Genomic DNA, 288,358 nt, shown 5'->3' on the forward strand with positions numbered 1-288,358 from the left:
CCATTGTAATGGGATGCTCAATGATGGTGTACGTCGAGCAGTCGCTATTTGCTATTCTAGAGAAACCAAAGGGCACACTAACATCTCAGAGAGCTTCTGCTTACGAAGTGATCATATTGAATCCTTCGATTAAAATAGTCAGATGCAAATTAGTGAACCCAGCTATGTTCATAGCCGAGCCAATCACTGAAGGAGAGACAAAACATGACTGTGCGAATTATGAAGAATTCTATGATGAAATCCCCAGAGTGAAAGAAAATGCACTGGCAGAAGGAGAGATTATCTTCATTGACAGTTCTTCGCGGATCGATATAAACGATGGGCAAAGATATACAGGCGTTGCTGTGATGAAGCACACAGCAAATGGAGAGTTTTGAGTACTACTTGGTGCACGAATACCATCTCATTATTCAGCACAGGCTGCAGAATTATTGGCGCTGATACTGGCGATTGAGAATCACGCAGAACAGGAAGTAACAGTGTACAGTGACTAAGCCTATGTGACGTCAACAGTGCACGCCGGCTTAGCGTGCTGGAAAAGGAGGGGCTACCTCTGAGCGGACGGCACGCCAGTACAGCACGCAGCCTTATTGGACAGGCTGATTAAGGCACTACAGCTCCCAGTAGGCAAAGCGGTCGTGAAATGAACCGCCCACACGAAAGGGACAGATTTTATCTCACAAGGAAATCAAGCAGCAGACATGGAAGCCAAGCGCATGGCATCCAAGAGTGAGACGATCATGGAGGTGGAAGTCGCTCAAACAAATGAGAAAATTATTGTTGCACCGAGTGCACCTGAAAGCTACAACAATCTGGGACAAACACAGTTGATGGAACTCCAAGGGAAGGCACCACAGGTGAAAAAAAACGTATGGAAACGGTGAGGGTGTTCTTTAAACCCCTCCGAAAGCTTGTGGCGATAAAACAGCACTGGTAAACCATTAATGCCTATAACCTTGTTAAAAAATAGAGCTAGAGCAGTTACACTATCCAGCACACATGACAAAAGAGAATCTAGCGGCAACACTCACGGAAGACTGGTTTATACCGAACTTAACCAAGCATGTTGCATTTTTTATAGTGAACTGTGTAATCTGTCAACAGTTCACAGCTGGGCACACATTAAAAGTAATGAGAGGAGTAATCCCAAGGCCAAATGGACCTTTTCAGCACTTGCATGTCGATTCCGTCGACATGATCCAAGTATGTAACGGATACAGATACCTAATTGTTGTGGTCTGTCCATTCTCTAGATGGATAGAGACAGGTCCATGTACACACCCTGACTGTACCTGTGCAGCCAAATTCTTAGTGAGGGAGGTATTTCCCAGGTGAGGGGTATGTGAAGTCATGAGATCAGATAACGGGACTCATTTTGTAAATGAGGTTTTTGAACAGATTAGCTTGTTGCTTGGTATAAAGCACAAGTTCTCATTGGCATATCACCCACAAGGTAATGGAATATGTGAGAAGCTCAACGGCCTATTAAAGAAGGATAGCCAAGTTGATGTTTACTCTAAGAAAGGGATGGTTACACTGCCTTCCTCTGGCACTGTATGCACTCAGAAACCAACCTGATTCTGACCACCATATTACCCTGCACGAAATAGCCACAGGAAGAAGAATGTGCACTCCCCTGACACCCCGAGACAGAGCTAGATGTGATGCCCTGTCAACATGAGAAATCTTAGGGTCTGAAAAGCAAAAATACTTGAATTGCATGACATTTTGCCTTACTGTAATTTCAGACCAGCTGCAGCTACGAGGAAAAGGGTGCAGGGCAGCACATAACACAGAAGGGGACACTACTACAGGCACAGCTCAAGGAATTTGTGTTCCATCCATTTTCCCTTGAGACACCGTCTTGGTAAAGAACCATATGAGGAAAAAATGGGACGAGCCAAGGTTTAACAGTCCCTTTACAGTGGAAATCTACAAGGAAGGAGAGCTTGGATCTTTTTGGGTGACATCAAACCATACATTGGAGAAGGCCCGCTGCCTGCAACCCGGCACAAAGAGACTACAGACGACAGGGAAGAACCACAGCACGTGCAGACGAGATCCATGACGAGGAAGGAGGACACATGATCGGCAGCAAAATAAAGACTAAGAACTTTTATGCAATAGTTGCGGTTTCAGTTGGACATTCCTCTGGGCAAAAAGAGGATAAGGACATAAAAACGGACACTCTGTGAATCCTAGTTGCAGGGTGAAGAAGAAAATTGCATTTATAAACCACAACGTAGTCTGTCGACTTTGAACTTTGGACTGAGGCACACTGAAGCCTTGATTGTAAAAGAATATGCCAAATTTTGATTGAGGACACATAAATTGGAAGAAAATACAGTATCCAGATTCCTTCCACACAGAGACCTTGTTGGGAATCACTTATGGTGTCCCACAGTAGCGACATCACCAAAGATGTGGTGACATACTTCGATCTAGTGCTAAGATCGTACCCGTCATTTGTAGGGAGGCTCACCAGTGTCACTGACTTTCTTCAAGATCCTGAAAACGAAAAGACTATAAGGAGATTGCTTACAGTAATTGCCAAACCATTCCTCCTACTTCCTGAGTACAGGGAGGGAAAACCAAATATCCCAAGCGGAGAAGGAAGCGAATGAGCTTATCAACGTACTGTTCTTTCGCCTAATTGAAGACTGTCCAGATCTTGTCAGAAGAACAACAGATGTATTAACTTTTCTTTGAGATCCAGCAAATACAGAACATCTGCGCATAGTCCTAAACAGCATTGTTATGCAAGTAACTCTCCACGCACACGGAAAGTGCAGACTCTGTTCACAGTGAAGTGAAAGCCTACAGTCCTGAACCTCAGCAGGACAGGACAAATGTCCCTGTCACCAGAAGACAGCAAGTTGGCAAGTAACGTTTTCTTTCGCCTAATCACGGATTTCCCAGAACTTGTGGGGAGACCTGTAAATGTTGACGTCCTCACATTCATCAGAAACCCAGCTAATTCTACACAGATGGGCATGCTCCTGCATGGTATTGTGATGCAAGTGGAACTTTCTAATCCTCAACAGAACTGTTTGAAAAGATTTTAAACTTTCCGCTGAGGGACAGATCGAGAGAGCAGTGCCAGAGATCTAATTTCTTATTTTTCACATGGACAAGGACACAACATGTCTTTGGGAATGAAGCAGATCAGGGGCACAGACTGGGAGTTAGTATATTTTGAACATGCACAGTAAAGAGACCTGTTGAATTATTGCCTGATTTGAACACTCCCCATAGCCTAACAAAAGAACTGTGTCCAAAAATAAGACAGTATAGTGTTCAGACAAAGGGGGACAATTGTTTATGTACCTGTAGCTCCCAAACAGAACAAACAGAATCCAGAGATAATATTGTTTAGAACTGTATTAAAAGTTTGCATATTTTAACAAATGATCGGGATGGGGATCCAGAGCAGCAATCTCGTCCTCAAGCAGGAGGCAAGACGTCCACACTTTTCTGGGAGTAAATGCTGCTGATTAACCTACAGAGGCATAATGCATTTATGTATTATATCTATCAATGTTTTACTGTCATTGACGATCGGAACTGCATTCTTTATTGGTGCACAAAGCGTTCCAATTCCAATGCACCCACCTAATGATGCACGCATGAAGCCTACGAAGGCACCCATACCTTACATAGTCATTCCAGTCCCTAGAAGATCTGATGGTGCAATAAATGAACTTGAGATGGATGTGATTAGCAATGGCACACACACACTTGTGGTAACAAGCGAATCGAAAAGCCGGAGACAGGGTCGGCAGAGTATGAATGTAAAAAGGTTACTGACAACTACAAGCATGCAAACATTGAACGCACACACACCAGGCCTAGTGTCAATGACTGCAGAACCACAAAATGAAGTGTGGAAGAAAAAGACTGCAAACTGTGAGAGGTTCCATTATAAGTAAAGTAAAGAGCCAAATGAAGAAAGTGAATGTCATAGAGAGACAAGAAGAGTCGGAAAGATAGCCAACAGAAACCTAGGTATTGGAAACTCTTGATCCAACACCAATAAGGGCAAGAGCAAACCCGGAAAAGATCTCTGCATGAGCACAACTGATAGCAGATTCATTATGGCCGTTCATGGCCAGAGCAAGGAAAAGGCAAGAGGAGTTGGCGAATAAAACCATAGAGACAATGTTGCCGAGCATATATGTTCCAGTGGCAGTGACAAGTACAAGTTCTACAGTACAGCCATGTACTAGACCAATGCCAGAGTGGATACGAACATTTCTAACCAGAAAGAAAAAGATACATGAGGACAAGGAAAGAACTGCCAGACATTTGTCTACTCAAATTGCACAGATGGGGAGGCCTGCACCATGGACCGGGATACCCGAGAATCCTCCAGCAAGAAAGAGCCATACAGATGCATTCAGGGATGTAGTTATAGCGAACTGCATGAAAACTTTAAGAAACAAGAGAAGCCTGCACGGAGACGACAACGAACTAAACGATTACTTGCACAGCCCAGCACATTTGGGAAACAACATCTGGTACCAGCATATGAAAGAAGTTGGAAGATGAAGTTCAGAAGGGGAATGCTTTGTTTGTGCACTCCTACCATACAGCATGGGGAAGTCCAAGAGATTCGTAGCTGTAGAAATTGAGGTCCAGACAGCACACTGTCTTTCGCATGTAGCAATGTGCAAGACTAGAGGCCAGTTCATGGGAAGTGATGCCTCACTAAAGTTGGCAACTGAAGCAACCGATCCAAATGAAGACGATTATGTCCAGGACATTAAGACAAGAAACAATGGAAAAACAAAACACATTGTGTTCAGATACGAGAAGCCTGGAGTTAAAGGAGCGGAGATCAGAAGAGAGGCAAATCAAAAATTAAACGTCCATGGAAAAACTCCAGAAGAAGCCAGAAAATGGAAGAAGAGAGGTCAAATGCAAATTTGGGGGACAGTGCTTTCACCAGACGGATGGGAAAGGGGAATTGTGATCTGCAGAGCATGGATGGTCTTCGGTCACTACGAACCCACCATCAACATAGTGCGAAGTGGATGCAAGCCATTATGGCCAAAAACTTGCTAAATTACTGACATGGGTCGAAGACAGGGGAGGACCCCTGCAGATAGTGCCATTGGAGAACCCAAAATTCTGCTTCAGGAATAATGGCAGAAGGAAAATGGGGGAGAATCAAAACTGTGGACAAGTTTTTGACACCCCAGGAATGGTACATGGTACCGCAGTGATCATGGATCATTATTGGGCATGTGGATCCAAAGCATATATCAGACTGCCGAGAAACTGGGGAGGTATATGCACAATAGTGAATGTCCATGTTCCAGCATTAGTGATTCCAAAAAGTGATCTGAATATTGACAGTTTCCCGAAAGCAGATGCTCACCAGAGGAAAAGGAGATCTGTGGAACTAATGAATAGAATGTAGCGAGAGAATTACTTTTTGGCTAAATCAGAAGAAGCTTTTCATGCAATCCTGTATGAACACAGACTGTTCAGCCTGACCTTATCAGTGTTCACGACATTTTTTATGCCACGAGTTCAAGTTGAAGCAAATACTAAATGGTTGCAGATAACCAGTTGGGAGTTACTGCAAACCATCAACACGACCATACAGGGATTCATCACAATCATGGAAGAATTAAGGGCAATCCGACTACTGACTCTCCAGAACAGATATGTCCTATGGATGGAGGTGTTTGTGTAAACATTGGAGAATCATGTTGCACATTCATACCTTCTCACGACAAAGAAAATGGAACGCTGACAGAGGCCAATCAAATTATTGATGAAACCGACAAAGTGGACAATGACAGTTGTTTTGGAGCGCTATTTTCATGGGTTCCGCAATGGATGGCAGATGCATTCAAATTCCTAGGAGCCCTGCTAGTGATGATACTGCTTGGATTCTGTGTAATCAAGATAATAATCTCTCAGTGCCAGAAAACTGTGAAAAAGGCCATAGGGGTGAAGATCATGATTGATGTCGAACCAGGATGGAAACCCAAAGACCTGACTGATGAAGAAATAAGAAACTTTGTGAAAGCTAACATTCATGCGCCAGAAGGAACCAAGTTTTGGTATCCAAAGAAACACAGAAACTAAGTGGAAAGATTGATCTATTGCAGCCCAAATGGACAATGTCAACTAATGACATGGAACAAGGACGAACACGTGAGAACAGCAGGAAATTTGAAGGGAATCATAAAAATATGGAGGCCAAAGAGACATTTCTTCAGACCTTCATGTGTGGACCCAGAAGGTGAAGTAAAAGTGGACCCAGAAAATGAATTGAAAGTGAATACAGACGACACAAGAAAGATGGATGCAAAAGAAGAAGTGAAAGTGGTCGATGAATCGCCCAGAGGGGGGAGTGTAGAGGAGGTCCCAAGCATGACCTGCACTCAAATCACCCATTTTGAAGTACCAGGAATTTTCACGCCAAAATATGTGACATATGATGAGCAAATAAACCAGCAGAGAGCCGCAGTGGGGCTCTGCCCAGTACCTATCAGACTGACAGCATCTATTGAAGTACCTGCACATAAGAAGCCTTGGACAGTTAGGTACCCATTGAGGAAACCACATCGACAAGTGAGACAAACTGACGATTGCCAAAACACAATGCCTGCAGAAGCCAAGAAAGCCCTAAAGGAAGACAAATGGTGACATCACAAGAACCCGAACCGACCCACATATCGAAGATATGACGACCTGTGAATGACAAAAAGAGACAAAACACCATGGATAAGTGGCATCCTGAGTTTAAAGTGAAACGAGTGATGTCAAATGTAAAAAGCTTATGCCATGTGCATGATGAAGACATGAAGCCAGTTTACAGGTGTACATATGCTTGGAACCGCAAAAAACCTGAGAAAATCGTGCGGCTTGCTTATGCTTAGTAGTAAGATGGATTGCGGCAAGCACCACCTATACATATCTACCTCAAAAAAGGAACATTTCATATAAGTATACTTCCACTATGCACAAGAGCAGAATCAACCAAAGGTTATTAAAGGACGCAGGAGAGGAGCCCCTCAACACGTGAATCAAAAGCTAAGGACAGACGCATGCAAGCCAGGCCAAGAAGCCACAGTCATATCGGCTGAAATAGACGAACAGTAGATACAATTAATGAAGCAAAGAACAGAGTATCCTGTTCAAAGAGGTCAAGATAAGCAGCTGAAGGCAGGTGGTGGGCAAAAACTAAATCAAATACACGAATTGCATGAGAATGAGACTATATCACGGTGTCTGAATCACGTGACCTGCCAAGCGAGAAGAGATGGAGCTTTCACACCTATGCCTGGCCTTGTGCTGTGCACAGATATCTGAACCTTTCCAGACAGAGAGGCACTCTCGAAGCCAACCAACAAGAAATAATTGACACATGGCCATTGAGGTGATGATTGATAGTAGCAATAATTGGAGGAAGGCTGGGTTACTGTTCTGCACGCTGCTAGAACAGTTAGTGGAAAAGTATGGGTGGGGTTGGTGCCAACCCAATCATAATGGACCAAGTAATCTAGGGTCCTATAGTTAGTAGAATCAATGAGATGTCGTACTTTTAGTGACGTCCACAGTAGCTATTTAGGTAGGGCTTAGATGCCCCTCCTGACACTGTTTATCCAATCCCCTCACTCTGTTACCATATATAGATACAACACCTATATTAAAGTTACCTTCCTATACCCAATAGAATTGCATGCAACAGTTTAAGCGTTACACGTCAGTGATGACGAGTTTTTAGTATAAATGATGTGTTTATTATGAAGTTTGTTGGAGTTGTCGAAGCGAGAAGGAAGATCAAGCAACAGCTGATGTTCATGAACTCCCTGTTTTTTGTACTCGTCATTAAACGGACTCCCTTTGCCAAACCACTCAGTTGTCATTATTGATTTGATGCTAGAGTACTAATCTGCATCCCCATCCATCTCACAGGTGCAGCTGCCTCATCTTAAAGTGCTATTGGGCAACCCCCAGCTTTATGGGCCGGTTGGGGTCCTAGTGCACACATCCTATGCTTATGGGACTGGGCCTTGAAACGCAGAGGGATCCCGAGGGGTCTAGGTCCATCCTCTCCAGTTTTCCACAACCCGGCATTCTCTGCTGGGGCCCAACCCCAAAATTTAAAAAACTGGTTCACAGGAGGTCTGGTAACCTTGGGTCAGCTTTTTGTTGGGGGCCGTCCCCGCACATTTGAACAATGCAACGAGTCCTACCATCTCAAGGAGACAGACAGATTCCCCTATATCCAACTCTGCCACTGGTGTTCCCATCCCCAAACGCTCCAAGCCACGATACGCACCCCTACTGCCCTCGACTTGATCCTACAGGATCCTCCAGTGCAGGGGAGAACTGCCACCCTATACAAATGCCTACAGGTGGACATCCTCTCCTCAAAGGCTTCATACATGGCACAGTGGGAGGCAGACTTCGGACGCCACAGAGGACCAGGAATGGGTGGACATATGGACGAGGACACATTCCTCGTCCTCCTGCATTACGAACAAAGAATGTGCATATAAAATACTATTGCGCTGGTATTATCCTCCTCTTAGGCTCCACTGCATGAATCGGGCTCTAGATCCCTCCTGCTGGAGACTCTGTGGTCAGCCGGGCTCCTTTTCCCACATGTAGTGGTTATGCCCCAAGGAAAAGCAATTCTGGAAACATTGCCTAACCACCATCGAAAACATTACCCATATAGCGATCCCACTGGTGCTCGAATCGGTTCTCCTGTGGACCCCAATTCCGGGGATTTACCCCAGATCAGGAAGGAAAGCCAAGTTAATGACTCAATGCCTCTTGGCGGGGAAATTCATAGTGGGTTATGATTCTGTGGTGGGGGAAGATGTGGGAGATCCTGATCGCAGAGAAAGTGACGGCAGCTAGAGCCGGGCTCCTACATCGTTTCCTAAACATTTGGGCTCCATTCCTGGATTACGACAAGAACTTCCCAGCATTAACCTACAAACCCTGAGAGGCTCAGAGGGTCCTTGGCGTTGAAGGAGTCCCCGAGGGGAAGATGGGCCGGGATTGATATGGAGGACCTGAATGGATGAGGCACGGTCTCTCCTCAGTGGACGGGGGCGGGGGCATCGGGAGTTATTTGTATACGAATATTGTTTCTTTTTTACATTTTTTTTGTTATCACCTTGCAATGGTTTAAAATATACATTTTTTTTTTAAATTTAGGATTATAGCAGAAACCCCTCTGCTGCTAAATTATTGGCCATTTGCCCGGTGAATATTCCAAATATTATACGATGAAACTTGGAGTGACGTTATTCCTATGGCGGTGCATCTATTCTTGGTACTGCACACGTCATGTTATGTCACGTGACGGGTCCTTTATGTGGCATCTACGCCGATGCCCTGGACCTTCGGCTCCGGCCCAGTGCAGGGTGCTGGTGGCAGGCTAGAAGGGCCCACTGTACAGTGCGGGGAAAGCGTTCCTGGCACTGACCAGTACTCGTGCATAGCCCGGGCTCCGTATCAGACAGGCCAACCAATAACCCTTTGGTCGGGCTGCAGGGGTTAATTCGGGAATCGCCCGGCTCATGAGCTGTGGCTGCAGTTTGCGTAATATCTTTATTACCAGGAAACTTCAAGGTAACGGATGAATAGAAAACAGATGTGCAGAGCCCGGGCAAAGACTGAGAGGGGTGGGGGTTAAAAAACATACTGCCTGGGAGCTAAAGCAGCCAGGGAAGATCAGAGTCTGGGAACCCTTCCCCCTCCCCACCCCCGCCGCCCCAAGAAAAAGAGTGCCGGGTGGAGGGAGGGGGGAGACCCAACACAAGCCCAAGCTGATGGCATCACACAGGCTCCCTCTAGGCTAGCGTTGTACCCGCATCCTCACTTATGCACCTAAGCCCAGGATGCCTGTGGGGGGAGCCTGCCATCTAGGCAGAGACCCCAACTTCTAACCAGAGTCATTCTCTGAGAGTGTCTTCTCAGCAGGATCTCTGGAGTACCCCTGCCTTTTACCCCCAAACTCTATGCACAGCCTGTCTCTGGGAGTTCCCACCCCCTAAGCAGAGCTTAACACTAGCATCACTTAGAGTCTGTCTCTGGAGTACCCCTTCCTCCTGCACTACCTATTTCTCCAAGGAACCCCCAAACTCTGTGCAGAGCCTGTCTCTGGGATTTCCCACCTCCTAAGCAGAGCTTAACACTAGCATCACTGAGTGTCTGTCTCTAGAGTCCCCCTTCCTCCTACACTACCCCTGTCTCCGGGGAACCCCCAAACTCTGTGCAGAGCCTGTCTCTGGGAGTTCCCACCTCCTAGGCAGAGCTTAACACTAGCATCACTTAGAGTCTGTCTCTGGAGTACCCCTTCCTCCTGCTCTACCTCTGTCTCCAAGGAACCCCCAAACTCTATGCACATCCTTGCTCTGGGAGTTCTCACCTCCTAAGCAGAGCTTAACACTAGCATCACTTAGAGTCTGTCTCTGGAGTACCCCTTCCTCCTGCACTACCTCTTTCTCCGGGGAACCCCCAAACTCTATGCAGAGCCTGTCTCTGGGAGTTCCCACCTCCTAGGCAGAGCTTAACACTAGCATCACTGAGTGTCTATCTCTAGAGTACCCCTTCCTCCTACACTACCCCTGTCTCCGGGGAACCCCCAAACTTTGTGCAGAGCCTGTCTCTGGGAGTTCCCACCTCCTAGGCAGAGCTTAACACTAGCATCACTGAGTGTCTGTCTGTAGAGTACCCCTTCCTCCTACACTACCTCTGTCTCCGGGGAACCCCCAAACTCTGTGCAGAGCCTGTCTCTGGGAGTTCCCACCTCCTAAGCAGAGCTTAACACTAGCATCACTGAGTGTCTGTCTCTAGAGAACCCCTTCCTCCTACACTACCTCTGTCTCCGGGGAACCCCCAAAATCTGTGCAGAGCCTGTCTCTGGGAGTTCCCACCTCCTAAGCAGAGCTTAACACTAGCATCACTTAGAGTCTGTCTCTGGAGTACCCCTAGGGTACTCCTATCTTTGGGAGTACAACTGCCTCTAAACAGACTATGTCTCTGGGGTACCCCTACCTTCTGGGGTACCCCAAAGACCGGGCCTGTCTCCAAGCATAGTCAAACCTTCTCGGTAGAGCCGGTCCCTGGGAGTTTTCACCAGCTAAACGGAGTCTGTCTCTGAAGATAGCCCTACCTTCTATTTATTTATTTATAATGCACCTATACAGCAAATAGGGTTTCAAGGCAACAAAAAGGGGCGGTGGAAGGAGGACAAGGCTGAAGAATATCAAAAAACCATCCTACTAGGACTTGGCGTCATGCGGATCATGCAAGTGCAGTACCAAGAAGTGCAGGGGAGGGGAACTGGCGGTCGGAGGGGAATGCATTAATGCTAAGATGTGGACATCACGCAAGTGCTGGGGGGGGGTGAGGAAGAGAGCACCTTGGCTAGCTGAGTGCTACGGAGGGTCCAGGAGGACAAGTGCCAGGGGACAGCAGGGAGTGCAGGGAATGAGGGTCCACATGCTAAGTGCGAGGACGTGGCTGGATTGGGCCCAGTAAGGGTGTAGGCCCCACCAGGCTAGTACACAGGAAGGGAGCCTGCTAGGGCAAGTGCAGGTTTAAGGCGGGGTGGGGCGACTCTCTGCCTCTGGGGTGCCCCTAGCTTCTAAACAGACTGTCTCAGAGTGTGCTACATCCTTGACTGAGCCTGTCCCTGTCAGTCCCAGCTCCTCATCAGATTGTCCACCCCTGCCCCCCCCCAAAATGTGAGCTAAGGGGAGGAGCTGAAGCCTGATTAGCTCAATGGTGTTGCGTGAAATCGTTTTTTGTTAGAGAAAACCTTTTCTGAAATCGCGGCTTTAAAGTGTTACTGTGTTCGTGCAGATACATGTCTTTGCACAAAACACAGCAGCACTTTAAAGCTGCTAGTTTCAAGAAAGGCTTCCCTCGCCTCACTGGCTAACAAAAATCAAATGCACACACCAAACCCCCTCCCCACGGATGCGAGCGAACACATAACAACGTTATATGTTCTTTCACATCTGAGGGGCGGGGCTGGTGTGTACACTTGCTTTTTGTTAGGCAGAGACGTTAGGGAAGCCTTTTCTGAAAGTAGCCGTGTTAAAGGGTGCTGCTTGGCTGCTAACATTTGATACTTCGTCCCCATGCCAGACCACCGTTGGGGTTGAACGGAGGGGGCGGCACCTTCATGTTTGCCACGCCCACTTTAGATACGGGTCCATCCCATCACCAGTTAGCTCGCCCATGACTGCCATCACTTAGAGTCTGTCTCTGAGGATAGGTCACCCTCTAGACAGAGCATGCTTCAGGGAGTTCCCAAATCCTAAGTAGAGTCTGTCTCTGATGGTAACCCCACCTTCCTGGCAGAGCCTATCCCTAGCAGCGTGCACCTCCTAAGCAGAGTCTGTCTCTAAGGATAGCCCACACTCTAGGCAGAGCCCGTCCCTGGGAGTTCTCACATCCTATGTAGAGTCTATCTCTGAGGGTAACCCCCCTCCCTCTTCTTGGCAGAGCATTCACCTCCTAAGCAGAGTGTCTCGGAGGATAGCCCAAACTCTAGGCAGAGCCCGTCCCTGGGAGTTTTCACATCCTAAGTAGAGTCTGTCTCTGAGGGTAACCCTCCTCCCCCTTCTTGGCAGAGCATTCACCTCCTAAGCAGAGTGTCTCGGAGGATAGCCCAAACTCTAGGCAGAGCCAGTCCCTGGGAGTTCTCGCACCCTAAATTGAGTCTGTCTCTGAGAGTACCCCCCCCCCCTTCTTGTCAGAGCCTAGTCCTGGAAGCATTCACCTCCTAAGCAGTGTGTCTCGGAGGATAGCCCAAACTCTAGGCAGAGCCCGTCTCTGGTAGTTCTCACACCCTAAATTGAGTCTGTATCTGAGGGTTACCCCACCTTCTAGGTAGAGCCTGTTCCTGGGAGCTAGCACCTCATAAACAGAGTGTCACTAAGGATAGCCCATCCTCTAGGCAAAGCCTTTCCCTGGGAGTTCCCACATCCTAAGTAGAGTCTGTCTCTGAGCGTAACCTTGCCTTCTAGGCAGAGCCTGTTCCAGGGAGCTAGCACCTCCTAAACAGAGTGTCACTAAGGATAGCCCATCCTCTAGGCAGAGCCTTTCCCTGGGAGTTCCCACATCCTAAGTAGAGTCTGTCTCTGAGTGTAACCCCACCTTCTAGGCAGAGCCTGTTCCCGGGAGCTAGCACCTCCTAAACAGAGTGTCACTAAGGATAGCCTATCCTCTAGGCAGAGCCTTACCCTGGGAGTTCCCACATCCTAAGTAGAGTCTGTCTCTGAGTGTAACCCCACCTTCTAGGCAGAGCCTGTTCCAGGGAGCTAGCACCTCCTAAACAGAGTGTCACTAAGGATAGCCCATCCTCTAGGCAGAGCCTTTCCCTGGCAGTTCCCACATCCTAAGTAAAGTCTGTCTCTGAGGGTAACCCCCCCGCACCCCACTTCTTGGCAGCGCCTAATGGGAGCGTTCACTTCCTAAGCAGTGTGTCTGGGAGGATAGCCCAAACTTTAGGCAGAGCCCGTCCATGGGAGTTCTCACATGCTAAGTAAAGTCTGTCTCTGAGGGTAACCCCACCTTCTCGGCAGAGCCTGTCCATGGGAGTTACCATATCCTAACTAAAGTCTGTCTCTGAGGGTAACCAGTGAAACGTCACTTTGCACTGTGAAAAAATTCCATGAATCAGGCTCTTTTGTTACTCAGCACTAGCTTCACTTAGAGTCTGTCTCTTAGGTTAATCCCAACTTTTAGGCAGAGCCTGTCTCTGTGAGTTCCGACCGCATAAGCAGAGTCTGTCTCGGAGGATAGCGCAGGCTTCTGGGCTTAAACTGTCTCTGGGAGTTGCCACACCCTAAGCTTGACTTTCTGAACACGAGTAGCCCTGGAAGTCTGTCTGGACATTACTCGACGTACTGGGAGGAAACCCTGTTGCTCTGGTAGGTTATTAAGGAGTGGCAACATGTGAAAGGAAAGAAGCGATGCTCCTCGGGATATATCGGGGGAGGGCGGTTGTTAGCCAATAAAAGTACATGCATGCACACGAGGACAGACTTCACAGAGCGTCTGCTATTGTGTTGGGGGTAACGCGCCAAAACATGGTTCAACCCTAAGAAAACTGTCCCCGACCTCACCGTTACACAATGCATTGCATCAAGTAAACACCACTGCGAGGCCAAACGGGTAACTAAAGTTCACGTGTATTTAATGTTACTATTTTGGGGTATAGTGCTTGCTTTTATGAGGCAACCAGCACGGAGAGGCACCAGTCAAAGAGTGAATGCCCCGGATGTTTCTGTGTTCCTAATTTTAATAAGAGCCCGCTTGTAAAAAAAAATGCTCAGTAACACACAGTGTGGGTCCTGCGCCGTCTTGGCCCAAACTAACACACCGCACGCAAAGAGGCAGCGTGACAAATGGGCGCTGTCCCAGGCGTGAAATCTGTCCTGAGCACTCGCTCCCCTCACCCCCGCCAGACAGGCACACGCATTCACTCCTTTATAATTACATTAATGTCATGTGTCTGTAATTTTTATCATAAAAGTTGTCCTTGTATTAAAGAAAAAGACATCCTTCCTCCGCCCCCCCTCCCCCACCCCTTCGGCTGTCATCATCTCCTTATTAATTGGGAAGGGGTGAGCCCTGTGTTTGTGGGGGTGAAGGAAGGAGCCGGAGAGTTGGGAAGCAGCCAGTTGCATGCCTGTGAGGGAGTGGAAAAGGACCCCTTCCCGCAGCACGCCTTCAGGGGGCTGTGTGAGCTTTGTTCAGAGCCGAGCGGGGCAAGAAGCGTCAGTCTCTCTCGTCCTCCAGCTGCGAGACAAGCATCCAGGCCTGGACCTCGCGCCCAGAAGCGCCGCCTCTGGGCACCCGGCACACTTCAAAAGGACCGCCCCCAGACACCCTGCACGCCCAGAAGAGCCACATCTGGACGCCGGCCACTCCAGAAGAACCACCTCCAGAAACACACACACACCTGGGACTCGGGCCCCCGCCAGAAAAGCTGCTGCTGGACCGGACGCCCTTCAGAAGTGCCGCCGCTGGACCCTGGACCACACCGAGAAGAACCACCGCTGGAGCCCGAGAACCCTCCCCCAGAAGGGCCACCTCTAGGCCCGGTCCAGTAGAGCCGCCTCCGAGCCTTGGACCCCATCGACACCGAGCCGCCGCGGGAACCCGGCCCCCTCCTCATCTTTCAGGGATGAACGCGGACACGTGCGTGTCCTCGTACTGTGACAGCAGGGGGGGCATGGACCCTTACTACAGCCCGGCCGCCCAGCAGGGCAGGGACCACCCGGCGCCTCCTTATACGGCCTTCCAGGCAGCAGGTGACAAGTTCGGCCCAGCCTTCCTGGCCAGCAAAGGGACAGGCTATGGGGACAGGTCGCGGGCTTCCTACTCGCAGGACAGCCCCGGGGAGGAGAGGACCGCGTACAGCAAGTACCAGCAGCAATACCTGCAGAGGGGCTCCTGCAAGACCCCGCCCGAGAACCCGAAGCTGCACGAGGGCAGCCACGGCGACGGCCTGGGCCCCTGCTACGGTAAGTCCACTCACTGGGGGGAGCGGGGAGGGCGCGGGGTCCCTCTCAGCGAACTCCGCGCACCCGCAAAGGCACGGCCTTGCAATGTACAAAGGCAGCATTTAGAAAAACAAGGGGGTGTTTACACTCTGGGCTGTTTTCTTCGAGGTGTGTTATTGACCTGACGATGAAAGTACGTCGTGGAGAATGCGAAATTGTATTGAACTGAAAGAGACAGACACCTAGAAATACACGTGCAGACACCCACAGGCTGGGAGGACGGAGAGATGGTCCAGATGGACGAGTTAAGCGCTTGCTTCAGACATCCGTGGTCTCAGGCCGCAATCCTACCGAGTTTGACAACTCGAGACTTTGGAGGCGGAAGGGCAACTTTCCTCGAGTCTCTGCGAAGTGCGAGGAATCGACACGAAGCACTATATTACATATGGAAACGTGTTTTAGTATTATTGTCGTGCATGACCAGCACCCACGCACCTGTCGGAGACGAGCGCTTAACTCGTAGGAGGAGAATAAATAGCACACGCAACGCACCCCTCTTCGTACATGTGTTTCTGCCCCTTTGCACAATCTTGTGCAATTCTTGCTACACGTCTATACGCCCACTCCCGCCCCCGCACTTATTCGGCGCGGCCCTCCTAGACCCTTGTAATGGCTGATTATAGGGGTCAGACGCCTGGAAGCGCTAATGACCATAAATTATGGTAATTGCCCATAAAGCGGCGTCCAGCGTTTGGGGCCCTGAGCGTGCCCCGCTGCCGCCCTTCTCCTCGCGGGCACTTAAAGCTGATTAGTGCCTTCGGTCTAACAGGATAACATCCCGGCTCCGGTTACAGGTGTGTAAGGAGCCTTCTGGTGGCAGTACCCGGGCGCCGGCGCTTTAATCAGACATCTGTCCGACAGGAGGACGCGGGGACTCCTCGCCGGCCCCCTGACCCGCGGGAGTGAGGCGGTCAGCAGGCACGCTACTCCCCGTACCAATTCTGTGCCCGCGTTGGGAACGAATCTTCGGGGAACGGTTTGTGAAGTTCTATCCGATGTGTGTATTATCAGAGCATAGCATACACATTGCAAAGTCAGCGATAGCGACTCTCTCGTTATGGTTAATACAGGGGGGCTGACTCGCCATAGAAAGAGCGCTGATTCAGAGGCTGGCAACGTTGGCTACGTAAAGCTAAACTGCACAATTAAAAAAAACCTATCTAGAAATATACACACCTCCGTAGATCATCAGAGAGGCACCCTAAACACGTTCACCGGATAGTGTAGACTTTTTAGAACTATTTCGCGCAGATTCCCGGGAGGATAGCTCAGCGGCAGCGTGCTCGCCTTGGAAACAAGAGGGCACGAAGCAACACAGTTTCGATCCCCGTGTCCACGCTTAAAAACCTCCGGGTATCAAGCGCGTTATAAATACGCAACTAAGCGACATATTCGTGTACAGCGCCTCGATGCCCACGGTTAAAAACGCAAATAAATTAGTCATTTAGCGCCCAAGGTGAACACTTCTCGAAAGGCGCTTTACCTGGACTCCATTCATTAGATAATAACACAATCTCCCTTTCTTTCGAAACATGCCTAAGAAGTGCGCATAAGGTAATAGTTGAACAATCATAAAAATGGCAATTTCTCTTCTGGGAACGGCACATGGACTTCTCCCGTGGCCCTGAAAGTAGGTGTCACGCAAATCCACGCGGAGGACCTGCCTTTCGGGGGGCTCTGCTCCATGTCATGTCAACGGGTAACTCAGGCCCATCGTTGAGAGATAAACAGTTAATTTATTGTCTGCTTGTACTCTCGGGACTCTCCCTCTCCACACTTAAAAGTCCCAAATGCAGGTCTTTTAAAGGCAGGCACGACATGTCCCTTTAAAACGCATCCTGGGGCCAATAAAACACAGACAAATAAACCGCTCTGCCCACGAGACTCCTCAGGGCTTCTGGGAGCAGTAAAGGCAGAGAGGGAACTTTCGGTTTCCTGGTTTATAAACCATCCGAGACGCTGGGGCCCTAATGAGCCCTTAACGCCCGGCGGGAAGCCGGGAGGGGCGGAGGGTCCCAGACTAGGAGATCCGTAAAGAAGGACAGCTAGGTGGACGTGCGGACACTGGACTGGCAGAAGGGCGGAGAGATGCCCGTGTCAGTCACACACGGAAAGAGTGAGATTACACGCGGTCCGTGGCCGAAGTACATACGGGATTTTATTGACCGCTGGGGAAGTCAATATTCTCTGACAGCCGTAATAGGACCTGAAGCCGCAGACCAAGCTACTTAGTCCCCCGGGGGTCCATTTCCTTCAGCTTCTGAAGAAGGGCAAGTAAGATCCTGCGAGTGTATTCAGACATTCATTCCATTTCATGCACCTACGGGATTTCAGTTGTAAAGTGTTCTAAAACCAGGAATCCGCTAAAAACACGCATCGTGTCACAACTCACCCCCTACCCTACACCCCTGCCCCCTGACCACGCTGTATACACCAGGGAAATCCACGCGTTTTCATTTTGCCGTTTAAAACAACAGACCGCCGCTATCTTTCCACAGTCACTTGCTATAGACACATATTCCAAAGCATACTTAGGACTGAACGCACAGTTCCAGCGGGAGATATGCACGCTCGTGTGCACTTATGCGGCGCAGTCGTGCACAGAACAAGGCGTACAGTTTCCGAGTTCGGCACAGATTCGCACATCGATGCAAAGCAGATGAATAGATACATACATAGACACATCCACAGTGCGCTGAACCATGCACAAGTCGGGGAAACAGCTCTGCGAGTTAGGCGCTCACCCCAGCCATCTCAGCTTAGTCTCCAGGACATCATCTTGAATTATCCCGGCAAAGCAGAATTCCCCGTTCATCCTTAAGCGATTGATGCATTGGCAACACCAGGTTTTAATAACACCCTTTATTAATGCGCTTTGAAGCGTGAGCAATCCAGCATGAAGCACTAGAAACACGCATAATATTGTCATTATACCTCAATACCGAAGTCAACATGCAGTTAAATGAATAGTTGTGTATGCTAGCGCATAGTTCCACAGCTCAGGGGCAACGTGCTCGCCTTGGGAGGAAGACGGCACGGAGCAACACAGGTTCGATCCCGATGTCCGCGCTTGGAAACCTCTGGGTATTAAGCGCGTTATAAATAACCTAACCTATCATATCATATTCCGAGGCGCATCGCTTCATAGAGACGTCGTAATATAAATTGATACGCAGACAGATACATGATTAGATATACACAGAAGTCGAAAGGCCAATGCGTGTACAGTTTTGGAGGGGGATAGTCAGCTGTGTAGTTTGAGACGCGCAGTCTCATTGAAGAACGCTCTGTGAATCAGGCCCGCCATGGGAGAGGCATGCCAACGCCCACACATTTAATTGGAAACCCGCCTAAATGTATAGATTTGGAGGACGATATATAATGCCGTAGGCTGATATAGAGTTCTTGATTCGATATATAATTCCATAGGTTGCCCCATAGATAAATATAAACTAAGACAAATGCCGCATTTCTTAGCTTGTTGTATAGATAAATACACAGAATCTCACACATTGAATAACTGTCATAGGTTAATTAAAAAAAAGGTTCATACGTCGATGCATAGGATCATAAATCCTTATGAAGATAGATTCGTACACAGATGAATAAACAAGCCAAGAAAAAGCACAGTTCTGCGGGTCAATCGGACGTAGAAAAAGCACAGTTCTGCGGGTCAATCGATAGTTTGTTACTTCAACACAGTTAAGACCCAGATGTTCATGTTTGGAACTTTTACAGCCTCAGAGTCCCATTCGTGCAATTTTTGCACGGTTCAAAGTGACTTTGCACTACTGAAAAGTGACTTTGCACTGCTGACACAAACCCTGATTCATGGAACTATTATGAACAGTGTATTTTTGCAGTGCAAAGTTCGTGTAAAGTCATTTTGCACTGCAAACATGACTATGCACTGACTTTGTACTGCCAAAATACACTTTGCACAGTTCCATGAATCAGGCGTTGTGTCCGCAATGCAAAGTCACTTTAAACCGTGCAAAAAATGCCAGGAATCGAGCCCTGATTTACCAAACAAATGTACAGTGCCGCGATCCCACTGAAAAATGCGCTGTAAATCCGCCCCATAAAGAGCCGCTTCTTCCGTAGGTTTCTTGGCGCTGTCCGGATGGACATATTGACAGCTAAATACAATCCGGGATCTACAGTGGATAAAGGCCAGTTTTGGCTGTTGATTTCTTTGTGTGCCAATCAGTAGTTACTTAGGTCTATACACAGTGTTGTAGGTCGATTCATAGATGAATCCATGCCTGGAAAAAGATATAGGGTCGCTAGTTGCAACTTAGTTGATAAAACCTTTCGTAGGTCGCCACATAGTTTCCTTAGTAAGCAAGCATCTTGAAGCGCATTGAGTTGGCCAATGGTTTGGGTCTCAACTTTCATTCCGACTCTAGATTAGGTCAAGAAGTGTTGTGAAGACAGCCGCCGCCGCCGCCGCCACCACCAAGGAGCGGTCTATAAAAGCAATGTCCTGATACATCGATAGATATACAGGCAGCTACGCAGATAAACACCCAGGGCCGATTCATGGAATGTTTGCCCACTTCAAAGTGAATTTGCACTGCTGAAAAGTGACTGCACTGCCGACACAAACCCTGATTCATGGACCCGTGCAAAGAGTATTTATGCCGTGCGAAGTCCAGCCAAATTCATTTTGTACTGCAAAAATGACAATGCGCTGACTTTGCCCGGACTTTGCACTGCACTGCATCACCGCAGGAGATATGGTCAAATGGACATCCTGAGAGGTTCACGACGCAAGGATGACAGTACAGGAAACTTTTCCCCAAAAATGTTCAGGCCATTCTGAATTTTTGGGCGGACATTTTTTTTCAGGAAGTCCCAGATAGCGGTCGTAAAGTTCCAGGAGGATTTCAAGGGTGGAACTCCCATTCAATCTCCCGTCGGACATGTTTGCATATAAGTAGCGCAAGTGTATCTCAAAGGCTTTCCTTGGGCCAACGTAGAGCAACAACTCAGCACAAGAAAGGAACGGCCACTCCCTCCAGGCGAGACAAGCGGTGAGACCGCCGAGAACAGGATAGCGACGCGTTGCTCAATGCGTGAGCTCTGCAAGTGCCATCGACCTTTCCACCCGGCGTGGCACGCTACGAGCATCATGGGTCCAGTTAGTCCAGAAAAAGGGATTCAATCCTGGCCTTTTGTGATTTCTAAAGTGGACAAACACAGCAAACAATGATTTTATAAAGAAATGGAAAGGGTGGGAGAGGCTGCAAGAAGGAGAGGGGGCACTGAATGTCCATTGAGTTTGCTTTCCCATTCAACTCACCTTACAGCAAAGCTTTCATGCCTTTTTACATGGAACTCCTTCTGAAATCTATGTGCACACAGACACACACCTACTTCTTACCTTGTGCATATGAAGATGAAGGTGTGTACATATAATTATATTAGTCTCGGTAGTGCACGTGCACGTGGTGTCGCCGCTGCATCGAAAATTAGGAGCACATATGCATGAAAATGCACACCTGGGTTCTCTGGCTCTTTGCATATCAGTCAGTCAAACGTATTGTTCAGCACGTGCATGCTATTGCATACACATATAAAAGATAGTGCATCCTTTAAATACACAGCAATATCCACTACAAGGTTAGCTGCTAACTATGCAAAGCAATACATTGTTAAATACACACACACACACACTGCCCGATGGGCATGCGTGCAGTGAGGCCTTTTAAGCATTTATTAGCAGAAGGCATAAGACTATATCGCAATGACACGGTAGGTACGGGAGGGGGGGCACAAGGTCTAGCCAAGGTCATTTCAGCTCTAAGAAGTACCATTACAGAGAGAAAAAGTGGTCTGCCAGCTACATGTACTATGTTAACACTTGAAATATTTTGTTATTACGGGCAAACTCTGTTCACTCGAAATAGGCTACAATCAGTATTAAAAGGACTCAAAGAAATGGCACGCTGCTCAGCCTGGAAGCAGCTGCAGTCAATCACGGTGGGTTATTGTGCTATACAGGTCTCCCCACTTCCTCACCTAGGCTCCTATATGGGCCAACTCTGAAAACCTGGATTGCACCAGTAATAATAGTGAAAAGCCAAACTTGGAAATAGAAGAAAGGGGTATTCTAAAAGCTAACATAAGACAGAAGAGTGTCTAATTGCAGTAAGCATGATGTCATGTTTGGTGCCAATACATCACAGAGTATCATATTACCCCATAAATAAAAATGCTTAAGGATGTACGAGAACTAACTTCCCCTCTCAGACCCCCCCCCCCTTCTAAAATTGGACCCTCTGACTTTGATATAGTGACAGCTGTCTCGGCCAGTTTAACATCACAGCAACATTCTGAGACTATCCTATATGGGTCATGGTTACAACACTTTACTATTAGGGTGATTGTTATGAGCACCAAGCCCCGCGTGCATTATGTACTTGGTGATTCAAACTTACAACCCTTTTAACAAAAGCATATTTGTGAAATTTAAAGATCTGTGGTCATTCCTATGTTCCAAAAATAAATGCTTGCTGATGCGAATCACCCAGAACCCTCATTGATTCTATTTGCTCCCCTTCCCCTTTTCATACAGGTATTTCAAAAGAGTGCACACGGAGCGTGCCGGTCTGTCCATCTACACAGCTAGTCGCGGTTTTGATTTGTGCTTATTGTAATGTGTACAGTGCTGATGCCCAAGTGCTCCACATACACAACAAACGGTAGAAAAGGTGAACACATTGCAAACAAACCAATAGCTCAGATACAAAGAAGGTGGATGTTAAGAAGGGTTTTGAAGACGGGAAAAGGAAAGAAAGGGGGAGGGGGTTCCAGTGTTTGGGTGCGAGGAAGGTAACGGAAACGAGACGAGGCACGTGAGGGACGGGGAACAGTTACAAGTAAAATAAATTGCGAACGGGGTCGGGAATAGAAGGAGATTCCGGAGGAAACATGGGAGAGGGGGATCATGCACTTTGCTCATTAAGGCAAGTGCGGTGCTCTTATTAGGAGTACAGTATATATCAGAAGTGACCATTAGCAATCAACATGACAAGAGTGTAAACAGACATGTTAGTACAGTTACATAATTTTCTTTAAAATAGAATAGCTTCTTTCGCCCAGAATACAGACCATTTGTCTTTCAAAATGTCCTTCCTTCCTGGAAAAGGGCGTGCTCAGGTTAAAACATTTTTTTAACACTAAGGCAATGTTTCATTTTAGCTGCTGGCCACGGACTGGCTGGTAGTGCTGTTGAATCTGTGTTTTTGTTACTGTATGCACAAACACTGAGTAATAACAAAAAAATTAATAAACAGCTGTAGTCCATTCTCACATGCAAACAGTTGTAACCATCCATACAGTTGCTGAGTTTGGTGGCCTGGTCCTTCAAGAGTCCACGAGGGCCCTGACCACCTGCCCAATCAGCTCCAGCACCCGCCAACCTGCACTTTCCTTTGGCCCACACCCACCTGTCGGATGGTTTATCCCAGCTCTGCACTTACCTGTCGGGTGGTTTATCCCAGCCCCGCACTTCCCTGTTGGGTGGTAGACCTCCCTCTTTCCTTGGGACGTCTACGTCTGTGCACTTACCTATTGCCTCCCCAGCAGGCACCTTTGTTACTCCCCCCACTGGGGGACACTACAGCACTCTGCCCCCTTTCTTTTTCACTGCACTTGCACGTTCCGAATGTCACAAGGCCTAGTAGGACCGCTTTCGTTTTATTATTTAGTCAATTACATTTCCATTGGTTGTTTTGTTCCCTTGCTCCCTTCCATTCTGCCTTGTGGCGCTTATAAAGATCCAATAAAAATAAAATAAATAAAAAAGTCCCTGATGTCAGTCCCTCCGTTACCTTACGAGGTCAGTGAGAACCCTTGCATCCCCAAAAGCCTATGAGCTTCCTCTGCACCCAGAATGGACAATGCACCCTCAGTGTGATGGCAACATCTCTGCAGGACACACACAACGACAAGGAAGGGAGGAAGGATAGCTCAGGGGCAACACGTTTGGCTTGGAAGCAAGACAATGCAGCGCAATACAATTTTGAAACCTGATCCCGTGCTTAGAAACCACTCCTGGTATTAAGCGCGTTATAAATGAACAATTATAATTTTAATAAATATAATTATAATATGTGTCTTCTAATTCCAGGCCTGTCTTAACCTTGGGGGGAGCACTATGTCACTGATGTCATTACTGTCCTAAACCACCTTGCCTCTGCTTGTCCTAGGCGTCATGTCTGTCTTTAGTCTTGGGGTGCGCCCTGATGACTGCGGGCTTCAGTGCGTTATTAATAAATAAATAAACTACTTTTAACCACAAAAAACACAGTGACCCCTATCTGTGCTTTTTCTCTGGTCATGCTGCTACCAACTGCTGGGGGGAGAGGGGTGGGACTAACAAGCCTGCACCTGAAAACACGACTCTCTGCCAGAGAGAGGGAGTGAGACAGAGAGAGAAAGACACTGCAGAAAGAGGGATAGGGAGGTCATACGCTGGGTACAGCTACCGTTATATTCTGGTTTGTTAGGCAGGCTAGGTTATGCAGGGTTGTGTTGCAATATGTTAAAGTCTTCTACATATGATACGTCATATATAACGCGCTTGATTCCCCTGTGCTGCTCGTGTCATCTTGCTTCCAAGGCGAGCACGTTGCCACTGTGCTATCCCCCCGAAACAGCCCTATTTTATGATACATTGAATGTTATGTTGTGCTATGTTACGTTATGGTGTGTACTGCTCCCAATGCGCTCCACATGCAGCCCTCTTCACTGGCGGCTCGAAGGCGTTCTTAATTTTTTTCGTGTATTCGATCGCAGTTATATGGTGGGCTCCAGCTATTGTAAGGATGGCCTGGCGATGCTAAGACTTAAGGGGGCTCTCCTGGGGTGCAGGGTCCTGGGGTTGCCATAATAGCCCATGAATCAGGCGCCGCTTTCAGGGGCTGAAGAGGACCGACCCAGTAAGACTGTCCTGTCCTGCCTTTTAGAGACAAGGGAATAATGCCCAATAGTTGTGGCTGTTCAAAGCTCACAAAACTGGGGAAGAGTCACTCGCATGGCCAAATAGGCCTTCCTTTGGAGGTCATTGGCTTGCGGGGAAATCTCCAGGTTTCCCTATGATCAGTCTACCTCTCGTAGCAGCACTCCCTCAAGAAGGGCTGGAGTGATGGGAAGAACTAGGCTTTTGAGCTAGTGCACCTAAAGTGATGCTCAATGCAGGAAACATTACATAGGAAGCGCTCCGTCTGTGCTCAATGCCGTGCAATTATCGGCAAGATAGCTCAGTAGGAGAATGTATCTGCTGCAGAAAGCCTGTCTACAACAGTCATCTCGCATTTTGTAAAACCTGTAGTCGTTCATCGAAACGTTATTACTGCACACACCATGGCCACAGAACGTGAGCTAGCACAGGCCTCTTGGTCACTGAATCCCAGCTAGTGCACACGCCCTGGTCACTGAAGCACAGCGAGTGTGCCACCTTGGTCACTCAACCCTAGAAAATATACATGCCATGGTCACGGAAGTCCAGACATTGCAACCACTTTCGTCACGGAAGCCCAGATATTACACACCCCTTGATCACAGAACCTTAGCTACTGCAGGGAATCACAGCCTTCACTTGTAGGTACTATGGTCAACTATTACAGCCTCAGGGCGTTCTTCTGTATCACTTGAGCAGTACATGTGTGTGTACTTCCTGAAGGTTTGGTATGACTAGTTTACTGGCGGTCCTTTAAAAACCCTAGGCAAACCACTGAGGAGGACATGTATCCACGTATGTGGGAAGATCTTAGGGTACAGAAGGGCAGAGTTGCCCTACTGGCTGATTTCCCATTGGTGTGGAACCCCTCCTCGTAGCGCGCCAATTGCAGGCTGCAGAGCTAATGCTACCGACCGGCTGAAAAAGTAGAGCCCCAATATGGTCAACATTTCTCCTCCCGCCAACATAAAAATGCAACACAAAACTTACCAATGAATGGGACTACACTTATAAATATGGGAAAAGCAACAAATATGTTATTAGGATTATTTGCCTGGCTTGTATAGTACAGCAAAGAATAACTTACAGCATACAGTCTAACACTGGCACAAGCCCATGTCTCCAGAGGATAGCTCAGGGGCAACACGCTCGCCTTGGAAGCAAGACGATGCAGGAGGGAGCAACACAGGTTCAATCCCTGCATCCACACCTACAAACCTCTGGGTATTAAGGGCGTTATAAAAAACCAATCATAATGATAATGTCCACTCCAGGACATTGAGGCTTCTGTAGTCAAGCCTCGAGTGTATCCCACGCAGCACTTTGTACGACCGTTCATACAGGAGGCGATTCTGCCACAAGGACCGCGCTGGGTTGTTCCTAGGAGAGTTCATTCGTATTCAGATACCTAAAGTAAAAAGAGAGAGACCGGGTCTAGTGACATCGCTCCCTCTAAAACTATCTGAAAAAATGTCTATACATTTACAATCTCCTCCAACTATAGATTTGCAGAAGCATCAATTGAATCAGAATGTCAGACCATCCTGTACTTTTCTAATCGCATTGCTTTCAGATCCTTAGATAAACAACATCCTTAATCTGTAGATTTAGAATCTAATACGTGTGTTGATTTGCAATTTTATTGACCGATAGATTTAATATTACAATCAACACATTTATATTTCAATTGAACACAAGATCTACAATTTCATCCATTGATCGATACATTTAAAATCCCATCACGCTATAGAGTTTCAACCGAATTCTATCACATGGATTGCCACTCATTTCAATTTCATCCATTGATCGATACATTTAAAATCCCATCACGCTATAGAGTTTCAACCGAATTCTATCACATGGATTGCCACTCATTTCAATTTCATCCATTGATCGATACATTTAAAATCCCATCACGCTATAGAGTTTCAACCGAATTCTATCACATGGATTGCCACTCATTTCAATTTCATCCATTGATCGATACATTTAAAATCCCATCACGCTATAGAGTTTCAACCGAATTCTATCACATGGATTGCCACTCATTTCAATTTCATCCATTGATCGATACATTTAAAATCCCATCACGCTATAGAGTTTCAACCGAATTCTATCACATGGATTGCCACTCATTTCAATTTCATCCATTGATCGATACATTTAAAATCCCATCACGCTATAGAGTTTCAACCGAATTCTATCACATGGATTGCCACTCATTTCAATTTCATCCATTGATCGATACATTTAAAATCCCATCACGCTATAGAGTTTCAACCGAATTCTATCACATGGATTGCCACTCATTTCAATTTCATCCATTGATCGATACATTTAAAATCCCATCACGCTATAGAGTTTCAACCGAATTCTATCACATGGATTGCCACTCATTTATTTAAAGAGTCACAATCTCATCAATGTCTAGATTTAAAATCACATCGCTTCATAGATTTGTAGTAACATCGATTTATAGATTTACGATCTGAAATAGGGTTCAAATGTGCATTCATATTGTTTGATACATTTGCAATTTTCTCAAACTCTAGATATTTATTCACATTAACCTGACCCACAGCTAGCATGACATATACGTGTGATTTGAAAGGATGAAGAAAGTGACACTATCCAGATCCATTTTAAACATTACACTGAATAGTGATCGACTTCTTTCCAGTATATTTCCCAACAAAGCCCTTTTGGCAGCCTCTGCATGGGTGCCAGGGATTATGATATAGGATATGATATAGCATTTATAACGCGCCTGTACACAAGTGTTTCAAGGCGCGACGAGGCAAGGGAGCGGAACCAGAGGCGATCCTACTAGGCAAGGTGACATTGAGATCATGCAAGTGCAGGGGAGGGGAAGAATCCCGCCCCAACATGGGCCACAAACCCACGACCCTGAGATTAAGAGTCTCGACTCCCACACTCTGCACCAGTCCCTAGTCAGAAGACCGTAGCCGGCTATGGAACACGGACGTTCCTTGAGCTCTGAATCCTTTGGCACATTACATGGGAACCCACATGACCACCCCTCACCAGCTGTCAAAGGAGCAGCTCTACAGATGAGCCCGCAATCAAGGTCAGTCTTAGCACGATCAGTATCAAACCGAGGTGGCCATGCCCATTTTCGAGCTGGGAAATTTTCAGACAAGCTGGTGCCTCCCAAAGGCCAGAGGGATAAGAACAATCATTCTTTCCAAAAAGACCAATCCCCAACTTCCCTTCCTCTTAGAAGCAGTACCCACTGGGAAGCCTGCGGACGCCCTCAGACACCACACTGCATTGGATACATTTTCCCATTACTCAATTGCCTTGCGTTTCCAGCCCTGTGGGTGTTGAGGTTGGAATTCCTTTCTGTTTTCTCAGGATTAGAATTCTTGCTTTCTTTACCTTTTCCTGTGTAGTGACCCTGCCATGTGATGGAGTAAGTCCCGGCCCCACCGGGCTGTGAAAGGTATGTCTTTATAATTGTGCATATGCTGTATACAACCATGCCCACTCTGTATTTAATCATGTATTTAATTATGTGTACATTCTGTACTCAATTGCCTATTCTGCACATAACTTTGTATCCATGTAACTGTATATACCATGTATTGTTTTTGTATTGTGGCAACATTTTCCTCTGTAACATATGCCCCAAATAAACTGGCTTTTCAGAAGGAGCAGTTTATTGGCAAATCTCAATGCCCAGAAAACGCCAGTCAGCCTCTACCCTCAAAGGAGGGGTAAAGACGAGAACTCAAAATAGAGATACGTCGTCTATGGGATTGATATATAGTTATCATCACTTTTTACCGTCAAAATGGTGTAACCTCATTAAAAGGAATGTGTGCAGGTAAACATTGATGCCTTTCCTAGGGTAATGTACCGGTTCGGCATCGCGTCCAAGGTGCATTGCCTAGGTTATATTGCATTATAGAAAAAAAACGACATAAATAAACGCATTGATTCGTACCAAGATTATTGCGCACATTCTACAAATAACAAGACTACTAGAGCTCATATTATAATTTAACTAACTTTGCTTTTAACATTATATTTAACCCTCATTTTTTGTTGCATTGTTTAGGTTTATTAGTTGAATGCTGCCAGTGTCATTAAATTGCACGATGGCACTTTTGGCATATTCCTTTGGTTGTTCTCACCACCCTACTCCCATACACCTCCCCTAATGTAATTGTGCATATTGCACAGGCCCAGTTGTGCAGAAACCTGTGGGCCTGATTGACAGAAGCGTTTTATAATGGCACAAAAGCACCGGAAACTGTGAATCAGGCCGTGTGGTTTCTAGGAGGCTATCGCAGAGGCGGGAGCGACAGCATGGAATTGTGCATCCCCTCGAGTCTTGCACACCATTATGGGATTAGGAGGCAGTTGGCATGGGCAGTCTCTTGTCAAATCTTTTCTTTTAGGTAGTGTGATGTGGAGCCTTCAAAATGGTCTTCCTGTTCCGCGCTTCAGCACAAATGTCCGTCCATGAAAACAAGCCTATCAGCATGTTTCCAGGGCAGCCATGTTGTAAATAGGAAACCTAAAATGGGTGAAATGAGTCGGTAAGTCAATACAATGATTTTTTTCTAAGAAGATATGGTCCCGTGAAAAAGCACATTCAATATTTCATAGATGCTTGGAAAAGTTGTCCGCATGCAGTTTTTTAATGCAACCAATTGATTACAGCAATGTGTAGAAAGTCTGTGTAAGGCACGTGTGAAGAATTCTTAGCAATGGGAAATACGCCTCTGGAATTAAAAGTTTGTTTCTGGGGGTTAATATGGTATCAATAGGAGATGTGATTATATTTTTGTTATTCCAACACTTCTGACCAGGCGATCAATGGTCGTGATGTCGCCGGGATAGTGACGTTTGGTTTCACTTGCACCAAGGAACGCCCTCGTGATGGTGGTGTACTGCGACACCCAGGACATGGAAATGAAAAGAAATCGCGTCAGTTGCATGAGTAGGCGTAGAACCCAACTTCACGCTAATGGTCATTCCGCGCCTGGCTTGTCAACAAAACTTCAATAATAGTTTAACATCAAAGGCTCTCATGTGCAGTTGACTTAGATCAGCCTGGACATTGGATCTGTGGAAATCTCCTTCGGCCTCAGACAGGACTGGTCATTCCCCTCAGAGCGGGCCAATCACCAGCGAGGGAGATCTGCCCAAGCTTCAGATCACTTCAGAGCAGCTCTGTAAATACTTTACGTGGGGCTCAGCTCATCCACCATTCCAAGAGCAAAATCCCCACTTTAGACTGATCCCCAAATATGCAAAAATGGACCATTGAAATTAATTTCTCGTGCACTTTTTCGCACACATTTCTTGCGGATAGGATAAAAAAAAAAACCTGAATGCTACACCTCCTGCATTGCACCCACTTTCATCACACCATTACTATGTCTAGAAGGGAACCCATTTATCATCATCTAGTTGTGACATCAAAGTGGCTGATTATATATATATTTGTTATTGCAATTGGTTTAATTAAACCTTTACAAATACAAAAAAGTAAAAGAATCAGAACAAATATAAAAACACAATCATATTTAAAAAAAAAACAGGATTATATGATATGGCTCTCACGGTACTGTGTCATTGCACCATATGGCTGTCAGCGTCAGTGAGCCCATGCTTGCAGGAAGCAAAGGCTCATGGGGTGCGACCGGGGTGAATCACTTCACAGACATGTGCCCCCATTCCAAAAACAAAATATAGCCCTTCAAAGTACATATCGTTATTTTATAACTTCAAGGTACATATTAATTTCTCTAACATGAGAATACCGATTGTCTTTTTAAGTTTTTTACATTTTTAGATCTACATGTAGTGCTTTAATAAGACAAGCAAACCGGTAAATCATCCTATAAAAGGAACTGCCATACCAGGATGCATGCCCCTCTCCCACAGGCCAGTCTCCCACAGGCCAGCACATCCGTGAGCTCGACTGTCAGAGACCTACTAGGAGGAAACCTCACCCTTTATCATCAAATAGTGACGTGTTCCTCTGCCTCCCCAACACAACTCTCTCCATTAGTGGCGTCCCGTGTACTTCGTGGATCCATCCATCCCTCCTAGGGGGCTTTACTGGCTTCCACCTACAGCAGAGTCAACCCTCCGCCATGATTCAAGTCTCAAAGGCAAGCTCCTGGCCTGTCCTAAGAGCAGGGTTCATTTCTGTGGCCTTGCCCCAAAAGCCGCTCACCCTACTGCACTCCCAATTCATGAGTTCAAACATTCCCTTTCTATGCCTGCACTAGGCTCGGACTGGCCTATAGGGCAATGCCCGAACCAAAAACAAAGAATGACTGGTTATTGGCTCAAAATGGGCCACTTTCTCTGCCCCTGTGGGCCAGCTTGATGAATTACTTCACCATGCGGCTAGTAGTTTTGACCTGTTGCTGAACAAATATTCTTTACATTTCACCGTTTGCATTACATTTTATTAAATAAAATCCTGGGTTATTCAAACAGTCTGTCGCAAAAGAAAGAAATGGTCATTTACAACTGTGGCCCACTTTTTTATTGGTACGCAAGACAATTGTATGCCCAAGTTCGACCCCACAAACTTCTGAATCACTCCTTCCACTCTTGGGCCATCCTATCTGTAAAATAGCCATTACCATTTTAGGATCATACAGAACAACGAACCCGCATCAAGCATATTTGAGGATGTAAGTCACAGTGCCTCTGGGAAGCACTCGGAATTTGACTTTTAATGAACGGCACACGGCACAGAACTCCTCAAAGGCAGGAGTTCCGTGGGCTCGGGAGGATAGCTCAGGGGCAACGTGCTCACCTTGTACACAAGATGACACGTAGCAACACAGGTTGGACCCCCGGGGGCGCATAACCAATCATATCACATCACATATCAGTTCCCTAAAATGTGCAGTTAGGCAGTGCTTATGGCACACAGGCAGAGTCCTTGGTGTCCCATCATCAAACCCATGAAAGTGAATGGCGGGGGGCTGGGGGATTGGGGGTGGGGGTGGGGGGCGAGGGGCGGGAGGTTGTGAGCAATCGCTTGTCTCATCACGACACCTTCCATTTAACAGAGCTGTTGTAAACGTTGAGACTTTTTCAGAACTTCAAAGTATCTGTCGATTGCATCCAAACAGAGCTATGCATTATTCGTTTCCTATTATACAGGATAATGTCCCCCACCAGGGGTATTTTGCAAGCCACCGCCCATATACATCAAGAGGCCGCAGTCATGGATATCACCAGTGACTTGTAATATCCTCTTCATGCACTGTTCGATATAATGCCTAGACGCAGGCCGCATATTATCTCAGGTTAGGTGTGATTGGGCAGGAGGGCTACCTCCGAGAGACCCTGTCTGATGCTTTCCGATAATACAGGGGTCCAGAGACCCCCTGTCGCAAAACACTCGGGTGCCACGCTGCTCTCTGGTCTAGGGCAGGCCACTTCTAGGGGGCAGTTTGACTTTCGTGCGCTGTAATACCCTAACCATTCGGGTGTCGGCCATTTTGTATTCCATCAATCTCTGAGATGTAAACGGAGATAAGAAAATGTAAATGCAGCTGAAATAGTCCATGGCTGAAAAGATATAAGGCTAACTTGGTGACCAAAGATCCACTGGAACAAAAACTGCAGCCACAAATGGGCAAACTTTTAAGACACGCTGAGAATCCTAATTAGTTCATTTTTTATTTACTTGGAGCTGTCAGCTATCCCAACAAAATCAAATCACAACGGGCCTAATACAACTACTTGGCTCGGTTTACTTTTCATGAATGTTTCGGGGTTGGGGTAACATGCAAGGGTATCATTGCGTCTGTGGCTTCAATAAGCATGAGCCTGACAACATCGAGTGTCCAAGAGCAGACGGGAATACAAACCAATAAGGGGGAGCCGAGGGATACATTCATATATTACAGGCAATAAGCAGATGTGTGCACATATGAATTCATCGTGGAGCATAACGGGAGGACAGCTCAAAAGACACAAAGGGCTTTAATGTCAAGCCAAAAGGGAGGTGAGACAAAATGGCGGTAGGTTCGAGTGAGGTTTGGTGCCCTCCCGATGGGGCCAAGTGGCGAATTCAGAAGCGTTTATCAGGGAGTGGTTGGGGCCTGAGGATTCCACCAATGACACGTGAGCTGTATGCCTTATAAACGTATGGCTATGGAATGGAGGAAACTGGAGGTTAGGCGAATAAGGCTCTGCGGTTCTGGAGATCATCGAACCACTGACGCCACAGCTGTTCACAAGAGCCTAAAGTGGAAAGTGTGGCTAACAGGAAGAGGCAGCTGTCCGTGTTCAGTTCCACACCGTAGCCCTGCCTTGAGGTAGGGGATTCGCAGGTGAACGTCATCGGCTCATGCTTTGGAACTTTGCCCCGGCGAGGAAGTGGGGTACATACCTTGCTCAAACAATTCTCTGTGCAGTGAAAAAGGGTGCAACACAAGCCGCAGATCCAAAGGGAGTGTGGTCAAGGCTATAGGGCCAACATGCCAGAAGGATTGCTTAGGAGTTTGCTATGTTGTAAAGGTTCCAGTTTTGCAGTGGCCACGCACCTCCAGACATTGTGAATTTGTCTGTGAGAAACATTGGGTGATGACTGTTGAGGCGGAAATTCGGCAAACAACCCGGGAGGATTGTTGGTGTTTATATTGTATTGTCATGTGTTGGAGTGAGGAGATTGACTGGGCTAATTACTGCAACCACAACGTTTCATGCCGCTTGCATCATTCCACAAGGCAAGGGTGTCATACACCAGTAGGGGCCACGCCTATTCCATTCCCAGTGCACCCTCCACGCGTACTAAGTTCGCCCATTTAGCAATAGCTCAGTTACAATAATCAATGGTTCCTTTTGAAATAAGTGGGACTGTGTATGAGTGGCTCTCTGTGTATTGTTTATTTATCAATGCACTACATTGTGAGCATGCTGCTTCAAAGCCCTTTGGGGCCAGCACAAGGTCTCATCAAACAAAGTGTATCCCTTGTACCTGAGATATGGGCAAGCACACACAGAATGAAGACATGTCGTGTATGCAACCGATTTATGAGTAAAGCTTGTGTAAAGGGAGGGTTTACTAAAAGTGTTATCATTGTGTCAACGTGTACTGCGTGACAATCAAAGTCGCACAACACACAAAAACACAACACCCCTTAAATATACTTCACAGGCCTTCTTAAGCCTTCACCCACCCACATTAAAATACACACACACAACCTTCTGCGCACACCCTCTTGTGCCACAACTCTCCAACGAGTTCCATCTCACAGTCCTGTTGCGTCGTAGCACCTTCACACACACTCACCAAGCGCCCACACCCTCGACCCACCACCTAGAAACACACCCAGGTGCAGAGATCAGAGCACTTTTGATCTGCAAGCAACAAGCCAACAGTAAGGGGTTTCCTCTCTCTCCCCACCAACCTACCGCACCCCCTTCTCCTTGAGATCTGGCAGAATGCTCTGGAGACCATGCCATGGCAGCATCCCCTCACCCATGAACACATCTTAAATACTGCATGGATAATGTCAGCTCACAAACACGCCGCGCTACTGGACACGAAAGATCCTGAATTATGGAGAATGGATGCTAGAGGACATGAAACACGTGTAAGTAATATTGGATCAATTAGCCCTGATCAATTCTGGAGTAGCATGTGTTTAGGGAATCCTTAGCTATTCTGCTGCTGCATAGTTTATCTGGAGAAGAATTTACATTTTTTTAATGTAATTTGTTGTAAGGTTTTGAATGCAATACCTCTTTTATAATCATTGTTTTACTGTATTCATCGATTTTGATATTGAACCTGAAGATGAGTTTTATGTCAATATGAATAATCATGTCTAATGCATCAATGTGTACACGATGATTGCATGTATTAGGGTGCTTTGTATTTCACTAGAATGCACAGTAAAAAAGAAAAATGCTTAAACACTCCGTAACGGGCCAAACCCTGATGTACCCACACAAACCCCATGAACACTCAGCCACCTCACATGTACCCACACACACCCCATAAACACTCAGCCACCTTAAAGACACACTGGCAACCCTGCTGTCCACAGGCCCACCCATATTGATAAACGCAGCCATACTCGTGTGCATATAGACAGCCACAATTGGTGAACTTTGGTGCAGACGTTTTCACACACCTGTAGCCATGGAACATTCAATGGAAAAGCCCCCTTTTGGGGCCCCTGACAGCAGTGTGGCCCCCTTTCCAAATAATCTGAATGGCCCTCAACAGTGCAACCGTTGGATAAAGCTACAAGCCACCAAGACAGACTGACGACGGGATCACGTACAGAACCTGGAAGAGTGAGTCTCCATGGCAGAGACCCAGATGTGCGGGTCTGCACGGACAGTGTTGCAACGGCGCAAATAACTAGACATGTCATTGATTTCACACAACAAACTACACGGTGCATTGAATCGTGTATACACCTTTATCAACACGATGTGAATGCATCCTCCTGGGCAATTGGGGGACAATGCAATCTATAGAGACCCTAAAACCCATATTATATATATATATATATATATATATATATATATATATATGAAAGTTCATTTGAGCCAAGTCACACATTCCACAACGCCACCTAGTAGCATCCTATAACTTTCTTGGTGATATATATATATATATATATATATTCCTTAAACCCCTAATTTATGGCGCCCCTAAAACTCCACTCGAATATATAGTTCTCCTAAAACACAACTTAGTAGTTGTATTTTTTATTTGTATTTATTACAGAAGAGGGGTGAAGACTTCTGACAAAAAACAGAGTATATACAACAGGGCGTGACATGAGAAGGATACATGAGTGGGTTTAAGTTCTCCTGTTGAATAGGGATGTTAATACAGTTTTTTTTTTTTTTTTTTTTTTTTTAATAGTTAACTTACATTTTGAAAAAAGATTCAAGCTTTCCCAGTATTTTTTTTTTTCATTAAACCCGCCTCTGGAAACTTGCAGGAAAAAAAATGAACTGTAAACGTTTTCATTAGGGGAGAATAGTCCATTATGCTTGTGTTCTCTTGCCCTTTCAACAGCCCCTATAAAAGCAAGCACATTTTGATCTGCCTAAGAAAATGTGTTTTGGGTGCGTAGGTGACAACGGTCCATTGATAATGTATACCCCTCTCCCTTTCCCCCCCTCAGTGTTCATTATCTGAACAGTTCCCTGATTTTAAGGGATCCCCTCGCAACCATAAAAGCATCCACGATACAAAATGCCTGTATTCACATATATGGATTCGGGTGTGGCAGTACAAGGTTCCCCCCTTTTCACTTGTTCTGAATACATTAAAATAAATATACAACTGGCACCTTCTCTTTCCTTCATTGAAATGGCCACATGCTCCAATGTTAAAAATTACTAAAAACTATGTGTTACGTATTTTTCACTTTACAATTTTAAATTGAAAGCATAACCGATACAATTCATTAACAGTACCTATTTATTACAAAATATATGTTTTCATTCCAAATGTCTTCAAAGCATCTCTTGCAGGGTGGGCTAGGTGCATACTTTGGCATGTTTGATGAGGAGCCTTGGGGCCAATATTGTTCAGGTGGGCTTTCTCTCGGGCCGCCCGTCGGCATCATCACTCCCCTTCCCTGAAACCCCTCTCCAAGGCTCATGCGTATGGATGACAGAACATAATGTTCCACAGATGTGTTGCCAGCCTGTGATCGTCCCAGTACAGCTGCTCCTGAGGTCTTCCGCCTCCACCGCCTGGATCATATCCACGTTCAATGGTCACCAAGCCCTGCTGCTTCGGCCCAAAGTAAATACAGGAAACACGATGCTAAGCATTTGGAAATGAAAACAAACATTTTGGGGTTTCATACATGAAGACTTGGCAGTTTTTGTGTCAGCTAAGGGCTATCTACTCATGGCAACCTTCTGAGAGGTCAATAGGAGCAGACTATCAGCCTCATTACGAATTTGGTGGTATCTCACTGTAATAACACTGGGATACCACCAAACAGTATTACCTTTACCACCACATGGACTGACAGTATTACCAGTGGATAACAGTGGTGGTAGGCGATGTTAGTCCCCATTAATTGGAATCCATAGGACTATATGGGGATTTCGGCAGTATTACCACCAGCTGTAATACCGCTGATTTGGCTCTTTTTCTGAGGTTACGTGGAGGAATTACCACCAGGTTTCTGCTGGAGGTGTTTCCTTTACCTTACCTCCAAACCTGTAGTTCGGCAGTGTGATAATGCACCGGTAATGTCACCACTGCATTACCACCGTTTTTTACATCACCAAGCTCGTAATGAGGCCCAATGTACTATGAATATTTCATTCAGGAACCTTAGTTATTAATCAAGACAGAAATGCAATGTTTTGTTTTTGAGTGTTCTGTATGTAAGACATATTCCATTAGCGCAATGCATTATAAGACACTGTGCATACCTTTCCAGCTTTAAAACTGCCATTGTAGTAGCAAGGGTTGATAAACATAGCTTACACTCCCCTGCAAGGGGGGGGGTGAACATGAGCTTTAACGCCAGCCAGCACAAGCTGCTGGCCATTAAAGCCCTCTGTCTCACCCCTCAGCCCCGCCAGGGCATGAAAGCTATTCGCACCCCGGGGTTTACTGGGGTACAGATAGTTTTATTTTTTCCCCATCCAATGGGAGGTTAGCTCAGCGCTAGCGCATCTCCCATTGGGGAAAAGAAATGTAAATAAAAATGGTGTCGCCATGGAAAGGACTAGGTGTGACAGCGGCCATGGAAAACATGATCCAAAATGGCGCTGTCATCCGAACAGGGACCTAGGCCTTTTCTATCTCGATGGTGGTGGCCAGATGGGAGGAGCTCAGGAACCAGAGAGCCAGGTTCCAGACCCGCAGGTACGTGGGGTGGGAATTGGGTGATTTGAGGGGTGGGGAGGCAACAGAGAGAGGCTACCTGTTGTCTCCCCACATTGGGAAAAAAAAGGAAATTAAACGCATCGCCCGGGAACGGGCTTCGGTGGCTGGAACAGCAGGCAGGGATTGTCTATTATCGCCCGCTGTTCCATCCACCTGATTGGTTGGCTCACCCTCCCCGGGTGTGAATAGACATATCATTTACAGTTCAGAATGTTCTCTGTTAATCAGATAGTTATGACATCAGCATTCGCCAATGCATCCTGCCGAAGGACCATGCCTTGGCTGAGACCCTGCCTCTCCCAAGTCACACCCTTACCTCAAGATCTGTACCTTCCCTAAGGCCCATCCCTGCTACGAGGCCCATCCCTAATCTGAGGCCAATCCACCCCCCCCTACAAAGCACATCACTGCTCCAAGACCCATCCCTGCCCTGCTGCTCCAGCTCTATCTCTAACCTGCGGCCTATGCCTGATTGAGTCCCAAGACACTATGAGGCCCATCCCTGCTTTGAGACCCATCTATACCCCGCCACCCATTCTGCAACTCACTAGGGTCAGACCTAGGAATTATGTGAAATGCCGGTTCATCTAAATCTTTCTAATGAAATTGTCACAACATTGCTATTTTGGACAATCACAGCAAGAAATAATCTATTTACAACTTTCTTTGTTTTATTCTTGTTTTTATTAAGAAGGACATTCCCCCTAAATGAACATTATACAGATATTAAAAGTCGCCTTTTAGTTCCCTGCCTTTATACACGGAACACTGTGTTGATGTGTAAAATCCGTACAATGAAAATGTGGGCCACGTTATTCAATATACACTAGGTAAAGCATAATGTATGTATTATGGACAAATGGCAATCTCCGTACAGACTTTCAGCAATGATGTCAGACATATTACATTGCACATGTAGGACACTGTCTTCACGGAAGGCACATCCCTGCTCTGAGACCCATCTCTGCACCGAGACCCACCTCAGGCCCGACACCTATCTTTGTCCAGAGATCCATTCCTGCGCCGAGTCCAATACCCGCCCTGGTCTTCCTTTGTGTTCTGATGCCCACCCCCTTGCTCTGCAGCCCATCTGTGCTTCTGGCCAGAAGCCCTTCCACCTCCTTCTCCCCATTGTGTTAGTGGTGATGTCAAGTAAGACTGGGGCAACGTTTCGTGTAAGCATGAATGGACTAATTACATACAGTGGTTTTATAAAGTTAGACAGAGAGATACATAGATGATGGATAGATAGATAGATAGATAGATAGATAGATAGATAGATAGATAGATAGATAGATAGATAGATAGATAGATAGATAGATAGATATTCAAGGCTTACTGTGGCAATGAGACCCGAGGCAACGGGCCAATACTGCCCCAGATAATGCCCCTGCGGCCCCTAGTTACGAGGCCCCGGGGGCATTACCGTGGGCGTTATTGGCCCGCTACCGAGGGTTTTATAGCCATTAGTACCCCGGCCCATTAGACCAGGGTACTAATGGCATTTTTTCAGAACCGAAACGCTGCCGCGTTTCAAAACAGAAAAAAAAAATGGCCTCCGGGAAAGGGAAAACGTACTCCGTTTTCCCTTTCCATGGCGGCCATTGGGAGCAGACGCACTGGGCACAAAAGTGTTTCCAGCGCGTTCGCTCCTGAGAAAAAGAAAAAAGGTAAGTGGGGTAGGGAGGACAGGGAGGGGATAGTTTGTAGGGGAGCGTGTGGAGGGGAAAAAAAAAGTACCTTAGTCCCCGGCGGGGGACGAAGGCAGCCTCCAGCCTTGGAGAGGCTCGGAGCGGGGAATGCCCCGTTTCGAGCCTCCTCTTTGGCTAAGGGCCTGCCACGCCCCCCGCAGTGAACAAAGGTAGGCACGCTCGTACGTCCTCGGGAATCCCATGTGTTATGGCTCGTGGACAGAGCGTGCCGGGTACTAATGTTTGTTATTGAAGTGCAGCCTTCAGTGAGGTTTTCACCTTCACGTGTGTGCTCTTTGGTTTAAAACAATATATACAAAAAGATTGGGTTGAATTAAAAACCGGACCGGTCATCCTGAAAAGGATGTCTTTCTGTCAGATGCCTGACGCTGAGAAATGTGTAGATAACAGAGTCTGCAAAGTTCATCTGTGCATTTGCTGGGGGCAGTGCGCTAGGTCAGACGGTGCAGATCCTCTGCGGCCATTAGTGTCGAAGTGCGCAAAGTGGGTGCTGGGAGTGCCACTTGCCATCACTGGCTGGAAATATCCTGTTAAGAAAGAGAACAATGTGTGGGAGAGGATGCTATGTGCATGGCGCATTCCCCTGCTCGGTTTCTGCACAGACACAAGGGCATTTCATATGTGTCATGTTCTGAAAGGTATTTGCACGGCATGCACCTTTCCACTTGTCTACATGCCCCTTCATCTCCCCAATCTGCAAAATTGGGCGCAGACATTGGCGAAGGGGAATAGAACGTGTGCATCAAAGAGGTGCAGGTATGTACACCCTACGTGAATTGCCCGCAACGTGGTTTGGCCCAAGCGCAACCCTTCCCCGTGCAGAAAGGTTGTGCTAAATGGGCACATTATGTATAGCTCTGGTCTGCTTCTAGAGGCTTCTAGAGACTTCCGCTATTGGAGACCCATGATGGGCATCAGACACAGGGCTTCATGCGATGTGGGCAGGCCCATGCAGTGTGTGTGTGAGGTCGAGGGTGCAACTTCTCCACAGTTCACCATTCGGCCAAACAAAGGCATATGTGCAAAATCACTTAGCTCTGCATCAGACACTGTGGGCAGAACTTGCTCTCATCTTGACACAGCTAGGTTTCCCCTGTTTTTAGACGTTCAGGATGCTCACCTGGGCCTATATTGCTTCCACTTGGGGACTGCTTACACCTGTGGTTATGAAACCGATGGTGCAGCCGATTGTTTTTGCATTTTTTATATTGCTAACATAGAAACAAGAGCTGGGTACTGGAACATTTAGGGGAGCTCCAGGCAGCAGGCAGCCAATCATCAAACATGCATATACACTATGCAGTGATCTAACAAGCAATGCAATGAAATGAACAGACACAAAGCAAGAGTTTTAGGAAGAACTTGAAGACCTGCCTCTTCAATTAAACTTTAATGCTTAGCAAAATAAGAACCCAGTGAGACAGGCGTTAATTCCAAATGTGACCATTACATGTTGTTTGTTATCAGCGCCCTGATTCCTGCGGGCTGCCGGCGTTTTACAAGTACCCACAACATAACAAGCACACTTTAAAGAGTTGCATTAAAAAAGCAATTAAAGAGTTGCCGGTTTTGATTGTGCCTAGGAATTCTTATTAACTGTTGTCTTTTTTCAAAATGAATAAACCTTCCTTATACCAAGTCTCAGACCCACCTTAAAATAAGAACTTTCTCTTTTATAACGCCAAATGCTACCACTGTAAGAAAACAACTGAAGATACACTTGTGCCACACAAATCTACAGCCTAGTGGCCTACAGGAAAAAACAAAAAGCCCGCATCATCCAATAGCTGAAGCTTCAGAAAACAACTAAAATGCTACCCCCTTCCCCAAATCCCAACCTAGCAATCTTCATAAAACAACCCAAGACCCAGCTGTTGCTCCAGAACAAGGAAACAAAGTCCCAACTATGCCCCCAGAAAACAGCATACCGGCATAGAAAGAAGAACTAAAGACCCAACTGGTGCCCAGATATCTAAAGGCCTTCCCGAAGCCCACATGTGCAAAGTACTTGGAAGGCCTGTTGGAATTCTAGCATAATCTTACAGCACCCACTGCAAGCTAACATAAAATACACAGATAGCATATCATAATATCAAACCTTGACAAAGGTGACCATCAGACTATATCATCAATCATACAACAAAAACATGGCATAGCCATAACAGTGAAACCATGCCCTAAAAAAATACAGCCTCAACATAAAACATACCACTCTTTCATAATACAAAATACAATAGCGTGATGTAAAACACAATAACTAGCATACCACAGGCTGCAGCATGATCATAACATAAAATAACAATGTCACAAAATGAACGCAAAACATAGCATAACGCAACATACAGCATCACACCATACATTGTTTGTATAACATACAATAATATGACAACATTATCACGACATGGCATACAGAACTTCCATACTGTAGCTACAACATTAACATAACATATCTGGTAAGATGTCTCAACGGGTTAAGCACTCATTGCTGTGATCTGTGTTTCATTTGCAGGTCGCAGGTTCATATCCCAGCGCGGTCGACTCAGCCTTTCATCCTTCTGAGGACCATAAAGTGACTACCAATTTCGATAAGGTAATAATGTATGTAAAGCGCTTTGGATCAAAGCGCTATATAAATATCAAATTATAATATAACAATACAACAGCATACAAATGTTGATAACATAATACATTAAAAGTACATAGAGCATAATACAGCACGTTCATAAAGCACCATACCACAACGCTCTTAATAAAATATGAACAACTTAACAGACATGCGAGGCATACCACTGCATACACCACCTTCTTACTAGGAAAAACAATAACACGACGTACATTCAACAGTAACATAACAGCAGACAGCACTGTATAATGTAACATGCAAACACAACATAAAACATGATCTACATTAACATATAGATCATTCATTGTACACCAGACAACAATAACATATAACATTAACATGGCACAGTATACAAAACATTTATAACGCAAAGCAGTACATAAAAATGACATACAGCATCAGCAAAAATCAGCATACCGTATTTTCACAATACAATATGTATTTATTCTTATTTTTTATTTGTAAAGTGCACTACAACCCTGGGGCGTCGAGGTGCTGTAATATAGCATATAACTAAAGAAACAGTACACAGATTATTCATAACATAATGCTTTTAAGTAAAATGCAATGTTAACACAGCACAACATGCAGCACTTCTGTATAGCTTCAATATAGCATAAACATCTTTCAGAATTTCAACATTCAATAACATAATGGACAAACAGTGGGATAACACTTAACACACCGCTTTTATAACATATACAACAATAACAATTTAACATTCAACATAACCATAACACTCGATAACAATGCACACAATAACATGATGCAGAATACATTAAAATAGCAGAACATACAGTACTTTCATAACGTACAAAAACATGATGTAACATTTAACACACAACATTAACTTAACAGCATACAGCACTTTCAGCCGAAGAACGGCACTTGTGTTGAGCCAATTGTGAAGTAAATTATATTATGAGATTTCAAATCCTCCATTTTGTGCAGCCATTTTGTCAACGCCAGCAGACCCCGGGGGTGCTACAGGGTTGCTTAGGCATCAGCTTGTACTGTCGCTATTGGCCTCCTCGTCCGCACATTGCAAGAACTCAACAGGACAAAATACCCTGCAGCAAAATCAATACCTTAATATCAGCCGAAAAGAAATGCAATCCAAGTATTCATTTTGCATTCAGTACATTTGCAGCCAATGCAAAATACCCACCCGCTAATCTTTCCAATGGGATTCCGGTAAACAGTGTATCTTTGTCTTTTGCCTGTAGGTCCCCGAGAAACGCTGGTATGATTGCATTAGCAAGGAGGCGCCACTTGCCCCTCTTCCGAGCCCATTCGGCTGCGGCTGTCCCTTTCCCTCCCCCTTCCCTTTATGACCCATAGACCACTCTCCAAGCAAAGACTGTATTGCCTGCAGACTTTATTCTGTACGCCTAATGTTGACATACTCGACATTTTGCAATTTGTATTTCTGTGTTTTTCACTAGTAATGTAGGCGGGAGACATATGGATGTAGCCTCTAAGGCGCATGTGTGTTTCAGAGACTCACTAGATAAAGACATTCAAAAATACAAGCATAGCGAAATGTAAAATACAAATATAGCTCAGTTGTTAATGCATATGCTGTGGTAATATTCACGGAATTTAAATGTGAGCGCCCCAAAGTGTGGCAAGCCCAACTGAGAAGTTTAAACTTCATAAATTGGTAAAAGGCGTAAAGTCGAACCTACTACGTATCTCATGGAAGCTTTCGAAGTGTGGCATTGAGTGCTATACAAAAAAAATAGGTTATTGTTTTTGCATGAGCTGTACCTAAACGATACGTGTTTAATGTTCTTCAACCAATAACCCACGTGATCTCGCACTTGAGTCGCGGAGCTTCGTGAACTAGAAGAAAGGGCTTGTGAGGGTAAACTGCAAACGCTTAAGATGATAACGTGAAGGGAGCATGCGCGCAGCCCTTGCAGGAACCCGGCCGCATTTAAATGGAACAGACACTCCTGATTCATGCAAGATTTGGCACGGTGAAAAGTACTTTTCACTGTTGCAAAGTGACTTTGCACGGCAAAAATACACTTTGCACTGTACCATGAATCAGGGTGGAGCAGTGCAAAGTGCATTTTTGCAGTGCAAAATCACTTTGCACGGCAAAAAGACACTTTGCACTGTTCCATGAATCCGGGAGTTTTTTTGTTGGCAGTAGTGAAAGTACTTTGCGCCGTGCAAAATGTGGCATGGATCAGGGCCGGGGGATAGAGGCGGCGCGTCGCGCGCCCCGTGCCATATGCCGTTACAAGATCCTGGCAAACAGCAGGCAACCACAACCAAGGCAGCGATGGCCTCGAGGGCGAGGGAGGCCGCATTGCTTTCCCGGTGGCAGCGCCGGCTGAAGACACATATGTTTGTTACGGCGGAGAGTGCGGACAAGTCATCGAGAATGGACTCCGAGCCGTACAATGGATCCCAACAGATCCACTCAGATGGAGGGTTTGCCATTCCCATCATCGATTAGCGTAGGGGGTGCGCTTTCTGTTCGATCCGTTTAGAAAGGACCCCGTAAATAAGCGTTCTTTTCAAAACATACCAGCGTCGTGAGAAAAAAAAGAACAAAATAGAGCAGCCGAGAAAAAAGAGACGATTATGATAATAATTACACGAACAAAACGTAGGCGCTCCCCGCCCGCCCGCCTCAGTGCATCGACTTCCGTTAAATGAATGTTTGATCTCTGCCCTAGCGTGTGGGATGGGGGAGCGTGGGGTGGAGGCCCTAGAAGAGAATTATTGGGGCCCCACACTGCGAGGAGCGGCCCCAGGGTGTGCCGTGCCGGCAGGGGCCACTCAATGCCCCCCCTCCCTCCCCGCCTTCGCTCCTCAAGGGCGGGTCTTATATCGGATTGTGCACTTCCTGAAAAGGTTGAAAGTCACCTGGAAAGGAAAGCAGAACCCTAACGTCAGTGGCACCCCATAGGGCCTTTGCCTCAGCGTTCCCGTGCGCCGTGTTTTTACACCCTGGTGTGTCCGTGTGTGTCAGTATATGCGTTTAAATGCAATCGTGTATATGTGTCGACTGCCTTTGTTTATACCGGGCTCGCGAGCCTCGCGTCCAAGACGTGACTATTTACACAGAATCCCAAAGCACGGGGTTTTCTTTTGTAAACTTTATCTCACTTTTCTAGCAACCGAGGAGCTTCGAAGGGTTGTTTTTAAACCGGTGACTGCAAAACTCCGCTCAATGGTCGAGTTGCTCGGTTGAAAAGTTCGCCTTTACATGGCCTTTCGAGACTGGCATGGAGGCGCCAGGAGTCCACATATCCCGAAAGCGGGGCGTTCTCCTCTTCGCAGCCCTGCCACTGGACTTTCTAGAGTAAACAAACATGCGATGGTCACAGCTGTCGAGATCGGCGATGCCGTCATGTGACCAGTGTCTCTTCACCCCCACACGGGTGTTGTTATAACCGCCCCAGCGCCTTGTGTAGATCTCCAATGAAACGCGAGCAGTGCCGGTGATACATGTTGAAATCTAGGGACGGGATGAAAGGAGTGCTCCTATTCCCGGCCGGCGCGGCTTGCAATTGCCCAACCTTTCCGCGCCAAAGGTGGAAAAGCCAGAAGGCAGGAAACCGATACAATATGCGTTCAGAAGAAATATAGAAGCGCCGCTCTCCCCATCTGCAGGCTATCCTGCGGTCGGGTGTGTTTCTGAGACTGATCGCCTCCTTTGCCTAAACATTGGACAGTATTTTGATGTTTCTGACTTCGAACTTCGTTTTGTAATCCACCCGCGCAGTGGCCCGAAGCCATTCTTTTGGGTGTCGCGACTCCCTTTCCACACTCGGAAATAAAACACCACGAAACTGTGGGACTTGTGGCGAACACGCGCGGCGACGGGGGCGTGTGCACGTGCAGCGTGCATGAATACTGAACACTTCCTCGGCCAATACAACGAGCATCAAAGCCGGTGCACCTTCCCCGCACCTACGTTCGCACTGCAATGCGTGCATGCACGCCAGGGGCCCCGTGAGGGCAGTGCTTGAGGTGTGAACAAAGCGGGACAAGGTTTCCTCTGCCCACCTCCTTTTCTGCTCTCTCCACTCGCCGTAATCACCCCCGCCCCCCAATTCCAAGCCGGGCGGGGGTCGTGATAGAAATGAGAAGTGGTGGCATGGGGAGAGAGGGAGGCGGTAACTTTATGAGAGAGTGAAGGAGGGAAAGAGGAGTGAAGGCAGGAATACGGGAGAGAGACAGTGAGTTTGTGTGTGTGTGTGTCACGCAGGGAGAGTGCAGAGAGGAAGAAGGCAGGGAACGAGAGGATGTGAATGGGTGAGAGGGGGGGCCAGAGGCAGCTGCAGGGGGCGACGGATTCTAGGCTTGCGAGAATCGGCGCCCTGCTCCGCGCAGCTCTGAGGTGATTAAATGGCTTCAAATGCGGCTGAGACACCGTTCGTTTCCGATGGTCCTGTGCCATCGGAGAAACGGGGAGAGGGAGAGGTGGGCAGGTGCACGCACCACCCAGGTGTGCAGCAAATAAAGGACGTCCCTCGTCGGTCACCTTCTCAGCCAATGCAGGGATCACACCCCAAAGTCCCGACACATGAAATACGCCGTGGATGTGTAGATTTGACCACCTGGGAGCGCGTTGCATCCGTGCAAATAAGCAACTGGATGAGCAGGAGGTGGACGGAGCCTTGATTCTCCCCAACTTAAACGTGCAAAGCGAGAGCAGCCAGGTGAGTGGCGGAGGGCGGGGGCGGGGGGCGGACAAGGCTGGGATTACTCACGTTACACCGCACCCTTCTCTTCCTCGTGGACTGGGACGAGGAAGAGGGACACGCACCTAAGCGCATGGCAAATCTCAGCAACGCGTGGCATGTTGTGCAGATTGCGTTCGTTGTGCCTTGGATGCCACGCGAATTGCATGCATGCACAGTTTGCATGCTGGATCAGGCATTCATTTAGACTTCACAATTTGCTGCTTTTCACTCCTCACATCTTTGTGAATTGAAAACACTGGGGCCCAATTCATGGAATATTTTGCCTGGTTCAAAATGACTTTGCACTGCTGAAAAGTGGCTTTGCACTGCCGACACAACCCCTGATTATACCATCATTATATGTACGAGAGACGTAAGTGTACCGAAAATCCTATTTGGGCCCTGATGCTTTTGGCGTAGAAAGCAGGTACATATGTTCGGTCAAAGGCAATGTATGCCCGTGTATAGGCATTTCTGAGTCGGTTGGACTGGCAGATGGAGAGGCCAACACCATGTGGCCAGCTGATGATAGAATTGAAAAAGGAGGCATATATTTGGGATAACAGACAGTATGGAATCTACTCAATTCCTGGTAAGCTATACATACTTGCCCGACCAGCTTCAACCATACTTGTTAAAATTCCCTTGCCCAAGACTACAAAGAATATTCTTATTAATGAGATGTAATCCACTGCAGTGTTTGGTGACATATGGCCCCAGGCTAGGCACCCCCAAGGAAATGAGGGGTTGTCGATTGTGTGATCAAAGCCAATGGCGGGAATCTATAAGGCCCTTGTTGATGGAATGTACAGGGCTAACCCCCTCAGACAGCGCTACCTTTGTCATTTTGTGCATTCTGACCTATTTATTAACACACATAGGTTCTGGGAACGCTGTCTGAATGCTTCACAGGTATCGTAGGTTATTGCACTGTCAAAGATGCAGGGCACCATTGAAAAAGAATGACATTTCCGCAGCCAGGGCTTGAGTAGTCCCTGGTGTGTGGTAGAGTAGATTGACATTTAGTTTACATCATTTTAATATTTGATGTCTTACAAGTTATATATAAGGAGCTCTATTTTGTTTTGTTTTAATATTGGATGGATCGTATTGGTCATATTTTGCATATTACGAAGGTGTTTAATTATAATAATGTATGTTATGAAATGTCAGTGTGGAAAGTTTAATGTTAAACTGTTAAAACACTGAATAATTAAAATACAATAAAAACATCGAATTTACCAACTGTTTTGTTGAAACGTGCTAACACAGTTGAAGGTCACTTGTTCAAATAGGGAGCTAGAAACAAATAAACTTCTTGGCTGAAACACGTTGTGCTGACATTTTGGTGTAGTCTTTGATAATGGAAGGTCAGCTCAGTTGAATGTATTCATAATCGAACGTGCTACACAGAAAAACTCAATTTCTAGTTATCCAGGCCTTGCTAATTTGGTAACTAGCCTGTTAAGACACTTTTTCCCTCGTGTATTATTAATGTTTCCGTGCACTGCCATTTACTATTCTCTCACTCAGGCTTCTATGAATCCTATTTCCATTTTTTATCCTGTGATTTTTGAGCTATGAGTCACATGCACAACACGTGATATTGACCACAACAGATGGTTAAAAAGTAAAAAGATTAGGTGGGACTAGTGGGCCAACGTGCATATGATCTAGTAATGAAATACAATTGTAGCAAGCACCCCCAATCAGGGGCTGCACTGATGGGGTCTCTTCTGTTGCCCACCGCCCGTTCGTTCGTTCACCCACTGGAAGAGGTGCAGCTGGTGTATTGGCACATCAGCATGGTAACAAGCTACCCCCATGCCAGAAGTGGACCACACGATTTAGGGTCTGAGAGGGATGGGGCTGAGCGGAGTGGGGGCCTACACTTGCTCGCTACTGCAGGCACATCCTCTTTTGCATCATTGAAGACACCAGGCCAGGGCCAAGACGGACTTGACAAGTACAGCTGCTTCAATTTCCCAGCCTCCCACCGATAGTTTAGTTTGGAGGTTTAAATGGTTGTGGCAGTGGGGACATTTTAACTTGGCCTTGAGACAATGAATTGTGGGTTGTCATGGTCATCTGATGTTGCAAATAAGTTTCCCATTGGATGGGGCACAAGGGAGTCATTAGGTGGGCAGTATGCCTGCAGACTTTGCTCGTACACCAATGACATTCCAGCATGTGGGAGTGGTGGGGGGGGGCATTCAGGAAAGACACTGGTTGCGAGCGCTTGGGAGTGTCCACTGAGAGTAGAGCTTGGGCCGGGGTAGTTGGGGAGTTAAGAGGTATAGCAAGTCGGAAAAAGCCCCACTGCACAGGAATTTTAGGATGTGGTCAAGTGGAAGGTAATTTGGGTTCTTCACAGGAGGCCTGGTCGAAGCAGGCTGAAGCAAGGGCGCTACGGAACCTACTTTGGGGGGGGGGGGACTGGTGATGAGAGAGGCCACTCAGAAAGTAGGTGGGGCAAACTTTGAGGCTACATGCCCCTCTGTTCTACACCAAGGGTTGCCTGGCGTGGGGCCCCAGTATCAAAGGGTAGCGGCCCAGCATTACAACAAAGTGCTAGCGCGCGGACACACACACCCCCAATCACACATCCACTCACACTTAAAACAATCCCGTTCACTAAACACTGGCGCATTTACATGTGCACCCAGGCCCCGTGCATCATACACTCGTTCACAGACACACTCATTCACACACACAATACTTACACACGTCGTGCACACATGCATGCATACATACATAAAATAGCTAACATGAAACACCCTTTAACACTGCCAGTTTCATAAAAGGCTTCCCTCATCGCTCTGTGCACATCAGCCCCTTTTCCTTAGATGCAACACATATCGCTGTTAAATGTTCGCTCTGATCTGTGGGGAGGGGGCTGATGTGTGTATTAGATTTTTGTTAGGTAGAGATATCTGGGAAGCCTTTCTTGAAACTAGCAGCTCTAAAGTTCTACTGCGTTTGTGCAAATACATGTGTGTGCAGCACGAACACAGTAACACTTTAAAGTCGCCGGTTTCAGGAAAGCTTTCTTTTCCCTCTCTGTGTGTGGAAGCCCCGCCCCTCAGCTCACATTTCGAAGCTCCGCCTGGGCTGAAGTGACCCAGCTATGGGTTGCAGACAGTGTTATGATCTTGAATGCAGTTTTGTAATCATTTTTTTGTGTTTTCTTTGAACTAATAAATATGGTCTTTTGGCCTTCTCAAATGAGGGCAATTGTGGGAATGTAAGCGGGCGAGGGTGCAGCGCCTTCTGCTCAGGGGCGTTGCTAGGTCTGGAAAAGATCCAGGGCTACACTAATGTCTAGACTGTTGGGACTCGGGGCTATCTAGCCTTTTGGTTGTAGCCCCTGAGCTTCTATCCAGGGCTACAACCAAAAGACCCTGGGGCTATAGCCCCCTCCCCATAGCAACGCCTCTGCTTCTGCTCAACCTCTCTTCTGTTGAATCCCTGGTAAACTCTTCTTTGGCCGCCATTTGATCACCCTCTTGATCAGGGATTGTAATGTGTCCCCGGCTTTCGTGCGGCCACGGCAGTGACATGGAAGAGTATGAAAGCAGGCGGGCCTGTGTTGCGCATGGAGCCGGATCTACAAATGCGCCTATTCAATGGCGCAATCTCCTCTGGCCGCAGTGGGATCTCTTGCAAGTTGCGCCGATTCCTCACTCCCCACTTTCCCTGGCTCTGCTGCAAAGCAGCAAGGGCGGATGGGCGCATTTAGCGAACACAAGGACCCCTTAGATAATACAAACACGGAGGATAAATATTATGACAGTCCGACGCGCGCGGAGCACAGTGATTCATGAAGTTACACAAATGTTTCTTTGCTCTGCATTATTTTCAGATAAATCACTCTCCAGTGACAGAGCGTGCGCAAGTGGCGTATTCATTCGGTGGCACTCGTAAACACATTAAAGTGGGGCCTGCATCCGGTGCATTTCATTATCGGGGCATGGGGCTGGGTACACTGGGCCTGCGACACAAATCTGCCACAGAGGCAATTATTCTGACACGCTGTGTATTTTCTTTGCAGGGTGCACTGCACTCCAGCTGGTGTCTTAGAGAGGCGGCACACATGGTTATGGATTACAATGCGAATTCCTGATCTACTTACAGGAAGCAAATGGTTCAAAGGTGGCGCGCAGGGCTCTATTTAAAGACAAAGCCTTTTTGCAGGGTTAAATGCAGCACACCTGTAAAAAAAAAAGAGACAAACTGCATGTTGCCCAAATAGTGCCCGATTCACAGAAATGAAAAGAATTGTGCCTTGCTGGCCGTAAAAAAAGGAGGCACGTCCCTAAATGGGCGGGAAGGGTGTGCAGCTCCAGACAACCATTTTGCATATTTATTCTAGGGGCGTATGGAGAAGTGACAATGGCCAGGCAATGTCAAGTAAGGACACGCCCACCCACAGAAGAGTGTAACATTATTCACACAAGTCTAACACTTTCAGCACTGACCCTAAATAAGAAAGAATAGGAATACCAAATAATGTGTCTTTCTGGAATTCTATACAATAATTGCTAGACTGATTAAAGGTTTATTTCAGGCACACTTCAGGGGGTGAGTCACTGATTTAGTCTGTTCTTAAACGCCTCAACTCAACCTTTAATCCTTCTGGGGTCAATAAATGAGTACCAACACAGTGAAATGGCGTGTATATTTTTTCTATATAAAGCGCTTAAGCGTAAGTGCTATATAATAACACATCCTTATCATTTGGCCATGGACATTGCTTGCATTCATAGTAATTTGGTTATATGGGCCTATACACACTGATCTTAAAGATAGATATGGTGATCCATTCTTGTATGAAATGTACATCACATTATAGTGATATCGTAACCATATTTTTTGTAGTGTACAATGCTGTGTGATGCCACTTCCTGTTTTGTCAACGGGTGAAAGGTCGTGTTCCATCGCTTCCCGCGATATCACTTCGGGGTTTGGTCAAATGACATCACTTCCTGTGATGTCATCAGGAGGGTCAAAGTTCATGTGATGTCACTTCCACAACCCCAGGCAATTTGGTGAAATGACCTCCCTGAAGAAGATGCTGCTCAAATGAAAACTTGTAATGAATGGGTATGGAGACCAAATAGAAGATTGAGTACCAAGCAAGCTGCAAAGTACATTTGTTATTGAATACCGAACTAAGGAAAAGATATGCAAAGTATATGCAAAATACTGCATAAGTGAAAATAACCTGATGTGCATTTATGAACACAATGAAAAGAAAGTAATAAGCATTGATCGACAATGTGAAAGTATGAGCCAAGTGAAAGCCAGTGATGAGAGCTGGTGAAGCAATTAAAAAGCAAATAAGAAGCACTATTGGATAGAGTGAAAGTAAGGTGCTGACAAGGAATAAACACCATAAAATGACTGTGTGAAAATCACGTTGTGCCAGAGTCAAGGGACTGTGAAAGAGGAATAGAAGTGAAAGTGAACCAATGTCACAGGTTCAGAGAGGCAGCCTGTGTTGGCAAGGAAGTCCAATGAGAACAAGTGAACATAACAGAGTGCCAAGTGTTATCGGTAGCGTAACCTGTAATGGGTCGACTGTGTGGTCTGACAACTGCGCATAGACCAAGTAACCCTTACTTGTAGAGAACCAAAGGAAGTCAAGATACTGATGCTGTTGTACCTCACACATGTTAAAGTGATTAAAGAAAGGAACAAGTTATGTGAACTGTTGAAAAGCCTGAAAAGTTACTAAGTGGCTTTGGAATCATTATTGAAAGTGGAGAAGGTTGAATTGACTGTGATTTTGGAAGCTAGAAGAGCTGCCTTCTTGGGGAAGAGGACCACAGGACTTTGTGAACTGAGTTATCTTGTGGAAGGGAACCCTGAGGTCTTTGCGAATTGTGCTGGCCTTAGGGAAGGGAACCCCTGAGGTCTTTTTGTGGAACTGTGTTGCACTTGGGGAAGGGGAAGTTGAAAGGCACGCCTGGAGCTGGAAGAAGCTCAGAACTTTATTTTGCACATTGTTTCTTTGGTTGCTGACATCCCTACACATTGTATATATTTAGTTGTGAGTGCAAGTATAGGTTTTGGACACAGACAGACCTTGAGTGGAACTTAATGACACAGACTATCCTTAGTTTCTTTAGGTAGGGGAAATCACACCTTAGCATAGGGCACGTTTGCCTTACTCCATCCTGATATTTGGGAAATATATTATTTTATTTTAGAAAAGTGAATCTGTTGTCTACGTCTTGCTTCATGGTGCCTTCACAGCAAGTGGGACCTCGCTGAGAGTTACTCGCCTCTTGGGGACAAGGGCTCCCATTCAAGAGTGGAACTCTACGTCCAAACCACCTTCTCTGCATATATGGATGTGGAAAAGACTTTAATTTTAATATCTCCTGCAATGACTACACTCAACAAAGAGCCTTCTTTACATGCATTGGCTACAGGCAATGCTGAACACAGAATGAATGCCATGGTCAGCAAAGAAGGACACTGTTCTGTTTATTCATGTGACATGTATAGGAGAGGAAATGCCTGCGGCAGAAAGGGAACCACTATGAGCTACGACGTCCTTTTATCGTGGGATGTTTTTTTGCAAGGGGTTTTACCGCAAATTCTTTAGCGAAAAAACTCATTGAATTTTTTAGGGGGGTTATTCAATTATATATATGGGGTGTTGGTGTTTGGGAATACATAATCAATTAAAGAGAATGGGAGGCTTGAATGGGGAACCACCCCAAAAAGAATTAAAAAACATTTCATGGGTTTTTTGTTAAAAAACCCAGTGGAAAAACATCCTGCGATGAAATGACATGGAACCCACTACGCCACTACGCAGGGGCGAGCCTCTGCATCATTGATGTCCCAGAGGGGTGGAGCCATGCTGGGCTGCAGTCAGTTGGAGTGAGGAGGGAGCAATCTGCAAGACGAATGTCAGAGGGGTGGCATTCTTCCCGACCGAGAAGCCAAGATCGGAGAAGTAGTAGAGACGGGAATCCCCACACTCATATGGTGGTGCAACCACAAACGAGCAGTGGTGAGCCAGTAGGCCGGTAAGGGACGCTGAGACCAGATCATATGAGGGAGCCCAAATCCCAGACCTCTGCACATGCCGGACCGTAGCTACAGAGACAAGTAGCCGGGGGGAGGGGGGGAGTTGATGACGTTACGAGAGCCTGAGAAAAAGTGACAGAGTGCCTATTGTTACAAGGTACAAACATTGTGAATAACGGATGGAAAAGCTATCAAGGTTACTGGAGCCTGAGAACCTTAGTGTGCAAATACCCCATGAAAGGGAGATTGAGGAAGCGATACAAACACTTTGAATTAAGGCTGAGAAAGCAACAGAAGGTACAAAACTCTCACATATGGCGGCTGTCCAACCTGTGCTATCAAACAACTTGAGTTAAAGAAAATAACTTGTATGAGGATAGTAGGACTTTAGGGATGACCCAATGCCTTGAATAAGGACTTTTTTATTTGTTCACAAGAAATCCTGGAGGAATGGAAATGTTCACGACAAGAGACCGTTTTCTTTATTAACAGGCGTGAGTGAAACCCATACCTTGATACAAAGACTGGGAAGAATATCTTGCTGTGCAAAAAGGAACTTTGAAACCCAAGAACAATCCAAGGGTAAATTGAGCCAGGCAGATGCCCTGCTAAGGATATGGTACAAAGCCTCCCAATATTTTTTTTTTCTAAAGTGGTAGGGCCATTTAGTTGCATAGGATTCGGACAGAAGAACTTTATTTTGGACTTTAAAGTGCACCCTAAGTTTTGGTTTGACTAGTTAGGGAACTTCCCGCATACCAGTTGGGCTAGGTAGGCATTGTGGTTCTTTTATTTTAATAAAACTCCTTGAAAATTACCTCTAATCGTCTGACTCCTGATTCAACACAGGCTGTAATTTTTTGTTTCATCCAAGCTTCATAAAAAGCTTTGCTGTGAGTGGCTGTTTTTGCCTTAAGAGCTCTTATGACTCCCGAGACAGGGAAACCCCATAATATCCCAGAGAGGGTACCAAATTATCGTTCCAGAAATTAAGACATGAACAAATGGAGGTAGCCACCGTAAAATGAAATATTTTGTTTTGTTACTAATTGCCTGTATAGTCATGTGGCTAGACTTGTGGCAGCTTTTTCTGGTTGGGGTTCTATTTGAGGCACTCCCCCCATCACCAAATGGGAGTAGTCTTTGATTGTCTAGAAGGCCTAAGGGGTCACATTAATATCCCTAATCTTTCTTTGTGTGTATGAGAGGAAGTAGCCATATTTGGTCACAGGGTGCTGTATCCCAGAATTCGGGGCTGTATCCATCTCTGACTGGCCTATGCAGATGCTTGACTGGGATAGTGTAGTTTCCTTTGTGTGTGTGTGTGAGCAAGCCTTTCCCATTTGCCTAGGTGTGATTAGAGGGATAGTTAGTCTTTGGCTGACAACCTCTCTTTGAACTTTTCATGGTCTGTGGTTGGATTGCATGTTCACTCACTGCCTCCCAAGTGGGATAAAAGGAGACTCCCTTACCCACTTACCTGGTCTACTGCCAGACCTCTGGACATGCATTCATGGAAGGCATGCTGCCAACACAAAGGACCAGTGTTCTAAACCAGCACCTCTAAGGCGCCACAGAATGTGACAGTGAAGCTCTGCAGCTTCAGATGACCATACGGAACCAACTTTGATTCTCCTAACTCCTGATCTGGTGGGGAAAACTGCATCACCTCTTCTGCTCGAAGGTCCATCTCCCTAAAGCTCCAGACTGTGCTTACATCGCTGGACTGAGAAGTGGGAGTACTTTGCTGACAGAATCCTGAAGATTGTCTGTGCTGTCCAGACCAGAGATTCTTCATCCAGCAATATCGGAAAAGCACCCATGTTCCATCTCTCATATCGCTCTTTGTTCTTCAACCACATTAATCTAACAGGCATAACAGGTGTATTGGTAAAGTGCAAGTTCACCCCCAGAGGGGCATCTTCGCGCTATTGATACCAAATGCTTATTGTTACCCAACTTAATGGTACTCATTTTATCGAATTCAAAACGATGAAGGAGGGCTGAGTGGACCTGCTGGGAGGTCAAACACAGGACATTCAAGGACTGAACATTTTGGGGTTAGCCACTATGGGATTAAATGAGTTGTCCAAGGTCACACACATTGGTTAAATGATGAAGATAGGATTTGAGCCCAGTGTGCATTTGCGTCACTTGACGACATTGTTTCCCAGTTCTTGTCATACAGCAAGTTTTCATTATTGTAAACGTTTGATTTCAATAAAGTAAAACAATAACCTGTTTTTTAGGTCCAACATGGAAAGCACCAAAATCACATGACAAACCAGCCTTACCATTTTTTTTAAAGCCCTTTTAGATATGTGTTATGCAAAAAGGAGTATGAAAATCCTATTTTCTTTATCATACTTGAAAGTCTACAAGTACAAGAATGCTAATGTATGTGAGCCAAAAAGTTCTCACCTGAGTTTTACTACTGTATTTTAAAGATCCAACAAAATAAACTGTATGATAAGGTCACCTGCATCAAGTGTTTGGCATGAAATTGTATGTTGTTATTAATGATGCAGAAGATCAATTCAAAACTATATAATAAAAGGCCAAATGTATGTTTGCCTGATGCAGTCATGCGCAGTAGGGCCTGCCCGCTTTATCTGTCTTTGCCGCTAGAGGGAGCTGTTACCTTACACATACAATAATGAGACTTCAAGTTGCACAGTAAAGACTGCCTGCTTCGTCTGTTATCACCACATCAAAAAATGATGCTTCAAGTTCATCTTCCAGGCAAACAAAATGGGTATTTCAATAATGATAACATACAATTAGCTGGAGAAAAAAGCCCACCACTTTAACAACATACTTCAAGTTGCAAGAAAATCATGCTGCACTTGAATTGTATTATTCCGACATCCCTCAAAATTATATATTTGATTCCAAAACCCATGGAATCCAAGACAAAGAGGAGCAGATACAACAATGTATTTATCGGGTATTTATAATGCACCCATACACAAGTGTTCAAGGCGCAACAATTGGCTATATGTACTATGTTGATCTTTCATCGGATTCTGAAAGATTTTGTTTGAGGTAAATACTCCTCCACGTAAAATTAACAAGATCCTTTACAAAAAATGTGTTTTTTTTATAAACATAAATTACGTTAAAATATACTGCATAATATACTGACATTCTGAAAATGTCTTCCTTTACACACTTAAGACTGTGTACACAGGTGTAAAAGCAAATTCTTTTTTGTGTCCCTGGCCTCTTTTGAAACTGCTTATGTTGTAAATTGTTTGTGTGTTTCAGCTTGCCCCAAAAGCGGGTGTCGGTTGTAGCTCCACCCACCAATTCTTACCTGTTCTGTACCTACACATGTTGCATTTGGACTCTGCCTGCAGGCCGTCGCGTTATAGTTGTTCTCTAATGTAGTTGGGCTCTCTTTTAGTTGATCCAACTAACTCTCCTCTATAATTGGACTCTTTAGTAGATCTCTGTTGTAGGTTGCCTCTATTTTATGTAGTATCAATTAAAGCTGATCTTTTCTGTGCATCGCCTTTGTTGTAGTGGATCTGCGAGACCTGCTTTGAGATGATCTTGTGTGTAGATTATTTCTATTGCAGCCCATGTGTGTTGTATCTGATCACAGGATTTAGTTACTGTCGATATTCTTTGTTTGTTATCACCTTTTGTAGCTGGCATGCTTTTTTCTGGTCCTTATAATGAGATGCTTTATCTACCCCATGTTACAGATGGTCGTTTTTGTAGTTGGTCTTACTTTTGTCTTTTTTGAAGGTGATCTGTTTGTTTTGTAAATGACGTCCTTAGCTGAACAGTGTTGAATGTTGATCTCTGTTGTTGTAGCTGGGCTTTCTTTCTGGCAGGTTGAAACTGGTTTGTATTGGATCAGATTCTTTTGTAGGAGTTCGAGTTGCACTGGTCTGTGTTGTAGTTGGCCTACTCTGGGCTGTATGTTCACTCTGGCAAAGTGTGCATCTGTAGCTTGCCTCTGTTTTAACGGGTTTCTGTTGGTCTCTCTAGTAGATGGTTGTGTTTAACGGACCTTCGTTGGACCAAGTCTAATTTCCTTGTGTCGACTGTTGAAGATGGTTGCTGTTATAGCAGGTCACTGTTGTCACACTCTCTGTGTTGAAGTTGATCTTTGTTATTTTGCAGCTGGTCTGCATTATAGCTGGTTTTTCGTGGCTGATCTGTGTTGCAGCAGATTTGTATTGCCTCTAGTCTGTGTGATTGTGATCACATGCCTGTGTTGTAGCTGGTCTCTGTTGTAGTTTTGTCTATGTTGTAGCTGATGTGTGTTGGAGACAGCTTCTTTTGTTCTTGACATGGGCTGTTGCTGCTCTCAGCTGAATAGTGTTTCCTTGTATTTGTACGGTGGTTGCACCTGTTGCTGCTCTTCGTTCTCTAAAAGACCTTTCCATTGCGTCACTGTAGGTGCTCTCTGCAACGTACCTGGCTGTTATTTCTGGTCTCTGAAGCTGCGTCCGATATCTACAGCTATTGTGTATGCTGCGCCTGGCCTATGCACGTTTTTTGCAGTCTGTATTGTTTCTGTTTGTGTAATTGTTTTCTGGGCTATATTTGGCTTATGTAGCTCCTTTGTGGCATGGTGATTATGTGCCATGCCGCCTGAAATTCCTAGCAACTGTGCCTGGTCTGTGAAACTGTTTGTACTGTATCTGTTTTATTTCTAGTTGGCAGCGTTACTGTGACTGGTATCTAATGATTCTTCATTTGCTCGCTGGTCCTTGCAGGTGGCCACTGTGGTTGCTACCTTTACTGTATCTGGCCTCTGCTGAAGGTCTCCGAAGGTGCTTCTTGCACTGAATCTAGTCCATGGAGATTTTCACTATGCATTGTGCAGTCTCAGTTGCTGGTGTCTGTGCAGCTGGTGTAACTGGTCTCTTTTGGTAGATTGTGTGTGCGTTATAGCTGGTCCACGCTGCAGCTACTCTCTTAGGAGATTATCAGTGTTGTAGCTGGATTTTATTGAAGCAGGGTTCTTTCATTGCAGATCAGTGTTGTAAATGATTTATGTTATTGATGGTCCAATGGTCTCTGTTCTTGTGCGTCTTTGCTGTAGCTAGACTGTGCTGTAACTGGTCAGTGTTGTAGCAGGTCTCTAGTGTAGTAAATCTGTGTTGTGCACGCTCTCGGTTGATGGTTTAGATTTGTGATTGACTTTGTTACCTCAACTCTATAGCTGCGTCTATTACAGATGGCTGGTGTTGCAGAAGTGGACCTTGGGTTGATCTTTGTGACCGGTCTCTCTTGTAGCTGATCCCAGCCTCCAATCTCTGTGGTAGGTGGTCCCTGTTTTAGCTTGGCTTTATTGTAGCCGGTCTTTTATGTAGTTGCCTTGTCGGCTTTCAACTGTATGTATTTTGTTGTTGGTATGTTTGTAAGTGGCCTCTTTTGCCATCATCCCCTACAGCTTGTATTTATAGGTTCAGTTGTAACTTGATGTGGCAGCGTCTAGAATAGATCCCTTCTCTAGCGTGTCGCAATACATGTTTTTGTAGTCATTGCTTGTATGGTATCGGATCTCTGTCCCTCGTTTCTGGAGAGCATTGGATCTCTGTAGCTGGAATAGTTCTCTGAACTCTGCACAGTAACAGGTCTCTGTAGCTGCCATTAGTTGTGGCTCTCTTTTGTCGCTTGCTGCCCAGTATTGGGTCTTCATAAGTCATCTGTGTACTTGCTCTCAATGTCCACAGTCTGACCTCTATTGTAGCTGCCCTCTCGCGGCAGGTGCCTCTCTCTGCTTTTGTGTACTGAATCTCATTTCTGTAGCTGGTCTCTGAAGTTGCTCTGGGTTCTGAATTGTTTTCTGTGACTATTTTGGGTGCTCCGATCCCTGAAACTGGTCCATGAAACTGCTGCCTCGGCCTTTTCTGGACTATGTTCCAACCCTTTGTACTGTATGTATACTCTTTGTATCTACTGGAAGGCATCCTTCTCTGTACACTGTAGAGTATCTGAGGGTGGTCTCGGTTGCTAGTCACTTCATGCGCTTTTTGTGTAGTATGTTGTCTCTGGGATGGCTCCTCTGCTGTGTGTGATCTCTGCAGTTATTGTCGGTCCTGAATCTCGGTCTTGAAGCTGGTCTCTGAAGTTGCTGTCTGTACAGTACTGTGTTTCTGTGGCGGATCCCTACAGTATAACTGCTCCCTAAAGTTGGTCTCTGCTCTCTCTACTTTTTCTGTCCGTTGCTATGCGGCGCCCCTCTGTTCTGCATGTGGCCACTGAGTTTGCTCAGCCTCCTCTGTATAGCGTAGCTGGTCGCTATTGCCGGTCCCTGCTCTGCACGATATCCGGTCTCGGAGTCCGATCTTAGGTGTTACCAGGCGCTGCAATAGATGGTCTCTGGATCTGGTCTGTGGAATTCCAAATTCCGCGCTGAAGTTATTTGTAATTGGGCGCGGGAGGGGTTCGGGGAGCCTGGATCTCACGCTATTGTTTTTACCATTTGTTCCCCACGTGCGAGAGAACTTTAAAGCGAGGCGCGTCTTTGGCACATCTGGCTGCGCCAGGAAATGAATATAAAGGGGACCTGTTGACATGTGCTTCACAGGTATGCTACGCCCCCTTCCCGACCCCCAGACTGTCCCAGAGGATGCTACCCATCAAATGGACCCCCTTAGGGAACTGGATTCGATCTCCTGTTGAAATGAAAACGGGGTCCTCGATGCAAACGAACATCGGGCAGCGCAGATCACACAGGGGCGGATGGAGTCTTTATTCTGGGTATTGTATAGATGGGCTCTTTCAGGTGATGTATGCGTGCATGCATACAGAGGCATGGTGGATGGATGGACAGGTGATGGATGAGTGCATGGTTGAGAGTACACATGAAGTGACGAGGGATGGATGGATCAGTGTTTGGATGGCAGGATGGATAAGTGATGTATCAGTGTATGATGGGGTGATGAGTGGATGGATGGGTGGATTGTTGAGTGATGGATGGATGAATGGATAGGTGAGTGGCTAGACGAGTGGATGCATAGGTAAATGGGTGGGTGGATGAGTGAGTGGGCAGATGGATGGATGAGTGGGGGTGTATGGATGGACAGATGAGTGGGTGGATGGGTGGGTGGGCAGATGAGGACTGGATGGCAAGATCAGTGGGTGGCTGAGTGAGCAGGTGGATGGATGGATGAGTGAGCAGCTATATCGATGAGAAGGCGGATATATGGATGAGTGGGTGGATGTATGGATAAGTAGGTAGATGAATGAAGTTATGAGTGGAGGAGGGATGGTTGGATGCATGAGGATATGACTGGAGTGATTTGGGGATGGATAGATGAGTAGGTGACTGAATGGATGGGTAAATGACTGAATGGGTGGACACATGGATGGAAGAGTGGGTGGCTGCATAGGTGAGTGGATGGCTGATTGAGCAGCCAGATGGATGAGTGAGTGAAGGATGGATGGATGAGGGTTAAGTGGAAGGGTGGATAAGTGAACGAATGGATGAGTGGACAGATGACGGCTGGGAGGATGCAGTGATGGATGAGTGCATTGACGGATGAGCAGATGGAGTCATGGATGAATGATTGATGGATGCATGCTGTGCACCATTTTCACTACACATTTTTCATATGTTTGATCTTTTTGAAAAAAGACAAAAAGGCGTCCCTTAAATGCCCACAAAACTAAATGTTTTTTTACCTCATACTATCCCATGTTGTTGATGTTTTTGTTTCAAACACGTTTATTGGCCTTATTTGTGATATCTACTCTTTGTGATTTCCTCTTCTGACGCCACGGTCCTCTGGAAACTTCAAGCAGGTATTTGAGAGTGTAGTTTGTCTTGGATGAGACCACATTTCTAACAGTGATATCGCTTTGAAATCCGTTCCGTCCTTGTGGGTCCATGTGCACGCTTTGTGCTCCAACGTAGCTTCCATTCTTTCAGTGGCTTGACAATGACTATGCTCAAAGATCTTCTAATTCAGGCTGGATTGTATTCAGAAGACCATTATCATGGCCTACGATCTGATATGGGGTATCAATGGATTTAAAGGTTTGTTTGCAAAACTTCCTCTGATATGCATTGAGTTGTCGGTATATGAGCGTGTTGATTAGTGGATGGTTGCTGAGCTATGATTTGGGGTCATTTTGAGCAATCCAATTAACATGCTATAATCAAATGGTCTGACCACGATTGTGGGACTGCACACAGGTTTTCCTCTACTGGTCCTACTGTTAAAAGTAGACCCTCTGGGGTCTGTTTTGAAGGACTGCGCATATAGAAGTTCACGATGCCCTGATCTTTCCAGACTGCTAATAAGCTCTTGGGCAGGTTTACTTGCAGGTTTCTTGGTATAAATGGCCAGGAGATTACAAAGCACGATACGGCGGTGGTGTAGCAATCCTGCTTCTTCAACTGTACATCACTTCAACATATTGGGAAAAATAAATCTCAGATAAACACTCAACGAAGAACAGTCCTTTCCCGGCCATGCTAAAAATGCATTAGTAAATGTCAGATAATGGAAAACAACACAGTCCGGGTTACAAAATCAATCAACAGAAGAAGTCATGTGACAGAGGCTAGAAGATCCCTCCATTGGCTTAGAGTCGAGGAGAGAATCCTCTTTAAATCCATGACTCTAGTACACAGATGTCTGTATGGTGCGGCCCCATCTTACCTTCTAGCCAAGTTTATACGATACACCCCAAACAGGACCATAAGATCTCAAACATTAGGCAAGCTACAGGTACCACAAGCAACCCAAGCCATGGGTACCAGGAAATCTTTCCCGGTTCAGGCAGCTCGGCAGTGGAACAACCTCCCAGTAGCTCTAAGATCAGAACCTAATCTTACAACCTTCAGAAAAAATCTGAAGACCCACCTTTTTAAATAACGCGCCACTCCCTAGCCTCCCTCTTTTTGTCTGCCTAGCATGAATCTGTCTCTCTTCGCCCTGATGACGCATTACACATGAATAAATAAATAAAATATTAACAAACAAATAAGTCTTAGGTTCAGAACAAGCTGCCATTTTTGTTTACTAATAATAATACTTTTTTTATATAGCGCTTTGATCTAAAGCACTTTACATAGGACATATTTACATACATTACTAATAGAAATACTATTTTACAAAACACTGCTACCTAATCTCATAGGGGCTGTAACACTGTTTAATGGGTGGAGCGGCTGCTGTAGAGCACTAAGTCTAGGGCTGTGAGGATTGCTCAGGGGCAATACGTTTGTCTTGGAAGAAAGACAACACAGAGCAACACAGGTCTTAATGCTGGTACGTGCTTAGAGACTGGGCTCCAGTGTTACGCCATTATAAAAGATGAATTAAGCTGCACATAAGAGGCTACATTTCTGATGCGGTTAACTCTTCTTTCCGTGACTGATGAAACGAGTACCACTGGGCTGGTTAATAATATATTCGTCAAGAAGCATTTCGAGTTGTGGCGTTTCCTTTAAAAATAGTAGATACAATCAAACTACTCCGTGGGATAGCATTCCAGCTTCAGCGATATAGCTGCAACATGCAAGGTTCATTTCAACTTCCTAAAGTTAAGGTGGTACCCTTATTTACATTGATCCAAAACTTAGAGGCTGCCCTAGACAATAAAAAAACAATCCACTATTATTGAGATGTACTTATCTGCTGTCTCTGGAGTTTATGTGCAAAGTGATATGTGTGGGGGCGCTCATTATTAATGAAGCTCTAGGATTTACTGTTAGAGGTTTGCATTTTCTGAGTTTGGTACCCTCAAGTAGGCAGTGTATACACTAGGTGGCGGCAAAAAATCCCAGTGGGGCTTTTTAAGGGACTTGCAACTGTTTGGATTTGCCAACCCTTTGTAGCCCTTCCCTGGACAGACTTTTCAAAAGCGTTCACTAAAACATCAGAGTAGAATGTATTTGTGGGAAGATTAGTTGAATGGCACTCATGTGTGTGACATGTGGGCAACTTTGGCCGGTCACTGACCCTGCCTTTACTTTAATGCCCACAGGGTGTACCGTGAATGCATGTCCCCGACACAGTGACCCTACAAGCATTGCCAGAGGCCATGGCCGACATGCACTACACATGGAGTCACTGTGCCTTGGGCATGTCAGAAGGGCATGACTTGGGCACAGTACTTAAAGGACATGAGCGCAGGCCATGCTATCCTGGAATTACAGGTAACGTCACTGTGCCCCCGATTGCTGAAAAATGCATGTTTTTTGCATTGCGATTTCCAAAGGCAGAAAAATAAGGCTTTTGACCTCAATATCTCAAACTTGTCTGCTTCGATTTTCGGCAAACACCCAAACAATATGATCGGGAAATAATTTGGATATGCCCCAAAAAAACATTCACTTTGTAAGAAAATGTGTTGTCAATATTTCAGTACATGTGCGGTAGCATTGAAAGAGAAAACAAAATGAAAAATATACAGCAGAATAAAATATATTCCACAAAAACCACAAAATTATCCACCGCATCCAACATGCGGTGGGGCCACAGGATACTTGCGATAGGTGGGGAGGGACAAAGTGAAATGAATAATATGTCACAAAATGAAAACAAATATACAGTGAATCCCACAATTACAATCACAGCTCTAAGGAAACATACACCTATACATTAAATCACAGTAGGGCCACAGGGACAACAAACGAAATAAAGAAAATGCATAGCAATGCACAAAAACATTGACAACCCACACATCTATTCATTCAAGTGCAGGAGAGCCAGACAGAGGGGCAAACCAAATGAATAATACAAAGCGCAAACCACAAAATCATCCATTGCCCCCGCACACAGATACACACACACACAAGAACACACTAGCTATCCCTCTGCCCCAGTAGATAAACACATCTCAATGCATCACCAAAAGTCAAACGCCTTCTATTTTCTAAAAACTGCATGTACACAAATTATTCACAACAAATTCTGCACACACCAGCAAAACAAGGGGTGGAAACGTATTTCTAAAAAATACATACTTAAAAACCTTCCCACTGAAAACAAATCTGTCAACTTAACTCGAGTACAAATCATCTTATATGCCCATGAAAGAACAAACAATCAGTAGGGTAAAAAAAAAGTTATGGTTACCATCTATACAAAGTTTTCAAAGTTTCAAAAGTCTACACACATTGGGAGCACCAACGTAAACGTTTATCCTACTATTAAACCTAAAATAAAAACAACGCTATTGGAAGATGAGCACACCCTCACTAATAAGTCAAAAAAGAAGATAATCACATATGTACATCTTAACATATAGAACAAAATATCTATCATACATACAGCACATTCTAAAAGTACACGTCACAATTTAAAGAATAGTCCGAATATATAGATTAATTAAATGTATATACCAATGCTCTCACAAGAACTATCTTGAAAATACATATCCTCTTACTGTCATTGTCATACTATATTTTACCTCAAACAATAACTAAAATTTGCACGCAAGGTGTGTAACCGGTGGCTTCAATAGTCGAGGATTTGGATATGCACTTTTTGATGATGATGATGATTAGCTGGAGGAATCAACCTCCCATGGGCTCCATCCACCATAGCCCAGGCTTCCCTGGTCCCATCTAGAGATACTTAACCACTACTGCCTGGCTCTTTTCTGGTCTTTCGATGAGGTCCTAAAGGCCACCACCGCATCTGCCATACGCCCTCCTGGACATTCCAAGGAATCCCTACTCTGATGAGGTCCCACGGTATAACACATAATGTTCAAGATGGTGCCTTCTCCCTCTCACTCTCCTTTCTCTGCTCCATGATCTTGCCCCTCCCCCTCTCTATCTCCAGTTCTCATCCTTTCCTTTCTCTCTTCGCCTCTATCTCCCCTCCCACTCCAATCTCGCCTCTCTCCATATGTCTCCTTTTTCTCTCTCTGGTCTATCTCCCTCCCATTGCTCCTTAGTGTCTCTTTTCATCTCTCTGTCGCTTAGATTTTCTCGCACGCCTGCCTTCTTTCACTCCATCCTGCTCGCCAACGTCCCTGCTACATCTAGTTCCTCCCTTACCTCTCTCCTCTTTCTTTCACTCACACCTTTCTACCTGTACTAATCTAACCTTCCACTATCTTCACCCGCTACTCTCACTGTCGCCTAGCTCCCATGCCCCTCTCTACTACCACTCACTCTAACATACACTCTCGCAGCAACCTCTCCACTCTCTCACAAACAATACCTTACCTGCAGTCTTATTCACCAGCTCATCAGCAGCCCCCTCCAACGTCCACCCTCTGCCCATTCTCTCAGTCCACCAACTCTCCTTCTGACCTCACCCAAATATCCTTCTTCTCCACTTCTGAGTGCAGCTCTTTTATACCACAGGATTCCCTTGCCTTCTACCTCCTCCTCCTTCCCATTGGACCTTAAAAACACCTGACCACTTTGGCCAATCTACCCCTCTGCTTTCCCAGGGGCTGGGTTACAATAGCAGACACCATTAAAATAAAACACTTGACCCCCGCCCACTTTTTGCTCAAGTCGTCTGTGGGACTTCTGCAGCCTAGTCTGGTCAGCATTTGCTTCTTGCGTCTCCTTCCTTCAGCCCTGGGAAGTCAGGGCTCTTGTCAGTAGTTTGGATGGTGTGGGAGGAGCAAGACTAGTGCTTGGCCTCTCTGCTGCTCGGCACAGTATGCTCCCATGCTAACCTGTTGGATTCTGGGAAATGTGGTCATTCAGGTAACAAGAACACATTTTGACCACAAAAGAGGCTAGAAGGCATAGTGTGATAGACAGTGGTACCAACATTTGAACTATACAAGGCAAGCTCAGGAGGTTCAGGGACTGCTCCTCCAGTTCCCTCGCCCCACCTCTGTGCTACGATCAGCTTCGGCATATGCCTTGGTAAGCTGCCTTCCCTAGGCTGTGAGATATACCTGCTCCCACTTGACAGGGCCAAGCACCTGAGCCTGTCACAGGTGCAAACAGGCACACAGACAATAGTACTATACAAACAAACGACAGAACACTTAACATTTGTGATGAAGCCCCTGCCGCGCTCTTGTGGCTCAAGGGCGTGGCCGAAAGGGCTGGTTATCACCCTAAGCCACTGGAGGATTAACAGGAAGGATCCCTTTGTGACTCTCTCTGGATCCAAGTCATAGCGCAGGGGACAGACACAGTGGCATGAGTACTCCAAAGGGAAATCTATCTTAGGAAAACCTGAACTGTACGAGCACATATGAAAAGATAGTGGCATGGGGCAGCAGGGGCCTGGGCATCCGTGGACGCAACCATGGGAGACCAACCTGGATCATTTCTGAGCCCACAGGGATTGCAGAGGAACACACCTTACTTGGACTTACCAAGGTCGTTGCTTTCTCACGGACTGCAAATGCCACCCCAACTTTCCCATCGTACTCAATTGACCCACATAAACAGACACACAGTTTCTCCACGGTTTGTCCGAGGGCTCTGTCGCAACCTTCGAGGAAGCCAGAAAGATTGCTACATTTAGGTTTGTAGACCCAATTTAGCGGACCTAAAAATGGAAACCAGTAATAAAAAGGTAATACACTCACCCACATGACTACGACAAACTGATGACAGTTTCGGGGCGAGTGGCAAGGGCAGACAGTTTTTGGAGTGGCTTGGAAGAGAGTCAGAACTCGACTGGAGGAGGTGGGGAGAACATGAAGTGCTTGGTTGAAGCGAGATGAAGTGGGGTAACCGCTAGAGGAGGTGGTAAAACAGAGAGGGAGAGAGAGATGGAGGTAGGACAGTGCATCAGAAGGGTTTAGGGAGTATGAGATGGAGATTGGGAGAAAGATAACCAGAGGTTGGTGGAGAACAAAAGAAATTGGGTGGGGAAAGCCAAGAGAAAATTGGAAGAGATCAGGAGCAGGTACGAAAATCCTCAGGACTTGAAGGTGGCAGAGACAATAGCTGGAAAACCCTAGAGGAGTTGGTGAAGAGGTGTGTGAGTAGAGACTGGTAGTGTGAAGGAGAGATGGAGGTGAGCAGAGGAAGTGGGGAATAAGACCAAAAACATCAGGTGGTAAACATGTGGAAGGGGCTAGTGCATTAGCAAAGAGAGTGAACGCAAGGAACATTGGTAAACAGACCCTCAGGAAGGCTAGAGTGGGCCTGGTTGGCCTGAGGAAGGCATGACAGAAGCGAGGAGGGATGAGCATCTCGCAGGGAGTGTATGGGAACATTAGAGAGGAAAAGGTGGGACCTGAGAGCAAGACCTAGAAGGGAAAAATGGAGAGGCTGAGGTTGCGCAATGTAGGGGTATAAGACATCGCATCCCATGACTCCATCCACTATCAAGCGGCCAAATCTACCAAGGGTCTGACCCCTCAGCCAGAGAAAGAACGAGAAAGAACAAGGGACCCAAACAGGGACGTTAAGAAAAAGGCGATCAGGGCCACAGAGGCCTAATTGGAAAGTAACAAGAAGGGTTTGGAATCCCCAGAGGAACCCGCAATGGAAAGTGACAAGAAGGGTTTGGGGCCCCAGAAATATACAATGGACAGTAATGAGAAAATGGGATGGGGGGGGGCAGAAAACCCACAACAGACAGTAAATAGAAGAGTGGTTTGCAAACCTCAGACTGTCAGAGGAACGGGGGAAACATTGGAAACAAGACAAACACACCTTCCCAATAAACCAGGGAGTGCAGGGGTAGTGGTTTAGCCTTAGGTTGCGAAAACCCAAAATCTTGAGTTGTGTTCCCTATTTTATTGAATAGCCCAACCAGTCTTATTTATCCAAATAAAGATATTTGTGAACAGTGAGTTACCCTTGGCATCCTTCTTGATCCCGATCACCTCATGACACAATATTAAAACAATAAAAAATGAAGAGTTAACATTCCCACAATGTTGGTTTTATTCTAAGTTTATGAAAGGTTATTTAAGACTCAGGGATCGAACCTGTGTTGCTCCTGTCGTCTTTTTTCTAAGGCGAGCACATTGCCACTGAGCTATCCTCCTGAGACAAGTTCAGGGTACAAAAATAGGATACAAGTTACAGATGGAATCCAGAAAATTGTATATTAATGTTTTATAGATAATAACCTTAACCTTTTTTTGTTTTAAAATTTCTTTCTACTGTACAAAGAGGGTTTTTTTAACAACTCAAGCTTAGTTACTATTTGTACAAAATTAAAATCTATATACAGTGGGAAGACTGATTTTAAGGTTTAGCCTATTAAATACAAAACACAAAATAAAGCCAACATTAACACCAGTACTCCTAAAGCTTTAACTCACCCTCTTGTTTTGGATTGTTGTAACGCGTTAATAGTGTTCTGTATTTAGTTTGTATACTGGTGTTGCATGTGTGCTTACTTATAGATCACTTGTGAATGTTAGTTGTAAGCTAGTTACTTTAGTAATTGTGAGTGTAGGTTTTCAGATCACTTAATATAAGGTCACAATTAGTCCTACTTATTTATATGGTTTACTGTGCACATTTCTAGACTGTATTGTACTGTTCCTAATGTATTGTATGTAATGGTCATGCGGTTGCCAACTATAGAGGCCCTTGTATATTCCTCTGACCAGTAATTCCGTACTGTACCGCACTGGATGGATTAGCTCGCTGCCAATTGGTAAGTGCCCCACATGAAGCTTGTGGGCCTGGAGGGCCCACTCGTTGGGTTGCTGAGCCTGCCAAAATGATCAACCACTGACATTACAACCAGGATGCTTGTGCACAATCTTCTCATGATGGTTTGTACGTGTCACCAGCACTGCCTCAATAATCTCAATCCTCTCGATGGACCAGCATGACCTAAAGCATGTGATGCTGTGGAACATTGCCGGGCTCTTGAAGCATTTGGAGGGTGTGGAGGGGTTGGATTTTGTGCGATCCAATGATTTTATTGCTTTGCTGGGATTTTCATGATTTCATGTACCAGTTGTAAAGGGGAGGAAAGGTCGCTCTAGTAGCGGCCTGTTAATCTGGGTTAATGTGAAGTCATTTTTGTCAGTTCGTATGTGCCCTATTGTATCCGCTGATTTTATGGAAATTCACCTACGCTGTCTCGATGGGTCTAAACTTCTTTGCATTAATGTATACAATCGTCAGGAGAACCCTATTAATGATTCCCTGCTGTTATTGCTGGAGGAAAGAATAACTGAATGGAGGGTCAAACTGTGTTGGCTAAAATCATTATTTGCAGGGATTTAAATCTCCAATTTGAGCCCTTTGAGGGCACGTCAAGGTTAATGGAAGAGGAGGATGTGAGATGGAGTGTGGGTGAACTGGTGGCAAAGTGTCCCAGGAGGAGCTATAGATTTGCCAGGGAAGTAGCGAGAGTGTTTCTCTCACTTGGCCTGATGGCTTGCAATGGAATATTTCAAGGTGACCAACCAGCGAGTATAAATTACAGATCACGTGCCAAATGTAGCCTGATAGATTACATTTTGGTGAATGTGGAAGCTTGGGGACACCTGTAGGGCTTTAGGTTGCTGAAGAGGCCTGAAAGCGATCACAACCCAATTATAGTTTCGGTTGCTTGGTCATTTTGTGGCTTGAGGGGGTGGGCTTCAGCCACGAAATTCCATTAGCTAAATCAAGGGGCACAGTGAGGCAGGCTATTAAGCGGCATGCATTGGACCTGGGCATTATACTACGGGTTATGTATGCAACTATTCCGCCCCTGTTCAAGTCGTTTTGCTATAGTGAGGTGTCTAGCATTGATCATTTGCTACAAGCACATGAAAAGATGGTGCATCTCCTGGGGCATAGCCTGAGAAAGTACTGGTCTTTTGGTAGGGTTATCTGCAACACTCCATGGTATGATGATGGTTGTTGTGCTGCCAAGAATGTGTTGATTGAGCTTGCCAAGGGTACCAGGGAGTTGAGTACCGGGCACTGGCTGAGGCAAGGACAAACTATCATAATATTCTGGACAACTTTGGGGTATCCTTCTCAGGGCCTCTAAATTGGGGCCTCTAGAGGCTTATGGCATCAGGTTGATGCCTGGAAGGGTAGGGAGTGCAAATTTGATCCAGGATAGTATTCCTGAGGCGGCATGGGTTACTTATTTTGAGAATCTTTATAGGGATCATAGCATGCCATCCTGTGCAGTATCAGATGTTGCCTCCAAATAGCACAGGGTGGAGGATTCTGCTCCCCTTGTTCTGACCATGTATGATATCAAGATGGCCCTACTGTCACAGAAGCTGGGGAAGGCGCCTGTCCCGGATATGGTGCCCATCGACTGGTATAGGTAGGAGATGACTATCTGGCTATCCTATTTCTTTAAGCTTTTTAATGCCTTGCTGGTGGTAAACATAGGCCCTCATTCATGGACCCAAGCTATCCTTGTCCCCATCAATAAGAAGGGTGACATGAGTTGTCTGGCAAATTATCGGCCAATCTCCCTTCTACATGCAGGGGGAAAGGTCTTCACCAAGGCAGTGTTGGGCCACCTGGAAGAATGGAGTGTGGCGGTGCACCACCTACAGGCTGGCTTCAAGCGTAAGGTCAGTCCCGTTGACCAAGTTTTCAGGCTTTGATTGATCCTGCAGAAGTATGTTGTTCTAAAGTCTGTGAACATTTACGATGCCTTTATTGATTTAAAGACCACGTCTGACAGTGTACCCAGAGCAGGTCTGTGGGCCACAATCTCGGCATGCCCATTAGTATTTTAAGAGCAATTCAGTCACTATATAACAATAATGGGGCTGTCATTAGGTATTCTGCGGATGGCAGAGTCTCTTCAAGAGTCAAGAATGAAGTCTGAGTCAGGCATGGATGTGCCCTTGCTCCAACTCTGTTCTGTCTCTTTATCAATAGGGTCAATGATCTGTTGATGGCTGAGCAGACAGATGGACCCTCGCTGGCATCGGAGAGAATTCCTATCCTATTGTGTGCCGACGATGCAGTGCTCCTCTCATTGACTCCAAAGGGTCTACAGAGTCAGCTGATGATAGTTGAGGGATTCTGCCTGGATAATCGTCTAACAATTAATGCAACAAAAACTCAGTCAATGGTTTTTAGCAAATCGTGGGTCAAGAAATCCCCTTGGCTCAAGGTGGGACTGAAAGATAGCCCTATTGAACAGGTTGTGAGTTATGACTACCTGGGGGTCCGCCTGATGGTCAATTGTGCATGGAGAGATCAGGTGAGCCGGGCTGGGTTAAAGTTGTCCAGGAGCTGTGCAGCTGTATCTAGACTTATTCAGGCCCATGGGGAGGGGCCGGTCAGTGTCACGCTCCAAATATGTAAGAGTCAGGTGCGGCAGGGCGCTCTCTGCGGGGCTGAACCCTGGGGCATGAGCAGTCCCGGCATGCTCCAGGCTGTGAAGCAGAAATGTTTTTAATCAATCCTGGGGTTGTCAGTCAATGCAGCAAATGTCCCGGTACTGTGGGACTTAGGCCTGCAGAGTATTGGCTTTATATGTCAGATGAGGCCTGTGTTTCTTTGGGCTAGACTGTAAACCAAAGGTAAACAGGTCCACTATAGAAGACCTGTCCGGGAGGGGTTAACCCACTCGGGTGGCTCAAGTCTGCCATGGTTTATGACAATAAGAAGGGAGCTGTCCACCATGGGGCTGGAGGGTTATTGGTTACATCGTGATTCCATCCCAGGAAATTTTAAACCAATACTTAAGAAGGCCTATATGGCTAGATGGTTGAGAGAATCACGAGCAAAACCTGTATGCTCTGTTGGCTCGGTCTCTTACCCAAGTAGCCCCTGGTTTTGAATGCTACTAACATAGTATGCAGGCAGGGGTGTTGCTAGGTCTGGAAAAGACCCGGGTCTATGCTGATGTCGGGACTGTCGGGACGGGGGGCTAGCTAGCCTTTTGGTTGTAGCTCCTGAGATTCTATCCGGGGCTACAACCAAAATACCAGGGGCCATAGCCCCCTTCCCCCCCCCCTCCCTAGCAACGCCTCTGTAGGCAGGCCAAGCTAATGAGGGCCCTTTACATGAAGTTTCATATTGGTATTTTACCCATAGCCAGCTTAAAGCACAAATGGAACCCAAGTTATTCGGTTCTCTGCCCCTTCTACCTTAATAAGGTAGAAAGCACTGTGCATTTGTCCTGTTTTGTCCGGCATACCTTTGCGCCAGGAGGAAATACTTGATACCTCTTTTTAAACTATATAAGGCCAGCAGGATCAAAAAGGCGCTGTGTTTCTGCCGGGCAGAAGACTGAAGTAATGTTGTACTGCATGGGGAATTTTGTGGTCCAAGCATGGAGGAAGAGGTGAAAGAAAGCATGGCACTGCTGCAGTGAAAGTTTTAGCAACACTGAGTGCCTAAATGGCCCTTTTTACTTTCTGGTTTTAACTGTTTTAATCCTTATTGTATTCGCGTATTTTATCATTAATGATCATTATATTGTAATTTCATGTCTCGTCCGTGGCTTTTGGACCTATTTTGGTCGAAATAACGTACCAAAGAAAGTATTGTATGTTGTTTGTAATGTCTGTGGGTGAGTTAAGGTTTGAACAGCGTTGGTTTTATTTTATGTTTACTATTTACTAATACATTAAACCTTAACATTGGCATTGGCAAAATGTATAGGTTTCAATTTTTTAGTTTTTAGAAATGCGTTTTTCCCCCACTTATTTATATGGAGTGTGGCAGAGCATTTTATGCATACCGTAAAACACTTTTCATTTTGCGGAATGTGTTTCATGCCATTGTGCCCCTCCACCTCAACTGGGCATGGAAAGGGGCACTACAGCGTGTTGGCAGTGCCAGATCATCATGTCATATTCCTTTCACCTTCTATGTCGTCCCTCTGCCCCCAGTGTATGTGGCGGATATGGGGCTCTGAGGGCAAGATTCAGCCAGTGTTCTTGTGGAATTTTTTCAGTTCAGTTTGTCGCTTTGACCTTACTGTGAATGACTAAATATGTACGTATAGGTAGCTGCAGAAGTTTTGTGTGTTTTTGAGTCATGTTTTTTATTTTACTTTTGTCCATCTGATACTGCTATGCATAACAGAATAGGGTTACATTTCTGAGGGCTCGATTTACAAAAGCACTTTTGAGTGGGAAAACCCCATTGAAAAATGTTATTTAATTATTTGGTTTTTTTTTTTAGAACGCGCAGATCCGGGATTCCAACCTATGTTGCTCTGCGTGGTCTTGCTTCCAAGACCAGCGCGTTGCCCCTGTGCCATGCACCGTTCACAAAAGGTTTTGTAAATCATGGAATATGCATTGGGAGCTGTGAATGTGTGCTTTTCATTTTGCTTTATTCCTCCAATGCTAGTGCCAATGTGCAGCAGCCCACTGTCATGTTTGGTGTGGCAAATCACCCTGGGTCTTTTGCAGAAGATTCTCCTTATTACTGTATGGTTTTCATGCCATTTTCCGCCTGCGACCCTTCTGTGCACGACTTAATGGAATGGAGGGGTGTTGGCTGTGGATGTCTGTGCATTTGGGGGAATAGTTCTCTTTTTGCAAACTAGTTTTCCTTTACTTTTGCCCCCTCTTCCCGACTGCACGTTTGGTGCGGCAGATCATCCCCACCTATTGCACGTGGCCGGAAATATTGTTAAGACGGCCTTAAAAAGTGAATAACTCACGTCTGGTCGATGTGATTTTTTTAAACACACTAGTTGCGTGACGGTAAATAGAAGCAGACAAGTTTGAGATATTGTGGGCTAACGAGTGCTTTTTTCCAGCCTCTACAGAAATTCGCATGGCCAAAAAAAACGGTTTTATGCAGCAATCATTTTAGGCCAGAACCATCACTAGATATGGCAAGGTCGCTTGCACCCCACATTTGGTGAACTTACATTCATGAAAACAAAAAGGAGGACAGCGTGTGGAGATTTTCGGATATATTTGCGTGGCTATGTTAAGTTAATTAAAAAAGATCCATGTTGAGCTTGCTAATAGAGCTACTAATATTGATCAAGTCTGAATTATTTTGTAAAGTATTATGGTATTAAGTCTGGGCTAGCTTGGAAACTTCACTTGATTTCGTGAAAGTGCCTTCAGGGTTTATTAAAATGGCGAATGTTATGAGCTGAAGTTTGGATTTGGATAAAAAAATGTTTTGCCAGAGAGCTATATTGGATGCACAGAGCATTGCAAAGACCTTCGAAAGCGTCCTACAGCAGCATCGCAAAGACCTTCGAAAGCGTCCCACGGCAGCACCCTGCGTATGTTATCCAGTGCAGCAAAACCAAACGCTGACTTCTTTACTGTGTAAGGGGGTGTGGGCGGGTGCGGAGAGTATGATTGGAGGAACGGGTGAAACAAGGGAAGAGAGAAGGGCATCAGGTGAAGATGGAATGGGGAAAACGAAAGAAAGAACGAAGAAAGTGGAAATGAAGGGCAAAAGTAGAAAGAAAGCAGACATACGAAAGAACACGTGGAAAGAAAGGGCAAAAGGAAAACACCAAGCCAAGAGAGGGGGAGTGAAAGCGAATAGAAAATAAACACATGCAAGGAAGCAAAGAGTCAGTTGAATGTGAAAAGTACGCGTGTAAGCATGCGGAAAACAGAGCGAGGTTAAATGGAAGTACAGTGAGCGTCGAGGGCTCGCAAAGGCAGCAGTTCGGCGGGCAGAGAGGATAAAAAAAAGTAGTAACAGGGACGCCAGAAAGAAAGCCAAGGATGAGTAAAATGAAGGACGAGCGTGCAGACGGGGAGGAGGTGGGCGGGGGCGGCGGGGCTGTCTTTGCCGCTGTTATTTGAGAAGTCTGAACTGCCCGCTGCAACGTTTTATAAGTTTGACTTCCTTTTAGCGTTTCTGGCAGTTTTGTAAGCCTTGGCTCCTCCGAGGAGGGCTGACTCTGGCAGGCCCTCTCCAATTTCCCACAAAGGGGAGCTGGGCCCAGTTTCAGCATTCACATCTGACTGTCCATCCACAGAGGCTTGAGGGGGCGCAACTGAGGGGGCCAGAGGTCCCCGAGTGTACTTGCAGCCCTCCTCGGCCCTTCACACTTGTACTCCAGCGAGTAAGGACTCCAGGGCTACAGTCTCAGGCAGCGATTTCCAGGCAGGATGTCTGAAGGTAGGAATCCGTTCTTGCGCCGCCCTGCGCCTGATTTATGAACGCCAAGTTAGAAAAACATCTACTGGGGGGTTGGGAGCAAGAGGCGGCTTAATGGAAGTTTTTAATGGACCACTTAACTGGGCTATTAATGGGCCGGAGCCAGTGTCGGGTCACTGCCGCGAACCAAGCCTCTGCAGGAGGGATTTGAGATAAACGGCTGCTTGGAAGGGGAATACCTCAGGCGGACTGGGCTACGGGATGCCCGGAGGCTTAATAGCAAGCCGGGGACTCTGAAAGGCGGGTAAGTCACGCCAAGACTGTACATCTTAAAGGCAAGCAAAGTTGGAGCAACGATTGTCAAATGTGAGATCGATGTTTGAAAAGGCAGTTTGGGCTGGGACAGAGTGAGTCTCCTTTCAGGTACACGTGTCTGAAAGAACGGTAGGTTTGGGTCCAAAGGTACCGAGTAATTCCCGTGACTCCCAAAAGCCAGTAGGGTTGGGCCAGAATTAGTCACATGTTTCACCAATGGTTCTGGAACTGGGCAGGGCTTGGAAAGAGTGTTGCGTGACAAGCTGGCGTCTCCGAATGACTAGGGTTTGACAGTCAGTCAGTTGTCAAGCTAATGCTTCTGAATGGTAGGTAGGGCTGGGACAGAAGCAGTCACAGATTGGTGTCCTAAAAACTTGATAGTGCGGCCGCCGAGTCACATGTCAAGCTGTTCAAGGCTAGTAGTAGGCCAGGAACTGACTCAGCCAAATGCCCTGCCAACAACCCTGACAAGTCGTCATGGTTGAGGCAGAATTAGTCACGCGTCAGGTGCTGTGTCACCTGGTAAAATATGGCAATACATTGTAATAGCAACAATTGTCTGGACTAAGAAATAAAAGCCAATGGGGATAACGTTTTATTTAAATCATTATTAATGTAACTTAAGCAATATATCCTGAGATGTGGGGGGGGGGCATTAACGGGACAGGTAATACCCCAGGGCGTTAGTTAGAAGCCTGAGAAAAGCCTCACTCCCACACCACCCCAGCGAAGGATGTATTGCCATTAGTATCACTTGGTTGAGCCCTCCCTTGGCTGAGCCCTCCGTCTGTATGCCGGGGGAGGGTTTGTTGGGCCCTGGATGCTCTGAACAGTGAATGCGTGATGTGAACCCCGGTCCTCTCTGGGATACCTAATATAGTTGTAACAGGATACAAATAGTCTTTTTGTTTTTACTTGAGAAATGGCGTGTTTGTTGTTTCTCAACTTGAAAAAACCTACAATTCAAGATGCTCACCATGGAAGAGGGAGAAGGGAACTACACTCCTTCACACCCTCTTGTCCCATACCACCCCCCCATGTTACACTCTTCCATGTATGTCTGCGAGGTTGATGAGGTAGCAGTGACTGAGACGAGGAAGAGTAGGGTTAACTTGACTATGATTTCAGTAAGCAGTACCGAGTCGAGGAGGTGCAGAGCCATAAGAAATCACCACTGGAATCTGAATGAGCAGTCTAGACACAACACCCATTCCAAATAAAGAATGAGGAAGGACCTTGTTGTCATTCCCTACCAGAAGGAACCGCGAGCTGGGAGGATGTCCAGCGCGGAAAGGAGGAGGGGTTGCTGTCCGGGACATGAGAAGGGGAACCGAGGCGTCCCTACCTGGTCTGTCGTGCGCAGGCCAACTGAAGATCTGGGGAAATGGGAGTCCTGATGCAGGAAGCAGCCAGGCGGCACAGTCGTGAAGAGACACGCAGCCCACCCAGAACAAAATGCTGCAAAGCTGCTGCATGTGCCACGGAAGCATTGGGAGAGCGAGAGACGCTAATAAGGACATTGAAAGTGCCGGAGACCACCAAATGAGGAATGACAAAGAACCAGAAGGAACATGGGCTTTCGGGGTAGAAAAAGGGGACAAGAGAAACCTCAAAACTAGTGTCTGGGACCCATATGTAACACAGACAAATACTCTAAACAATAGTAGCTGGCAGGAGAATAAACCTGTTCTATAAGGAATACAAAAACATAGGCTGTGGGTCTCAGACCCTACTCTCTTCTGAGAAGGAGAGCATCACTAGTCATCTTCTTCGTGGCAATACACGGCAGGGTAGTGAACCAGTTCTGCCAAAACAAATCACTAAAGGAACTGTGATACAGGTCTGGGACCTGCATCAACCAGGGTATATGACAAAGGCCACGGGAAGGGAGGCATTCCCCCTGGTGTTGTGAACTGTGAAAGTAAAAGCCACAAGAGTGCAAGAACAAAGCCAGGAAAGGCCAGGGGAAGGGAGTTATTCCCATGGCATTATGCAATTGTAAAACCAAGTGGGGAGTGAATCCAGGGCAAGGGAGTCATTCCCTCTGGCTTTGTGTGGTGAAAAACACAGAGCCAGACACTTGGGGAAGGGAGGCCTTCTCCAGGAACCCAACAGTGAAGAAGCAACTATGGGCAACAAGGAATGTTGATGTTTTGAACTGGAACATTTACCTTTTGAGTTTGAATTAGGAACTTTATTGCTCTTTGGCATTACAACCTGGAACTTTGTTGTGTGCCTTAAAAAGGGATTGAGACCTGGGAAAGGGAGTCATTCCTTCAGGTAAAGATCCAACCTAACAACAGGAACTGTGATCGGCTGTCTAGAAGATGGGAGCCATTCTCCTGGACCAAGAAGATCCACTACCTCTTTAGTTTAGTTATAAGGGTGAGGGACAGAAGTAGGTTTTTGACACAGGACGGTGGACTATAGATTTGCACAGACATCCTCACCAAAAATCGTAGTAATTTAGTTGAGGTAGGGAAACCCCTCTTCGAGTTAGGGAAACAAAGGTTTTCAGTTTGCCACCTGTATATCAGTCTTCTCCTTTTGCACCCTAACAGCGCCCTGATCTCCTCTTACAGCGTCTCCTATCAACTCTTTGCTGACAACTCAGATCTTCTTCTTCTTTCCCTCCTTATCTAACGAGCTGTTGTCAAAAATTGAAAACTCTCTCTCCGCCATCCAATATTGGAAGGCGTCTCACTCGCTCATTCATACTCAACTCCACTAAAACTGAAGCGGTCTACTTCCCAGCAAAACAAACCATTTATTCCTCTCCTCCTCTTCTCACCTGACTACCTCTGTTACTCTGCTTCTGCTCGTAATGTTGGTGTCTTCTTCGACCCATCTCACAACTTCTCGCTCTTCATCTCCAAATCAGCCACTGCAGCCAGACTCAACCTCCTCAATATTAGACACATCTGTCACCTTCTTCCTCTCAATATTGCTAAACAGATAATATCATCCTTAGTCCTTTCTAGCTATGACTACTGTGCCAGTTGCCTCTATGGCCTTCCCAACTATGCTTTTTCACATTTGTAGAAAGTGCTCGACCATGGAGGTGTGCACACTTTTCAACCTGTCTCGCTTTACCTCTACCTCCTGCGCCTGTTGCCAGATGCTATCTATGAAATGAATGGCTAAGTATAAACTTTGTTTCATCATCTTCAAAACTATCCATGGACTTGCCCCACCCTACCTATCTGGTCATCTCACTCCCTACTCTTCCCCTCACTGATCACAATCATCCTCGACTCACCTCCTTGCCACCACTCAAACCCCCTGCTCTCCCTCTCGTTTCCGCTGCCTTCCCCTCCTCGCTCCCCTAATCTGGAATGCTCTTCCTCTTCATACTACTCCAAATCTATCACTATTTACATCCAACCTCGAAGCCCTCCTTCTTTCTGAAGACACTGGCACTCTACATTACTCCATCACTCTGCTTCCCCCTCTTTCTACACACACGGACAAACCCTACATCCCTTTTGTGTCATCCCTCCATCCTTAATTTAGCAATTCCTCCACTATCTCATTCTTATGTTTTTCTGTCCTGTCCTCGTCCTTGATGTTTCCACTTTCGTCTGCAACATCTGGTTTTCAAGTCACATTCGCAGCCGGGAAAGACAGATCGACCAATGATAATCTGTCTTTCACAGGCGCTATGTTCTAATCACTGCTTGCACTGCCACCATTAAAATAGTAAAGGGACATTGTCCCTTTTTGGATGACGGTGGCCATTTTGGAACATGTTTCTTATGGCTGGCATCATCCGAAAAATAATGTAGTCCCTTTTCCATTTTAATGGTGGTAGGCATTTATTTCCATTTTGTTCTCTGACAGGAGATGGGCTTGTGATGAGCTGAACTTCCGTCAGACAAAAAAAAAAAGAAAGAAAGAAAACTCTCTGCACCCTGGTAAATCTTGGAGTGCAAATAGCTTTCATGCCCCTGCTGGGGAGTGGCCATAGGCTTTACCAGCCCACAGCCCGAGCCAAGGCCCTTGATTCGCTCGGGCCTGCAGGCCGTTGAGGCCCATTTCCGCGCTTCCCCTCCACACCCCCGGGGCATGACAGCTATATTCTTTCACCCCATTGTCAAGGACCCATGTCCTCTGCTATGTTATCAATGTTACATTTTGTAAGCATTTTGGTGATTTTTATAAATAAATATACATGTATAAATAAATATATATGACCCAAGCCTCTCACTTGGTGTATTTACCCTAGGCTCCCCACACTGTCTGCATAGTCCAAGCTCCTTACTGTTTCTCCATTGTACACAAGCTCGTCAAACTGTCTGTCCATGTGCCCCAATCCCCCCCCCTGTCTGTTTATTACAAGCACCCCAGCCTTACTGTGTGCCTCCAAGAAACTTCCAAAACTGCCTATCCATGTGTCTTGTGTCCCCTTACACTGACTGATCACATGTCAAAGCTACTCACTCCAGGTGCTTGTGAATTCCAACCCACACACACTGCTTATCAAGTGCATAGTTCTGCTCAGGTGGGTGGGAGGGAGTGGTGTTGGGACTCTGACAAGGAGAACCTAGTGGAAGATTCCACTAGAACTTCCCCTAAGAGGATACTGAATGTCTCAGCATGCCCACTTGGGTCCACAATCACCCATGTTCCATAGGTGCCTTAGCTCGAGCACGAGCACAGATGGTCAAAGAGTTAGAATGCTATTATCTTTATTTTATTTTCTATTTCTGTGCAACTTTATTTTCTTCTTGTTCTTTCTGTGCAAGTGGCTCCATTTTATTTCCACACTTTACAATTCTCTCTTTCACTTTGTCTATTCTATGATCCCTTTACTCTCTTTACCTTCAGGCATTATGCACATGTTTTTCAATGTTATGCCCTCTTTGGCACATCTTTCTCTTTATGATGTCACTCTCATTTATTCGCCCCTTCCCTCTATTCTCACACTCTTTCTGTTCATCCTGTTTTCATTATTTCATTCTATCAATATTTCTGTGCACCCCAGGCCTTCCCACTCTTTTTTTTGGTCTCAACGTGGGCCTGTTGCTCAATGTCAGTGTTTATTTTTGACACGATTTCCTTTATTTTCTTTATGTATCTATCTTTTATTTTTCATTTTCTTAGAAAGGCAATATTGATCTGTTTTGCAATTTTTTTGCATCTATCTCAGCCTGTATTCTGTTGTACAATTTGTGTACCTTCCTCTTTTAGTCTCCCATGTTTTAATCCTTTGTCTGTATATTTTCTATGCACCACTTTTCAGTATTTACCACTTTCTATGTATTTATCTTTCCCCCCACTTTTATTTCATTTTTCATGTTTTCGTGCATTTTTTCTAAACGTTTTAAGCTTTCTGTTCAGATCACCTTTACTCTTTGTCTTGTCTTTCAGTGCACATATCTAATGCTCTCTTTCCATGTATTTTCTGATATAGTCTCTGAAGAGCTGTACAGTTTCCTCGCTTTTTATCTTTTTTCTGTGCAGTTCGCTGTATTCTGTCACTTTTTGTTCACCGTCCTCTCTTTCCTTTGCTTTTACTTTCTATCCCTGTTTATCTCATTTAAACTGTCTTTCTATTTCTGTACACTTCCCTTCTTTAGTCCTTCTGTCTTTTTTATATATATTTATTTATTCTCTATACCATTCTATGCACCTTTCTCTCACATTCTTGCTGTCGCAGAACCTTTATTTTTCTCTTTTATTAAGTCTCTGCTGCGGAACGTTGCCCCACTTTATTTTCTCCTTCTACATCTCTTCTGTTGTGTATTTTCTCTCTCTCCCTTTGTGTGCCGCTCCCTTTTAGTATGTCCACGTGTCTGTATATTTCACATTGTGTGCATTATTTTCTTGCACTCTTCTAATCTCACTTTATGTAGACCGGTTTTTCTTTTCTGTTACTATTACCATTACAAGGTATTTGTATAGACTACATCGCCTCCCATTGATATGACCCCATAGATCCGGGGGGGGTATCTTGGGGTGTCATTTTGCACTGACCTGTGGTCCCGGAGGATTGTGTCCCAGCATTCCGTGACAAATAGCATTACATATCAGTGCCAGATTATCCATTAGGCCAAGTAGGCACCAGTGTATGGCCCCCACTCCTTTTAGGAGCAAGCAACAACGGATTAAAATAAAGCGGTGAAGAAAATAAAAAAAACGTATTAGGAGATAATTTACAAGGTGGGTGACATTTCGACTGCCTAAGGCCCTCCACTGGGTTTAATCTGGCAGTGTTACATACATATATTTCAGACTGACATGCATTTCAACAATTGCATGCTTATGTTACATAAGCACCATCAAGGCTTTCCTGGATCAATTGCAAAACACAGCAGTGGCATATTGGTCTGTGCCTTACCCTGTGTCTGCCACCATACTTATGCAGTGGGTTGCAGTGTGTATGGTTGTAGGGTGGTGCCTGGTTGCCTATGGTGTTTGCTAGATCTGGATATGTTTACAGCCAAATTGTGCAATTGCCTTGGGCGCTGCTACGCTGCACCTCTTGCAGTGAGCACAACTGCGAACCATGCACAAAGCTATGTTTATCACAGTTAGTGGGATCGCTGGCATCCTAGAAGAGTGTTCTGGTGCCTTTGTCTCTCTTTCAAACTCTCTATTTGTATGTACACCATCATGAAACACATCAACAGCTAAACACACCCAAAGAGTTATAGTCTATCAGACCTTAGGCTCTTCCGTATGGATAACAAACATCAAAGTTTCTCCTCCAAACCTATGCTCCGATCTGCATCCATCAACAGCACAGCTTTTACATCTACCTCTCCCAGTAATGAACCCCACCCCTTCGCCCCTTTTTTAAAATGACTGAGCCAACTGCAGGCAGGCCACCAACAGTGGCAAACGGTGCTATGCAAAACCACTTACATTACATACACCAATTGCGATTGTATACTATTTCTTGTGTGTATACATAACTGTTAAGTGTTTTAATCATTGCAGTTATTTTTTATATTCTCTTTCTCTCTTCCTATGCACTATTCTCTTTTTTCATTCTTTCTGTGCATGTTCTTTGGATCCTTCCCACTTTCCCTTCCTGTGCATCATTCTCACTCTGTGGCGCTCACACACACACGCTCTCTCTATGCATCATTCCCTCCCCTTTCTCATCTCATCTCTATGAGTCTTTCAGTCTTTTTTTGTAAACCATTCTCGCTTTTAATCTCTTTGTGCGTTATTCTGTGTCTGCTTCTCTTTCACACTTTCTCGCTTTTTAATTCTCTTTTAAGCGTTCTCATTCGGTGCATTATTCTTGCTGTCTTTCTCATCTCTTTCACGATCTTCCTCTTGGCTTCCCATCTCTCTTGGAGTCTTATTTTCTGTGGATAATTATGTTTTTAGGCTTCTCTTTCTTTCTGCGCTTCCATCGTTCACTTCCTCTGCACATCGTTTCCTCTCCTTTGTTATTTCTCTGTGTCTGCACCCTTCTACTGCATTCTGTGGGTCATTTTCTTTTTTATTCTCTCGCTCTTTCTGTGCACTCTTGTTTTCCACATCGTTTAATCCATTCTTTCTGTGCACATCACTGACTCCCTTAAGTTCCCTAGAACACGGTCCCCTACTTGCTCCCTTTTCTCACTGTGCACATCTTCTCTCTCCTTCTCCATTTTGTTCTGTGTGCCAGTGGTTTGGCTCTTTGGTGCCAGAATGTCAGTCTGTGGATCAGTGCCGACGGGCTTGGCTCTGCGTGGTACCTTCTCCCCAGGTTAAATACTGAGTTGGACGCTTAAAACCTGGACCAATCAGATGAGTGCCGTCTACATTAATGTTTCTAGTCGGCCATACAACAGGGCCACAAAGACCCCATTGTGGCAAGCTTGAATGCAGGGTTTCAAAGGCTATCTGTTTGGGGTTCACATTAAAGATCCCAAAGGCCCACTCTTGTTTTTGAATTTTTTTTTGCAAGGTATGTATTCAAAACCCATAGCTTGCTAGTATGATAGCTTTGTAGGTTCATGCATGTGCTGTGGAGAATGTTTGCAACCTGCAGGTTAAAGGGTTCCCCGTAACCCCCTATCCTGAGGCAAATATCACCATTGAGTTGGGTAACTATGCATATTTTTCTTTCTTGCTCTATTTCTCTCTGTCTGAGCTAGAGATTGTAAAGTGCATTTCTTTTAACCCTCTTGTTGTAAAGAAACGACCGTGGTAACAATGCTCTAGCTGTCACCATGAGTTGTTGTAGAATTTCGGGGACATGTACAATTTGTGCACTGAAAAATATTTCTAAAACATACCCACATGATGTTGTAGAGGCAAAATGCCCTGCTTGTGGTGCCCGGTGCTGCCTACCCTTACTCTTAATTCACCTTCTCTCAATGGGAGGCAACCAGAGATAAAACAATTTGAATATGTGAAATGTAAGTTATAATGCTAAGCCTGCTTCTAAATACTTAATGGAAGTGCAGCTAAGGGATTACGATGGAAAGAAGTTAATTGATTTGCTCAGGATCACATAATGTGGTCAAGAGAAATGGGGAAACTGATTATAAAGCGAATTCCTGGGACACTAGTATACAGATTCCCACTTAAATGGGCTGCTGATAGCAAAGACCATGGGACCCCCTAGCCCCAGGTGGATGGGGGGGGTGCTGCACCCGAAAAGAAACTGCTGCTAACAGGAGGTGGGCTACATACACCCTGAGTTCTTACCTTAATTAAATTGGACACAGACACCAAGGTGGATTTGTTTAGAGACCCCAATGGGGACCCCTCTTTATTTATAAAAAAAACATTTCAACATTTTAGAATAAAACTTCTTAACTCCTAAAGCTTAATGATTCCCTAAATTTCCCCTTGCATGAGATCCTCCTAAAAACGGATCTGCTTGTTAGCCCACCCTTCCTTGGAGGGGTCACAGGGATACCCATAGGGTGAGTCCGATGAAACAGACCTCATACCTCTCACCTGGTGCCACCTACTGATGCATGAGGCTTCTGTGGGTGGTCCCACCCGCTAGGTTGCGTCCGGCAGGCTGCCACTTCCATCACCTACATCACAAAAGGGTTTACATCTCTCTAACCCCTTTTCACCTAATCCTAAAATCTTACACCTAACATATGTAAACATACTTTTACATGCTATGCACATGCATTGTGCAGGAAGGGCAGGGCTTAAATATGGAAAGCTTTGTGATGGGCAGAAAGCCAAGGGAAAAACTGATTTAAGTGCACTGATAAATTACTAATAGAGACTTTAAACCAATCGGATTGACCTTACATTGACCTTTGGTAATAGTGGGAAGGTGCCTTAAGGCAAATTCAAATGTGTTTTTGAATCATATCCTGTCACCTCAATGTGTCTTTTCGGGAAGGGGAGGAAAAGGAATAGCTTCCACCTTGAGAACATGTGAGATTATTAGCAATGGCTTGCACGGGTGTGCCAAAGCAAAGACCTGTGATTCTACAGGCTTGACCTGTAGAAAACAATTGTTGATTTCCCAACAATCAGGTGCTTCTTGTAGGTTCAAATGGCTGGGGTAGTTCGTTTTCGGGTAGATGTGTGCCCCTGGAAGCGCTGAAGGCATGGATAATGCTCAACATTCATCTCTTTGTGCTGTAGAATGAAATTCTGAACCCCTCTTTATCCAAGCACACGGACTGCTTTGCAGATCTAACATGTCTTTCAACAAGCCTTGATAACATCCATAGGCTTCGCACCTTGACACCATTTGCCCCCCATATCCAGGGCTCATGCAGAAGTAGCCCGATAACCACATAGATCAGCGCCACATGACTGTGCCCACTTTCTGGCGGATCTATTCTGAGCTTCCCTGAATCTCCAACCCCCCCACCCCCTCCCGGCCAGGCAAGCCCAGGAAGCACCAAAATCTGTTCCAGAGTCCATCTCTGAGCCACGCAGACTGAGAGGGCCTGAATTTACAGAAGCGTTTTTCAGTGGGGCAACCCCAGAGAAAAACACGTTGTTAATCAGGCCCCTAGTATTTAACATACAAGCTTCAGTGCAGAAACAGTCAAAGCTTCACATCCTGTTTGCAAGCTGGCCAAATTGGTATTTGTGTCTTACAATTCACATGTATTTTTTGTTAGGATGAGTATTTTACTAAATAAGCGCAGAGAGCCCTGTTAGGCAGAATCACGTGCAGTACCCTTTGGGAACACTACACACAATTAAGACTACAAGTGTATGTACAATTTCCTCTTTGGTACAAGCCTGTACTACACAGTAATGTGGTAGCAGTGAATGCGCAGACAGACTTATCTCTAGAGTAAAGTGAGCAGTACAAGAGGTTACAAAAAGGACTAGCAATCACAGTGGTTCAAACAAACACTTACTCAAGGTTTCTTGGTAAAAGAATATACAATTATTTACACAGTCAGTTGGAAAACATTGCACTAGCAAGAGCAGCTCAATATCACAATCTAATAAACTACAATACACAACCAATCAGTTTCTGAACAAGGACAGCTCCCCTGAAGTGGGAGCAAAAAGGCACTTCAGTTACTTTAAAAAGACAAGGTTAAAAGAATCAAAGCACAAATACTTTCAGATGTAGGAAAATAGTTTCAGTTCACTACAACCAGCAATTCAACTCAATAAGCCTAGGCCAAAGTCAATGGTTCAGAGTCTTGGATAGGATAGCACAGTTCTGGTAGTAAACGGTTAAGTCTTTGCCACAGAGTTTAGAAGTAGTTGGTCAGACGAAAAGTTATATGTCGGTTTAGGGAAGGAAAAGCCTTCAAGTTGGGAAAGTTTCACAAACTTTCACTGCAGCAGAAACTATTTCCTGACCGCGTTTGCATAGTACCTTTTAAATGAAGAAGAGCTGTAGCTGAGGCAGTTGTTCCTGGCAGTTCCTGCAGATCTCGCTGTTCCTGTGCTTCAGTCATGGGGACAAGAAGGAGGACACGTCAGGAGGTTCCATCACTGCCCAGGGAAAAGGCCACATGCTTGGCAAAATGTTGGTTTAAGGTGGGAGTGCCTCAAAGACCACAAACTGGTATCCTTCTCCCTAGCTATCCGGTTTTCAACAGCACTCTGAAGAAAATTTGACCAGTATAGAGACAGTGTCCAGGTGACTTGCGAGTTGGTTGTTCCCACCAAACTCAAGGGAAGAAGTTAACCTTGAAGGGCTTCCCTGTCGATAGAGTTTCAGGCAATTCTGACCTGCAGCAGGGCTTAACCGGTGGAACAGGAGTTGCAGCAGTCGTCTTCCTTCAGCTCGTCTTTGGTTCTCTCATTCCAGTGGTCGACTCTGCTGTCCAAGTCCCAAAGGCATGCTTTTAAACAGTTTTCCCCCATTCATTCCAGCCTGGCTGTCACTCACACAGGAGGGTGGCTGTCCTTGCCAGACAGCCAGCCGCCAATCACGTCAGAGTGCATTCAGATCTCTTAGGAGACTAAGCACAGGGAGTTTCGGGCACCTCCCTCACATCCTGTCCACCCAAGACACTCAGGTGCCAGAGGAGGGCTTCAGCACTAAGGCCCACCAAAGGCCAACAAACAAAGGGACCAAACCTGGTTTGGCACACAGAGTTAAACACAAGAAGGACCTTTCCTAAAAGAAACGTCGAAAAAAGTCGACCAGAGTCTGTTTTTACAGATAGGTCTTGGGCGCCATATTGAAAAACATGGCTGACCCGATTGTTAGCTACCGGTGTTTGCGGTCAGGAAAAATCATGGTAATTTGTTGAATACCATTGCCACCAGCCATTTTAAGTAGACTGTTACATGAGTGTTTAGACTCAGGGGATGCTAGGCAACCCCTCCAGCATTCTATAGGAAGATAGTGTGTGCTGGGTCTGTACATTTAAAAACACTAGTAAAGTCAATTTAACTTTACATGCTCTGGGAGAGAGTAGACAGTCCTAAAGAAGGTATTTAAACCCTGGGGAGTCTGAAAGACACGCCTGTGCCACTGCACTGAAGGTGCTGTGTGACACACAAGAAAAAGATGATGCCTATGGAGTTGTTTTAAAACTCCATATACAAAGAACACAAAGGTAAAACACTTCGAAAATTGAAAAGTGCAAAGTCCCAAAATATTGCAAAAGAGCTGGAGGGCTCCAAGGTAGAGGGAATGTAGCACTTAGGTGAGAATTCTCCCTAACAAGCCCAACTTCCATTACTTGCTCAAAAGGGATTCTTGATGAATCACTATCAGACAGCTAAAACAAATGTATAATTGTGGCCATTCTTATGTTCCCAAAATGCTCTTTGCTTTTATGCAAATCGTCAGGCAGATAGTGTGTTGCATGACTCAGGAAGGCCCCTCTGCCCCACTGACATACTACCACTAACCCTCCCCCGCCCCTGCCACAACGAGGCGGGTGTCCGTCCCTGTCTCGCTTGGAACACCATCGCCCATAACTTGATGTGACATTTCTAACATTTGTGAGTTTACGCACAGAACACTCATCTACGTTGCTGTGTCCCTAACACCCAAAGAGGCACCTTCCTTCATGAAAGTTATTTATTTCTCAGCACATTTCCCCAAAGAGGTTCAACCATCTTCCTAAAACAATAACCCGCTTGCACAGAAATGCCTGTACTGTAGATCCAAATGGAAAATGTCATTGGAGCAGGTTCACAAAGAAACCTATTTTTGGTGTAAATTAGGCCATGAGTAATTTACACCCACAACTGGTCAAGACTGTAAACGGTATTCAAAAGAAATCAGATTTTACGACGGCCCTGAAATCTGTGTATGTTACGCCAGATTCACCAAAAAGTCTTACATACTCCAAAAACTGGCGGTCTGACTTGGTGTAAACTTGCTCCATGTCAGAGAGCAAAAACATATAAAAATGCACAAAAACGTTTTATTATTTTGCTTCACTCCAAAATATTGTCACACCACATATCCATACTTAATTTTACTTCCCAGCATTTACATCATACAATAACACCAAACATTTCTCTTCCCATACAATATTTACACCTAAAACATCTAAGTGTAAATTAAATGTGTTCATAAAAAGTTCAAAGACAGCTTTGTGATTACTCCTGTGGGCGTGTCCCTATACTGCTTTGGCACACCCACAACTCCCAGACACACCCTTTCTGAAGGCCTGCCTTTGCTCATCCGGTGGCACGGTGTGCAGGTGTATGATACACAACTGTGCATAACTTATGCCAAAACATATATGAAGCACCCAGTGGTAAACTCTTTAGTGACTTGGGCGAAAGTTATTTTATGAATTAGATGCTAGTTGCACATATATACATTACTAATCTTTCCAGGAGTAGGCCAAACGTATTCCTTTGTGAACCAGGACTAATGTTTACTTCCCTGTGCCGTGCACTGTCTCCTTGGCCTTAACTGGCACTTATATATCTTAGTTCGTTTTATATAGCTGCTAAGTAACCTCATGTCAGGGGTGACACCTTCAGTGTGAGCTGGATTAGTGCATTGCAGGTTGGATTTACAGTTCCATTCGTTTCGTTTGAAAATAGTGGATTACAGTCCCACCATGCATTGTGCAAAGCCAGGGCTGGCAAAAGGAGCTACCCGTGGCAGGTGGTCACTTGGGCGTGATGCTTTAGAAGCGAGGTATTTGGGTAGATGGTTATTCCTTTGAGGGATAATGTTGGTACACCACTCGCAAATACAAATAAAAAAAAACGTGCATTCATTGTGGGCTTTTGAGAGACTGATGGCTCAAGGGGCAACGTGTTTGTAAGCAAGACAACGCAGCGTAACAGAGGTTCGAAACCCGATTCCGTGCTTAGAAACCACTCGCTGGTATTAAGTTCGTTATTAAAGAACAATCACAATCATAAACGTTGTAGGACCTCATACTCTGGCAGAAAGCACAGACTTCTTTTCCAAGCCACTGCAAGATGCTGGACCCACTGCCCTCACAAGAAATTGAGTGCACGAGCATTCTTTCCCCTCCTCGGCCCGCACGGCCTCATTCCCAAGACAGCTGTGGAAAGAACTGGTGCTTTAAAAAAGGGGGACTAAAGAAATAAATAATTGGCGCCATAATACGTGGCTGCCAGTGCAAAGACTTTTATTAATAGCAAATGCAGGGGGGCTGGGGTTCGGACGAAATCCTAACTAATCCTACCTCTAAGAGGGGTTTCCCTGCCTCAACAAAACAAGCTAATCAGAAAGTCCAAAGTAAAGTTCACCGTCCTGTGTCCAAATCCTAACCTATCCCTCACAAGCTAAACTCAACATTAGGTGAAAAGAGGAAATGTCTCTGACTGACGAAAGTGGTTCAAAACAAAAGCTCCAAAAGGGGTAGAAAAAAGCAAGCGAAAGTTCCACAAGTGGTTCAAAACTAAAGTTCCAAAATGGTGTAGAAAAAAGCAAGCAAAAGTTCTACAACACCCAAGGGGTTGATTCCCTTTCCCCCCACGCCCCTGTGTCTTTCCACTTTATCCAAGAATGTTTCTGTATCTTTAAGGGTCTGGATAAGTCTTTATATTTACTTAGAAAGATTGGCTCCCAGGTCCGGCAACAAGGAAAAATGGCATGGAGACCTTTTCTAAGCTGTCTTGAGTGTCCCAGGCCCTTGGTGGGCAGGCCAGACTCCCAGGTACTGCAACAATAAAGAACAGCCTGGTTTTCTCTCCCAAGCTGTAATGAGGGTCCCGGCCCCCTTTTCTCAGTACCCCCTCCTTGGTCCATTCTCCTGCCAAGTAGGGTGTTCAATGTTCTTGTTCTCAGGGCTTTCTCTCTGTGACTTCACTCCTACCCACAGCCTTGGTTTACTCCCCTGCTAACACCTCTGAGTGTCACTTGTACATGTAAGCTTTCATATTCTTCTCAATCACTGTTTGAGGTGTATGACCCCACCATTGGTCCCAGACCCCTTCACTTGGTTGCTCTCAAAGTTCTGTCCCTCAGTTCTCTCTTCACCCCACAGCCTTGGTTTACTTTCCGGCCAATGTCTGGGAGTGTCAGTTGTATATATAAAGTTAATATTTCTCTTCATTACTGTTTGCGGTACCTTTCCCCAGCGTGGGTCCCAGACCACCTTCACTTGGTTACTCTCCCAGTTCTTTTTGTATGACCTTTATTCAAGCCACAGCCTTGGTTTACTCCACTGCCAAGGTCTGTGGGGATCATCTGTATATGCAAAATTCATATTCCCCGTTATTACTGGTCGGATATGCCTTCCTGATGTGGGTTCCAGACCCCATTCACTTGGTTATTCACAACGTTCTCTTTGTCTAATCTCTCTTCGTTCCACAGCCCTGGTTTACTCTCCTGCCAAGGTCTGTGATTGCCACTTATATCTGCAAAGTTTGTTTTTCCCTTTATTACGGGTCAGGGTATACCTTCCAGATATGAGTTCCAGGCCCCATTCACTAGGTCACTCTGCCCCAGCAAGTATTCCTTCTGTTCTCTGCTTCAGGCCTTCAGTACACTCTGGGTCTTCCCAACCCTGGGATTAGCCACCCTTGTACATGTAGGGCCTTGCCCATCACCATCCAGATGTCCGCAGGACTCCCCAGTGCTTCAACAACTTTGCTGGCTCAGAGGAACCTTCCCCGGTCTTCTGTGCGTCTCTTCTGCTGTTCAGCAGTGGTTTTCTTACGCACCAATGGCGTAGGTCACCGGTGGGTATGTTTCCTCTTCTCCGGTCTACCTTCTGTGTCGCAGGCCTTCTGCGAGTAGGTCTCTCCCTCAGACACAGTCTGCCTGTCTGCTTTGCTGTCCTGCGCGTTCCCGGGCCCTTTCCTGGCTAATGCTGAGCCGACAACAAAGACTCCATTTTTCTCTTGCCTTGCTGCCTTTGAATGACAGCTGACTAATAAATGTGTTCCAAAGGCTAGCATGCGTGCATTAATTCTTGTCAGTGATCTTCATCCTCCCAGTAGTTCTTGACCTAGATAAATTGCAAAAACACATAGGGGCATTGGGCAGTGTGGAATTGGAGGGGTTTTGAGGGAAGGGGGGAGGGTCAAAGGCATACTGCGTTCTCCCGATATAGTCACTACTGTCACTATTCCACAATTTGAAGGTGGGGTTTTAACCCCTGAGCTTTCTTAATCATTTTTGCACCTCTGGTGTACTCTCCTGCCAGGGAATTAGCAACTTTGTTACTTATCCATAAAAAGGGGTATGCCTCTTCCCTTTTTATATTGGTTATCACTACTGCACAATTGCAGGACGGGGGGGTTTACCCCTGAGTTTTCTCACTTCTCTTCTTAACCCTAGTTTACACTCCTGCCAGGGTATCGCACTTGTGTGCGGGTCCCAGATGTAAACTCTGCCTGGTTTACTTTCCTGCCAGGGCTTTTTATACCCTCTCATGGATGTGTGTCCCAGACTCACTGTTTTCCTGGTTTACTATCCTATTTCTGTTCTCCATTCACACTCTCTTGCATCCAGGAAATAATGCTTTTCAAGTACTTGGTCACCAACCCTTTATAAGCAATGTTTATATTTATATTAACCATTCCAGTTCCTTTAATTAGGCTCTCTCGTGCTGTCAACAGTATGCAGCATTCACCCTGAAGCGCCCTGGTGTCCCATTCACTCTCACTGGGCACACCGGTCTTCACAGGTGGCTTCGGCATTCATCGCCTCTCACCGTCTCCTTCGCTCTCGGAACACTGACTGGGAGTTGGTCCCATTAGTTGCTTGGTTACCGCTTTGCCTTCTTCTGCTTTTGGTGGCTCCAGCTGCCCATGGCAATAATGCAGCAAACTTCTCTTGGCTCAGTTTGTCTGCACGCCATTCTCATCAGCCTCTGTGCTGCGTCCTGCAGTCTGCTCAACCCCGGAGTCCCAACTAGCATCAGAACAAGCAGTCTCCAGCTCTCTCTCGCGTTCTGTTCAGCTGTGTCCGTTTTAAATGCCCCGACATTGGTTAGCATTTTCCAAAGATTAGAATTCAGTGTTAGATTAAGCTTCTGGTCATCCTCATTACTCCATCCTTCTTCCTCATCTCAGTACTAAACAAGGAGTGAGGGGGCAAATAATGTTCTTGGCCATGAGAACCCAGGAATTCTCTATCAACATCACAATAAGCCATACAGAATGTTGCAAAGGTACATGGGTGTCATTAAGAATTACAGCTAAAGGGTTATTCAGATTGAGTATTTTTCTATCTCTCTGGTGTTTGACCTCCCCTACGTGGTCCTCCCGCAGATAGCCACCCAGAGGGTCAGAGTCAGGAAGCTTCCCTCCAGAGAACCAGTGACGATATTGCTAGACTCATCACAAATGGCATTTTGGTGCAGTCAGTCTTACCATTTCTTACTGAGGCGCGCCATTTTTTTTACTGGGCACCTCTGATAAAGAAAGCATGATAAATGTCGTTTCCTGGATAGGCTTGCATTTGAGTGCAGCCAGTCTAACCTTTTCCTACTATGGCATGGCATATTTCTCTGGGCATCTAGGATAAAGTATGAATGATAATTGTTATTATGTGGTTAGCCTGGCCTATTGGTGCAGCCAGTCTAGCTATTTCTTACAGTGTCATGGCATTTTTTACTGGGTATCATCAAGGGCAAAGCAAACATGCTAAGTGTTATTACGTGTCTAGATGGGCCAATATTGTGCAGGCAGTGTGGACATGTTTTATGTTTTGATGGCAAAAGCAACATGAGCATGTCCCTGCATGGGGATGCTGCTATATATATTGGCAGAGCCAGCGTGCACATGTTTTCTTATAGTATCATTACTTGCATTAGGCGCAAAACAAGCATGAGTATGTATATGGGAATACTGACATAAATTGGTGCAGCCAGAATGGAAATGAAGGGGCACAGCCAACGTGAAAATGATTTTACCCTGGCATATATTGTGGGCAAAGGCATCATGAAAATGCATTGGGAAATGCTCCTGTGCACTGTTGACGACTTGCATCTATTGGACTTTTGCAGAAGAGTTATCCTACAAAACCAATTGCAAACTGTGTGGCCCTTTACCCAATTTTTTGCAGCAAGTATGCTGCATAATGCACCATTTTAAACCATTATTCAAACATTTTCCTTTGGGAAAACACTCCTGAATCCTTTTTGGTTGGTTTGGGTCCCCTCTCTACAATCAGCCACTCTGGCATATTTGTGGGAAATGTTTTTGCCCCTCCGATTCAAATATTTATCAGCCACCATTGGAGGAATGACTTGTGGGTGAATGGGTATGAATGTGGGCGCGTGAGGTTGGGACCTGGGCAAGGCACATTAGAATATGGACGTTTCCTTGCATATTTTACAGGCATTTTTGGGCAAAGCCCACTTGATGAATGTTATTACATGGAGGGGGGTTTGGGGATGTGGGAGATTATAGTGCAAGGGGGCAGGTAGACTGTGCCTTTTCTGCAGCATGCCATTTTTTTACTCACATAAGAGGAAAGGCCAATATGATGTGTGATCTTAAATAGGGATGGCAGGGCACATGTGCAGTAGGCAAGTAAATGTTTCCTTATTTATTTATTTACTTGCATTTATAAAGCGCCCAGCGGCCCGGAGGCATTGTGGTGCTGTTACAGCATATTCACTTAGTACAGGTTAATTTTCAGCGCAATGATACAGATTTAGGACAGATATTTTCACAGGCAGTAATACAGGTTAAATGCATTGTAGGAGTGGTTTAGTTAAATAGATTCGTTTTTAGGACCTTCCTGAAAACTGTGAGGCATTCTTCGTGTCGTAGGCTAGGCGGGAGTGCGTTCCAGGCTTTTGGGGCTAGTACTTCAAATCTAGAGCCGCCCGCTTTGGCTCTGTTGAAAACTGGGACTGATAGTAGGTGGGAGTATTGGTCCCGTCTTGGTCTGTGGGCCGGAGCATGGTGTATTCTTTCAGTCAAGTAGGCATGGGCGGTCTGGGCATGGTCCTTACTATGGCATTGCATGTTTTATTGGTGTTAAGGACAAAGTCAATATGATAAGTATCCTTTCATGGTGGGTGGAGAGAGGAATTTTTGTAGAAAAACAATGGAGTTGAGGGCAAAGTCAACATTACACTTATATGGTGAGGTTGGAGTTGGCCAAACAAGTGTGCAGCCAGCAATAACATGCTTTCTTCCTGTAGCAAGAGATGTTTACTGGCATTAAGGGTAAAGCCAACAAGAGAATGTTTTTACATGGGCATTCTGGCATATACTGGCAGAGACAGCATGAACATATTTTCTTATGAAGCCATTACTGTTCATAATATTACTGGCCACGCATAAAGTTGAGTGGTAGATTTATACTTATATCTTTTCACCAAGTGCAGTGCACAGTGCGTATTGAGCGTACATGATAGTCCACATGATAGTCCAGGACAGCTGGAGTGTGGCTCAGCCCATGCTTTGTTGTGAGCTTGGGAGGGAGGGCCTCTCAGAATGACTAACAAGGGGCGGGGGGCATTGTGTGTTATGCCACTGGTCCAGAGCTGCCCTAAAAATAATAAAAAATAATGAGAATCTACACTGATGCCCTAAAAACTAAGAAATAGAAAACAGACTTGTTTACGCCTCCCATTGGCAAAGATATATTAAGGTAATTGCAGAGCTGAAAATTGCATGGTTCTCACACATGCAGAGTGTGCATGCTAGGGATTTCGAGCGCTGCGTGAATGGCACTCTATACCACAGAGCAGCATGCACAATATGAGCTGTGGCAGTTGCGCTGTGATTCTCATTTGCATGGTGACCCTGCAAAAGCACCATTGCAACCGTCACCGTTTCACTTCCTCCACATAATGGAGTATGCAATCTATTTTTGAGAAGGTTGTGCACTCAATTTCCAATTCCAGGGCTTTTTTGGTGGCCGTTTGCATCATCAAACACAAGGCCTACTTGCTACATGACAAATGTTTGGTGGAGTACACAAACTCCGCTCCTCTACCCTCCACACCATTCAAAGAAACACAAGCATGCCTCAGGCCCTGTGCAAGGCACGAGCAGGGCACGAGCAGCTTCTGCGTTGGCACTGAATGTCACATTCATGGGGGACACGCAGCTGCCACTCGCCCTCTTTGCAGCATTATCATGATAAGGTTGATGCTGGGTCCCAGATACTGCCCTCCAGAACCTGCCATCGTAGCCTAACAAATATCCTTTTTAACACATCTGTGCTATAAGCAGCCCATTTAAGTGGGAAGTTCTATATTCGTGGTATATGGCAGCAGGCAGAACAGTGCGTGTACGTGTGAATTTGAGCGACCAGTGTCTGGCGAAGGCTCTCCTATTAAGTGTTAATGTGTGGGTGATAAAAACTGATATGCACGTTAGCACATGAAAGCCCCAACACAACCCCAGTTAACTGCCCAATCCGTGCTTTCTCTCAAGACAATGCAATCGTGTCGTTTATTTTCCTGAAATCTGTTCCTTTGACATTCACAAAAAAAGAGATTGCCTTTTTGGGAACTTCAGAGTTTGTTTATCATGCATAAAAATAAGCTGAAGGCCCATTTAAATAAATGACTACAAACATGGGACCTTATCATATATGTGTATTGTGTTGTGTGTCTAAGTCTTGAAAGTACCATTGCAAAAACCACAGGCAATTTTTAAGCAAATACACTGTACATGTTTCTTGAAGGATTTAGATGTTTGCCAAGTTGGTTTATCGTGTGATGTGTTCTGTTTAAGTCCTCTCTATAACAATGGCTATTATTTAACCTTTTCAAAAACCAAACATCAACACATATTTACAAGAATGGTGCTGAGAGGAAATGTGTTCACAGTCCAGACTGGCCTCGTATCCAAGCTTCACCAAATAACTAAAATGTGTGATCCTGGGCAATTATCTCACGATGTGCATTATCTGCCAAAAAAGGGAGCTCCTACAGGTGTGGGGCTGTTGAAAAATCCGTTACATGTGGTTTAATACACTACAAGGATTATCTATATATGTCAGTAACATTGACCAGTCACAATTGCACATCGCAAAGTTATTTGTCGCTTCAATTGCATCCGGCAACTTCTTGTTATGTAACTTCTCGTGATGCACTCGATTGTTATCTGTGACTAGTACCGATGTTAATACAATAGCTATGCTAATTAGGGTGTGTCTCATGCCCCCTTCGTCCCACTCCCTGAACCGGCACTGGACCCCCTGCTCCACAACGCTGCTTGCCAGCGGTTGCAGTGACGGCTCTTCCGCCGAACAAGTACTGCCACATTTCATCCCTTATGTTGATGTTTTTTAAAACATCCAGCCAGCAGCCAGCTCCGAGAGGAATCTTTCTTAAAATAAATAAGAACACCTATATGTTTTTAGAAGAACAGAACAGAAATATGTGTAATGTGGCCAATGCTTAACATTAGCCCGTAGAGAGAACCGTAGAGAAGAGCAGTGGATTTACTGTGTAGAGTCAGACGAACAACTAGGTTTCCAACCTGTAACCTGGGGGTTAAGCGCACATCTCTGCAACAGGAGCTCACCCCTCAGGGTAACCTTGTATGGAATCAGTAAAATGCACACTCTGCGTACACGATGCTTGCTTAACAGGTCAATGAAACACGATCCTAGTTACTTCTTACTGGGTAGTAATAATCTTTTCATAAGCCTGCAAAAAAAGTGTAAAAACTTCAATACTCCAAAGGGGACTGGGTTTCGAGATGTCACAGAGGTGCCTGCTGCTAAAATACGTCCATTTTAATTCAGGGTTGTGCGGGTTAATGGAATCATGTTCTTAATGTTTCCGGCACTCTTCTGCGATAGATTTTAAAGGCTGGACCATTATTGAGTAATTTAAATAAATATTTTTCTTTCTTGAAAAGAGCACCAAGGGTTTCCCAGCTGGGCCAGGAGAAAACTTCTTCGATTTCCTTCCCAGCCCTCAAGGGGCCATTTAGGAAGCAGGGGCCTTTTTAACTGCTCGCTACGTGTACGTGAAGCCAGTTACTTCTCTAGGACCCTTCAATGACGAACAGGACATTAGCAAGTGTCTCTAAATAAGGGCTGCATGCGACTACTACTGGGATGCCATACACAGCATAACATTGTCAATGGGCACCTATCAATAAAGGGGTTACGCATGACATCATAGACAACAGGTGACACTCGCTGGAATATATTCCCATTAGTGATGGTTCCATGTACAATTCTAGGTACTAGTATTATTTTGTTAAGACGTGGATTAAGGTGAGACTCGTAATAGGAAGCACAATTCTGCTCCAGCCGATATATTTCATATCCCAGATATGACTATACTTGTGTTTATGCGACTCTTAACATTATGCACTGGCAGAAAAAAGTAAAAAGATTAAACACAGACACAAATAATTTGCAATACTCAAAGTGACTGGAACATTTCCCAGGCCACTAAAGTTCTACTGGTTTTCAAACAAGCGATGATTGTATGAATAGAATGATGGCAGTGGAGGCTCTCCCATTGATGCACTCCAGAGCCCTCGCTGCAACACACTTGTCTTCAATTCAGCACACAGTAGATTTTTAAAAGGTATGCATTTCTTTTGTAATCAAACGGCTTATTTACAGTAGACTGTTTATACAGTAAGCCCTGTAAAAGCCCTCATGTGTGTGCCCACTTGACCATGAAGGATGCCTGTCTCTGAGCAAGAGTAAACCTAGGGCTAAACTGGGGACCTTCTGGCCACCAGCGGCACCAGCACTGGAAAAAGGAAGGTGGCAAGAGAAGATAGAGTGCTGTTAGGTAGACACTTAGTTAAAACAATATACAGGCAAATAAAATCCATATAAACAAACTAAATCTGCCCTAGAAGTGGCCTGTGTGTTCTAGTGCATTGCTGCAGAACCCCATCTATCCCATGAAGCTTTTGTGACTGAATAATCCTCTGCTCATATGCACAACCCAATCAGGAATCTAATCAAAGAGACCTGGGGCACCTGGCGAGAGCCACTGCAGTCTGTCATCAGTCTAGACACACATTGTAAGGAAGATCTGCTTCTGTGCCCGATTCGTGTAGAAACTACACTCTGAACGAATCCCACAGGCAATCCATTCCTGATCACCAGCCATAGTGTGATGTGCAGGCTCGAACTGACCTGTAGGGCAGTAGGGCAATGCCCGAACCGAAAACGAAAAATGCTAGTGTGGGGCCGTTTTTTTGGTCAAGGGGGGGGCACTTTTTTGGCCCCTGGGGGCCCGTTTGATAAGTTACTTCACCATGCAGCTAGACGTTTTGACCAGTGTTACTGAATTAATATTCTTTGTAATGCACAATTTGCATCATATTTGATCAAAAACCTCCCCCTCGTGTACTACTCAAACAATCTGTCACAAAAGTAATGAATTGCCATTGGCAAGTGTGGGCCACTTTTTTCATTGGTGCCGGAGACACTTATATGCCCCAGTATCGACCCTGGAGATGTATAGTGTTAGAAAAACAGGTACATTTCATGCCAATATGATGACATTGCAGGACGGTCACAAAACATGTGCACGTGATCAGCATCTACAGAGACACTCCTTGAAGATAGTTTCATATTAATATAATATCAGCTTCAGAGTGAATACATGCTGACGTTTCACAAAACTCTTCGTCACTCTACAAGGTAGCCTCCAAGTTCGATTTCAGCACCTAGGACATAGCACCCATCCTTCCCATATCAAGCTTTCGACGGAATCCAGGGACACAGGAGTCAAACAGTTCATAACTATCTGACGTCGTTTAAAGACGATCTTAACGGAAAAGATCTGAATGTAAAATACTGGTTCCAGCAAACCGTGCGGACACGATGCAAGCAAAGTTTAAAGTAAAACATGAAAACGTGCTTGAGGGTATGTACCATACTTCCTCAAAGGACACAAGCCAACGGTCTTCCCCAAATACGTGATGTCTGCTTGCTGTACTCTAGTGACTAAATTCAGAAACCTGGCAAGAACATTGGATTATTCCAAATAGAGCATGATGGGAAACTAAGGGCAAACCCAATGTTTTTGGAATATACAGCCAAGCTCTGCATATAAATCATAGTTTTAAGGTTCACGTCTTCAAATATATTGGAGTTCCAAACTTTAACAGACATCCATTTGCAAACTCAGGAGTCTAATAATCTTCCACCAGGCACGGAGGAGTGTTCCTAGGCATGCAACCAGCTCTGCCTTCTCCACTATGTCACAACAAGCAAGGACTATGGTGAGCAGGCTAGTCAATGGTTATGCCTCACACACCACACCAATACAACCATTACCTTAAAGGCACAAACAGGAATCGGGAACCCCTGGAAAGGCTGGACTGGGCTTCTGCTCCCTAGTAACCCATGGGTAAAATCCCACCCTTAATTAAATGTGCCCATTTTCCCTTCCACCTCTCCCATATATAGAACCTGACTGTCCGGGGCTTAGCGGAGTAAGTAGAGGAGTTTCACATGTTGTGTTTTCTTGGGCATGGTTTTCTACATGCCCTGGCTCACCATGACACTATGGAAGGCTCAAAGTAGGGCCATAGACCATCTCTGTGTCCTTAAGAACTTTGCACACAAGCCTAGGGTTTTGCTAACCATGACCTAAATGAGAAAAACAAAATATGTGAGGGTTTTTTGCTTGCTTTTCGGGGAACCTTTTCAAGCTTGGCAAATTTGGGTTTCTAGCATACAGCTCCTCTCAAATGTGGTTGTTGGAGGGAAGTAAGCCTAAGAGCGTCGCCATCTATGTTTTCTTGGGCATGGCTTCAACAAGCACAGGCTCACCATGCAGTGAGTAATTTCCAGATATCGCTCCCTTGCGCAAAGACCACCTTCTCTACAGCTCGCTCTCCTCTTGGTGCTGTGCCCATATAATACAGTTGAGTCCCACTATAAACGTGGTCCAATTGTACACATAGCTCCTCTACCTTTTCCTTTTTATGCCTTCCTGTGGCTCTTATCTATCCCTCACCCTCACCTCAACGATATACCCAACTTTGCTTCTCCCTACCACTACTGAATGTTCTATTACACACCTTCTTTGACTCTCTGACAGACAAAGCACTTCAATGCCTTAACCATTGGCAGGAGGCGCTATACAAATGCAAGATAACATACTTAAGGGTTTTGTTCCCTCCCCAGGCACAGAGTAGTGTCCTAGTCATGTGATCAGCTATGCCTCCTGCAGCGTTTCCCATCAAACTAGGACTGCCTACTAGCTTTATTTTTTTCTCTCCCGCTGAGTGCTCTTTCAATAGGCTCAGGGGAGTGTTCGTGACCATGTAACCAGCTCTGTGTCCTCGAGGATTTCAACCACATGGTAGCTACTCATTTTTTCCCCTCCCTTGGACTGCTTTTCCACCAGGCTCAGAGGATTGTCCTTGATCATGCGACTATCTCTGTCTCATCCAGTTGTTCATGCCAAATGATGACCGGCTTTGGCTCATCCATCTTTTGCCACCCAATGGGTACACTATAGGGGCTTTCCCCCCTCACTTGCAGTGCTCTTCCACCAGGCTCAGTGTAGCATCACTCGTCACTTGAGCAGGCCCGCATCCTCCAGCTTTTCCCACGCACATGGCAACTACTTAATGTCACCCCCACCCCTCCTAAGAGTGCTATTCCACAAGACAGAGAGGAGTTCCTCTGGCCTTCTCCAGCATTTCACACCAAATGGTGACTTCTGAGGGGCGTGGTATTTTCTCCTCCTTGCACTGCTCTTCCACCAGGATCAGAGGAGCATCCCATGTCAGGTGAGCAGCTCTGCCTACTCCATCATTTCCTGACAAACAGTGGATACTCAAGGGTTTTTTCCCCTCCCTTTTAGTTCTCTTCCACCAGGCTCAGAGGAGTGTCCCAAGTCATGTGACCAGCACTGTTTCCTCCAATATACCAGCCAATCAGGAGGCACCTGCTCCTCCTCATATCTAGCCTTCCGTAGGTGTCAGACAAACACAAGAACATTGCCCGTTTCTGCCTGTCAGGGGCTTTTAAGTCCCAATCGCCGGAAACCCTGCCTTTTTTCAACTTCAGGGAGACAATGTAATGGGTCTCCTACAGTCCAATATCATTCCTATTCTCTCAAGGATCCAAACCCATCACCACTCACAGAACATCTGCTCCATGAAACCCCTGAACCGCCTCTACATTACTCATCACCATCCACGCCGACCCCTGCTGCTCTCTCGCAGCTTAATGCTGATCAATGGTTTCTTGGCTACCCTTCATGCCACCAACTTTAATGTCCTAATTTCCACACATGAGCTAAAACACTCTCTTTAGAAACTAAACATGGTTCTACCCGCCACCTCCCAAGTCATTGACATCCTCATCCCACCCGGGTACAGCATCCAACATGCCGATTGCACAGAGATGGTAAGAGGAGATGTGGCAGTCATCCACAATTCCAACTGGACCTCCACTATGCTCAACCAGATGCTATGAACTCTGTGGTATTCAACACTTGCCACGTCTCACTATCATGCAGACTCCCACTATCCAACTCATCTATCACTCACAGGTGTGGGTTATTCCTTGATTATATCTCCAATGTCATGTCAGTGTCAAACACGCAATCTGCGAACATCTTTCTTTGTGATTGTAACTTCCTAAGAAGTTTGAGAAATAGGAGACCTCTTCAGAGGTGCGCTTAAAAATGTAAAGCGCTGCCAGGTATCCTTTTATGGTTCCAATTTGGAGCCCCAGATTGGCTAAATGCAACAGCAAAGAAAGCACCAAAGGTTTGCCACATTGGAATGGATCAACATTCTTCTCCTTGCACCAGTTACTGAATTTATTCCAACAACACCGGTACAAGGATTTGCTTACTGTCCTCCTTCCCAGTCCTTGTATCTCAGCCTCTCAGAAACCATGTGCGACAGCTGAGTGTTTTGACCTCTGGATGGAGAACCAGACCTTCCTCTTGCGAGAGAAGATCCTCTCTTTGTGGAAGACATATTGGAGGGCAGATGGACATGTTCAGAAGGTCTGGGTACCACGTCATCCTGGCCCAATCGGGAGCAATTAGGATCATGGATTTCCTGAACTTTCTCAACCTCATGATCACATGAGGAATGACAGGGAATGGAGGAAATGCGTACGGGAGTGGAAATTCCCAGGCCACTATGAACGTGACCCTAGAGCTCCTCTTGGGTGAAATTCCCTGGAGCAATACAGTTCACACTTCCGGTTGGCACTGGTCCCTGAATAGATCCACTTGAGGGGTACCCCAAAGGGTGAAGATCTCTTGAAGGACTTCCTGAGCTAGTTCACACTCGTGGGAGAGTGTGCTCTGCCTACTCAGACCGTCCGCCGCCATGTTCTGTTCTCCGGCTAGGTGAACTGTCGATAGAGAGATTCCTTCTAGTATTGCCCAGAACCAGAACTGCATTGCCTCTCTGCACAGTGGTAGTGAGCCAACACCTCCTCTCTTGTTGAGGTAGTATATGGCCACTCCACTGTGTTGTCCATCATTATCGGGACATTCTTTCCCCGTACAGAGGACAGAAAGGCCTTCAGCGCTAGTCTGATTGCCCTCAGCTCCAAAAGGTTGATGTGTAGTTTGGACTTGGATGGAGACCAATGACAGCTGATTGTCAGTTCGTTGGTGTGGGCTCCCCTCCCTGTGAGTGAAGCGTCCATCACTACTGTTATCTTCGGCCATGGCTGCCAAAAGGTATCTTTGCAAGCCCACCACAGAAGGTCCTGAGCAACTCTGGTCAGAACCTGCATTTGGTCTGACATATTCCCTGAGAATTAGGACCACTGAATCCTGAGAGGCATTGAAGGGATCTCATTCTAAATCAGGCCTCTGGCACCAGAAAAATGCAGGATGCCATGATACCGAGCAAACTCAGAAAAAGTGTGGAAGATGCTGGACATTCTGGAATTTTGTTACCATCTGCAGAATGTGTTGAGCTCTCACCTCTGGAGGCAGTGCTTTCCCCGAGGAAGTATCCAGGACTGCTCAAATGAATTGGAGTCTTTGGAATGGTATCATATGGGACTTCTTGTAATTGAGGGAGAAACCCAGTCTGTGAAGGGAGTGGCAGGTTATACTGAGATGTTCCTGGGTTTGTTCGGGTGAACGAGCCGTGATCAGTCAATCGTCCAGGTAGGGGTAGACATGAATCCCCCCTTCCTAAGACTGGCTGCCACCAGCGCCATCAACTTGGTGAAAACCTTTGGGGTGGAGGCCAGCCTGAATGGCAGACTGGAAACTGATAATGAGAACCACCATCCGTGAACCTCAGGTACATTCTGTGCTTGAGATGGATTGGCACATGAAAGTAAGCATCCTGAAGGTCCAATGATACAAACAAGTCTTGGAGTTGGAGAGCCTGAAGGATTTGAGAAAGGGTAACCATCTTGAACTTGCCCTTCCTGAGGAACTTGTTCAAGTTTCTTAAGTCCAAGAAGGGTCTCAATCCTCCGTCCTTCTTGGGAATGAGAAAGTAGGGGGAATACCAACCCTTGTTCCTCACCGCTACAGGTACATGTTCTATCGCACCTTGCTCTAGCAGGATTAAAATGTCCTGCACAAGGAGCGGATTTGGAATTTTGACAGAGTTGGTTCCTGGTGGAGGATCTTGAGGCCTTTTTTGAAAATGAAGGCAATAACCTTGAGTTAATGTTTCCGGTGCCCAAGCATCTGAAGTAATGCCGCGGCATTCGTTCAGGTGCTGAGAAATTCTGCCTCCCACTGGGGTCTTGTGGGTCAAGGCCTCAGACAGGCTTAGAGGCGGCTTCAGTAGCGGCTGAGGGTAAAGTTGCCGCTGCTGGGGCTCATTTAGCACCCCTTCCTCGTCTACCACGAGGAAATCTTCTTTGTCCCCTTTGTCCAGCCTGTCCTCTTCCTCTACCAATTGAGGAATAGAAACAAAAAGAACAACCCCTCCAGGAAGATGAGCCCAAATAGGGTTGTTGAGGTTGTCGAATGGAGGCGCTAAGGGATTTAGCAGCTGCCTTGGAGGTCTGCAGCTTCTCCAGACTCTCATCCGCTTTGCTTCCGAACAACCTCCAGCCGTCAAAGGGCATGTTGAGCAGTCTGGTCTGCACGTCCGGTGCAAATCCCGACTTTCTCAACCACGCAAACCTGCATAGTACGGTGCTAGCAGCCATGGATCTGCTGATGGTGTCAGCAATATCCAATCCTGACTGGAGACATTCTCCCATTGCCTCTTTTCCATCCTTAACTATAGTCAAGAAGACGCCCCTTTCTTCGCCTTCCAGGATGTGATCAGCCGCCATGGCAACACAGTCCCACAGGGTATAAGAAAATCTTGAAAGAGTACATGTGACACTGGTAGATTTCAAGGCCATGCTGCCTGATGTGAAAACCTTACGTGCCCAGGCATCTACCTTCTTGTCATTTCTATCTGGGGGGATAGAGTGGTAAGCCGATTGCCTGGTTGATGTGGCAGCCTGCACTACCAAGCTCTCAGGTGTGGGGTCTTTGGTCAGGTATTCTGGATCGATGGTTGAAGGCCTATACTTCCTAGCAAAGTTTCTGTTAACTGCAGGTCCAGATTCTGGGGCTTCCCAATTTGCAGTAATCTTTCTCTGAAGGGCTTTGTGGAAGGGCAAAATTGGGTCCTTCTGAGGTCCTTCATATCATCCTGTACATACGTAGGGGAAGCTCTGCTCCAACTCATACATTCGGTGACCCTATTCATGAGATTTCTATAGGTGGAATCCGCATGTTCCGAAGGGTCAGGCCTGCAAATTTCAGTTCTGGCGAGGTGTCAAGACCACTAGCCGACTGGAAAGAGTCATAAAGATCTCTCATTTTAGACTCTTGATTAATGAGTTCTTCAGGTGCATTCTGAGTGCCAAATTGTAACCCAAAAGGAGGGGAATCTTCAGAGGGCTGTTCCTCTTCATATATTGAGGACATGGACTTAAAAATGTTTTTTTTTTGGAACAGGTTTGTAAACCTTGTCTTGAATGGGAAAAAGTCATTGACAAAGTCGAAGTGGCCATCAACGGCATAGAAGACCACTTCGACAATGGCGTCGACTTACTCGGTATCGCCTTTGACGTCGAGATTTTTGACTCTGATGGAGTCGACAAAGTTGTCGAGGTCTTCGACGATTTGTGTTTCTTCGATGGTATCGAAAAAGGACTCGATTCCTGAGTTGGCACTCTCAATGACTTGTAGTTGGGTCGAGTACTCTCTCGGTGTATTGCCGGCTTCATGCTCGGCTTCGAAGTAGGAGCCTTTGACTCCCCTGAGTTGTCCAAAGGAGCAACCGGGGCACGGCTCTTACGCGATTCTTTCGAGGGGGTTGAAGCTGCTTTCTCGAAAATCTGCATAATTTCAGATCTAAAAGCATCCCATTTTCTCAAGGAATCTGATTTTGTTGGGCATCTGATAACCTTGGTAGAGGAATCGGATGATGAAGAGAGAGACCTATGGCGTCTCTTCTTCACCTTCTCTGAAGAAGACAAAGACTGCCTCGATCAACTCCTCGACGGGGACATCTTTGATTTTTTACGCCGGGAGGAGCCTCTAGACTCGCCCAACTTTTTTCCTTTCTTTGAAGAAGACTTCGAAGTCACCCTCCCCGCCGCCAGTTTACCTCTGCGTTCTCTGAGAGCTTTCTCCGTCATGGCCGGAAATCAATGCTGACGAAATATAATATCACAGGATGAGGAATATGTGGGAGTACACAATCCATTCGAATACAAGCTTTTCTTGGATCTAGTTACTTTAAAAGGCAGTTCACACTTTGGTTCTCCAATTGTTATGGCAGTACACTCTCCCCGTAGCGTCCCTCAGGGCTCTATGCTATCGCCATGGCTCTTCAACATCTACCTGGCCCCTCTGGCCCACCTGATCTCAACTCTCCCCTCATTTCCAGTGTTACGCAGATGACACACAGCTCTCTTTCAAGCTGTCTTCCCCTACCTCGTCCTCCTCCTCCCTCATACCTGACTGCCTGACTGCTATTCAAGCATGGTGCTCTACCAATTATCTCTGCCTTAATGCCAGTAAGACAGATATCCTTCTCATTGGAACATTTGCTCCTTGATTACCCCCCACTCTCTGGCCAGACTCCCTGGTTCCTCTCCCCTCACCCACTGATGAGGCAAAAAACCTTGGGATCTTTGAATCCTCCCTTTCTTTCTCTCCACACATCATGGACCTTGCCAAGAAGTAAAATCTTCAGTTGCATCTCCTCATGGGCATTCTACCTTTCCTCACCTTCCGCCAGAAGCTCAACGTCTCCAGAGTGCTGGTTCTCTCTAGGCTTGATAACTGCAACAGCCTCTTCCTCAACCAGAATAGGACTGCAAGAATTATCCTTGGCCGCGGGCCAGGGACCGCATCTCTCCAGCCCTAAAATCTCTCCACTGTCACCCAGTGACCTCAATGATCAAATTCAAGACCCTTTGCATCATCCACAAGGCTGTCTGGGGCCTGGGAACTCTGTACATCCAGCTTTCTCTCCCTAAATACCTCCCAGACAGAGACTTTTGGTCTCTGGCTCCAACTCTCTGCAGATCAAATGTTTCTCCAAGCATAGAGGAGTAGGTAGATCCCTTTCCTCGGCTGCCTCCTCCCTTTGAAACGGCCTCCCTCCCCCCTCAGACTTGTGCTGGATCTTCTTAACTTCTCAAGACTTTTCATTTCTCCTCTTCCTTCCCTCTCCCCCTCCCGGGCTAAGCTCTCCATCTGCTGCTGCGATATAGGAGCCAGACCATGCCTTACCAATCCCCCAGCACCCTTTCCCAGCACTTGCCCTTGGGCCCCCTTTCTCGCACTAGCCCAACTTGGTCCTCCCTGTCCACAACACTCATCCCCCTGCCCCTTCCCTGGCACTTGCCAGCTTGGCCTACCCAGTAGCTGCCCGCCCCACCCTTGGGGGTACCCCACTCCTGCACTTCTCCCTCCACTCCCTCTCTTGCACTTACCACTTTGTCATGCACTTGCACGGTAGGATTGTCACAAGCCCAATATAACCGTTTTGTTGTTCTACTTTTTATTCCCATGTCCTCCCCCCATCTTGTCTTGTGGCACCTGGAAACACCTGTGTATAGGCACCATCCAAATGTCCAATCAAATAACAAAATAAAAATAAAAAAATAAGAGAGAGGATGTGTGGGCAGCTGTCTCCTACACATAAAGCCACTTCATGTTTAAACTAATCAGGGTGAGATGAATTCTGGATAACAAACACCAATGTGAAAAATTATATTTGAAAACAAATACGAGCTGCTGCAGTTATGTGAATCCAGCGAGACAGGCTTACCAAAAATGTGTGTTTCTGTGGTGGATTGTATATCTTAGACCATGTTCCTCAATCGAGACAACAAAGATGCCACGGTTTGTGAAGTCACTCGACTGTCTAATTCCATGAGTCGTGGATGGAAAAATCTTAAAACTTTTTTGTTATTTATTTAAATTGTATTTAATTGTTGTTTTATAACACGTCTAATACTGTACCTGAGTTCGGGTTCGAAGCGCGAATCCGGTATTCGAACCTCTGTTGCTATGCGTAGTCTTTCTTCCAAGACCAGCGAGTTGCCCCTCTGCTATCCTCTGTTCCCTTACAGCTTTGTAAGACTGTGTGTTTTGTTTACTGCATGCTCACATTTGCCTTTTGGGTGCATATTCTCAGGGATGGACTGGGAAGGGGGGCAAAGGGACAAAAACCTCCCAGGCTGGCTGGGCTGCTTCCCCATGGGCAAGAGCTCCAAAATGTATAAGAAATAATCATAAAAGACTAAATACTTCAGAATCTAGCTTGTCACAAAGGAACCGAGTGCTGAAAAGCCTGTTCAGATTTTTTGTAAATGGGGTGAGGCATTCGTCATGATGTCAGCAATGTTGTAGATGTGCCTGGGTGGCCCCACACATGGACCTCCACAGTGTGAGCGGAAGAGGAGTTTAGGCTGGAGCGGAATGTTCATACCACCCAATGGAAATGCATGCATTTAAATAACAGATTCTGTGTCCCTGGATGGTAATGTTGGCATGAATGCTTCCCATACACCATTGGTTGGTTTTAATCCACAGCAGTTTATCCCAACTCCTACTGGCAGAGGAATTAAGGGTCCATGGTCCTCATTATGAGTTGGGTGGTATTCCAGCTGTAAATCTGCCAGAATACCGACCAACGGAATTGACCTACACCGCTTGGTCTGGCGGAATCACAGCCAGATTACAAGTGGCAATGGCGGAGCTAATCCCCATTTTTTATTAGAGTCCATTGGACTCCATGGGTCATTTTTGGCAGAATTACTGCCACAGTAATTCTGCCAATTTTGCCAATTTTACCCGGAAAGTGGCAGCATTTACTTGATGCTGGAGTTAAATCCCCCACTCCAGGGCTATGCTCAGAGTATGGTGGTGCGGGAAAAGTGGCGGTAATCCTGTTACCGCTAATTATTTCCTGCACTGCCATACTTATAATGAGCCCCCATATCTTATTACTCATTGGTTTGATTCTGTACAAATGCTTCCCTATGTTCTGGTGAACTTCTTGATCTCCAGTGTGTTCATACACCCATGGATGTTACTTATATAGTGCTTATAGAAGTAGCTGTTGGACTGTTTGTAGTACTCACCTTTGGACACAGTTGAAAAACACACATAGAAAGATGTAACATTCAGGTATTAATTATTAGAAGACTAAAAACTAAGGGGGTTATTCAGAGTTTGGCAGACTTTTTAATACTGCTGAAGAAAGTTACCAGCTCCAACCTTGGTACTTCTGGAAATCTGCCCTAATGAAAAACATCTGCCTGCATCAAAATCAGATGCCGGAGGAGACGACAAGCTTGTCAGGGGAGTTGGAGGGTTGGCAGATTTGGGGATTACAATCCACGCCCCTGCTCCAACTCACAAAACAAGGACTATTGTACTACTAATAAAAGAAATTGCATGATATGTTTTATGCATAGATGTTTAAGTGGAAAATTACCCTTAATCCAAATGACTTGTGTTGCAGGGATTCAGTCACAAATCGGGCTGTGATGGATCATTTTGGCCTCCAAATGCTATGCTTCAGATATCCGGGAAACTGGACTTTCTTCAACACAAGATCATCATCACATTTGGGGTTGATCACACTTTCGGCAACCGTCAGGCTGAGAGAGCTTATCAGGCACCACCAAAATACAACAGGGAAACAACCAATGTATAAGAGGGGGGGGTGCTCAACGGGGTAACCCTCTGTTCAGAGAAGTCTCCTACTTGATGTCACTTCCAGGGAGTTGCCAGAAGATTGCACTTCATGTCCAAGGCAGTCGGCAGACCCCATCAGATTCAGGAAGGCTTCTCAAAGCCAGGCATTGTATATGCATCCTAAATGTGTAATCAGTCATTGTTGTCTCTTCAAAGACCTATGCAAAATGTAGAGGCATATGTGTGGCTACACTCAGGAGTTTGACCTTAGAGCACTGGATTCCCCAAAGGACCTTTTTCTACTATGGGCACAGCAGCTGCAACCAAAACCTTTTCCAAGGATTTGGTCTTTACACTGGGAACAGTGGGCTCTCACAGACAAGGCAGGCAATCACACACTCCTCCCAGCAGGAAATATTAGATCATACTAGGGGGTGTGGGGGGAAATCCAATGGAGTTTGATGATGCAATTTTAATGTATACAGTTTTAAAACGACCTATATGAAAGGGGTAATTTGCTCTGTGTACAGGGAGGCTTTCCCAAAACATCATTAACACCAGCCTCTGCCAGGTTGTTGTATGTTACCAGTATTTGGTGATACATTTCTCCCAGTTCCAGTTGTCTTTATTTCCAATAACTTATTAGGATTAGGTGCAAAAACCTCTCTCTAGCGGTTGAGAGTTCCATTCAGCACTGACTTAAAGTTACCTCTTTCTTCTCTTGGCCATTGTGGGGGTTAAGGTACAACAATACATATTTACATTTTCTAATACATGTTTTTTTATGATTTCTTAAAGTAGGGAACACTTTATCTCAATGCTTTGTTTCAAAGTGGACTTGCCAGTTGGCGACATTTTTGGCCCTTGAGATACAATATCGGATTACAAACTAATATGAAGACTGGTTTAATTCTTCTATTTTCACCACCACTGACCCACTAACACAAATGACAACAAATGTTTCCGTAACTGCAGCTTTAATTATTAAAAGGGGCAGTTCTTCCATTTATAAATAAATTGCAATGGAAACAAAGCACTCTGTTTTTAGTATTTCATCCAAAGTTACAGGAAAAACATGCCTTAAAATGCAAGGGCCACACAACCTAGGCACTATCCCAGTCTTGCAGTGGAGGCACATAATATGGAAGAATTGACTGCGCCAGATGTTTGGGCCTGATCTGAGAACATTATTCTCTGATGGAACGTTTGGTGGGGAAGAGGGCTGGACAATAGGAGTTATTGGTATATTCAAAGGTAAAAAATGAAAATTAGAGTACAATGTTAAACAGAATTCCTTGATACTGTAATTGGGATCCAGACAGAACAAATGCCATTTGCCAGTAGGGAAGAGAGAGTCCAAATGTGCTCCTGGCCCCTGTAGGTAGCTAGTAGGGCTTCTGTAGTACTGGGGAGTTTCCTTTTTTAGTTTTGTGATGCAGCCTTTGGCTTTTAGGGGTCAATGTATAGGGTGCTTTTATATTTGAGTTCCGAACTGATCATGCAGCGACTATTGGGGCATCAATTCCAAGGTCAGCATGCAAGATATATTTCCTCTGATGGCTTACTGGTGATAGAGCTCACTGTGACATTGTTGGAGAGGCAGCATGCCATCTTCCTACGTGTCATTGTAATATTTGGATTTATTAATTATATGGCACACACCAAAATCATTTGTGTCCCTTCAAAATTGAACATTAAGTTCCATTTATATTCCGCTCAGGGCTACTCAATAGAACGCTCACAAAAATGTGAATAGTTGAGCCTGCTTTGCTGGGTTCAAACGCATGCCTGGCAGATTATGCACATATTCTTGAAGTGACTGTTCAACCCAATGAGCTAACTCAGGAGTTCAGCAATCATCCACATGCCACTACCCATGAACAGACCTGTCGGAATTGTGATCTCTGATAAGCATGCTGGAGATTCCGCAGCGCCCTCAAATGACTTGTCGCGACACTTGTTAAATAGCCAGTGTGCCCCGCAACCAATCATACTGATTGTCAGGTCATGAAAACTAGTAGTTTCAACAAACAGCAATACAAAGGGCAGAGACACTGTGTACCAAGCATAGAACTTGGCCATCAAGGTGGGTCTCACACATGATGGCCCTCAAACTCCAATTGTGGAAAAATGTCTTCCTCTTGACACTCGGACTGCGGCAAATGCCAAAACGTACCGTGTTAGCCTCACCTGCTTGTAAGGATTCACCCTCTCTTGTCTCACATCAAAATCATTGCTGTTAGAAACTATTGGATATCACCATGCCTTGGGTCCATGTCTACGTACCTGGAGCTTGCCGGAACTCTATCATCCAAAGCCTAGCACCAATCCCAAGTTAAGCATTACAGCGCTGCCAGGTGGCAGCACCATGCCTGGCCATGCCAGTTAAAGTCGAATTTGAGAGCCTGCCACTTATCCATTAAGTAATTTGTGCAATGGGCTTCAACTCTGACTCTACCAAGATCACACCTGATTCCGTATGTACTCATTTTCACTGACATCATCTAAGGCCATCCGAGGTCGTCCTCAGTAGATAGAAGGCAAAGTGAAACATTTTCTGTGGCTCAAAGCGTCAAGCTCACCACCCAACCATCAGCTTCCTATAGAGCTTGATCATTTGGGATTTCCATCAGTGTTAACTACAGGGTCTAAATGAGAGTCTTTGCCCAGTTCGCTATTCTCTTAGATTGCAGAAATCCACAGCTTCTCAGTGGACGCATGTCTTAATGTGCTGTCTCCTTTCATGCTGACCCTCTCCTGAATGGACTCGTCCTCCTTTGGGGCCTTCCCATTGCTGCGATACCCCTATCATCATGATTACTGCCAAATGGAACCTTTTTCTTTACTTGTATTAACAGGACCTCTGAGACTTGATAGCACCCCAAAGGAGAGGTGTAGGGAGGTGAGATAATTGTACTTGGGGAAAAATGTAGATGACATTGCATCCTGCTTTTATGAAGTGCTGACTCGTCCGAATCTGTATTGAACTGATTGCTTTGAAACTTAATAGAGCAGAACTTGTTGTGACTATTGGTGGAAAGCTAGGATTCATTTCTGGAATGTCTGTCATGACGGCACCAATCAGAGTCTTCTATCATGGAATTTAAGCCAATATGGCGTCGGTCACACAATGTTATATCATGCAATCAGTAGCAGAGTGGTATATCATGGAATGCCAGTCAGTCTGCCAGCATTGAGGTAAGGGTAGACATCTCACGAGTTAAGCACTGACCTCGGCCTTGCGGCCAGGTTGCACTTTGCAAGTTCCACCCCGTGGCAGGGCGGAATCCGCTTTTCATCCTTCAGATTGAGTATCATTCATTTGGACAAAGAGAACTTCTGTAATTACAATGCTTGGAAGCAGGAGCAATTGGGCATGAACGCAAATTATGATCTCTTCTTTTATTATTAATATCCACATGCCACCACTCACAAATGTATTCTATCACGGAATGCCAGCCAGTATGCTGCCAGTTACAGAGGTTCTATTGAGAATCAGGGCTGAGTCTCAAGTCGATAGGCCTCATTACACGGTAGGCGGTAAGGGATTACCGGCACCGGTAAGGGCACCGGTGCCGGTAATCCCTTACCGCCCTACTACGAGGTCCCTTAGCGGGTCCCTTCCCTAACGCCTGGTTTTACCAGGCGTTAGGGAAGGGACCCGCTAAGGGACTTCAGAGCTAATAACAGTACCGCAAATTGCGGTACCGTTATTAGCTCCTTCCCCATTCCCATTGAGCCCTATGGGGGCTCAAATGGGAATGGGGAATGGCTCCCGGAATGGGGACTTATCGGGTCCTCCAGGGTCGGAATGACCCGGTAAGTCCCTATTCCGGGAACACGGACCCGGAATGCGGTAAGGGGGTAGCCATGGTGCTAATAGCGCCATGGCTACCGCCTACCGTGTAATGAGGCCCGATGTTTTGGAAAGTGCTGTGAGGTCTATGAATTAGCACCTTGGAAAACGTTATTATGTTGTGCCTTATTCGCTGAAAGGTCCTTGCAGCGTTCCCAAATGTATGAGCTGTTCCAGCACGCGTCCTTAGCACAAAACAGTGACTTTATTTTTAGAGTAAGTACTATTTTTTTTTCTTAGAATGAAAACGGTTCCCTTTTCTCATACGCTGGGAACCCTTGTGCTTGGATCCCCTGAGCCGGAGTCTGAGTCAGAGAGTATTTTTACAGGGTTTCCATGTCCCTGGGGCTGTTTTGGCACGAGATGTTTTGATGTGGTGTCCTTGGTTTTGACATGGTATTTATTCAGTCTGACCCATTGCTCACCCCCGAAAATCAGACCACAGCTCATCCTCTGATGTCAAACAGCCCCCCTTTAAAGGGATTGTCTGACTCTCTGACGTCAACATCCATACTTACTGCAGTATTCTCTAGACAAAAAAAAGGCAGATCGATGTTTGGAGGTAGAAATGTGTCGCACACGAGCAGCAAACGCGCAGCTGCCATGTTGCTTTTCCAGCCACAGGAAAAAATGTGCAGCAAAATCTGCTAAACGTTTTATGGCATGCATCTATTGTTTAACACCAAACGTTGTATCTTGTTTATCAATCACTTGACTAGGATACACTATACTGTTAAGACACACACACACAAACTCATTTAAACTACTTGCACAGAGGGGGGTAAAACATTGCACGTCCTATATCAGTTCATGTCCTTGTCCAGATTTAAGCAGCTAATGAGAGAGTGGTGTATAGATTGCAATCACTTGTGTTATACGATTGTGGTGGACCTAAGGATGAGTTAAGGTTGATCTCTGTAATTATGTTCCATAGATGTTAAAGGCTCTATTGTGACAGCATCGCTGGCATCTTGTCGTTAGCCTTTTAAAGCACGCTGATAAACACATCTGATAAAGACACCATTTATTTGGAATATCTCCAAAACGAAAACACAGATTTTAAGCATTTCCTCAAAAGGCACATCTTAGTAAACGCAGAAGGAATGCCAAATCCCATTAAGTTCTGTTAGGTTGTTTTGGAGCTATGAGTGAGTAATCGAGTAATATTAGTAGTGGTAGTAGCAAACACAACATCCATTTTCACCAGTACTCAGACGACACACAAATATACTTCCATATCTCCTCCCCTTCGCATCTACACAACCTAAAAAGCTGTCTGTCCACCATCACCACCTGGATGGCCACACACTCGTCTCGGGAGAATAGCTCAGGGGCAACGTGCTCGCCTTGGAAGCAAGACGACACAGAGCAACACAGGTTCGATCCCCAGGTCCGTGCTTAGAAACCTCTGGGTATTAAGTGCGTTGCAACCCTTCCAAAACTGAATACCTCCTCATCTGCCTCCCCCACACTCCCATCCCCCTCAAGCACAAACCTAACCATGCGACTTGGAAAAAAAAACTCATCACAGAAAACTTGCTTATATCGCCTCCACAACCCCTTTGGCCTCACCATCTACCCCCACTTTTCATTCACATACCTGCTCTTACCAAAACATGCAATCTAAAAACACACCTCCTACGCAAGATAAGACACATCCTTCACCCTGACGACTTTCGCACTGCAGTCCTAGCACTGGTTCCATCAAGCTTGACCACGGTAGTGTTCTCCTCACTGGACCTCCCAACAGCACATTTGCCCCGCTGCAAGCCATTTAAAACACATCCTCTACCTACTCAAACACTCGCGCATCACCCCAGCCCTCACCCAGGTTCACTGGCACTGTGTACCCCAGAGAATTTCCCTCAAAGGACTCTGCATTATATTCAAAGCCATCCACCGCAAAACCCCATCTTACCTTCACGACAAATCTAAAGCCATCATCCACACAAACACAAGTCAAGCTAGCCAGCATCTTCTACACATTCCACCCTGAAAACTAACAAAAACATAAAACAAGCATTCACCCAGTGGGGCCCCACAGCATGGAACACCCTAACCTAATGACATTTTTGACATTATTTCCAATGAAAACCCTGACATCCTATTCATCATTGAAACTTGGAATCACCAACGACTACGGACCCATCACACTACTCCCCGAACACCACCTCTCAGTCATATCGACTGAGAATCTACACTGCATCTCTAAATGTGACTCATTACAAGTAAAGATCTGGCTCCTCCCAGTCTTCCCCCACCCCTAGCTTCCTACTCATATACAGGCCTCCAGGCTATAACAGGAACTTCACTGTTTCTCCTTCAGTGACACCCTATCAGCCACCCTAATCCTGCATCCACCCCTCACTAGATTACAAGATTTCAACATCTGGTTTGACGTCCCCACCAATCCGAAGACCCGTTCTCTGACAATTTAGAAGCTCTCAGCTCAACTCAGATGATCTCCCTCCCAACCGAAACTACAGGGCACACCCTCAACACCCTTTTCAGCACAACAGACCTACTCTCCATCCCCCCACCTCATCCACTAATCAGGACAGATCACTACGCTATATTCTGTTCCCTCGTGCATCCTCCTCTCGTTGCCACCCCCTCAATCCCAGCTCTAACCCTTGCCCGCAGTACGTCTCTGGAATAAAGTCATCAAAAACCCTGATCTGGCCAATGCACTCCTAAACATCCTTCCAGAACTCCCAGCGCAGGGAGGATAACTCTCCACTGACCTTTTTGATCCTTGGCTCACCAGTGCCATGACCCCCCTCACACTGACTAGACGCACCTCTCAGAGATCAGCCCCATCCCAAAGTGGTACACCCACCCCTTAAATCTGTTAAAACCATCAAGCATCACCTAAAACGAACTTGGGAGTACAAACCCCACACCTCAAAACAAAATGGCTTGTGCAAGATTAAATAGGGCCTACCTGACCGAAATAAGAAAAGCAAAATAAATCTTATATGGAAACCAGATTTCTAACTGCAATAACGCGAGCAGGGAACTCCACAAAATCATCACTGAATTCAAGACGCCAAGCTACTCAACTCCTCACTTCCCACACTCCCAAGCTTTCTGCAACAGACCATCTGACCACTTTCCCAACATTGCTATGGAGAGACACTGTCTCATCCTCTCCAAACTAGCGTTGGTAACCCCTCTTACTCCCGTCCTATCCCTCCGTGGCCAACTCGACCAGTCCTCTCCTCATTCACACCAGAGGCGTAGACAGGGTAGGGCTTGAGCGGGCAAGGCCCACCCAAAATCTATAAATACCCACTCAGCAGTGATGTGTGGGCATTTACAGATGTTAATGTCACTGCGGTGGGCCCAACTACATTAGCTTCAGGCCCCACTTGTTAGACAATACTGGCTACGCCTCTGATTCACACCCATCTCCCACCCTGATTTCATCAAACTCCTAGCACTAAGCCCCTGCAGATCTCTGTCCCACTACACTTTTTAAAAGAATTCCTAACTACAACATTTGATGGAAACGTTGCCCGGGCAATAATTAACAATTCTCTCTCGTACGGTCTCTTCCTGGAAGCATTCAAAACCTCACATGTCAAGCCCCTCGTCATAAAACCCTCTCTCTACCCCCTCTTTCTTTCAAACTACAGATCCATCTCCAACTGCCTCTTCATTGCTAAACTCCTAGACTGCACTGCTTACAATCAACTCGGCCTAGTCACAGAAGCCAGAATGCTCCTCGACCTAGCCCAATCTGGCTTCAGACCCCTTCGAGGAACCGAATCTGTTCTTGTGTCGACCTGGGATGATCTAAAAAGAACAGCTGACTCAGAAGGATGCACTGCATTCATCCTGCTCGATCTGATGCTTTTGACACCATTGACCACGCAATTCTCATGGACAGGCTTCGCATCAAAGACTCTGCTCTAAAATGGATCTCATCCTTCCTTTCCAATCGATCACAAATCACGCTTCCACCTTTCACCTCGACCCCTCACCCTGTCCCAATAGGGGTGCCTCAGGGACGTGTCCTGAGCACATGCAGTGAGGTCTGGTCTTCCTGTTGCTCCTGCTGAGATCCTGTATCAATCCTTGCTGCATCAACAAAAAACACTTTATTTTTGCTGCAGACTGCAATTACTACAAGGGGAATGTGGCGCCCAAGTAACCGGCACTTCTCTGACAAAAATCAGACCTGGCAACCCACAGAACTCTGACGAGCGACCTGCCTTACCCAAAATGGCGACCGCGGTGGACCTGCGAGGCGCTGGCTTCTAGCTGCTCACCAGGAGGCCCTACAGTCCCCTGATGCTGAGGAGCAACCTGAATAGAAGAGCGGAACAACCGCCACACATCCGCCCCAGGGATACTAGGTGAGCAGGGGGGGTTCCCCCCCCACGTTATGAGCATTTGAAACAGTGGGATCCTCCGCACACATCCACGGCCCGGCAGTGCAAATCGACCCTCACCCCAGCCTTCCTAGACACCCATGGACTGGGGCCCCTGCCAGGACTGAAAACACTGGTTCAGACACTACAGTCCCCGCTTGAATGACAGCATCGAATTCACAGACCTGCAGCCCCGAAGAGCGGAATACGAAGGAGCGGACCGCCAACATAATTTTAGCAGCGGGCGCAGTCAGGCCTTGGCTGCCCACCACCGGGTTGACTGACTCTTACTGCCTTCCCCATGGTGTGGGTTCACCCAGTTGAAGTGCTGCCTGGATTGGCCAGGGGGGTACCCACCCAACCTCCACCAGGAACTGGATGGACCAGCTGGGGGTAACATCCCTCCATCAATGATAAACCTGAGCTGACAAAGGAAACGACGGCGGCACCTGCGGGCGACCACTTCTTTCAACAGCTGCACCTCACTCCCCACACATGCAAGTGGTGGGCTAATACCATGTTAAGCACATCAGAATAGTACTGTATTGCTCTCACTTGATGAAACACTAAACAACTACTTGCCTCACGGTGCTGCATGCATGGAGTGGCTGCCCATGCATACCACCTACGAGTACTGCCTCATCACCGCGCCATGGGGATCCTCTCCAGCCGCGCTCTCTCGCCGACGCCCGTGGTTCACTTGCTTTCGGACAACACAGGTGGCTCCCCCTGATTAACAGCCTGCACCTTTAAGCAACTAATGGCCGCTTCTGGGCCCCTTACCTGGCTAGCTCCCTCCAAGCACCTGCTTACTTATCTGCTACTACACAACAACTGTACCAAAGTGGTGGCACTGGAGGCACAACTCCGAAGCGGGGACTACATGAATGCATAGCCCTTCCGGCCTCGCTGGCAACAAAAACCACACAGACACAGGAGTAAAAGCCCAAACCAGCCATTGGAATCCAGTGCTTGCAGGTACATATCACCCCTACACATTGACATCTAGACTGTGCAGTGCCTGCCCCCGCCTCGGCTCCTAGGAATGTCACCAACAAAAAACAAGGGAAAATCGTCAATCGTGGACTCATTTGCCGGCCAAAAGAATCAAGGGAAGGCCAGCCAAACTGAAGCTGGCGCGCATGTTGAGCTATCTACCCAAGTACAAAACCCCCATGAGGACCAAGTTCTCGCCACAATTGTCGCTCTTAAATCATCCCTTGAAACCAAAAGTGACGAGATCAAGGTCGATGTCCAGCTTCTCTGTCAAGATGTCAGGCAATTGGCAGAGAGGGTCACAACCATCGAACTGAGGCTGAAAGAGTCGACCGACACCACCAAAGACCCAGTGGCACGTGTCAATGAGCTTGAAATGCAGAACAGCGCATTGGAGTCACGCGCTGAAGATGCTAGGGGCAGATCCTGCCGGAACAATGTCTGCATGCTGGGCCTTCCAGAGGGAGCTGATGGTCCAGATCCAACGACCTACATTGAGAATATGTTGCTGAAAGAAACTGGACCCAGCAAGCTCTCACAAGGTTTCACTGTTAAACACGCTCGCTGCTCACTTAGAAAAAGACCCCCGCCCGGATCCCACCTAGGCCGCTCATAGCCAGGATTTTGAATTTCTATGACAGGGAAATTATCCTTAAATTCTCCAGAGAGGGCGATGACATACAAAGAGACAGTTCCAAGATTACGATATACCCTGACTATACAACTACAGTCCAGAGAATCAGGAACACCTTTGTGCAAGGCTCCGACAACTGGGCCTTAAATATATGCTAATGTACCCTGCCGAACTGAAGATCATCTACAACAATAGGTCACATTTCCTTGAAAGTCCTGCGGCAGCCAATATGTGGTTGGAACATAAGATCCTGGCTATCAAAATCGACACTGATACCTGAACAAATACTCGGCCACAACTACTTTCTCTAAGCCTATTGACATTTTGACGCCCTTAATGTCCTGATGTGGTTTAAGGTACCACTATGTCGGGTTCGTAAATTGGGTGCCACACAACTCATAGACCCATCATACTCTCTGCTGTAATTGTAGTTGAAATCGCTTCAACAGTATCTTTTAGTTCAGTAGGGGGCGAAGAACCCAGTCTTATGCCGCTACTCCAATCTGCCCACCTCAAGTTGACAATGGGAACCAGCCCGTTGCTGGCTGCCCCGACCTGTACCCAATGGCTGAGTTTGGCCTTGATAGTACCGGTATACACGAGCAATATACACCTGCTGGGAAATGTTTCGCAGTTCTGTTGCTTCTGTTATCTTTCTTTTGGTTACTCTGTGCACTAAGGCTCTTAAGGTGTTGCGACAGGGGGCACATGGAGACTTGGAATGGGTATGCAAAGCCTGCCCCCCTCATCTGGCATGTGCAGCTTGCCACAGCACTGACGGGCAAGCACTGCCGGTGCCTCTTTGGTACAAGACGGGTATGACACCCTGGTCTGTGGAGGGGGGGGGGGGGTCCCTGGCTGGTGTGGTTTCTCTTTCTATCCATCTATGGCCCCAATTACGGTAATAACATGGAATGTGAGAGGAAGGGGGACTTATCTTCATAGAAATAGAGTGAAATCCTCCCTGAAACGCAAAAGAATATCTATAGCACTGATTCATGAGACACATCTGCTTGCAGATGATCTGGAAGCAATTCTGAATCACTGGGCCGGGACAAGATATGGGGCCGCATACTCCAAGTTTGCTAAGGGGTTGCTCATCTGCATAGATGATTCACTACCATTCCAACTACTAGACGTGGAGAGGGACAAGGAGGGACGGTATGTAATCTTACAAGGTTACCTAGAACACAGGGAAATTTGCATTGTGAATTTGTATTTCTCAAACCATAACATCCCAGCTCATGTACGCGCCATAAGCAGCACTGCTGCGTCAAGACGCAAGGGCTTCTTCCTATGGGGTGGAGACTTTAACTGTGTAAGGGACACTGCAGTGGACAGATCCCCCCCCCCCCCCACAGCCACTATAGCTTTAAACGCAGCTATAACTGACCTAGACCTGGTGGATGTCTGGACAGAATTACACCCTGTCACTAGAGGCTATTCATATCACTCATCCCCCAAGGACCTGCACACTAGAATCAATTACTTCTTTGCAGGGTTGGGACAGATGACAGAGATATGCAACATGGAATACCTTGGATGCTCCATATCTTACCACTCTCCTTTGGTGATTGAATGGAACGCCACAAGCCCAAGGTCCCCTATCCTGACTTGGCGCATGCCGGTGGGTGCTCCAACGGACTCAGCTTTCAGAAAGACGCTCCAGTACTTTCTGACTGATTTCTTGGAACCTAATATTGGAAGTGTTAAAGAATGGGGCACTATTTGGGAAACAATGAAAGTGGTAACATGGGGCGAGATGATAGCAGGTGCTGGCGGCATTAGCCGCAAACCTCGAGACGACTTAGAAGCTATGGAGGAGGAAATCCAAAATCACAAGACCCGACACACAGACTTGCAGGCTACTGAGCGGGAACTAGCAGAGACGCGGACCTGCTGTCTTGAAGCGTGGTAAAGGCTCTCCAAGTTTGATTACGCCACTCGTACAGCTCAATCACACGCTGAGGGCGACAAACCAGGAAGAATATTAGCGTGGCTCTGCAGGAAAGAACACCCACGACCCTTGGCCATCTTACTCAATGACGAATCTGGGGCCCCGTGGAGACCACAACTCGCAATAAATGACATCTTCACTGCATACTACACTAAGCTGTACAGTCATGACAAGCAGGTATCCCACGAAAATATCACTGAGGCACTTTCACTACTTCCGCTCCCAAAGCTCACACAGACACAACGGGCCCTACTGGACTAGCCCATTACTGTGGAAGAACTCTCTGATGCAATAACCTCCCTCTCTGCGAGCAAAACCCCGGGGAGTGATGGACTCCCCCCGGAATTATATAAGGCCTACAGCGGCACTTTGGCTCCCTTGCTCCATAAGGTGTTTGTTGAGGCTTACGATAAACATTCTGTGGCTCAATTGCAATTTGTCATTCTTGAACATGTGGTATTACCTAGATGAGGAGGCAGCCTTCAAAGACTCTTGCAACAAAGAGAGACATATTGGATCGAGCATTTGGATTCAATGTACCCTAGGGGAATGAACCTCGAATGGGACCTATGCTGCTTTTTGTAATTCAAGATATTGTTGGCCATGATCCTGTACATTCCTCTGATCTGATCTGTTGTGAAATTTGATGCCATAGGATTGTGAAATTCATGAGAACCCAGGGAATCTATAATATTATATAAGATCTCTTGACGAATGGTGGTAATACATTACTGTTACGATATAAGGATAAAGAATTGGCTGTTGGTTATAATGGTCTACGAGAAAGATTTTGGTCAGACTTGATGAGGTCAATGGTGTATGGATCATTGAGTCATAAAATGCCGGTTTAAACCATGTAACATCGAGATTAAGTTCAGGCTAGGATGCACATACAATTGCTCTACATGTCACTTGATCTGCTGTTGGTTATAATGGTCTACGAGAAAGATTAGGATTAAGATAGGCACCCCGTTGTAGGGACAGGGTGTTCTTCTAACAGGGCGAGATAGCTACACCCCGCCGTTGCTCTTCCTCCCTGCATTTCCCTATCTAATACACGGGATGTGAGTTTTTGCCACGTATACATAATCTTTCTCTAAAGAATCTTTCTGAATGTGATAAACCACAGTTTACCTAACGATTACGGAATGTAAGATACCCATATTTTTTAATTTCCCTTATGTTTTGCCTTGCCTACAAAGTGGGTCAAGCACATATAACCTGAACCGGAAGACGCTAGGGGAATATGATATAAGTACCATGATTACGGACCATGAACGAGCACTTGTATTGCATTTTCCTAAGAATGTCTGCTGGATTACCAGATTTAGACTGTTCCAGATCAATGTGCTCCATCACACGTACATGACCCCCAATAGAGCCAAATTTAACAAAGATAGGTGTTCATCCTGTCTATGGTGCAAACTTGAAGAGGCAGACCAAATCCACATGTTATGTAAATGTTCCAAAGTGCAAGCTTTCTGGTCCTGTATCGAACACGCCTGTAGGGCAGCCGGTATTGCAAGATATAACTGGAGTCTGCTGGAGTGCCTGCTTGGGGCATACTCTAGAAGAAGGGAAATCAGACCTATCACCAGATTCATGGAGTTAGCCTGTATCCTTGCTAAGTGATGCATCACCATGTCCTGGAAACAACAAAAGGGCTCCAATACAAACGGTGGTATCTTAAACGTGAGACTTGGTGCCACGCTGAGACAAAAGGATGGGCCGGTTCATTACAGGGCCTTGATGAAGTCAAGCGGGAACTTATGAATCTTGGAAAGCACTTGTTTATGACATGTTCCACCCCTCGACGACAAACCCCCATGAACGCCTACCGAATTTTATGTTTCTCTTGCTTGATAGGATTGAGAACTGCATCCACCCCTCCAATCCATATCATTAACTAGTACTCCCCCATCACCCACTTTTACGTGCCTGTACCATGCCTCAGCTTCCACTTTAGCATCCTTTTCGTTCACCCTGAATGAGAGCCCAGTTGTTAAGCATGGAAAGTTTGACTTATATGTGGTTTGCTCCCCTCTCCCTTTATCCCCTTGGTACCATAATTACTGATCTAGCAATGTTTATCTATATGTACACTGAATTTGCCATTTATCAATGTTAACTGCTGATGTTCTGTCAATTACATTAAATGCCAATAAACACAGTTTAAAATAAAAATAAAATAGGGGTCCCTCAAGGAGCCTCCCTGTCACTCTTTCTCTTCAATATCTACATCAGCCCACTGCTGGCATACATCCGCTGCCACAATCTTTCATGTTACAACTATGCAGATGACACCCAGATAATTTTCAAGATCCCCAAAACACCAACATCCTCCTGCCAGACCTCTCCTCCTGCCTCTCTGCAATCGATAACTGGATGACAGCCATCCACCTTTCTCCTTAACCCTGGCAAAACTGAAATACTACTATGCGGCAAAACTGCTCTCATCCCCTTACCGATACCCTGGCCACACGCCCTAGGAGCCCCACCTGCAGATTCCACCTTTGTACTAAATCTGGGATGCACAATGGAGCTATCCCTCTCCCAACACATCAACTCCCTATGCAGAACTTTCAACTTCTACTTATGGACCCTAAAATGCATCTTCCCTATCCTACCCTCCTAGACTCTCTGCAACTCTTGCCATTATTTTCTCCTGCCTAGACTATGCCAACTCCCCCTATCTAGGCGTCCCAACATATCAGCCCAGGAAACTCCAACGAATCCAAAACTCTGCAGCCAGATACCCCCTTGCCCTCTCACCATGAGAACATATCAACCCTGCCCTCAGAGTACACTGGCTCCCTATCAGCTGACGGGCTACTTTAAAGCCCTGTGTATCACACACCGCACCCTCCATAACAGTGGATCAGTGTTCCTCCAGGACAAGATCACTCACTACTATCACTATCTTACCAAATCTCTCCGATCAGGCTCAGCACTCCTTTTCGTAACACCCCCCACACCACCACCAGAATGGAAGGATCCCCCTTCTCTATCCAAGCCCCATCACCTCCAATCTGGAACTCCCTTCCACTACACATCTGCCACAACGAACACTACCTCTCATTCAGAAAGGACCTAAAATGCGGCTATTTCCAGTAGCATCCTGAACCGCCTAGTGGAATGGAGTCCCTCTATCACATCATCACTTTTCCAGCCACAGCCGTGTTCCTATCCAAACCAGTTGTTCAGCAATGTGTTGCATAACACGGATCAGCCAGGCCATCTCCATCCCCCTAGTAACAACAGTGAAAAACTCTGCTAGTGGACATGGCTTCCCAAGCGGCACCAGGAATGCCCTAATGAGGAACATGGCCACACTGCACTGGGCAAATGGTATCAGTAATCGCTGCAGCCCCCACCTAGGGTCACCAGCATCCCTCGAAATACACAGTGCACATCAAATGTGTAATGGATGATATCTCCTAAATGGACCATTTCCCCATGCACAGTACCCCATGGGGAGGTCATAATGCCTAGAGGTGACCTTACAGATTAAGCTTTGTACAAACTACCAAACACACTACAAGCCTTAAGAGTTCCTTCCATTCCTCAAACCTAGCACTAGGATACCTTATGTTATGGACTCACCTCTCTCAGTACACCTAAAAGACTTTGGATTTAGCCCATCTAATGCGCCTATGAGCATTGCCAGCAAATGTCAAATAAAGATTAGCGAGATGCTAGATAGTTCTACAAAAGTTAGAAAAGAATCTGAGAAACGTGTAGACCAGTATGTTTTATAAATGCGAAGGCCTTCCACTCAGGGGAGCAGGGGGACAAGGTCCAGCCATTCCTCCCCTTCCTCCTCCCTCTAAGAGTTATTCTCAGTATCCGAATTGAGACCACGGTGGTCCCACACTCTGCATTCCACCTGGATTGTTAACTACTGCGTTAAATCCACCTCCCACAACCTTCAACCTAGGTCCCACACACCATACCTCATAAATAGGCATACTCTACAATAAAGTTATTTTAGCAAGCCAGGGGTTCATGTAGCCTGGCAGAATGCTGGGACATGCCTCTCTCCTGTATCCCATCAGAACTTTGTTCCACAGAATCTAGGACATCGGTGCCATCAGCACTGCTGCTGTTATTGGGTCCACAGGTAATGGCAATAAGCCAATGTACCGAACACGGATTGTACACTACGATATGGTGATATTGGAGGTTACAACAAAATTTAAAATCCCAAGTAATATGATCACTTGAAGTGCAAACGTTTGATTCATGCGGTTAATGGTTGGACGTGTTTCTGCACAATGTTATTCAGAAGTCCAATACTTTCACACAAAGAATAAGAATGCCAGGTGCAGTAGGAAGTAAGACGACGCAGAACAACACAGGTTCCAATCCCGGGTCCATAATAAAAAGCCAATTATAATAATAATTGTAATTATAATCTCCAGGATGAATGTTTACACTCAAGATATATTTCTTACCTTTCTGGCACTTGCAAGAAGTTTCAGAAATAAAAGTGTATGTATCTCTGTTTAACTGTACAAGAGTGATAATCTCATAATGTCACCTGAGATTCAGGGGAGGGAGGGCTATCCCTCTTCCAGAGAGACCAGAGAAATAAAATCTCCAGAGGTTAAGAATGTAGAGGCAGTTCTGTAATATCAAGTATTCTGTATAAGTCTTTGAAATTAATTCTGCTCTCCTGAGGTTAGGACATTTTGTGTGATTGCATAAGAGTATTCCTTCTCTGGGTAGATCCTTAAAGGGACTGATTATCTCTCAAAGTTCAGGATTTATTTGAACTCCTGAGGTAAGAGTTATGTGTGGTTCCCAAAGAGTTGCTGCAATGTAATGAGCTTAGAGATATTTGTGAATCTCGTCCAGATGTCGCGTTATCATTGGAGGTTAGACATAGCTTTGAAATTTCATTAAAAGGGTATTTTTATCCAGAACTTGCCAATATCAATGTAATGTCCTAAAGGAGATGGCCTATCTTGAAGGAATGCATCTCTAATTCCAAGAGAGGTACTCTTGTCTCATGCTGGTGGGAAAAGTGGTTTTAGGAGATGGAATGTTCTCTCCTTGGGTTAATATATCAGCAATTTACCTGGGGTTCTCCGAACAAGATGTGCATAGTCTGCAACTTTTCCGAGACAGCAGCATGACTGGTTTTTGGACCCCAGCAAAAAGGAACACATCTCCAACGCACTACACTTGCACTAGATCCCATCTGGCAACACATTATCTTTAAGACACCATGCATTAACCGAAGAGGTTTTGTGATTGTAGGCCCAAAGTACCTCCAACATAGCATGAGTCAAAGTAGCCTTCAAGATATGATATGACATTTATAACGCACCTGTACATAAGTGTTTCTAGCTGCTGTTCTGTTTGTGCAGACAAGCTCAAGTTGATTGAATTAAACATTATTTTAAGTCTTATCAATGAAAGAGGAGGTAGGGTGAGTCGCTCGTTCAAGGGCCCTGAAATGTGGACTGATTGTCATTGGGACTCAGAGTAGAGTCTGAGCACCTTAAAGTTAGGAAGACAAAGCATTCCAACCTTACTAAACCACATTCCTGTTTGCATAGAGACTTTTTGTAATATGTGCTGTACACACGTACCTACTCAATGGGCCTCTGAAATGCAACTCATAATTTTTTTCATGAAACCCCGTTTTTTCACTTTCCAATTTCCAAACACTTTCCTTTCCCTGATGTACTTTAGTGACCCTTTATGCACACAAAATACCCGACATAAATAATGTCTGAATAATTCCCTGAGTAGTCTGAGCAGACTGAGCATCTAACTAGGCAAGGAATGTCTGTGAAATGCCTTTAAATGTATTTGTATTTTAATCCCATAGGTTTAGGAAGGTTTGTGCAATTCCAAATCAGGATTATTATTGCCTTGAATCAGGTTTATTTTGCTAATTCCGCAAGAGAGATCTTTATCTCTAAACGTTACGAAAACCTACAAAATGACATACAATAGATTGTTCTCTCGAGGTTAGGAACCTCTGTATAATTGCATAATCGAATGCTTTTGTAGTGCATTATTTTGAGTATTAGCCACTAACGCATCTAACAGTCCAGGGGGTGGGGGGGGGGGGGGGGGTGTGTCGGAGATTAGTCTTCCTGTACATCGGCACTTGTCTTTTTTTAGGCTTTAGAACCATTTGGTTCTTTGGCTGTAATGCGGATTTGTGCATACGCTATCTTTTTTTAAACAAAATCCATGTTTTTGTTTCTCAAATCATTCCAAAAAATCATTAGACTATGAATTCAAGACCTGATCATGTCATTTGCTCATTCATGAACTATGTTTTTCTGCCACACAACCTCTTTCTGGCTATAAAGCCCTCCTCACATACCTCATGGCATTATGGCTCGCCACATCGCGGGACAGAAGACGTGGTGCTCAGCAATGGTGCAACTTTACTGAAATGTCAGGGGCGGGGGGACTAACCCTTCAAACTTTGGGAGTGGCGCTAACTTCAGAGACTGCGGGGGAGGGGAAAACGTACTTGTGTAGGGGCATCTAACTTTTGTGCACATTGCGACTATCAAGCATTACACTCTCCGTCACGTCTTAAACCACACACTTAAAGACTGCTGTGTGAATGACCAGTCTCCTGCCCCTGACCCCACCCTTCCCACCCTTCCATTCACTCCCCTGGCATACAAGTGCCAACACCGCCTCAAGATTTCAATTGTCTAAAAATGCATGCATACGAATACATGCAGTTGCTAACAATTAAATATTTTACATTAGTGATCCCTGGGCCTTTGTTAACAGAGCAACCGCTGGCACCATTCATCTTCTGTGTCCTGTCTTGCCACAGCTCTGCTTGTATGGCAGGTTAAGTCAACATAACCCAACATTTCGGGGGAGGGAAGAGGGACTAGAGCCCATCTGCCCAATGGTCGTTACGCCACTGGTGCTCAGTCGTTGAGGAACCAAGATGGTGCTTACCAGTAATGATATGAGGCAGGGTTTTTAGGATATCACTCATCAATATTCATGAGAAAAATGTGTATACCTTTAGAATCATTGTAAGCAAATTCATCTCATGATTTTCAATGAGGGGTATCCTGAAAATCCAACATGGATCCGGCCCTCGAGGCCTGGAGTTGGACAACCCTGATACAAGGCAACTAATTAGATACAGCTTGTATGGCAGAATAACGTGGTTCATCAATAAACAAACTGACAAAACCATGAATGAAATTTGAAGTAGAAAATAAAGCATTAGAAACTCAAGTTCATAGTCCATCCAACTTAGTCGAATGACTATAAAAAACACTGATTTTGATCAAAAGATAAAAAGCGTGTTCCAAGTCATATTAAAACTATAGTATAGAATTTTACAAGAGAAAGGAAACACGAGTGCCGAACCTACAAGATGTCATCTGAAAGAAATAATTGTCTTGGGAATATTAAAATCACTGGTATAAGCACAGAAGTGCAAACAGAACTTATAACAACATCCATGGAGTCAAACTCAAACGTAGCTTGTCTGCCATGATATTAAATGTCACCTAACATTGACACCGTCTCCCACTTCTCTTGTTTCATCCGCAGCTAAAGAGAACTCATTGGAATCAGAGCTGACCCCGAGTAGTGACCTTTCAGGGATGGACAATAGTTACCTCACTGTGAAAGAGTCTGGTGTGAAGGGGTCTCAGGACCGGAGCAGCGGTGACCTACCAAGCCCCATGGAGAAGGGCGATTCAGAAAGTAACAAGGGCAAGAAGAGGAGAAATAGGACCACATTCACCAGTTACCAACTAGAGGAGCTGGAGAAGGTCTTCCAGAAAACACACTATCCTGATGTCTACGCCCGGGAGCAGCTCGCTATGCGCACTGACCTCACGGAAGCACGGGTCCAGGTAGGTCTCCTGCACAGATGTGAATGAACTGGATTATGGTATGGTGAGTCTCGGAAACTGCTATTTAATGTCTGGGTCAGGGCTGAATGTGTTTACGTCAAGGGCACGTCCACCAGAGTCCATTGACCATCAGTCTCTACTTATCAAACTGGCTGCAGATCTTGGTCTTGCATCATCTCGTACCATCAGTGGCTGAAGATACTGGCCTCTCTGTCTCTTCCCATTGCACTGGCTGAAAGGTCCGTCCTCTCTGGGTCTCTCCCCATCACTCTGGCTGCAGGGGCTGGCCCTTCACAGTCTCTCCCCCGCCAGGCATGCTACAGAGCAAGGGATTTCATGGTCACTGTCACACAGGCTGCATTAGCCGGGCCTCTCAAGTTCTCTCACACGTGTGACCAGCTGCTGATTTTGGAATTTCTGTGTCTTGCTGCCTGTCACACAGGGTCAGATCCAGACCTCTCTGCTCCTCGGCTCCTATCAAGCTAGCTGCAGAGCCAGACCTCTTTAGTCTCACCCTCACATTAGCAACAGACTCTAGCCTCTCTTGGTCTCTCAGCATCACACCCACTGTTGATGCTGGAATTGCTGAGTCGCTTCCCATCAGGATGGCTGCAGGCTTTGGGCTTTCCATGCGTCTCCCTCTCATACTGTCACAGAGCCTGGCCTTTCTGTTCCTCTCCCTGGTCACACTGGCTTCTCGTCTCTTGTAGTTTCAGGCTCACTCTCTCAAAGCCTGGCCGCTCTTGCTCTCTCATCAGTCCCACTGACGGTGAAGAATGGACTCTTTGGATCTCTTCTCACCAGATTGGTCTCTCAATTGCCAGACTGCTATCAGCAATTGTGATCCTCCACAAAGTCACAGTGGCATCATGTGGCTGCTCCACTCTTGCCTCAATCACATGGCTAAAAACAGTGGCCTCTCTGGGTATTTCTATATCCATCTAGCTGTAGACTGATAGGCCCACTCTGTTCCTCTCAATCTCTCTAACTCTAGTGTACTGGCTAAAGATCCTAGAATCATTTTCTTTTGCCTAACACACTAGCTGCATAGACTGACCTCTCCTTTATTTTGGCTCACCAGCTGGATGACTCCTGGCCTCTTTATGTATGTCAGTTATACGGTCTGCAGAATGTGGCATGCCCGACTCTTTCCTCTGACACATGGTCTCCGAGCCTGGTCCCTTTGACTTTCTATCTATCATGAAGGATGGAAAGCTTGTCTCACTATCTCCTCCTATCACACTGGCTCTAGAGCCTGACTGCTGCTGGCCTCTCCCCTCTATGACCACCACCAGACTATGACCACCACCAGACTCTGACCTCCCTAGACAAGCCCCTGTTGTGCAGTCTGCATACTCTAGCCTGTCCTACTCTTTCCACTTTCAAATCATCTTTGTACCTCCTCTCTCTAGTTATTTCCCCATCATTGTGAAATTGGCTGGTGATTCTGGTTTCTCTGAGTCTTTCCCTAATCATATTAACTCTGAACTTAGCCTCACTGAGTCTCATCTCTGTCAAACAGGTTGCACAGCAGGGCTAGCATTGGTCTTTCTGCTACGACACAGGCTGTAAACCCTGGCTTCATTACCTTACAATAAACCTGGCTGCACATTGTGCCTGTTCTTGGTCGTTTCTTCTCTAACTAGCTGTAGAAACTGTCCTCTCCGTGTCCCCCTCATTACAAAATGCAGTCATGCTAGGTGATGCTTAAGTAATATATTAGAGCCAATGCAAACAATGGCAGTAATGTGTCAACAATGATCCAAAACGTTGTAGAATCACAAGGTGGTTGTTATATTGGGCTTGAGCATGCCTCAGGCCTTGCGCTGTGCTGCGAGCCCCCCCCCCCCCCCAGCCAACAGAGCACATACAACACACTGTTGCTTGTCTGGGCTCCATGGGCACTCTGATGCACATGTAACGTGCTCCATTTATTATTTGCTCGCGGCAGAGTTATGTCACTCTGCCGCATGTGTCTGTTAAAGACACAGACACCACACGCCTCCTTCATCATAACAGAAAAACACAGTACAAAGGAGTAATACTCAACTCCTCTCAGGGTAACCTGAACTGCCAACCCCCACTCCCCCACCCCAACATGTGTGTAACATTCTGCTTGAACTACCGCAATGGGTGGTCTAGTCCTTTATCTGGCCAGGCTGCTCGACTCAGGAGTTCAGTACATATTCATTGAGGCGGGCAGGCAGACCTACCCAGTCTCTGTTGGGGATATCTTCTGTCCCTTCCTGGCTCGGAACCTCAGAACCTGTATTCCCTGAATCCAGGGGAGCCGGTGTGCACACAGGCCCTCCCCACCATCGTCCAGTACCTCTGCACAGTCTCTCCTCAGGATGGTCTACGGCTGGACACCGTCCCCTAGCTTCTTGAAGAAGCTGGCGTTTCTCGTGACCGATGTTTTTCCATGTGAAGCCGTTATAATGATAATGATGTTTTATTTATATAGCGCCTTTATCCAAATCAATGTACAGAGCACATATTTACATACAATATCACCCAACCGAAATTGGCACTCATCTTCGACCCCTTTACCTCGAAGATGTCCATGGGATTGGGCTCATACGTCAATGACATTTTTCCTTGTAGGTGTCGATTTCTTATAAGCACTTTATCACCCAGGGCCAGCTGATGTTGAGAAAGGCCCCTACTCAAATGTTCTCCTTCTGTCCAATGTCTTCGGTCCCACTCCACCTGGTCAGAATCAATCATGGCTGCTTCCCTGGGCACCGCCTCTGGCAGGTGGCCTCTCAGCATCTTTGAAACATGGCTTCTGCAGGGCGACTCCAGTGGAGCCATGAGGGGTAGCACGAGACTACCGAAGGAATTGATATAAAGCTCTGACCTTGCCCCTTGGGCAATCCTAAAGACTTTATATAGAGTCCTCATAAAACTTTCAGATTCACCATTGGCTCGTGGCCAGACTGGCATGATTTTCTGGTGATGTATCCTGTACTATTCCATCAACTGGGTGAAACTGCCACCCCGGAAAGGTGGCCCATTGTCTGAGCACAAGGTCTGTGGTATTCCACGCGTTGCAAATATTTTCTCTAGGGACACTGCTATATCAAATGCTACAGAGTCTAAAAACTCTACTTCAGGGCATCTCGACCATTGGTCCACCACTACTAGGAAGTGAACACCCCTTTCTGTGGATCTAAAATCTGCGTGCACCGTTTCCCACAGCCATTTGCTACGAGGCATACACTCAATTTGAGGATCTTTTTGCACTGGCAAAGCCACCTGGCACCACACACATGATGCTACAAACTCCTCCACTCGCCTCTCCAGGACAGGGAACTACACTTTTAGACGGAGCCTGGCCTTAGTCTTGGCCATCCCTTGGCGTCCTTGGCGCGCCACCTTGATCACCTGGTGTACTTTGCTGGCTGGCACGACCATTCGGTCTCCATGTAGCAGTAGACCAGACTCCACGAATGTCAGTTCCTGCCGTACTCTCCAGAGATGCTCTAAGGTTGTTCCTGAGTCCTTTTTCCTTGGCCTTCCAGCACCGACTTCCACTCCCCTGTCAGAGTGCGTCTCTGAGGATCTGAAAACATTAGTCTCCCTCGGTTGCCTTTTCCAGTCATTGGATGAGCATGGAGTTTGGGGTGGCAGATTCAACCAGAAGTTGGACATATTCGTCAGCCTCCTCGATACTTGTCTCATCACCTTTATCCTCCCAAGCCGTGGGTGTCGCGACTGATAGTCAGCCTCGTTGTTGGTCCCTGGCCGGTAAACTAGTGACACTCCATACTCCAATAGGGCCAGCATCCATCTTTCAATCTGAACTGGTGGCTTGGACGATGACCCTGCCATGATCAGAAGCAATGGTTTGTGGTTTGTCACTACCGTCACTGGCCTGCCAAGCACGTATAGGCAAAAGTGCTGGCACCCCCACATTACTGCTTGAGCCTCCCGCTCTATTTGGGAGTACCGTTGCTCAGTTTCAGATAGTTTCAGATAGTGCCCAACTGGCGCACGCTATGGGCCGGTCTTCTCATTGGTGATCTTTTTGCACCAGGACAGCTCCTAGTCCGAATGGACTGGCGTCCACCACCACTTCCGATGGAAGAGATGGGTCAAAGAATGCCATGGTGTCATCAGCTGTGAGCGCTCCCTTCACAACATCAAATGCTGCCTGTTCCAGAGGGCCGCATTGCCAGGTGAGGCGTCTCAAGGGATCTGACCTCGTGGCCAGGTTCCTAATGAACTGACCACAGTATGTCACCATGCCAATGAAGCTACAGACCTCTGTCATGTTTTATGAGGGCTTTGCCTCCATGATGTCTTTGACTTTCCTGGGGTCTGGCGACACATTGCCCTCCTTGAACACAAATCCAAAGAATTCAATGTTCGTACGCAGGAACTCTTACTTTTCCATGTGTAGCATCATGCCCAATGCTTGGATGCGTTTAAGAGTCTTCACCAGGCATGACATGTGTTCCATTTCTGACTTGGCGAACACCAGGATATCATCACTGATGTTCAGAACTCCATCTAGGTCTACCAGGGCTCAACATATAAGATTTTGAAACACTTCCGCTGCCGATGACACCCCAAAGCTTAGGTGCTTATATTGATACAGCCCGCAGTGTGTGGTGAACATCATAATGCATCTGGAGTCTGGGTGTAACACGACCTGGTGGTATCCCGTTCTTAGGTCAAGTTTGGAAAAGAACTTCGCACCTTGCAGCCCCGTGATGATGTCGTCTATCGTCGGTTTGAGGTGCCTTTCCCTTTGATAGCCTTGTTGGATAGTCTCTTCTCTACGCAGATCCTGACTGAGTCGGGCTGCTTGGGTTTGCAAGCGACCACTATGGGAGATACCTAGGGTGTCAGGCTGTCCACTTTCTCAATGATGTCCAACCTTACTAGGTTCTCGAGTTCCTTGTCTACCAAGTCCCTTAGATGGAATGGAACCCTTCAGTGTTTAAGGCCACTGGCTAAATTGATTCATCGATGTGCAGTCTTACTGGCTCACCGACCATCCAGCCAATCCCCTCAAACAGCTGCTCAAACCTCTGGAGATCGTTTTTGTACATCCTCAACATAAACTCCAAAGGCAAAGCTGACAATCCCTAAGGCCTCCGTGGCTGCACAGCTCAACAGGGTGTTACGGCTCACATCTGTAATGTAGAAACAGGCTTTGATGGAACTGCCACGATGCTCTTTCACTACCAAGGCTCCCACTAGCGTAATAGGTTGTTCACACCGGAATGTGAAAATTCATGCTCTCCGTTGATGCAAGCATAGGGGCATCGCCATTGCCTCATAGTGCACCCTAGCCATCACATTGACAGAGGCACCAATGTCCACTAATACCGGCACTGGGGAGCCGTCCACTTGCCCTGTGCACTTTGGCTGTCTTCAGACTTTTGACTTTAGGACATTCACACATAAAAAGAAGAAAATGATCTCATCATCCTCCTCCTCTTCAAGTTCATGAGTGATTCTTTCCTCTTCTTGGTCCACGAGGGCCACATTGGACGGTCGCTGTTGTCTGAAGAAACCTGCCCGAATGGGTCCGCTCTGTGCCATCACCAGCAGTGGTGCTCAAACATATGTGCATAATGGTCCATTGTGCCACACCTTCTGCATGCCTTTCCCTGTGCGGGCTACTCAGCGGGGTGTGGAAGGTCATAGCCACATTTCAGGCATGATTCAGGTACTCTGCTGCCTCTATCCCTTGGCAAGCAAGCTGGCTGACGTGTCCCTCTCACACTCTGGCCACGCCCGACAGCACAAACCTCTTCATCCTTACCGGGCCGAAGGGCAGCACCCATCTCATCTTGGATGCCCTCGTCTCTGCCACTTCGTGTGACCGCCCCAGCTCAAGGATTTGCAGCAGGGTCAGGCCTGGCTCCCTCAACACTTGACGCCAGAGTTTTCCAGATATGCATCCCTGGATGAGCTGATTTCGTATCATGGCCTGTTCGTTGTCCCAGTCTACCATGAAATGTCTCCAAAGACTCATCGTCCTTCTGTTTCACAATGCACATGATAAAATGTTCATAGTGTACGTTTGCAAGGGGCATGAAGTGTTCTCACAGTGCCCTTTTTGCTTCGGCGTAGGACCCATCGGCCAGTTGAAGAGATTGGTATATTTGATGGACTGCAGGCCCAGCAGAGTACAGCAGTGTGGCTACCTTGCTCTCCTCATCTGTCTCTTCTGTGGCATTGAAGTATATGTCCATATGGTAGATCCATGCCTTCCACCTCGGGTCCAAACTCGATGGGGATCCTGATACGTCAAATTCTGGCATGGGCGCTAATGCCCCCTGCTGGCGTGGGGCTCGATGCCCTCATGGTGCAACAGGCACTGCTGTCATGGGTACCCCTCCTGCCTGCTGGTCATTCGACACGATGGTGAGCGCACAAGCACCCATTTTCTTGTCAAACGCTGCAACTCACCAGAAGAATTGAGCGTGCCAAACAGGCGTATGAGCACCTCTTCCAGCAACCCACAACGTCTGCTTCTTCACACTAAGGATGTGTGTGTATACGGTGGAACACAGGGACACCACTCTCAATCTTCAGCTGGCAGCTGTCCCCCTTCCTCCTGGATGTTGTGTCCCTCCCATTATCTTCATCAACTGTCCATCTTCTCCTCACCTCTTGCTTCTGTGAGGATCTGGTTTAGTACTTCTTTGATGCTTCCCTGGCGCAGTGGTATTCCAAAAATGTGTGCGTGGGAGGCGCACAAGCACTCCAAATAGGTGCTGCAGCCTTCCTCACCACATTGCACAAAATGACAGCCGATCGTGTCACAGGCGCCGACCCTTTGGCGTGAGGAAAGCTTTAACACCAACGTTTTGCTTTGAACTCACCGCCACTTTGGTCCTGTTGGTCCGCATGACAGGATGCAACCTCCTTGTCGCCAGTGTTGTATCTTGGCCAGAGCATACCTCAGGCCTTGCGCCGCAAGCCCCTCCCCCCAGTTGACAGAGCACACACGACATGCTGTTGCTTGTCTGGGCTCCACGGGCGCTCTGGCGCACACATGACGTGCCCTGTTTATTATTCACACGTGGTGGAGTTACGTCACTCTGCCGTGTGTGTCTGTTAAAGACACAGACACCACAGTGGTGATTAAGCACATCTCTGACTCAAAACTAATAGTGCTCCTAATGACCAACCTGTGCCACAACTAAACAGTCAACTGACATTGTCTGCCTTCACAATGCCATCCCTCTCTTTATACACACTGTCCCAATATTTTTGTCTCTACTGGTGGTACGGAGTGAAAACTAAAATAAAAACAAGGGCATAAAAATTACAAACTCTCCCACAGATCAGGAGAGGTTAAAGTGGGGCTTTATCTCTGGACAATGTCGGCGGGGTGTGGGGGAGGAGGGGTGGATGCTGGACTGACTGAAATTATGAACACTGGTTTCCTAGTGGGAGTCTGGGGGAGGACACTGAAAACTGTTGCAAACCCATTAAAAGGCTGACCAAGTCCCAGCACTCGGCCTCTGTAAAAGAAAAAATTATCAGGATCAGCGGGCACCGAAGTTGGTTGTAGTTCCGCAGCCAATGAGCTTTTTGTCCAACAGAGGAGACATGCGTTTCCCTGGACGCAGATTGGAGAAAGCAGTAATTTCCACATGACAGAAAAGTGTGCGCATGCGCCATAAGCATGGCAAAAGATTAAACTTGTGTCTGCTGATATTCATTATTGTTCAACGTTCATGATCCCCCCCCTTCACCCCATTCATTCATGCATGCATGTGTCTCTTGAGTTTTTATGAATATCCCAGACCCCACCCTGGGTCCAGAATTAGAGCACTTTGTGTCATGGTAGTATAAAGCTGTCCACAGTTGGATACCACCCGTGCAATCCATACAAGTATGCACAGCACATGTTGAGCTAACTGGAACAACATGTGTCAAAGTATAATGCACAGGGACACATGCTGTCAGTTTATGGGCTTCCGGCGCGATCCAGAAACCATGGAGTCTCCAAATCAAAATGTGTCCAAACAATGCAATCTCCACACTTAGGTCCTGAGCAAACCACCCACCCCACCCCACCCCACATTGCTCCCCCAACTCAATCACCACACCCTCTCCAACAGTGAAACTCTATTCTATGCTAGGAGAGTTCGGAAGACATCCGGGGGTTGGGCTTATTGTCTAAAGGGGAACTCCTTGTTTTATGAATATGGAAAGCGGGGTAGTTCAGGCCAAGCTTTTGGCTCACCAATTGGGCCCATCGGGTGTCTTGCCTACATTGCAAGTTTCTTCTATGCCAATGCACACCAATGCTGCAAAACAGGAGGCACGGACTTGTCTCTGTCGGACAAAAATAATAAACAAAAATCACAATGTATCTAGCAAACATCACAAATTCAATTGTCTCTTCTGTTTAATTAACACACCTAACTATATCCTACTTTAAGGTACTCATTTTATCATCCATGGGAGGTTGAAAGGTTCAGTGAAGCATGAAGTCTTTGGCATGCAAGTTACGCATAGATCTCTGCACTAGGCACTCAACCCACTGGGCAATTGTATTAGGTAATGTCAGGGCAAAGACATAATATCCGCCACTGGCTCCTATAGTGTATGTACCCTTTCATCACTCAGAGCACCAGCGGCGAGCGATGGTCTAGTCTGGCCGCACACGACTACTTCCTGGCAGAGAACCCTTCTGTTTCCATCACAAAACCTTTCTTCCAGGCCTGCAAGATGGCTTTGGTTTAATGAAAGGACGCACCCACGGCAAATGCACATTGCGCCAGACGGTACTTCCTAAGGAACGTCTCTATGAGTCTTCCTCCCTCACTCCCTCTTCTGAGCCCTGATAATACTCAGGGAAAATATTGAATAGTTGCGTCCCGGTAATCCGGCGTGAGCAGGAAAATTAAGATGGCTGCCAGAGAGGTGGGGCATCGCTCAACAGCTAGCTGTCTCTCTCCATCTAGGAGACACAGGCCCTGCTCCCGCCCCCGACGTACAGCTCTGGGAGGCGGCTGGAAGGAACAAAAAGCCCTGCACTAAGTCTGCAGGAAATTAAAGATGAAATGAAAACAAGCTCATGATATTCAGTTCTCTCATCTCCTGATTCCACGTTCCCCTGCTCTGAGTGGCCACTGATAAAACAGTGTCTGTTTTCATCACATCAGATGGTTTCTGGCTCCATTCTTCCAGACAGGGAAGTTCTAAAAATGAAGGCTGTCTCCATTGAGGGAGAGGGAGTGAGTTGGAGGGTTGGAGTGGCTTATATGTAATCAGGATTATGTCAACACTCTGGAAGGCCAGCCGGATTGGGGTAAAGTCAGAGGCCATGCTCTTGACAGTCAAGTGCCTGAGGTTCGACTGGCTCTGCCCCAGCCCTGTTGGCCTTCAGGGGTTTGACTATGAGCTTTTTGGTAATGCAGAATCCCTGTAAAGCAGCTTTATATGGTGGCATGGGGGGAAAATACCCTGTGGCAGTAAAGCATAACCTCTCTTCTCTCCCACCCTTTACTCTGAAAAGGTCTCTAGCTGGCTATGCTTTGTGGACACGCTGCGTGGAAATCAGCAGTCCTGTCAATACACAAACAAGCATTGGCAATAGCAACAGTTTGGACTTTTTGAAGGCATGGGAAAGGCACTTGATAGGCACTGCCATAGTCAGTGCTTTAAGTGGGATAAAAAATCGAGGGGGCCTCTACGTGTCGTGATGCAATATTTCGGGGGTAGGACCTAAAAGATTGTCACGCAGCCTCAAATCCCAATTAGCTAATAACGCTTTAAAAGAAGAGTAACCTGTGTAATTAAAGGAGTGACCCAACATAGCCAATCGAGTTTACATATGCGCAATCAAAGGGCAAACATTCTGGTTTAAAAGATGTATTTAAATATGGTTATTTATGTGTAAAAATGTTGACCAAAATAAATATTTTCAATTATGAAATAGAACATCAAAGCAAAAGTGGTCCGTACACCATGCAATCCCACAGTTCTTCTGAAAGAAGTCCATTATTAATACATACTAATTAAAGGAATTTTAATGATAATACTTTAATACAATAGCAAAAACCATTTTGTGGTAAACATCAAACAATGTATTCTTATAATTCCCCTTTACTGTTTGAAAATAACCTAATTTCACATTTATTTAACTGATGTTGTGATTCGAAACATTACTGAAGGTGACATCTACTGGCAAAGGGCAGTATCGCCACTCATTTCTAAAGACAGTTAGTAAGGGAGGTCAATCCAGAGGGCCCTGGCAAAAGGGCACTATTTTGAGACCGCCAGGGCCGAGCCCTGCCTAGCCCTAGTCCACTTAAAGGCCAGGTGGGAATGGTATTAACGTGCCATTGATGGTAGCGCTTGTTTTTAGCAGTACGTCTGAGAAGGGCACGCATAGTGCTTATAAATCGAGTGGCTGAAGGCAGACCTGGGTAAGACCTTTTATTAAACCAGTAGCATGTTTACAGCTCCAATTAAGTCATTAACTCTCACAGATAGCTTTTGAAAAAATACTGGCAGGCACTTTGAGTGCAAATTTTGATGGTAAGGCTGGATTAAAGCAAGATCCAAGAGTTCCCATGAGAAGATGTTTTGGGAGGGGCACACACTGGGTGGGAATAGCCACAGGGAAATGCATGGCCATGGGTCGTCAATGGGTGGGCAAATAACCAAACACCTACAACTTTTGTTTCACTCCTTATATGCCATTTCTCGCTATCTGTACTCTAATGGAATAGTTTTGTCTTTTAAGAACCCAAACTAATAAAACGGTGATCAGGCATCTATTCACAAACCAGCAGCCCCTGCCCAATAGTATTTTCCTCCTCGACCACCGAAATGCACCCAGCATTTCTCTGAGATTCATTTTTGCATGGGAGGGCAGTTGTCGCACACCAAGCCAATTCAATACTTGATTTTTTAAGTGACTTTGGGGGTCATCATGACCCAGGCGTTAACCATGGCGCTGTTAGCACCATGGTTGACGTCGGTATTTTACCGATTGCGCCATGGTGGATGGTGGAATTACCGCCCCATTCCAAGGTTGGCGGGGTGGTTATTCCCCATTCACCATTGGCCCTTCCCCATTCCCATTTTTGCCCCCATAGGGCTCAATCGGAATGGGGAAGGCGGTAATTACGGTACTGCAAATGGCGGTACCGTAATTACCTCAAAAGTCACTTTGCGGGTTCCTTCCTTACCAGCCGTTAAGGTGGGGACCCGCAAAGGGACCTCGTAATTAGGCGGTAAGGGGTTAACGACGCCGCCACCTTTTACGGCGCCGTTAACCCCTTACCGCCTGGGTCGTAATGAGGCCCTTTGTCTTGTAAGGTACTAGGACTCCGATAGCCCCACTGCTGAAACCACCAGACATGTAGACAATTCACCTGCAACGCTTCAATAGGCTGAGTGTGGAGTAAAGCGTGTACAGTATGGTGCGAAAATGCAGTGAAATTTGGAATGCAGGTAAACTCTGGATTATAAAACGAAATGTTTGGATACTCCTATGAATTGTATTGTTAAAATACATCAGAATCTAAATTACAATGTTAATGCAGTTGAGAGTGTTATTAAGCCACTCCACACTGGCCGGCCCTGGAAAGGGACCACATTCCCATAGTAATCGCAAGGGCCTTTACCCGCTGAATCAAAATCTTTCCTATTAGCACCTGGGGCGGGGGGGGGGGATGCAGCCAATCAGGTCCTGGAACCCGCTTTCTCCAACCATGGCAGTCATCTTAGAAAAGTATTTTCATTCATTGAATGGGAAGCGCGCAGCGTCAAGTTCAACTTCTGAAAATGCTTCTTTTTTTTTTAACACCGGGTTACTGCTTTGGTAACCCGAGTTGCTAATAGCGTTAGTAGCGTGTTCCAAGGGCTATTCTGGGGGGTAAACATCCCAGTGTCCTTGTTAACCGCCCTCACTTCGCTCGGGCCGTTAATTCGGACTGCCAGGCAGTTTACTCCCAGTATAGCCCGTGGAACGCATTACTAACACAATATTAGCACTCAACCTGTAGCAGGTGCCAAAAAAGATGACAAGAAAAAAAGCATGTGGGACGCACAAGACAAACGTTAATTTGAGAGTGGGGAGCGTGGCCAATACGGAAGAGCGGTGTGCAGTAGAGGGCCATGCTACTCAAAAGGAGGATGGGTGGCTGAAGATGGAAGCACAGAGCCTTTTCACAATGAGCATAGCGGTAAAGGGGTAGGGTGACCAGATTTTCAAAACAAAAAACCGGGACGGCCAACAACATAAAAGAGGGACTACCCCATCGCAGCCCACCAATTACCGCCCCTCCCCCAACACGCCCCCACAACCACCCCCCAACCATATTTCCAGCACTTCTCCTTTCTATAAACTGTTTAGTAAGTGTTCTGACTTGTACCTGAGAGGTTGGGGGTTCGAGCCAAACCTCCAACTTCAAAATGCTGAAAGTGTTGTGAAAAATAATTACGGTTTTTATTACCGTAGCCCCCCAAACATGCAAACCCAGGACGGGGTTTCAAAAATGAAAAAACTGCCGGGACGGAGGGTGATTTCCCCGCAGTGTCCCGGGAAAACCCGGACGTCTGTTCACCCTATAAAGGGGGTGAGTCAGCGAGAGGCAACTGACACAAAGCAGGAGGTCAGGAGGAATGAAGGGTGGGAGGCAGCAGTTAAGAAGGTAATGGCGCTAGAAGTGGGAGGTGCATACTGCCAATCAGATAGCTTGGAACATAGGCAGCAAACAGACAGATAGTGCTAGCATTGCAAGCCACCGGATTGGTGGAAATGCCTTAGCCCGTCTGAGTGCTCGAATGGCAGCCATTGCTCACTAGTAATGGCCCGCATTCTGAGTCCTCGATTAGCTCTGCACACCCACAGATTCGCTGGCTGGTCCAGGTACCCCATCACCTGACCCATTCATTTTTGTTGTCACTGCCATCCATGCCGTCTACCCCGCCACCCTCATGCTGGTGGTGGCATTTCTAGGGTGTGTAGCTCTCTTTGCCATTTCCAAGTTGACCATCTTGATTTCCCTTTGCTTTTATTTGTGAAACTGCCAACGATGTCTGCGTACACAGCTTCTCATGTAAAAAAACTTTAAAAAACACAGCTCTGTTCGCTCCCACAGACCTTAAGCCAGGGTGAAAATAGTTATAGTCCCTGGCCATGGCAGGTTTTCCCTAGGATCCCTATTAAAGGCCTTTGCTTTGCTCAAGCTTTTAACAGTCTGTGAGCCATTTATTTATTTTATGTATTACATTTATGTAGTGGCCAAACCCGCAGGTATCACAGCACTTGTACAAAGAGGTGCAGAGGAGAATAACCATCACATATGATCAATAACTTAAGTCCATAAACAAGACAAAGATAGATGTCAGCTTAGTCATATGTGTTTAACAGCCAGGTCTTCAAGAGTTTTCGGAAGGTATTATAGGAAGGTTCCTTTCCGATGAAGCTGGGGAGAGAGTTCCAAAGAACTGGAGCTGTGTAGCCAAAGCTGGAGCCTCCTGCTAGTTTGCGAATTAACCTCGGTGTGAGGAGGGTGAAGCTGGCTGATGAGCGAAGAGGCCGCGCTGGGATGGATCTTGGGGCCAATCTGGTGGGCAAGGTAGAATGGCGCATCATTATGGAGGCAGCAGTGAGAGATACAGAGCGTTTTGAACTCAATTCGGGCTTTGATTGGGAGCCAGTGTGCTTCCTGCCTAGCAGTGGTGATGTTTTCCGATGGTTTGAGCCTTGTGGCGGCTTTTATGGCCTTGTTTTGAAGTAACTGGAGTTTAGAAAGTGTTTTAGCTGAAGCACCTGTGAATAGTGCATTGCAATAGTCGAGTTTGCCGACTGAGTGCGCGGGCTAGTGTTAGGCAGTTCTGTGGGGAAAGGAATTTGCTCACCCGGGAGGCGCAAATGAGCTGCTTTCTCGTCTTGGGGGATAACATAGGCAGCAAAGAATAAACCTTAGAAAAAGTTTTGCACCGAACCTGAATCACATATTAAAATGCAGCATCTGTGCTGTCCGTTTCATGCCAGTTTTATTGGCAATTTCACACCTCGCTGCACAGCTGCCTCACATGCACCCTGTCAGGCTCACTTCTCGTTTCAATGAGATCGCCCATTGACTGCAAATTCAATATCACAAGCGGCGGGCCGCCTGCTTCAATGGAAGCGTGGGCTTTTGAACACGCATCTGTCCGACTGCTTGTGTGTGTGGATGTGCTCATGTTGGAAATGAAGTGTTCTTTGGCACACTGACAAGTCATCTGGCCAACACATACAGGATCATCTCCAGGGCCCTGTGCACAAAATGCACAAATGCTTCTTCCACGCTCAACTACTGAGCGGGAGATGGTAGGAAGCTTTGTAAATGACTGCCCTGACCTTTAATGGCACAAGATCTCTCTCCTCCAGTTCACTTCTGTGCATCGGTCTCAAGGTGGTAATGATGAACATTCATCTAACAGGATTATTCACATTGCCTTTTTGTAAACCCTGCACATAGGCTTGCAATGAAGATGAGGTCCTCTACTTTAAAATAACAAGGCCTAATAATCTGTTCTATGGGTATGGTTCCCACTCAGAAAGGTCCACAACACTTTCTAGCTCGCTTTACCTTACGAGAGGATAAATATTAATTTACATATCAGTATGGGCAGTGAAGTGTGGTGTGAGAAACCTGACGGTATTCTCCCACCCACTCCCTCAGGATCCTCCATTCAGGTGACCAGGGAAGGGCCATTGCTTTTGGATTCCAACCCTGGGGGTGGACAAGCGAGGGAGGATCACCTGAGTGGAGGGTCACAAGGGATTGGGAGGAGGATACCCAAGGGCGAGACATGGGATATCCCCAGTCCCCAAAACACCCCCAAACGTTTCTCTCTAAGCCTTTATGGGGTATCTCCAGTCTCACCCAGTCTCCCTCTTCCCCCTTTCCAGCAAATACTGAGACGAGGAAGAGGCAACTAAAACCAATAAAGATTACCCATAGGAATAACAGGGGGAAAGTAAGGGAAACCTACCATAGAAAGAAAAAGTTATCCCACTAATAGAGTCAGGCAAGGTCGGGCATTCAATAGTAACCATTCACACCTAACTCCATTTGACTGGTCTTTTCATTATAAAAGGTGTGGTCTGACACAAATGTATGAGCAAGTAGGAGAGCAAGCAGAAGAGAGAGTTGGAAGGAGAGCCGGGACACCAAAGTTGACCAAAGGCCAGTGAACGGGATGCTGAGACGCTGAGGAACTGCAGTGCGAAAGAGCAGTAGTGTGGCGAGGAAACCATGTCTCCAGGGAGCAAAGAAGGGTCCATCTATGGGAGCCGAGAGGCCCTGCAGAACCTGTGAATGTGAATGCTCATTCCCATGGGCTGATGAGACTGCCCAGGAGTGTCCGAGGGGCAGGTGGCGAGACCCTGACCTCGGAACAAAGAGCCGGTGTGGAGCAGCGGCGCAGAAGTCAGTCGGTGAGTCTGAAAGCATTTCAGAGCCAGATTGTGAAGGGCGCGATACAAGGTAATGCCAGAAACACGTAAGAAAGAGGACCGTGTTTGCATGGGGCATTCGTTTGAAGCTGACAGGAAGTCTTCAACAAAGATACAAGTAACAGTTTAACAGTGTAAGCACGAGACACGCATGTGTGTGTTGGTCAATGAAACGATATGAACAAAAGAGGGCCAGAAGGCTCTGGAAAGGTACATGAGGCACAACACGGAAAGGATTGTATAAAAAGGGTGCGAGTGACCCGAAAAGTGAGAAACACATGCAAGAGTGCATGAAAGAATGAAAGAAGCATGCAAGAGGCACTATCAAGATAAAGAACAAAGTACAGTACAAGTGTGTACGGAAAAGAGGAAGGAATACAGGAAAATGGTGCAGGAAGCACCTGAAGATAAAAAGTGCAAAAGGAAATGAAAGTATAGAATCAAGAGAGGGGCAAAGGGTCAGAGTGGTCATGCCGAGGAAAAACAAAGAGCCTGGAATTGTAGAAAGCTGACTCCACCCCATAAGAGAATGATGTTTTGAAAGCTGGAAGAGGCCTGATCTTGGGGAATGGAACCATGAGAGGCCTATTGAGAAAAGTAGACTGTGTTTTGCACTGAAAGCTGAATGTGAACAAGTTGAAGCTTGGCGAAGGGAACCCCAAGAAACTCAAGGACATTGAAGGTGTTTGAATTCACTGTAAGGGCCCTGTAGAGAAGGTCAGATGAACAACCCTGGTGGCTGAGTGAACCACTCTTCATGACATTGAACAGATTGCACCTGATGAGAACACCACCTGAAACCAAGTTTGGTTTTGCCATTTTTGTTGAACCACTATTTTTCCTTTTCAAAAGACTCCCTATCACATTTTTGTACAGCGTGAGGGCAAGCATAGGTATAGACACAGATAGACTTTTATTTTGGAATATTAGATGACGGCAGCCAATAGAAACATCAATTAAGGGAACCATCCTTTTAGAGTTAGGGCCAGTCAGACATTCCACCATCCCAGGAACCTTAGTAAATAAAGGTTTCAAAATTAATACTTTTGAGTCTGTGTCTCTGTTGATACCATGCCTGTCTCTCAGCGGGCAGAGGTGTTTTGGTGTTGTGAGGAGAGGACGTCTTTTTCCATTCCTATTGGATTGTATTTGTGCTTGGATCGCTACCCTTTTAACTGCAGAGGAAGTCCTATTTAACCACCAGCCAGCACGAAGCGGTCAGAAGTGTTTTGGTGTTTGGAGACTTGGAGTGGGAGCCCTATTCCACGTCACACCGATCTCTGCACTAATGAACTTCAGGTGACATTGTGTGAAAGGACAGTGGCTTAGAAGGGCTCTGGTGGAAAACAAAGTGGAAGGAACTCTGTTACCTCCATTCCTACTTCACGGCATGCACGGGTACGATGTATGTGGTTAAATTGCCACTGTAGCCACAGAAACAAATGGAAGGAGAACCTTGCTCTGCTCTCAACAATTTTGTGGGCAAAACTTTCAAAATGGTGCATGCAACAGGGTCTCTTAATGCTCAAACATTTTTATGAAAACATTACGGTATGTGTGAGATTACATTTGGAAGGAGACTTTCCAGTAGGATAAATGTCCACAAAGGTGTGAGACAGGGTTGTGTGTGAGCTCCGACTCACTTTTCATTTATATATGTCTGATTTCTGGGAATGTTGTTAGGAGTGCCGGGGCTACCCTCCTAGACTGGCAGAGTTACGAGTTAGCTGTATTGACTACGCAGATGATTTGATTTTGTTGGATTTTACACCAGCTGGACTTCAGCGTACACTGGAAAGAGTCTCACCATATTTATCTCGAAATGGGCTGACACTAAATCTGCTCAAATCTAAAATCGTAATGCTTACCAATAAAAGGAGGAGTAAAAGTTACTCTTGGTCTATTTTTAATACCAGAGTAAATCAAGTGAAATCCTTTTGTTTTTTAGGGTTTTCTGTTTGCAAACATTAAAACACAAGAGCATCAAAACCTTTGAATGCATGAAAAAGTAAGCGTTTGCACATCTATGATGAAGAAAGTTAGGAGGACATTTTGTGAATACTCGCTTAGTCCACTGATAGAATTTTATAAAGTGAAGGTTTCACTGCTTGTTCTTTATTGTATTGAGCTTAGAACATTTAAAGATAGGAGGTTATTAGATAAATTAGAAGACTTAATCTTGAGAGAAGTGCTGGGTTTGCCTAAGTTTGTTTCCATAGCGTGTTCAGATTGGAATTAGTTCTTCAATTATGGTGGTCCCAGTATCAATATAGATATGTTGTTCTCTATTGTCAAATCTATGAAGATGGAGAGAAGGGTAGCCTATATTATATGAAACAAGCAATGTTATCTAATTCCAATATTTATTTAATGGATTTCCAAAAAAGTATCAATTCTATGAATTTAATAGATCTTGATCAGTTCGAGTCTCCTGACATTTTAAAAAGCACAATTCGGAAATGGGGCCAAATATAGGACATCAAGGATTTGCAAAGGTTGAAAAAATATAAAAGTCACACCTACCTATATTGACCGCAAAAAGTTAGAAGAGCATGTTTGATAACATTCGTCCTCCAGCTTTCGGCAGTGGAACATGAAATTTAGGCTAAATTGGCTCCCCACTTTGGAAATTCTGGTCCACAACTGGGTATTTCTCAAGAATTACGAAACTGCAGATTATCTGAGTCCCAAACTTCAGAAACATTATAGCATTTGATTATGGATTGCAGTGTTTTTATGAACGAGAGGATAACGTTTGTTAAACCGCTTATTCATTCAACTGCAGCTATGGTTAGTGATTCACTGTGGAATAGATTGAAGGCAGGGACCCAGATTTCTCTTCTTTTAGGTTTGGTAATATTTTTAATAGAAATAATTGATAAACTATCTAAAGTAATTAAACAAGGTGAAGTTTTACTGGGTAAGATTACTTAGAACTGAATGTTATTGTCTCCTAAAACAAGAATTATTTCTTGCATGGTTTATGTAATGTGTTTTTATAATCATGGAGGTTGGTTGGTTTGTTGTAAGGTGACATTTTATTGAGTATGACTGTACAGAACTGTTTTATTGTCTATCAATATGCTTTAATGCTAATATTTGAATTCGTAATTACGGATGCATTGAGTACAGATGTTTGCTTGTCGCTTTATCTATGATTGATTGTATAATTTATTGATCACATGTTTTTCTTTTGAAATTGTAAAATATTTCTTCTTTTTGCGTTATGTTGTGTAAGGTAACATGTATACCAAAAATGCAATAGTAAACAATAATATATCAGTCTGGTGATACGGACAAGGGCAGTCCAGCACCGAAAAACTGGACAATTCTCCTCTGAAGGAGAGTACCATAAGCAACCCCAGGCCCATGGCTGTGCCTTGTTGGGCCTCATCAGGGAGGTGTGGCTGCGGAGTTGTCTTTCTCTAGGCAGAGAGAGCAAGGAGTCCACGTCTGGTTCCCCTAAATGATTTAGGGTGAAAACACAAGTGTGTTAAAATGTACAAACGTGCAGAGGTCCCACTACTGAGAAGGAACACAGCCAAATCACCTGATCCGTGGAATGCTTCCCGCTCCCCTTTATACCACCACACCACTGAGACTCTTAGATGAGTCATCACTTGAACCACGAGCACTGAGGGAGCAGAGATTTGGTCACCTATGTGCACTGGCCATCTCCTGCCGTTACCAGCCAGGAACTGATGTGCAAGCCTTCAGTAGCACTATAGCTCATGGCCAGTACACATTCAGGGGTGAATTGGAAGCTCTGATCCTGAGCCAGGAACTGATAATGAGGGAAGCATTCGAATAACAGAGGTTGAGTGCAAATGCGATTATTCACTTGGTTCGATGTGGTTTCCTCCCTGCAATATATAAAGGGAACTGGTTGACCATTGCAAATTCACTGCTTTAGAAATCGTTCTTTTCTCTTTTCTAATGGCCCTACCCCCCTTCCCCTGGTCCTGCCAGCCTTCTTCCCCCTGTTGGCTCGCCCCTGCATTCCCCCTACCCCACCAGTACATATATAGTATACTGCCACGATGAAACTGTGCACTTTAAATATTGTGTTGCTAAAACCGTTAGTAACAAACGCACGTGGTGAATGCAGTCTGCAACTCTTTTTCCTCAAGGCTGGTAGCATTTGCAAATTGTCTTCAAATTATTTTCCGCCCAATGCTGTCATCGCTAGGTGCAAGGTGTGCGAACACACACGCACTCATCACTCTAAGGGAGGGCAGAAAGCAAGAGAGCCTTTTGAATACTTTTTAGAAGACGACAGTGACTTACTTATACGTGTGCCCACTATTCTGTAGGATTTTAAGATACTTGTTGGCTTTGCACGCATTGGAGGGTGTCACATATATATTTTATAGGGTGGCGAACGCCGTCCTACAGTTAAGGTCAAAAAAATGCACCATTGCTTTTTGAGAACATTCTATTGCTAATAACTTGACTCGGATGCATTTGGCTGCAATTGGAAAAATAAATGATGTGCATGCCCCCGCACCTCCCCCACAAATTGGAATATTTTGTTCAAAATGTTTTTCAGCATGGATAAAAAGCTGATTTTGGACAGGGCCCTTAGGCGAATGGTGTATGTCCTCAGTTCCAATGGACATGTGATGTCACTTCCTGTGATTTCATCACAGGGGATGAGGGCCAACAGACATACAATACCACTTAAGTTATCCCTTTGATATTGGTGAAATGGCATCGGTGTTCCTCTGGCGGTTTATTTGAAGTTTTTGGTGAAACAAACAGTGTCTGCCACCAAAGAAATCCCGTCTCTCACTTGGCAGACATCTGTAACCTTTTGCACAGTCTCTGCAGAGAGGTAAGGCCTTGGCAGATCATGAATTCTCAACTCCACTCTTGCGACCTGGGCAGGTTTGATGGACAGTGGCTGGCAGTGCATACATATCTCAATGCTGTGGATTCTCCTATGCTTCTAGTACACATTATTTCGAGTTGTTGGCCTCATCTGCAGTCAATAACGTGTTCATTCACCATTTCTGGGTCATCGGCCATGAGGTGAATGGTGATCATAAAGGGCAACAGCCAATGAATGCAAGTTCTTGATGGCATTTGGGATCAGTAGCACGTTTACCATTTGGAGCATGCATTCTCATAAATGGTTACAAATCTGAAATGTACTCCTTGGCAGAGTCGCGCCAAACGGTTTACCTCGGCGAGCTATCACCACTTGATGTGAGCAGCAGACACAGTAAAGAAGGGGAAGAAGGGAGGGAGCGCTTTTTGTGACTTTTAATAGAAGACGACAGACCCTTATATTCGAAGCACTTCATAAGATCCAGGCTCTCTCCCTTTTAGAAGTCAAAATGTAGCTCTTTAGTAGAGCGCATTGCGAGTTTCCCGGAAGCGTGCACATTATACGAGAGGGCTATTTCCTATCGGTATATAGGACAGGGGTCTGTAACATGCAGCATGCCAGAAGTATTGTGCCACAACAGTGGTATTCAAGCTTTTTTATGCTAACGTGATATTTATGAGTCTACATCTAAGGCTACATCCCCCAACCTCCTTGATTTATAGTAGGCTGTTTCAGAGGCTACAGCAACCTACCACCACCAAATGTGAGGTCCCAACATGCCACCGTAATGATGTACAGGAGAGACCATTTGAGCCTACCACATGCAACTTTTAGGACATTTGTGGTTGTCCAACTGAGCGTACAATACCCAATCCTCCCGAATGAGCTCACAAGACCCCTTTTAAAGTAACAATACTCAGACGTTGCGATGTACATACTTCATCTGAGGCTCCAATACACAATTCTCATCATGCTCACAAGGCTCAGTTTGAGGCTACAACACCGAGCCCCACATTGGGTACGAAAGACGTTTAAAGCTACCATACCCAACCCTCATTAAGTACACAGGACTGCAGCACCAATCCCTAAGGTGACAACAACAAAGCCTTCAGACGAACATAAGACTCTATCCAAGTTAACAAAATAACAAATCTCTTGATACACACAAGACTACAGGTGATAACACCTACCCGAGCAATGATTATGAAACTCCACCCTGCTTACAACACCTAACCCTACCCTTCAGAGTCTGCAGCAGAGCAAGGAGCCACAGTCTGCTTTCTATTGCAATTGGAGGAGGAGGGGTGAAAAACACACCTTGGCACAGAGCGCCGCAGAGTCCTGTATAGTCCGCAGTTTGCGGCGGAGAGTGGCAGAGTGGTGTGCGACTAAGCGGGCGCCCGACAAATCCTTGTGAGTATGTTTATTGAGCTGTAGTTAGGTAGAGCCTTAACGTACTGTGTCTTTTTGACTTTCACCCTGCCACTGCCATTACTGTTCTTATGGCCACTACGACCTAGGCACCCGCTCGGTCACTCTGTCATTACCAAGCATACCCATATCAGTGACTTTGCCTAGCTTACTCCCTCCAGCATCTCCCCACGTGCAGGGAAATCAACTTCAATGTCCCAATACTTCCCGCGCAGAGGTCGAGCTAGGCACTCTCCCGATTGAGCCTGAGCTCCTGCACGCTTTGGAATTTGCACTAAAGGAATCCTCATCTGCTTCAGCTATAAGTGGGTACACAGTGAACTCCCCCCTCGCTAGTACTTCAAAAACCCCATCGTGGCGAGGATTGGAAGGGTGGATGGAACTCTTCTCCCACCCGCACAGCTGAGGAACCTGCTACTGGATGCAGTCTCATCTTTCTCTTCTGCCGCCCTGAAGCAAGTTCGCTCCCACCCTACCCCTCAAGCCTCAACACCAATGCCTGCTAAAGCTATTGCGGGAACCCAGCAAGTGAGCCCCCTCAATGGTCCCATTTTAGGCCGTAGGGGATAGTGTTTTTCACTTTGGGAGATCGCACTGCCAATCCTTGTCATTTCAAAACGAAATGAACAGGGAGCTTCCGTTCTCAGCAGGTTATCCTATAAAATCTGGCATAATCTCTGATGCACCCTTAACTGAGAATGACCCTTTCTTAGTTCTCCTCACAAAAAACAAGGACATTCTTAAGTTTCCAGACTTGGAACTTGGCTCTTTCGTCAATGAGGAGGGAGCATGGTTCCCTATTTCCCCGTCCAGAATTACCAGAAATGGAAACCATACGCCTCACAATAGGAACATCTCCCCTCAGCATTTTTGGAATTTGGACAGGATTAAACAGGATCCCCGAATCAAAGTCCTCCCTCTCTGCTGCCACTTGCAGTTGAGACATCCCAGGGGACTACGAAGGCCCCTTCAATAGTTGTCACAATTCTTCAACAAGCGTCCACCGCCCTCCCATCACAAGGGATCACCTGCGCCGTTATGGAAGGTACTGGGGCCTTTCCAATTAAAAAAATCAACGGCTTTGTGTAATGTGTGTGTGGGTGCACAGCTGGACTTAAAAGCGTTATATGACCAGCAGGAGTTGGTCTCGATTGCTATTCGAGCGAATACTCACCTGCTCTCATTCCTAACAGACAAAGCGTCCTTTGTGGAATGCTTCTTAAAAGCCCCCGAGTGGTCTATGCTGTTTGACTTTGTGACTAGACCTGCCACCACTGAGAAGATGGGGACGCAAGGTCTTGGGACTGTTTTACTATTTGTATTTTATTTATTTGTATAGCGCACCAGGCCCAGGGGCAACCGGGCGCATCACTTAGTCACAACATAAGAAAAACAGACAGAACCATAATTACAAAGTTTACAAGTATAATACAGAATTTACAGGTATAATAATAGCAATGAGAGGACAAGCAGATTATATATACATGTACAAATTAAGCAGAGAACCCAGAGCTAAATGTCCTGGGCGGCCAGCCAGGTTTTTGTAAGGTGTTTGAATCTCGGGAATGAGGGTTCTGCTCTAAGCTCATTAGGAAGCATGTTCCAGAGTTTAGCTGCCAAGATAGGGAAGCTAATTCCACGTGATCTTTGGAGATTGAAACGTGGAACCTCAAGGCAGTTTAAATTAGCCATTCTGCGGGGACCAATGGAGTTGTGGAGGGCAAATCGGTTGGCCAGGGAGCTTGGTTATGAAGGCATTTGTGGGTAAGAGCCAGGGTTTTCAGGGAGATACGGCGTGGGACTGAGAGCCAGCAAATATTGCGTCTGTTGTCGGATATGTGTTGGCGCCTGGGAATGTTGAGGGCAGCTCTAATCACGTTGGTTTGGACAATTTGTAACTTGTTTAGGTTGCAGCATTTGGTGCCTAGGTACAGTGCATTGCAGTAATCAATCTTGGATAATACAAGAGTTCTAGCCAGGGTGACACAATTGGTTGCGGAGAGGAAAGGGCGACAGTCTGTAATAAGCTTGCAGGTATATGCCGCTGCGGAAGAGACTGAGTTAGTTTGTCTGGTCAGGGATAGGGTCGAGTCAATGTAGATCCCTAGGGTTTTTGTGTACTTGGCGGTTGGGATAATTTTCCCATCGATGATGAAGGACTTGAACGCAGGGTCGAGTTTGGTAAGTTTTTGTGGCGAACCAAGAATACGGAGCTCAGTCTTTTCATCATTAAGACAGAGTCTGTGTTGAGCCATCCACGCCTGGATGACCTGGTAGATGACATTGATAGCGAGGGAGTCAGCCGTGTAGTCACCTGAGATAGGGATTAGTATCTGGGTGTCGTTGGCCTAGTTGGTGTAAGTGACACCCAGATAGTCTAAGATATCGAAGAGAGATTTGTTGAACACGTTATACAACGTGGGTGAAACACAAGATCCTTGTGGCACGCCACAGGAGACAGGTGCAGGTGGGGCGGCTGCTAGTGGAGAGAACACGCGCATAGATCTATTGTCTAAAAAGGAGCTAATCCAGGTTGTAGCTTTATCAGAGAAGTGTGCAGCTGATTTAAGGTGGTGGCAGAGGATTTCATGATTGACAAGATCAAAGGCCACTGAGAGGTCCAAGAGGAGTAAGAGAGCAAGTTTGCCTTTGTCTTTTAGATCTTCAATCTGTGTTTTTAAATCTATGAGGGCAGTTTCAGTGCCGTGACGTGGCCGGAACCCAGATTGCCTAAGTTCCAAGAGTTTGTTAGATTCAAGGTAATCTTGAATTTGTAGATATGCTGCACGGTCGAGGATTCTTAGTAAAAACGGGACCGTGGTGATTGGCCGGTAGTTTGTGGGTATACTAGCGTCCAGGGTAGGTTTTTTCAATAGGGGGATGACCCACGCGTCCTTTAGATTGTCAGGTACGATCCCAGAGCTAAAGGAAGAGTTGATGAGCGTAGTAATGAATGGCGGTAGGTCATGAGCTGCTTCCTTGATTATAGGTGCCGGGCAGAGGTCGCCTTGGAAATTTGTCGGTTTAAGGCTGGTGATGATCTTCTCCACTTTGGAAATGGAGAGTGGAGAGAAGCTAAAAGGAGTCAGAGAGTCTGGGATGGGGTGGTTTAGGGTGGGGATATGGTTGGGTTGTGGGTTGGATTGTAGGCTTGATTGTTTGTTATTGATTTTAATTTGGAGGGTGGGAATCTTGCCGAGGAGAGCCTCTTGGATTTTGGTACACCAAGTGCTATGCAAGTGTCTGGTGCAGTGACAGGGGTTTCAAGTTCTTTTAGGATTCTAAACAATTCTTTGGTGTTGGATTTGGCTTGTTCGATACGTTTATTGTAAGTGTATTTTTTAGCCTGGAATATGGCTTCCTTGTATTTAAATGTGGTCAGGAGGAGGCACGATTTGTTGGCTGCGGACTGGTTGCTTTTCCAATGTGATTCCGCAATTCGTTTTTCTTTGCACAGGGTTAGCTGGGGTGTGAACCAAGAGTTCAGGTGGGCTCGAGGTTTGGGTTTTCTCAGTTTGGATGGGGCGATGATATCTAAGGCTTTTTGCATAGCGAGGTAAAAGGTGTCAACCATAACCGTGGGGTCAGAGCATGAGCGAACCTGGTCATTGAGAGCCGGGAGGAGGAGGGGGAGGAGTCTGTCGCAAGTGATGTCACGTTTCCTGCGGGTGGCAGTAGCCGATGCAATGGTAGGAGAGAGGCTGGCAGGTATGGACAGAATGTTAAACGTAATTAAGTTGTGGTCGGTCCATGCATACTGTTGGTTAGAGATGATATGGATAGGACAATTGTGGGAGGCTAGCCAGTCGAGGGTTCTGCCCTTAACGTGGGTAGGTTTGTGGATAAGCTGTATGAATCCTGCATTCATAAGCATATTATCAATAGTCATGGCAGCAGTGTCATTGGGATCAGTGAGGCCCAGGTTAAAGTCCCCTAATATCGAGGCTTGGGATTTGGTTTTGGTGTTATGTTTTGGTGTTACCCCCCAGTCAAGTGCTACCCCGGAAGGAAACTAAAAAGTTGGTTGTTGCCTGCAGCTGCTGGATGCTGCCGCGGCCAGCTTCTTTGAGGACTCACAGGGGATCATGGTGGAGGCTGCAGCTCATATTGACCCAGCCTTAATGCAAACGGCAGAGGCCCTCATACGTGGAGGATGGGGGATGCAAGTTATAGTGGTGTTGACGTGGTCGAGTTGGACACATCACCCCCAGCACCTCAAATTCCTTTTGGAATTCTCGGGCTTCCACAGTTAGGCCACTTGTACCAAACAACTAGAGGCAGTTGTGGAACCTTTAACAAGTGGCCAAGCCCTAAAGAAACCAAAAAATAGGAAAACCGCCCACAAGAATATGGGTAGGGGCTCAAGAAAGTTCCTGAGGAACTTGTCACTCTCACGTCTCCCTTTTGAACCCCATTGCCCGCAGGCAAACCAATGCAAATCCCACCATCGATCTGTCGTAGCAGCTTCATCGGCTACAACGTTACCTGGTATCTTGCTACCTGCATCAACGTCTGATGGAAGCTGAGAATGCCAGCTCAACAGTCCAAGTCCCACCCTGTGGTTCCAAGGGGAGCGGTGATGGGGAAGCTCTTACACTACCTACTATTTCGCTTCCTGTGTGTCCCCGGATTCTCTGAGGTTCCTCCCGAGGCACTAATTCCAACTTGTATGGGGCCAATCCAGAGCTCTATAGCTTCCAGTCTGGACTTGACTTCAGCTGTTGCTGACGAAGAAAATAGTCAGACCTTTCTGGTCCCCCTGTCCGACCACCTGGCTGACAGGAGTCTGCCGACTCTTTCAACACGGGAGGAGCGTCGCTCCAATATCCTAAATAAGGGTATAGCGAACCTGGCTGCACCAGCGAAGCAGGAGCCCTGCAATCTGCAATTACTCCTGTCTTGTGATCCAAAGGATTGCATCCAACTGACACTAAATAGGATAGCTGTTTTGAAACTACTTACCAAAGTGCCAACCTTATGTCACATGAGCTCAGCTGACATCAAGCAGGTGGAGTTGTGGAACAATCTGAGACTAGACAAGATCCTTCTTCACTTCGCCTCTCGACTGGTTCTGAACCAGGTTTTAGAAGCCTCAGCCCAACTGGAATCATGGGGCTTCTCCAAAGCAGCCTATCCAGGTATACAGCAGACCCCAGTCCCCCTCCCCACTGTGGATATTTGCAACGCTAATCCTTCTACTGAGCCCCCAAGAGCACCTCAACCACAACCTTTTCTAACAATAACTTGTGCAAGAGACAGTTCGACAGGGTGACATGCCACCTAATGGGCAATGCAGAAACTAAGGATGGCATGGATTGGAACTGGGTGGCAGCCTGTCTGAACGCACGTAGCAACGAGGAACCAGAACCGAGAACAACTGCCTCTTTCACACTGATTAAGTGCCTCTCGTGGAACTCTAGCGGCTATGCTAATTTGCTATTACCAAGGGCCTCACCTATTCTTGAGGCCGATTTATTCTGTGCCCAGGAATGCTGGCTCCTAGAGCCCCCAATAGTGGACGGATATCAGTGTTTGCTGAACCCGACATACAAAGGGTCCAAGGGAAGACCAGCCTCCGGATTATTGTTTGGCATCCAGAATGACATTGGTGTAACAGCAAACACTTATGCTACGCCAAATGCTTTTATTCAGGCAGTTCATGTCCCACCCTAGTGCTCAATCTCTGTTGGAACCTGTAAAGTAGTGGGCTGGAGTCGGGTGCTGGGTTAACAGTTCAACTTTTATTGCTGCATTAGTATTTAACCAACAGACACTCGGGATAATCAACAAAACAGGCTAATGGTTTGCTTTTCTGGACGTGAGTCAACTTACGGTATAATGTTATGAACAAAACAGGAGTACGTAGGTATCTCGCCTCTTTGGGTGGTGAAAACAATAATTAAGTCCAAGTAAATGCTTTTCCGTGGATGCTAGCTTTCTGTCTGCTACCAGCCGTCCGGTTGTCAAACAATAAAAACCCACAAAACACTTTCCTCTGTTCACTGCTTACAGTGCTTGTCCTTCAGCGAGACCACCTCTCCGGGCAGATTCGATATGGATCTCCGCGATGCCTCTCCTTGTGCCTCCTAGTACGCCCAATGTACATCACCTGGGAATTCGTTCCACTCCTCCGTAGTCTCCGGCCAGGGCTGCAGCTGTATTGAGAGACACCATGTGAGTTCTTGGTTGCCATCTTTAACCCATTCTCTGCCCCTCCCCCGCTCAGCCTCCACCCGTCCATTCCCGCCTTCTTTCCACACCTGCAGTCAGTTTCCCTTCTCCCTTCCACCCAGTCCCAGGTTCTAATTCTACGGTTGGTCCGTCCCACCCCGCACTTCTCTGGGTGTACCCGTCACTATATGGTATGCAGGGGTGTTGCTAGGTCTGGAAAAGAACCGGGGCTATGCTGATGTCGGAACTGTCGGGACTGGGGGCTAGCTAGCCTTTTGGCTGTAGCTCCTGAGATTCTATCTGGGGCTACAACCAAAAGATCAGGGGCTACAGCCCCCTTAGCCACCCCCTAGCAACGCCTCTGATGGTATGACTGGATTGTATCTATAGCGTTTCCCCTTATTACATCTGTCCTTTCCCCCTCCTGGGTCCCGTTTCACATGGTGGTTTATGGGACATGTAGTTCATAAAGGGACTGTTTCCTTGCTAGTAGTTGGGCATTCCTCCCCAATATGGGTTTGTCTGTCAGCCATCCCCCTTAAAACTGGTTTGCGCGTTTCACTTGGGTCTGCTGATTTAACCCCATGTTGGCTGGTCCTAATCGTTAGAATGGTATCCTCCTTTGGCTCTGTTGTCCCATTGACACTATCACAGAACCCTAATGCGATAACTAAAGAACGTTTTTTTGGGGCGATTGAAGATCTAATTCATGAGTGGCAAACTGTTAATAATGGCATTTCTATCCTGTTATGGGTCGATCTTAATTCACTGTGCTTAGACCGTACTGAGGTGAACATGTTGCATTATAATGTTATGGGAAGGAAGCACAGAAGTGCATGGATGGAGCTAATGAGTGCCTGGGATCTGAATATGCTGAATGGTATGGGTGTGGGTGACATCCCGCCAAATCCTACTTGGCATCGAGATAGTTCCAGTAGTACTCTGAACTATTTTTTTGTCTCTGGCAAAATGCTACAGTATGTTAACTCCATGACAATAAAAAAATCAGATCCTAGCGATCATCACCCCTTGTCCCTGGAGCTAAAGGTGGTTGAATGGGGAGAGCATAGTCACTTGTATGACCAAGAAATAGAGGATAATGTGGGCGAAAATAGAGTGTGCTGAACAGGGCGAGCATGGATAAATTCCATGGCACACTCCACCATCTGTTCCCCACAGATAAACTTGAGCAGGCGCTGTCAATTGTTCCCTACAAAAATGTCTTAGACCAAATCTACAAAGCTATGCCCTGACCAGGTAATAGAGGATCAATTCTAAGAAACCACAATTTTGATCCCACTATTCAGTAAAAAAAAAAGCGAATTGAGAAGGACCCTTAGATTATGCCAACCATTACAGAGTGCTCAGAGAAAGTCATTGAAGCTTAAACACAAGCAATGGCTTCGATTCCATACATTTGAAGTTCTGCTCAGTGACGCTCAAGAGATACTGCAGTTGGTTAACTCAAGAGATTTATCCTCCTTCTGGCGAGTAACCAATAATCTTGTGTCACCATTGTCTAGCTCCCTGATTAATCCTGTCGGAGAGCAAGGGTGGATAGTCCACTTCACGAAAGTATACAAAGGTGACACTGGAGGGCAAAGTTCTCACTTGGAACCAACTTCAGATCATGGCACCTGGCCTTCTGAGAGGATCAGTCTCTCTAATCACTCGCAGCAAGAAATTGGGCGCTCCAGGGCCCGATGGACTATCAAATGCAGTCTTAAAACTCGATTCCGGCACATATTTTGGGCTTAGTATTCCACAAAATTACATTTCCAGCAACGATGCCAAAAACATGGATTATATCAATTTTCAAAAAGGGACAATTTTGGCTACCTTGTAACTATAGGCCCATAGCACTATTGAACATTCCAGCTGAAATGTATGCGAGTATAGTGCTGAGAGAACTCACAGACTGGGCTCAGGGTACAGGCAGATTGGACCCGCTTCAAACAGGCTTTGGAAAGTGACGGGCACGAATTCAAACATGTTTATTCTGGGTATGTTAAAGAAAGAAGCGATGGCAAGGTCGAGATCCGTCTACATGGCGTTAATCGACTTAGCCATGGCATTCGATTCCATTGGCCAAATTCGTCTTTGGTCGAAACTCAGAAAATGGGGCTGTCCCGCCTACCTATTATAGATCTTGGTGGCCATCCACTCAGATAGTTCTATCAGAGTGCGCCTGAATGCACAGAGCAAGTTGTCATCACCAAATATTACTTTGCATGGCCTTAAGCAGGGTTGTGTATTGACCCAGCTACTCTTCAGCCTTTGTCTTTCTGTTCTTGCTGAAATATTTGAAGGTATCCGCAGTTTTTCACCAAATTTAGCCCTCACTAGCCTGAACTACTTACTCTATGCAGACGACCTTGTCCTTTTTGATTACACGCCAATCGGTTTGCAGCATAATCTTGATGACCTGGCTGACTACGCAGAATTAAATAACCAAAGTATCAACATAACAAAATCTCAGATACTAACTTTTAGACCAGAGATGAAACTAACCTAAGAGCTTTCTATGGAAGATCAGTGGTACGCCCCTAGTAAAGGTATCGAACTTGTGTTATCTGGGATGCAGACTACTTTGACTCCACAAGAAAATAGAGTTCCAAAGCTACCAACGCTCCAAGATGCTAAAGCTTGCAACTCAAGCTGGTGCTGTAAACCAAAGATTTGACCATTTTTTTTAGCCCTGTTCTAAAATCATGGTTTTACCATCGATAACCTATGGGGTGCGAACTGGGCCTCCCTACTATACTGGATTGTGACGCCCTGGAGGGTTTATTTTGGAGAAAGGTTTTACGCCTACATGACAGGGTTCCGGCGTCAGTCATCCGCTATGAGCTGGGACGGTCTTCCATTCAATTTCACTTATATTGGAAGAACCTCTCACTGTTGAAAAACATTCTCTGTGCTAATTTGGTGGCTGCTAAAACAATTGCTACATAAGAAATCTTGGGTCGCCTTACAGAACTGGGAAACAGAGTGTTATCTGATTTGTGAGAGGTATAATATTTCGAAAGATACAGTTTGCTATAATCCAACTCAACTGAAAAGAAGGTTTAAAGAGTGGGACTGGATTGACATAATCGGCAAAGTCAGATCATATCTCACCTGTATGCTGACTTGCTGATTGATGTTAGACCAGTCGGAACCTGTCTGGAATATTTGACCAGGTCTACCAGTAGATCGTGGGGGTCAAGGGTGATGAGGCTAAGACTGAATTTGATCCACAGAAACGAAATTCTGGATGCCTGGAATAAAATTCCAGAGAGACTTGAGAGTATGTCACTTTTGCTCTATGCCCGAAGAGGTTGAGACCCTACACCACTTATTGCTGCACTGCAGATCATTAGAGGCGTGGCGAATGTCATATTTTGGACATCTCATTCAGTAAGTAACTTTTCTGAAAATGTTGGGGGGGGCATGACATCTGAAGAAAAGGTGCCTCAGCCAAATGAATGGGACAAAATGGAGAGCCATGAAAGTTGGGGGGCACAAACCCCTCTGTCTGCCCCCCCCTAAAATTACGCCCATGATCTCATTCAACTCTATGTCCAGGTTCACACTAAAAAAGTATGGCAGCTTATCAAGAACTTTTGTGGCCATAACAAATGGATGCTTGCCGCAATTCATTTCCTAAAAGACATTTTAGACGCAGGTGAAAGGGTAATATGATCAATGTGATATGCATTGTAACTATGTTTTCCCTTCTCATGGTTTGATACTTTATATATATTTTGTGTTCTTTGTATTTTATATGCTGTATTCTTTACTTTCAACATTTTTTTTAAATGAATCATTCATTACCTGTAATTTGTATTTTAAATGACATATTTGCATGTTTTATTCTTTATGTTTGTTAAAGGTTACTTGTTAACCAAATAACAATAAAAAAACAAAAAAACGAGGCTGTAACAGAGTAAAACACCAGCATGTCACTCTCTACTAGAGACTCCAGCAGAGGTCACAGCACACAACCCTCAATCAATATGAGACTTTGTTTCAGGCTACAATGTCCCACCCTCTCTTTGGACACAAGACTCCATCTGAGGCTAAAATACTCAACTATTGCGGCGTACATGAAGGTCTTTCTGAGATTGCAAGACCCACCTCTGAAGATGTAAATGGGAATTCATCGAAGAGTACAGCACTCAGTTGTTGTTATGTACATAACACTGTCTGAGAATCAACATCCAAACCTTAAAAGCACACAATTTTCGGTTTGAGGATACAACTGTGGTGAACCAGAAGAAGGAGTCAGACGCGAGGGCATCATTTCAAGGGTGTTTATTTAAATTAAATGGATAAATGCCTATCTATCCCTATCATTAAGAGGAGTTTCCCTGCCTATGAACTAAAGGTGCTTGTTGTATGCCAAAAAAATGATTACGCAGTCCCAAAAATGATTTACTATCTGACCCTACAGTGTTAGGACAATAAAAACATGTAGCCTGAAAAATAGCCTCTTAGTTCAGGCTCCACCCAGCCAATGTTATTTTGGATCTCTCTCTGGGTATTGGTCACAGTTCAAAACAATGTTATACACAATTCACCAAAGAAAAGTTTTCAGCTCTCACTTTAGGCTCCTCAAGATAATTGGTAAATCTTCATACAATCTACATTTCGTTCAGTGAATCGGTAATTCCCTTAGTCCTTCTCCACCAGCTTGGTCGCTTCCTTTCTACTAGTTTTATATCTTGGGCAGACTGCAACCTGCAGGGTCCCTTCTTATAGGTTGAAAAGTGTCTCTTAATGCTGCTGGGCTCTCCAAACTCCTCAGGCTCCCTGACCTGTTTAACTTTTGTGGTTGTATCCTTGGCCTCTGTCAATCTTCACCATTTAGAATTCTAGGGCTCCCGTGACCCTCCTTGTCATTTTTGCTCTTTGTGCTTTGTTCTGCTCACCTCCATCTGCCCTGGGCAACCCTGGCCAACCCTGGTACCTTAACTGTCGATGGGTTTGTCAGTAGGGACGTATACATTTGCACCTCTCTTCGGTAATGCCATCTCTGAAGGATTTGCTTCCTGTGTCCTGCCTGTCACAGCACTCTCAGAGGTCCTTGCCATGAGAACGGAGGATTCATTCCTCTATTGCCTGCTGGTCTCGGCATCTGTTTGCAGGCCCTAGGCCCACCACGGCTGCAGTTTGGTCATGCCACCATGTAAGAATGTCATCCTTCCTTCTCCAACTCAGCAGTATAGTCCTTTCCAATGCCGGCCTTCCAGCACCTCTCTCTCGTCTCTTGGTTCCTCCACGCCACTGCTACCACTACCCCTCCCGGATGTTCTTACATCAAAGGCTCGCCTCTATGTAGGATTCTTCTCTCTGCAAGTAAGGTGCCTCATCTCTTTATTGTTGCTGCCGTACTGAAAAGGGACATGTTGTTCTCCATCGGCTGCTGAGTTTGTGAAGATTCCAGCATTACCTTGAGCCAACAATAGGGAAGTAATGTTTGTGTGTTTTGAACGCAGATCAACTAAAACAACACCAGTTGTTTCTATTGCCATATAGGCAGACCTGGCATTCTGTATAGGGAGTTCTGGATAGGAATGAGAGTCCCTGTCCCCTAATGGGAGTCACGCCCAGTGAGGTCCTGCTTTCCCAAACTCCTAGGGAGGGTTTTGCTGTAACGGGATCCCCTCCCTACCTAGCTAGCCTCAAAGAGGGTGTCTCCATCCCACCACCCAGGAAGAAGGGATGAATTCCCCAGATTCATCACACAACACATGTTTCACATGCAACTTTTTTCTGAGGCTAGAACACTCAACTCTCATAGCATACATGTCAGTCCACCGGAGTTTGCAGGGCCCAGCCCTCATGATTTTTAAAACACAACCCTTTTGATGTAAATGAGACAGACTCCAACATCCAACCATTTGATGTATGCAAGGCTATATTTGAGCCTATGACACCCACCCACATGTGGGATGCAAACAAGACCACAGAAATCATCGTCTTCAGGAAGACGCCTCTTTTTCCTCAACCCACCACTTGGCAGTCCTACCTATGCCCCCGTCCCAAGGCATCCAACTCATCAAAGAACATAGGATGCATCATGGATGCTGACCTGACACACTCGCACCACATTAACACTGTATCTAAATGCTGCTATCTACACCTATGCATTCTCAGACACATCTTCCCTTACCTCTTCTACCCTCACAAAGTCATTGCAATCATTGCTATCGTCCTCTTCCGCCTAGATTATGCAAGCTCACGGTACCAGGGCAGCCCCGCCTATCTACTCAGAAAGCTCCAACAGGTCCAAAACACTGCAGCTAGGCTCATCCTGGCCCTGGGCCCCAGAGAGCACACCTCACCTGTCCTCTGTGTCCTCCACTGACTTCCTCTCCGACGTAGGGCCACTTTCAAAGCCATGTGCATCACCCACCGTGCCCTCCACAAAACAGGCCCAGAATACCTCCAGCAGAAACTCACCAGTTATCAACTCAACAGATACCTGCACTCAGGTACTGCACTACTCCTTGTGATCCCTCCTTTCAAATCGATTGGGGGTCCTCCTTCTCTGTCCAAGTCCCCTCAATATGGAACTCAATTACCCTTTGCATCTGTTGCATCGAGGACCACCTTGCCTTCGACAGGGCTCTCAAGACTTGGCTTTTTCCCCCCTGCTCCCTGATGAGACCTTGCATCCACTTCGGGTAAGTTAACCTCCTTCCAGGTAAGCAAAGAAGCCCTCCATGAAATTTACAGAGAGAATACATTCCAGCAGCCCAGTGGACAGATTCCACACCACATCTTTGAAACCAAGAAACCAGCCAGAACATGCGGGCACTTATCACACTCCATGCTTATGGAAGGCAGCCGAAGGCCCCACCCACACACATTTGCTATCATGCAGCATTTTAAGACACATCACACAACCCCTCTGCCATTAGAATGCAGCTATCCCCACGACAAAAAAATCGGTTTAGCTGGACACATAATGAGTCTACTGCCCTTGCATACACTCCAGAAGAATGCTTAGCACCCATTAACATGCTAATTTGATATGGATAGTTTATAGGGATTTGGCCATCCCTATCCTCCTTCGTATCGCCAAAAATGCACACAAGCATTCTATACTCCATTGACAATTTTTCTGTACCTTGGACTTCGCTGCCCCAAGGACATTCATCTACACTGCTTTGAGACCATACCAATATGCAAATGCTATGCAAATGACAATTAAATTACATTACACCTCCATAACGTGGGTAAAGCAAGAAGCAGAAAATTGTCACTATTATCATAACTTCTGAGAAGATATTTTGTAAACTGTTACATTTGTGTCCCTCAACGCTGTACAGTATGGTAATAGTACTATGCAAAATGACTGAGATATAAATTAAGCAAATGACAAGAGTTAAAAATACCAGAATCATAGCCAGGGACGCCTTCACCAGATGATTTTAGCTTCAAGTCTAGGTAGATGTTGCTTTAGTTTGGCAAGGACTGAGCAGAGTATTTTCATACCAGAAAGGATTGCCTTGAATCAACATCCATGTCTTGGGCTTGGATGTTCTAGACAAGTACTGGTCCGAGGTATATCAAGTGGGGATAACCCTCATGTGTTACAATCCCACCCTTGGTTGAAAAAGTAAAATGGCAGTTGGATACCTATCCTGCAATGGGATGAGGACCCCTCCATCTTACTTTAAAAAAACACGTTTTTACAACACTTCTATATGTTCACTGCACAGTAAGGGTAAGAACTGTCCAGAGTAGCAGGCCCACAATCCTCAGAACTTCTTAGAGGTGGGCTGGCCAATAACATTACCAGGCCACTGTTTAGCTGTTCTGCTACATGACGTCTCCAGCATTCATCCTCTGCTAAACTCCAGCTGTCACACTACAAATCAGTGAGTGTTTTTCCATCTTGTCAAATGCAGTGTTTTTCCTATTGTATCTTGTAAAGTATTTTGTTATTAGATCAAGTAATGAATTATAGTACCTCAAATATTATGATAGTTTAAATATTTCCGGACTGTGATCATCAGGTTGGACCAGGGTTTTTCCCAGTTCCTTTTTTCCGGTATAGTTTTGTCCTTGTGCTAAGGATTTCTTTACTTGTTTGCTCCAGATATTTTTATTGATTTTGTGTAAAGAACTAGTTTGGGAGTGCCCACCTTTGCCCTTTCTTCCTATGCCAACAAACGTAGCAGGCTTGTGTCTGTCTCCTACCGCTGAACAACACTTCATTAACACAGATGATCCCATTCTATTAAGCCAGGAACTTCCTCAGCAGGCACACTACAATACATTATCTATTGCACATAATGTTACTAGAACTGTATTAGTTTTGCTGCATCGTAGGAAGTTACACTGGTTGCCTGTCCTAAAACGAATTGAGTTCCGGACCCTTGTCTAATATATAAATGTATTCATGGCAGTAATCTGGTTTCTAAAATCAGTCTCTATCACCCGTCATGCTCTCTTTGCTCGATCAGGTAACATTTGTTGGATGTTCAGTCATCACCGGGGTGATCGATGTTTTTCAATCAAGGGCCCCGGTCTCTGAAACTCATTGCCTGCTGAACTGCCTAAAATATCCGGTCTCTCTTTCGTAGAAAACAGAAGACTTACTTGTTTCAATAATTTCTGCCTCCGTATTGTTCTAAGTTGTTGCTTCAGGAATTGAACATCTGCGTCTTGATGCAGATCACTGCTTGGTTCCGTGAGAATATGTGCAATATACATTTCAAATCAAATCATTGCCATGACCAAAGATGCTCACTGGCACACTTACTGCGCTACCGCACCCCCCTTCAACCAAAATCATGGAAACAAATGGCTTGCTATTGTGCTATAAATGAAGAACTTGCTTGTGTAACCACTCTCTGCTTGCACAGACACAGATTTGAGTTTACCAGGCCACTTAGGATCTGTTCCTGAAAATGAGGGTCAATAATGAGTGTTGGCTCAAGGCAAACAATGTTTCCCTTGAGCTCAGGCACAGTGTTCATGCTGATGCCATATTTTCCCTATCAACACTCCAGGCATGGTGGTGCGATTGTATCAAGGATAGGTGGAAAACCTGGTACAGTGTTTCAGAAGCTAAGAGTTCATACCCAAGTGAGTGTCATGTAAAGAGGCAAAGGGATTTAACCCCCACCCGCATCAAGGGTGGGTTTTTCCTGTTTGCCCTGGTTCCAGGCTTACTGACAGGGAGAAGATATATACTGTTCCCACAAACAAGGAGGCACACTATATGCCCTTTGACAGGTTGCCTCAACTTAAGGGAGCCTCTGGCCAACCTCTGTACAAGCACAAGAAGGCATCCTCACGCCATGTAGGATCTGACAAAAGTGCATGGCCCAGAGGAGCCTGTGGAGTCAGGCTAAGAGAAATTGCAGGCTGCTACAGTTCGCATAGCCTCTCAAATGACTCAAGAACCAGAGTTACTCTGAGGGCATAGGCAAAGACAGGAATGAATGATATGAAAGTCTAGGAAAGATAAGGTAAGAGGGGCCAACAACCCTGAACACAGGCCTGGGGCATCTCCCGCAACACAAAATGCTGATTTAGAAGACAGAATTGCTTGCCCAAAAACAAGTGATAAACACTGCTCTTCGAAAACGATCTACCACAGTAGTCTCATCAGCACCCTATAGCTTATCTTTCTCACAGGGTGTCTAGGCTATGCAGCCCTTCCACAGAGGTCCAGACAAGCATGCCCCTTTATTTTCCCCCCAACTTAATAAAGTGTTATCTCCCACACATGGCATTGCCCACTGCCCGAATGCCCTATTCATGTGCTGTAAACAAACCTCAAAAAAAAGGTCCATCTCTAAAGACCAAGAGCAAACCTGCGGTAAATAAAACACCACCTTCTATAAAAAAGATCCAAATACAAAACATGTTCTAAAACAAAAGAAGTTAGGAAAGTCTGCAAGTAACCAGAATGTTGCCAGTGATGCAAGTGATGCCAGTGATGGAGGCAGCTTTTGTTTCTAGCGGGATTACGTGGGCCCCGAGGGGAAACTAGCATTGTAACTGGTTAATGGACAGTGGCAGAAAGTGACTATTTAAAGTGAAGAGGATCATGGGCCCGATTCGTGGAATTTCTTGCACGGTTCAAAGCGACTTTGCACTGCAGAAAAGTGAATGCACTGCCGACACAAACCCTGATTCATGGAACTGTGCAAAGTGTATTTTTGCAGTGCAAAGTAAGTAATATCATTGTTTTTGGTTCTCCCTTGTTTCCCTTGTATGGTCACGCTCTAAGACACTTGTGTATGAGCGCGATATAAATAAAATAGATCATATCAGTATTTATGATGTAAACAACATGTCGAGCCAAAAAACATATCCCAATGTTGTCACTGTAATCCACGTTCATGCGGCGCTCACAAAAAATGCAGACATTCCTATTGTACATCACTTTCATGATGCTGCAACCACATGAATGTGTCTACAATAAATGCCAACATTGTCACTTATTTCACTTGATGAAGCTGTGCCCACTTCCACGAAGCTTCACTCTTAGTGTATGAAGAATTTCACTGCGTTTTACTTTCATAATGCTACTCCACTATACTCGCTTCCCCTCTCCCTGCCAAACATGCACTTACACACACAGCAACATACAGACATGCAGGCGCACACACAGAATTTCGCTCACACGTGCCCGTGCATTAATTCTCATACAAATATGCAGGCCTACAAAGACATTTAAACTTACCTTCAAACGGCTGGCATCTGCTGCTTCAGTCATCATCTTCCCTCTGGCCAAGTGGAGTCCCTGGGGCAGCAATTCTCATCACAGGAGTTATGCCACGGGACACTGAAGGAGGAAGACCCGGGGTGCACACAGGGGCGGGAATCTTTGATAGTTACCAATGGCAAGTATGGCTTTATATACAGCCCATTGAGTGGTGGGGATGCACTCTGGGAAGCAGTGACCTACCCAGTCCTGTCTTCCAAGCTCCACCACAGGTTGGCAGCCAGATGGCGTTCTGAAAAAGCCTTTCCGAGGTCAGATTTATATATTGCAAAAAGATCATGTAACAGGTGAATCATCCTGTCTGCAACAACACCTACTGAGATCCCAATAATGGCGGAACAAACAGAATAATAGAAGATAAACAAAGTGACAATCACAAATAGACCTAAATAAGCAGTGGTGTGCAAAAGGCACATTCAGAATGCCTTTACTTTGACCTGTAAACTGCTTTGGCCCCATAATCAGTATAAAATGAACTTATTTGGGTGAAAAAGCATACATTACTTACCAAATTGACCGTTCATACACTATCCAATCAAAACAATGTCAGCAAATATAGCACACCCTGGCACTGCTCTATGGATCCAGGTGCAGAGGCTGCCCTGCAACTCAAGATCCTAGCTCCTTTTCTCCACTTACCAAACGAACCTTTAATATGCTCTCCAATCAAAACAGTGTCAGAAAAATAACAGAGCCTGGCACTGCTTCATGGGTCCACAGCAGACACCTCTAAAAAGATCATGGCTCCTCTTGTCCGGCAAGACATCAATGGATCCTAAACTCTCATTATTTTCGGATCAGGAAACCTAAGGATGTATGGCTTGTTCAGGAACAGAGCTTCAGTTGACAGCATGGATAAGTTCGTACGCAGAAAGGGAATCCAGTATTCATAACAGGAACCTAACGCACTAAGAGCAATGGACTCAAACCCATTACCGCCAAACCTAAGAACACACATAATGGTCTTGTTAATAATGATTAGTGAATATTACAGTGAAGCTATGGAGATCGATTAAACCAATTCCATATTTCAGGGGTCTGTAATCTTTGCCTCTCCAACTCCAATCAGCCATATGCACCATAGACAAAGATGAGGGATTGTGGGAGTTGTAGTCCAACTCTGTACACTTACACCATGTTGCCTTGTCTATGAAAGGTTAACTCTTTGATTTATCGGACAATGCTGCACTTAAAATTTGAATAGCTTTTGTCAAACTGTCAAAAATTAAGTTGTTAGCATAGTCCAGCTTGAATGTTATTAATCAAATTATCATTCAAATTATGAACTATGTTTTGCATTCTTGGATGTCATTGTTTTAAAGATATTTTTCATTGAAATTGAAACTATGCAACGTCAGACTCCAGGTCTGTGCTTTCTTGAGACATATGGCAGGGAAATGCATATCCCCCCTGTGTATTTGTCAAAGATATTTTACAGTATCCAGTCATTCTGGTTTAACTTGAGAGCCCCCACTGATAGTATAGATAGGGACAATGGGCCTCATTATGAGTTTGCTGGTCCGGTAACTACAGTACCGGTAAGCTTGCCGGTACCGTAGTTACCGGACCGGCAAACTACGAGTTCTGCTTGTGGGTGCCTTTGTGCCCACCCGGTATTACCTGGCGGGCGCACCCGCGAACAGAGCATGCCGCATGCACTGGCACCATTCATCTGGCTTCCCCATTCCATGCCCTATGGGGCTCAAATGGGAATGGGGAAGAATATTTTGTGGTGCCCGCGTATGGCCAATTACTGGATCCGGCAGGGCCGTAATGACTCGGTAATTGCCCATTCGTGTGTGCCAGAAAATTTCACAAGCTTAGCAGCAGCCTGCCAGTTTTACCAGCAAGGCTACTGACAAACTTGTAATGAGGCCCAATATCTGCATCTGATCATCAATGGTCTCTTGGGTCAAAACACACGTGTTTTACGATACATAATGTCCTCTTAGGATGGAAAGAGATTAATGGCACTGGCGTAGCGGGTCCCCCTAAGCTCCAGTAGTGTGAGGTGCCACATCACCTTCGTATCCATGGGGCGCTTCAGCCCTCATGCTTACTAAAATGGAGACGTTTCCACTTTCCTGTTTATTTTGTGAGATTAGATGCCGTACTAGGATAATATAGCATCCTCTGTGCTATAAAATGTGCCTTTGACGCTCATGCACCGCAAGCAATACGTTATAACAAGGAATCCGCTAAATGAAAATATTCACGCCATGGCTTACACAGATTAGTGCTACGGATTGGAGGTTGCAATTTAGCGCACCACACTCCAGAACCCGTCATGACGTGGCAGCCAATTACAGACCTCATTTCCTTATTAGAACACCACCTCACAGACACTGTCTGATCCTATTTTGACCCAGACAAAGACAGCCATGTCCGAGGCATGCAGCAAAACTATGTGCTCTTCTGTTCAAAACAAATGCTCTAGAAATGTACAGGCAAATTGTGCATAACTATTAAGTGCAACATATGTACAAACAGCTAAATACTGCCGCCGATTGTATGGTGATGGGCTTTTTCAACCTTATCATGGAAAAAACTCCAGGAAGAAAGACGTTTGGGTTATTCGGGGAAAATCAGAAGTGGAGCAGTTGGACAACAAGAGACCAGTAAGTGGAAGGGAGCAGCAAATTGTGGAGGCGATAACTGGAGATGGTGATGCATTGGCTAAGGAGTAGAAGTGTAGTGCAATGTGATTGTGTGCGTTTGTGTGGCAAGTGTTTAAAAAAAGATAGTCTAAGGAGTGGTTGTGAAGCAAATGGTTTCATGGAAAAAAAAGTGTTCAAATAGTGGTTTGGATGGAGAAGCAGAATAGAGGAGGGTGTAGAAGTGTGGAGGAGGGAATAGTAGTGTGGGTGGTGGAGTGACATCAAAGGGTGGAGGCAAGGCTTTGGACTAAGAAACATTGGAGGGACAGGAGAGTAGAGGGTGGAGAGAAGAGAGGCAGGTAGAGTTGGAGCAGAAGAATACTAAGGGGTACAGAAAGGGGAAGGGAGATTCAAGGGCGGATTAAGCAGAGTATCTGTAAGTCACATTCCCTATCCCTGTACAACACTAATGAATGGTGAGAGCAGGAACAGTTTTAGGAAGTCCCTGTGAGAGTTTAGCATGCCTTTTGGTCTTCACAACTAGAATCAGACAGTGATTAAATAGTAGGGACTAACATTTACCTCCCTACTGTGAGAAACCTGAGGCGTTTCTCCCAGGTTATTCCCAGGGATGCTTTGTTCAGGTGGCCAGGGTAGGGCCATCGCTCTTGGGGATGGACAAGTGGGGGAAGATCACCTGGGCAGGGGGTCCTTGGAGACTGCGAGAGGAGCGCCCTTGGGCAAGGCTCGGTGTCCCATTTTTTCTGATGCACCCCTACCTGATATCCCAGCAGTCTTAATGGGATGTTGCACCAAAATCCCCCACGCTCAGCACTTTCCAGTACGGAAAAGACAGAGAAAACAACAGGAAACTGAAAATTACCTCTAAAACCAGATATGAATTTTGCCTCTTCACAACACTACACATCTCATAATCCCCTTCTTCTTTTGGAATATCAAAGGCGATGTAAACTAATATCCAAGGGATATCTCCATTTTAACTCCCATAATCCCATTAATTTATTGAAATCCACACGGACTGGGACGAGGAAGAGGCAGATGGTAGTCATGAGGATGACCCATAGGAATCAATGGATTCCTATGGGTAGTCTCCATGTAGTCCAGATAATGAGGTCAGGCAGAAACAGCATTGCGAGCGAGTCGGGGGATGCTGGAAGGTACCGGAAAGAGCCCTAGTGAGTTGGAGAGACCCTGGGAGACCTGGAGGAGGAGGAGAAAAGCACCCAAACACTGGCCAGAGAGGAGATTGCAGTGTGGAGGAGGAAACTGTCCCTCCAGAAGGCAAGACCAGGGGCAGCTGGGGTTGCCTTGTGGTACCAATAGTTACTCTCCACCCCTGGGCCTGCAGCTCCCAAAGACAAAATTGCCATTTCAGGGAGCAATGAAGTGGGAGCAAAATCAGCCCAGTGGGTTCTGGGAAATGAAGTCCCAAAACCTTTTCAGCAAAATTGTGTCTGTTGCGAGCAGTGTTCGTGCCTGGAAGAAAAAGGCCTTGGTGTACCTAAAAAAGGGTCCGAGCCCAGCCGAGGGAGAACCTTCAGGAACTTTAAGAAGGTTCCGAGCCCGACAAAGGGAGACCCAGTGGTGAAGAAAAGATGCAAATAAAACGTTCAAGAGCAGCTGCAGAGTGGCCCAGAGCCATATGGATGCTTGTGTGAAAGACTCTGGCTGATCCCCCTTTGTTTTGCATTGAAACTTCAAGAACCAGAGGGCCGTGCGAGTGCTGCAAGAAGAATGTCAAAGTGGTCGTGCAGAGGTTTAGCAAAATCCCCTGTACAGTCAAAAGTCTTTGACCGGCAAGTAATTGAAAGCTAAAGGAAATAAATCCTGCATGGTGAAAGAGAAGATTGCCAAGAGTGAACCCAATGGAGGGATGCTGATAAAAAGGGGCGGAGTCTGATACCTCAATGAACATTTTTGCTGACAACAGTGAACCCAAGAAAGGGAGGCTCACCATGTACTGTTTAAAAAGACATAAAAAATCGTGAATGTAACAAAGAAGATTGGTAACAAAATTATCTTGGAATAAAAGCCAGAGGGAACCCGACGGAAGGAGGTTTTACTTACAGCAAGGATGTACTCAATACCTGTAGTGCAGTCAGTGTCAAGGGTTCGGGGTGTACAGTTCCGCAGCGCTCGTCGGTCTAACATGTCGGCACTGACACACCGCAGACGGGCTTAAGAGCCCTCAGGTATGTGGCAGATGAAGTTCCCAAGGACTTAACAGCAGTCAAAGCCGGCACGTGTGCAACATTAAAGGCAGAATTGGGAATAGTGTGTAGATTCAAGCAAAACTACTAATTATTCAGGAGCCTAAGCATCTGAGTGTGCTATGGGAGTAGAGGACATAGTTGGAGGATGGGGGGAACCAGGGGAAGGAGGGAAAGCGGGATGTAGCAGATGGGGAAAAATAGACGGGCAGAGGTGCCAATTGGCCACAGCACAACATGGGCAGAAACCGTGGATTCATGCCTGGGTTACTGCCCACCTGATTGCTAATTGGCACCATGGAATAGGTGCTGACCAATGAACTGCCCTACCAGCTACCCTTCTTCCACTCCTTCATCCAGCCTTTCACCTCTCTAGCTGCTTCTGTTAACACTTCCTTCACCGCACATTTTCCACTCAGTAAAGCCCCATTTTATCCGGTCCTGCTCTCCCTGGTTGCATAATCATGGTATCTGTTATCATCAGTTCGCCCTGCCTATGACCCAACTTAAAATTGCACTACTGCATCTTGGTCGCCTAGGGCCCATATTTAAAGATGTGTACCCTCTTAGCCAACCCCTCTCCCAGTTGTCAGTTTTCGGTCCATTACTCTTCACCCTGTACACCTCAGATTCTCCTGCCACCTCTTTGCAGATGCGAAACAAATAATCTTCCCTCGTTATACGCCTGATCTATTGACATTAATTTCTACCTCCCATTTGATTTGTCAATGGATGGTACTTAGATATCTGATGAAGAGGAAGGAAAAGATTTCTAGGAGGTGGGTTTCCCTAGTCTAATTGGCAAAGGAAGAGGTCATCTTCAGGTACTGCCCCCCCCACGGACGCCATTTAGGGGTCACCAGAGGTCGCAACTGCAACCGCTGAGGTCTCCCTTGCGACCTCTAAAAAAAAAAAAAAAAAATATATATATATTTTTTTTTTAATCCAAGCTCCTGGTCTGTGGCCAGCACCATGTGGCTCTTTACGTCTAGAGTGGCTGGCTTTCTTGTTCAGGCTCCTTAAAAAACAGCAGTGCCACAAGTCTAACATTTTCAGCACTGACCCTAAATAGGAAAGAATAGGAATACCAAATAATGTGTCTTTCTGGAATTGTATACAATAATTGCGAGACTCATTTAAGGTTTATTTCAGGCACACTTCAGGGGCGAGTCACTGAATTAGTCAGTTCTTAAACTCCCCAGCTCAGCCTTTCATCCTTCCGAGGTCGATCAATGAGTAACAACACAGGTTGGGTGATATTGGGTGGATATTTTTTCTATATAAAACGCTTAAGCTTAAGTGCTATATAATAACACATCATTATCATTTGGTCATGGACGTCTGCTTGCATTCACAGTAATTTGGTAATATGGGCCTATACACACTGATCTTAATGATACGTATGGCGATCCATTCTTGTATGAAATGTACATCACATTAAAGTGATATCGTAACCATATTTTTCGTAGTGTACAATGCTATGTGATGCCACTTCCTGTTTTGTCAACGGGTGGAAAGTTGTGTTCCATTGCTTCCCGCGATATCACTTCGGGGTGGGGTCAAATGACATCACTTCCTGTGATGTCATCAGGGGTCAAGGGTCATGTGATATCCCTTCCGCTACTCCTGCCATTTTGGTGAAATGACGTCCCTGCTGCCCCCACCACCCCTGCGTAATGCTGGAAATGCTAAAAGAGCTGGAGGGGCCACCCTTCAACTACAATGCAAAGCAATTGCATACCACTACGAGTGAAACTAGTAGCAGCCATGTTTTTTTGCAATTGGCTATTTCCAGAGGCACCCTTTCCTCGGTCACAGGACTTACACCAGGTCCTCAATGTGATCCTTGCATCTGCCAGGGTATATAAACAGCTACGCCTTGCTATGCATGCACAAGGGCAAGGATAGTGAGGGCATTTTACAACAAAGATAGTGTAGAGAAGCAGGTGGATGCCTCTTCTCTAGTCGCCGCCCCTCACCACCATCTTAATGGAGTGGTAAACGAAGAGCTACAATTGGGAACCCATGCACGAGTTTATGTGACATGTCCATACTGCGTCGATTGTATGAAAGAGGATATGCACTCAGACAGCTTTTTGGAAGATACCGTCATGTTGAGACAGTGGAAGGAAGTTGCCAAGAAGGATGCTACTGCCAAAGTGCCAGAATGCAGCTATGGGAATTAAGGATGAACACTTAGTAAAAGTCTGACGACAACAGAATGATGTCATGAAGAAGATATATAAACCTATGTTGAAAAGATATGAAAATACTTTAGATTGATGATGTAATTGAAGCACGAAAAGAAACATTTACCTAAAAATGAATTGTGCAAATAAGAAGACAAAGTAACTTGCTGATCAATAACTATAAATACGCTGTAACGCAAGGTAGAACAATTATATGGAAGCTTGCTAAAAAGCAGGTATATACATAACGTTTAGTAAGGCACTGGAAGAAAACAGACAACGGTCCATGTTAAAGAATCAACCAAGCTACTTCAAAATATGAGCCTAGGATTGCAAATAGAAGAATTAATGAAGAAGCTGTTTTTGTGTACGGAATAAGGGAGTACGTTGGCCTGAAGTCAAGTAGGCTATTTTGAGAGATGGCTGCAAGGCACAAAGGAAGTTGAATGAACAGACCATGTGCAGAAGACATATTTCTTGGAGTGAGCAAGTCTCTAAAGGCCAGAATGGGTAATGTCACCCCCTTTAATAAAATCAAATACCAGTATTTGAGAGGCTGAAATAGACAAAATAGTTGTCTACTGACACGTGATGAAGAACGCAAAACAAAGACTATTCACTATAGCTTGAGTTAAGATAGTGGTGTGCTCAAGAAGATGTACTGTATATAGGGAAGTTGATCTCACACGAAGGGAGAAAAGTGACACCTGAAAGGGCAGAGACTATTATGAGGACTGAACAGCCAAAACAAGTGAAACAAATGCAACAGTTTTTTGGCCTATGCAAATATTGCAGGGCCTGGGTCTTTGATTACAGTACATATATTCAAACACTTTTCGAAATGACTTATAGAGGCACAGATGACTAAAAATAAACTAATATTGGCAGAAGAGATGACTGAAGAATTTCATGAATAAAAAAGGCAATCAACACAGCCCCTGTGTTAGGGATTCCAAATTACAGTGAAGAACTTTACTTATTCCCTCATTCAAATGGAGAAGTAATGACAGCAGTGCTCACATAGAGAACAACATTAGGATATTGTCATAAACCATTGGCTTACTATAGTGGAATCTTAGATCCAGTCACGAAAGGACATTATCCATGTGAGCAATTTTTCACAAATGAAAACGCCTCAAGTATAACCATGGGGTTTTCTTTAACATTGTTCGTACAGCATACATTATTTGCAATCTTGAAAAAACCCAAAAGCACATTGACCACACAAAGAGCATCAGGATATGAGGTAATTATCTCAAACCCTGAAATTAGAATTGTTAGGTGTAGCACAGTGAATCCAGCAATGTTTATAGCTGAACCAGTGGGAGAAGATGATATGCATGATTGTACAACGTATATTGAGTTGATTATATTACCCAAGTTAGAGAAAATACTCTAGGGAGGGGGGAAGTGCTCTTCATCGGTGGGTCATTGGGAATTGATCAAACGACTGAGGTGAGGCATTCGGTATCAGCAGTGTTAGGCTGAACCAAGAGGGTACATTTGAGGTAATAGTAGAAGATTGTCCCCAAATTACTCAGCACAGACTGCAGGATTAGCCACGCTTATTGATGTGCTGCAAAGCTTTGAGGATGAGGCAGTGAAGGTGTATTCTGACTCTGCCTATGCAACATCAACTGTACACACAGGCTTGTCATGTTGGAAAAGGAGGGGTTTCATCCTTGCAGCTAGCAATCCAGTACAACATGCAGGATTATTAGAAGAACATATTGAAGCATCAAGTTTCCCAGCAACCATAACAATTGTAAAATGCACAGCCCATTCAAAGAGAACAAATTTAATCTCTTGCAGAAACAAAGCTGTAGATTTAGAGGCCCAAAAAGCAGCCTATTACCCAACCATATTTGAGAGTGAAGTAAAGAATATAAAGCAGGCAATAGGGTGATGCATGATGGTTAAGAAAGGATTTAATAGGGCATCCATTGTGCAGTTAATTGAAATACAAGGACGAGCATCGCAGGAAGAAACCGATTTATGGGGAAAATGTGGATGTTCTCTATCCCCTTCTGAGGCAATTTGGAGACAGGACAGCACTGGAAATCCAGATCGGCCTCTAACATTATTGAGGGTAGCGTTGGAACAGCTTCACTACCCAGCACATGTGACTTGAGCGAGTCTACCTTCTACCATTGCAGAAGAATGGTTCGTACCAAACCTATATGAGCATGTGGCACAGTTCATTATAAAATGTATTGTGTGCCCAAAGTTTACTGCAGGACACACTTTGCGAACAGGGAGAGGAGTGATTCCCAGACCAAATGGACCATTCCAGCATCTACACATCGATTATGTAGACATGCTGCAGACTTGCAATGGTTATAGGTATATGTTAGTTGTAGTATGTCCCTTTTCAAGATGGATCGAGACAGGTCCATGCACGGACCCTGATGCCGCATGCACTGCCAAGTTCCTTGTGCGCAAAGTATTTCCAAGATGGGGTGTGTGCGAAGTTTTGTGATACGATAAAGGGCCCCACTTTGTACATGAGCTATTTCAAAATATAGTTCTGCTATTAGGCATTAAACACAAGTTTGCTCACGCTTATCAACCGCAAGCAAACAGACTTTGTGAAAACGTAAATGGCCTTTTGAAAAAAAAGGATAGCAAAACTAAACTACTGGTGCTTAAATGTGTGGACACCTGGAGTACCCCTTGTTTTGAAGGTCCTCACGAAGTAGAGGAAGTAAGCCCTACTGTGGTAAAGTTAAAATCTAGAAGGGCGTGGATCCGTTACATGGTTACATGGTGTCAAACCATACAAAGGAAAAATCTTGACCCCTCCTGCAGATACCCCTACTGAAGCAGGTGAAGAATTTCAGCGAATGAAGACAAGATCCAGGACCAAAAGTCAAGACAAGATAAAGGAAGAAGAGGCAAAACTTTTAGATTAGGGTTTCTTAAAGACTAATGGACTTGCAGTGATCTTGGAACACCTTCCAGAGTAGGAAAAAAGAGACAATGGTACAGAAGTCAGAAGAAAAAGAGAATAATTTATTTTCTTATGCTACCCATTGTACACATGTTCTTACTTGCAGTGTTTTCATACATATTACAGTCTTACACAGCTTTGATAAGAAATACTGAAATAGTGACGTTTCTTGGAAATCTTAAAAATAACACTTTTGTTTTGAGAATTATATTGGCAATTATTTTGCCGTTTTTGCTATAACTTCATAAATCATCAATAATTGACACATTTGATATATGTCAAACATAATCAGAGAAATGAAAATTTTCCAAGAGGTAAGAATTGTAGCTCCACGAAAAAGATGTACTATACAGAGAATAATTATTGAAACTTTTTGTGGTATTTTGATTTTAACTCCTTTCCTTATTACGTTGGCATTCACACACATTATATAACAGTGACAAAAATAAAACAAGACATCACCCATTGTTCCCGTTATCCCCACTGTCCCTATTAAGAGTCCAAAAACCCCACTGATTCCTGATATTAAAAGACATTTTTCTCAGATAAAAAGAGATGCTGAGGAAGAAGACAGTGAAAGTACTTGGATAAATCGGCTCATCCAGCTAATAATCTATGGTACCAGCACATGAAAGAGGTAGGAGAAAGAACATCGGAAGAGAGTTATGTCTGCTCATTAATACCGTATGCTATGAATGCTGCAAGAACATTTATTGCAAAAGAAAAGCCTTCACGCAATGTAAAATGTCTCAGTCATCTGGCAGCATGTACCACCAGAGGACAATTCAAAGGAAAATGGGCAACTCTGAGATGGCGATCCAGACAGACCTTTCCATACGGAGATACACACATGAAGACAAAAAGAATGGAGCTTGAACTAGGATGGACAAACAAAAAACGTATGTATCCATCAATGTATGGAGAGAAAATACAAACTGTTGAAATTAAAAGAATGAACAGCTCAGACATTACTGAAAGATTAGGAGAGCCAGGATGCTGGGACAGAGTGCAGCTGTTGATGTATGGGTGTGTAGCAACCAGTAATGTATGGGAAGATGGACTAATATCATTCCCTGCACATTTACCGAAGTAATAAACAGTCCACAAGGTGCAAAAGATGAACGATGAATGCCTAGAATCATAGGCCAAGTATGCAAAACTATTAAACTGGGTTGATAGCGAAGCAAGACCAGTGCATATATTACAATTGAAGAACGCAACAACCTGCTCCAAGAATGATAGCAAGGTTTATGATGGAAAGAATAAAGGTTGTGGAGAAATAATTGAAGTACCAGGAATGATTGGAGGAATTGCAGTATTAACTGATCGGTATTGGGCCTTTCGGATCCAGAGCTTACATACAGTTGCCTAAAGATTGGAGAGGATTGTGCTCCATTGTAAATGTACACGCCCCAGTGTTGGTGATTCCCTAAAGTGACCTCCAGATTGACAAGTTCCCAGAAATGAATGCATACAACAGAAGGAAGAGATCATTTCATCTTCATCTACTACAAAGAGAGAATTATGCCTCATCAAAATCAATAAAGTCTTATGAAGACATTCCTGATGAACACAAATTATTCAGTAAGACTGCCATGATAATGACATCTATAATCATACCAGGCCTACAGCTGCAGTAAATGCCAAGTGGTTGCAGATCACTAGGTAGGAATTGCTGCAAACAATTAATGCAACAATAAGAGGATTCAATGCAATCAAAGAAGAATTGAGAGCCATCAGGCTGATGACCCTCCAGGACAGGTATGTTCTGGATCTGATAACAGCAAAAGAAGGTGGAGTCTATGCCAAGATTATTGGGCCATCTTTCTGTATGTTCACACCATCTCATGATGGAGGAAAAGGTACCCTGACTGAAACAATACCCTGCATACACAAATGGAAGTTGAAGCTGATGAGATGACAGGAGACCATTGGTTCTAATCTCTGTTTTCATTGATTCAATCTTGGTTGGCAAATGCTTTCAAAGTACTTGTAGCAATACTAGTGCTAGTGTTGATAGGATTCTGTCTCTCAAGGATCATCTTGGGACAATGTCAGAAAACAACCAAGAAAGCTATTGGAATGAAGATAATGATTGATATTAATTATGGCACTGCAGAGAAAACACAGACTGAAGAAAGCACTTGAGAAAACATCAAGAAGAGTTATCTTGCACCTCCAGGAACAACGGTTTACTAGCCCAAGATCAAAAGAGATATGTTGCATGCTGGATATTCGGTTCACCAGCAGGGTATTGTCGATATATGACCTGGAGTGTGGATGAACACAAAGAATGCAGGTCCTCCTGAGGGGGGTGACCAAGATATGGGAAATATGATGAGATAACAGAAGAAGATGAAGCAGGAATTGCGGAAGAAGAGGAAAAGAAGGGTATGGTTGAATATTCGACCAGAAGGGGCAAGGTAGAGGAGCAGGTGGATGCCTCTTCTCTAGTCCCTGCCCCCCACCACCGTCTTATAGGAGCAGCAGACGAAGAGCTACAATTGGGAACCCATGCACAAGTTTATGCGACATGTGCATACCAAGTCGATTGTATGAAAGACGATGTGCACTTAGACAGCCATTCAGATGATACCCTTATGTTGGGAGAGTGAAAGGAAGTTACCAACAAGGATGCCCTCTGCCAAAGTGCCAGAATGCGACTATGGGAATTATGGATGCATGCTAACTAAAGGTCTGACAACAACAGCATGATGTCATGAAGATATATAAACCTATGTTTACATGATATGAAAATACTTTAGACTGATGATGTTACTGAAGCACGAAGAGAAACATGTACCTAAAAATGAAGTAATCATGCAAATAAGAAGACAAGTAACTTGCTGACCAATAACTGTAAATATGCTGTAACACAAGGTAGAAAAAGTATACAGAAGCTTGCTAAAAAAAAGAGGTATATACATAATGTTTAGGACAACGGTCCATGTTAAAGAATCAACCCAGCTACCTCAAAATATGTGCCTAGGATTGCAAATTGAAGAATTAATAAAGACGCGGTTTTTGTGTACAGAATAAGGGAGCACATTGGCCTGAAATGAAGGAAGCTACTTCGAGAGATGGGTGCAAAGCACCCAGAGAGTCGAAGGAACAGACCACATGCGTAAGACATATTTCTGCTAAGATTAAGAGATACAAGGATATTTGCAGGTGCCAAGTGTTGGACAAATACAAAGGCAAACACCTATTTGAGGTGGAGGGAGCAAGTCTCTAAAGGCAGAAGGGGTAATGAAACTCTGTTTAATAAATTCAAATAGCAGTGATTGAGAGGCTGAAATTGACAAAATCGTGGTCCCCTGACAGACTATTAATTAGAGCTTAAGTTAAGATAGTGGTGTGCTCACACTCACTTGAATGTTCCACCAGAACAGTGAGCAGACTACAAGGTCAACTACAAACTATAGACCTTGTCTGGGGATCAGGTTGATGAAATGCAACTGACTCATTGGCAAAACAAGAGAACAAGTTGATGCAGCTTGAACACCTAGGCTTCGTTCTGTTCATGTGCTGCTAATGAGCCAAAAGTGCAAAGTTGGATAGGGTTGCCAACCAATCAAAAGGCCTGCCATGCACTTTCATACACAGTAGATGTGTTCCCCTAATCCAATCCCTCCCGGCGATAGGTTTTATGAAATGCCACGTAGGATGATATCATAAATGACGTATGTGAAAGTATATAAACTTTGTACAAGCAAAATTATGTTTGAACATTAAGCATCTACTTTGATAGCTGTCATATCGCCTTGCTTTCTTTAATTGAGATTAAAGCAGTATTTTACCATCTTCCTTTGGTCTGAGATGATTACTGATAATTCCAGCTAGCATATAGAAGACCCTTCAAGGTGCTAGAGCAAACTAGCTTCTCTCTGTGTGAAGTGCCATTGATTGCACCCATGTGCACATCACCAGTAGCCATGAAACACTTGTACTGGAACAGAAGACTTGCATTATGTGCATGTACATATGATGTGTGATGCATGCAACGTCATGATGGATGTGAATCCGAAATACCCTATAGCTACACAACTGCTATATCAACTGTCACCCTGCTGCCGCGTAACAATTTGAAGCGGGACAGTGCACCGATACATGGTTGCCACATGATCAGGCCACTGGCTAGTGAACGTACCGGCCATGTAAGTGTTCTCATAGGTCTTCTTGCAATACATGAGGCCAACTTACATCCAGCATCCGTGCAGAGGGTCAGCATCTTGCAATATCTATAGTCGGAACAATGAGAAGACATTAGGAAGTAGAACACTGTCCAGTTGGCTGCTAGTGATCACACGTACAGTTTTAACACAATTATGTGAATTCAATATATAATCCTACTCTACATCAACACAAACCTAGACATTGCTAAAGGACATTCCTGATTGGCATGGCCAAACTAACTCCTACAACATTTACATGACATAACCCCATACCACTCAACCTTTTCTATCCCCCAAGGTAGGTGAAAATAGACTATTTTGTTTGGCCGGTGAGAGGCCGAATTATGTTGCGGGTGACAGCTACCAAAAGCAAGTTGAGAGTTATCCCTATGCCCATGGCAAGTGATCTTTACTACACAGGAGACACCACACAGCTAAAAGTCCGAAAATGTGGGCATGTGTCCCCTCTTCAGAAAGTAATGAGAATCTTGCATCCTTGTTGGAGGTGGAGAAGTCTAAACCAGGCCTCATGGTCACTGAATGGTCTGTGTCAAACTGTACGTTGTCCATCATTCCCAAAATCGTCAGAGTTAGGAAATCACAAATGTCAGTACCCAAAGATAAGTCATTATGCGATTTTGTTATGGATGGAAGGAACTTCGTCATTAAGGAACAAAGTTCTGGCCTGGCTCTGGCAAAGAACCGGGCGTGGGGTAGTTAGATGCTCAGATGTGAAACTGTTTCGAAGACTTCAGATTGATGAATGGTGTATCCAGGAAAATAGGGATTGTTTATTAGTGGGATGCGGAGCAAGTAACCTTCCTTTTTACTTGAGTAACTGCAATTACTTACATAAAGGTTACTCAAACCTGAAACTTGGAGTAAAATAGTTCTGAATTAATTCTATTCCAAATATTCTGTGTAAAATGAATTCCTATGGTTCTAGTTTATGTTTTATGTTGTACGTCATATTTGTCAGCGCTCTGATGCCTGCTGGCTTTCAGCGTTATAGAAATAAAAATAAATAAATAAATGTGATCATCTTTTGCACATTTTGTTTGTGCTAGAGCATTGTGCACATCGGAGACTTGTGTGCATTTATTTTTTGTGCATTTCTTGTGCATCTTTTGAAAATCTGCCCCCATGTAGCTCGTTTTGGCATATTTTTGGTGGCAAAAATAGAGTACCTCCTCCCTCCCAGTTTAGGGAGTCTATTTCTCTAAATGTTTGCTCACTGTGATGACAGTGACCTGTTCATCGACACAGCAGTGGATTTATCAGCTTTTTCATTTGAAAAGATTTAGAGAATGAGTTTAAAGTCTCAGGCGCAGGCTTTTTTTTATACTTAAACTGTGTTGATGCTTCTTAGCGAGGCCACCCAGTTTCCCAGTGATAAATCAAGATTCTTGTCCAGGTATATTAAACTATGCTCTTTCATGTTTGAAGAATGGTTGCACCCGTCATTAACCCATGCCTCCCTCTCCACCCATACCGACCATCGTGAAACCACACTCACAAAACGTAGTCATGGGGTTGGGCTTCTGCAGCCACACTGAACTCTGTGCGTGTCTGACCATTGCCAATCAGTGATCCCCATTGCTGAATCCACACAGACTGAAGCGGACACAGGTGCACTCCCCAACACCACTGGGTCTGGGTGGATTTTCCCCATGTGTCTTTGTCATACCATAAATCATGATCTGTCATCGCCCCCACCCTCCCAGACACGAGAGGCTTTACCAGTGTCACAGGATGAGAAGATACAAACCCACCGTGCCAAATTCAAAGCAGAGCCCTCCACATAGAACAAACCAGAGTCTTTGGTGGCTCCAAGCTGAGCTGCTTATCCCACCAGAAATATCTGACAGGCGGGACCCTTTCATGTCTCCCCTGATTTATGTGCCGCCACAGGCATAATCTGACTTATAACATCACACACGGGTGCGTTGCTACCTCACCGCCAAAGCAGATGAATTTCATTGGCTGAAAGTTGTTGGATGCTCAGGGGTGGTGCATGGCAAGCTGGAACGGACATGCCTATCTCAGCACATGGGGAAGATCTCTGGCAAAAGACCCTTCATCGCCACCATTAGTTCAAACCCATGGAAGACAGAGAAAGTTAGCCCCTTAGAGGCATTGCTAGGTGGGTCCTGAGGGGGCTATAGCACCAGGTCTTTTGGTTGTAGCCCCAGATAGAAGCTCAGGTGCCACACCCAAAGTGCTAGATAGCCCTGAATCCCGCCAGTCCTGACATTAGCTTAGCCCCTGATCTTTTCCAGACCCATCAATGGCCTCACCCCTACACCTTCCAACCTAGACGTGAACTTCAAAGAGACGCATGCCTTGACCATAGCTGCATACGTGCGACCATAGCTCCCTGCAGGCGATCAGGGTGTTAATCCCGTCTTGGTCAGCTGCCTCTGTGGGAAGGCTACCTTCATCAGCCATCCCAACCCCTGTTGGGGCCACAGCAGGCCCAGCAAATCCAGCCCCTGCTAACGCCCTATCTGGGGTGAAGCTAATGAATGACATCAAACGTGCGGAGTTAGAACAGATCACTTTATTCTAGAGTCAATTTAAAGGTGATCCCAGCTATTGCCTTGTCCCATGTGAGCCAGGCTCCTGAACATCACTTCCAATTCGCCTTCCATCATTCCTAGGCATTCACAACCGAGGACGCACATCATTTCAGTCTTAATTGCTTCCAGGGCACGAGGCATCCCAGCCAAACCACCCCTGCCACCAAAGCCCAAAAAAAGCCTTTCCTCATGGCGACAGGGATTTCATAGGCCACACGGATGAAAAACAGCTACCCAGTATGCCCTGGGCCCCTGTCCTAATGCCACCCCTTCCTTAAATTCAGGAGGAGTGGAGCAGGCGTGTGGCCAGTAGGACAGTCCACTATGTGTATGCTGCTGCCGCCCTGCAACATGGGGTTAGTGACCATGTATCTGCCGCCTAATTGACTTTTGCATTTGTATGCTGCTGTCGCCCTGCAACATGGGGTTAGGAACTATGTATCTGCTGCCTAATTGACTTTTGCATTTGTATGCTGCTGCCGCCCTGCAACATGCGGTTAGGCACCATGTATCTGCCGCCTAATTGACTTTTGCATTTGTATGCTGCTGCCGCCCTGCCACATGGGGTTAGGCACCATGCATCTGCTGCCTAATTGACTTTTGCACTTTCATGCTGCCGCCGCCCTGCTTCTTGGGGTTAGGCACCAAGTATGTCTTTGTAAGCACTTATGTAACTAAGTAAGCCTTCTGTAACAGTGCCATGATGTGCAAGGGCTGTTTAAGCGCTTTATAGATGCAATAAATAAATAAATGTGGGCTGCACCTCTATCGTCTTCTACAGCGGCTGGATTAGCCTCTCACACTCTTCTGCTAAATGAAGAACTTAGTGTTGGGCAGAGTGTTTGTCTCTGCACAGGCAAGACTGCTTTACATGTAGTAGGGTCAGATTGGTCCAGGCATTGACAGCCCCTTGAACTGGCACCATCACTGAAAGCCATCCTAGGACACTCGAGTGGACATATAAACTAAACTACTCCAAACATGCAAAAACATGTCAAAGCTATCGCTTCCTCTGCAGCCTATTCTACCAAACACATAAACCTTTCCAGGAAATTCATTACCTCTAACAACTGTCTCACCCTAGCCAGAGCCATCATAGGTAGCAAACTCAACTACTGCAATGCTTTCTTATCTGGGACCTCCACCAAAAACATCAATAAACTCCAACTGCTCCTAAACAACGCCCTCAGAGCAGTATGCGGCTTGAAGCGTTCCGACCACATCTCTCACATCAGACGGAAGGCACACTGGCTTCCCATCAAAGCCTGCATCAAATTCAAACTCCTTGCCATCCCCTGCAGCTGTTACACAACACCGCCCCCCTTACCTCACAGACCGTATCACCAAGAAACACAACATGCGCAATCTCCGCTCTTCCACCACATCTGCCTTGAACATACCCAGATTTGGTAGAAAGTGAGCTGGGGGCTCCTGCTTCACCACCGCCGCCCCCACACTCTGGCACGCCCTCCCTCAGGAGATCCAAGGCGAACCTGCCTATGCACTCTTCCGTAAGAAAGTAAAAAGCGCACTGTTCAACAAATATCTTTACATTATTTCAACTGCCCTACCTACTCTGAACCTGGCTCACGATCTATGATGTAACACAACTACCATATTCTGTATGACTCACGTTCTATGATGTAATGTAATTACCATACTGTTTTCCATTGAGTCCTAACTATGTAACTTTAGCGCTGTGATACCCGCGGATCTGGGTGCTACCAAGAAATAAAATAAATAAAAATGAACAAATAAATGGGAACGGATTAGAATCAACCATGAGAAGAAGGGCTTTGGGTGACTTCGGGGATATCGTTTTATCGCGCTAACATATCTGCCGAAAGACACCCTCCTTAGAGGCTGCAATGCTACGGCAGATGTTGGTGTCTTATTGTGAGTCGTTCAATTCTGCCTGCTCTAGTTAGATATTGGGTATCAAGTGTATCGAACTTTAGTTATCAATGTAATCGAATGGTACTAATAGGAAATAATAAAATAATATGACAATTATATAAAAAGCGTGAGCTCTCCAAGTCTTGCAAACTCCTCTCTCTGAGCTTTCGTGACATAAAGCCAGGTATCGTACCGTTTTGGAATATCATTTTCAAGGTATCAGGGCGTGAAGCATTTTGACTTTTACACTGGGTTGATCAGATACAAATGCTTATTTGAAATATTTCAGCAAGGGGACATTTGTGGAGATGCATTGAACTGGTTCGGCAGATTACCATAAATTCACTTTACAAGTACTTATAGCCATGTAACGTTAGGCGGCATAACATACAAAGCAAAGTATTCCATAGCTTAAAACACTGGGCAGCATATCACAAATACCAAACATATCAGTGTACACAACAGGACACAGTACAACTCAAAACAACACAAGCAATAACATAATACGGAAATGGGTGGCAATGCAAAATGTAGCTTTGTGCATAGCACAACAAAGTAACATAGCTCAACAAATCACCTTGTAAAACAGAATAACATTGCACAACACAAAACAATACATCACACAACACAAGATACAACAACATAGTAAAGCATACCACAATACGCAAAACAAAACATTGCTTATTCTAACACAGGATAACATCACATTATCGCACACAAACTAGCATAGTATAACCTAGCAATCTCACATGACATAAAACATGTCATATGGCATTTGTCCCTAGTCCCCACATTCCAGATCTTTTGTAGTGACCACGAAAACGTGACACACACTCAGAAAAAAAGGGATACAGCGATGTTCAGTTATCCAAGATTGTTTATGGTTGTTAACACTCAAATTACAACACAGAATAATTATTCACACAGCTGTTTTGGGGACTGATAATGTCCGAGGGAAATATTTTCAACACATATATTCTTAAAATTTGTATTTTCTAACAAATATGTCTGTACTTTGAGACCTTTGCAAAAGATACACGAAACAAGCATTGGCAAAGCAAACAGTTTTGGCTTTTTGTAGGCAGGGATAGGCATAGGCATATGCCAGGCACCCCCGTAATGGTACTACCTGGCCATAAAATGGTAACATCCGGAAAATGGTGAAAGTACCTCTGGCAATTGCATATCTAATACCTATGCATAAGCAAAAACGGTTGGCTTTGTCAATGTTTGTTTTTAACCGGCTTTTAGTGGAAGGACATAGGTATTGCTTACAAATCAAGTGGCTGAAGGCACCCTTGCTTAAGGCATACTTATTGCACCAGTATCACATATACAACGTTAAGCCATTAACTCTCAGACCACTGTTTAGTAAGAACACTGGCAGACCACATTTTGATGTTTCCGATTGAAAAACCTAGCTCATCGAGATCCTAGGAGGACATGTTTTGGGCATGGAGGGGGCTGTAGTGGGTGGAAACTGCTAAAGGGCTGGCCATGGGTAGTACATGGGTAGCTAAATAACCAAACAACACCCACAAGCTGTGTGTCCCTCCTCAGATCCCATCTCCCTCCCAGCTGTTCGCCAATGTTTCAGCTTATAGGCGGTGCTTTAGTGCCAAATTGTATCCAAAAGTAAAATGGAGTGTTTGGGGAAACTAGAGCACCACCAGTTGTTTTTAAAAAGGGAACCCAATACAAAATTCTCACTAGCGTGAAAGGCACATGATCCCACAGAGGCTTAATGGAGACCCGTACAACAAGCAACAGCAAAGCCAATGGGTCTGGCTCGCACTGTGTTTATTGTGTAATGTGGTTACATGTTGAACAGGAAGATGTTTTTCTTGTGCAAAATTATGATTGTGAAAGGCAAGTTTTTTGCAAAAATGTATCTTTGACCACAATGGTTTTCAGAGATCATCATGCCATTTCAGCGTAAAAGCAAAGGAAGAGCTGGGGAGTAGAGGTTACAGCACTGTCGCAAGTAGGGAAAGGGATTAAAGACCCTTCTTGCGAACAAATCCCACACCCAAATAGGCCTACAGAATTGTGAAACCCAAATAACAATTCCCAACCCTTGTTTGAGAAAAAAACTATCAAAAACTATCAAAAAACTTGAATTTATTAGGGAGCACATAATGAAGCACAAAGCAGAATCTGGAGGTAGATATACATAAAGGAAAGTGTGGGCCACTTATTTCTCTTCCATAACATGTCCAATAAAGCCGCTCCCAATATCCACATGATGGCAGCACCGCAAATCTAACAGGCCGAGTTGCTTTCTCCTGCTTGAATTGCACTTTTGGTAATTCGGGTCTATTTGGATAATTAAGCATTCTTTCCAGGTAAAAAGAGTTATCATTCCAGATGAAGAACCAATGAAGAAGGCCTTCAAAGCAGTGGGGGTGATTACAAATCCACCTTTGTCCACATTCACCTTCTATCGTGGCTCAGGGGGGCCTTTGCTGCATCACTTATTGTACAAGAACCACCAAAACCTACTTACAGGAGTTGGGCTTGTTCAATGGTGTAATATGGAGCCACTTTCAAAAACATTTGCAGGGCCACTTTTGGTTCCTAGTCCACCGCTGTCCATGGCAACATGTATTTGACGCCTCCAATGTCCTCACATGCACAACGGAGTGTATTTTCACACCAATATTTCATCAGCACCTATTATTCAGATGCCTTGTGAAAATGCAGTTTATAGCAGGTACTATCTAGTGGGTTACTCCTAATAAACATTATTATTGCTGCTCCTAATATGGTTAGCACTATGGGGTCAAGTCCTAAAAATTAAAGTGAGGGGGACTCCTCAACAAACGCAATGGGATGTGACGTTGCCAGAAATTTGCATATCAAGGTGAAATATGCACATTTCATTAAATTGGGTTATGTGGTGTAGTGGTGAAGTGTATGGCCTGCATACCTGAGGACTGTGGTTCTATCCCCGAGGTTGGCTTTAATTCATCAAGTCAAAGAGGACATTCAATGTTTATCATTTTAGCTGGGAGGGACGAAAGTCCATCCTCTGAATATAAAGTGGGGGGACTTGTCTCCCCGCGTGTACCCTCGACTTGAGCCTTGACTATCATCATTATTGTTAGTAGTAGTTTTTGGCATTATTGTTATTGCTGTCATGGAAATTCTTATAATGACTGATCATGATCATTACAGTGCATATGCGTGTGTTTCCATTATACCCATTACATTTCTTTTCTCTCCTCCCCAGGTGTGGTTCCAGAACCGACGTGCGAAGTGGAGGAAGCGAGAGCGCTTTGGTCAGATGCAGCAAGTGAGAACACACTTTTCAAGCGCCTACGAGCTCCCGCTCCTAACCCGGGCTGAGAATTATGCACAGGTGAGCACACGCAGACAGAAGGTCTGCAAGGATGCCTCCAGCCCGCATATGGGCAAAGACCTACTGTCAATACAGGGGGAACAGTGGACCACAACACTAAATTCTCGATGGGAAAGGAATTTGACTTAATTTTCCCACATATCCATTTTGGGGAGGGGGCAGTTTTTTCACCTGCTTTGCCCTTTTTTAAGGCGCCTTTGGCTAAGTGTAAGAATTTTCCCCTGAATTCATACATTTTTCCACAGAGCAGCTTTCAACCAATTTTGCCCACCCCTGACCCTCAGCAAGTACTCACATTGTACCTGCAGTGCACATAGAAACTGGAAACTTAGATGAGCATGGGTGTATTATGAACCACAGGCATATTTAACACCTTAGCGTTGCAAATTATGATTTTGCAGTGTCAAAAATAAAATCTACTTTGTGCCAATGTATAAAATGTACAGGATAAAAAAAAATCTGCTAAATGCTTTTGCCTCAGACCTCGTCTCATCCTTGCTGCGTGCATCACCTAAAAAGCAGTCTCAAACGGAACACCAACATACTTGGCAGCTAAACTCCACACCTCTGGAGGCTCTTGCACCTCACGTAGCAAAACGATCAAAAGGTTCAAGTCAAGGGTAGCGTGCAAAGAGAAGACTCGCAAGCAGTCCTTCTCCTGCCAAGCCACAACCACCAGGAACGCAATCACGTAGAGGCTCAAAATGCCCCTAACATCCTCCAGTTCCGAAAAATACTAAAAACGGTACCTGATGGACAAATAAAAATCCCTCTTTCCCCCCACCAACAGTACTGCGATAATGTGTAAAATGCCAAGCCCAATGCTGGCACAATCCTCTTGTAAAGCAGTCCGCTGCTCTTGAGCTTGGTTCGCGTTATAGGCAATATAATAAAAATAAAATCATTCACATTTGAAAAGTAGAGGAACACTAGAATCCTTGGCGACTCTTATTCTTTTGGCTCGTTCCTTTGTACAAATCCCTCAAGCTATAACCTTCAACAAGCATATCTGAAGAAAACACGGAAAGAGAATAAAGTAGAAAATAAACAAGGAAGATAAAGGAAGAGAGTCGGAAGGAAGAAAAGGGAGCACAAAGGGGAGGTATGAGCAAGAAAGAAAAGGAAGAAATAAGAAAACGAAAGCTGAAACAGGCTCATAGTAAAAGAATGAGAATAAAGGGTCTAGACTAAGAGATAGTAAGACAGAAGGACGAAGGGGGAAAAAAGGGAAGGAAGGGAGCGAGAGGAGGGAAGGACAACACTCGAAGGGAAGAGATGAGAAATAAAGGAAATAAGGAAAAGAAAAGCTGAAATAGGCTTAAAGTACAAGGACGAAAATAAAGGAGGATGGACTAAGAAATAGCAAGAATGGTAGACTGAAGCAATGGTGGGAGGGAAGAAAGATTAAAGGAAGCAAGGGAAGGGAGGAAGGAAGGGAAGGGGGGAAGGGAGGAAGGGAGGGAAGAAAGGAAAGGAAGGAAGGGAGGGAAGAAAGGAAAGGAAGGAAGGAAGGAAGGAAGGAAGGAAGGAAGGAAGGAAGGAAGGAAGGAAGGAAGGAAGGAAGGAAGGAAGGAAGGAAGGAAGGAAGGAAGGAAGGCCCTATGTGCAGCACTTCTGGTAGAAATAAATAATTACAAGGAAGAAAGAAAAAACAGAGGAATGAATGCAAGGAAGAGAGAAAAAGAAATAAAATAGCCCAACATAAGGAAAATAGGAAGCAAATAAAGAAAGAATGAGACTTCGAAGTAAAGAGAAAGAAAATATAGAAAAGCACGAAGAAAGAAAACAAAAACAAAAAGAAAAGAAAAAGTATTCCCCTGTTGACCCTGCCCTTGGCTGGTATAATGAAGGACACGCAGGAGGCAGGAGGCAGGGAAGGAAGAGTGCGTGGACACCGGACTGCCGGCTCCGTCGCGGTGGAGGCGGACAAGGTGTCAGGAGGAATTCCTGGCAGAAGGCAGGGGTCAGTATGCTGAAGATGAGAGGGCTGCCGTTCCACTCTGGAATTCCGAGTGCGCTCCCACTGTGCACATCTGGAGCCTCCTTCTGCATTCCTCTGTCTCCAGGCTCCCGACACCTATCCCTGCAGACCGGCCTCCGTCCAGTGCGAGCGAGGGCGGGCGGGCGGGCGGGCGGCGGGGGAAGGGCGTCGAGCGCCTCGCTTCCAATGCGACGGTGCTCCGAGGTATATTACTGCGAGACATAAAGCATATCAGTACAAAATAGGCGCACACAGGAGAACGTGGCGTCGCAGATGGAGGGTTGAAAGAGCAGCAGCTTAACTCAAGAACGAAAGAAAAAGATTGATTCAGACTTAAGGAAAAACAAAGATAAGAAAGGAGCCCAGAGTAACACAATCTTTTTTTTATTGTCAAGTGAAACAGAATTGTATGCACGGATTAAAAAGAGAAGTTACCCTTAAGCAACATCCCCACAGGTAAACATGACAGTGCTTAATTTGTGGGAGCATCTGCCGGTACTTCTTTTCAGAGCACCAGCGTTCGCATCCCAGGTTCACTTCAATTAGGATGTGGGGGGTTGGCACCTTTAGTTGCTGTCAGTCAGTCTTAGTCACACAACAGGAAACAGTTTGAGCTCCCCTGGCAGCGCTGCGCTTGTTTTGAGATTCACGGGTAAGAATGGGCCAGAAGTTGATAGCGCTGGGCGTTCGTGCTGGTCATGCCACACGATGCTTTAGTCAGCCTCCATGACGCTTCCGCAGCTCTGCTACTATATTAACCGGTGGACCCAAGAGGTTGGTGGCTGACCCCATCATACCCCCCCCCCCCATGTACCACACGAAACATTGGTCGAGTGGTGGCAATAAAAGGCCGTGCGATTTTTATTGCACATCATTACGTAATAACACACCAAAAATTCATAAAAATGCATAATGTGTACTTTTGGGCACGAGGTCAGGTCCAGAGGTTGGTTACGCCCTCAGGCTCGTGCCGCCTTCTTGGTCCCACAGCGATGTGTACCCGTGAGTTGCCCTGTTACCTCTTTCCCTTCTTTTCTTTCTCCCTTTTTCTTGGGTGGGGGGGTCTTTGGGAAAAGAAAAAGTAAACTGCGTGCGCAGGATACTTGTTTGGTGCTCCGTACAGAGACCCAAACTGATTGTGCTTTCTGGCAGAGGGCTTCTTCTTCTTGCTGATAGATTTGTATCCATCAGCAGTGATTTTTTTATACCAAGGCTTGAGCCTCATTAGTCCATCTTCTCGGGTTGAGTATGTAGCTGTGGGTTTGTATTCTCCTTGGTCTGTGTGGTCTTGTCACAGTAGCAGTGATGGCTGCTCCTGCAGCTACTTATGTTGGCCAGGGCCTAGCCCTGGGCATTGTCTGCCTGTGCGGGGGCTGTGTTTAGGCCCCTGCCAGCTGGCGCTGATGACATTTGGCACCTTGGGGTGCCCGTTTGTCCCTAACTGGGTGTTTCCTGCTTCCCCTTCCCTTGGGTTCCTAGCACTTCATTGCTGTCCTGTATGGTGGTGTTGCTCCCACCTAGCCCCTCATCCTGCGTGGCTCCATGAGTCTGAAGGGTTAGGGGAGGAGAGGGTGTTGGTTTTCTGTTTCCCCAAACAAAAGCTGAGCTCTGCCAGCCGCTGTCCCATCCCTCTCCTTATCCTGCCCTCCTTGGGGCACAGGTTACTGGCCCCTGCTTTCCAGCTGTGGGGTTCCCCGTCCGCAGCGCTGGCTATACTGACAGCAATGCTGTAGAAGGTGGTGCCATGGGCATGTGGTGCGGGGTACCAGATACAACTCATCAGTTCAGTGGTGAGTTGACGCACTCAATAGACACATGTCAGGTCTTAAAACGGGCACATCCCCTTTTTTTTCTTCTGGTATATGCAGAGTTGGGTGCACTAATATGCAGGCACGTGCCCGGATACTAGCTGACAGTCTTAAAAACAGACTAGCGCATGTCTCTAACTGCTGCCACACCGTTTCCCTTGCCATTAGTGGGGCAGAAGGACACCTGGCACAGAAAGGACAATAATAGGACAGTCACTAGCTAACAGCACCACTAACTGCATCCCCCTGGAATTGGACATGTAGGGGCAATCTGAAGTCCCACTCAAAGCCCACCTAGAACCGTCCCTGCTCAGCTGGGGGAAGGCAGAATCAAATTTTGTGGAAGGCAGTCCTGTAACTCGCACCCAGAACTCTACAGCCTGTACACTGAAATATAATCAAATGGTGTTGATAATTCACAATGTGATTCACTACTGGTAAATACCGGTAACACTGAACCGCTGAGCGACATCATACAACATATTTCAAATTGGTATTAATTGTATAATGTTCCTATACTCGTCTCTTGCTGTAAATCTTATTTATTGCCTCCAGCCCTCCAAATAGTGCCACTTTCTCATTCCTTGTCTACTTTTGTCTTCTCCTGTTACAGATCCAGAACCCAACATGGATTGGAAACAACAGCGGGGGCTCTCCGGTGGCAGCCTGTGTGGTCCCCTGTGACACCGTCCCATCCTGCATGTCTCCTCATGGCCACCCCCATGCAAGTGGAGGTGTTTCTGAATTCCTGAGCGTGCCTAGCTCAGGAAGCCACATGGGTCAGGCACACATGGGTAACCTCTTTGGCACTGCTGGGCTCAGCACAGGCATCAATGGCTACGACCTCAACGTGGAGCCAGACCGCAAGACCTCCAGCATCGCAGCCCTGCGGATGAAGGCCAAGGAGCACAGTGCCGCCATCTCCTGGGCCACATGACAGGGCACTTAAAGAGCATGCAAACACTGACATAGCATGAGATTGGATAACGCCAACCCATTGGCCAACAGACATCAAACACAACCTTAGAATGTGTGTGCTGCACTATTAGCAAGAAATAGTTCTAAGAAGTTGACATAACCATAACTGCGTGCGTGAAGAGGAAAGGTTCCCACATGCAGTACTCTTCGGCACAGCCAGCTAACCAAGTGTTGGATTTGTAATGAGAAAACCATCAGACTTGTGAATTCCAAGTAGACTATTTTCTGTTTGTTTGGGTTTTTTGTGTTTATTTTTCCTTTGGAATCAGGTCAGTTTGTGGTTGTTTTTGTTTGTTCCATTTGCTGATGACCTGGGATTTTATTCTTGGCAGACACCTGATTGAACAGTTCAGTGCTTAAAATTGCTTTAATACTCAAAGCCAGTTCAGAGGTGTGCATGTGAGTGACCACAGCTGAAAGACAGAGGGCAGTGACCACATTGGAGACGTTGAAGAGCTCTTGATACAAGCTACTTCATAATACCCACATTAAATCTTCCCCTTTGCCACCTTAAGAAAGCACAGCTGCGGAAGCACTCAAATGCAGTCTCACTTCAAATAGTCCACATAACAGACTCAATGAACTATGGTGGACTTGTCCAACAACAGACATAACACTTCTCTCCCTCGTGTCATTCATATCCCACCTGGAAGCCATCTCCTGGATCCATGCAGCATGTGTTGGATTTTACCAGGGATGCCAATTCCCTTAAATGGCCTAGCAGGATCTCAAGAACCTTTTGTCATTAGATTAGAAACTTTGCAAGATACGTTCAGCATGTGCTGTTTCAAGGTGAAGAATGCAGGACATCTAAAATTCCTTTAGTTCTGATTGGTCATGAAGAAACCAAACCTGCCAAACTCGGTTTATCAAACTTATTTGGCCATTGCCAACTCTTCTCATTAATATCTGTACCAATGTCCTTTCTGATCAACGAAAGGACACACGGTTCTCGCTTTTACCAACATCAGAGCTTTAGTTAAACATGTTTTGGCAACTCTGCATCTAAACAATCAAAATATCCAAACTTTTATGGTGAGACTTGTACTCAATTTCTGGTGCCCTTCTTTATTTTCGACTGATATAATCTATTTTGCAACTTTCTTGTGGGTCAATAATATTCATTTGTTATTGTATGGTAATTAAACCCGATTGGGGCATCTAAGCACTGTAAACAGGTATGCTACTTTTACCCCTCTTAATGGTATTGATTTTGTATTGGTTCCAGAATAATATAAAGGCTGAGCGGGCCAAATCATGACTGAAACTTGTGATCCGCAGTTGTTGAAAAAAAAACTAGCAGCAGGCATATGAACCTTCTGAACGGTCTTTAATAAAGCAGTATCTTAATTTAGCGAACACATTTGAAGCTAATATCTCATAAGAAGAAATGAATGATTTAAAAAAAAGAACTTGTTGCATCTCCAACCCTAACAATATCTGCAGCTCCAAATGGTGTCCAGTTAAAGTCTCAAAAACAAAAGGATCCAATGCAAAAGGTGAGAGTGCATTCGACCGAAAACCAAAGGATCCAAATATTTTTTTAAATGTCTTTTTTTTTGTTGCTCTAGTTTAGCTTTAAAAGGGTGTTTTTACACCAAAAACAGGGGTTTGTCGATCCTTTTTTTCGGTCGAATTGACTCAACCCTTTTGACATTCGATCCTTTTGATTCGGTACTTTGACCTACAACTCCTCCAAATCACCAATCAAATGTGGGCATTTAACGATAGGACAATGTCATATGGGAGAGTTTATCCTTTCGGGTATGCAGAGATCTGGCTCTACATGCAGAAAGGAAATGTGGTCTCCTGGAATGGGTAGACCAACGTTCTAATCCTAGCTTCCCCACTCAACCAAAACACCTGGGCCTGGATAAATCAATGAATCTCACAGAGCCTTATTCCCCTGCCTGATGGCCACTTTCTCGGACACTGTTTCCAGCAGGTTAGAGCTGAAAGGCATGCATAGACAATGAAACTAGAAGGAGAATCCTCCAGGAACAGCAGGTGGCCATGTAAGCAGCCAAGGAATGCAAGAATGTGAGCGTGCAGCCTGCTGGTTGCAGAAAACCCCTTGAACTATCTGACTTTCTACGAGATATGGACTATGAGAGTGTCTGAGCAATCTCATATCGGAGTGGTTAGCTATGAATCTGCATGTTAGCACAAGTCTTATAAAGAAAACCTCTCAGTATCCGAAACCCATATCCCCCCTTTCTTCCTTAGACACACTCATGGGGTCTGAGTCACCAAAGACCACCAAATTCATGTGCAAGTTACCGCAGGTGTGAGCTATTTCCCAGCCACTAGCTAACATAAGCCATTTATAACATACGTGCGCAAATTTCAATGCTCGCAGACAAGCCTGATAATATTCACATGTGTATGCAATGGATGCAATACATACACTACACAAGTGCACACATTTAATTACGTTACGCAACTGCATGCAAGTGGAAAACTAGAGATTTAAGAGGTCTACCTATTGCATTCTTTTTTCTCCAAGATGCAAATAACTCGCCCATTACTGTTGTCAAATCTTACACAGATGTTGCCAATGTGACATCAGTTGGGGGCCCTTCCCACACTTATATGTTAATGTGAAAATTACAAATGAGTGATCTAAGGGTAAATGGTGCAATACATGTGGGAAATGCATTTGCCCATTATTGTGAACACCTGAGTCAGTTAGGAGTTGGTGGGTGTTCAGCAATGACATGTTTCCTCTATCCCTCCCTAGCACATGCCTTGGAATGCCCACTTGGGCAGATTCACTAGGAAATTATGAATGCATATTATGTAACTGTGCGTAATTTAGGCCATTGCATATGCAAATGCCCTAGAAGTAAATGAATGTGTGTATTAGGGTAAATCCTTTAGTGAATTAGTCATAACTTACACATTAGGGAGTTATTACTTTTCAGGGACTAAGTCACTCTTAATATGGTAAAAGCATTTTGAATCCGGCCCATGGAGTCTATCATCACCTCTAAGAACTATATCTTCATTGGCACCAGTTACGTTTTACGCCCACTTGTCTGGATTTAGACGATTTAATGCATCAGACACAGTCAGAGGCACAATGGTTGAGCATCATGCTTTGGCTAATGGACTGCATCTCAATACTCTAGAATAAACTTCCCCCTGTGTTCTGTCCCACGCTTGGGACCATCTACTCTGGGGTGAATGACAATGGGCCTCATTACAGGTCCGCTTGTAACTGTGCCAGTGATACAGGCAGTTGCCGCCAGACCCGTAAACAGTTACCAGTGCCTAACTGGCCGGTAACACCGGGGCCTACAACCCCTGCGGCAGGGAAGTCAGGCGCCAGTATAATGTTGTTCCCCATTCCCATAGATTCCAATAGGACTCTATGGGAGTGGGGACCACGGAAATGCTGGCATGTTCATAATGGTGCCGGTGCTTCCGTGAAACTCTGCGGGCGGGTGCCGTTCCACCCGGCGAGTCAGACCTGGCGGGCGTGATGGCACCAGCCTGGCAGACTTGTACCAGCACTTTTGTTTCCCGGACCGGCAAGGTTAGAATGAGGCCCATTTGTCTAATTGTGCGTCATGAAACCACATTTCTTACCCACGTCTCCAACAGAGTATTCCTGAACTTCCATTTGATCTGCTCAAAACCTCTGATCCTCCATTATAACATCCCCAACACAAAACAAGTTAAGAGTCTGGGAATCTCATTCAACCGCATGCTGATGTTTGAGGTACATTTTCACCATCATCTGAATGATTTGTGTTTCATCGCGCCTTGAAACACTTGTGTATAGGCGCGTTACAAATGCCATATCATATCTCATTCAGTAATTTCACATACAAATGGCAAGAAACTCCACCCTTCCTCTGTTCTAAGAATGGTGACCAACATCAACCTAGATTACTGCTATTCCTTCTCTAAAGGCATCCGTTTGAAAATTCCCAAGAAATTGCAGGTGCTCCAATTCTACCCTGGAAGACTTCACCATCAATGCTGGTCATTAGGAGAACATAAAATCGACCTCACAAGTCCTCCACTTGGCTCTTGGTTAGAGACAAATACCAATTTGAAGTTATTTTATGAACCAGAAAGCCTTGCACAACTAGGCCACACAATAGTCCTTTAATCTCCTCATACCCCATAAGATTCTTGGGACTGCTCTGATCTCCAGCATGAACCTAAAACGCCCTATCACCTTCCTATTTTGCCTTTTCGATTGCAGACGATTCGTGGTTCGAGGTGCCACCCTGTGGATAGCCCTAGCCAACAACTCAGACACATCGCCAATGGTTTGAGGATTTCTCTAATAGGTGTCCAACCTTCCTAATGACTGAAGATAGGTGAATAAACACATCAAATCGATTCCAAGGTAAAGAGGTCTATGATATTTTATATTTTCTGGACCATTTACAACCACTTTCACACTGGTCAGCACAGGGAATGTGGACCACAATTACAAAGCAGTTATCTGTGAGTGTATCACAAAGTGTAGCGAGAAGGGTAGCTGTGTTGTCTAACTTATTGCCTCTTAGATGCCTCGCTCAAGGAGGGGGTGGGCAAAATATATACAGTAGTGCAGAAATTAAACGTGAAACGGGCAGGTAATTGGTCGTCCACATCTGCGGTGTGGCATTTCAGGTAGAAATGTCACCCGCTTCAGGGCGCTTGAATAGTTCATCAGGAATTTTCTGTGTGTACCGTTTGTCCAAGAGGTCCATTATCACCAGTCAATCAAGTGGCTGCTGCATTATCGAGGATGCTGGGAATTCCATCCACTGGACTGACATCCTGGCTAAGGCCCGCCAAAGATAGCGTACAGGAGAAGATATCCATGAATTCTGCTTTGCAGACGATGTGGATCCTGGTTGCAGTGCCCACCAATTCTGCTCCCTCCCTAGGAATTCCACTCAGCCAACCTGGTAGCTACAGGGCTAAAATCTTTTAAGGGCAACAAAACATTAGAATCCGCTGTAGCTTATCCAAAAGTAGACCTGACTGTGATCGTTCAACGTTAAGCTGACACCAGTTAAACTGGCTTTGAAGGAAAACTAGTTGTTACTCAATTGATCAATGCATCTGAAAGTCCAGTAGGAATGGGGCAGAGTTCGCCACAGGATAGCGAACCAAAGGGCTTGGAGTTGCAGAAGTAAGAATTGTGTGATTGAACAAAGTTACATCACTGTAAAGCGAAATCGTCATCAAGCATAGAAGCAGCAATCAGAACGGTTTAAAGTCATACAATATATTGAACTCCAATTCTTTTTATCCTACCATTTTAGACATTCAGTAACACAAAACTATTCAGGGGTGAGAGTGCAGCATTGTCTAACCGCACCACAAACCACAGCTACGGCATGCTTAGAAACCCTTTTGCAAACACTTCTTCTGCCATTTTATTCTGTCCTTGTTTGGCACCTAAACCAGTTGCATCTCCCATGCCACGAATGGACAAACCTCTGTGTGAACAGAAGACATTGCCTCAATTGACCCCGAAATACCAACGTCCGCTAGACATTTTTTGGACCTTAACTCACTGCGGGGGTTGAAAAATTGCTCACCTGAGGTTAGAAGAGGTATTTTCTACGTTGGTTCAGATTTAGTGTTCTCATATTTTTTGTGGGATTCTTGCCTTTATTGGAGCTTGGAGACTCTCCAGCAGAACCATTTATAGTTGTTGGGACGCAGACATAAACCTAGGGAACTATGCTTTATTCCATTTTGTCCTCCACACAAATGCCTTCCAGAGGCACCCCGTCCCACAGGGACGCTTCTGGAGTTCTCAGTAGACCCGTGTCTTTGAAAGGCTGGTAGGTCTGGGGTAGAATCCTTCAAATGTTAGACAAAAGCCTCCCATTTCTCAGCCATTGGCCCTCAAAGTAAGCCCGCCTGTAAGGAAGTTAAGATGGGTTGGAAAGAAACGAACCGGGTCACACCTGGAATGTTGCTGCAACAGAAACATTGTCAGCCCTCCCACATCCTTTAATTATTATATGTATTTATTTGGATTTGTACAGACCACTACAGCCCACAGGCATCGAGGCGCTATAATAAGAGCGTAAGAAGGCTTAATTTAGGGTTATAGGAATGCGGCCCAACAATAATTACTTGGTACACGGTGTTTGGTTACATATACAGAGATACATGTAGGTGTTTTAAGTGCACTGTCAGAGATACATAAAGTTGGTACATGTGCATTGTCATGTTTAGTGCAAAAATATTACACATGACAGGGTGAGGGGGGAACTAATTGGGTTGCTATACACATCATATACAAATAAATGGACATGTTTAATGGTCTTTTGAAGCCACAACAAATCTCACATTGCCAACATGCACCAGGGTTTGGAGTAGACTAGAGGGTTTCAATTTCCAGTCTGAGATTTGCACGAACAAGGTGTGTGGTCTGTGGAAGGATGAAGTCGCCATGCTCAACAGTCCCTGAACTTTTTTTATTCACCTTATCAGAGGCTATTTAAATAAACAACTTGGCTTCCGGCCTTCTTTGGTGCAGGCTCGGTAGCTGTTGTTCCAAACAGGTCCTGCCTGTAGTAATTTCCTTTACCAGAGGCTTGATGGTACCCCTGTTTTGTAACCTCAAACTCAACAGCTCAGGAGTAGTGCACAGAATGGGTTGTTTGCTGCATGGAACCCACCACTTAATACAAGGATGAATACAACCCAATGTCAAGTGCAATTGGACCCCTCCCTCCACCCCCGCCTTGCAATGGGGAAGAATTTGCTGTTTGGACAGTCATTCTGGACCCCCCATGCTCACCTGCTGGTGTCACCCACATAGAACTGGCTTGGTTGGGATGAAGCTCACGGGGCATATGAGCCAATGGAGGGAGCTACATATGTTCTGGTAGTATGTATTTTCTAAGGGTATCAGCAGAAGTACTCCATGGACAGCCAAGTAGTGTCAGTTCACATGCAAAGAAATGCTCCACGTACAAAGCATTTAAGGTGTTGAAAGAAATCTCATTGTGACAAATTCTGGATCACATATGCGTCTGTCGGGGGCGTAAAACGATCCCAGCATAACACGCGCTAGCACTCAAACAGCGCGATTACAGTATTATACTACTGATTCATAGGGTCATGTTTTCAAATCATTCATAGATGTTTGCATGGGGTTCTTGTGTGTGACAGGGTGATTGTAAAAACATGTGAATGCGTGTGCAAGCCAGATAGTGAGTGTGTGAAAGACCCCAGAGAATGTTTATTATTCCCGTTTGTAAAAAAAAAAAATAAAAGCATATAAATATATATTTTTAACCGTGCCTTCAAAGCGCTGAATGTGCTCGTCTTTCAACCTTCCGCCCGCCCCCCCCACCCCTCCTCCTCTACACTTTCAGCTTATCAAGCATTGTTCTGGATACTAAAACTGTCTGAAAAATAGAAACCCTAAAAAAATATATAAATATATTGTATGTAGTTCAATTGTTTTTTTTGCTTAATAAGAAGTGTATTGAAAGTTAAGTTCAATGAAGTAATAATAAAAATAAACAATGTTTTATTTGGTCTTTTTTTAAGATTGGATTTCTTGCACTTGCATTTTTTGAGGAAGGGTGAAGAAAATGTGTGTCACGGATTTTTGTTGTATTGCTGATAAGTCACAACGTGAAGTATATTAAAAACCAAAACCTAATCATTGAAAAGAGGAGTAAAATACATATTTTGATTTTCTAACTAAAAATCATCACAACTGTAGAGGCCTTCTCACCCACAGTTCTCTACACTCTTACCCAAGGTCAGAAGACAAGCTTTTTAAGTATCACGTAAAAAGAAATTGAAGAGCAACAATTTAATCTTATTGTATGTACTCTATCAAAGGTTTTGACATTAACTAGTTGCCCGAGAGAATAGTTACATTGTGTGTATTGTACGCATTAAATGAAAAGTGGCAGTGCAGTCAAGTTATGCTGAATAACATCCATTTGTTAATTCATATTTTCTGCTGACCAATAGCTGTAGAATGCAAATGCTTTGTAGTGCTCAAAAGAACATCGATATTTTTTTAGATGTGTACATGCATGGAAATATTTATGCATTCTTTACAAGTATATGGTTGTAAGGCAGCCATAATTTCGACATCTTCATCTACACTGTGAGGGTTCAGAAATGTGAGGCAGACGACTTTGTGAAGATTTTTGCAAAAGATGCCATTTTATTAACGCAAAAGATTGAATAAACCCCTCACTATCTCTGCACTGATGAGGATTTACCTGCCTAAAATAAACTAAAGGAAACACTCTAAATCGTGTCTGTCCCTCACACTTGTACATACAACTCAATAAGGTAATATACGGCAGTTAAACAAATGTATCGGTTAGTTTCACAACCTGATAACCGTCTCTCCTTATACTCTGGGTGAATTCCCCTTCCCCAGATTCAATCAAGATTATATACAACAGCTCCAAAAGAAAAAGGAAATCCTGTCTTGTAACAAAGTTCCACTTCAGTTCTTTTGGTTCCATCTTGATAACAAACATTTCTAACTTGAATTCAGCCAACACTTCACACATGTTCAACACTGTTTTCCTCTTTCCACTTGTGACACAAAGAGCAAGGTTTTCCTCTTTCCACGTGTGACAAAAGAGCTCATGATTTCTTCTCATCAACAACAAATTTCTTTGTCAGAGTAATTAGGCAACAGTTCACAAAACACTTGTTTTGACAATATCAGATAATTCTGCAGCTGTTCACACAACACTTGCTTCAGCAATATTAATTTGTCAGGATGATTCTGTAACAGTTCACAAAAACATCTTAGAGGTTCTGCTACTTCTTCAAAACGTTTAACCACAGTACTTCAATGATTTACTTCTACCTGGTCCACTCACTTGGCAGGCCTACTACTACAAGGTCCTCTGCCCTGGTGTACTCTCCTGCCAGGACAGATTAAATAATAACTTCAAGTGCTTCTGTGGTAAAGGTTATCTTCCGACAAATTAGCAATGTCTTTTGCTTCATATTTGAACTTGAACATCAAGTTCAAATATTTCTTCTGGGACAAGAAGCACATTGGTGCTGTTTGTTACACACACGATTGTCACACACAATGCAGGTTATGCTCCACTCCTCCTGTGTGGGATGTTTTTACCCATGCATCCAAGCCCTACCAGAGAACTGTGCATTACTGGCATTGAAAACATCTTGAAGGCAGAACTCCCCAGAAAATGCACAGGGAAAACATGAAAAATAGGTTGCCATCCATTTTTGCCTCTGTTAATGTTAATACAAGAGAACATTGCCAGGCCCTATCCTTTGGCTACACACAGAGCAAAAACCAGTGCAAAGAAATATGGTTTTGTTCAAAATCTGAAATGTATTAATTCAAGACAGCTCCCAAAAAGGGGTGCAGTACCGGTGCTCGACACTAACCGGCGCTAGCAGTCTAAACTCTGACAGGAGGCCTGTCTTTCAGGAGCTGACAAGGAACCTGAGTTAGCTGGAAACTTCAAAGCCTTGCTGGTTAATGAGAATTAACCCAGGCCCCACATCAGAAGGCAGTCTGATCTAATTAAAAGTTCAAGAGGCCTCTGTCTATGGGAAGCATTCACACCTGCCCTTAGCAGCAACAGCACAATGAGATCACAGGTTTTTGTGAAACAAATGCAGAGTGGCACCCTGCTCTGTTGACCTCAGTCAACACAATAGACTCTTCAGCTGAATAGGATATGCTGATTTGAGTTGTAATTGTCAACAGTTGCTCTGGGGGAAGGAAGACATTTGATCTCTGAGTCAAGCCAAGTTCCCAGGGGCGGGGACAAGCAAATGGGTGTACTGAAGGAGAGGCAAATGTATGTTTATTAAATTGCTTATAAAATATTGTATGAAGCTTACAAAAATGTACAATTTGGAGATTCTTAATATGATAAATGTGCCTACAATTTGAGACGAAACTCAACTATGTATGATGTTCTGAGACCGAACCCTGCGATTTTTTAATCTTGCAGACACTGGGTTTATGCTAGAGACATGATAACTTATATTAAATATGCTCAGGGAGAGGGTGCAGGTCTGTGTACATTTTGAGAAAAAACCAATACGGCGAAAGTCACTAAAAAGCGCAAAATGTTGTCGTTTCTAAACCCAAGCTCGTAGAAACATGTGCCTTGAACCAAACTGTACCTTAAGCAATCTGTGATGTGTACATGTAATTTCAACGACGTGTGTATCTGGGAAACCTGTTAGTTATGAAAGATTCATTTTCTAAGTAAAAGCAAAGGGGCGTTTCTTCAATAGATTGTAAATTGGTAGCCCTGGATGACTCGCAACTCTGTTCCCCAGTCAGGCGACAGAGAATCCTTTAACCTATCAGGATCCTCAGAGGGTTGGGCATAGAAAGTCAGCCTTCCCACCCACTTTCAAAAGACATTAAAAAGACCCACTGAAACCCAGGTAGGGACTGCTCTTTCCACTTTCTTGCGAAGCACTTTGACGGACGACTTCAAATTCAGGCAATATCCAGAGACCAGAACTTAGAAAACCAGACTCCAGACTTCAAATCCAGACAGATCCTGATTTCCAGAACTTAGACTCCAGAACTTAAAGCAGAGGGGCCAATCCACAAGCTGAATCCTTTTCAGCAGGCCTCAAAATCCTTTGCAACCTGATATTCAACAGCCGGGGGAGCTGTTTGATTCCGGCTAAAACCCTATGCCAGAACCCAAAAAGCAGAGCTGTATCCAGACCGCCGTGCAGTGCCGATAGAAGACCAGACCGCTGTGCAGTGCCAGAACTTTTGCCAGAACCAGAGATCCAGACCAGCAGAGCAGAAAGAACCACAGTTAACCTGTTGACCAGATCTTGACTGCCTAGTTCAAATTTATAGTGCGAGTATCCAGCCAGAACTGTGAAGAACCAATCTCTTAGTTTAAAATAATCTCATCCCACCCATGTCAACCTATTTAGAACTGCATAGAAATCGTGTGTCCATTCTGTGATTTCGAACCTGTGAAAGTGTCATTTGAATCTTACTTTATTTCTGAAAATCTACCTCCATAAATCGTCTGTATCTTTGGAATCTACTCCTTATAGTTTTTCCGTAATCGCGCTTTACGCACTCGGAAAAAGTGCAGCGAATTGCAATTTGACTCAAACTTCTTCACCTGTCAAAAATCTCTGTTTTTTGCTTCCATTGCCGAAATTCGTTTTCAACCTGACAATCCCTCATGAAGTATTGCTAGTGTTGACCTGAATTAATTCAAAGTAGCTGTCACCTACCCTGAATCTCCTTTAGGGAATTAAAATCATTTTTAGCATATTTTTCACCTCTTTGCTAATCACATGTAAAAGTATTTTTCCCTGTTTAAAAGCATACCGGTTGCTCTAAGCTTGCTAGGGGGGAACTAGAATTTGTATTGCATTTGATTATATTCCTGAAAATTGTGTGCTCTCCTTCCATCTCTTTATGTTGCATAGGGGGGGGAGTGAATTTCCACAAGGGGAAAAGTGATTATATTAGCTCTTGTTGAAACCATCTCAGTTGATTTCTGTGCTGCATTCTTTTTCATCATTGCATTTCCTTGAAACCATAAAGTATTCTCAGCTACCTTATGCTCTCTATATCAACTCCTAAGTAATTAAAAAAAGTGTGCTAGTGTAATATTATCCATTGTTGATCACTGTCATATTCATAAGTGTGCTATCAAATATTAATTTATTTATAAAAGTGTGATAATTATCTTGTTTAATTTTTCAATAAATCTTTTAATTTGCAAAACAAACCTACTTCTTGGCTCAGTGAGGTCAGGGGGATTCAAAGAGAGGGGTGTTATACAAGGGTTTATCATCGAGATCTATGAACTTGTCATAAAAATATATAAATAAGGGCTTCCCTTGGGCATCCCAGACTAGGCATTGACTTAGTTGGAGTGCTGAATTGAAGTCACTTAACAGAGTGGGGGCTCGAGCCGGGACGTCTGGATTAGATCTACCACTTGTGCATCCCTCAAAAGAAGGACGCTCTAAGGAGACGGTCTGTTTTGCAAAATAAATTACTAACTTCTGTAAGTCAGGAAGGAAATCAATTTCCAGAATGACGACCTTGGTAGATATCAAAAAAGCCAGAGAGCACCTCTTACATAAGCTATTTGTGAGAGGCGAATGGACGGAACAGGACCAGATGGTGTGGTTGCAGGCAATCGCTCCCCAGATCACTGCAACAGGGTCAGACATATGGAGAGATCAGGGTCCATTACATGTGGCCCTGAGTGAACTATATATGGCCCCAAAAGCCAAAGATGAGCACGACAAGATTGTCAGGATAGCGGCATATTTATATTTATATATGGGAGCCATACAGGACAAATGTGCTGAAGGCCAAGATCTGGCCAAATAGGCAACAGATGGCATTAGAGAAGGCCCAATCTGACCTGGTCTCTTCCGAGCAGAGGCTGCAGAGGAGCCAGAAGTCAGAAAATGATAGCAGACAGTATATCATTAAAATAAAAGAGGATATGGGTATCCTGCAACAGGAAAAGTCTGATCAGGATACCAGATTTCTGGCCTTGCAGAAGGAGTACCAAGAAGGTTTGGACGCCCTACTGCAGAGCCAGAAAAAGCTGGAGCAACAACTGGACTTCAATAGGGCATGTGCAGAGCAGGTAGTCACCCTGCAAAGCCACCTAGATAGGGAGAAGGCAGAGAGCAACAAACTGATTCTGAAAGACCTGGATACGCAGACAGAATTTGAGGAAGAGCGCCAGAAAGCTGGTGCCCTTAAAAGGCAGAGGGACGACCTGGCGGCACAAATGCAGGCTCTTAGGAAAGGGACACCTTAGGCCAGGAAGTCTGCCAATTAAAAGAAAAAATTGAAGAAAATCACTTGGCCCTCCAGGGACTGGGTGACCTCCAAAAAGAGCATCAGAACTTGTTAGAGCACACCAGGAGGGTGGAAGATGCTCTGGCAAGAAACGAACAGGCCAGTAGGGATGGGACTCAGGAGGTAACCCTCCTGTAGCAAAGACTGGCCCAGTACTCCAGGACCAACCAGGAACCACAGAGAGAGAATGAGGCTCTCTGCCAGGACAATGATAGGCTCCAGCAACAGGTAGCCATGCAGGAGAGACTGATAGAGTCTAGTAAGGCCTTGACTGAGGAACTGAAAGCACAGGCTCTTGCATTGCAACAGGGAGCAGGGGCTGATAGAGATGAGGTTCGTTGGGAAAGGGAAACACCTGAGCATAACCTCAGGAGCCCAGTACCAGAGGCCTTCATCTCTCCCAGTCCCTGGACTCTGCCACCCCCATGTCCCCTGGGCCACATGAGCACAGGGCCACAGGGATGGCAGATTACTATCCAGCCAAAAGTATGGGGCTCATAGGCCAGTACCACCCAGGAATGGATGGGCGGGCATCCGGGTATGGGCACCTAAGTACAGTGCAATTTAGTGGGGAACCCCAGGAGAGTAGGCCCACTAAGGGCATCCTGAAAACCTCTGCCCAGTTAGGTCAGTGGGGGGGGTACCCATCAAATCCTGGCAGCAAGGAGGGATCTGAAGACTCCTCTGAGCATCACAGGACACCGGAGACCAGGTCCCCACCGTCTGCCAGCCATTCCCAGGCTCGCAGAATCTGGGAAAACCTGGAAGATCAGACGGGCACCTCTGGGAGCAGTGCTTCTGAGTCAGAAGATGAATGGACCAGGGTTACCCGAACCAAAAAGGCCAATAAGGCAAAAAGGGCCTTGCTTAAGGACCCCTTAAAACAGATTAAGGCAACAAGGAGTGTCATCACCCTTATCACAGGAACGCCAAGTATTCTGTTTGGGAACACTGGGAGCTTTACGAGCAAATGATGGAGACTTTCCATTTGAAAGACAGCAGGAGCTGCATTCAGTATGTAAAATGGGCATTCTCCCCAGAATACTCCAGTTTCTTTGCAGGGCTGGAGGACCAAAACCATTCAAGATGGTCCACGTATAGGGCAGCCATCTTGAAAAAAGAATTCTGTTCACAGAAATCCCCAAGAGGCTCGCAAGGCAGCCTACAATTTGCAATGTGGGGAGGATCAGGCCCCACAAGAATTTGTGCAGGAATTGAAGCGTGCCTTTGCGCAGACTACCAAAAGGGTGCACACGGACAGTAAAGAGTTTGTAAATACGTTTTTCCATGCCTTACCCAAATACATAATGACCCAGCTAGTGAGAGATTTTCATGAGAAAAGGTCACTAGACTGGGTCATTGAACAGGCTACCCGGATCTATGAGGTGCAGAAACCCATAGAAAATAAAAATAACGCACAGAAAAGCCCCAAATCAACCAGCACCCCTGCTGCTGCCAAGGTGGCAGAGGTAAAGGTTGCCCCCATTTTAGATTTGGAGATGGGGGGCCTAAAAACCTGCCTGCACCGAATAATTCTAACCAGAAGGCCCTCGGGCCAGTCACAAACAGGGAGTCAAGGAGGTAGTCATTCCCCTGATTATGTAAGTCCCCGTTACAAGGGAAACCGACCCATCCTGGGGTATGTGTGGAGTCCTCCGGCCCAAGGGGGGGATCCAGCCAAGCACATAAATAAGGGATCTCCCCTCTTAACTTCCCACAGGAGGGTAGGAATTCCCCAAATACTGGGCAGAACTTTTTTCCCAGGTATCCACCCAATTTCCAACCCCAAAATCATCCATCCTTCTTTCCCCAATTCCCTGAGCCCAGACCACTTCATCCGGGAGAGGGGAGGCCAAGGGTGGAGGGGTACCCAAATCTTCCCAACCTGGGGTACTACCAGAGAAGGGATAGCTACCCTTCCCAGGATCAGCCCAGGGGAGAAAATAGAACCCCGTATCAGCCTGAGCAGGTTTCACAGTTAGAGCGCCAGGTCCAAAATATGGCACGGGATCTGGGTCACATGCTGAGGGCTCAACAGAACCCTCAGATGAGCATGCCGGCTGAGAATGCCCCAAACTCTGGGCCTGGTGCTCCAGAACAATGACAGGGGCAGCACCCCGATAACCCACCGGTTCCCAGGGAGGAGGCACAAGGTGGAGGGGGGTGTAAAGCTTTGGAGGAAGCTTCCTTCCCCACTTGTAAACAGCCCCTGGAAACCCAGGAACCGGAAACAAAATCTCCTACCCCTGAAAGTCTGCCACCCAAGGAGCAGAGAGGAGGTAGGAGAAACAAAGGACCCAAACAGACCCAGTTTGTGGAGGAGGTACAGATCTTCCAATTTGAGGGAGAGGGATCCTCAGAGGATCCTGGGAAAAGGATCTTCTCCTTCAGAGATAGGGGAACTCCTCCCAAAGAAAAATGGCTCCCAAGGGATCCAAATCCAGACTGGGTAGATGTGGGGACTGAGCTACCGCCACCCATCATCTCATCCCCGAACCAGCAGCATCAAAATCCCCTGGTTCAAACCCATCCTAGTGACTGCCTCCAAAAAGGGGGGGCGTACCAGAATTCCAGTTGCCAACCTTTTCTTGCAGATTCCCATGACTCCCCACAGAATTCTGGCCAAATCTCTTCTCTCGCAATGTCCAAAACAAAAAAATTAGCCCACCAGTTGTCCAAAAATGTGCATTATCTGTGCCCCCTTGAGGAGAAGGAGGGAAGATACTATGCCCCGGTACAAGTGCAGGGGCAGGGTACAATTTTGGCACTGTTGGACACTGGATCCCAAGCTACTCTTCTGTCCAGAAGGGCCTTTGATGAACTAAATGCAGGAAGGGGGGAGAATTACTGTATTCCTCTCACCTCTCTTCCTGGACAACTTCAGAACTTTGACGGGAAGGAAATTCCCATCGAGGGGACTGCGGATTTGGACATTAAAATTGGGAGACACAATGTGAAACACCCGGTCATAGTAGTGACTCCAGAGGGCACCCCTTGTTTACTAGGGAGACCTCCTGAGAAGGTTGTCACCCCTAATAGATTGCGTAAACAAGGTCCTCTGGACCCAGACTAGCCGACCAATAAAATTAAAACAGAGTGTCAACCATGTTAATTTAAACGGCACATGCCACATGGTTGAACAAAAATCTGACCAAGTAGAATTTCACTTCCAGAACAACCAAATTCCAGTCGCGACAGTAATAGCAGTAGGACAACAGACTGGTGTTGGGGGGTCCTCTATATTTCTGAAAATCAACCTTCCTTCCAGTTTAAGGTGGTATTTCACACTGGAAGGAAACACCCTGAAATTCTTTACTAATCCACAATCAGACATTCCCACTCCAATAGTCCAGAAAGATGTGAAATCAGCTCAGAACCTGGCTGATATTCAGCAAATTGGAGAGCAGTTGTTCATCCCTGTTCAGTGAAATGATGGGAAGGACTCTGTTCTCGCCCGAGTGTGTGTGAACAATGGTAAGAGCTTCATCAGCGAAGCCATGTTCCGCCAACTCCCAAAAGATCCAGCAATTCCCACATTCAAACTGATAGACAAATGGGAAATGGACCTGGAAGCACCCAATTCCAAACATCTCCTGCCAAGCAGGTATATGCTCAAAATCTCCACTGGCAACAAGAGCATAGTCCATAATTGTTGGGTCGTGCGAGACGTCACTGCCGCCTTTTACTTAGGCAGTGATATCCTCAATCGTTTTGCCATTAGTTTGGACCTAATAAATTTCAAAGCTTGGTCCCGATTAGCGGATAATCCCATGGTCTTTGATGATCCAGAAAAAGCATTTAGGTCAGCTCAATTGCTACCTTATGTAGTTGAAATTCAGATTAAAGAGGAAGTCACCATCCCAGAAGAACAAGTTACTTCTTACCTTGTAACGTTCTTTCGACGGGATGTTCCTCCGACGTATTCCTCATCTTAGATATCTCCTTCCAGCTCTGCTGGCCTCGGAAAATTTTTTCTCTAGAGGGCGCTGCGCGTCGACGTCCTCCGAGTCGATGTCCCTCGACAGCCGCCGTATCGACGTCATCCTGGCTATAAAGGCCGCGCGCAGTGCCCGTTGCTCAGTTCCGTTTTGTAGCCCACAATAATGCTTTCTGGACTAAACTAATCACCCTGAAGGAGCGTAAGCTGCAACAACAAGGGAAGTAGAACTGCGGGGATGGATGGCAGGGTCGATGAGGAATACGTCGGAGGAACATCCCGTCGAAAGAACGTTACAAGGTAAGAAGTAACTTGTTCTTCGAAGGGATTGTGTCCTCCGACGTATTCCTCATCTTAGATAGGCTCCCATAGCAGTATTCTAATATTGGAGGAGGGAGTACTGACTTCATGCTGTCTTCTATTGATGAATAGAATGCAGTACAACCCTTCCAAACCTAGTCTCTTAACTGGAGGAGGAATCCAAGTTGTAAAATCTTGTAAAGGTATGGACAGACGACCATGTAGCGGCCGCACAGATGTCTTTAACCGGCACACCTCTTTTGAGGGCCGATGAAGCTGCAATACCACTGGTCGAATGAGCCCTAAGGTTTTGAGGGGGCTCTTTTCTGGCTAGTTTATAACATTCCAGAATGGCTAGAATGATCCATCTGGAAATGGTCTGCTTAGTTATTGGTAACCCCAGCTTGTGACCTGTGTAACCTACAAACAGCTGGTCTGCCTGCCTTATCCTGGCTAGTCTACTGATGTAAAAACTTAAAGCCCTTCTAGGGTCTAGCCTGTGTAACCTCTCTTCCTCTTTCCCCGGGTGAGGAGGAAGATAGAAAGATGGTAGGGTAATCTTCTGAGTGATATGGAATTCAGAAACCACCTTTGGGAGGAAATTAGGCTTCACTTGCAGGACAACTTTGTCTTTGTGAAAGATAGTGTGAGGGGGTTTACAAGAAAGAGCTTGTAATTCGCTCACCCTTCTAGCAGATGTAAGTGCTATTAATAAAACAGTTTTAAGGGTAAGGAATCTTAACGAACAAGAATGGAGTGGTTCGAAAGGTGTGCCCATCAGGAAAGTTAGGACTAAGTTTAAATCCCATAGGGGAACTTGGAATGGTCTTGGGGGATAAACATTGGTTAACCCCTTTAGAAATTGTATTACCAAGGGTAACTTGAAATAGGATGGTTCTTCCGCAGTGCGCTTAAAGATGGATAGCGCTGCGAGATAGCCCTTAATGGTGCCAACTTGAAGGCCTGAATTTGCCAAATATAGTAGGAAGGACAAAACCATTGGTGTACCACATGAAAAAGGGTCGATATTCTGTTCTCTACACCAGCTGCAAAATCTGTTCCAGCGGTATAAAGACTTTGTTGCTGGCCTCCTTGCTGAAAGCAACACCTCCATAACATCATCAGGGAGGTCCCAATCCTTGTACCTCAGCCTTTCAGAAGCCAAGCATGAAGGTTGAGGGTTTTGATGTCTGGATGGAGAACCTGACCTCCCTTCTGTGAGAGTAGGTTCTCTCTGAGTGGAAGTCGAATTGGAGGGCAGATGGACAAGTCTAGAAGGACCGGGTACCACGTTCTCCTGGCCCAATCCGGGGCAATTAGGATCATGGTTCTCCGGAATCTTCTCAACCTCCTGATCATTTGAGGAATGACAGGGACCGGTGGGAACGCGTACAGAAGTGGAAACTCCCAGTCCACTATGAACGCGTCTCCCAGAGCTCCTCTCGGGGGAAATTCCCTTGAGCAGAACAGATCGCACTTCCTGTTGAGGCTGGTGGCGAACAGATCTACCTGAGGGGTTCCCCAAAGGGCGAAGATCTCTTGAAGGACTTCCTGAGCTAGCTCCCACTCGTGGGAGACTGTGCTCTGCCTGCTCAGAGCGTCCGCTGTCAAGTTCTTCTCTCCGGCTAGGTGAACTGCCGATAGAGAGATTCCTTCTTGGATTGCCCAAAACCAGAGCTGCATCGCCTCTCTGCACAGGGGTAGTGATCCTACGCCTCCTCTTTTGTTGAGGTAATGCAAGGCCTAGCAACCTCAAAATGTCGAAGGCTGGGAGACGTTGGGCATGTTGGAACTTGGTAACCATCTGTAGAATATCTTGAGCCCTCACCTCTGGTGGCGAGGCTTTTCCCAGGGAAGTGTCCAGGATCGCTCCTATGAACTGGAGTCTCTGCGATGGTATCATTTGTGACTTCTTTAAATTGAGGGAGAAGCCTGTTAAGACGGATTTCTGAACTCTGTCCTGGTGGCGCAGAAGTTCAGAAGGCCAACCTAATTACTTGGAACAGGGTAACCTCTGGACAAGCCAGACCAATCAAGGTAGCGATCGCGGCGGTCAAGACTAGGTCTCAAGAGGGGTGAGGGTGACTGAAAGCCCGCAATGAGCACACAAAGCAAGAGCGCTTACAAACTACTCCAAACAGTTGTTATATCAAAAATAGATACACATTTATTTTAAGGCCTTTAAAAACAATGACCGTAGCGAGAAAATCACAGTATCACAATATTAAACCAACACATACCATATCAACACAATATATATACAAATACACAGTCGCAAGCGTTTAAAGCACGAAATATGTAGTCCACCTGAAAGGAAAGGAAAACAGGCAGTGCGATAACGCTTTAGACTCAGTTCGCCTTCAGAGGCACCTAACTAGATGGAAGTCCAAGCCCTGCGAAGAGTGGAGCCTTGTGCTCAAAGTACCTGCCACGCCGGTGCCAACGGGCAAAAGGGGAAGCTCTTCGGAGGAAGTCAGGCAGTTCGGGTTAGTGCACAGCAGAAGGAGAACAGGTTCCGCAACTCAAGCGCAGCCTCCACAGCGGGCAGAAGCAGAGCGCGAGTACGGCCAAAAGGGTGCTGTTTTTACACAGCAGGGAAAAGCAATGGGATACTGCAGGAGGGCGACCAGATCCTAGCTAAACTACTCACCGGTCCCCGAAGCAAGCAGACCCAGGCTTCTCCACGTTAGTTTCAGCAGCTGGCAGATTCAGAAGAGCAGGGAACGCCTCGTAGTCGTGTAGAGCAAAAAGACGTCCCAATCGACGAAACCAGCACAGTTTGTTGCCGCAGCAGGACAACAGAGCGGCCGTGTGTATTCAAGCCAAATGTACACTCCTCCCTTCAGACTTGGGAACGCCAAGTGTACGAAGCGTGGGAGAGTGACAAGGACTCGAAATACAACACAACCTGGCGGCGGTTACAGAGCAGGACTCCCTTGTAAGCTAGTCAGTCAACTGGATGGCCCAGAGACACTTCCGAAGGCTTACTTGGCAGGAGATGATGAAGTCGCCGGGAATAGCTGTTCCTGCTATTCCAAAGGTCGAAGCACCAGTACAGGCCTTCTGGTTCGATCCAAGGAGGAAAGGGTTTCAAAGGACGACAGCAGTGCAAAGGAGGATTCCTTCAGCGGGTCACCAGTGATTCCTCGGTCCAGCCTCTTGGTTGCAGGATACTTGGCTCCTGTATTCCTTCGTTCGTGAGAACTCAGGAGATCGACATGGTAGTGGTGTTTCCAGCCCCCTCTTATCCACGGTTCCCTTCGCGCCAAAACGGAGGGGAGCCAATGGGAGATCCGCTCATCAACACACATACCATACGTGGACCAATCACGGACCACGGTGGTCCCAGGCATTCGGACCACCCTAGACTCTCTGGCACCCAGGATGTGTATTGGGACCAGACATCCCAGCCCACATCCTGGAGGCACACAAACGACATGTAGAAGCCCGCGAAAGCAACCACGTTTCGCGGGAAAGTACATGCCCAAATAAGGAAGGCCCCGGGTCGCTCGACCTGGGGAAGGTGAAGGGAGCAAGACGGTCAGTGGACAAGACAAAGGAGCCTCGTGGTCTGGCCATTTTGGGAGCCAGGCCACCATTTTGGGTTCAGTGCGAAAAACGTGCTCAGAACGCCAAAAGGAGCTCAAAATAAACAAAACGATCGCTGCCACCATTCCAGTCCCTGAATGACTTGCACCGATCAAATACCAACCTAAAAGAGTATCTAGGGCCTGTAGAAGGCTAGAGACCCAAGAGAGCTGTAACTTAGCTTACAGTGCCCTCTTGTGTCATGTTGCACTAAAGCCGCAACATGATAAAAGAAACTACGGGAAACAGCGTTCCCCGGTACTGACTGTCTTAAGGGCATGTCAGTTTCCCCGTAAGAAAAGGAGCGAAAGCCCAGAGGAGTGCGGCAGAAGGCTGCACTTCTCTGGCAAAGTCAAGAACAAGGTGTAAAACAACAGCAAAAAGTTTAGGGGTTGCCACATGGAAGGAAAATTACTTACAATTACGAAATCTTTCCTAACACTCGCCCTTCCCAGACTATGGACAGGGGGAACTAATCCACCCCTGGATGAGTCTCTTGTTCAGGTCGGTTAAACATTCTGGACAACCCATCAGCATTGCTATGTTGGACACCTGGCCTATGCTCAATAGTGAAGTCGAAGCCTTGTAGACTTATGGACCACCTAAGCAACTTTGGATTCTCCCCCTTCATGTTCATTAGCCACTTTAACGGCTTATGGTCAGTCTGCACAGTGAAGTGGGTCCCATAGAGGTAGGGCCTCAGCTTCCTTAGGGCCCACACAACAGAGAAACATTCTTTCTCTACCGTGGACCATCTGAGCTCTCTGTCCTTAAACTGGCGACTAATAAAACCGATAGGGTGTTCCTTACCCTTCTCATCTACTTGTGATAGTACAGCTCCTATCCCAGTGTCAGAGGCATCCGTCTGCACGATAAAAGGTCTTTGATAATCCGGGGCCCTAAGGACAGGGGCCTGGCACAAGGAGTCTTTTAAGCCATTGAAGGCCTTCTCACACTCGTCGGTCCAAGTTACCTTCTTGGGTTTCTTCGGAGTTGTGAGGGCAGTCAGAGGAGCAGCTATGGGGCCATAGTCTGCCACAAAATTGCGGTAATACCCCGTGAGTCCTAAGAAGGCTCTCACTTGGGTTTGCGTAGTGGGGGTAGGCCAGTCTTGTACCGCTGGTACCTTACTGGATAGAGGCTGTCTCCTCCCTCCACCTACTTCATGTCCAAGGTAAACCACTGAGCCTTGTCCATTTTGGTGAGGGGCCACTCGGACACCCTCATAAGAGCTTTCTGAAGGACTGCTTTTGAACAGGTCGGGGAGAGGTTCAGACTCCTCTTCCTCAACGTCTGAAGCAAATAGCAGTGCTGCGATTTCGCCGCTTGGGACGAAAGCCTTCAGCCTATTCACGGGAAACACTTTTGGAGCCTGTCCAGGCTTTCCAAGGTCCACTGAATAGTTAACCTCACCCAGGGGCTCCACCACTGGGTAAGGGCCTGACCATTTATCCTGTAAAGCTCGAGGCCTTATGGGATTCATGATCAGGACTTGCTGACCAAGTGTAAAGTTGATGAGGGAAGCTTTCTGGTCGTACCAATGTTTCACCAGCGCTTGTCCTGCCTTCAATTTATCACTAGCCAAGCCCATCAGAAGTACCATCCGTTTTCTGAGCCCCAGCACATAATCAACAACGTTGGTAGTAACAGGGGGAGTGGGCATCTCCCATCCCTCTTTGATGATGGCTAAGGGTCCCCGTACGGGATGACCGAACAAAAGTTCGAAGGGGCTGAAGCCAACACCCTTCTGTGGTACCTCTCGGTAGGCAAACGGTAAGCATGGTAAAAGAAAATCCCATTTTCTTCTCTGAGGCTCCTCCAGAGCCCCAATCATGCTCTTTAACATTCTGTTGAAACGTTCCACCAGACCATTGGTCTGGGGGTGGTATGCAGAACAGAACTTGTAGGTGACCCCACATTCTTTCCACATAGCCTGCATATACTTCGACATAAAGTTGCTGCCACGATTTGACACAACTTCTTTAGGGAAGCCAACCCTAGTAAATATGCCGAGTAAAACTTTTGCAACTGACTTGGCAGTTACAGTTTTCAATGGGATGACCTCAGGATACCTGGTTGCATGGTCGACCAGCACCAGGATAAACCTATTGCCCGAGGATGTTTGCGGGTCAAGGGGACCAACGATGTCGATCCCTACCCTTTCAAATGGTACCCCCACAACTGGGAGCGGTACCAACGGAGCTTGGATTGTCGCGCCAACCTTACCAGACAACTGGCAGGAGGCACAACTCCTGCAGTGACTTTCTACTTGCACCCCCATCTTGGGCCAGTAGAAGTGCATGGATAACCTTTGCTTGGTCCTCTTCATACCAAGGTGACCAGCAAGGGGAACTTCATGCGCCAACTGCAGGAGGAAGGGCCTAACAGCAAGAGGAACCACCAACCTCCTATGGTCTCCTTCTGTAGACTCTGTGGGCTCACTATACAGGAGTCCACCTTCCCAATAAATCCTATGCTTCCCAGGAGGTTCACCCTCAAGCTGGGAGCAGGCCTGTCTCCTTAGGCCTTCCAGAGATGGGCACTCACGTTGGCCTTTACTGAATTCGTCCCTATCAGGACCTCCTTCAACTAACAAGTCTTTTAGTTCAGGATGATCGTTGGGGTCGAATACTTCAGGCATCGCCACCTCCTCGTCAGGCCCGGGCGATTGACCAACTTCCTCCACCGCAGTGGTAGGCGAGCTCGGGGGAATATTCTCTTTCCCTCGTCTTGACTTGTAGACTCCTTTCGCCTTGGGTTTCCCCTTCGGCTGGGGCGGCGTATTGGACTTGGCCAATGCTGCCCGTGCTTGAGACCGTGTGTAGGGTCTTTCGGCAGTGTCTCCTACGAGCCCTAAAGCTCTGAGATCATTACCCAACAAGACCTTTCCCGGGACGTTTCTCTGAATGCTCACTGAAATCCTGACTGCTGTACCATTTAAAGTAAGATTTACAGGGATCACGGGAAACATACGGAGGGGGCCGTCAGCCAACTTAGTGGGCATCAGAGTAGCTCTGGCAACTTCCTCTGAGTCTACCAAGGTAGAATCCACTACAGTGCGACTGCACCCACTATCCCTAAGAGCTGGAGTATCCACTCCATTGATCAGCACACTGTCTTTAAAGTAGTGCTTGGTATTATCCGGAATCCTAGCATAAGCCTCTGCGACTTTAGGCTCCCAGGAACCCAGGGACACTAAAACTACCTCAGCCTCTATTCCGCTGGGAAATGAGTCTGAGGAGAAGGATGCTCCTGTAATCTCTTCTTCCTCGTAGGAGGAGAAGGCCAGATTAGCGGAGTGGACCCCCAAAGGTCTAACCTTACAACGGGGATACCCCTTCACATGGTCAATTGTTCCACAAGAAAAACAAGCCCCATTGGGTCTGTTTACGTAGGGAGGCTTATTGTAACCAGAGTTCTGTTTCGGAGGCTGACCCCCGCTACCCTGTGAGTTCTCTTGTGTCTTACCCTTGTTTTTCTTTTTGTGGCCCTTATGGGAAGAAGATTTAGCAGATTCCCCACCCTCCATATCTTTGGACTTTTTCCCTTCCTCCTGCTTACCAGAATGAGTTTTGTCCTTATGGGACACTCGATGTGACACCCATAAGTCTGCTGCAATGGCCAGCTTCTTAGGATCTATCTCCTTCGAATCGGCCAAATGCTGCTTAAGCTCCGGGGAAGAAGAAGCAAAAATATGTTCCAGCATGACAAGATTTATCATGCCTTCGAAGGTAGAAACCTTATAACCTTCAACCCAGCCAGTTAAGTTTTTCAAAGATTCAGCGACATAAGATACCCAAGTACCACCTTCCTTTTTCTTATACTCTCGAAAACGCTTTAAATATTGGGCCGGAGTCTTCCCAAGCTTTAAAATGAGAGTTTGCTTTAACATTGCGAAATCAGCCCGCTCAGCCTTCGACATTTCCATAATGGCACTACAGCCAGAATGGGGCAGTCTACTGAGCAACCACGCAATCTTATCAGCATTGTCAACTTCTTGAACTTCGCATGCATACTCAAACGCATTCAGCCAGTCCATAATGTCATTCCTTTCTTCATACACACTGAGCAGATCTTTCGGAAACCGTGGATGAGAGGAAGCCCCAGACCCATGTCCAGGACCCTTGGACCCATTTGCAACCTGAAGCTTGGCCAGTTCCAACTGGTGATCCCTGTCTTTCTGTTTTTCTGCCTGTTCGATTTTTAGTTTGGCTATGCTGAATTCAAGCTCCTGCTGCCTAAACCGCAGCTCTTGCTTCTTGAATTCAAGCATAGCCTCCCCATCAACACTGGCAGAGGAAACATTAGACATCTCATCCTCCCTGTCCTCGTGGTCGCGATGGATCAGTGCAGCGGCAGAACCGTCGGTTCTACCAGTGAGAGCAGCCCCACCACCTTCTGCACTGTCCTCGGAAGTTATCGCGTCAAGCTGCGCTTCCTGCCACGCCACGATTCTCTGGATCATTTCCAATTTAGTGCCTTGAGAGGAAACACCTCTCTCCGCACACATCTTTTTCAGCGTTTCTGATTTGGAAGCATTTAAAGTTAACAAGGTATTTGTTTCCATACTGTTTGATAGGACTATGGCCTTTTTAAAGTTATACTACAACAATTCACTACGTGTACTGGTTGGAATAACCTGAAATGCCTTAGTTCGAGCGCAACACTGGATACCTTCAGTCGTATCCCACCGCTGTACACCAATTCGTTAAGACGGATTTCTGAACTCTGTCCTGGTGGCGCAGAAGTTCAGAAGGCCAACCTAATTACTTGGAACAGGGTAACCTCTGGACAAGCCAGACCAATCAAGGTAGCGATCGCGGCGGTCAAGACTAGGTCTCAAGAAGGGTGAGGGTGACTGAAAGCCCGCAATGAGCACACAAAGCAAGAGCGCTTGCAAACTACTCCAAACAGTTGTTATATCAAAAATAGATACACATTTATTTTAAGGCCTTTAAAAACAATGACCGTAGCGAGAAAATCACAGTATCACAATATTAAACCAACACATACCATATCAACACAATATATATACAAATACACAGTCGCAAGCGTTTAAAGCACGAAATATGTAGTCCACCTGAAAGGAAAGGAAAACAGGCAGTGCGATAACGCTTTAGACTCAGTTCGCCTTCAGAGGCACCTAACTAGATGGAAGTCCGAGCCCTGCGAAGAGTGGAGCCTTGTGCTCAAAGTACCTGCCACGCCGGTGCCAACGGGCAAAAGGGGAAGCTCTTCGGAGGAAGTCAGGCAGTTCGGGTTAGTGCACAGCAGAAGGAGAACAGGTTCCGCAACTCAAGCGCAGCCTCCACAGCGGGCAGAAGCAGAGCGCGAGTACGGCCAAAAGGGTGCTGTTTTTACACAGCAGGGAAAAGCAATGGGATACTGCAGGAGGGCGACCAGATCCTAGCTAAACTACTCACCGGTCCCCGAAGCAAGCAGACCCAGGCTTCTCCACGTTAGTTTCAGCAGCTGGCAGGTTCAGAAGAGCAGGGAACGCCTCGTAGTCGTGTAGAGCAAAAAGACGTCCCAATCGACGAAACCAGCACAGTTTGTTGCCGCAGCAGGACAACAGAGCGGCCGTGTGTATTCAAGCCAAATGTACACTCCTCCCTTCAGACTTGGGAACGCCAAGTGTACGAAGCGTGGGAGAGTGACAAGGACTCGAAATACAACACAACTTGGCGGCGGTTACAGAGCAGGACTCCCTTGTAAGCTGGTCAGTCAACTGGATGGCCCAGAGACACTTCCGAAGGCTTACTTGGCAGGAGATGATGAAGTCGCCGGGAATAGCTGTTCCTGCTATTCCAAAGGTCGAAGCACCAGTACAGGCCTTCTGGTTCGATCCAAGGAGGAAAGGGTTTCAAAGGACGACAGCAGTGCAAAGGAGGATTCCTTCAGCGGGTCACCAGCGATTACTCGGTCCAGCCTCTTGGTTGCAGGATACTTGGCTCCTGTATTCCTTCGTTCGTGAGAACTCAGGAGATCGACATGGTAGTGGTGTTTCCAGCCCCCTCTTATCCACGGTTCCCTTCGCGCCAAAACGGAGGGGAGCCAATGGGAGATCCGCTCATCAACACACATACCATACGTGGACCAATCACGGACCACGGTGGTCCCAGGCATTCACACCACCCTAGACTCTCTGGCACCCAGGATGTGTATTGGGACCAGACATCCCAGCCCACACCCTGGAGGCACACAAACGACATGTAGAAGCCCGCGAAAGCAACCACGTTTCGCGGGAAAGTACATGCCCAAATAAGGAAGGCCCCGGGTCGCTCGACCTGGGGAAGGTGAAGGGAGCAAGACGGTCAGTGGACAAGACAAAGGAGCCTCGTGGTCTGGCCATTATGGGTTCAGTGCGAAAAACGTGCTCAGAACGCCAAAAGGAGCTCAAAATAAACAAAACGATCGCTGCCACCATTCCAGTCCCTGAATGACTTGCACCGATCAAATACCATCCTAAAAGAGTATCTAGGGCCTGTAGAAGGCTAGAGACCCAAGAGAGCTGTAACTTAGCTTACAGTGCCCTCTTGTGTCATGTTGCACTAAAGCCGCAACATGATAAAAGAAACTACGGGAAACAGCGTTCCCCGGTACTGACTGTCTTAAGGGCATGTCAGTTTCCCCGTAAGAAAAGGAGCGAAAGCCCAGAGGAGTGCGGCAGAAGGCTGCACTTCTCTGGCAAAGTCAAGAACAAGGTGTAAAACAACAGCAAAAAGTTTAGGGGTTGCCACATGGAAGGAAAATTACTTACAATTATGAAATCTTTCCTAACAAAGCCCAGTCTGTGAAGGGAGTGGCACACGTGATTTAGCTGGATCTGAGCTTGTTCCGAAGAAACAGCCCTGATCAACCAATCGTCCAGGTAGGGGTAGACGTGAATCCCTTCCCTCCTTAGACTTGCCGCCACTACCGACATTAACTTGGTGAAGACCCTCGGGGAGGAGGTCAGCCCAAATGGCAGCACTCGAAATTGATAGTGAGAGTTGCCAATTGCGAACCTCAGGTATTTCCTGTGTTTGAGATGGATAGGCACATGGAAATAAGCGTCCTGAAGGTCCAGAGATACCAACCAGTCCTGGAACTGAAGGGCCTGGAGGATCTGAGAAAGAGTGACCATCTTGAATTTGTCTTTCCTGAGGAATTTGTTCAATTCTCGCAAGTCCAAGATGGGTCTCAGTCCTCCGTCTTTCTTTGGAATGAGAAAGTAAGGGGAGTACCAGCACTTGTTCCTCTCCGCTACAGGTACCGGTTCTATGGCACCTTTCTCTAGCAGGTCCAAAATTTCCTGCAAGAGGAGCGGATCTGGAGCTTTTTGAGAGCTGATCCCCGGTGGATGACTCTGAGGTATACGTAGGAAAGGCAGGCAGTAACCTTGGGCAACTGTCTCCAATGCCCAAGCATCTGACGTGATAGCCGGCCATACCGCCAGATGTTGAGTCAACCTGCCTCCTACAGGTGTCCTGTGAGGGAAGTCCTCAGAGTGGTTTTGGGGCGGCTGATGCAGATGCCGATGGTAAAGAGGCACCTGCTGTTGCTGCGGCTTTTGAATATCTACCCCGTCCACCTCGGGTAGTTCTTCTTTGTCCCCTTTGAGCCGGTCGTCCTCTACCTCTTCCGAATGCGGAGTAGAAGCGAAAGGACTTGCCCCTCGCAGAGGTTCCTGTGGGATGAAAAGGTGTCTGACGGATTGCAGCGCCTAGGGATTTTGCTGCTGCTTTTGAAGTTTGCAGTTTCTCTAAACTGTCATCCGCCTTTTTCCCGAACAAAGAAGAGCCATCGAATGGCATGTTCAAGAGCCTGGCTTGCACATCTGGGGCAAAACCAGACTTTCTCAACCAAGCGAATCTCCTGGTTGTTGTACTTGCCGCCATTGCTCTGCTGATACTGTCAGCCGAATCAATGCCCGTCTGGAGGGATTCGCACATAGCGTCTTTACCGTCCTGTATAATATTCAGAAACGCATCCCTTTCTTCTTCCTCCGGGATGCAGTCAGCCGCTGTAGAAGCACACTCCCAAAGTGTATGGCTGAATCTAGCAAGGGTGCAAGTAGCATTAACAGATTTTAACGCCATGCTACATGCCGAAAAAACTTTCTTTGCCATAGCATCATATTTTTTTATCGTCCCTGTCCTGTGGGACGGTAGGATAAGCCGTCTTGACATCGGTAGAGGATGCTGCCTGTACCACCAGACTTTCTGGGGATGGGTCTGTAGAGGATACCCTGTACTTTGTAGACAGTTTTTTATTTACTGCCGGTACGACATCTGGGGTTTCCCAGTTCGTCATAATCTTCCTCTGAAGAGCTTTATGAAAAGGCACCACAGGATCCTCCTGCAGGCCTTTGTCAAGAATATCCGTGAGGTCATCTTGTTGGAAAGATTGTGAAGGTGTAGACCACCCCATAAACTTTGTGATCCTGGCCATTAAGGCTCTATAGGGGGTTTCAGCATGTTCCCCCGGGTCTGGCCTAGCAAACTCCACCTCAGGGGAGGTGTCTAACCCACTTGCACTTGCCTCATGTAAGGAATCATGAAGATCCTTTAACCTGCGTTCTTCAGAGGAAAATTCCTCCATAATTGGGGTTACAGGTCCCTGCAACTCAAATGTGTCTTCCTGTTCGGACAATTCACCCTCTTCCATAATTGAGGACATAGTTCTCAATTGTTCTGAACTCATAAAGGGTGTAAACCCCATTTCCAAGGCAGAGGGTGCCGAACTTGTCATAATCGGCCTTGAAAACGTCGATGTCGTCGACGCCGAAGGCTTCGAGCGTGGCGTCGAAAACAAAGGCGGAGGCCTCGAAGACCTCGACAGAATTGGGATTCTGCTCGACAATCTCGAAGCCATCGACGTCGAGGACCTGGGGATAGTCACTGGGTGTGTCGTAACCGTGACTTTTCTTGGCGTCGACACTGGTGTCAAAGCTGGCTTCGAGTCGACACTCGTGTGTCGAAGGTCCCTTCGACAACGGCGTCGAAGACATCGACCTCGACGGAACCTTCGTCGACGGAACCTTCGAGGAAGGTTTGGAGGTCATAGTCCTACTCGAGGGTTTGTGACGCGCTCGAGAGGTTTCCTTCGCCGGGTACTGCGACTCGTGGCGTTTTTGACCTTCGGGTCTTTCGACCAGAGCATCGCTCTCGGCAGTCTTCGAGGGGGTCGAGGCCGCTTTCTCGAAGACGCTCATCATGTTTTTGCGGAATTCCTCCCATTCAGCCCGGGAACTATGTTTCTTGGGGCACGGGATTCTCTTTGGTGAAACAGAAGAAGAGGAAGACCGAGAAGGGGATCTTCGACGTCTCCTCTTCGAGTGCTTCGATCTCGAGGAGTGATGAGACCCACTCCGAGATCTGGAGCGCGAATGGTGACGAGGAGACGAATGTCTCGACTTCGTCGATGAAGAAGAAGCTTTAAAAGTCTTACCTTTCTCCAGCTTCCCCCTACGCTCCTTCAGGGCCTTAGCTGTCATGGACATACAGTCCTCGCACTCCGAACAATGGTGTCCAGCTCCCAAACACCACAGACAAACTCTGTGAGGGTCAGTCAGCGACATCTTTTTCCCACAATCTCAGCATTTTTTGAAGCCGGATCGAGGAGTTGTCGGTTCCGACAAAGAAGCCATCGAGTACGGATCGAATAACTCGAGGTAAATAGGTTTAACCTGACAAAACTGAGCAACGGTATTCCGAGGCACTGAGTAAGCGCGGAAAAACGGAACTGAGCAACGGGCGCTGCGCGCGGCCTTTATAGCCAGGATGACGTCGATACGGCGGCTGTCGAGGGACATCGACTCGGAGGCCGTCGAAGCGCAGCGCCCTCTAGAGAAAAAATTTTCCGAGGCCAGCAGAGCTGGAAGGAGATATCTAAGATGAGGAATACGTCGGAGGACCCAATCCCTTCGAAAGGACCCAACAATTCTCCCTGGAAGTGAAAGTTAAAAGAGGACAAAAATTGAAAAACCCTGATGCTTATATTCATCTAAATGCTTCTCTCCAACAGCAAGGGTTGGGGGTAAATCCAACACCATTAGTCAACATAGAACATGACACCATTCCAATAGAGTTGGATAACAGCGACTTAAAGAGTATTACTCTAGCCGCAGGCACCATTATTGGAATGGCGGTTGATGACTGACATTTTTCCATTGATTTAGGAAATGAACTGTTAGGAACAATCCCCAAGGACTGTTTTAACAGTGACAGTGATGACAATACAACACCAGACAGGATCTTCACCCGGCATGGGGGGAGCTTCCTGGTGTACACTTCCTGCCCTTATGGTAAGGAAGATGTGACTTGTGACTTCAGGAGGGATGAGGTGATTTTCCAGGTCCATGAGGGCTGCCTTTCCCACCTGAAGCCTCCAGTCCAAATCAGCACCCTGACCAGGGACTTCTCCACCCAGCTGGAGGAGGCCGCTGAGATAGCAAAACCAGATGTCTTTCCAGGCTTCAGGCAGATGGTGGAGGAGAGAGTGAACCTAGCTGATGCCTGTGTGACTCTGAAACAGAAGCAAAAGTTAAAACAAGTTTTCTTGGATTTCCAAGATCTCTTTGCGGTGGACTCATATGACTGTGGTCGCACCGACATCCACACAACAATTCCCACGGACCCTGGCATGACTCCAGTGTTTGTGAAGCAATATCGCTTGCCTCTCGCATCCATGGAGTCCCTTACTGAAATAATTAAGAACCTTGAGCCCCGGGGAATCATCCGTCCAGTACACAGCACCTTCAATAATCCGGTGCTGGGAATATTGAAGCCAAACGGCCAGTGGAGACTCTGCGCCGACCTTAGGGAGCTCAACAAACGGGTCCATACTTCCCGATGGCCTCTTCCCTACATTGACCAAGGGCTGGGCCAGATCCAGGGGTCACAGGTATTCACTGCAATAGACCTGACCAACGGATACTGGACTGTGCCTGTCAGTAGGGACGACCAATACAAGCTGGCTTTTACCTTTGGGGGCCAGCAGTACACATGGACCCGGACTCCCTTCGGATACCTCAACTCTGGCAATGAATTCAACATTTTCCTACACAGGGCCATGCCCGACCTGGATGCGAGGGGTAACCTGGCTTATGTAGATGATGTCCTCATCAAAAGTTCATCTGTGGAGGAACATATAGCAGAGATCTGTTATGTTCGGACACAGTTGAGGGCCGCCGGAGCAAAACTTTCCTTTCAGAAAGCACAGTGGTGTAGAACCCGTGTTAATTGCTTGGGGCATGAGATTACTACTCAGGGTCTCTGTCGCCAGGAAAAGAAAGTGGAAGCACTTCAGAAACTGAAAGACCCCACAACTCTGCGGGAACTAAGGAGCCTCCTTGGACTGACTAATTACAGCAGAAAGTTCATTGAGGGCTACGCAGAGATCACCAGACCCCTGATTCATCTCTTGAAGGGGGGGTTCATGTGGGAACCAGGGTCCAGAACAATCCGAGGCAGTAAGACAGCTCAAAAGAAGCCTCTCACAAGCACCCTACCTAGCTTACCCTGTCAGAAACAAGGAGTTTTTCTTGGAGACAGGGTTCTCTAATACATGCTTGATTGAAGTATTATATCAAAAGCATGACAAGGTCAATAAAGTAATCTCCTATGCGAGCAAAACTTTATCCTCTGTGGAGGAAAAATTCAACGATTGTGAGAAGGCACTCCTGGCAACGGTGTGTCCATTGAAGATTTACCGCCCGTTTATCCAGCGGGATCACATCATAGTGGAGACACCACACCAGCCTCTGCAATATCTCCAAAGTGACAGAATCCGGGCCGGAAATGTGAGTAATTCCGGAATTACTTCCTGGATTCTGTCAATGCAAGGCTTTCCTGTGGAGGTCAGATATGCCCAAAACAAGAAGAGTCCCCTCGCGCAAGGTCTGGCTGACCTGCATGATTGTGCCAGAGAAAACTGTCTCGAGGGCGAAAGTCTAAAAATCAAGGACAACATGGAGGCATTCTGTAACGCTCACCTGATTCCCACGGAGGCGCTGATCCCGGCTGGGCTGCTATCGTTTCTTCAATTGAGAAGCATAGAGCTCGGACGACTCTCAGGACTGGGCTTCCTCTTATCGAATGTCTGACTTGCAGGGTAAGTTTTCTGCAGGTGGAAGAAAAAGGGTTAATCACCGTTTGATGGGATTCCTTCTCCCACCAATCGCCAGTTACTCCCACAGCCTAGCTTTCTACCTGTCTCGGCGAGCTCTCACCTTAGGCGTATAAATGCTGAACTCTCCATCCTGCTTCTGGTGCAGGGGTGCGTGGATTCCAGTTACGTCACTGGATGAGTTCAGTGTTGAGGCTCAAGTCTTTTGCGGCCTTAGTTGTGGCACTGGTGCTGGGATGCCGAAGAGCGATGCCGCCGTTACTGCACGAGCAGATGCCTGTAAGTATACTGTAGTCTTTAGGCTTTAAAAGATGGGCACCTCAATAATGTCCCTTTTCCTTTGTTTCAGGCCTTGGGATGCTGTGGGCGTAGTTTTCTGTTGCCGATGCACGTAAGTATAATGTTCGTTGGCCGCTTTTAATGGCACCTCTAATAATGTCCTTTTTCTAGTTTTCAGGTGCCGGGATGCTGCAGGCTTTATATCCATTGCCACTGCACGTGCCGATGCACGTAAGTATAATGATCGTTGGCCGCTTTTAATGGCATCTCAAATAATGTCTTTTTCCTGTTTTTCAGGTGCCGGGATGCTGAGGTTGATGCGGCCGCTACTGCGCGTGCAAAAACTGGTAAGTTAAGATGAATGCGACTGCCTTCACCCGAACCCCTTTTTAATTATGTCCTTTGCCTTTCAGGTGCAGAGAAGCTGCCGAAGAGAAGGCCGCGGTTAGCTCCGTTGCAATCACGGATGGATCAGGTAAGCGGCCGCGGCTGCGAGCGAGTTGCACTTTTCTATCCTTATGTTTATTCTTTGCAGGTTTTGCCGGTGACTGGATTCCGGGATCTGGTAAGTATTGTTCTGTGTCTTTCTTCATCCACAGGTTGCTGCACGGAAGCTGAAGATGACTCTGGACCTGGAATGCAGGAGCCGACTCGGTGAGCGTCCTGCTGCTGCTGCAGAGTAACGCGAAGCACGTGTTTTCCATCGGGCGTGGTTTAAATAGCAGAGAAGTTCTTCCAGTGTGTGTTCTTCCACCGGTTCCACCCAGGTAAGAAAAGAGTTCCTGAATGGTGGGAATAGTTCCTCCCAGCCCTGATGGCTGGGGACTTCAACCAGACTGGTTTGTTCTGGGTAAATATGCAGCATGGTCTGCCTCAGGTAAGTCCACCCAAGCATTATTACACTGTTTATCAATATGAGCCCGGCGCCTATGGCGCCGGGACTGAAACCCTTCATGAGCCTGGCGCCAAAGGCGCCAGGACACGGTCCAAAGGGCCCCTGTAGGGGTCTGCTGGGTCCGAATTAGTGGAAGACGGGTCTGCTTCTGAGGGCGCTGGGCCAGTCCTGGCCCCTCGGGAGTAGCGACCATGACACATACCTTAATTCCCCGCATAAAGTCTTTGAAGAAGACAAGTGTGAGGGAATGCCCACTGTCTATGTGGATGGATGCTCTTACCATGTTGACAACAACGGGGAAAAAGAACTTGTGGGCGGCGTAGGGAATGCATGGGTGAATGAGTCCCCAGAACCCTTCGCTGGGTACAAAATTGGTCCCCGAAGTAGTCAGGTGGCAGAGTAGATGGCTGTGTATCAAGCCATCCTCACTGCTGTCCAACATCAACTCCACAAACTGGTCATAATCACAGATTCAGACTATGTACGGAACGGGTTCGTGGAGCACCTGGTTAATTGGAAAACAAGAGGCATGTTATGTGCTAATAACAAAACCTTGAAACATGGGAAGTTAATCCAAAATATTGATGATCTGGTCACCTCGAATGGGATGACCGTCTACTGGAAAAAGATCAAGGGTCATTCCAAAGTAGAGGGACCAGACAAAACTGGAAATGACTTAGCCGATCAGCTGGCCAAAACCGGGGCCATCCAAGGGAATCTAATAGAGGTTGAGTCCCTGTTGGGGGAAATCCAGGTCACTGCTATCACTAGGTCCCAGACAAATGCTCACAATGATCTATCTTTCAACTGCAAAATGGAGTAAGGAGACCCCAGATGCTGATTTGATTACAGCTCAGAAGGGGGATCCAATAATTGGTAAGTTTTACCAACACATTGAGGACCCTGAGAACTTTCCCCTGACAGATACCCATTACATTGGGAAAGAGGACCTTAGAGTGTTCATGAAATGTCCAAAAATGTTCAGAATCCAAGACGGTTTGTTGGTAAGGAAATCCCAAGCTGGCCATGATCAGTGGGTGGTCCCTACCTCATTCCGAAGCCTGATGTTAAGTCACGCCCATGATGTGGCCACCGCCAGTCATAGGGGGTTTCATACAACACTTGAGATCTTAAGAGAGGTTGCTTACTGGCCACACAGGGGGCAGGACCTCGACCAATACTTGAAAGGGTGTCTTGTGTGTGCACAATTTCAGCCAACATCCCTCACACACTGTGCGCCTCTCCAAAAGAGGGGGATGACACTGCCATGGTCAGATTTGCAAGTCGACTTCATAGGCCCAGTGATTCGCTCCTCTAGGGGAAATAAGTACATGTTGATGGTGACATGCTTATTTACTAAATGGGTGGAATGTCTCCCGGCCCCAAACTGCAAAGCAGAAACAGCAGCTGCCCTGATGATCAACCACATCTTTTCGCGTTTTGGTCTACCCCAAAGGATTGAGTCAGACAGAGGTAGCCATTTTACCAGCAAAGTCATGACTAAGATGTGGGAGATACTGGGGGTTAAAAGGAAGCTACACATTGCTTACCGACCAGCTTCTTCTGGGGCAGTAGAACGTTACAACTGAACCATTGTAAGCATATTAAAAAAGCTTGTGGCAGATTCTGGGCCAAGTTGGGATATCCGATTACCTCTGGTCCTAATGGCCATCAGATCTACCCCTTCATCTGCAACTAAAATGTCACCGTTTGAGCTGATGACTGGACGCAGAATGGTGCTTCCCCAGCATTTGCTCTACAGGACCCAAGAGCAAACCTTGATCAATGCCTCCACAACGCATGAGTATGTTGAAAATTTAAGGAAACACCTCCAACATGCCTTTGCCTATGCTCAGCGAAACCTAAAAAGATCAGCCGATAGCATGAAGTCTCACTATGATTTGAAGACTACTAGGAAAGAATACAATGTAGGGGACTGGGTTTATCTATACAATTTCCAAAGGAACCAGGCCAAACAGCGGAAATTTCTGCCTACATGGAAGGGACCTTTTGAAATTGTAGACAAGATCTCCCCAGTCGCCTACAAGATCCGCATCCACAAGGGTAGTTTGGCGGAAGGGGAAGACAAGTGGGTCCATATAAATCAGCTAAAGTGTTGCCATCCCAGGCACACCCTACAGCAACTGGAGGAATCCTCTGCAATCCCAGAGGGGGCCACTCCAGATTAAAATATTCCACATATAGCCTATAAAATTCTATGATTCTTGAATGCAAATGTCTCCTGATGTATAAAATGTATATGTTCGCCCCACCATTGATAGTGGTGGGGAAATGTCTACGAATATGTTTCTGCCACTTTTGCTTTGTCATCCTAGGTGAGAAGAGAGAGAGATAAACCATGGAGACTACCCAAGGACGACGACCCAGGGACGGGGAGCAAAGATCCGAGGGGCCCGGGGTACCGCCCAATACTCCCATCAGGACCAGCAAGGAGAACTGATCGATCCACCCTGATGGAGGAAAAGATGCTGAACTTTGCCATTGGTGGAATCGGAAGAAGATGAGGCGAACATCCCAGATCTTGCGAGTTCCATCAGTGAAAGATCAGAATGGCCATTGCAAGAGGGAGGGCTTGTGGGATGTTTTTACCCATGCATCCAAGCCCTACCACAGAAGTGTGCATTACTGGCATTGAAAACATCATGGTGGCCAGAACTCCCCAGAAAATGCACAGGGAAAACATGAAAAATAGGCTGCCATCCATTTTTGCCTCTGTTAATGTTAATACAAGAGACCATTGCCAGGTCATTGCCAAAGAGTCCTTTGGCTACACACAGAGCAAAAACCAGTGCAAAGAAATATGGTGCTGTTCAAAATCTGAAATGTATTAATTCAAGGCAGCTCCCAAAAAGGGGTACAGTACCGACGCTCGACACTAACCGGCGCTAGCGGTCTAAACTCTGACAGGAGGCCTGTCTTTCAGGAGCTGACAAGGAACCTGAGTTAGCTGGAAACTTCAAAGCCTTGCTGGTTAATGAGAATTCTTAACACCTACTGTTCCCAGGCCCCACATCAGAAGGCATTCTGATCTAATTAAAGGTTCAAGAGGCCTATGTCCATGGGAAGCATTCACACCTGCCTTTACCAGCAACAGCACAAGGAGATCACAGGTTTCTGTTAATCAAATGCAGAGTGGCACCCTGCTCTGCTGATCTCAGTCAACACAATAGACTCTTCAGCTGAATAGGATATGCTGATTTGAGGTGTAATTGTCAACAGTTGCTCTGGGGGAAGGAAGACATTTGATCTCTGAGTCAAGCATAGTTCCAGGGGGCAGAGACAAGCAAATGGGTGTACTGAAGGAGAGGCAAATGTATGTTTATGAAATTGCTTATAAAATATTGTATGAAGCTTACAAAAATGTACAATTTGGAGATTCTTAATATGAAAAATGTGCCTACAATTTGAGACTAAACTCAACTCCGTACGATGTTCTGATACCGAACCCTGCGATTTATTAATCTTGCAGACAGTGGGTTTATGCTGGAGACATGATAACATATTAATATGCTCAGGGAGAGGATGCAGGTCTGCGCACATTTTGAGGAAAAACCAATATGGCGAAAGTCACTAAAAAGCGCAAAATGTTGTTGTTTCTAAACCTAAGCTCTTAGAAACATGTGCCTTGAACCAAACTGTACCTTAAGCAATCTGTGATGTGTACATGTAATTTCAACGACGTGTGTATCTGGGAAACCTGTTAGTTATGAAAGATTCATTTTCTAAGTAAAAGCAAAGGGGCGTTTCTTCAATATATTGTAAATTGGTAGCCCTGGATGACTCACAACTATGTTCCCCAGGCAGGCGACAAATGTAGGGGAGGACTGGTCCACAACGACCCCCCTCGCCTGCACTTTCTCCCCAGGTGAGGACTATGGCTCTCTTGGACGTCTCCTCATGCCACCCGGGCCCAGGTGGTGGAGGGCTCACCCACTGGAGACATTGCCCGCACGTATTAATTGCCCACACGTATTAAGATTTAGCTAGGCCTAGACACCATTTTTGTCTGGTAAAGATGGTGTGAGCTCAGCGCGCTGTAGCGCGGCCCCCACCCTTGGAGGGTTTCAGTCATCCTTGTTGCCGCAGCACCCTGGTAGATCCGCTGCGAGCCCGTTCCCACGAACCAGAAGGACATGAGCCAGTGTAATGCACTAACATTGTAACAGTCACCTTCCGCAGTGTATCGTATCATCGCTCCCAGCATGACCCGGCCAGCAGGCCTAGGCAAAATAAAATGAACAGTAAAATGGTCGTCACAGGCCTGACAATCCTCGTATATTAATGTTTAAACTACTTGCAAAGGATGCTTTCCTCTCATAAAATCCCTTATATTATAAAAGCCTGTAAGATATATATAATTAAAAGAGATCATGCCCCCATGATATAAGCAATGATGAGCATATACCATTGCAGTTGGATGCTAATAATAAAGGAACGCACCAAGAATCTATTTGTTACGTGTATTACTGAGAAACTTACACCCCATGGGCTCGCGCCATAACTGAACTAATGCTGCTAGAATACACGAGAAAACGAATGTAACCAGACTGTGGAACTCATGTGAAGGATGCGCAAGAAATGCACTAGTTATGTGTGTATGTCTAAGCTTCTTATGTGCCACCACCGTCACGTACAGTGGCGAGTCATTTCCTATGTATTCCACCAACCCGACTACTACCTCACTTACTGCAAATATATATATGCATATAATTAAATACTGTAGTTGTTAAAACATAGTGTACGAGTACGGTGTTCAGACTGGGTATAATCGAGACACATCCAGCAAAGTTGAAATGCATGTTTTAAAAGGATTTGAATAAGTATTATAGAATGTTCAAATGTTTGATGTTTTTACCTATCTCAGCAACACACGAGGGAGATACCTTTGTGAAATACTTGCAAGGCCATTCCCCCTCCCTCCCTATGAAGGCTGCCAAAGGCATGAGAGCAGAGACCGCGCCGCGCTGCTTTACCTCCCCCAACCAGACTGGAGCCGCTTCAAAGATTTGTAACCCCCTCTGTAGCACCCAAGGCCACCACCCGCCACCTGCATTATTTACAGCACAGCAGTAAACCTCTGCCTGAACATACGCGCCCCCTCGTAAACCTCACAACCCACCGGACCACCTCAGACTTATGGCCCTGTGCAATAAAGACACCCAACACTTTGACAACACACAGCGGAACATCCATAACAACTTCTAACAAGGCAGAAAGACATGTACCGCCCGTGCCAGGCCCTGAAGCTTAGCCCCTCGACCTATGGCCCCGGTCAACAGGACACTGGTAACCATGCCCTGACGTATTACCTCCAGTCCCCTCACAAGGTGCATTCCTCCTGTGTTGCATTAACCTGTTGTATAACCTATTGTAAGATTTACTGAAGAAGATAATGCTAAAAATGCTCGAATGACTGCGGTGTGCATGGCATAGGGCTAATAAGTCAGGAAGAGACATTCATCTCTGCCACTGGCCACGATGGCCCCACAACACCGCCTGGATGAACTCCGCCACCCGGCCAGGCCCAGTCCAACCCACGAGGCTGCCCAATGACGTCTTCCAGCCAAAGCCAACCACATCACAGCAGCACCTATAGTTAGTCGTCGCCACCCAATCCCCATGAATTTGTGCCCCCTATAGTGTGTAGGTTCTTATGACGTTTTTTGTAAATATATACGCCTGTCTTTGCTATTGTCAGACAGAGCGCTCTCGGAGTTTGCAGAGTTCTTTGCATGCCCTATTCTGATTGATAAACTCCCATTTACGCTCACCCACACTCTGTCTTAGCCTTATTCCCATTTTGGGAGAGTCTTTCATTGTCTCTCATTGCGGGGAGGATCGTGCTGTTTGGGGACGCTTGCCTTCAGTGGTGACCCCGATAGCGTGATTTTATTTCTTCCTAAACCCATTATAACCGTCCCCTTTTGGCACGAGAATCTCCGGTCGGAAAGGGATACGCACGGTGAGCCGGCTCCGGGAGGCTGCCCGCCAACGGCGACCGGTACACTAAGAAGTGCGCACTCAATAGAGAAAGGGTACGGGATCCCGATTGGAAAAAAATCCCCTTTGAGTACCGCTCGCCGGAGCCGGGGCTGACTGTTGAGTTAACGGCGACACTGCCTGGACGGACCCAGTTTCGGAGACTATCGGTTCAAGACGGGCACGTGAGTACTGAGTGTGAGCGATTGTAAAGGGAGCGGGGAGAGAAGGGTAGGAAAGGGAACGAGAAGGGGGTACGAAGATATACTAAAGATTACTCTAAAATTTTCCTTTCTTTTTCTTTGCATATGGCCATTAGGATTACGAGGTGAATAAAGAGATAGAAGTGACGGGAACCTAGCTCCGAAAGGGGGTGGAAGGCGGCGCCGCATAGTGCTTTATTGACTAGTGCTGGGAATATATGACGAAGTGAAATACAAGATAAAAGTGCTCAGCAAAAGGGGGCACTGAGAACATATTAGTGATCGCTACTACTTCTTTTTCTTTTTTCTTTAGGGGTAGGGGGAGAATAAAAACGGAATTAGCACAAACTTGGGAGAAAAGTAAGAGAACAAGGGTCCTACTAGAGGGGGGAGAGAAGGTTAAAACCTATAAATATATGCATATGCGCTAAGTAAGATAGAGAGGGACAGCCGGCTAGGGAGGAAAGGGAGGGCAGCGTGAATGGTGTACTGAGTGTTACCAAGAGGTGTGTGCACCTCGTATGTGTCAAGGGACGACTTTGATGTTGCGAATGTGTAAAACGGCTATAAATGTATAATTGTCAAATGGTCATGGTAAGTGTGACCGGATAAAAACTCTTTTGAAGCAACGCTGAGACAGTGACGTGAGTGGGTATCTTTTGATTTCCGGGTTGATAGTGTCAAAATAAATGATGGATTGCTCTTGTATGTGTCCCCCGAAGAGAACAAAGTAGAAATTGTGTACTGACAGTTTTTGTATTGGGCAATCAAGGGAGGGAGAGCCCAACCGAGCATAACACTGGATGTGAAGTAGAATACGAAAAAACAATATCGATACTACAGTAACATTGGAGTTGCAGACATACGGAGACACATAAGCACTAGGAGGGCACACAGAGATGGGGCCTGAAACACCATTATCACATATTTGTAAAAGCCTTCCAGGGCACGCGGAGCGGATTAAGAAATACCACGACCAATGGGTAACCGAGTTGAAAGGAGAGGGGCTACCCCAGATATGGCCAGAGGGAGGGTCATTTGACAAAAGCGTTCTAGATATGGTGATGACATGCATTTTCTTGAAGTACCGAGGGAAACAGCTGCAGAATAGGAGGGAAATATTAGATCTTTGGTGGTTATTCGAAGAGGTACCACCGCCTAAAGCGCCAGCACCAAATCCTGATCTCCCATCAACTACAGACAATCCACTGGTGTTACAGAAAGATATCAAAGAATTGCCAGGTGTAACACCACCAGTAGAGGTAATAAGTTTATACCCGATATTAAAGAAACCTGTACCCGCAGAAGGATACAGTGATCCAATGTATGTACCTCCCCCGACAACTACCACACCCCACCGGCCCACTGCACCCCCACCATATGAAAGTACAAGGGAGCGAGGCCAGGCGGGTACACAAAGGGTGGACATAGAGAAACTCACAGATGATCTAGAATCAAGACTGTCGATAGCAAAAGATGAGCTCTCGAGGATAAAAAACATATGCGAACGGACAGCACTGGATACAACTAGAGCTGGACGTATGTCTAGAGCATCGGATGAAAGCAGACGGCCCGAAGAGGGGTGGAAGAAGGGCGAGATCCTGTTTAGGATTGAGGAAGAACCAACGCGAATAATAGAAGTAGGGACCCGAGAGGAAGATGGTGGTAACGAAGAAAGGCTTGGGGGACTTAGAGAGGAATTACTATGTGATATTAGAGAAGAGTTAGACGAAAGCGACAGATTGAGTATGGCAATAGGAGGGGGAAGCGAGGGGGAGGAAGGTGCATGTTCTATGAGAACCCTAGATGATGACTGGTCGGGACGACTAAGGAACAGAGTGGGGAAAATGGCATCAATGGGAACATCAGCAGCCAAAACGGGTCCGGATGCAACAACGAAAGGAAAGCTACAGCTCCCGTTGATACATAGGGGAGGAGGAAGGCCTAACTATATCCCATGGGCACAGATGGATAAAGCTAATTTATTAAAGCTATTGCCCCCGTTATCAGGAGGGGCTAGTAAGTGGATATACGCCTTCGAAAAACATACAGCTGGGGTACCCCTGGCTGTAGGAGATGTGAAAAGTTTGCTCGTATCAGCGGTGGGCGACCAGGCTGAAAGAGTATGGGTTAAAGCCGGTTTCCCGGGAGTAACATTAGACTGCGACCGCCATGATGGGGCCTCCTTTAACACAGTGCGTGCTAGGGTGTGGGACGCCTTACGCGAAACATTTCCAGACACGCCTGACTTACAGTCCGTGATGCAGTGTGCCATGAATGACGGGGAGGAGGCTATGGATTACATTTTTCGGGTCCAAGAGATGTGGAGAGCGGAAACGGGCACGCCCTGGTATCAATCGACATCTTTATTTTACTTCATTATAAAAAGGGGGCTCCCAAAGGAGGTGCAGAAGGCGCTTGACAAAATAGCAGGTATAGAAGCAAAGGGATGGCCGGAAATTCAGAGCATAATAGTACACCATTGTAAACGAATCAAGGAAAGGGAGAAGGAGGTGGCGCAGAAAAGATTGGCAGACGAGGCGAAGTTGGTGCAGACAAAGTTAGTGAAGGTTGCAGCAGCAGTAGCCGCGCTCCCACACAGCAGGGAGGGAGAAGATGAGGAGGAGGGGCTGATAGCAATACAAGGAAGGATGGCAACTAATTGGGCGGGAACAGGACAGCGGCAGTGGAATGAGCAGGAGCAGGGTGGAGGTCCGCAGTGGCAAGAGTGGACCCCTCGAGGGGGACGAGGTGGGTACAGGAGCCGAAGAGGAGGTGGACCGCAGGGGTACGGGGGAATGGGAGGAAGTGGATGGCAGGGTCCCAGGGGTCCTCAGGGGAGTTGCTGGAACTGTGGGCGATGGGGACACTACTCCAGGGAGTGCAGAAATAGACAAAACAACGGGTCCCAGGAGATGGAACAGTATGGCCATCCCCACCCGGGAAGCCCATATGGCCTTCCGATGGGACAACAGCAACTGAGAGATCCAAGCCAGGGTAACACGAGCCAGCAACAGGGACCCCAATATAGAACACAGAACCACCCACAAAACATGCCTAACAACGACAGCATGCAATATACACCAGGCAACCCTTTCGCGACAGCAGCTAACGGGGCCCCCGCACCAGCACCTTATAACGGCATGTCAGTGGTCTCAGGTAACGTATTTAATGAAGGGGGGGCCATGAGACACCCCGCATAGGACAGCCCACAGAGAACACTTGCGTGTCCAGTTCTATCTACCACCCACAGTGCAGCAGAGGAACCATTGGTGGGGGCGCAGATAGGAGACAGGCAATTTATATTCATGGTTGATTCGGGAGCGGAGAAATCATGTGTCAGAGAGGGCCGATTCCCGTTATCTAACAGGAAGTTAGAGACGCAGGGGTTCTCTGGGGCTGTAATTGAAGTTCCTTACACAGAAGCTTTGGATGTAACCATAGGGGGCAAGACCGTAAAAGCACCCTTACTGTATTATGAACAGTCCCCGATAAATTTGCTGGGGAGGGATCTTATGAGTAAACTTAACATGACCATATCATTTACCGAAGGAGGGATAGTGTGTTCTACACCCGGGATATGCCCCTTGCGTGCAATGTTGATAGTGCAAGCCTACACAACCACACAGGAAATACGAGGGCTGCCACAAAAGGAAGAGATGTTTATTGCAGGGCTAAAGACTTTGGCCCTTATAGTCCCAGAGCTAAAAAACATGGATTGGAGGATTCCAGCAGAATTCCTCTTCCGCCCCATAGTGTGTCCGAATGCAACACCAGGATCAGTGGTGTCGTTGGATTTGCACGCTGTGCAGGTATCAACGAAGCGGATCGCTGTGATTGGATTGGACAAAGAAGGATGTGAGTGGCGCACCGTACTGTGTACAAACGCCAACCTTGCCTTACGCGAGGTAACAGATGAGGATCTCTTTTCAGACACAGAAGTAGATGGTGAGATAGTAATGGAAATAGCGATGCCCTGTGACATTTTGATCCAAGCCAGAGAGATCCCCGTCCAATTGATGGCAGTGGTAGGAACACCACCGTCATTTTTTGATGACGACATGAGGCTAGTACCAAACAATTTATGGACAACAGGCCCACATGATGTAGGGCTGTTGCATGGAGTACAACCTGTGAGAATAAAACTAAAACAAGGAGCTATCTTACCAAGAGTTAAACAGTATCCATTGTCCCGTGAAGCTGAAGAAGGGATAAAAGAGACCATAAATGCACTACTAGTACAAGGAATAATAGTGCCTTCAAACTCCCCATGTAACACATGTATTTATCCAATCAAAAAAGCAAAGGGGGGATCTTGGCGGATGATACAGGATTTACGCCCCCTCAATGATGTAATACAAAAAGAGTTCCCTCTAGTCCCGAACCCTGCATCCATACTATGCAGTATCCCAAAACCAGCATCACATTTTACAGTAGTGGACTTGAAAAACGCATTCTTCTCAATACCTCTGGCTGAAGAGAGTAGATACCTTACAGCGTTCACACTGGGGGGAAAAAGATATGAACACTGCAGACTGCCACAGGGATACTGTGAAAGCCCGAGCATATTCAACCGCATATTGCATGAAGACTTGGGGAACCTATCAGTAGAGAGTACGATTATTCAGTACGTGGACGATTTATTGGTGTGTGCACAAGACAAAGAAACGTGTAGAAAAGATTCAACAACGCTCCTGACTTTACTGGCCAACAAAGGATACAAGGTAGACAAGGAGAAGCTACAGTATTGTCTGCCTGAGGTCCTATACCTGGGACAGCTCATATCGAAAGATGGAAAAAGAATAATTCCCGACAGGGTAGAGGCAATAAGATCGGTAGGAGAACCCACAACAGTGAAAGATATGCAGAAATTTTTGGGGATGTGCAATTATTGCCGAGCATGGATACTAGACTATGCAGCATACACCAGGCCCCTCCTACAAGCACTCAAAGAAGCACAACAGGAGAATTTAAATATAAAATGGTCAGAAGAAATGAGCATATCGTTCAAATCACTGAAAGAGCTAATTTCAAGCGCTCCAGTACTAGCAAACCCTGATTATGGACATGAATTTTACCTATTTTCCCATTGCAAAGGAACACTTATGACAGCGGTGCTGACACAAAAGACATCCTTAGGACACAAGCCCCTAGCTTACTATAGTGGTACTTTAGATGCCGTAATGCAGGGTCATTTCGCGTGCGAACAATCGCTCGCAGCAGCCGCATTTGCGATTGAAAAAAGTGCCACAATAGTAATGGGATGCCCTGTGACATTGTTTGTGGAGCACTCATTATTTGCAATACTTGAAAGATCAAAAAGCACACTGACCACACAGCGGGCAACAGCATACGAGATTATATTGTCCAGCGCCAACATCCACATAGTGAGATGTAAAACAGTGAACCCCGCCACATTCATTACAGAAGCGTGCACAGTAGAAGACATGCAAAATCACAATTGCGCAACCCACACAGGAGAAGGAGGGGAGGGCACAGTGGTGTGTGAAAACGCTCTCAGCGAGGGGGAAGTGTACTTTGTGGATGGGTCCGCATCAATTGATATGGACACGGGAGAAAAACACGTTGGCATGGCGGTAGTGAGATTAGAGGAAGGTGAGTTCGAAACATTAGTACAATACCGCCTCCCGTCGCATTACTCTGCACAGGCAGCAGAACTGGTTGCGCTCATAGAAGCACTACACGCAGCAAAGGGCTGTGCAGTTACAATATACACGGACTCAGCTTACATGACAACGACCGTACATGGAGGTCTAGCAAGATGGGGCCGTAGGGGTTTCAGAAGGGCAGATGGAACACCAGTGCAGCATGCAGAATTGTTAAAAGAATTAATTGAGGCCCTACAAAACCCTACTGCCGTAGCAATAGTGAAGTGCCAGGCCCATACCTCCAACTCAGACGTTGTGTCTTTAGGGAACGCGGCAGCAGACGCTGCCGCCAAGGAGGCTTCCTATTTTCAGAAATACGACACCGGTGAGTTCATGATCAAGAACACAACAACCAAAGAACTGTCAGAAGGGTATAACATGATGTCTTTATCACAAATACTAGAATTACAGGAAGGAGCTAATGCAGAAGAAAAACTAACATGGACGAAACGGGGATGCAGCCAATCAGGGACAGATCTACTATGGCGGCAAAATAACTCAGGGAAAGTGGTAATGCCACTACAGTTACTAGAGGTTGCATTTCAACAGTTACACTTCCCCGCACACAACACCAAGCAGCACATCGCAGCAGAGATACAGGAAGAATGGTTTGTGCCCTGTCTCCAGGAACATGTGTCTCGATTAACAATGGAATGTACAACATGCCAAATATACAACTCAGGAATGACATTACGCACACTCCGGGGAACAATTCCCAAACCCATTGGCCCATTCAGAGAACTGCATATAGATTATGCAGACATGGGGGAAAGGTGTAATGGCTCGCGGTACATGATCGTGGTGGTGTGCCCATTTTCAAGGTGGGTGGAAGCGGGACCATGTGCGCGACCTGATGCCAAAAGCGCCGCCAAGTTCCTAGTAAGGGAAGTGTTCCCGCGCTGGGGAATTTGTGACGTGATACGCTCAGACAACGGCTCTCACTTTGTGAATGAACTTTTCAAGGAAGTTACCACGTTATTGGGTATAAAACATAAATTATGTTCGATTTATCATCCACAAAGTAATGGCTTAGTGGAAAAGATGAACGGCCTGTTAAAGGGCAGATTATCAAAACTATGCTTCTCATTAAAGAAAAATTGGATTTACTGTCTACCCCTGGCTCTATTTGAGTTGAGAAATCAACCAAGTAAAGACCACCACTTGTCCCCACACGAGATCGTGACTGGGAGACGAATGAACACAGCACACTCTCCACTGCGTGAACACTCAGATGCTCACAGAAGCGCCGCAATATTGGGAGATGAGTTCACAGACTACCTAAGAAAATTAACAAGGGCAGCGCGCACAATATCGAAGCAACTCTCCCCACCCTTCACTAGAGAAGAGGGAAATGTAACAGGATCTGTCACGGAGCCAGAGCAGCAGCTACAGTTAATGCCAGGCGACTCAATTTATGTCAGAAGTTTCGTGCGTCAGTGGAATGCTCCACGATTTCATGGCCCATACGAAGTAATATTTTGCACGCCCACGGCAGTAAAGGTGAAGGGTTTGAGATACTGGGTGCACTTAACCGACGTACGAAAAGCATACAGCAGTGTACACGAGGAGATAGACGAGGAGGCACAGACAACAGCAACCAATGCAAATGAGTAGGATGTCTAAATATCGACTTGCGTGAGTGTGTGTGTCAGCACTGAACATGAATGGAATAATGTCAGCACTGGAATTTAATGAAATAATGCCTGACAACGATATTACAAAAAAAAAAAAAAAAAAAAGGGGTGTGTGTGGGATTTCTTTTTTTTAATCTAGGTGAGTGATGTATAATTAATGAAATAATAATATTATATCTTTTATATACCCTTGTCTGTGAATACCCCTCCCCCGCACCCCCACCCGCTTCCATTCCCCGTCAAATGTATTGGCACAGATGGTGCCAGCAAAACGTTTACATGCAGGCACTTAATGCACTTTTATATCTCAAACAGGAGCTTCCATGGCATCTAACGGGCAGCCTGCAACGGATAGAATTAGTAGAATGAGAGAATTAGTATATAAAAGATGTAGATATTCGTATGAGTGTGGATTATCAGTATGCATCACATTGTTTTTTATGATAATGTTTGGCTTGGTTACATATTGGTTTATAGCGTTCATCTCTATCGAGATGTACGAGGGGGGAGGGAGTACTAACACTACTAGACCAATTAACAGTACCACCGGGCCCAATACAACTGCAGATGTCAATACAAGGGAAGGTGATTTTTTGATATGGGACGGAACTAAACTTGTCTGGGGGTATCATACCACACCATCAAGTGTTGTGACCGCACAAAGAGAAAAGCCACATGGTGAAATGCAGAGCAACACAGTGTCTCCACCAGGGGTATCCAGTTACAATGCCCATAGTCTCAACGATCGAAACCCGTCTGCCATATCATGGTTGTATGACACCCCCACCAGCAAGCCTGCCCACATTCCAAAAAACAATCTGCCAGATAGCGTCAGGAAAGAAAACGAAAAACTACTAGAAATGCACGAAATACTATATGATGAATGGGCCAAGGGGGGCGGGAATGAGAAAGGGGGGTCTAGTTTGCCCACTGCTCAGGGGGTTGGGAAGTACATGAGTAACAAGAACACCAGACGAAAGAGAGAAACAGGGAGGAAGAAGTATGATGAGTATTATGGGCTAGGTCTAGATAAGATGGAAGACCCACGACACCCCCATCAAACAAATAAGTGGTATGCAGACATGAGTGCCACAGCTAAACAGACAACAAACGAAAGCTGTTATGTCTGTTCCCTCATCCCCCATGCATCAGGTACACCCAAAGTATTGTTACCCAAAGAGTTGCCTATTGTGGATGCCCAATGTCTTCTTCATCTCACGCTGTGCAGGATTAAGAACACCTTCCAGGCACACGAAGTGACTTTTCAAATGCTGCAGAACGAGAAAACCTGTTACCCAAAAACAACAGGAGTAGTATGTTTGAAAGAACCATTTTTTGTGATAGGAGGGACACTTTTTTCTGACAACAAGCGGAAGGATGAAGAAGTGATGTGCAAAGCGGAAGCACTAAGAGGTGTGGCGCCGGATAAATTACAGTGGATAGAGGAAACATGTACACCAGTATGGAGAGAACACATTTCAAAGCTAACTTGGGTAACTGCCATTGAAAAGCCGTTCAAACTACAGAGCGAAATGGACTATAAACTGTGCTTTAAAGGGGAAGGAAGAACCCCCATGGGAACAAACAAGAGCTGCAACAAGACCCTCACCATCCCAGACCTAAAGAAAGGGACTGCGGCCCTCATGGACACGTACTGGGTGTGCGGCAAACAGGCATACCTACACCTCCCCCAGTCATGGAGTGGCAGCTGCTCAATGGCCACTCTGCACTCGGCACTAATGGTGATACCAGAAAGCCACATCGATGGGAGCAAAAGGACACAGGAACGCATGCAGAATGTGGCTCAACCTACTGCAGAGTCACAAATATATGTCCTGTCTTCTGGAAGCAAGGGAGAAGTGCTGACCCGTAAAAGACGAGCATCAAATTACATATCAAAGGCATCATCAGAACTATTGGCCCAGATCCCAGACAAATATCGATTATTCAGCTCAGCAGAAACATTCTTTGCCTCACTAGTCTCAAGTGTCCAAGCAAGGGCAAATGCAAAATGGCTCCAGATAACACGCTGGGAACTGATTCAGCTGGCGAACGACACTGAAGAAGGATTCAATATCATCAGAGTCGAACTAAGAGCTTTACGACTAATGACCATGCAAAACAGGTATGTCCTGGACCTGTTGACAGCGATGGACGGTGGTGTTTGCCGAAAAATAGGAAGTGCCTGCTGCACTTTCGTACCTTCCGAGGACGCAGAGAATGGCTCCCTGTCCCATGTGATCGAAGCAGTCCACAACTTAGGAGAAAAAATGAAAATGGAAGGTGGAGCAGAAGCGAGTGCCTGGTTCGACAACATCTTCTCCTGGGTTCCCTCATGGCTTGGAACAACTGTGAAATTTTTAATACCAGCTGTTGTGTTCCTCCTTCTACTTTTTTGCCTGTGCCAGGTGGGTCTTCGAGTCTGTGCTAACGCAGTACCAAATGGTGCAATGATGATGGTGACAATGGGCAACTCACACGGGACAATAAAAACAATGCAAGAAGCACAAGTACAAACAGGGATAGATAATTCGCCCAGGTACCAACTGGTGCCCATATACCACGATAAAGATATTGTAGATAAGTTGTGGCACACCACCATCAAAGAGCCCCGTATACTAGAATGGTATGAGGAGGTTTGGGTAGATTTAGAAGCAGATGGTGGGTGCATATATCTAACGTGTACTCCAGATGAATATGCCCGGAGAGGTGAGAGCTTAAGAGCAGTGTGCAGGGCATGGATGCCCATCAAAGGAACTCCGGCATGGGATGGGGCAGTGATGGACGAGGCAGAATGTAGGAGGATAGAAGATTTAAAGAATTGGTTACTTTAGTAACGAAAGGGGGGAAATGTAGGGGAGGACTGGTCCACAACGACCCCCCTCGCCTGCACTTTCTCCCCAGGTGAGGACTATGGCTCTCTTGGACGTCTCCTCATGCCACCCGGGCCCAGGTGGTGGAGGGCTCACCCACTGGAGACATTGCCCGCACGTATTAATTGCCCACACGTATTAAGATTTAGCTAGGCCTAGACACCATTTTTGTCTGGTAAAGATGGTGTGAGCTCAGCGCGCTGTAGCGCGGCCCCCACCCTTGGAGGGTTTCAGTCATCCTTGTTGCCGCAGCACCCTGGTAGATCCGCTGCGAGCCCGTTCCCACGAACCAGAAGGACATGAGCCAGTGTAATGCACTAACATTGTAACAGTCACCTTCCGCAGTGTATCGTATCATCGCTCCCAGCATGACCCGGCCAGCAGGCCTAGGCAAAATAAAATGAACAGTAAAATGGTCGTCACAGGCCTGACAATCCTCGTATATTAATGTTTAAACTACTTGCAAAGGATGCTTTCCTCTCATAAAATCCCTTATATTATAAAAGCCTGTAAGATATATATAATTAAAAGAGATCATGCCCCCATGATATAAGCAATGATGAGCATATACCATTGCAGTTGGATGCTAATAATAAAGGAACGCACCAAGAATCTATTTGTTACGTGTATTACTGAGAAACTTACACCCCATGGGCTCGCGCCATAACTGAACTAATGCTGCTAGAATACACGAGAAAACGAATGTAACCAGACTGTGGAACTCATGTGAAGGATGCGCAAGAAATGCACTAGTTATGTGTGTATGTCTAAGCTTCTTATGTGCCACCACCGTCACGTACAGTGGCGAGTCATTTCCTATGTATTCCACCAACCCGACTACTACCTCACTTACTGCAAATATATATATGCATATAATTAAATACTGTAGTTGTTAAAACATAGTGTACGAGTACGGTGTTCAGACTGGGTATAATCGAGACACATCCAGCAAAGTTGAAATGCATGTTTTAAAAGGATTTGAATAAGTATTATAGAATGTTCAAATGTTTGATGTTTTTACCTATCTCAGCAACACACGAGGGAGATACCTTTGTGAAATACTTGCAAGGCCATTCCCCCTCCCTCCCTATGAAGGCTGCCAAAGGCATGAGAGCAGAGACCGCGCCGCGCTGCTTTACCTCCCCCAACCAGACTGGAGCCGCTTCAAAGATTTGTAACCCCCTCTGTAGCACCCAAGGCCACCACCCGCCACCTGCATTATTTACAGCACAGCAGTAAACCTCTGCCTGAACATACGCGCCCCCTCGTAAACCTCACAACCCACCGGACCACCTCAGACTTATGGCCCTGTGCAATAAAGACACCCAACACTTTGACAACACACAGCGGAACATCCATAACAACTTCTAACAAGGCAGAAAGACATGTACCGCCCGTGCCAGGCTCTGAAGCTTAGCCCCTCGACCTATGGCCCCGGTCAACAGGACACTGGTAACCATGCCCTGACGTATTACCTCCAGTCCCCTCACAAGGTGCATTCCTCCTGTGTTGCATTAACCTGTTGTATAACCTATTGTAAGATTTACTGAAGAAGATAATGCTAAAAATGCTCGAATGACTGCGGTGTGCATGGCATAGGGCTAATAAGTCAGGAAGAGACATTCATCTCTGCCACTGGCCACGATGGCCCCACAACACCGCCTGGATGAACTCCGCCACCCGGCCAGGCCCAGGCCAACCCACGAGGCTGCCCAATGACGTCTTCCAGCCAAAGCCAACCACATCACAGCAGCACCTATAGTTGGTCGTCGCCACCCAATCCCCATGAATTTGTGCCCCCTATAGTGTGTAGGTTCTTATGACGTTTTTTGTAAATATATACGCCTGTCTTTGCTATTGTCAGACAGAGCGCTCTCGGAGTTTGCAGAGTTCTTTGCATGCCCTATTCTGATTGATAAACTCCCATTTACGCTCACCCGCACTCTGTCTTAGCCTTATTCCCATTTTGGGAGAGTCTTTCATTGTCTCTCATTGCGGGGAGGATCGTGCTGTTTGGGGACGCTTGCCTTCACAGAGAATCCTTTAACCTATCAGGATCCTCAGAGGGTTGGGCATGGAAATTCAGCCTTCCCACCCACTTTCAAAAGACATAAAAAGACCCACTGAAACCCAGGTAGGGACTGCTCTTTCCACTTTCTTGCGAAGCACTTTAACGGATGACTTCAAATTCAGGCAATATCCAGAGACCAGAACTTAGAAAACCAGACTCCAGACTGCAAATCCAGACAGATCCTGAGATCCAGAACTTAAAGCAGAGGGGCCAATCCACAAGCCGAATCCTTTTCAGCAGGCCTCAAAATCTTTTGCAACCTGATATTCAACAGCCAGGCAAGCTGTTTGATTCTGGCTAGAACCCTGTGCCAGAACCCAAAAAGCAGAGCTGTATCCAGACCGCCGTGCAGTGCCGATAGAAGACCAGACCCAGACCAGACCGCTGTGCAGTGCCAGAACTTTTGCCAGAACCAGAGATCCAGACCAGCAGAGCAGAGAGAACCGCAGCTAAATCTGTTGACCAGATCTTGACGGCCTAGTTCAAATTTATAGTGTGAGTATCCAGCCAGAACTGTGCAGAACCAATCTCTTAGTCTAAAATAATCTCATCCCACCCATTTCAACCTATTTAGAACTGCATAGAAATCGTGTGCCATTCTGTGATTTCGAACCTGTGAAAGTGTCATTTGAATCTTACTTTATTTCTGAAAATCTACCTCCACTAAATCGTCCGTATCTTTGGAACCACACGTGCTAGGAACGAGATTTTCATTTTAAAGCTAAGATCCTCAGCTTTCCAACAAGCCCTAAACCGACTTTCTACTCCTTATAGTTCTTCCGTAATCGCGCTTTACGCACTTGGAAAAAGTGCAGCGAATTGCAATTTGACTCGAACTTCTTCACCTGTCAAAAATCTCTGTCTTTTGCTTCCATTGCTGAAATTCATTTTCAACCTGACAATCCCTCATGAATCATTGCTAGTGTTGACTTGAATTAATTCAAAGTAGCTGTCACTTACCCTGAATCTCCTATAGGGAATTAAAATCATTTTAAGCATATTTTTCACCTCTTTGCTAATCACATGTAAAAGTATTTTTCCCTGTTTAAAAGCATACCGGTTGCTCTAAGCTTGCTAGGGGGGAACTAGAATTTGTATTGCATTTGATTATATTCCTGAAAATTGTGTGCTCTACTTCCATCTCTTTATATTGCATAGGGGGGGGGAGTGAATTGCCACAAGGGGAAAAGTGATTATATTATCTCTTGTTGAAACCATCTAAGTTTATTTCTGTACTGCATTCTTTTTCATCATTGCATTTCCTTGAAACCATAAAGTATTCTCAGCTACCTTATCCTCTCTATATCAACTCCTAAGTAATTAAAAAAAGTGTGCTAGTGTAATATTATCCATTGTTGATCACTGTCATATTCATAAGTGTGCTATCAAATAATTTATTTATAAAAGTGTGATATATATCTTGCTTAATTTTTCAATAAATCTTTTAATTTGCAAAACAAACCTACTTCTTGGCTCAGTGAGGTCAGGGGGATTCAAAGAGAGGGGTGTTATACAAGGGTTTATCATCCAGATCTATGAACTTGTCATAAAAATATATAAATAAGGGCTTTCATTGGGCATCCCAGACTAGGCACTGACTTAGTTGGAGTGCTGAATTGAAGTCATTTAACACATGAAACCTCCTATCAGAATTACAGCCCTCCTGCCACTCATCTTTACCAACATCCACATATAACAAAATGCTAACAATGGCTCTTTCTTACACTTACACTTCTTTGGCTTTGGCAATGTGGGTTTAAGCCAGTTCCTCTTTTGACCTCCTGTACACATGGGCAATATGCTTGACAAACACTTGAAATTTTAGTTGCCCTTTCCTGCCTTTGGCAATAGTTGTTTGTATTGATTTATCGTTGTATTGTCCTCTCCTGTTGGTGGCCTTTAATCTGACCCACATAGTTACAATCAAACAAAACTTATTCAGCCACCAGCTCCTTTTTGAGTCAGCTTGGTTTGCAATAGTATAATTAGTCTGCTTTAAATTAGTTCGGTATTGCCCCAAATATGCTTCTTCAACTTCACTCTGTTTCTCTTATTTCTATGCTTTAGGCCCCTGGACTTCGTATAAGGTAATAATGTCCCCATATATATGGTCGCTATACATAATGTTGCCGGGAAAAGGTTGCAGCGACATTATGTATGGTGACTATATATAAGAGGCCAAGGGGGTCAGGGGTTGCAGGGGTGTCTCCCGACCCCCTTGAAAAAAAAAGGCAATAAAGCCCCCGCAGAAAACAGCAGTTTTTGGGCGACATTTTTGCCAGGCAACATTATTACATGGAACCACAATCTACTAGTGAACTCACCGGGTCCTGTGTGTGAGCCCATCCGTCTAGCAGTCTTCAGGATCTCTGCTTCTGTTCTCCTGTGCAGCCTGGACACCTCTCCTTTACGGCTTCTCGCGGCCCACCCCATTCAATCGAGGAGCTCTCCTCTCTCCCATGGTTCTCCGGCAACCGCCTGCCCCCGGTGCTCGATTGCAAATGGGGCAAGCTTTCAAAATGCACACTTTTGGCTGTGTGACCTCTGCAGCTGTGGTCCCCAGGGGAAAAGCCGTCAATCGAACACTTATTGTTGCGCAACCTCTACATTCAAGGTCTCGGACAGAAGAGATCGTCCCTGGACCGGCATCCATTCAGCACACGACAGTGGTCACAGCATCTCTTCTCTCCACTAACTTCTGTTGCCACGTGGAGGTATCACAACTACTCCACCTCCTGCTACTAATCTTCTCTATGGCCTGCACCTGAGGGGGCCTTTTATGCTTCCCAGTCTCCCTCAGTTGTGGGTCATTACCACTAATAGGCTGCAACTTGCAGTCTCGTGCCTCTGAAGCCCTCTTCTTTGTCCCAGTACTTTGGGAATTGTGGGACTTGAGGTTCACAATATAAAAATTAACTTTCTGATGGAATCATCAACACCAAGTTCATTTCCTTCTTTATTTATATTCCCTTAAGGAGTATTATAAAGAGTCAATGAAGGAATTGGCTGTACACAGGAATGAGTGTTTTCAGGGTCTAAATTGCTAATATTAAAAGACTCATACATTTCCTTAAACAGATTATTGAAGTACGCCTTCATGGGATCAGAATGCATAAGCATCTGAATCTTCACAAAAAATGCATCCTCAGGCGAAGGTCTAGGTGCTGGAGTGGGTAGAGGCCGCTCGGAAGGGGCATACCCCCAGGATCGCAAGGAGGATGGTTTCCATGATAGACTCCCACCAATTGGATCCACATAGATCAGTGGTCTTCAAACTTTTTTGGCCTATGCCCCCCCTGAGCAAAGTTTGGGTAGGCCGGGCCCCCCCAAAAGTGCCAGATGGATAGTATGTAGAAATCGCTATGAACTTTTGCGTGCCGTCACTGCACCCTACTCCCAGTACAGACCCTGGGCTCTCCCCAGTCTACTCCGACCACTATCCCAGTGCTGCCGTCCATCCTGCTCCCACCACAGTCCCATAACACAAACAAACACACATCCATACACATTTAAATAAAAAATAAATCGCCATAAACGTACCTTCTGCACGGGCCTGCGCGTGGTTTCTAAAATGCCCCGTTCCAGGTAGCTCTGCCCGTATGTGCGAGGAGGCGCAGGAGCACCCTCTCGCACATACATACATGCAGTGCCCCAGCCAGCATTTCCAATGAGCTATGCAAGGCTGGCGAAGCAAAACACCCCCAGCGTTGCATGGCTCAGTGATCATGTGCGGCTGGGGAAATGAACTGTCAAAGGCAAACAGTGTTTCTTTTTGACAGTTCAGCCAGCCCAAGAGCACTCCCTCAGCTGGAAAAAACAGCTGAGTGAGTGCTCAGTGTTTCACTGGGCTGGCTCCTTGGCTCCTCAATAATGGGTGAGGTGGCCAGTGGGTGGACGTCCCCTCAACCATTATGGATGAGCCGGCAGGCTTGGACTGGGCTATAGGGCGATGACCGTACCAAAAACGCAAGATGCTAGTGTAGGCCTGTCAAAACACGCCCCACAGTTTGAACACCTCTGACATAGATCAAAGGTGCAGGTGCAGGAGGGAGCGAGACTGTATGCTGCAGCGGGGCCCGAGCACGCCAATCCACTGGAGGGCGGAACGGGTTCTTACTCTCCACAAAGCGTGGAAAAGGCTGCTCAGCCCCAAAAGCAGGGCCCTCAGCACCAGCCATATTAAATGTTGGTGTAAGAGAGTTAGTCAAAATGGCTGCCGTGGTCCGCGGGGGGTTGGTCCGCCATTTCATCAATGCCTGAAGCGAACTGCTTCACAGGAGTAAGTGAGGCCATAGTCACCTCAGGGGAGTCAGGGGTATTATGTGACATCTTAGCCTTGGAGCAAGGTACTTCAGCAGAGCCGGTACTTGCCAATCTAGGGTGTGAACTCAACACCTTAGGGATTGCTGAAGAATTAGCTCCAAGAAGGGGCCCCTCCGAGGAGCCAGTACTAGAAGGCCTATGGTGCATGACCACCTTCTTTGCCCCCTCAGCAGAAATGGTGTCACCACGAGCCTGAGCGTGGGAAGGCCGAGAGACACGCCCTACAGCCAGAACCACAATAGATACACGATTACCAACGGTGTTCCGGGCCTAACTAAGCACTCCGGGCAAAGAAAGTGGGGATCCGCCCTAGTGAAATGAAGTTCGCAGGAAGAACTGGACATGAATCCCAGACACTGCGGCATAGACAGAGTCAAGATGACGTGGAACCGGAGTAGGAATGAAGGACAAGAGAACAAAAAGAAAAATTACCAGTGATGCAAGTGTGTCCGACACCGACCTCGCGGAGAAAAGGTATAAAGGGCGATATGCGGGGCAGAGCTCAGGAAGGCAGGGTTACGGTCTCACGTGGTGGACCCGCATAAAAATAAAAGAAGGACAAAAATAAAAATGTTGATGCTTTTTAACAAAAGTGCTCCGGTCCCGTCCCGAAGGATGGAATGTCCCACAAGTATGGAGGAAAGGGGACAGGACCTAGGAGTATAAGGAAATCCTGTCTTAAAATAAAGTTTGAACTCAGTTCTTTTGGTTTCAACTCGACAACAAAAGTTCAGTTTGTTCTAACTTGAACTCAACCGACAGTTCCAAAGTATTCCACAAGGTTTTCATTTTTTCACTTGTGACATCAACTTCCACCTTGTCCACCCACCTGCCAGGCCTTCTACTACAAAGTTATTTGTTCTGGTGTACTCTGCTGCCAGGCCAGGATAAACTAACTTCAAATACTCCTGTGGTACAATTTAGCTTTCAACAAATTAGTAATGTCTTTTGCTTCACAACATCACATTTAAGAATCCCTCATGGGATAACAAGAACCATACTGGAGCTGTTTGTTACACAATTGTGATTGCCACATATAATGTTGGTGATGCTTCTCTCCTTCTGAATATCCTCTATCAGAAGGGCAGCTTTTATGGCACTTGTTTCCCCTTCTTTAAATAAACCACTGTGAACAATCTTCATTTATCACATTTGCCCCTCTTTGTCTTAAGCAACGTAGTTTATCGGGGGGCATGGCCAGCAGCTATTCAGTGAAATTGCATTCACAGTGCGCTCCTGCACGATCCGATCACAATAAGCCTATACTGGAACCAAAACCAATATTAAAGACCAGAGACAGGTGGCAGATTTGCTCTGCCTTGTGGTGAGCTTGAACAGAACGTCCGCGCACCGAGAGACATCCAGGCAGTGCAGATCTTAGCCCGGCGGGGACCGTGAGCAAGATGGTGGCCGCTGTGGGTGCCGAGGCGGCGGGCTGAGTGGAGAGCCTGTGGCAAGGAGCGGATGAGCGGAGACCAGCTTGGAGGGGCTGAGGAGGCAATTGCGGCAGCGGCATGTGCTGAGCAGGGATCCTCTGCGCTGCTCCTGGGAGTGCTGACAGGCCCGGAGCAGCACCCAGCCCCTGCTGGGGAGACAGCAGCCGCTCACCAGCGCCAATTAATGTCGACTGGTGAACACCAGCAGGCAGGAGAAATAGCGTCCCGCGACTGGGCCTGCTAGCGAGGCGATGGCAGGGCGAGCCCCAGCAAGGAGTCTCCCAGAGAGACCTGCAGGCCCTGATCTAGTAAACAAAAGAAAAATAAATTAGAGGTGAGGAGTCCTGCACTGTGGCGCTTGGTTGGGGAGGATATGAGGTGCCCAGGTCCTGTGACTGACACATGGTGTTGAGCCCTCCCTCGCTGAGTGGCGGTTTGCCGTGAGAAGGCAAGCATGGGAAGCCTGCAGCGGCAAGAATGAGTGGCCCTGGGGCGTGGCTTGGAGCGCCATCGATGTGGTCGCTCCTCTGAAGCCGCCCGTGGGATGCCCGCCGCCTCCGTCAAATTCTGGCGGTTCCGCTGAGGCTACCGGGTCGCCAACACCATCTAAGGCGACCGGAACCCACACGGCACAACCTGGCCCAACATGATCTTCGAACGCAGGACCGTTCTACCCGAATCCAGCCGCCGAACCCTGCCCCCGTCACCAGCGGAAGGAAACAAGATGGCAGCCACACCGGAGCCTAGCAGCATACTACGTGCCTCACGGTGACGAAGCTGTGGAGTGCCAAAGAGGAAGAGCGGACGGACGCCTGACTTTCCTCAGGGGCCCACAGAACCGCCCGGATCGTGCCAGTGGCGACTGGTGTCCACGGCAGGGGCTTCTTTCGGCGGCTCGTACGCTCGGCTGCGAGCGGGGTGCTGGAACCCTCTCCCTCCCTTTTTTCTGAGCGGACTCGGGACCTGACACACACATCGAGGCGTCCTGAACCGGACCTAGCCTGTTGAAGAGGCAGAGGCCCCAAGCAATCACCCAAGGTCCCCCCCTATCACTTCCTGGGGCGCCCCGGCCCATCCACCCACCCAGTAACCTGGAACACTGCGGGACAACGGCTGCTCCCCGCCAACTTCTCTGCTTCGTTCGAATATTCCTTGACAGCTAGCGGCGGAAGCACACGACCCTCTGCCCCAACAACTCTCTGGACTCTTCGGGACCAGATCAAGCAGGGAGCCTGGAGCGATATTCACCCCTGAGGTCGTCGCCTACAATCCTAGTCCCCTCCGTAACTCTTCCGGCCGAGACCGCCCAGCACAACCAGCATGTCCAGGCAATCAAAAGTTAGCAAGGGCACGGATATATCCACCATGTTCGCCGCACCGGATAAAAATAAGAAGCAAGATCCTCCTAAACTGACCCCACAGAAACCACAAGAGGACAGGGGAGCCCTCGCTACTAAAGGGGACCTAAAATCCTTCATGGCGGACATTAAGTCAGAGTTCCGCTCGTGCCTTTCAGAACTTGCCACCAAAGTGGAGCAGACAGACCAGAGGGTTACGGAGGTCGATCAGAGACTCGGAGAAGTCGAAGACCAGACTCGGGATCATACTACCACTCTAGGGGAAATGCAGAGATCCATTAATACCCTGCAACACAAATGCAAGATCCTGGAGTTTAAACACGAGGACCTTGAAAACAGGGCACGTCACAACAACCTCCGCATTCAGGGGGTCCCAACCTCTGTCCCCGACAACAAGCTGACGGACTACGTGGGGAGCTTCTTCGAGGCCTTACTCCCGGACCTGGATAAATCCCAGCTCTTGCGAGACCGGACCCAAAGGCTACGCCCGCGCCGGAGGGTGGACTCAGATCCCTACCCCAGATGTTATTACCAGGGTCCACTTCTTCACGACCAAAGAGGCAATTTCAGCAATCAGCCGCCAAGGGGAGGATATCACCTTCCAGGGCACTCCACTTCAGATTTACCAGGACCTCTCACTACTCACCCTACAGAAAAGGAGAGCACTCCGACCCCTGGCACTTTTCCTCCAGGACCAGCAGGTCCGCTACAGATGGTTGTTCCCGACGGCTCTGCAGTTCACATACAAAGGCACCCTACGCCGGATTAGCCACCTGGAGGACGCAGAGAAAATCATGCACCCGACCTCGCCCCGAGAGCCCTCCACGCCGAACCCGGAGGAGGCTGGGGACCCTGAACCACTCCCCTCCCCAAAGCCTAGACGATTGTCATGGTCGACAACACAGCGGAACAATAGAAGGAGATGATCAGAGGCGCTCCTGCGTCCCCAGATTCTAACATCATCCTAGCCCAAACTCACTTGGCCTCACCTAAATTTGGAACCACCACCTCACTCCTAAACTGATAAGCCTCAAAGACGGAGGCGGCGGGCCATACCCATGGCTCATACCCATTCCAAGGATACTTTCCACCTCTGGTTCTTTGGAAACCCACAGTACACAATACTCGATGGGACAGTTGGCCCTGTTGGCCAAGGGTGCGTCCGTACTCACAATGTCGGCTCACCCGTCAGTTAAAGTTGCGGCCCCCTGTTGGAGTCCCGCGTTAAAACCTCAAGTGCAGGATGATACTCTAAAGACTCACAGTGGAAATGGCAGTTAAATCACCAGCTCCCGGCTCCTCCCCAACCCAAGTAATAGAGAAAGAAAGGACACCAGACCACCAAATCCTGAGGCTTCTCTCCCTAAATGTTAATGGACTGAACTCTCCTAACAAGCGAAAAGCAATTCTACTAAAACTCCAGGACGAAGATGCTGCGGTAGCCATGCTCCAAGAAACTCATCTGCTGCCGGCGGATGTTACTCGGCTTCGCTCTCGGCTATTTCCGCTTCAATTTTCCGCCTCTGGAGCAAGCAAAAAGGGAGGCACTACGATCCTTTTTAGAAAAGACTTGAACCCGCAGGTTCTGGAAACGAAAACATGCCCGGAAGGCCGATATATAGCTGTCAAATGCCTCCTGCTAGCAAACCTATATACCTTTATCTCGGTGTACGCCCCTAACTCTGGTCAATCGCACTTTTATGACACCCTGGGCTCGTCTCTCGCCCGTTTCGTAGAGGGCCAAATGATAATCGGAGGGGATTTCAACAGGGTTCCTGACCCCATCAAGGACAGATCGCACCCCCTGACTCCAAGCGATTTTGCCCAAGCACTAAGCCTCCTCCAGCTGTTCAGGTCCTTAGAGATAGTAGACACATGGCGGGTGCTTCACCCCACCGAAATAGACTACTCCTTTTACTCATTCGTTCACCGAACCTTTGAGGATCGACCTTTTCTTGACCTCCCCGCAAACCCTGGCCTTCATCAAGGTGGTATCCATCGGCACAAGAGTCATATCTGATCACGCCCCAGTGATCCTGGAACAGGCCCAGAACCCCAAACTTGACCATCTACGTAAATGGTCCTTATCCAATCTGATCCTGAATGATATGGCTACAAGAGACAAGATCGCGCAGGGCATAAGAAATTTCTTTGACGAGAACCCAGCCTCAGACACCTCGCTGGCGAATAACTGGGACGTCATGAAGGCAGTGATTAGAGGCACCCTGATCGCCCAGGGAGCGGCCTATCACTGGGACAGGTGACAGACTCGAATAGCTCTGGAAGATGAGCTGAAGGAAGCTAAGGCAGTCCTCAGGGAAAAGGGTTGGTCCCCTAAGACGCAGCGAATCATACGCATGGCGAGGAAGAAACTAGAAGCCCACTATGCGGAACAAACCGCACTGCTGATGGCGAAAGCCAAACAGTCGTACTACGCAAAGAACAACAAGGCGAACAGATTCCTGGTGGCCAAATTGGCCAAGCAGAGACGCATTAATACGATCACCGGCCTGCAAGATCCCAATGGGGTCATACTATATTCAGAACCCGAAAAGCAACGATTGGCAACAGACCATCTGACCCAAATCATGACGGCAACCCCACGGAACCTACCGCAACAGATGGAATACCTGCAGAAGGCAGCATTGCCCCATCTCCCTGACACGATGAAGAGCGAATTGGAGAAGCCCATTACAGAGGAAGAGGTAGAGGAGGCCATTAAATCACTTAAAACACGGGCCCCAGGCCCGGACGGCTTTTCAACCAGATTCTATAAACTATTCAGATCCCAGCTGATTCCCCCCCTAGTAACTTTGTTCAACTCCTTCTGGGAAACGGGATCAGTAACCCCATCGATGCAGGAATCAACCACCATCTTCTTGCCCAAACCAGGAAAAGATCCGAGAAACCTGACCTCCTATAGTCCGATTGCACTCTTGAACATTGACGAAAACATATACTAAAAAATGTTGGCGAATCGCCTGAGTCGCGTCCTACCGGAGATTATCCACCCCGATCAGGCCGGCTTCATCTTACACCACACGACAGGAGACAATATTTGGAGAACCTTGAACCTGGTAGACTTTGCCTCCCGGAACTCCCAGAAACTAGTCTTAATGGCACTGGACACCGCCAAGGCATTTGATAGGGTGGATTGGGCGTTCATGAAACACACCCTGGGGGCCTTCGGCTTCGGGACAGCATTTCAAACGATGAGTCTAGCTAATTATAGCAGACCAAGAACCTTCCTGAGAATCAACGGGCACAACTCGGCTCCAATCCCCCTGTCCTGCGGAACCAGACAGGGCTGCCCACTATCACCTCTGCTCTTTGCACTCAGCATGGAGCCCTTTGCTCAGAGAATCAGGCGAAACAACCAGATCAAAGGCCCACAAAGTGGCCCCACGCAACACAAAATCGCCCTATATGCGGACGACGTACTGCTCACGATCTCGGAGGCCCAGTCATCCCTGAAACATGCGCTACAAGAAATAGCCAGCTATCGTGAGGTCTCAGGCTTTACAGTAAACGTCGATAAATCATCGGCCTCACCCCGGCAGAGCGTGAACCACTGGCCAAGATGTGCCCGATAACATGGGAAAAAAGAGCCATCCCCTACTTAGGGGTCTACATCCCAGCTGACCCAAAAGACACATATAAAACTAACTTCCCCCGGTTGTTCAAAGAACTGGAAGGAGACCTGAAACGTTGGGCGACCCAGGAGATTTCACTGCTGGGGCGCATTACAGCCTGCAAGATGAACCTCCTTCCAAGGTTCCTGTACGCCTGCGCCTCCCTCCCAGTAGCGATTCCCGCACCAACTCTTCGCGATATCCAGAGAAAGATGTTGAAATTTATCTGGGAAAGGTAAGAGAGCGAGAATCCCCCTCAGAACCTTGCTAGGGGGCTCCAGACTGGGAGGGTTGGGGGTCCCAGACTTACGGGCATACAGAGTGGCGGCTCAACTAGCACAGGTCCAGGCGTGGCAAATTACTACAAATCACCGTAGATGGCAGAACTGGAACAATCGCAAGTGCCCCTACCCCTGCGATTTTTGCCACACATCCCACCCCCCCTCAGAGCACACTGGGGAGACCTACTCCTATCAACCAAACATAACCTAAGCTCCTGGGACTGGGCGCTGAAGAGTAAGGAGTGCCAAGAGGCCTGAGCCCAGGATCTTCCATAATCCGCAATTTTCACCTGGAGCACACCCCCGCAACTTTCAGAACTGGATAAATGACGGGTTAGAGACTATAGGCCAGCTATATACGGGAGAGAGGCCCCTCAAATTTGAGCAATGTAAGAAAATGTTCCAACTCCAGGAAAGGGACAGATTCACCTATATCCAACTGCGCCACTGGTGCTCGCACCCTCAAACTCTGCAAGCAGCGACACGCCCTCCCACTGCCCTGGAACTCACACTTGGAGATCTTCGAGCTTGGGGGAAGTATGCACTCTGTATAGGCGTTTCTTAGGTGACTTCCTGATCGCAAGAACTCGCTGCATGGCCCAGTGGGAGGCAGATCTGGGTCACCCAATAGACGACCAAACCTGGGTAGACATTTGGACCAGAACTCACACCTCATCCACCTGCATCACCAATAGGGAATGCACATATAAGATCATGTTACGGTGGTATTACCCGCCCCTTAGACTCCACCACATAAATCCACAATTAGACCATTCCTGCTGGTGAGGATGTGGCCGCCCAGGCTCCTTCTTTCATATGTGGTGGGCTTGCCCAAAGATTCAGCAATTCTGTAAGACGCGTTTGGGAACCATCGCGCAAATCACCGGAACGGCGATCCCGCTGGAACCAGAGCCAGTCCTGCTAGGAGCCCCGATTCCCGCGATCTACCCACGCTCCGGGACCAGATCGAAACTACTCACACACTGTCTGCTAGCAGGGAAAACGGTGCTGGCCCGCTCCTGGAAATCTCCGGAAGGCCCTCACATGCCCCAATGGTGGACTAAGCTTTAGGATATTCTGATTGCAGAGAAGGTGACGGCAGCGCAGGCGGGAACTCTCCACTGATTCCAGAATATTTGGGCCCCAGTACTTGAATACGACCAGCGCTTCCCCGCTCTGACCTACAAACCCACCAGGGCTCGATGGATCCTGAAAGACCAAGTGATCCCTGAGGGAGACACAGACTTTGAGGCGCAAAATAGGCGATCTAGGAGGGAGGAATCCACCTCCGAGGACCGAGAGGAAGGTGGGACGGGGGGGATGGAGGAGATCAGGGGGAAAAAGGGACTGGGGATCAACATGCCTGAATGATTGTTGCTGACAATGTTTTGTAATTATCAACCTGCCTTGATTTAAAATAAACAAGTAAAAAAAAAAAAGAATGGGTGGCCCTTAGGTTAACTGCACAGTAAGAGCAGTGCCTGGTGGTGGGGCAGAGTGAGCGGTGCTGGGAGACGCCAAACCAGCATAGTTCCCTGCAGCCCTTAATAGCATCCGGGGGCAGCTGTGACCCAGGAGAGATCTAGACAGGTCATGTTTTGTTGGCTGGAACGCCTGGCAAGAAATTGTGTGGCCCTTACTTATGTAACTTCTAGGATGGGGGTCATTTTTCAGACACTAACCAACCAAACCATTCTCCCTAGGACACAGGTGGAGGGGAACACGTATAAACTTTTCTTTCCCCTGCTTTACCAAATACCCAGTAGGGACAAAATAACCATCCCCCTAGAGCTCATGGTAGAAGTCCCCTCCGTGTCAGTTGTCTATTTTATGCCCCTGGGTTAAACTAGATGAACGGGGAGGTTAGGGTGTCACCGCTTCTGTTTAGTGGAAAAGAAATAAAGATCCCCTTTTGCCATACAAACCAATACAAATAATGGATGGCGAGCTGGCAGGACTCTTGGGGCATGAAACCCCATGGAAACCTCTCTCAGCGTGACATTAGGCAAGGAGATGGAGGGAACCTGACAAGACAGCACGAAGAGAAGTGGGACCAAACAATTGTTTTGTTTGACTCGAAGCTAGAGGCAGAGATGAGCTCTGACTCTGGTTACGAAGAGACCGAGTCAAAACGATTAAGGGAAGAGAGCAAAACTACTAAAATCCCAATAATGCGGGTCCTCCCTCTTCCCTTCGAAACAGGAAATTATAATGCTTCTGAAATTACACTCGTTCCATTATATTCTTCAGGAAGTGTGATAACTTTTGAACAGTTGGCAGAGACCGCTTTTATTTAGATGCCCGACAAGGGAGATGACAACTTTCCTGATTCCCTACTGCCTAAAATAGTTTCTTGTTCCTCAGAGATGGAATACTGTAAGGTCTCTCAGTCCCAAAACAATATAGTCATCACTTCAGACAATACTCCTCCTGACAAAGAGGAAGGTACCCTATTAAGGTCACCAACTCCCTTTGATAACGAGGAGACCCTTGATGTAAAGATAGAAGAGGTAGAGACTCCCTTGAGAGACGAGAGTGAGAAAGAACTTGATCCCTCATGGCAGGAATTTGGATTACCTGTCAGATACCGACCAGAACCAGAGTGTTTTGCTTGTGGGAAACTGGGTCACTGCACAACAAATTGTCCATCTTATAAGCTGGAAAGCTACAATTGACCCTTTAAACAGACATTAGAGAGAAAAGGGAAATCAAACCCTGGGTTTTCCTAACCTAGCATTATGTATACCCATTCTAGTCGACCTCAATGAATTCTCCTACCTGTTCGGTTCCTGTAAACACATAATTGAGTTGGGTGTGTACTGAGTGCGGGGCAGAATAATGCTTCTTCTCACTATCCCTACCCTGATGAGGATTTCCCTGCCTAAAATAAACTAAAGGAAACACTATAATAAAAGGTTTCTGTCTTTCACACTTGTATATACACAATTCAATAAGGTAATAATGGCAAATCAACATTAACAAATATAACAGTTAGAGCCACAATCTGATAACTGTTTCTGCTTCCAATCTGGGTGAATTTCCCTTACCCAGATTCAAGCAGGATCCTATTCAACAGTTCTAAAGAATAAGAAAATCCTGTCTCAAAATAAAGTTCTAAATCAGTTCTTTTGGTTCCAAGAGTCCCAATACAGCTTGGTTTATTCCAACTTGAACTCAACCGACAGTTCCAAAGTATTCCACAAGGTTTTCCTCTCTTCACTTGTGACAAAATAACTCAAGGCAACTTCTTCTCTTGCGCCAAGAAGGCTTTTCTGTTTCATTAAGATCAACAAAAATGTATTTGTTTAAATTGTTCTGCAGCAGTTCACACAACACTTGCTTCAGTGATATAAGTTTGTCAGGATGATGTTGTGGCAATTAACAAACATCTTAATGGTTCTACCACTTCTTTTTACAACGCTTTACCACCACATCAGAGTACCTCATCAACTTCCAGCTTGTCCGCTCACCTGCTACTACAACGTTATCTGTTCTGGTGTACTCCCCAGCCAGAACAGAACAAAAAGCTACACAGTTCTCTGACCTGGTGCACTCTCCTGCCAGGCCAGAATAAACTGCTAACTTCAAGTATTTCTGTGATAAAAATTGGCTTCTAACAAATTAGCAATGTTTCTTTCTTCACAACATCACATTTAAGAATCTCTTCAGGGACAAAAAGAACAATGGTGCTGTTTGTTACACACTTGTGATTGACACATACAATGCCGGCTAGGCTTCTCTCCTTCTGAATATCCTCTATCAGAAGGGCAGCTTCTCTGGCACTCTAGTTTACCCATTCTTTCAACAAACCACTGTGAACAATATTCATGTATCGGCTTTGCTCCTCGGTCTTAAATAACATTGTTTATAATCATTCTGCTATTGTATTGCTCTTTCTTTAAATTTCTGGTAGAAAGAATCTTGCTTAAGAACCACTTTTTCTTGGCTTGGGCAATAGGGTTTAGAATTAAGACTTTGGCAATGAAAGTTCTGGTTGACTTGTTCAAGTATTGTCCTTTTATATTGGCACTTCACTTGATCCTTGTAACAATAACCATAACCTTTCCTTGTGTTCACCGTGTATCTGCTCTGCCCATCTGGCTTCTTAATATCAGTTCAGTATTGCCTGCCTGACTCAAGGTATGCCATAAGCCTCCCTCAGCTGCATTTCGGAAAACGTCAGCGCAAACGTGCTTTTCTAGGCAGCCCGTGGCGGATTATTCATCAATATCCGCGCCGCACCTGGCATTTCCCAGTGGCCCTATTTTCTCCAGGATTTGCCCCCTTTGGCACTCGGAGTGCACTCAGCCACCATCCGGACCCATGAGGTCTCCACCATTCCAAGATGGCTGACCGTCACCTCATCAACCCTCTACACGGCCCCACAGCACTGCAAGTATTGTGATCGGCTCCTCTCCCCTCCTTGTGAGACAACCACAAGCCGGCAGGCTTGGAGCCGGCCCACCACCAAGGCACACACAAAGGCACTGTGCCTGTCCCTAGCCTGTCTACGCCGTCGAGCTTAGGGCCACAACCTGCCCTCCATCTTACAGGGTAAGCGTGCTGCCTTCCCTCACAACTTTCCCGGACCTGACCTGCTCCCCAGCCATCACGGACCCGCTGCATATGCACCTCCTAACATTGTCACGTCCGAGGTCCCCCTTGCACCGTTGTGCTCATGAACTGCCACATAATGCATCAATGCATAACCTGTATCTACTCAACCACCTACCAACCACTACTCCTGCGCAACCTTTATTAATATCCATTGCATCAGGGACTTGCACTGCACTAGCATAAGTATGCAGCCCACTCTTGCCTAATATTAGCAACTTGTTTTTAACCTGCTTTGCTGTAGCCTGGTTGAAACTGCCCATTTCTATACTTTATTAGAATATTCAAATCTAGCCTATGCCTGTTTTGCTGTAGCCTGATGAAATTACCCATTTCTGTACTATACTAGCAATTTCGAATTCAGCCTACGCCGGTACTCTAGTACCAAAATTGAAATTGGCTATCTAGACTGCCTACCGTGCTCACCTGCTTGGGCACAATAGACCCGTCCTTAGCCCAGCAGCATTAGCCCAGCAGCCCAGCCAATGCCACGCTCCCAACTATGCTGCCTTGGCTCATTCTCACCATGTTCCCTTTTTGTGTTATGGACACCAACACACCATGTAGCAGCAACAGCTTCATACCATTCAACAATGGATTATCTAAACTTGGCTGCCCAAGACATCACCCCATCCCCTGTCCCACCCCCTTCCTGCCTACCCTAACACCATTCCCACACACTACACACCAATACCACATTGAAAATATCAGCGCCAAACCAGCTAACACCATACTCAACACTACCAACCCTACTAAAAATGACTACACTGTTACCAACCCTCCCAAGCCTCAAGGATACCGTCCTACTACTAACCCCTCCCTCTCTGCGCGCAACAGCAGACTTGGCTTTAGACTCCACACCACAACCTGGAAGGTGCCTACAACACCCACGACAAAGGCCACCAATAAGAATAGTGTTAATGCCACTAACACGGCATCCCTAAAAGGAGCACTACTCAATGTCAGATCCCTAGTTGCTCACCCCACCGAAATTGCAGACATCCTCTCAGCAGATCTCGACTTCCTTGCTACAACAGAGACATGGCTACATGAAGCAGCAGGACCCTACCTAACTCTTGCTATTTCCGACAAGTACTCCATCCTCAGAGCTGACAGACCCAATGCTCACGGAGGAGGTGTAGCATTCATATTCAAATCTTCACTCGACCTCAGATCCATTACATCCCTCCCACTAAAATCATGCGAGCACCTCACCATCAAAATATAAACCACACCAAAGAGCTCAATTACTATGCAACTAATATACAGACCCCCAGGCCCTACAGGTACTTTCGAAGAAGACATTACCTCCCTCATAGCCGAGAACTCTAAGCCCCACTCCCAAAACATCATTCTAGGAGACTTTAATCTAGGGTATAATGACCCTAACGACACCCCCGCCGCCGCCCTAGCTAACGCCTTATCTGAGCACGACTTTACTCAAGTCATCACACTACCCACCCATCAGAAAGGCAGAACTATTGATTGGGTCACAGCCGACACCTGCAACATCACCTGCAGAGCCCCACAACCTCTGGTATAGACTGACCACTCCCTCATGCCACTCGACATTAACATCAACAACCCCAACCCCAAGCAGGGCCCCCCCGCACCAGCCTGCCCGACTAGAAACAAACGCAATATTACGGTGGAGACCCTCACACCACTGGTCCTCCCCCTCCTAAACACGCTCCCAGCCACTGCTGACCTTAACCTCCATGTTAACACCTACAATGACGCCATGACCACTGCCATCGACGCCATTACCCCACTAAAGCTACGCAAAGGTAAACCCAGAGCTCACCTGAACTCTTGGTACACACCTGAACTCATAATACTCCAAAAACAGAAAGCTAAGATGGAAACCCTATGGAAAATAACTCCCTCAGCTGAAAACAAAACCAATCTCATGACCATCTCATTTCATTATAAGAAAGAGATAATCCGCACCAAAAAGGAAGCCTACAATGTTAGAATCAACAATGCCCAATCCTCCGCCAAAGAACTTTTGACCATTTTGAAGGCGCTAGAAAACCCCAACCCACCAACCGACACTTGCGTGAAAGACAAGCCATGGTGCACTAGCATCCAAAATGCCCTGGCCAACAAAATTACTGGGCTTCAAACTAAAATCGAGGCCGAACGACTATAACTCTCCAACAATAACGCCTCCACCACCAGCACATCCATCCTTACCAACACTACACCAGGCTTCACGTTCAAAATGGTCACTATACCCGAAGTCCAAAATATTATAGCATCCCTCAAACCTTCCAACTGCAAAGAGAATAGTTGCCCCGCCCAGATCATCAAAGATGCTGCGAGGGACCTATCCCCCTTCATCTGCAAACTCATAAACCCATCCTTCTCGTCCAATTCTGTACCCAACAACTTGAAACAGTCTTGGGTTCTCCCCCTTCTAAAAAAACAACCCCTCGACCCTGCCATCCCAACCAACTATAGGCCTATCACCACGGTCCCCTTCCTCCTAAAAATCCTTGACAGAGTCGCCCACTTGCAAATTCAAGATTACCTAGAGTCCAATCAATTGCTAGCCCTGCGTCAATCTGGCTTTCGACCTCAACATGGTACAGAAACTGCCCTTTTTTACCTTAAAAGTCAGATTGATGACATCAAGGACAAAAACAAAGCAGCTATCCTACTCCTTTTAGACCTCTCAGCAGCCTTCGACCTGGTTGACCACCAAATACTCTGCAACCACCTCTCATCTGCTACCCACTTCTCCCCCTTTGCTGTCATGTGGATACAATCCTTCTTAGCCAACAGGACCATAAGAGTCTTCTCATCTACGGCTGCTGCAGACCCCATCCCCATTACCTGCGGTGGCCCACAAGGATCTTGTGTCTCCCCCACCCTCTATAATATCTTTACAAAGCCTCTCTTTGATAAACTGGACCGTCTGGGTATCACCTACACCAACTATGCAGATGACACCCAGATACTCCTCACCATCACTGGCAACTTCAATGACGAGGCCACTAGGATCAACGAAATCTTCTCTATCATTCAGGCATGGATAGCCACACACGGCCTCTGCCTGAATGATGAGAAGACTGAGCTCCTCCTAGTCGGATCTACCAACAGCCTACTAAAACGTAATCCTGACTACTCCAATTTCATCATCGATGGTAACATCATCCCAGTTGTTAAAAACATGAAAACATTAGGTTTCTACCTTGATGCAAATACCAACCTCTCTAAACAAGTCAACATGACCGCCTCAGCCACCGCCTACATTGGGAAACTAATTAGGGCCTGCAGACCCTTCCTATCCACAAATAGTTGCCTTACACTGGGTCCTGACTACTCCAATTTCATCATTGATGGTAACATCATCCCAGTTGTTAAAAACATGAAAACATTAGGTTTCTACCTCGATACAAATACCAACCTCTCTAAACAAGTCAACATGACCGCCTCAGCCACCGCCTACACTGGGAAACTAATTAGGGCCTGCAGACCCTTCCTATCCACAAATAGCTGCCTTACACTGGCCAGGGCCCTCATACAATCGAAGCTTGACTACTGCAATGGCTTAGGAGCCAACCAAGTCATAATTAATAAACTCCAGGTTCTCCAGTCATGTGCCCAGATATACCTCTAAGAGAGCCGGCGGCTCAAGTTTCACAGTCCTTGCCCCTCAACTTTGGAACACCTTGCCGTTGAACATCAAAGCGACCAAATCCTTCCAACAGTTCAGGAAACTAGTCATTAGCTGGCTACTGGATAAAACCACTCCCAAGACAGACTAAGCAGAGCACCAATTGTATATATTGTACATACCATATATGGGCTCAACCGTTTGCTCTAAATATCAGTTTGTATATTGTATATTACCCTTTCTCTTTGTTAACTGCATAACCTGTATATATTGTACTTCTGTAACCTGTCACTGCAAGCGCCCTTTTACTCCTGGGTCGGGAGCGTTATACAAAATAAATAAACAAACAAACAAAATTATGATTAACCCCTTAACTGCCAATCGTTTTTCCTCCTAGTGCTTAGCCCTTTTTTGGCGATTGCGGTATGTCGCCATTCAATCACTTGTAACCTTTTTGTTACATTTGATGTCTGGGCCAAATCTGGCTTAGTTTCTTCCCACATGTAGGCGGCCATAAGACCACAAAGGAATCCTAGTTTGCAATATAGGGGTGAGAGAAAATAACAAAAAAGAGAGCCAATGTTGTGTTTTTTCAGAAAATGCCAATAAAATGATGTACAAAGAAGCCTGAATTTTATTCCTTGTAAGAGCTAGGAAGAAATTGTTTGCGGTTCCAAATTCGCCATTTTCCAAGCTTTCAAGAGCAGGTTGAGTGGAAACAAAGAAAACATATTTTATAAGGTTTATTTGTATAAGGTTACCATCAGTTTTACAAGAGAAAGGCGATTTATCCCTTGTTTCCAATAGGACATGCGTGGGCGGAATGGAAGAGGAGGGTAGTAAAGCTGAATGGGAAGACAAACGCAAAAATTTGGGAAAACTACAGAAAAAAGTTATGTGCTGGACATGGTTGGACCTGTAAGGTAATGGCTTCTGTGAATATTGAGAAAAGCAATGACCACTACATTCCCATGACTGTTCTAGTTAGGAAATCACATATATTTTGCAATGTTTCACAAAACAAGCATTACCACAAGCCAGAAACTGAGCCATGGTACACTAGACTGTTATGCTAGCAGCCTAAAGAGACATACTTAGTATGTATAAATAAGGAAAACAAACGTGGCGAAGAATGGCAAGCATACATCTTCTGAAATATCACAGCCAGACCTTTTGAATGTAGTTTTGTTTCCTAAATTTTGGACTTTGCAGGGGCTTGTGGGTAATACATTCTAGGGCGATTTGTGCAAGTCAGACCTCTGTGGATTCCCACGGGTGTCTACTTTTCAGAACTGCATGGGGTTCCCTGTTCTCCTTGGTGGTTGCGACACCCCAGGCCCAAATATGTAGATTGTCCACAAGAGTAAAATCCTGCAAAATGTGCTCTCCGGAAACACTTTGGGATACCAGTGGTTTAGCCTTTTCCCTCTGCGCCCTGGTAGGTGCACCCACACATGCGAGGTACCGCTTTTGTCGGGACACCTGTGGGAACGCGGGAAGGTAGGCCATGTGTTGCTGGCGGCGTGTTTCTGTATTTTATCTAGTGGCAAATGTCTGAAAATTGTGTTTCTTTCCCTAAAATCTGGACTTTGCTGGCACTTGTGGGTAATAAATTCTAGGGCGATATGTGCTAGTCAGACCTCTGTGGATTCCCACGGTTGTCTTCTTTTCCGAAATGCATGGGTTTCCCCATTTTCCTTGGTCGCTGCGACACCCCAAGCCCAAATCTGTGGCTTGTCCACAAAGCCAAATCCAGTCTTCCACAGGGCATTTGATGTACCAGTGGTTTGGCCTTCTCTCTTTGCGCCCATGTAGGTGCACCCACACATGTGAGGTACCGTTTTTGGTGGAACACCTGTGGGAAGGTAGGACATTTGTTGTTTTCTCTTGGTTTTGATAATGTTTTCATACATTTGCTACTGCACTTTGTTACACAACCTTTTATTTTCCCAAATGTAACCTACATGTAGTCGCTGCTTTAGACACTGTATGCTTTTGTAACCTGCACAAGTCACCTATCCTTCAAAAGGTCTGGCTGTACCCTTTCAGAAAATATATGCTTGCCATTCCTCGCCACATTTGTTTTCCTTATTTATACATGCTAAATATGTCTCTTTAGGCCGCTAGCATAACAATCCTGTGTACCATGGCTCCGTTTCTGGCTTGTTATAATGCTTGTTTTGTGAAACATTACAAATATATGCGATTTCCTAGCTACAAGAGTCATAGGAATGTAGTGGTGCATTGCTTTTCCCAATATTCACAAAAGGCATTACCTTACAGGTTCAACCATGTCCACCAAATACCTTTTTTCTGTAGTGTTCCCAATTTTTCCCCAAACTATGGGAATTTTACCTACATAGTTGTTGCCTGACCTGCGCAAATGACCCCTTCCTAAACATGGAATTTTGTCTACTTTTCAGAAATGTATGCCTTTCTGTCCTTCCATTCAGCTTTCCTACCCTCCTTTTCCATTCCGTCCACGCATGGCCCATTGAAAAACAAGGGAAAAATCGCCTCTTACAAAACTGATAGTAACCTTATAAAAATAAACCTTATAAAATATGTTTTCTTTGTTTCAGCAAAGCATTTGTTCCTAGCTCTTACAAAGAGAAAAACACAGGCTTCTTTGTGCATAATTTTATTGGCATTTTCGGAAAAAACAGAACATTTGCTCTCTTTTTTGTTATTTTCTCTCACCCCTATATTGCAAACTAGGATTCCTTTGTGGTGTTATGACCACCTACATGTGGGAAGAAAAGGAGCCAGATTTGGCCCAGACATCACATGTAACAAAAGGTTACAAGGGATTGAAAGGCGACATACCGAAATCTTCAAAAAAGGGCTCAGCACTGGGAGGAAAAACCATCGGCAGTTAAAGTGTTAATCATAATTTTTAATACTGAACTGATATTAAGAAGCCAGATGGGCAGAGGAGAAACACTGTGAACATGAGGAAAGGTTATGGTTACAAGAGTCAAGTAAAGTGCCAATATAAAAGGGCAATACTTGAACAAGTCAACCAGAACTTTCATTGCCAAAGCCTTAATTATAAACCCTATTGCCCAAGCTAAGAGAAAGTGGTTCTTAAGCAAGATTCTTTCTACCAGCAATTTAAAGAAAGAGCAATACAACAGCAGAATGATTATAAACTATGTTAGTTAGACAGAGGAGCAAATGCGATAAATTAATATTGTTCACAGTGGTTTGTTGAAAAAAAGTGTAAACTAGAGTGGCAGAGAAGCCGACCTTCTGATAGAGGATATTCAGAAGGAGAGAAGCCTAGCCGGCATTGTATGTGTCAATCATAAGTGTGTAACAAACAGCACCATTGTGGTTCTTGTTGTCCCTGAAGAGATTCTTACATGTGTTGGTGTGAAGCAAGAGACATTGATAATTTGTTGGAAACCAATCTTTAACACAGAAATACTTGAAGTTAGTAGTTTATTCTGGCCTGGCAGGAGAGTGCACCAGGTCAGAGAACTGTGTAGCTTTGTATTCTGTTCTGGCACGGAGTACACCAGAACAGATAATGTTGTAGTAGCAGGTGAGTGGAGCAGCTGGAAGATGATGAAGTACTCTGATGAGGTGGTAAAACGTCATAAAAAGAAGTGGTAGAACCATTAACGTTTATATTAATTGCTACAGAATCATCCTGACAAACTTATATCACTGAAGCAAGTGTTGCGTGAACTGCTGCAGAATAATTTAAACAGACATTTTTGTTGATCTTAATGAAACAAAAAAGCCTTCTTGGCACAAGAGAAGAAGTTGCCTTGAGTTCTTTTGTCACAAGTGAAAAGAGGAAAACCTTGTGGAATACTTTGGAACTGTCGGTTGAGTTCAAGTTGGAATAAACCAAGCTCTATTGGAACTTTTGTTGTCAAGTTGAAACCAAAGGAACTGAGTCAGAACTTTATTTTGAGACAGGATTTTCTTATTCTTCAGAACTGTTGAATAGGATCCTGCTTGAATCTGGGTAAAGAAAAATCACACAGATTGGAGGCAGAAACAGTTATCAGATTCTAACTACTATATTTGTCAATGTTGATTTGCCATATATTACACTATTGAAGTGTGTATGTACAAGTGTGACAGACAGAAAACTTTTATTAGAGTGTTTCCTTTAGTTTATTTTAGGCAGGGAAATCCTCATCAGGGTAGAGATAGTGAGGCATTTATCCAACCTTTTAAGTTAATAAAATGGCATATTTTGAAAAATCTTCGCAAAGTTGTTCACCTGTCATTTTTTACCCCTCACATATTGTGCCAGGGGTGTGAAAACAAAATCAGAATATCGAGGCTGAGTACCCCAAAAGGAAATACACCGAACACGGGTTACAAAGGAACATACAAACATCTTTAATTTATACTGAACAGTTACAAAGAACAAAACAAAATCAGATAGCTATCGGCCCTCAGTACAACACATCAAACTCCAGCATGGTTTAGTGTGCTCAGTAAGTGGCGCTTTACATTAGAATTCGTCGTTCTTTTATACCATTTGCGAACATGATGTCTAACCCTACTGCGGGTTAATATTCCTCCAATACATTACTGATCTAGGGTTCATGCCGAGTTCGCACATCTTCATGCAACAAGTTTGCCTTTAATACATACGTCAACAAACTTACACGGCAACAGTGTATTTTAGGATTTCTCATAAAAGTCTTCTCAAACATTAATACAATGTAGTTAAACAAGTGTTCTTAGTTCAGCATTTGGATACATTGTTCTTAACATATGCTCGCGGATTAGTTTCATTGGCACGAGTAATCCTTTACACACAGGTCAGTGAAGGACAAGGACAAGGTCTCAGTTCACGACCCCAACAAGTAGCCTGCAGGCAAGTTACATATTGATTACACACAGAGGTCAAGACGGCCATGTTGTATTTTGGAATGACATCCTCCACCATTTTAACTCACAGGGTGACTTGGACAGAGAGAAGCTAAAATGGCGGATTGACCTAAAATGGTGGCTTACATTGATTCTAAGGTCAGGCCCTTGCAACACGGATTTCTTCGCAAGTGGCTTATAGGCAGTTTGGCGTAGGCCAATACACATATATTTGCTGCAATAGGAGGTACGATATAATTAACCGTTTGACAAACCCTCCTTTTGGCCTATGCCAAGTGCTAAACTACTTCCGATCTCCTTGCAAATAACTCCATGCATCATCGTCCATGCACCCTGAATCGCTATCAGAGATATCTATTGCCATCAGGTCATTTTGCTAAAATTTCTTTTAACACAAATTCCTTGGAAGTTTTATCCGGGGCATACACTTTATGTCCCATTGTACCTATCGCTTGTGCGCAACATCCCCCTAGCATCGAACATATACTAGGTAAACACTGGATACAACAAAAAGAAACAACAGAATTCCCAAAATGATCAGTAAGACCGAAAGTCCTTCCAACCCCAAGATCGCAAGAAGTCCCAGAACCAAGCGCTAAGATCCCAGTTTCCCTAGGGAACATGCATTTCTGAACTAAGGACGTGTAGATTCTGTATTGCCTTGGAGATAGTTGGGGAGGAGTCTGGCACGAAAACACAGCAAGCGGACCCCACTAATTTGCACACTCCACCACGTTCAGCCAGAATGACATCTAATGCCATCCGGTTCTGGAGTGCCACTAGTCTTATCGCTTTCTGTTCTAATGTCATATTATAGAGTATGTCCGTGGTCCGGTTGATGGTTCTTTCCAGTACTCTCGCTAGTCTCCTGATATCTTCGGAATTCGCTATCTGCCCCCAAAATGGCACAAATGATTTTGCTACATCTCCCAAGACCTGTGCTGGAGTGTCACCATTCTCGTCCTGCCGTGGAAGAGCCTTTGAAACCTCTACTGTACTAGCTATGAACACCCCAGGTAACAGGATCCCTAAATAACAGGTTCCCTGCCAATCCCTGGGTAACCATGGAAATACATTACCGCAAACAAAGTAGACAGGTTCGCCTACATACAAAAGGTCTGTCTTCCCCAGTCAAATTTGCAACGTTGGCACAACCTTTAAAATCTCCCATTGACTGAGTACCATTCCTCTGTCTGCAGAAAGAAACTGAATCGGGGCTATGGTTAAAAGTGAAAAAAGGAGGCATGGCATCCTTATTGCCTATCGGAGCCATCTTGAAGGAAATAAAAGATTGGAAAGGACGAGACAGTCTGTCGGAAGGCCTAATAGAAGCAACGTTGAGCTTACTCCTATTTGCGAAAAGCGAGCATCCCAGGGGAGTCGGAACACGTTTCTCAAAACTATTCAAATTAGTACCATCAAAGTTCCCCGAGATGCTATCGTTCCATCGGCCAAAGAACAGTGCTCTAAGAGAAGCATAACAAGCAGTTGTCAAGGTAAAGGATGAATATACCAACCTAACCCCTTATCCCTATGTTGCGGTAAATGTGAACAGACCCAACAGTTGGACCTATTAAAAATGGCATGCGTGGCATTCATGATAAGTAACAGAGTATTATTGTGGTACCTTTGTCTATGCTGGGAGTCCCTAGGGGACAGAGTATGCAAATGTACAAAGGGAGTAGGAACAGTGGGTACATTTTCAGTCGGTAACAAGGACTCTAAAGGATGAGTTTCCTCGAGGTACCATAGGCCTAAGACAGCGACTATTATAAAACCAAATATTATTATAAAAACACAGCAATACGTTTTCGGGGCCCAAATGCTTTGTCCATTATCCCGGCTGGTCACACAATCATTTACAAGTCCCATACGAGCGGTGGCAGGCATTGCAGTCTTCAAACGACAAACCCCCAATGTTCGTTGCTGGCGACCTCCCGGCCGTGCGACTTCTTAGCCCTTCCACAACCCTAGCCACCAGAATCCCCTTTTCTCAAATTTGGGCAAAAACAAGCCCTCGATGATCCTTTCCTTCTCTGAATGCACAGCCGAACCGTGCCGTAAGTCTGTCTTCTTGGACGCAGATTGTACCTTGCTTTTCCCGGTACTGATTGATCCGGAAACAATGTGTCGTCACTTCCCGTTGGAAGCAACTTATCAGGAGCAAGTGAAGATACAGAATTCGAAACGACAGTTTCCGGAAGCAAAACTTTTGGAGAGTGTGGAGACAAAATAGCAGGTTTCCCAAGCCTCACGGGCTCAGAAAGATTCTATGATACACTCTCAGCGCTATTTACTGCTTTGGGATCGTTGGTTGCAGCGTTAGCGAGGGGTTCTGTTTCTTCTGTATCATATGGCACTGGGTGAGGAAGTTTCTTGACGTGCGACGCGTGGATCCAATGCTTCCTGCCAGAGACCCGCACCGCCATCTGTGTGACCAACAGGATCGGGAATGGGCTCCACCACCGAGGTGCAAGGCAAGAAGAACGCTCAAAGGCCTTGATGAGCACCCAGTTCCCAGGCCGTATGCTGTGGCCCGGGCCCTCATATCGCACAGCTAAAGCCTCTCGCACCTGGTGATAAATCAAATACAGGTTTTTAGTCAACTGGCTGCAATAATCTGAAAGAAGTACATTTTCAACATTTCTCAAAGATCTACATTTAGGAAGGTTCCAGATATTGGCAGGTCTCCCCATCACCACCTCAAATGGAGAGAGCCCAGTCTTAGTTTGAGGGGTTGTACGCATGGCTAATAACACGATCGGTAAGGCGTCCAGTCATTTTAATTTAGTGCCGGCACACGTCTTCGCAAGCTTGTTCTTGATATTACCATTGTGTCTTTCTACTAGTCTGACGCTCCGAGTGTGCTTGGCCGGATGGAATCGTTTGTCGATCTGTAATGCCGAACATATGTGCAGAATTACAGCCGTAACAAAATGTGGACCATTGTCCGACCAGATGACGCTTGGTAGCCCGAACTGCGGAAAATACTCCTTTAACATTGTTTTGCGCAGTAGTCATGGCTGTAGCATCTTTGACAGGAAAAGCCTCGACCCATTTACTAAAAGCACAGATGGCAACTAATACATACTTCATATTATTGCACCGTTCCATTTCAATAAAATCGAAGTGAATGACTTCAAAGGGGACATAGGGTGGCCCAAAACTTCCCCTTGGAGTTGATGTCCCCTTTCCCACATTGTGTTGTAGGCAAATCATGCAGTCCTGAACATAGCGCTGGGCAATTTTCGAAATTGTGTCATTTGCCCAAACTTTCTCTAACATTTTTGTGACTTTCTGGGCACATATGTGCGTAGGACCATGGGCCATGACGACCATCATCATTACATAAGCGTCAGGGAGTAGCCATTTCCCTTCGACTATGTCCACCCAACACCCATCATCATCGAGTTTCCCCAAGCCTTCAGCCCACCTCTTGGATTCTTCTAACGTGGCATCGGCTTGGATATCCCGTACAGACCCAACACCCTCATCCATTGCATAGGCATTTACAGTCTCCCTTGAAACATACATCTCCGTAAAGAGATTGGTAGCAGTTTTTCTAGCTATCTGATCAGGGAAAGCATTCCCTTTTCCTATGTCATCTGTAATCTTTCGATGTGCTGCACATTTTATGAGGGCTAACTGAATAGGGAGCGCAAGCGCTGAGAGCAGTTGTACTATTAGGGAGCCATGTTGGATCTTGGTACCATGTGAAGTTAAGAACCCTCTCTCTGACCAAAGTCTCCCAAAGTTGTGAACCAACCCAAAGGCATACTGACTATCAGTATATATGTTTACTGTAAGCCCTTCGGAAAGTTCACAAGCTTGGGTCAATGCTATAATCTCTGCGGCCTGCGCAGAGTTATGCGTGATTCTCTTGGTTTCCTCGACCGTGCTTAATGTGGTGATTGCATAAGCAGCTGTGGATGTACCATCCGGAAGTTTGAAGCAGGAGCCATCACAAAACAGCTCTCCTTGCAGATTGTTCAAAGGAGTGTCTTTCAAATCAATTCTACCCTTTGTCTCTTGTTCGGTAGTATACAGACAGTCATGTGACACTTCGTCGCTGCAAGCAGTATCTTGCGGGGAAGGTAGAAGTTCAGCCGGATTAAGAACACAACACCTCTTAATTTGGATGTGAGGAGCAAACAAGATCAATTCATATCTCGTCAACCGTACAGAAGTGAGGTGTTGCGTTTGAGTTCAGTTCAGTAGAACATCTACAGAGTGAGGCACCATCATGGTTAGATCATGGCCTAGGACCATTCCCTCACTCTGTTTTACAGACGCAGCAGCAGCAGCGACAGCTCGCAAACATCTTGGCAAAGCACATGCTACAGGATCAAAGGCGGAAGAAAAGTAACCGCACAGCCTATTCTTCCCTCCATGTTCCTGCGTTAATACAGCCAAAGCACATCCATCACATTCATGCACAAACAACACAAAGGCCTTTTCATAGTTTGGTGTGCCCAAAACTGCTGCCGAGCATGATGGGCCCCACCACTTGAGCAAATCAAACCATTGCTGGTGCTCTGCGTTCCACGGCAATGGCGAAGAAATGCCCTTCTTTGTCAAAGCCAACATCGGCTTAATCACTAGTGAGAAGTTTGGGATCCACAACCTACAGTAAGAAGCCATACCTATCAAGGCTCTAACTTCCTTCTGTGTATTTGGGACAGACATGCCAGAAATGTGTTTTATTCTTTCAGGTGTCAATCTTCTTCCCTCCTTTGACAGCAGATAGCCTAAATAGGTGACCTCCTGGCAACAATATTGAAACTTTTTAAGCAAAGCTTTGTGACCATGTTTAGCTAGATGAATAAGCAATAACACAGTGCCCTCCTTACAGGCACTCTCAGAGTCTCAAGCTAAAAGCAGGTCATCAACATACTGAAGCAATGTACAAGTAGAGGGCAATTCAAGGGTGTCAAGCTGTTCTTTCAAAGCCCCACTATAGATGCTAGGACTCTCTGTGTAACCTTGAGGTGCACGAGTAAATGTGAACGAGCGTCCCCCTAAGGTGAACGCGAACAAGTATCTACTGTCCTTGTGTATAGGAATACTAAAGAAAGCATTCTTCAGATCTACAACACTAAAGTAAGTAGCTGTAGCTGGAATCATGGTCAATATTGTCATCAAATCAGGCACAATTGGAAACCGCGGAGCGACGGCTTTATTAATGGCACGTAAATCAATTATGAAACGGAATGGAATTGCATTATCACCTTTTTTGTACACGGGTAAAAATCGGACTATTGCACAAACGTCCTGAAATTTCCTCAATCACCCCGCGATGCACAAAATCGGAAACAATGCATTTCAAAGCTTGCTCGCCCTCTACTGAGATCTTATACTGTGGAATGCATGGCAGCTCAATTCCATGTTTCAAGACTATCTTAACAGGCTCAATCTGTAAAACACCGACATCATTGTCGTCAATTGCCCATAAGCACTCTGGTACATCAATGAATACTGGTGGCAAGGGTCTAGTCAAGAATTGAGAGACAGAAAGTTGCTGTGGTGAAATCGTCAAACGCACTCCGTCAGAAGAACAATAAATTACTGCATTTCATTCTTTCAATAGATTCAACCACAGCAAATGTTCTCCACAATTCGAAGTCAACAGAAATGGACAGTGGTCCGTAAAGGGATCCAAAGAAATAGGTACCGGCGAAGAAACTGGACCAACAACTGGTGTGCCAGAAAACCCTACAGAAACATTGGTGTGCCCTGACAGTGGAATGTTTGGAACCCGCAAATGATCAATGGAACACTTCTGTGCTCCAGTATCTATCAAAAACTGATGTTTCCTATTTCCCACTACCATTTCAACATAGGGACCTTTCTGATTGACGGGAATAGGTGTAGATTCCAAACCCTGCTTCGGGCAATCCTAACGAAACAGAATATCATCAAAAGGAAGCTCTTCAGATAGATATGCAGCAGCAGGATGATCAAATATGTTTCTGGTATCCACACTCGAAGTCTGATTATCCTGTGAAAAAGGTTGCTGATGATCCTGTGTAAACTGACCTCTACTAGGGCCCCCTATACCCGGGCGACCTCTGGATCGTCTACCTATATTTACAAATGTGTTATTCGACCTCTGTCGAAGGACAGGGTATTGTGCACGCCAATGACCCTCTTGTCGACAATAGGCACACTGGTTAATGTTCACAAGACCCAAGGACACATTCCCTTGTGGAACATACTGACCTCTAATCTGTGAACTACCCCCTCTGGGGCCTCTTACAATTTGCTGTAATAATACTTTAGTCTTTAAATCACCCTTTCACTTCTCAACTCTATCTTTTTCATTGTTGACACGATTCTCGTAGTACTGAGCCATGTGCAGTACTTCCGATTGAGACTTCGCCTGCCAAGCGCTCTCAGAGGACAATTTGTGACTGGATGTCAGGCAGCAATCCACGCACAAATTTGTCCACAAATAATCTTTTCCCAGACTCTGTGCCTAAGTCTTGTCTGCTGAAATCCGAGAATACCTGTTCGAACCGATTAAAGAACTTGGTAGCACCCTCAGACTTCCCTTGGACACAGGCCGTAAGCTTGTCCCAAATAATTATTTTCTCTGGAATTATGGTTTTCAATTTTGCAATGATTCTATCAGGCAAAGTTAGTATCAACTGGGGCGGTCTTTCACCAGCTGGCCTTTCTCCATCGAGTCTAGTTATGTTAGCCCATGTATCTCCCAACCCTGGCACGTCGTCTATAGTCCTAACTTGTTTCCACAAATCTATGGGCAGGAGTACAGGGAATGACAAATCAATATCACCTAGGGTGAATACTGAGGACTGCAAGACAGACTCTATTTCTTTATAGAATCCTGTCGGATTTTTCCTAATATCAGGAATAGGTTGTCTAATAGTATTCACTTCCTGTCTTGAGAACAGGACGTGAACAAACTGTGATACATAATGCGCAGGAATGCTCACAGCAACTGCATTTGTTGCAAGATCAGCTGCAATCTCAACCTTCGGGACAAATGTCGGAGGAACCTCTCTCATAGGTAACTGAGAAGTAGGCAACTCCCAAAGCTGACTAAGCAACAGAGCTAAGTCGAGTGCTAAAGCAGTCGAAGAAGTGTCAAGTGAAAAAGCTCTCTTATAAATACTCAATAACTCTGTGGGACAACTAATCTTTCTCTTCACACAATCATCCTGTAGGTATTCTACCATTACCTGTATCACTTTCCTTTGCATTTCTGGTGTATACTGACTGTATGTGTCATATACCTCAACTGGAGTTAGACATATCTGAAATCTATCTAAGCACGTCTTTTGTACAAATTCGTGCTTCCTCAGATATCGATTTTCGACAAGGAAGGAACTGTTTCTGTACATACACACTTTCCCCCTCGTCATCCTCATTCTGTAACCTTTCCAACTCCTTTCTGCACTCAAATAACCTCTCGACAAGTTCATTTACTTTCTCCACAGTGTCTCTTGAAAAAGCTTAAGTGTTTAGATCCCTTAACCCTTGCAGAAGATCTGTATTATTTAATTTGCCCCACATTACACATAAATGAATCCCTAAACCTTCAATAAAAACATTTTTTCCTCAGGAAAATTATCCATATTAAAAAGTGTGGCAAAAACATTAGCTTGATCATCTCTCTCCATACAATGCTTAGCTCATGCAATCAAATCATGTTTCTTCTCTGGCGGTACAGTATTGCGAGTAACAACCCTTGACCCTGCACCCTGATCGACTACAATCGGTACAGGACCACTTGGAAGAGGGGGAGCAGGCAAATTCAATGAAGGTACTGTTACTGGTGCAATAGGAAGGGGTGGAGGAACAGGTGGAAGAGCAGCAACTGGAGGAAGAGGAACATTAGGAGGAGCAGGAACAGCAGCAGAAAGAGCAGGAATAACACGAGGAAGAGGCAAAGCAGCAGGAATAGGAACATATGGAGGTGGCACAGAGGCACCAGGCCTTCGTTCATTTAACAATTTGTCAATGAATTCATCAGAAGCATGAAGATCTTTAGAAGGATACATTTTCTGAATGCCAAGTTAGAAAGCACTATCCATATTTCTAGCTGACTCAGACTGTTTATCTTGGTCATACAACAATGCCTTTTCAGCGTTTGTCTTTTGACGGCGCACATGTTTTTCCCTACTCTTAAGCTGCTGTAACGCTTCTTTTTTCCAATTCTGCAAAACATCGAATGCTGCAGGTTTAGCCTTTTTCTTTAATAGAATTGACTCTAAATACTCAATACGAGGGATTTCAAAACTACCATTGATTGGCCACTGAAATTCGGATGCATGTCTGGTTTGTCTGTGCCAAATATCATTAAACACAATACTTCCAATGCCATGCTTACAGTACATAGTACACGCCGGCGACCCCTCCTGTGGTGCTGGACGGCTAAATTCCAAAGATTGTCTATCGCTGCGGAACAACGCCCTGAAGCAGGTAGACAATTTCCCAGACATATCAAATTATTGGTGTTACCTGGTCACTAATTGTGTCTGCAGATACAATACACCAAAATCAAATTATCAGGATATTTAAGACTCGGGTCACGACTCACCTGATCAATCCTAAGGAGGTCCGATCGGATTACAAAGAATCTTACCTAACTAGTCTTACCTCGCGTTTGGTGATTTCGGCAAATCTGCGCGCCTCGATAAAGTGGACCCTCGTCAAGATGCCGTCTCGGACCACAAGCTAATCATCCAGGGATCGGGTCGTGCAGCGCTGCTGAGGTGTCGCGTCTCGTTCAGAAGGGGCCCCTTATTTTGTCACACCGTCCGATCCCGGTCCGATAGCGTGTGTCAACCTTCGACAATCCGGCATCAATCTTGAGGGTCCCTATACGGGCACCAACTGTAAAAACAAAATATCGAGGCTGAGTACCCCAAAAGGAAATACACCGAACACAGGTTACAAAGGAACATACAAACATCTTTAATTTATACTGAACAGTTACAAAGAACAAAACAAAATCAGATAGCTATCGGCCCTCAGTACAACACAACGAACTCCAGCGTGGTTCAGTGTGCTCAGTGAGTGGCGCTGTACATTAGAATTCGTCATTCTTTTATACCATTTGCGAACATGATGTCCAACCCTACTGCGGGTTAATATTCCTCTAATACATTACTGATCTAGGGTTCATGCCGAGTTCGCACATCTTCATGCAACAAGTTTGCCTTTAATACATACGTCAACAAGCCTACACGGCAACAGTGTATTTTAGGATTTCTCATAAAGGTCTTCTCAAACATTAATACAATGTAGTTAAACAAGTGTTCTTAGTTCAGTATTTGGACACATTGTTCTTAACATATGCTCGCGGATTAGTTTCATTGGCACGAGTAATCCTTTACACACAGGTCAGCGAAGGACAAGTTCTCAGTCCACGACCCCAACAAGTAGCCTGCAGGCAAGTTACATATTGATTACACATAGAGGTCAAGACGGCCATGTTGTATTTCAGAATGACATCGTCCACCATTTTACAGAGAGAACCTAAAATGGCGGATTGACCTAAAATGGCGGCTTACATTGATTCTAAGGTCAGGACCTTGCAACACGGATTTCTTCGCAAGTCGCTTATAAGCAGCTTGGCGTAGGCCAATATACATTTATTTGCTGCAATAGGAGGTACGATATAATTTCCCGTTTGACAGGGGTATGATCGTAATCAGCTGATACAAACTGGGGATTCTACATGAGTATGATAGATACCAGCCCCATAATTGTTCTATCTAGAAACAAGTGTAATAACATCACCTCTCCCAGTGGAAGGTCCAGCCCCAAAATGTGTGTGACCCAAGAAAGATCTAAACAGGTCAAGTTTTCTACCAGCCGGCTGGAACCCCTGGAAAGAAATTGTGTGGCCCTTACTTATGTACCTTCTAGGATGGGGGTCATTTCTCAGACATTAACCAACCAAACCATTCTCCCTAGGACACAGGCGAAGGGGAACACGTATAAACCTTTCTTTCCCCAGCTTTACCAAATACCCAGTAGGGACAAAATAATCATCGCCCTAGAGGTTAAGGTAGAAGTCCCCTCCATCTCAGTTGTCTATCTTATGCCCCTGGGTCAAACTAGATGAAAGGGGAGGTTAGGGTGTCACCTCTTCAATTTAGTGAAAAAGATATAAAGATACCCCTTTTGAATTTGCTGTACAAACCAATACAAATAATGAACGGCGAGCTGGGAGGACTCTTGGTGCATGAAACTCCATGGGAATCTCTCTCAGTCTGACATTAGGCAAGAAGATGGAGGGAACCTGACAAGACAGCATGATGGGAAGTGGGACCAAATAATTGTTTTGTTTGACTCAAAGCTATAGGCAGAGATGAGCTCTGACTCTGGTTACAAAGAGACCGAGTCAAAACGAATAAGGGAAGAGAGCATACCGGCCCTCCCTCTTCCCTTCGAAACAGGAAATTATAATGCTTCTGAAATTACGCTCATTCCATTATATTCTTCAGAGAGTGATAACTTTTGAACAGTTGGCAGAGACCTCTTTTATTGGGATGCCCGACAAGGGAGATGGCAACTTTCCCGATTCCCTACTGCCTAAAATAGTTTCTTGTTCCTAAGAGATGGAATACTGCAAGGTCTCTCAGTCCCAAAATGATATAGTCATCACTTCAGACAATACTCCTCCTGACAAAGAGGAAGATACCCTATTAAGGTCACCAACTCCCTCTGATAACGAGGAGAAACTTGATGTAAAGGTAGAAGAGGTAGAGACTCCCTTGACAGACGAGCATGAGGAAGAACTTGATCCATCATGGCACGAATTTTGATTCCCTGTCAGATACCGACCAGAACCGGAGTGTTTGCTTGTGGGAAACCGGGTCACCGCACAACAAATTGTCCATCTGATAGGCTGGAAAGCTCCAACTGATCCTTAAAACAGACAGAGAGAAAAGGGAAATCAAACCCCAGGTTTTCCTATGCCAGTATTATGTATACCCCTTCTAGTGAAAGTACCACCTCTTTTCATTCTAATAAGACCAACTCTGTTGAGAAACCTGATGTCATGTTTTGTACTGGTGAAAATAATAGTTATCGTGTTCCTGTAGTAGTACAAGGGAAAACCATCTGTGCCCAGTTAGATACAGGAAGCAGAGGGTCTGCGGTACAAGCTGATACTGTTCCATCGGATTGGGAAACCATAGGCCAAAAAAGTGTTGGCTGTGTTCACAGACAGGCCGGGAGGAGGACACCCCTTGACTAAACTTGATATTACCATTCTGGGAAAAACTCTATTGGTATTGGTGGCAGTAATACCTAACCTTCCTACTCCAATGATCTTGGGTACTGAAGTTCCCCATTCTGATGAGTGGATTGAGGGGCACAGATATAAGTGAAACCAGTTAAATGTTCTAACCAACAAAATGAGACAATCCCTTCTTTGTATTCTCCCCAAATCTCTTGGGTTCAAGAGGAAACATGTTCAGAGGATCCAATCTAGGACTGGAATACCAGTGAACCTGATAACCTGGGAGAGGCTGATGGTTTAGAAGTGGGAAAATAACCTGAACTGGGAGGTCAGGTCTTTAGGGGACAGGTATGTGATGAATCCTGCAAAGTCCTCACAAAAACCCTAGCTAAAGTCTCCTCCAAGGTGGCCAGGGAAAGACAGAGGTTTCCTGATCCTGACCATGTGGGTGGTATTAGCCGGGAGGATCACCGGGGAGGAAATGAAACCCAAAGACGCAGGAGGACACTGTGGGATGAGACAAGGTATTTATCTTCCCCAACGGACGAAAGATCAATGATACCGAAATATGAAATGGCCAGCTGTCAGAAAGAGCTGTTCATTTCCCAAGCTAACTATCTCAATGGGGGTAAGAATAATCATAAACCATTATGCCCTAAGAAGAAGGAAACCCCTTGTAAGGTCAAGAACATTCACAGAGATGAAAGCCCCCATAACCCCAGAGGAATATTGAAGATGAGGCCGTAAACATTACTAACAATCCTAAGGTTGAGGAAAACTATCATAATCAGTCAAGGTATTTGGAGTAAGAAAACCTGTGTCAAAACCTCTCACATTTATAAAGGTGAAAGCTCCTATGACTTACAGGGGATTAAACATGAAACTCTAAACATTAACAACGTGGATTCAAAAAAACTTTAATTCCTCTTTAAAACAAAACCCTTTATTATATCCTTATAAGACTCCTTTAGGAAATGTAAATAAGGATAGAAATAACGTTAGCAATGATATTGTCATAAAAAGAAGTAATCTTTAAATTGTGGATTCCAAGTCCCACAATCTCCAGAGTACTGGGATGAAGAAGAGGGCTGCAGAGGCAAAAGACTGCAAAGTGCAGCCTATTAGTAATAATGTCCCACACATGAGGGAGATTGAGAAGCATAAAAAGCATAGGAGAAGGAGGAGGAGCCTTGTCCCTTTGCGCCCAGGTGGGTGCACCCACACATATGAGCTACCGTTTTCGTCGGGACACCTGTGGGAACACGGTATGGTAGGACATGTGTTGTTGGTGGCGTGTTTCGGTGGTTTCCTGGTGGCAAATATCTGAAAAAAGGGAAAAGGCTAAACCACTGAAACAGCAAAGTGTTTTGGGAGAGCACATTTTGCGGGAATTTGCTCTTGTGGACAACCTACATATTTGGGCCTGGGGTGTTGCAGCCACCAAGGAAAATGGGGAACCCCATGAATTTCTGACAAGAAGACACCCGTGGGATTCCACAGATGTCTGACTTCCGCGAATCGGCAAAGAATTTATTACCAATTTAAAAGTTAGTCCTGATGGCGGTTCATTGCATTGCTACGAATATCTATAAAGCTGCACGCTTATTGCACGAAGCAATAATTACCACCAAATACGAATGGAAGCTTAATACGTTTGATGTTGCACATTATGATTGCTTCATCACCTCGTTAGGTTCAGGAGCTTGGTATACTTTGCCTTAGTGCCTTGGTTCGAAACGTAAGAAACATCTGCACATTTATGATGCACAACTGGCACAAATCAAATCCTTTATGAGGCAAACCCTACGAGATATAAAATGCCAATCTATCTCGATTGATTTGAAATTTAAATCAGTTAAACTAGTAAAAAAATATAGACAATGGGCCTCATTACGACCCTGCCGGTCCGGAAAGAACAGTGGTGTCAAAACCGCCTCCACCGTTCTTTCCAGACCGGCTGATTAAGAGTCCTGCAGGTGGGAGGTGTCACTCCCGCCAGGTCTGACCTGGCGGGTTTAACACCACCCGCCTGCAGGCGGACATGGAAACACCAGCTCTGTCATAGACGAAACCGGTGTTTCCATGGTCCCCATCCCCATTGAGTCCTATGGGGCTCCATGGGAATGGGAACTTACACAATTCCGCCTCCGGAATTCCCGGGTCACTGGGGTAGTAATGCCCGGTAAATCTGGGAATCACCGAGGCGGAATGGTAATACGAGTCCGGCGGTAACCTGCCGGTTTTTCGGCTCGGTTACCGCCGGACTCGTAATGAGGCCCAATATTGTAAATAAAGGCGTGCAGCATTACTCCAGCGAGACGCTGAACTGGTTTTTCAATCCTTGTCTAAAAAAGACTGCAGACTCTTTTGGACGTTACTAAACAGTTTTGATATTTCTATATATTACCGCACAGATAAATGCTGTCACAAAAGCAACATGGGCAGAGTATCTTTCAACCATATATGATGTGGGCTCTGTTAAACTATATGTTGAGTCATCTGAGTGATGTGGAGTATCTGCAGATTCCGCAGCCCACACAAATAGTAGGAAAAATATTTATAACCTGATTCTAAAAAGTAAACTTTCAAAATAGGCTTGCCCCAGCGGGTTGTCTAACGCTATTCTCAAATCCAAACCAAGGCAATAGTCTAACGTCCTGATTATTCTTTTCCAAAGCGTAATATAAAGACCTTTCCGATTTCTTGGCAAATAGCGCATATTGTACCAATCTTAAAAGGGGTCATAGATCTGAACCCTCCAGTTATCATTCGATCCCGCTATTAGACACGGATAAGAAGATCTTCTCTGCAATACTCCTTCAACACCTGGAGACCTGGGCTGCGTTATCGGCCAGAATATTCAAATACTAGACTGAATTTCGAAAAAAGGGTACTCTACATCGCTTAATCCTTAGACATATCCAACAGTCTACCTGGGATACTCCAGATTCATGTACCTATGTTGCATCGATCGATCTATCCGCAGACTTTGACCACATAGATTGCACAAGTTTGTGGAGAACGCTTAAGAATTGGGGCACTCCAAATACCCTCTTAGAACTTATCATAGGCCTCCTCACCAAATCATCTGTAAAGATACGATTAAATAAAGATGGGGTCATGTCCCGTAGTATTCCTACTCAGTCAGGACTTTGACAGGGGTTTACCCTTGCAGCATGTTTATTTAATGTATATGTGTCTGACGCAAGCAATTACCTATCTCCTGTTGCATTAATAGCTCCTAAGGTGGGCTCGCACCACTTGTCCTGGCTCGCATACGTGGACGATTTCCTCCTCTTCGATAAATCCTGTGCCGGCTTGCAACGCTTATTAAAAGCAATTTCCACATTCGCCTCTGATAATGGGCTCAGGATCAATTCTAAAGAAACACGAATCTTAAAAGTATCAAGAAGTCAGAAAAAGCGACTTCAAACATGGTTATGGGATGATACACGCATAATTCCATCCTCTCACATGACATACCTGGGATGTATGATATTGGCAACCCCTGTATTGTCAATGTGAAGAAAGCACTATATCAGAAGGCGACAATGCTAATTTCTCAAGCATTGGCGATACATAAACAATATGGCTCCTATTCAATTTTTCTTGTCCTACACTTTCACTTAGGCAAGGCAATCCCAAAATTGATCTATAGCCAGGAACTGTTTTTATAACTCAAATCTGAAATGCCTAGAAGTATGGGAGGGGAAGTTGTGGAGGGCAGTACTAGGAGTTCCTAACTGTTTGCCGCTACCTCCGCCATCGAGCGTCGACGTCATCTGCAGTAGAAAGGGCTCGAGCCGCGCCCGTTAGCTCAGTTCTGTTTTTACAGTGCTAATGGTCACATCAGTTGATCAGGCTGTCAAAGACTTTAGGGTCTTAAGGAAGTTCGAGTGCAACTGGCGTAAACTGTACAGAAGAGTAGGTTCGGAGGGTCGATGAGGAATACGTGGGAGGAACGTCCAGTCGAAATACATTACAGTTGGTAAGTAAATAGTTCTTCGAATGGATTGTCTCCTCCCATGTTTTCCTCATCTTAGATAGGCTCCCAAAGCAGTAAGAATTTGGAGGAGGGAGTACCAGAGATTTCAATCGTGGACTGAATGAAGGATGGCTTTTGCAAAGAGGCGAGATGGAGAGTCAAGCAGTAATGTTTTAAGAAAGTGTGCATTGACGACCAGGTGGCCGCCGCACAAATATCCTGCACCGGAACACCCCTCTGAAGAGCCGTGGAAGTTGGCATGCCTCTGGTTGAATGTCCCCTTAGCCCATCTGGAGGCTCCTTCCCAGGCAATTTGCAGCACTCAAATTGCCAGAATTATCCATCTGGATAGAGTCTGTTTAGACACTCCAAGGCCCAATTTGTGTCCAGTATTATCCAACAAACAGTTGGTCACTTTGTCGGAAATTAGCTAGTCTAGAAATATAGAAACTGAGAGCCCTTTTTGGGGCCAGTCTGTGCAATCTTTCCTCCTCTTTACGTGCGTGGGGAGGAGGGTAAAAAGAGGGTAAGGTAATTTTCTCTGACAGGTGGAAATCAGAGACTATTTTAGGTAAGAAGGATGGTTTGACCTTTAGAATGACCTTGTCCTTATGTAAAATGGTGTGCGGAGGCGTACAAGAGAGCGTCTGCAACTCACTCACCCTGCGGGCTGATGTTACAGACACTAGCAATATTGTTTTCAAAGTGAGGAGCCTTAACGGGCAAGAATGTAAAGGCTCAAAGGGGGTACACATGAGAAATTTTAAAACTTAATTTAAATTGCAGATGGGTACCTGAAAAGGTGTTGGAGGGTATACATTTGTTAGTCCTTTTAGAAACTGGGTAACTAAAGGCATTTTAAAATAAGAAACCTCTTCAGAGGAGCGTTTGAAAATAGATAGCCCTGCCAAGTATCCTTTTATAGTGCCAACTTGGAGCCCCAAATTGGCCAAGTGTAATACAAAAGAAAGTACCATAGGGGTATTACATAAAAAAGGGTCCACATTCTTGTCCTTGCACCAGTTACTGAACGTCTTCCAATGACACCGGTACAAGGATTTTGTTGCTGGCCTTCTGGCCAAAAGCAAAATCTCCATGACGTCATCCGGGAGGTCCCAATACTTATACCTCAGCCTCACTTAAGCCATGCGTGAAGGCTGAGAGTTTTGACCTCTGAATGGAGAACCTGACCTTCACTTTGCGAGAGGAGATCCTCTTTTAGCGGAAGAAAAATTGGGGGCAGATGGACATGTCCAGAAGGTCCGGGTACCACGTTCTCCTGGCCCAATCCGGGGCAATTAGGATCATGGATTTCCTGAACTATCTCAACCTCCTGATTACATGAGTAATGACGGGGACTGGAGGAAACGCGTTCAGGAGTAGAAACTCCCAATCCACTACGAACGCATCTCCTAGAGCTCCTCTTGGGGGAAATTCCCTTGACAAGTACAGATCGCACTTCCTGTTGACACTGGTCACGAACAGATCCACTTGAGGACTTCCCCAAAGGCCGAAGATCTCGTGAAGGACTTCCTGAGCTAGTTCCCACTCGTGGGAGACTGTGCTCTGCCTGCTCAGAGCGCCCGCCCCCGTGTTCTTCTCTCCGGCTAGGTGCACTGCCGATAGAGTGACTCCTTGTATCGGCCAGAACCAAAGCCGCATTGCTTTTCTGCACAGTGGAAACAACCCTACTCCTCCTTTCTTGTTGAGGTAGTACATGGCCACTGTGTTGTCCGTCATTATCAGGACATTCTTTCCCTGTACTGAGGGCAGAAAGGCCTTAGGCACTAGTCTGATTGCCCTCAGCTCTAACAGGTTGATGTGTAGTTTGGACTCGATGGAGACCAACGACCGCTTATTGTCAGACCGTATGGGCTCCCTACCCCGTGAGTGAGGCGTCCGTCACTACTGTTGTCTCTGGCCAAGGTTACCAAAAAGTCTCTCCTCTGCGGATATTGTCCCTGCAAGCCCACCACAGAAGGTCTTGGGTCACTGTGACCGGAAATTGCAA

General features: G+C 45.9%; 1 protein-coding gene across 2 annotated transcripts; it reads left to right on the forward strand.

Moving 5' to 3' along the window:
• The first annotated feature begins 14,650 nt into the window (after positions 1-14,650).
• Positions 14,651-202,150, forward strand: ALX4 (ALX homeobox 4). 2 transcript variants are annotated; one of them, XM_069623314.1, is made up of 4 exons: positions 14,651-15,524; positions 128,973-129,280; positions 189,740-189,868; positions 194,271-202,150. In XM_069623314.1, the coding sequence occupies exons 1-4, from the start codon at positions 15,185-15,187 to the stop codon at positions 194,592-194,594; spliced, it is 1,101 nt and encodes a 366-aa protein (XP_069479415.1). In that variant the 5' UTR covers positions 14,651-15,184; the 3' UTR covers positions 194,595-202,150. The 2 variants fall into 2 exon arrangements, with proteins under 2 accessions (XP_069479415.1, XP_069479416.1); XM_069623315.1 differs by lacking the exon at positions 14,651-15,524 and adding an exon at positions 75,193-75,424.
• Positions 202,151-288,358: the final 86,208 nt, after the last annotated feature.

The sequence above is a fragment of the Ambystoma mexicanum genome, chromosome 11, assembly GCF_040938575.1.
Source record: "Ambystoma mexicanum isolate Mex_15411 chromosome 11, UKY_AmexF1_1, whole genome shotgun sequence".
NCBI classification, from domain to species: domain Eukaryota; kingdom Metazoa; phylum Chordata; class Amphibia; order Caudata; family Ambystomatidae; genus Ambystoma; species Ambystoma mexicanum.

Coding starts and splice junctions, on each gene's coding strand:
- ALX4 (XM_069623314.1), top strand. CDS start 15,185: ATGAACGCGGACACGTGCGTGTCCTCGTACTGTGACAGCAGGGGGGGC. Junction 15,525..128,972: donor CGGCCTGGGCCCCTGCTACG/GTAAGTCCACTC, acceptor TTTCATCCGCAG/CTAAAGAGAACTCATTGGAA. Junction 129,281..189,739: donor TCACGGAAGCACGGGTCCAG/GTAGGTCTCCTG, acceptor TCTCCTCCCCAG/GTGTGGTTCCAGAACCGACG.